The sequence below is a fragment of the Andrographis paniculata genome, unplaced genomic scaffold, assembly GCF_009805555.1.
Source record: "Andrographis paniculata isolate CXL003 unplaced genomic scaffold, ASM980555v1 Contig65END, whole genome shotgun sequence".
NCBI classification, from domain to species: Eukaryota; Viridiplantae; Streptophyta; class Magnoliopsida; order Lamiales; family Acanthaceae; genus Andrographis; species Andrographis paniculata.
In genome coordinates, this window is record NW_026137601.1 from 1,293,572 (window position 1) to 1,553,024 (window position 259,453).

The window sequence follows — 259,453 nt, forward strand, 5'->3', positions numbered from 1 at the left end:
GAAACAAAAAATAAATAAAAATAAAAAATAAAAAACAAGGTACATAACCATCCCCACAGTGCCATTACAGACAAAACACCTGTCCACTTAACAAACCAGACAACCCCAAAATGTAATTTGCTACGAATTAATACACTGAATTAATAGTATATAATATTCAATTTATTTTTTTTAAAATAAAAATAATTTAAATTATTCATAAAACTGGATGATGATATTACGTAAGGAAGGGTGTCTGTGCACAGACAACAGTGGGTTTTGTCGCCGGCGTCGGCCCCCGTCGCTGTCGTGGACCAGCAGAATTACCGGAAAAGGGCCAGGTTGGTTGGCTGACGTGGAGGCTGTGGGCCCGGGCTGAACCCCCCTGGCGGAGCCAGGAGGACGTGGCCGGGGCCCACCATGTCCCCCCTCCGCACTGCACTGCAAATTACGAAATTACCCCTCACAATGTCGTATTTTTTTTTTTTCATTTTTTTTTTAACCCTACGCGTCTGACTTTCCTCTTACATTGCACGTTTTTAGCCTTCCGGCCACCGCGTGACGTGGCACGTGACGTCGCGCGTGCACGACACACCCGCCCCCCCCCCCCCCCCCCCCCCCCCCGTGCTATATATATAGCGCTTCCCCTTCCGCATTTTCCTCACAGCCCATCCATCTGAAAACTGCTAAACAGACAAATCCACACACAGACAAGCATCTACAGTTTCTTTCTTTCTTTTCTCGGAGTCTCTTTTCTTTACTTTGATTTCGCTGTCGGAAAATTCGAATGGCGGTGGATTCGATTCTTTCGTCTCCGTTAGGACCTCCGGCGACCGAGAGCGACGCCAAGGCACTTCAATTCATCGAGGAAATGACTCGGAATGCCGACTCGGTTCAGGAGCGTGTCCTCGCGGAAATCCTCGCTCGGAATGCTCAGACAGAATACCTCAAAAGCTTCGACCTCGGCGGAGCCACCGACCGAGACACCTTCAAGTCGAAAGTTCCGATGGCGACGTACGAGGATCTCCAGCCGTTGATTCAGAGGATCGCTAATGGCGATAAATCTCCGATTCTCTCGTCTCATCCTGTCTCCGAATTCCTCACCAGGTAACTAATTGATAATTAATTATGAATGGAGTTTGATTTCTTCGTTTAATCGAGGGAAGCTGATTATTTCAATTTCGTATTCGGACATATTTATACAGCTCGGGAACCTCTGCCGGTGAAAGAAAACTGATGCCGACTATCAAAGAAGAATTGGATCGTCGCCAGCTGCTCTACAGTCTTCTGCAGCCTGTCATGAACCTGTAAGCATAAAATAAAATAAAATTAATTATTGGCAGTGAATTCGCTTCCTTCTTCTAACAACTGCATGATTCAATTCCAATCCAACAGATACGTGAAAGGACTGGACAAAGGCAAAGGCCTCTACTTCCTGTTCATCAAATCCGAGACGAAGACTCCGGGCGGGCTCCTAGCCCGACCCGTTCTCACCAGCTACTACAAAAGCGACCACTTCAAAAACCGACCCTACGACCCGTACAACGTCCAGACCAGCCCCAACGAAGCCATCCTCTGCCCCGACTCCTTCCAAAGCATGTACACCCAAATGCTCTGCGGCCTCTACGACCGCCACCACGTCCTCCGCGTCGGCGCCGTCTTCGCCTCCGGCCTCCTCCGCGCCATCAAATTCCTCCAGCAGAACTGGCCGGAGCTGGCCCACGACATCCGGACCGGATCCCTAAACCCGAAAATAACCGACCCGGCCATCCGCGAATGCATGACCCGAAAAATCTCCCGACCCGACCCAGATTTGGCCGACTTCATCACAAAGGAATGCTCCAACCCAAGCTGGGAAAAAATCATTACAAGAATGTGGCCTAACACGAAATACCTGGAAGTGATCGTGACCGGGGCCATGGCGCAGTACATTCCGACGCTGGATTATTACAGCGGCGGGCTGCCCAAAGCGTGTACGATGTACGCGTCATCCGAATGCTACTTCGGCCTCAACCTTAACCCCATGTGCAAACCCTCCCAAGTCTCCTACACCATAATGCCTAACATGGCGTATTTTGAGTTCCTCCCACATGACAACAACAATAACGTTAATTCCAACTCGTTGACCGACCTCGTTGACCTCGCCGACGTGGAGGTCGGAAAAGACTACGAGCTCGTCATCACAACCTACGCCGGACTCTGCCGCTACCGCGTCGGCGACATCCTACGTGTCACCGGCTTCCACAACGCCGCCCCGCAGTTCCAATTCGTCCGCCGGAAAAATGTCCTCCTCAGCATCGACGCCGACAAGACCGACGAGGCGGAGCTCCAGTCCGCCGTCGACTCCGCCTCCCGCCTCCTCCGCGAATTCAACACCTCCGTCGTGGAGTACACCAGCTACGCCGACACCGCCACCATCCCCGGCCACTACGTCGTCTACTGGGAGCTTCTCCCTAAAGACGACAGAAACTCCGGCGACACCCCACCTGCCGGTCACGTGCTCGACCGGTGCTGCCTTGCCATGGAAGAGTCGCTTAACTCGGTTTACCGGCAATGCCGAGTCGCCGATAACTCGATCGGACCGCTCGAGATCCGGGTCGTCCAGACCGGCACCTTCGAAGAACTCATGGACTACGCCATTTCTCGAGGAGCCTCCATTAATCAGTACAAAGTCCCTAGATGTGTCAGTTTCACCCCAATCATGGAGCTCCTGGACTCCCGAGTCATTTCCCGACACTTCAGCCCCTCGCCGCCGCATTGGTCTCCCGACCGCCGCCGCTGAGCCGTCCTTCCGGTCTGACCCGACCCGATCCGGCCCTTAGTTTAATTTTCTACGTTCCCTGTCGTTATGCTTCTTCAATGTGTTTAATTTAATTAGGTGTGCAAAGTAGAAGTAAAAAAAAAATGTTAGGTTTAATTAATTAAAATTAAATCTGTATGGATGGTTCAGTTCTGCTCGAAGACGACGTGACGCTTTGGGGCTTATTCAATGAATTGAACTTTTTATTATTATTATTATTATTTATTTAAATTTGAATATATACTTACGATAGACCGATAAATCATCCTTTCGTACAAGAAAGCACCACAAAACTTAATTTTGTCAACACAATGATATCCAGTTGGACTTTCTCTGAGGTATCTTTTTGTCTGAACATATGTATTAGTAATAATAATTATTATTATAATATAATGTAATCCAAACCATTTTTGTATTATTTGGGGAAGATCAGATCAAGACAAACAAAGCACACAAAATGCAAAGCATATCATGTGTACATCAGAATCTTTTAGTTGCTTTCTAATTGTTATTATTCAAGTTTTGAATTTATTTACTTTCCCTATTTTATATTTATTTTTTCGACATTATCCATTTGAAAAATAGTATGGATTGTCTGTGTACATCGTGAAAGAGATAAAATCATAAATGTACTGTAAAGTTAAGACAAGTGTCCTGCACCAGACACTCTAAAGCTACATCAACCAAAAGCAAAATCGTGGAGTAAAAATTAATTTCATCGCATACATTAATTATTATATATATATAATATATATATATATAATTAATTTTATTTCAGTCTCATAATTTGACCACTTTCAATAATGCAATCTCTTGCCGTTGCCGACACGTATACCTACATAAATTTATAAAATAATAACACTAATTATTGTATCTCAATTTCAAGATCGATTTTTAACCCTTTTTCTAAAAAAAAAAAAAAAAAAAAAAAAAAGACGTACATAAATAAAAATATTTAATATTTGTATATATTGAGCCTGGAGATGTTATTGCCCATTTTCTCCACACACCATGTTTATATTAATATTATCCACTGAAGAATGATATTTGTCAATAAAATTAGATCTTTATATAGATTTAGAAGTGTAGATCCCATGTGACTGCAATTATTACTTCAAAACCCTCAATTTAAAAACACACAAGAATATAAATATATACTACCTCTTTTATTTTATTTTTTTTTGTATGTGTAATATATATATATATATATTCATTTACCTATGTAAAGTATTTTATATGTTGTAAGTATATATTAACTGAAATGTTATTGAAAATATAATTAATATATGGTAAAAATAAAGTAGTGTTATATACAGATTTTGTAATAATAGTATTCATTCTAGCCATTGTTTATTTATTCATTCGTTTTTTATATATAAATTTTAAAATATTAATATTTTTATATATAAATGATTTAGTAGAACGATAAAAAATCATATTTATCCCTAAAATTCCATGAATATTAAGACTCATTTGATGACTTTCCTGTGCTCCCATCATTTTGGATAATTATATATACTCCCTCGATTTCAAAACTATAGTCTGCATTATATTTGGCACAAGATTTAAGGAATATTGATATTATATTAGTAGTGGGTAAAAGACTTTTTTGCCCATGTGAGTGTATTAGTGTAAAAATTAGTTACAATTGTGTAATAATAATGAAAAAGTAAAGATAATTTTATAGTAAAATGGTTATTTATGAAAATGAGACTATTGTTTTGAGACGGACAAAAATAATATATAGGACTATTGTATTGGGACGACGGGAGTATTGTTTTAAACTTATGCTTAATTCATGTGTAAGTAAACAATTTTATTTCTACAATTTTATTACTCTACTTTAGCACATGATAAGCAATTTGCAGCTATTTTTTCTTCTAACATGCTCCACCACTTTATTATTAATTTCTAATAACTTTCATATGACATCATCATTTTAATTTTAGTGCTTGAACATTGTGACATAATTATTCCGGACAACAAAAATAATATTTAGTCAAATATAAGAATATATATTTTCGAATTTTATGTGGAAAAGAAACATTATTAAAGAATCTAATAAATCAATTTCAGAAGAATAAAAATAGCATAAATGATTAAATAAATAGGCACAGAGTGATTATATCGAGACTACACTTATTAAAATTAAGAGTAATCAGTTCGAAAATAATAAAATAAATATTTTAATAGTGAGACTATCAAGTCATCTTCCATTCACAAACAATAAATATAATTTTCTACTATTAAAATACTATTTTTAAATATATTTTTTTTATTAGATGTAAGTTTGACAAATAATATAGGGATATGTAAAAATTAAATTTTAATAATAGTTTGTGATAGTTTATGATATGTAAAAATTATTTTATCTTTTAAAATAATATTGTTGGGATATAAAACCTGAGTATATTCTAAAATATAGTGATATGATTTAGGTATTACAGATATATGATTTAGGTATTATTGATATAGACTTAGATTATAAATACCCATATATTCTCACGTTAACTTGCGTTTGCGTACTTTATACTAAAATTCCCGGTTTAGCAGCGACCTCAGATGTAGATCATCGTAATCGAACCGGATTATCCAACTATCGTGTTCTTGTGTCAATGTTCGTCTCATTTTGATTTCCTGGAATTTTTGTAACAAGTTATATATAAATAAGTATAAATGTAAAAATATTTGAAATTTGGAGTGAAATTTATACATACTAAAAAATATATATTTCATATTTTAATAATATAAAGTAATAAAATACTCCCTCCGTCCCACATAATTTGTCCATTGTTTTTTTTAAAATATAATTATACACTTTAATCTTATTTTAAATTTTATAATTTTTTTAATCTTAATTAAACTATTTAGTTATCTTAATGTTAATCCACAATTAATTTTATTATACTAAAAATATTTTTATTAATACACTTCTTAATTACTTACTAATCAGATTTTACCTAAATTCCCGTATGTACAGTAATAGACCCATAATACATAGGACGGAGGGAGCATATACTTATTAAATGGAGCGAAAAATAATTTGTCTTAAAAATATCTCTCTCCATATATATAAATATATTGAGAAATTAAAGAGAAAGAAAGAACAGTAGGAAACACAAAGGTCGATTTCGAACAGTGCACTCTACTTTTGGCCGTCGGATCACCGGACAGCATTGCCGGCCACCTTCCACCATTGCCTGAAAAAAGCACTCCTCATTTACCATTTCTTTTTCCTCTGCCCTAAATCTGTACTGTTTTCTGCTCTGCTCTGCTCTGCTGTTTTCCTTTTTCTCATTCATGAACGTTAAAATTGCTAAAGCTGAAAAAGCGCTTTTGCAGCACATTGTCGGTAAATATTACAGAAATCGCACTTTTAAATTTCTTCAATCAAATTCATCAAAATTACTAGTATTATGTTAAGTACGTACCGTTTATTATTATGAACTAGTACAATTTTGTTACGTGTATTTATCTGATAAAAAAAACATATATACTATAAAATTATTTTAAATTATATTTAGAGAAATTTTAATTTTTAAAAATGGTGCTAGTTTAGGTTTGCACACAGAATAACACGACACGACAGGACATGACATGTCATTATTGGGACATGATTTTATTTTGGAAATCAAAAAACATCATCAAGTGTTGTTGTTTATGCATGAATCTGCCATAAAAGTAGTATAGTAGTATATCAATTAATTAATTAATTAACAAAATAATAATAATAATTAGATTTTCAATTTTCAGAGTTTGACTGTGAGTTGTCAGTCTAGCCTATTGGGCCCGGCAGTAATGATCCACGTGAATAGAATATGGCCTGATCAGGCCCACCAGAGGCCCAAGCCTGTCACATGCGCGGCCCATACTGCGCCGCCGCATGGCATGTGCGGACCACGTGAGGTGCCGGCCACTGCGCCGCCCTACCAACATTCGACGGTGTTTGACTTAGTCACGTAGTCACGCTTCCGTTGGGATCAATCTGTCGCCGGATCATTAATGCTCTTCAATTCTGTTGCCTTCAGGTTGTCGGCGGTTGATTATTTCCGGCCGTTTTGCACTCTGCCGACCATGTTATGGAATGTTCAGGATATTTTTGAATAGTTGTACGATGTGATATAAATAAGTATTGATGTGATATTTTAAATATAAAATTTATTTTTAATATAATATAAAAAAAATATATAATTTAATTTTATATTTAAGAAAAAAATATTAAATGAATAGCAAAATTTGGAATAAATTTCCCAAACAAACACACCCTTAAAATCAAACAGTCGGGCAGAGTTATCCTTCTAAGTTCTAACCTTATAAGAAAAGCGACCTTTTAACCGAATGTAGTTTAGCTTTAATATGTATATATATACTTCCTTCGTTCCAAAAAAAATATATTCTCTTTCGTCTCAATACAATAGTCTTATTTACCATTTTTTATTGTCCCGAAACAATTGTCTCATTTCCATAAATAACCATATCACCATAAAAACTATCTCTACTTTATTATTACTATTATTATACAATTACCACTACTTTTTACACTAATATACTCACAATGGCAAAAAAGTTATTTATTATTACTTTTTACCAACTACCAATATAATATCAATATTTATTAAATCTCGTGTCAAACACAATAAGACTATACTTTTGGGACGGAGAGAGTATCATTTTATATTTTTATCAGTCTCCGTAACAAGATATTATTTCATAATTTAGTAACTATACTACTTATTTAACATAATAAATACTCTTACAACATATAATAATATATTACACAAATATGACATTATTTTTATATTATATCATAGATATTTTTTTCTTTTTTACTACAAACTAATATTATACTTATATTAAAAAAAAATTAGGTGCAAAAAACAAATGGTGTTTTTGTTGATATAGTCTTAATTGGGTTGGGCACAAGATTCAAAGAATATTGATGTTATATTGGTTATAGGTAAAAAATATGGATAAAAGACTTTTTTGCCTTTACGAGTGTAAAAAGTAGTGACTAATAAAAATGAAAAAGTAGGGGTAGTTTTATGGTAATATGGTTATTTATGAAAATAAGACTATTATTTTGCGACTGATAAAAATAGTAAACAAGACTATGTATTGGAACGGAGGGAGTAGTACTTTTATGGTAAGCATAAAAAAATATATAATTTATATTTTATAAAAGAAAAATAATATTTTACTTTAAATTGATGATTTTAACAAGTAATGCCTTTTTCATAACAAAAAATTATTCATAATTTGGTTGGTACAAATTTTATTAAAATAGTTCATAAAAGAAATATATATATATAATAGATTTTTTTAATAAAATAGAAAACAAAAAATAACTTTTTTACCAATCAAAACAAAAAATAAACATAAATTTGTACGATAGAAAATGTATGAACATATTTTTGTAAGTTTGTGTATATATATATATATTTTACACTATTAATAGGGAATCGCAGAAAAGATGTGTGAAAAAAAATCCTAGTTCGCAATTTTGTAGGTTTTCAATTTTAATTTTTATCTTGGAGCTGGTCAAGAGTGCGATGTGATATTTTATATAAAAACTATATATTACTATATTTTTATTAAAAATAAAATTTCTAAAATAAATTTTTTAAGGGTGTATTTATTTTTTATTTTAAATAAGAAAAACCACAGTTTTGTTCAAATAAGATTTTTTTTTTCTCATTTAAATTTACATTAAAATATTATTTAATTTAAAAATAAAAAAATATTTAAAAAACATTTTGCTTACAATTTTTTTTTTTTTTTTTTCTAATATTTGTCAATACACACAATTTTAGGAGTGAGTATTGGGATATATGGGTAGCTTTTGGCAAATTCCAACGAATTTGAAATTTTGAAATTTGAAATATAAAATCAGAATCAAAAGGAAAATCAGAATCTGAATTTTTTTATAAAAATAAAAATATACATATATTTATACAAAATATATATTTCCTTTGTGCTATGTAAAAGATTTAATTTTTTCATTTCAGCCAGCTTTATATATATATATATTTTCTTTTTCATTTTTTGGATTTTTAAATTTCATAATTAATAATTTTTTAAAATTTTAATTAAATTATTTAATTATTTTAATAATAATTTATAATTATTTTTATACACTTTAATCCGATCTCCCTCTACCAACTAGAATTTCACCATTAGTCCCAATTGATACAAATAAGATAGGTACGACCAAAACATTAATAGTAACACACAAATATTTTTCCAATTGAAATCCATACTATTAATTCTACAATTTCAATAATTATTTTTTTTCCCTAATAAAATATCACACAAATACTATTTAAATAAAATTTAAATCAAAATTAATTTTAAATCATAACCGAACAAAATATAAATTTGATAAATATATATATATATATTCCAAATCTTGAGGTCCAGACTTTTCGTATTTAGCTAACTTAAATTAGATGAAATCTTTCTAAATCAAATCAAATTAAATGAGTGGATAAAAAATTTATGGAAATATTACCGAATCAAATTAGTAGAGAGATTGTTAGGGGTAGAGTTACACAATATAACAAACAGTTACTAAAAATAGTCCGTTAAATACCATCCGTAGATTTGGTGACAGGACACGTGTCAACATCCTGAGAAAGACCGTCCTTCTCTTTGGAAGACTATATATATATATTTGCATGCATGAAAAGATCTCTACCCAAAACCCTAAAATTGATTTCTCTCGCAGCTTCGCTTCGTTTTTCTCTCTCTGTGATCGCGCAAAAATCTCTGAGTTTGTTTCAGCCACAGCAACCGATAATCTTCCCTTTTGATTATTTAAATCTTCTCATTTAAACCCTAAGTTAGGATTTTATCGCGATCTGTTATCACCAATTCGTCGTCAGTTACGGAAATTATTAAAGTCCTGATTTGGACTCATCATCTTCGCCGACGACGTTTCAATGGCGGAGGATTTCAGTTTGTGGAACTCAGGTAGCCACCCATGGAGGTCTGAAACCGGTTTTGACTCGGCTGTAAATCACATGTCCGGCGGCGGCGCTTCCGATTGGAGTCACCAATTTTTGCCGGAGGCCAGTCCGTACCGCCGTGTAAACCCTAATTTCAACGATTTCCGGTATGACCTTCAGCTCGAATCGGACTTTCGCCGCCTCAGTCTCGGCGGCGGCGGCGGCGATGGTGCGTTCACTCCGGAGCTTCAGCCGCAGCCGCCGCCGCAGCAGCAGCTTTCTTATACTGATTTCGCCTCCGGCGTATGCTTTGAATCGAATTTCAGAAACAATTTGCCTGTTAGTACTCTTCCATTCTCTCATCCGCAATTCGACGGCGTTCATCAAATCGCCGCCGCGAATGGGCAAATTGGACCGCAAATGCAACGCCAATCCTTCCAAGGGTTAGCCAACAGTCCGATTTCGACTCCGGAAGCGCGTTCCATGGCTCGTAGCTTAAACGGTTTTCCGGAGTTCGGAAACCCTTACTTTGGGAGGAGTTTGAACGCCGCTGCGAACGTATATCCCCCTCGACAAATTCGGAGCAGTTTCCGGTCCCGTCCGAGCCGGAGCAATCCGAATTTCCGATCAGAATCCGTCAATTCCGCATCCTTGTTGCCGCCGCGACCGAGGTACTCGAGGAATTTCTCCTCTCTGGAGGAGGTGAGAGGAAGAATAGTGATGGTGGCTAAAGATCAAGGAGGCGCTAGATTCCTGCAGGATAAATTCGAGGAAGGGAATCAGGATGATAGGCGCGTAATCTTCTCTGAAGTGCACGATCGCGTTTGTGAATTGATGATGGATCAGTTTGGGAATTATCTGGTGCAGAAAATGGTGGAACTGTCCAGTGAAGAACAGGTCAGTCAGCTGCTAGTGAATGTGGTGATGGATGATCGTAAGTTCAAGGAAATCTGCATCGATAGCTACGGGTACGTTATCAAATTTCAATCTCAATCTGTATCTGTTCTTCAATTTTCTTCGATCATTTCATCAATTTTCAGTATCAACAAATCCTGTCGTCTTGCATCTGTAATTCTTCAAATTTCTTCGATCATTTCATCAATTTTCATTATCAATAAACCTCCTGTTCTGCATCTGTAATTCTTCAAATTTCTTCGATAATTTCCATCATTTTCAACATCAGCAAAAATCCTGTTCTGCATCTGTTCCTCAATTCTCTCTGATAAATCAATCATTTAATCAATTTCAACATCTATAGATCCTGTTCTTCGATTTTCTCTGATAAATCAGTCATTTAATCAATTTCAACATCTCTAGATCCTGTTGTTCTTCATCTAATTTTCATCATTTCATCGTCTATGGCAGAACAAGAGCTATGCAGAAGCTTCTAGAGAATCTGACAACACCAGAGCAGAAATCAATAGCAATATCAGTACTCAGGCACGTAACTGTAGATCTCACAAATAGCATGAGCGGCCACCACGTGATTCAGCATTGCATGAAGATATTCTCCGCCGAAGACAACAAGGTCAGTACTAATCCAACTCTTCAATTAATCAAAACCTATCTTCACATCATCAAATCCAATAATTCCAATTCCTTTCCTCAATCAACAGCAAATCCTCAACAAAGTAGCCGATCACTGCCTAGAAATCGCCACCGACAAAAGCGGCTGCTGTGTTCTACAGCAGTGCGTCCACCACGCTCAAGGCGAGCCACGCGAGCGCCTCATTGCAGAGATATCATCCAACGCACTACGTCTCTCCGAGCATCCATACGGGTAACAATCAATTTCATACAGTGTATAAAAAAACTCATCCTCCACCAATCCAACCTCATCATCTTGTTCTTTTTCGCATACCTCAGGAATTATGTGGTGCAGTATGTGGTAGGCCTGCGCAACCCCCGAGTGACAGCCGGGATACTAGAACAACTCTCCGGCCACTTTGTCGCCCTCTCCACCAACAAATATGGAAGCAATGTCGTGGAGAAATGCCTCAAGGAATCCGAAAACGACGTTGTGCTCAGGATCATCAAAGAGATCATCTCCAGCCCCAATTTTGTGAGGGTTCTGCAGGATCCCTACGGCAACTATGTAGCTCAATCTGCTCTCGCAATCTCTAAGGTCAATCACACACATTTCTTATATATACTTATAGGTATAAGTTCAATTTATTCGAAAACAGAGATTAAGATGTTGGTGGTGGTGCAGGGAGGGGTTCGTAATGCGATAATCGACTTGATATTTCTGAACTACGCGTTCTTGCACAGCCATCCTCACGGGAAAAGGGTTCTTGCGCGTACCAAAGGCAACAAACTGCGTGTATGATTGTATGTTTGTTGTACATTAGGTACATTAGGCGAGACTAAGGTATAAGGTAAGGTAAGTTCTCTCTTACTCTACTCTATCTCTCTTATCTCTATCTATTTTCTTTCTATCTATCTATTCATCGACTTATTAAGTGTTTGGCATTGTGGTTTGTTTGTTTGTCTGTTTGTTTGTTTTGTGAGACTTCTTGTTGGTTGTAGAATAATGTGTTTTGTTTGTTTGTTTTTCTTTCTTGGACGTGGAATGGAATAAAACTACCTTTGCCAATAATCTCTGTTGCTCTTATTTGCTTTTGTTTGTATACACCATTTATATTAATATTTATAATATAAATGCAATACAAAATTTTAAAAAATATATATATATTTATTTATTTTAGAGAGCATCCTAAAATAGCTCCGGGCCGAATTTGGTGTTCTGTATGTGGGCTGGATTAGCCTATTATAAGTTAATTGGGCCAAGCCCAATTCATAAACTTTATCCAACCCCTTTTTTGGGCCAGAGCCCGATAATTTAAGATAAGTTTGAAGGTGGGATTGGGGTTTGTATGAATTTAAAAATATTTAGATTTTTAATTGAATATGTATTCAATGTAATGTTTTAAATAAAATAAATATATATTTAATTTGATGTTTTCTTAAAAAAAAATTATAATTGATTTAAACATCCAAACATTTGGGATGTGTTAAAAATTGAGATATTTTTTTTTTTGGAATTATTGATTTCCTTTATTATTATAATAAGAATGGTGCCTTGCACTTTGTCTTATTTTTATAACATTTTCAACTTCATTATCATTTTAATCTTCTTGTATCCGTACACGTGGGTCTTTACTATTGGTTTGAATATTTCTCAATATTTATGGAACTGTACCATTTATTCTATTTTTAATAATATGTTCATTTATATTAAACCAAATGCGGTGATAATATGGGGTTTATTAGTATATTCTATTTTTTTCATAAAAATTTACTAATATTTATGTGCGGGGTTTGTTAGTATATTCTATTTTTTCTTATAAAAAATTAATATTTAATATAAAATAGAATAGTGCTTTTTATAACTATTCATTTTCTTTAAAATTTCTAATTTACAAATTTCTTTCTTTTTTAATTTTTATTTATATATTTGTTTCTAGTTACTTCTTATTTACTCTTAACAATTTTCTGTTTTGAATTTTATATATTTTTACTTAAAATTTTTTAATTTTACGCTTCAAAATAATATTTAATTTATAATTTTATATATTTAATGTAATCCAAAATTCTTGATTCTTGATTTATGTAAATAATTATTAATTTTATTATTACTTTGTTCGCATAATGACAAAAAATATATATAAAAAAATTGTAGTAAGATTTAATAGTTATGAACATTTAAATATATATATAATTTATTTGTAAGTATTTATATATAAAATTATCTACTTATTGCTTAACAATATTTTCAAAATTGAGTATCATATACTTTTTGATCAAATTTGATATTTTTCTATAAATATTTTGTATTATTATTTATGGGCTACATATATATTTTTATAATTATTTACTTTTCATATTGTGTCTATATACTTATTTACTTATTTTTTAATGGTAAAAAATGAAATTATATACTCCCTCTGTCCAAAATGATTACACACTTTAATCTAATTTTAAATTTTTTAATTTTATTTTTTTAATTTTTAATTAAACTAATTAGTTATCTTAATATTAATTTATAATTATTTATATTATAGGATAATTATTTTCACTAATATATTCTTAATTATCTACTAATTACACCCCTCTTAAAATACCGTGTCTCGGTATCTGGGACGGAGTAGTAGATATTAAGGTTTATATGTGAAGACAAAAATTGAAGTTAATAAAAAAAAAATATACATATTGTAAGAATTTTAAGTGAATAAGGAAAAATAAAAAAATAAATTAAATAAGTATGAAGTAAAGTTAAAGAATTTAATGTATAGAGTAAATAGGAAAATAGATTTATAATTAGAAAGTTTAGTGGAAGTTAACTTTTGTTGGGATATGAAGCCTGATTATATCCTAAAATCTAGGGATATGATTTGGATATTATATTTTAGATTTTAGAGATATGATTTGGATATTATTGTCAAAGGCTTAGGCTATAAATATCCATGTATTCTCACTTTAACATGTGCCTGCGTACTTTATAGTAAAATTCCTGGCTTGGCAGCGCCCCCAGACGTAGATCTTTGTGATCGAACTGGGTTACCAAATTCTTGTGTTCTTTTGTCTTTGTTTTCTCATCTTGATTTCCTGAAATTTTCATAACAAGTGGTATCAGAGCCTAGTTCGTTGATAGGGTGGATTGAGAGGAATCGGACGTTGGATCGTTGTGGGAATCCCTTGTGACCTGCGGAGGTGCCTTGTGTCGAAAGTCTCCTGGCGGTGTTGGGTCGGTCCCGACTGGTAGGTCAGGCAGCGAGTCCCTTTGTGATAGGCGGTGCAAGGTTGGTAGGGAAGGATAAGGGTTTCGGCAAACGCAGCGGAATATCCGATGTGCTCTCATATCAAGTGAACCTTAGGTTTGTTTGTGGGAGTCAAGATGGGTGATCGTCATGTTGTCAAGGTATTCGATGGTATGAACTTTGGTTTCTAAAATATGCATATAGAAGATTACATGAATGGTAAAGATCTAGATGCGGTATTGAAGGAGAAATCCGAAGACATGGATGAAGCCGAATACAAGAAGATCAACAGGAAGACGATGAGTGCGGTTCGACTAACCCTTTGGGAGAATGTCTCGACTGAATTTAGATTTGAGGCAAAAGGAAAGGGTGAAGATCAAGAATAGTCAAAGTTGAAGCCGAAGAATAAGGACAAGGAAGATGCAAGTCAGGTGGTATATTGGAACTGCAAGGGGCACTTGAAACGACAGTGCAGGGCGACGGAGAAGGATCAGGGTTCAGCAAACGCAACGGAGGAGATATCCGATGCGCTGATTCTGAGCGTCAGCAGTCCAATGGAGTCATGGATTTTGGTTGAACGTCATTTCACTCATGCAGTTATTCGAGAATCATGGAATCCTATACCACAGGTAATTTTGGTGTTGTCTATCTTGGAGATGATGAGACACTGAAAATTGTAGGTAAAGGAATGATTCGAATCAGAACACCGAATTGTGGGGAGTGGAGATTGGATGGGGTATGTTGAAGTGGAAGATGAAATCAGTCTTCAAGTGGGAGATTGTTGGGATATGAAGCCTGATTATATCCTAAAATCTAGGGATATGATTTGGATATTATATTTTAGATTTTAGAGATATGATTTGGATATTATTGTCAAAGGCTTAGGCTATAAATATCCATGTATTCTCACTTTAACATGTGCCTGCGTACTTTATAGTAAAATTCCTGGCTTGGCAGCGCCCCCAGACGTAGATCTTTGTGATCGAACTGGGTTACCAAATTCTTGTGTTCTTTTGTCTTTGTTTTCTCATCTTGATTTCCTGAAATTTTCATAACAACTTTTTTAGTCTATAAAAAGTTTAGGGGAATTTGTCAATAATTATAGTATTTATAAATAAATATAATATTAAAAATTATATATAATTATTTGCTATAAATAAAAATAAATTATTTTATTTTATTAATTTTTTTAAACAAAAAACAGACTTATATTTGAACAGATGGAATCAACAGTACAAATATAGAGTCACTTTTATATATATATAAAATATCATATAAATTTTTTGAAAAAAAAAATACAACCTCAATAGGTATACTGAGACGGAGATGGGAGTTAATAACGCCATGCGCTCCTCGGATCCAAAATGCATGTATTTGAATTTTAGATTTAAATTTTGAACAATAAAAATGTTGAATTTAAATAATTAATATAATATTTTAAATGTTAAATTAATACTTAATAAATAAACAAAATTAAAATAAAATTCCCAACTAAATACACATGGGTGTATTTGTTTGGAAGTTTAAATTTTGAATTAAAATTTGAATAACAAAAATTTTGAACAACGTAAAATTAATTTTTTATTTATTTTTTAAATAAAATATAATTTAAATACTCCATCCGTCGCTGTTCCTATTTTTTATTTTTTAAATATGATTATCCACTTTAATCACATTTTAAATTTTAAATTTTATAATTTTTTAAAATTTAATTAACCTATTTATTTATCTTAATCTTAATCTATAATTATTTTTACTAAATAATAAATATTTCTTAATTACCTTCTAATTATATTTTATCTAAATTCTCGTAGTTACAGTAGCACATCCAAAATATATATATATATGTTAAATATAATATAAATTTATATACTGTATAATATAAATTTTATCAATTAAATTTAATACATATTTATATTATTTTATTCATTATCCATCGAATCAATATACAAAACAAACACACCTGATATTCATTCACTCATATATCAAAATATATAATTCCAATCCAAAATACACAGAGAAGGCACAAATGCCAACCGAAGAAAACAACGAGATACGAGCCATAACATAATCATTGATGAAGGCCGAACTTGAAAATGAATAAATGAAATTTCTAAGGGCATTTGGGCTTGCCCTTGGAGTTGCGCATATCTCTGTAGCAAGGACACTGATGCTTGTTTCCATAAGTCCCCGCCGGCACGCACCGGCACTTGGAGCAGCATATCCCGCAATACTTCAGGCACCGATCCTTCATGCCCGCCCGGCTGCACCGCATCCGGCAACTCCGCCCGCACACTGCACTCACCGTACGTACATATATATATATATGAGCAATGATCACTATTAGGCTTTGTTTAGATAGAAGATTTTTTTAGAGGTTTTTGGAAATTTGAAAGTTTTGGAAAAATAAATATTTGATTTGATATTTTGTGAGAAAAAAATATATATATTTCACGTTATATTTTTAAAAAAATGGTAAACAAAGCCTAAACTTGTAGACTTATGTCAGAGCTATAATATAAAACAAACAAGCTTTTAGCCGACTCAACTTGTTATAAGCTTTGTTAGTTGAGCTAAATGAATCGAACATGACCTTTAGCTCGCTATATTCAAGAAACAAACTCGAGCTTAAAAAATTAAATTGACTTTACTAAATACCCCCTCCGTCCATTTAATAAATTTAAGTAACATTAAAAATATTTTTATAATTTTTTTTTTTAATTTGTACTACGTTAATATTTAAAAATGAACACGCAAAAAACAAATATAAACTTTGAAATGGACGGAGAGAGTATATATTTATCTTAAACTTACCACCAAAACCATCAGCAGCAGCCATTGTAGGGTGGATGAAGGTGGTGCTGCTCAAAACGATAATGGAAAACAGGAGGAGAGAAGCCACCAAAACAACCTTCATCATTAATTATTTGCGTTGTCCTCTGAGAATAATATTGAGTGATGATGATGATGATGGAAAATATACAGAGGTATTTATAGACCAAAACAACACTACTACTAGTTACTACTCCAGCCAAACCAAAAGATTCCTGTCATGGTTTCTTTATAAATAAATAAATAAATATATTAATTAATTAATATAGGACTAACAAACAATGCATGCAGGGGGGAGAGTGAGTGAGTACTGCAGGTCCACACGGTTTTATGGATGCATCCAACAACAACAAATGTACGTACTTACTACTTTATTCCATATATATATATAGAGAGAGACAGAAGAGAGGAGGGGGGTAAATTACATAATATTCACTTATACTTTATTTATTTTATAAAATTTTCTTATAAAATATGCACAAAACATTCTCTTTATACAATAGTTAGATGCAAGTTTACAACATCGATTTTGGATGAAAAGACATATTTTAATATAAAGCAACATCTCACACAATAAATACAATACAAATGTTTTGTGTATTTATAATAAAACATAATACAATTTACTCATTATATCGGGGTGATTTAGAACTTTGAGCATAATACTAACAGCACACTAAATACATGCAAGCAATACATACAATATTAAATAACAACCCATGATTTGTATTACTCCTCTGTCTTCTAAATATATGCTCACTTTTTATTTTTTATTTTTATCTCTTTAAAATGTTCTAATTTTTTTTATTTAGTAAAAATTTATATTAATTATTTATATTTTTCTTACCATAAAAAACGAAAAATAACAAATATATATCAATCAAAACTCCACACATTAAAATCCGTGCCAAAAAATTTTTGAGCATATTTTTGTGAGACGAAAGGAGTAATATATACAAATACAACATATAAACTGAATGACAATAGTTCACAACACACATTATCATTGATTTTAACACAAAATATATATATACAATACATACTTCATATATACATACAACACATTTTTTGTGCTTTGGAAACGTGTACTATCTGCCTTTTTTACAATATGGGAATATGGGATGGGATGATAAGGGGGTTGCGGTGGGAGGTTGTAGTTTTGCCTGTGGGTGCCAGCTGGGGTGGGATAGAATGCCAGATCCAATGCATTTTATATTCTCTATCATATTTATTAGTAGTAATAGCAGTGTCCAGAAACCATAAATTTTATTTTATTTTTTTTAAATAAAATAAAATAAAATAAGGGCAATGCTCAACAACTATTTTGCAGAAGCCCATAATTCCTAGTTTCAAGAACAGCACGTTAGATAAAGATAAAAACAGGTGTCAAACAGCAGCACTAACCTTCTGTAGTACTACAGTGGAATTCAGCACCATCACCACCTGGCTGGCAATGTACTTTAGTGCACCCCACCATGGATATGGCGTATCCATCTTTGCCTCATTCTAACCTGCTTCAATTCAATTCCATGGATGCCATGTGAATCAGCAACTGATTTTTACATACATGCCATATTTGACTGAATCAACTTTTACTGCCCAAAAGGAGGCTTTCAGAATTGGACTGAATGCAGTTAAAATTTTAAAAATAAAATACATTTTAAAATGGGTGCAGTGATGATCATATACAAGCAAAGGTACAAAACCACCTTCCTTATTTCTTACCTCACAGCCACACAGGATATTTTTCTGTTTCTAGGATGCTTCTTTATGACCACTGCTGACTTGCCTGCATACAGACAGAAAGAATTAATGTTAGTCAGATTCATATTAGGGAGACATTGGTGCAGTTTTCTATGCTTTTACAAGTAAAACAATCCCAACATAGATAGTTTGATAAGTTCTTAAAACTAAATCAAACCTGGGTTCTTATTCCTCCAACCAAACCATAGTGTAGAATTTGAGCTAGGCAAAATAACAGTTCCATGCTCTTGAATGCTTTTCCGCCTCGACTCTTCTCGTCTCCGTGAAGCTTTTTTGCATTTTCAGGCAGATGCAGTTCCATATATATAACTACATGTACAACATAATCTCCAATGCCAAGAATGAACACACAGCATTTAATTGAAACAATGCCAGAATTCGAAATTCCTGAGCTACAGATGCAAAAAATTTATATATAAAGAGATGGGACAGAATAAGTTATTTTAGTTGGATTGAAGGTAAGCTTTTGTACAACAAATGTTTATACAACAGCAACAGAAGTTCAATTGAGCATTTTCTTTCAATTAAGCTGTGACTTACTCATAATGTACAACCTAATATAACAGCTGCGACTTACTCATAATGCACAACCTTATATATTTGTATATATGACGAATGATTAGTAGACTATGACTATGACAATCTCAACCTCCCATTCCAGTAACTGAGTGATGTTGTTGCTTGTAATTATGTGATTTCTCATGGTCCTTAGATTCCAAAAGGTTAACCTACAAGTATAAATACAATGTGGTTAACCAAAAGACAAGAGAGAGTGTGTATACAAAGAATGAGAACCGAGGCATATACTATACCTTAACAATTTCTGAATTTGAACTTGGTCTTACATAGTTAGCCAAAATGCTCATGCTGAAATTCTGTAAACAAGAGAATATAAATTATTATATAGGATATATATGACTCATCAGCTTGTGTATGCAATAATGCAAAATCTTAAAAATACAGGTATGATCATAACTGGAAATTAAATATGTCCTCAAACTAAATAATAAACTGTCAAATCTAAAACAAAGTGTAAGTGGTATTTCTCAACTTTAAAGTTATATTATAGTGAAAAGGAGATGGGACAATAAACCATATTCGTGAAATTACCCGGAAAGGGTCGCCTCTCAATGATTGAACGAACATTGAAGCTCCCACACCTTTACCCTGTAGTATAATCATTATATCTCCATCAGAGTATGGATTATGCAACGAAAATGTCGACAATAACAATAATTGCAAGAACAATCATAAAAATGTTAGAATTGCAACTAAATTACATTTGCATCCTCAGAGGCATCTGGGAGGAACCACTAGAAAATAATTCCAAATTTACAATGGAGAGTCACAGTGCTATGCCTCATAACTGCCTGTTTGAAACAATGATCTAGACTCGTCACTTTCAATTTTACCATGTAAAGAATCTACTTCTACTATTGTCTTCAGAAATAAAGGTTTCATTGGGAAAAAAATGATTATAAACACACGGACCTCCAATGACACATCCCTGAGTCGCCTCCCTGTGTTTGCACAACAGATGCGAACCACATGTTCATCACAACTACCGCTTATTACATAATCCCTCCCACTCATGTAGTAAGAGCGAGTGTAGTTTTGGGAACTTCCAGTGGAAGCTATACCAAAATCCATATGGAGCCTTCCATCAACAGCCAGTAGCTGCTTTACCTGGAAAAAACATCATTAATAATTAAAAAAGAAATGGTATGTTTTTTAAGTCGTGTGCAGCTGATTATTCATGTGTTTACAGTTTAAATGTTCGCAAACTTAATTGGTAACCTATTGGTGATCTGAACACTAAAAGGAACCTTAGAGAACATGAAGCACCTAATAAGCTCCAAAATCCACATGATTTGTTTCCTTTTTACTTACAATAAAGCAAATCAATCAACCCTGTGTCAGTAGCATCACATGATCCGGCAATCCTCAGTAACTTATCAAATTGTTATATCAGACAAAATGATTATTAGTCATTTCTTGTAGCAAAGAAGCTAAACAAGAAGGATAGAGCTCACATGGTTGCATAAGGAATGTTTACATTCAATCCCTACAACCGAATAAGAGCGCAAAAGCAAAAGGACAGTCAACAGACTGTTTCCTCTGATTAAAACAAAAGAAGAAAATGTAAGTCGAACTCCCCATCCCAGATTACCTCATTGTCAACAGCTGAAACAAGAAGATAGTGATCATCAGGTGAAAAACAGACCATCACATTCCCTCGAGAGCTTGTAGCAGTATAACAAGGTTGTATTGGCTTTTGTCTTATATCCCACATCTTAACATCCTGATCAAAAGATGACGTCGCAAACATAGATGGAGAGTGATTTGAAAACTTGACTACATTGATATGCTCTTGATGCATATCTGCAAAAACATGCAACCGTCTTCCAGTGCCAATGTCATACAAAGCAACATTTTTTGAGTATCCACTGGCAAGAAAAAGTTCATCTGTCGAATTGACATGGACTGAAGTCAACTGGTCGAATTCATCAAAGTTGATGGAACCAGGAGTGTGATGCAGCCATCCACCCTCAGCAGGAATATGTTTTATATCATACAGTCGAAGCGAACCATTATCTGAACCAGCAATGAGCTGACATGCAACAAAGCAATTAGAATGAGAAGGGAACACAGTTGAAACATGGGAAAAAGCATTATATATTATGTCTTAAGAACAGAAGAAATTTCTCAAAAGACAAACCATTAAAAACTGTTTTAGACTGGGTTTTGAATCCACAACCAATGTGTTTATAACAGCATGTAAGTCTTCTAGATGGTATGGCGGTGAAACCAAATTCAAAAGAAAAGGGCCACATTACGCAGCAGTGATAAAAGTTGGGAACATATAGGGCAGGACTCAACTCCCTTTACTGCATCACAAAGAATTTATAGACTGTATGATTTCATCTGAGACTTACTCGAGGTTCACCTGTTGTGTTACGGATGAGAAACAATTATACCAAATGTTTCCAAAGGAATTAATCCTAATGGGAGAAAAAACAATGGATGAGACTAATGTTTTCATGGATGAATTTAGAAGGAAAAGAAAGGAAAGCTTTCTTCCTCCTGCGAAAAAGCTTTTTGTCCAGTTTTGAGTGAGAAGTCTTTCCCTCACTTTTCTATACCTTAATACTCCCAAACTAGTAGTGTAATATCTAGTGTGTGGGACAAACAGACCACAAGGTGCATCATAGTACTTACGGCAACCCAATAGTGATTAAACAACAATCTGACTTTATTAATAGAAAAATACATAGCAGTATCGTATAAAGTCTTCACAATCAAATTGGCAGATGCCACTAACAAACCATATGAAAAACATTAGAATAGACACATACCTTAGAAGGGTACCTTTTCAGCCAGCACAGTCCCAGCACACTATTCATAGCTCCAAGTGAGGGAATGTTCCGAACAATTTTCCCACTCTCATGGTTTATAATGACAACTTCACCATCCAAGGTTCCAAAAACCATAAGACTTGAATCTGATGGATGATACTCAAACTGTCTTGGTCGAAAATTTCTTCTCTCCTCCCTCAACACACCACTTGTAATCGAAAGAGGATGTAAAATAGGCCACGCAGAAGATCCCATTATTGCGGCAGATATTGATCTGGAATAGAAACATTGAGATATTCTTGAAGTGGAGAACTGTTTCTTTGAGGGAGGAGTACAAGATAGGTTAGATTTGATTTCACGTTGCTGCAACAGGCTAACCACACTCTCCTTGTAACGTCTGTTGTATGGAAGATATTCAAAATGCTGCGAGAAGATATCATTGGCTCTTTCCCTCTCAACTTCTTCAACTGGCAAATTATCAAGAACTTTAAGGTTTGGCAAGGAAGCTATCATGTAATCCCTGTAATGTTTCTCATAGCATATTGGAGATGCATGACGAGAAATGTACTTCTTTGTGGCAGTAGAAGTAAGAGGACTCAAGTTGACCAATTCATGTGGAAATAGGTCATCGTGTTGCATGTCCAGTGTTCCAAATGATATCTGAATAAAAAACAAGAACTCCATTTAGTGAAATTATAACTCAACTGCATAGACTTTGCAGAATGAAGGCGCCTTAGGAAGGACTCAAAATGTTCAAAGCAACACTACATTCCATGTTGGTCAATCTAACTCTAATTTTACAAAAAGAAGCTTTCTAAATAGCCAGTTTTGCACAAAAATCAAGCAGCATGCAAACATGAGTGGAGAGAAAATATCCCATGCCAAGCTCAAAAGTAAAATATATGGAGTATGGTAATTTGAGAATACTTAGTCCAGTTGAAATCACTGCACTGCTCCTCCACAAGAACATAAGAGCACAGCAGAATAACTAAAGGGAAAAATTCTTAAGACTTCAGTACCTCATTTGGCATATCAGTCAGTTCATTCCAGCCAAGAGTTCTATCAGGAGCAAGCTCCAGCTGTTCAAAGTCCTGACGATGACCTGAAAAGTCAACTTCACTGTCATCTGAGGAACCCTCATTTGAACTTCTGACATCCTGAACTATATCATAATTACCCATATCTTCATCATCCACATCTAGTTGTAAATGTGAAAAAACTTCATCACTTGGAGAATGTAAATCTACATGCAAGCCAAGTTCCACATAACTCGAACTCATATCTTCATTTATTTCATTTCCAGGTGATGCAGAAGAATAGTCCATATCACTACAATATAAGCACTTCTGAAATCGAAGTTCAACTAGTGAAGGCAGCTTCTCTAGCGCTGCACTAGTGGTCCACAGATTTGTAATTCTTGTTTCACATAGTGAAAGAAACCTTAAATTTGGCATACAGGAAAAGCAATCCTCCCGAAAACTAGTAAGGGAAGTGCTAAAATCTAGGTTAAGTGTCTGCATTCGCACAAATTGTCCAACCATACTGAGCTTTCGGAAATGAGAAGACCTTAAATTTAGAACTTGGCATGATAAACCTCGCTGAGCAAGATCCCTGGCAGAAAAACTCCCAAGTGAGTTCACATTATTTCTTCAAAACATTAAGTAAGACAGAGAGTACTGTCATGGGAGAGATAAAATATGTTCTGCATATGTATTTCCATTGTGTCTATGAGAAAATAAACATGATAAGTCTATACAACATAGAGTGGAGAAGGGGTAGTTGAAACTCTGTAAATGTATAATAAAATGTATCGCAGAGAAGACCAAAAAAAAACTGCATTCAGAAACTCTTCTGTAACAACATCCAGCAAACAAGGCAGTTGAAGATATAGAATAACTGAATAGGAGTTTGAAGGGACCTTACAAGCTTAGAACAGCCAACCATCAAAAGGGAAATACAGCACAAGCACCTCTTTCACATCAAAACTTTTAGGAACTCACAAATGTTGTGACTAGAAAATATTGGGGCACTAAACCAATTCTCAAGTATAAAAATCAACAAAAGAAATTTAGAAATAGATGGTGACCAATCACCTCATTTAAAGTTGACAAAAAACCTCGAAATGAAAGACGTGTAGGTCAAATTGGCACCAGGAAATCAAGTCTTCGCTCAATAAAAATCAAGCATGAAATATAGAGGGAAGAAGTAGGAAGGCATAAGCTACATACAATAAGAAATCTTTCCCAAATGAGATGTCACAAATATCAACCACTCGAAGCTTTTTGCTGATAGCATGCAGCAGAGAAGAAGCATATTCTCCACCCAGAACACATGAAGACTTATTTACCATATCAACTGCATCTACCTCAGATACATCAATTTCCTTTAATAGATCTAAAAGGGGGTAGAAATCAACATCTCTCAAGTCATCCATTGAAACCATGAGAGTACATGTCTCATGCCGGGCTTTCTTGATCTTAGCCTGTATTAGAAATACAAGATACTTAATGGATATCAAAGATCCCCAATAGGCATATTACAGCTAGAGGGTTAATAACAATTAGGTCTATAACAATTAAATAGGGTCCTCAAATAAAAGGATATAGAAATTTGAAGAGACTACACATAAAATGGATATCTTATGCAAGGATGAATCACTGCATAGGCTGCATATAAAAAGTACAAAGACATCAAGAAGATGATGATTCCAAGATAACTAGGAGAACATTTCAAAATGTCATGCACCAGTGTCTTATAAAATTTCAGAGTGCCTGCTAAGTTATAAGCTACTTAATTTCAGCAATCACTTCCGCAAATATATATATATATATATTATTTGAAACATTGATAAACAATGGCATAGATTCTTAAGGAAAGAATATCAAAGAAAATACTATAAGCAAGGATTAAGAGTGCAATAATCATGTAAAACCTTGAATAGTGCTGCCACTATTGCCTTATTCGGCATAATTCCTTGCCTCTTGCAACCATCAAAGTACCTGAAAATGGAGCATTGTATAACTATCTAAATAGATCAACAATAGGACAGGTAAGCCCTGGTTACGAAACTCCCCAATCATTCAACCAACAATTAATAATGGATTAGCCCTTGAAGACAAAGATCAGCAAGGATATGCAATGCAAGTCAGCATTTGATGATCAAGAGCCACTTCCTATATAGTCTATCTTTTCGCTCTTGCTCACAGGCAGTTCAAGAAACCATACTGTGTTGTTTATTGGCCACTCAAACAGTTGCTGCTGCACTGCAATTTTCATTATAATCGTCCCCATACTAAATTTGATCTCATTTCATTAAGTGATTAGCTTATATAATCATTAATTTTATTCAAGCGTCAACATATCGCACCCCATTTCTGCACTTCGTATCTACACCCATCCAAATCATTTCTATTGAGAATTATCCAAACTAGAGGAGAAGAACTAGAGCTGCCCCGTCACTTTACTGAAATTATTACCTGAATTGTAATGTCTTTTCCTCGACATTAAAATTCAGGTAAACGATGAAATCAAATATTATTTCCCCGCACCAACGAAAAAAGAAAAGGAAGAACCCATCAATCAGCTCAAGAAAGCAAACACAAACAAAGTAACGTTCCTTGAAATTGCATCCGACTCTAACGAAATTAAAGGAAAAGCTCGGGAGAAACACTAACCTTTTCTCCAAGGTGCCGATGTCGATAGCCATAACGATGCTCCAATTATTATCCTTCCGACGCGACGCCCGTTTGATAATTTGTCTGTATTGTTGCGAGGAGAAAGGCCTGAAGTAGATGAAATTGTTTTTTCTAATTCGGAATTTTATATTACCAGTTGAAATTAAAATTATCAGAAAAATGCCCATAGAAAGAATGAAAAGGGGCTAATCATGGCCCAAGACAAATATAGAATTTAAAGGATTTATGTACCCTAATATCAAATTAAACATTTCTTTTTTATTTTATTTATTATATTAAAAATTAATTTTAGCATTTATTTGAGATATGTTTCTTTTGATATAAAATTTTAGAATTTTGCTATTTAAATTTTACAATTCAAAAATTAATATTTTTTTCTTACAAAATATCTTATTATATATATATTTTTTTAATATGAAACTCTTTTTTAAAATTTATTTGAAAAATATATACAATCATTTCAATTTAAAAATTTACTATTTAAACTATTTATATAACTCATAAACTTTATAATCATATACTATATAGGATTGTTAGTATAATTTGTAACAAAATTCTATTTTCTTAATTTCTTTTCTAAAAAAAAATATATTTTGAAAAATACATTGACTTGTGTGTTGAATCTAAATATGATTGATTATGAAAAAAAAAAAAAAATTGAGTAATTTTAATTTGAATAAAATTTAATGAGAGCAAAATTAATTATTGTGATTTATTATCTTATGTTTCATATAAAATATTTATTTTTTTTATTTTGATCATAATTTATTATTTCATTTTTAAAAAATATGATTATATATTTTGAATTTTTTAATTTATAATTTTTTAAAAAAATTTACTTAAATTATTTAATTATTTAAAATTTAATTTATAATTATTTTTATTATATAATAATTATATTATATTTTTTAATTACTTACTAATTATATTTTATTTAAATAATCAATATCTAAAAAAACAATTTGGAGTAAAATGGTAAGTAATATTTTTCTCCCTTTTATTAAATAAAAATCAATAACAATACATCATTGGGTTTAATATATTTAAATTGATGGCCACGAAGTATGTATTTGAACGGGCCACGGCCCATGAGAGAAGCCCAATAGCCGCGAGGACAAATTTGTAAATAACAAAACTGGATCAAGCTGAAGAAAGAAACGACAAAGGCGCTCGAGAAGAGCAAAAGCCCTACTTCTGCCACGCACGCCCTTCATTTCGGAAGCTTATCTTCTCTCTCATTTTCGGAATTTCTCCACCGATTTTGTTTCCCGCTCCCTCTACTGGTTTCTGGATTGATAATGGCGATGTCATTGGGTGTATTTTCGAGTTTCCTGCCGGTTGAGACGGTGTCGTTCGGAGTTTCTTCTTCTTTTCCGACTGCTGTAAGGTTTGGTCCTTTGAATCGGCGCTTGGTGGCTGTTGCAGCTTCGAAGCCGGCTACGGAGACGAAGAAGCGCGAGCCGAGGGGGATCATGAAGCCGCGCCGAGTGTCGCCGGAAATGCAGGCGTTCCTAGGTGGCGTTTCGGAGATTCCACGGACTCAAGCGCTGAAAGAGATTTGGGCTCACATCAAGCAGCACAATCTCCAGGTATATCCGTGTTTTCAAACCCTAACTCATGGATTTTATTTTTTTTTCTTTTCGTTGTTAATTTATTGTTTTTACTTCTACTAATTTGGATGTAATTGTTATGGGTTGTTTAGTTAACTCTTAATACTCTTTCAGTTTTTTGGATGGAATTTTTATTCCTTCTTTCGCGGATACTGAACTTTCGTCTCGTTTGCAGCGTATACTGTTAACTCAAATGTTGAATAAGTATTGACTTTGATTTTTGTTTTTTTTTTTTTTTTTCCTAAAGTAAAGTAAGAACATATCGAGGATGAAATTATGTCTGATGTGTTGAGATTTTGTGCATGTGATTCTGTAAACCTAAGTATAAATTGATGTTTAAAATGTATAAATGAATATTTTTCTGTAGACAGTTCTAAAGTGACTGTTGGTTTGGCAGGCACCATGACTTTTTCTATTTTGTGTTTTGATCTTCTCAACCACTTGGGTCAATTATTTGAATGCTTTATTATTGGTCTTTTCTATCTTCCCTCTCACTTCATATTGAAAATTATCACATGTGTGAATCAAAGTGTCAGCATTATTTGGATAATTATAGTTGATGGAAATATCATCCTTGTCATGGCCATAGTAAAGATTTGACTGGTATGTTCCTGACATTGTAGGAGTTCTGTAAACCATGAATTGTAATTTTATCTGTGCTCCTGTGCAATTAACTAGTGGTCTCAAGAAATGTAATGGCTCCAAAAGCCAATTATAAGCTTTCCGGAACTCGCTTATGTTGTTTATACTTTATTGTCAGTTTATTTCTTGAGTTCCTTTCGCCTGCAAATTTACAAAGTTTGGTAAACATTTGCTTCTATTTGATAAGACATGCCATTCTCTGGATTTCAGAAGTTCTTGAATATGCTTAAAGTATAAGCTTACACATTAATATATTAGAAATCAATCAATCCCATATAGCCTTTTCAGTCCCTTTCCAACACCAAATGGTTGCAGCACATCTTACACACACACACACACACATATATATATATGTTTGTATTTGGAACTGACTTGATTGGCTCTATTTTAGGACCCTGAAGACAAGAAGGTTATCATCTGTGATGAGAAGCTGAAGAAAATTTTCGGAGGAAGGGACCGAGTGGGTTTCCTTGAGATTGCAGGTTTGATCAGTCCACACTTTCTCAAGTAACAACGGAAAAGGGTTCCACCATTCGCGAGGCATGCATGCAAGCAAGCATTTCCCTTCCCCCCTTCTTTTTGTAAATGAGGTTTATGTTGGAAAATGGGACACTAGCAATAATTAGCTTAGATTAATCTTTTCCGCCGGAAGATCATATTTAAACCTTGCCCTTTTGGATCCACTTTTGGTCTCTAAGATGCGTGGAAATATTTTGGTTGTCTTGAATATGCTGCAGAATATTTAGTTTATGAATCTTATTTGTCTGCGAGCCGTGTGAGGTCCCTTGCTTGATAAATTTGTATTTGTATTGTATCATGATTTTTTTATGTCTTAGCCACCAATAGTCATTCATTGTGGGTGACTATGCTGGGAAGAGCTGGATTCTTGAAATGATCTATCTGAATTCTTTGACAATATATGCATTTTGACGTTTAATTAGTTGCTGCAGAGAAGAACACTTGGAAGAGAAAGTGCCTGCCTTGGTGTTAACTGCATTTTCTTGGATTAATATGGTAAGAAGTTAGGATTTGTTCTGTAGCTTCCACACACACAGTTCACACAGTCAAGTATATGGAAGAAACATCCATCAGTGAATTTCTACTATCGGAAAGCATTGATGTAAAACCCCAATTGAAGAAATGCTTATTCTGTGTTTGTTCTTCAAATTCTCCCCACCAATTCACTTATATACTTTATCCACTGCACAACTGTTTACAAAAAAGCACTTATGTTTGTTTTTCAACAATGAAGGAATTCTATTTTCCATTGCTATTTATGTACACCATTCTTGGTGGAATTTCGCATTCGGAAAAATTGGATCTTCTGAATAATCCAAACCTTCATCTGAATTGTGAGAATAGATATCGGTAGGGGCAGTGATGCTGCTGACTGTGCCTGGTTTATGTGTACTCTTAGAAGAGCTTCGGTTGTCGTCGAGATAAATCACGACGACAGTGATGTCGTCGTGGAAGTGGCGTCTGACTCCCCTCTCTATTTTCTTGATATCTTTGTATCTCATTTCTCTCTTCTTTGCAGCCTTCTGAAGCGCAGCTGTTACTAACCTTTTGGCTATTCCCTGCATATAGATAGATATAACGAGCAAAATGTTATCTAGTCATATACTGTGTCAATTTTCTTTCTAAATTTGTTGATGTGTGTGGATGACAGGGAACTTACAGCTCTCGGGTTCTTTGATACCATCTGAACTGCTTCCTCATCACTGAGTTGTTCCCAGAGACCATCTGTTGCAAAGATTATAAATAAATCTTGAGGTTGCAGCTGTCGGGTTATAATGGAAGGTTCGGCTGTTAGCAATGGTCGCTTCATGGGAATAAAGTTCACATGATGTTGGAAAATCGGGTCTCTTTGGAAGTCGGGTCTCTTCAAATAGATATCGCCGATTGATCTAGACACCTGGCGTCGACAAAACAGAATCATTTTGGTTCATTTTGGTTTAAGGGCATTTCCATGGTTATGCAGGCAGCCATGGAAGCTTCAGAAATGTAACTAGGAGTAAATCTACGGTTGAGCTTATTTTACCTGGATAATTCCTTTGATTCTCCACACTCCTTGGCAGTAAACGACGACAGGTGAATCGTCAGGGTGAAGTGCCTCGACTTCTTTCCTCACTTTTTCGATGGAAACATTGTGATCGGTGGACAGCCTCTCCGCCACCACTTTTTTTGCTCCGGCAATCCCTCGCCTGCCGAGAACGGCTCGTGAATCACCCAAGTTTGCCACGTGCAATACGCCGTTCGAAATTGCGCCGAAGAGGCAGCATGAACCTACTGAAGCAATCTGTGGCTTCACAGGCAATGATTTCTTCACTAAATGTGTGAAGTCCTCTTCTGTTGCCTTGAAAGCCTTGTTTATTACTTCGGCGGATAGCTCCCCTTCCTCTGTAGAAAATTCTGCAGAAGATATCACAACATGGTCAGCTAATTCCGTTGAACGAACAGTCAGAGCTATATGAAGGAAATCATGGAGATGAAATGGAAACACAATCGAGCAATCTCCTCTATCAAAACCTAAATTTCTCCACGCAATTATCAACGGAGAGCAAGCCAGAAAGTGAGAATTGAGGAGAAGGATAATACGGATAAGGAAAATTACTTAGGATATAAGGAAACAGATGTTGATTGACGAAGCGAGCGGCCTCAGGTCCGCCATGGCCGTCGTAGACGCCGACGTAAGTTGCAGACGGCGACGCAAGCACCTTGCTCTGGTCCTCCACCACGGAATTCGCCTGCACCACGGAAATTGAATATTCGCCGCAGGCGTGAGGCTTCAAATCCTCGTGCCAGAGCAATTCGTCGCCGCTCCGCCGCCCGAAGCACCGGTAACAGCACGGTGGCAGCATCGCCGGATTTTAAATTTCTAAGCCCCAACCTTCAGTTACTGCTCAACCGCAATTCCCCGGCGTTGATTTCTGGATCAAGGTACACTCCAATTCCTCATTCCTTTGATATGACGAGGCTTTATGGATTCGATCGAGACTGAAGCAAGTCTCCGTGGAAGAAAAACCGCGTTGAAGGCAACCAATGGCTGAAAGGACACGGCGCAGTAAATTGTTACCACGACGCGCTTCGGTTGCTTCTCCGGTCTTAGTCCCGGACCTCCCACAACCCACTGTAACTACACTCTGACTCCAGGAGCTTAACTCCCAGGTACGCCCATCGCAGTCCCTGGTGTAATAAATAAATAGCGTATCATAGTGTACTGGTAGTAGATATTATTTACAAAATCAGGAATTAAATTCTTATTTATCAATAGAGCATACTTAAAAGAGGAAGTAATATTATCGTTTCTTTGTGTAATTATATATTTTTTTTTATAAAAGTTTTTTTTAAATAATTATATTTTCTAAAAAAATATATAATAGACCTTTTTAATAGAAAAAACTCCATAATTATGGATTTCAAATCGTTTCGCGGCTAGGGAATAATTTTTTAAATAAACCTCTGCAGTGACAAGTTGCGTAAATTTTCCACAACCAAATAATAATAATAATATTATTTGTTTGTTTCTTTGGATACAACGAGATTGTGTTTTTTAAGTTTGGTCTGGTAATACAATATATAGTACATGATATATATATATTAAAAAGTTTTATATAATATAATATAATATAATATAATATATTATTGATTTTAATAAATTCTCACAGAACATATTCAACAAAATATATATAAAAGTAAAAGGACAATCACTAAAATTGCTTTAACAAGCGTCTTTATTGTTTTTCTTCTACTTTCCTCGACCCTTTCTATTTTATTTGTTTCCATTAAATCAAATCAGGCAATTCTAAATGCCAAACAGCCTTCAAATTCAATTCTGATGATGATTATAATAATAATAATAATAAGTTGATAAATGGAGTATATAACTAATGAACCCACAGTATCTGTGATGACTAATATAAACCTAATAAATAACAAATCAGTGTGCTTAGAAATTGACTGCTTCATTTGAAGAATTTGTTTACTACTTTCTTGTCATCAAAAAATACGTTTATTTTTTTAAATACAACAAAAAAAAATTTTTTAGATCATACTACAAGTTTTTTTTACAACGAAGTACATGTTAAGTTTGTTTCGACAGGATTGTATTTTATTTGTACAAAATATTATATAGGTAATTAATTTTTTAATGCTTAAAATAATTTTAGAACTTTTATCATTTCTAGAACTCTTGTCTAAAGGCAACATAATTTTCAATAACTTGTGGACAAGTATGTATATTATATTCAATTAGTAAAGTATGTAGTCAATCTTATATTCAATTAGTAAAGTATGTAGTCAATCTTCCACACCGAGTCTTTTTTATATTTATTCTAAAGCTGAATTGGTCACGATTAAGGTTGCTTCCATATTAGGAATTTATAATGTTTCTTTATCCAAAATTTCCTAAATTTTACTATTTGGACTATGCGTTTTCCGAAAAAAATATATTTTTTTCTCTCACAAAACAACCCATCAAATATTATTTTAATATCAAACTCAAACCAAAATTTTACCAAACTTATTAAAAAAAAACATATATATTTTGTAAATTTTTTATATTAATTTTATACATATAGTATATTTTCTAAAATATTATATTAATTATATATTTTTATAGAAGAATACTGTATTAAACTTTTTTTTAATTCTTTAATTTAATATTTAAAAATAATAAATAATAAATAATTAAATATAAAATATTATACTTCATTTGTTTCGAAATAAAATACTTATTTACTTTTTATACATATTCTTTTAAAAATTTTATTATTATATTTCCATGTACTATAAACTAAAACTAAAAAGATAAAAAAATATTTTAATAGTATTAGATAATATACATAAATATAATAATATTTGTATAATATATTGTAAATTTTAAATATATTTATAATGTTAGATATATAAATAACTAAAAAAAATTGAATATTTTATTTATAATTTTATAAAAAAACGAAATATATAAATATTAACCTAAAATATAATAAACTCTATAACATAACATATACATCAAATTAAAACTTTAGTAGTTTTTGTTTAAAGTTTTAATTTAATTTATATTTTAAAATAATATATGAATTAAATATTAATTTTTTATTAGAATATAATATATATATATACTCCGGGCATCGGAAATAGGGTCATTTATGTTTTAGCATGATTAAGGTGATGTGTAATTTTTATCTTTATAGTAAAAAAACATAAAAATATTGCAAAAATAATAAAAATAGAATTATTTTTTTATTGCTAAAGAAAATAAAATATAATCACCCCTAAATCGTGGTTATATATCAAAATCGCAATTTAGGATCGGACAGGAACACCGTAGTTATCCTGCACATGATTCCACCAGATATGTGCTCAGTACTCGACCGTTGGAGACTAAAATCTTTTCATTTCCATTTTTATTTTTCTGCTCTTCAACGGATAGTTTTTAGAAGATATACAAATAAAAAATTCTCTTCAGTTATCAATCATCGCACGAAATTTCTTCAGATTCAAGAACACACACTCTCCTTGTAAAGTCTAAACCTCCGATTCGTGAAAGATCGTTTGGAATTTTTGCTTTTCGCTTGGGATCAATCTTCCTCGAGATACTCTAGACGCTTCTGGTTTATCAATCGCTTTTACAGTTATCACACGGATCTGAAAAGAGAAATCGAGTTAATAGGTTTGCATTCCGATTGAATTTTTGGAGGGGAATCGAATGGATCTCGGCTGTATTGATATGGGATGCATTGAGAAGCCGAGCAAGGAGACTTCGATGGAGAAAGACAGCAGCGAGGAGGAGGCATCTGCAACTAAGCCTTTAAAGGTTTTTTTCCTCTTTTGCAGTTCGCGATTCTGTAATTTTTTCAGATTTATTTTAGGCTCAACTCCGATTTCTACAGGCCTTGATTTCTAGTTCTGATTGAAATTTATGAATCGTTTTTAGTTATATTATACATCGATTGACTGATTGTTCATTAGAGATTCAAATCTGAGTGCCTGTTGATTTTAGGGCAATTATGAGAAGAGAATAAATTCTAATTATTGGTATTGGAATTTTCTTCATCCTAGGAATTCAATTCTGTCGACTGAGTTTCTAATTTGAGGTCGATACAAAATCGGTGGATTTCGTGAGAAAACTTAAAGCAGTTATATGTATTTGTTAATGAAATCTAACAAATTCGATTTCAGAAATGACACAAGCATCCATTAGACAATAATCTCTGTTTTGAACTACATTCCATTTCTTAAAGATTAACAAAGCTAAGGATGCTATGAGGTCCAGCATCAGTGCTTTAAACAAGCTCACATCCCAAATCACAAAGCCTACTCATCGAAAAACTTCGTCACCTCTCAATTGGTTCCCACGGAAAAAGGTGGAGCCATATTTGAAGAGGAAGATAAAAATGCTGCAGGTACGTACGGATGCATCCTTTATCACATTCATTTTTCGATTTTCAAAAGTTTGATTGATGCTTGTTCTTGACGTGCAGCAAGTGGATGGTATGAACACAACGCTTGATGAAACTCTCGGCGACTCAAATCCACATTACTCAAGAGTTTTGCTAGAAAAAATCGCGATACGAGAGGCTGCAGAGAAAGCCATGATGGCTCGGAAGGCGGCCATGGTAGAGGCATCTTGGTGCCGAATACTCCAAGCTGCTCGGTAACAAACAATAACATTTCAATTTGTTTGGTTTTTACGCTTTTTTCGCTAAATTACGATTTGTTGTTTCTTTCATTAAAAGAATTGAGACTAAAGAAGCTGAGGATCAGTTGTCGAAAGCAGATCTTGCTGCAACCGAAGCATTTGAGGCCGCAAGGGCAATCGGAGTAATCATGAATGACATATCCGACTCAGCGTTGCAGAACCAGAGCAAAACAGAGACGTTGGCTGCAGGAGATTTGACTGTTAATACAGTTTCAGCGACATTCGAAACTGCATTTGAGGTTGATCGACAAGTAGCGGCCGCGGTCAAAGCTGCGTTCATCAAGCTTGCAAGCTGCCCTCCGATCAACCACGACGATTTCAAAGAATTGCTGCACAGAATCAGCGAGAATCCCGACAGCAGCTCCTCTATCGTCGTGACATCAGACAGGGAATCTGAATCCGATGTTGTCACAGACGATGCTGCCGGACCATGTAAGAAAAGGAGGGAATTGAATGAGTTTGGAATGGATAATCTCGTCGATATGATGCTCGGCAGGCTTCGTTGCTTGAAGGAAGACGAACTCGCATCTCTTGCAACGATAGTTGCGACGAGTGGTCTGAATGCCGTGTTGTCTGAAATGGGAAACGGCAAGAGGCACGATCTAAGCTCGGGTGTTGAGAATACAGAAGATACAAACGGTCTTAAGCCGACGAGAAGAGCGTCTGTAATAAGACGGGCTTCAAGGGCTTCACTCGCGCAAGGAGGCTCCGCGAATGGCGAACTTCCTAGCCTCGACAAGTTTCTCGTAAAACGGCTGACTAGGCTCGAACGAGAACTTCTAGAAGCCAAGAATGCTAGAAAAAACGAGCACAGTAACGACAACCTTTCTTCTATCGAAAATTCATCAGAGGTCAAGGAGCTCGAAGAAGCAAAAAGGAGGAACGGGGCATTGTCTGAAACAGACAACAGTAGACTATGCCGCGCACGGCAAGAAGCTGAGGAGGAAGTTCCTAGTCTCGACAAAGTTTTAGTAAAACGCATAACGAGGCTCGAAAGAGAGGTCCAAGAAGCTCGAAAGCACGACAAAGAAAACATGGACGTGAACAAAACTAGAGCAGCTCGAAGCCACGAAGCTGAGCCATACGAAAGCTTGGATAAAGTTCTTACAAAGCGTGTGTCGCGGCTGGAGAAAGAACAACAGGAGTTTCGCCCGGACACAATGCCCCGGAACAATCCGAAGCGCAAGGAGACACACCGGGACATGGACGAGGAGGGGGGATTGGATCAGGTATTGTCAGTCAAGCACAAGTGCCGGCTGGAGAGGGAAAAGACAGCTGCTGCTGTTTCTATGATGTTGCAAGAAGAGGACAGCGCCACGACCGGACATTCAATGTCTCGGAGACGACAGGCGCGGGAGAAAGAATTGCAGGCTGCCTGGGGAGGTTTGAGCTTAGGAAATTCTATGATGATGCCTCCTCATGTTTCTCGACTTCAGCGTGAAAAGGTTTTCTTCTTTATCACTACAAGTTGTGAATCATCAATCAATCATTGATTCATTGATCATATATATATATATATATGTGTGTGTATTTTACATGTCTTCTTCTTACAGAGGTTTTTTATGTTGATATTATGACAGGCTGCTTGGCTCGAAGCTGAAGAAGATGAGAAGAAGAAGATAGGGAATAATGGCAGGATAGTTCGTTAAACTTTTCCCGCCAAACATATCGAGCTCGACCGGTTGTCATCCCGACTCCAAACCCGAGTATGTTTTAGAATTGCATTGAGTTTGCGGTTAATTATAGATATGAATTATGATCAAGTGAAAACTGTGACGAACAGCATCAAAATTCATAAATGACATTTACTTGGTGTGTTGGGTAAAATAAAAAGTAGAAGTATTAAAAAGAAAATGACATTTATTTGGTTTTGCTTGAATCAAATAATTAAAATTTGAGAAATGAATTATTTATTCAAATTTCCTCCGTTGAAATAGAGAATAATCAAGTTCTACGAATTTCAGTTTCTTATGCTATAATATCCTCTACTGCTATCATTTTTGTTTATATGTAATTTTATCAAAAGCACATTACCCGATGGCTGCTTTGGGTTCCCGAATTATAAAAAGAAGAAATAAAATTCTAAAATTTTTTTTTTTTTTTTTTGTTTATTACACGATAAAATATTTATTTATTTTTATATCTATCCAATATTATAAATTCTTTTACAATGGATGAAGTATTATTTTTATTAAATAATTGAAACAAATATATTGTTATCGCGTGTGGGCTATATCAAATTCATAAGCAACAACAAAATGCAGTCAACGTTGTCTGGCTGATTACGCTTACGTGGCAGAAACTCAACACGTGTCGAAACGTAATTGCTAGCCAAAAAATATGGAGTTCCATTTCATGTTAGAAAAACAGAGCGCCGACGGAAGGTTTGCCACGCGAATTTTGAAAAAGTTATTTCACGCTCCTGACCTACACATCTAATACGAAGGAAGCACGCGCGCATTTGCAGGTGGGCTGTCAAAAACCAATCTTTGCCACGTACTACTTTCTAGAAAGAACTTTTGTATTTAGGTCCTCACGATTCTCTCATTTCTCACTTTTCGTCCTCCCAAAACCTCTCTACTGTACACTTAAACCCTCTTTCGCCTTCGCCGGAATCCATGGCTGCCGCCGCCGCATTATCGAAGTACTGCCTCCAGAGAGCCCAACGCTGTTATTTACACCGATCATGGAATTGGGGGGTTGAATACTCGCCGCGCTACTCATATGCATCCTTAGGTAATTTTGGAAATCAATTCCGTCGGTTTTCCCGTTCCACGGACACCAACCTCCGCAAGGTCAAGGAACTAAAACTCTCCGATTATGGAAGAGAGTATTGCCGTTTTCCCTCTAGGACGTCGCCGTGGCCGTCGCCGCAGAAGCTTAAGTTGATTGGCTGGTACTTGAGCATGCTCGAGTCACGCCCCATTGCTACCAAAAGCTTTACATCTGCCCTAATTTACACTGCGGCTGATGTGTCCTCACAGGTACCAGTTTTGTCAGTCGTTTTTTAATTTGCTGTTAGTGGTGAAATGTTGAAGTCCTACAAAATTATGATATGTTGCCTTTTTGTACATCATCTCAATCAATCGGTTCTACAGACGATTGTTGGCGAGCGGTATGATTATGCAAGGACACTGCGGATGGCTGGATATGGAATGCTTATACTAGGGCCTTCATTGCACTATTGGTACAATTTCATGTCTAGAGTTTTTCCTAATCGTGATCTGTTGTCGACGTTGAAGAAAATGGCTTCGGGGCAGCTTCTGTACGGGCCTGCAATGACTACGGTGTTCTTCTCCATGAATGCTGCTTTACAAGGTATCATTAGTTACTAGTTTTCACTTGCCCTGTTGTAGTATAGTGTGTTAATATAGTTACAGCCAGAGAATTTTGTGGTAGAATCAGCAATTCAATGTGATTTTGAAAGAATTGATACTTAAATACTTACATTGCGATTTTTGGGTTTGGTTTGTGGATATTTATTCGAGGATCACGGGTGATATTGCACGATATATTGTGCTGCTGTGTACAAAGAATTTGGGATTTCTAAGTGTACAGGACATTTGATGATTGGACTAATGTTGATAATCCAGAGCAATGGAATTTATCCTATGCACTCTTTTCTATTTATACAGTCGTCCAAAGTTAGTCTTGTTTTGACTTCAATTCATGGATTCATTGTCTATAAATTTATGATGTTCTTGATAATGTGGTCATTGGTTTTGGTTCATGAATATTTGTTCGAGGATCTTCGGTGATATTTTGCGATTTCTTGTTCTGCTGTGTACAAAGGATTTGGGATTCGTAATTGTACAGAACGTTTGGTGATTAGACTAATGTTGGTAGTCCAGAGCAATGGCAGTCTCGATTTTTCCCATGCGCTTGTTTCTATTTATGCACTCAGTCCAAAGTTTGTCTTGTTTTGAAATCAATTCATTGATTCATTGTCTATTAATTGATGAGGTTTTTGATAATGTGGTTATTGTTTTGGTTTCGGTTCTTGAATATTTATTCGAGGATCCTCAGTGATATTGCACAATTTCTGATTTTGTTGTGTACAAAGAATTTGGGATTCGTAACTGTACAGAACGGTTGATGATTGGACTAATGCTGAAAGTTCTGAGCAATGCCAGTCTCGATTTTTCCTACGCACTTGTTTCTATTTATGCAATCGTCCAAAGTTAGACTTGTTTTGAATTCATTTCATTGATTCATTTTCTATAAGTTAATGATGTTCTCGATAATGTGGTTACTGGCTATCATTTCTATCATTTAAAGGTGCAAGAAAAGATGGATTTCTTGCGTTATTCATGAAATGACAATTTCACCATTATCATTCTTTCAGGGGAGAGCAATTCAGAGATTACTGCCAGATTGAAACGTGATTTGCTTCCAACAATCATTAACGGCGCAATGTACTGGCCAGTTTGTGATTTCGTGACATTCAGATTTGTTCCAGTTCATTTACAGGTTCTCATTCATCCCTTTTAGTTTCAATCTCTGTCTATTTAATCTAAGTTAAAATTCTTTAGTCAGACAAAAGGGCTTACGGTTCCATCATTGTTTCTCAATCTGGCAGCCTCTAGTGGCGAACTCATTTTCGTACTTATGGACCGTGTACATGACTTACATGGCAAGCTTGGGAAAACCAGTTGCTAGTTGAAGGATTCATCTGCATAGTTCATTCACTAGAAGGAGTCGAGTCGACGAAACGAAAACAACGGTAACTAAGCTGCAACTCAGTACTGAGGAATTAAGTTTTAACAGTTTTATGTTTCTCTTTGCCAATGGCAGCAGTCAAGTATTTCATCTGTTATTATTTTCCTGTAGTTTTGAATTCTTTAGTTTGCATATATAGTAAGTGAATTGATTTGATTTACATTGCCTGTGATAAAATATATATATATATATATAATAAAATTGCATATTGCAGAATCCAGCACAGAAACGGCAATACAATGATTTGAAATTTAATTCGATTGATATTTAGGTAATTTAAATACACCGAATGAGAGCATATATGGAAAAAATCATTTGAACTTGGAAATACATCTGTGCCAATATGGAACAATATTATTTGCTGAATTTTCTTTAAAATTCTGTTGAGCAGTATACAAATTTTGATGAATTGTTAAAATATTATGTAATATTACCACCATAATAATATAAATCTACCAAAGATATTGTGTAAAATTTGTTGTCATAATAATCATAATTACTCTCACATTCAACATACCCTTTAAAAAAAATTACCTGATAGTATGTCCGGATCAGTTCTGAATCGAATCGACTGTGCCGTCGCAAGCAGTTCGCCAACCGCCGATAGGAATTTATAGATAATAAAATGACAAAAAAAAAAAAAGAAAACCAGAGCCAAATCAATGATCACAAGATCAATTTGCTTCTTCATTCCATCGGAAAAATTTGACATTTTACAATGGAGGGTGGGGAGGGGCAGCAGACGATCGATACACAACTAGAAATAATCATTTCAAACTGTGAAATTATAAGACAATAGAAACAACTAAACAAGGCGACGAGGATGTCAAGAACAATGTCCAAAGACTCAATCCGATCCGATCAAATGTGATATGGTGTGTGTATGTAAATTTGCTTGCCTATATTACCTTGCAGGAGTCGATTTCCAGCTCCTATAATTTCTCCGGGGGGAACTCCGTTAAATCCCTGCGGCTGAATCAGTCGAAATCAGCTAATGCTTTCGCAGAAAATCTTGAAGCTTACACCTCAGCCGCATAAGCGGAGATTTTCTCGACCTGAATAGGCCAATCTTGCCCGAGAAGACGAGGATTCGACTCCACGGCGACACGAAAATCGACCATACCCAGATCATTCGATTTTCCCCCGGAGGCGCGCCTCGATCCCGCGATTCCGATGCAGGGTTCGATTAATCTCTTCAAATAAGCATCCAAGCTATTGTTCAATGCGATCGCGCATTCCGGCGGAACCCCGATTCCCGCTGAAGCCAGCTTCTTCTCCATACGGGTCCTTAAAGAAATCGAATCGGGGAGCTCCGAACTATACAGGCACGTCTCAGAGAAACCGTTGTTGTAACTATACCCGCAGTGATGGGACATCCGGGGATCGACCGCATTCGCCGCAACGCCGAAGGGAGCGGCGACGGACCTCCATCTCCGAACCCTGTCGCATCCTGAGAATTGCTCGACCTCTTCCCCGTCTTCCTCGACGGGAGGCCGGCTGCAGTGCGACTGCGGCTCTGTCGCGCTTTGCTGCTCCTGCGTTCTGACCGTGTCCTCGCACGTGATGCTCGGGCTCTTGCCGAGCGGGCCGAGAGGGCTTGGACGGTCCCGGAGCTTGCGGTCCCTGCTAACAGGGGACCTACATTTGCGCGGAGACTGCGGCAACGCGTCGCCGTAAAGGGATTGGATGCAACTCCTCTGATATCCGTTTGGGACTTTCACGCCGAGCCCTTCGGATTTCTGACGCTTTTGCGGCGGGGTTTTGGCGTGACACGCATTTTGGACGATCGAGCGAATGAGCTTATTGTGTAGCGGAAGGTTTTCTCTGCCAATTGTCCGAATGCAGCTTCTGTCGAACTCGGACTTGCTCAGCTTCAAACTGAAAAACCTTTTTAAATGATCTAAGTACTTTTCGGCTCTCTGGGGACCGATCTTGCGGAATAAATGATCCTTCAGCTCGATTGTATCGACACGCGTAAACGGATGATTGGCCACCATTGTTGGCATCTATATAAACTACACAGCGTACAAAGAAATAGATGACAGATCCAGTTAGAAGAAATGCAGTTAAGGAAACTGAATTCAATTCCAAATTCAACAAAATTAATGAACATGAATATCAACTTGGATCAGCTTAATTCAAGTTCAAGAAAGAACTAATTTTCGATTGAATACAATCAAGATTTAACTTTTACAGATACTTCTATAGCATTACCATTCAAAACCCTAATTTCTCCAAATTTGGGGATAATCAATCCAATCGAAATATTCAGAGGTAATCAACTACAGCATTCGTGCAATAGCAATAATCCGAAACAGTTATAGCAATCAATTAAACCTAAACAGAAACCCCCAAAACAGATTAAACTAAATTGACATAATTGAAATAAAAAATAACATAAAAATCAACAACCCCGAAGTCGCGATCCCGACGGACTTCGCATTCCGACGAGGAACAAAAGGCACACAACTAAATTGACGAATCGATATGGAATCGAGAACAAGAAATAAATAAAAAAGATTGACTGACACACCCGGATTCGAAGCGCAGAGGTGGAAGTCGAACCTAGGGTTTATTTCCCCCCCTTTTTCAATTGCTTCTTTGATCGATTCCCCAGTGGGCAGCAGAATTGTGTTGGCGAAAAGCAATTTAGGACAGAGCGATGAGAGGCGAAGACTGGGAGGGATGAATTCGTGCGAAAGCTACAGTCGCGTCGTACGCCCGAGATCGGACGCTGCCGTTCGCTGGGGTTGTTTTAGCTAGGGCAATAAGACCGCGTTTGGCTGTAATTTCTTTTTTTTTTTTTTCTTTTTTTCGGCGAACAGAAGAGAACAGGTTTGGGGCAGCCCAAAATCCAGTGCGCTTCAATTATGGGTATAGTAGCAAATTGCAATAGTAATTTATTTGAGTATATTCTTTCCTTATATAAGATTCCGTCTTATTTGTTTAAATTGACTTATATATATTTTTTTAGCAAAATATCTTATTTTTATTAACTAAAAAAATTATAAATATTATTTTTTAATTTACTAAAATAAAATAAATTAAATTAAAACATTGGATGGAGCAAGAGGGAGTATAAGCTATGGATATGTTTATTTTGTATTTTTTATGCTTTAGTTTGTATTATTTTTTAGGTAGGATGATTGTTAAATATGGTATATTTGTATAAAATTAAATTTAATGTAAATTATATATATATATAGACAATTAAAATTAAGGATTTGTTAATGCAGAAGTTTTAAGAATTTTGAAAAAAAAAATGTAAACAGTAAAAAAATTGAATATTTGATGTAAAATTTTATGATAAATAAAAAAAAAAATTGAAAGTATTATATTTTTAAAAATAATTATCCTTAGTGAATATTAGTCTCTATCTTCTAAATATTTATATTTTTTGTATGTCTCAACACTCGGTAATATTTTTGAAATAAAAATAATTTTAATTATACTTAAATGCACTATATTTTATTTCATTATATCACCAGATAAAATAAATAAATATATATTTCCCTCTTATGATATAATTTAATTTTTTTATTTTTTTAATTAATATTATTCACTTTAATTTTGGTGTCGAAAATCAAATATTACATTATATCTAGGATGATGGAGTACCAAAATTATCAAATGTACATATATATATATATATATGTGTGTGACTGTGAGTAAATACTGTTGGAAGTTATTAGGAATTTAACCATAAGCTCATGAATAATTGAGACGATAATAAAGCAAAAGCAAATTATATCTAACATTATTCCTCAGCATAGTCGGATTTAGATCTGCAAATTGATAGAGGGTTTTGTGTTTTTCAAGCCTAATGCGCAACCCCTCCGGAGAAAATTGCTACGGTTTCTGCGGTTACTTTCGGGATGAGATATGAGAAGTAATGGATGTTGCGTGTAGATTTGCGATCACAACCCTATTTATATCTCTTATTATTATTAATTGATTTTATCATCCAATTAATAAATTATCGGTTTCTCTGCATAGGAAGTCCGCACTTACTAAATACATCTAAACCCAATAAATTAATAAATTACTTAATATCGGCTTTAAACGATAGCCCAAATAGTTATATTTAACCCAGATTTTTAATCCAACAAATATAATTTACAATTTATTTGTTTATTTATTGTAGTTATGTCAATTTGTTTGTCTAAAATTTTAAAGATCCCATTAGAGTTATCTTCAAGTGTGCAAATATTGTAGTAAACTTTTTAAAGAAGACAATATAGGTTTTTGGGAATTAGAGCAAAAAACTTTAACATGGTCGTGGACCTTAATGATACTGCAATGATGGCTGTCTTTCTGTAAATTATTATTATTATTATTATTATTATTTTCCAATAGACAGGCCAGTGACTCATACCATAAATTTGTAGGATGTTTCTTTCTATATCAGTCTTGTGCTTTTATCCTTCCACCCATTTTCATAATATATTATTTTTTGTTTTTATTTCTTCATTTGTTTTTATTAATTTTTTAGTAACATGTAATCCACAATTGTTACAAGAGTTTGATTTGTCCTGACCGGTGTGTGAGAATAAATCTGTGACCATGAGATCACGAGTTTAAATTTTAATGTCTTCAAGTTTTGTCTGCCACATATGATTCGACTAGTATGACTTGTTTTGTCAAATTTAATTTACAAACTTAAAAAAAAAAAAAAACTTGATTTTGTACACTAGGATTATACATAAATATGTATATATATATATTAAAACTTTAGCACAATACATTGGCAATATTTTTTTAAAAATTATATTATATTAAATATATAATCTTCATAACCTTAAAAAAATTTCACCTTACTACACACATTAAAAATATATATACAAAACATGTATTGACAATCATATGTGTCTTTTTTTAAGTAGGCCGAACCCAATACCCTGCAAACTAAGTCCGACGAAAAAATCACACTAGGTGAACCTTATGTGGTAGGTGATCTCAGGAGTCGGAGGTTTAAACCCATGACTTTGTGATTACAAGTCTAACCCCTGCACCACCAGATCATCTCTTACGAGACAACATGCCTCCCTCTTGACAAAGAAACGAGTTGCCCTTCAAGGTAGCCAAGCCAAAAAAATTTATTAGTAGAGATTGATTGATTTATGTTTCTTTTTAGTACAAATCAAATTCGATCAAATCGGCATGTTACATATTATAAATATTAGCTAAACTAATAAAAACAAAAACAATTTAATACTCTCTTATTTCAGCTCTAAGGTCCCAATTTATTATTTAAATATTAATTATTATATTAAAATATAACACAAATTAAGAAAAAATTACAAAAAATAATTCACTTATAATAGTAATAGAGAATATTTAAAAAAATATATACAAATATAAAAATATTTTTAATTTTAATTGTACAAGAAAAAAATAAATGTAACATTAGACGCAGATGGAGAGAATATTAAATATAATGACAAAAAAATTCAAATAATACTTTAAATTTGAAGTTGAAATTAAACATATAGTTATAAAATTGATGGAATAATTTAATTTTGATTACAAATTCTCCCTCGATCCTGTGAGGGATGAACCATTTTATTAGAAACACGGTTTTTTTAAGTAGTATAGATTAATAAGTTATGATATTAATTTATTATTTTTTATATGAATAACATTATTGGTATTTAAAAATTTTTTAAGATTATATCTCGAAAAAATATATGCAATAGGTATATCTTTTGTAGATAATAAAATTTTATATAATACAAATAAAAAAAAATTATCAATATCAGTTTTATAAAAAATGAATTTTAAATATAAATAAAAAAATTATGTTAATTGATGAGAGCGATAGAAATAAAGAGATTTTAAATAAATTAAACATTAAAAATTTAATTAAATTAATTTATATTTATTAAATATACTTAAAATTGATAAAATTATAAAAATAAAAATAAAATTATTTTTGTGGACGTACAAAAAAAATTAAAAAAGGATCATCTGCGACGACGGGTGAGTGTATTAACTAAACTAACAAAAAAAAAAGATTTCGAGCGATTTCAAAGCCTCCCGAAATCATTTATCCAGTCCGTTTTCAATCCACCTGACTCAAGCCTCGACTTCTTCTTCTTCATCATCTCAAAAGCTCCCAAACGCCACCGCCATCGCCTTGTTCTCTGTTTTCGCCGCCGCCCCGCCCATCTTGAAGTCTTCTTCTTCTACGGCTTCGATGAATATATTTGATCTAGGTTTTATTTCGGTTGGGTTCGGATTTCCTGCTAACAATCCACATATCTTCAATTGACCCCGATTTAAATCGACGGCGATGTCGGAAAATCCGCTGCAGCATATCTTGCAAGGGTTTGGCAAGCTCTCGACATCCATCCAGCTCCATTTCTCTCGCTTCATCCGGCCTCATTCACCCTCACTCAGCGCAGACTATACTGCCCTTGCATCTCCGTCCGTACGCTCTACCGTCGATCCTCGCCGTGCTCAGCCGCTGGAAGTTCTTACAGAGGTTCCGCTCTTCTCCTGTCTTTCGAATTCTGTGTCAGTTTTAGGAGCAGAGTGAACTTCGTGTGATGCAGGGAAGGTGCTCGACACAAGTCCTGAATGAATTTCCTTTATCGAATCACTTTTTCCATTCTAAACGAAATGCTTAATTACTCCTCCATTTGTAGCTGGTGTATGTGCGGTTTTCTGCTTTGAATCTCACCCTGTTTATTGACATGCAAGATTGATCACCAAACAATGGTATGCTGATTATGTGACAGGGAAAGTCCTCTGGTCCAACTACAAGAGAAGAACTTGGAAGAGCTACATGGACATTTCTTCACACTCTTGCTGCTCAGGTGTTTCGATCAACTTGGCTCCTTCGAATTTCTATTTTTGAAATTGCAACAAATGCACACAAGCACCCTCATTTTGGAACTCTATTTCTATATCATGCAACTAATGCATTTACGAAAAACATAGCTGTTTCATACATATATTGATAATCGAAGTTTTGCATTTGATCTTTTCTATTTCAGTATCCAGATAAGCCCACCAGACGGCAGAAGAATGATGTGAAACAGCTGGTATGATTGTATTTACATTTTTTGTTTTAAATATTGCATTTGAGTGAATAATTGACTGGTTACTTCTTCTCAACAATGTTCTATTTGTTGTGAGTGACGAGGGAATTTCCTCAGCCAAGTTTTGTTTTTTGCTTTCTGGTCTTCGAACTTGTAGCTTGTTCTTATGTTTAAGTGATTCCCAAAGAAACTATTCTCATAATTCTGACGAGGTTTCAAAAATGGATTCATACTGTAGCTTCCAAGAATTACATAACAGTTACATTTTTCATGCAGATGGAAATATTATCTCGCATGTATCCTTGTAAAGAATGTGCCGATCACTTTAAAGAAGTTTTAAGGTGCATACGAATTCACACTCCTCCCCGAGCATTTTAATCAATTCCCTTTTCATTCACCTTATTTTTTTTGCTGACAATGGACAATGGAAAGTAGAGCTATTATATGACTCCAGCTACTCAAGCTGCTCAAGCTCAACTTGTTACTTTGAAAGATGCTCAAATAATTTTTAATTCGAGTAGTCTCAATTCCATAAAGCTCGTTAATGTGAATGTATTTATGCACCTTTTTAATGTACATATATAGTAAGGCTAAGGCTTATTTATTTCTTTAACTAATGAATTGTGTTCGAGCTTGTTTACTTGATTCAAGAAAAGTTCAAATAAATGCCAAAACTGGATACATTGTTTGACTTGAATAACAACTTTATTAGATAGCTGGTTTGGCTAGTTTGCTATGTCCCATAGTCGTTCTCTGAGAAACCAAACGCACGGGTTGACTCACATAACAACTGTAGTTGTTACGTCAAGATTTTCAAAATTTAACAACTAGGGCCTTTGTGGAGGAAGGAAGCATCCGATCTCACACGTATTGTTTCTCTACTAATTTATACTATTTGTTTAGTATTTTTCGTTTTAGGTGTTTTCGGTTTAGGTATGGAAACATAAAAAAAATAGTCTTAGTGTTGAATTTTTGAAGTTTTATTTTGTTGTGTTGAATTGTTTGACTTTTGTTTTGTTATATATATATTTGTAATTTTTTTAGTAATATTATCCGAAAAGCGTGTCTAAGTTTGTTGCTGGATAAAACAGAGCATTTTTAGCATTTCAATGTTTAAATTTATACATTCCCTCCATATTCAAATGTGCAGCACGAACCCGGTGCAGGCTGGATCGCAGCACGAGTTCTCGCAATGGATGTGCCATGTGCATAATGTTGTCAATAGAAGGTAACCGGAGCATTACTTCATCATCTAAAGATTCTAGGTTGTAGAAACTAGATTTATTTTTTCCTAATCCGGGATTCAAATTAATTCCTCTGGCCTTTATAGATAGACATTCTGTCATCTTTGGGTTCGCTGACTCTTTTTTCTTGCTCTTTCAAACACAGTCTAGGCAAAGTTAATTTTCCCTGTGAAAGAGTCGATGCCCGGTGGGGCAAGTTGGATTGCAAAAATCGGGCATGTGATCTACAGGGAACTTCCATGGATTTCGAAGATGTGTTTAAGTGACGCTGTGCAGTGTTGTATCAGAAATGTCTTCATTCTTAGGGCAGCTTCAAGTTTGTACTGCAACAATATTTGGTAGTTCATAACTTCACTAAAAGCGTTTCTCTGTGCGCTTAAAAACGTGTTTTGGTTTTTTTGGTTCAAGAGAACCATAAGCGCTTTTCCCATTTACATGTAGGCTGTAGCCTTCACGGAAATGACTAATGGGAAGCACGTTTAAATAGTGATAATTGATTAAATGGGAAATTAAAATAAAGATGAAAACTTTTCTGAATTTTTAATAATATTTGTCCCTATTTTCTATTTTTGTCCGTTAACTTGTTTATTCTATTTTTAAAAATATAATTATGCACTTCGTATTTTAAATTTTATAATTTTTTTAATTTTAATTAAACTATTTACTTATTTTAATTTTAATTCATAATTATTTTTACTAATATATTTTTTTAATTATTTATTAATTATATTTTACCTAAATTCCGTATCTACATTAATAATCCCATATTTTACGGAGGGAGTATAATTTTTATGTGATTCTCTTTGTATTATTTAGGAAATTTTATCAGACTTCAGTCATTATTTTTTATTTTAGGGATCCAATATTTGACGCCAAGGAAAAATTAAGAACGAACAGGGGGGCAAGTACTTGCCTAATATTGAAAAGACAATTTTGCCCTTAACTGGGATTAGATATATCAATATCAACATTAGGGTTTTGGGGCGCCGCCTATGTGTGTATATATATTGTGTTCTCTCAAACCCTAAAGCTTCAACGAGCGAATCAGACGAGAATTTGATCGGCGGCCTTTTAATCGAGTTGAAAAAGGAAGATGGGGCACTCTAACATCTGGAATTCCCACCCTAAAAACTACGGTCCTGGATCCCGCACATGGTATTTCATGCTGTTGATTGATTTTGTTTTTGTTTTGTTTTGTTTTTTGGAAATTGATGTGTTTTTCTCAGGGTAGTTTTGGTTTGTGTTTTTGTTCGTATGTTGGGTGAAATTGATGATCGAGAGAATTGCTAAGTTTTCCGTTGACTATTATTCGCTACATCAATTTTGTTTATGCGGCGATTTAACGGTTTGGAATGTTTGTAGTTGTAAATCTAGTTTATTGCAGCACTTTTCCATGTCGAGTGCTCGTGTTTAAACGAAAAACTAAACAGTGATTGTTTCCGTGTATGCTTAAGTTTACTCTTCCCGTTAGACATTGTATTTTTCTCACATTTTTGGGCATTGGTCTGTAACAGTCGCGTGTGCGGGAATCCCCATGGAATTATTAGAAAGTATGGCCTGATGTGCTGCAGGCAGTGCTTCCGCAGCAACGCCAAAGAAATTGGATTCATTAAGGTGATAAAACTCTTGTGCTTGTGTCGGCTGATTGCTGGATATGAAAATCTATGATGTTTGACTGTACCTTTTTTTGCTGTCTTTCTTATATGCAGTATCGTTGAGAACGGATGCGGGCACTACAAAGGCTTTGCTTTTCCCTATATGGGATTGGTAAAGTATGATATCTGGCATTTTTGTTTTGTTGGAGTTTTTACATAGGAGATAAATTGCAAAGACAGTTTATGTTCAAGCTTATGACTCACTCTTATTTGATATTTGAATAAAAAAGTTTTACTCTTCTGCTTTTGCTTGTCTTGAGTGTTCTGTTTGAGGCATTGTGAAAATTGTGTTGTGTGTTCATTTTGGGGCTTACAGTCTATTCCTCTGATTGTTTTGTTGGATCCCTTATTCCATTCCTGATGAGTATGTATGAATACAAAGTGCAATTATTAGATTTTCAAGTTTGAAATTAATTTGAAATGTAGTGTTGATTTGAGATTTTGTTTGAATATTATTTTGATGTGATGTTTTGTGAGATGAAATAGTGTATAATTATTGGTAACTGTACAGAGTAAACAATGTTGATTTCAGTTTGAAATCACAAAAGAACAGATCTTGAGATTTTCCATGATTGGCTCTCTAACAGTCACTCCATTTATTCTGTGATTTTCAACCTTACTTTCACACATCTGTAGTTAATACTTTGTAGCTTCTTGATAAATTTATAAAGGTTGATTCTTCATAGCAGTGTAGTCTTCTCTTCTCTATTTGCATAGCACATAATGGACTTTTTCTGCTGGGCATTGCTCATTTCAGATTATTGAATCATTTAAAGTTTTCAGAGATGAGGACATAGTCACTGTCAGTCTATGTGTTTGCTAAGTTGGACTATTAGGGATTACTTAATCTACATTTGTTAATAGCCCAATACAGTAAACATGGCTAATGGACTCAAATAAAGTAATAATGAGGTGGGATATCTTGTTCTGATGGAGAAAACAAAGGATTGTCAAAATGTGCAGTGATTTGTTTTGTATTAGATCATAATATGAATGTTTTCACTGAAATAGATAGTGTCTTATTTGTTTTTGGTCAATGAAAAGATGAAGTGTTGTTTTCTCATGATGAATTATGTGATGCTGACTTACCTATCCTTCTTCACAAGCATTCATTTATATATGTATGTATTCATCTTTACTTCATAATTGAGCTTCCAAAACTCCCTTTCCACTGTTCTTGTGGAAAATGTGTAGATTTTAAATCTGTTTTCTGCCTTTTAATGCAAATGCTGGTGGAGAACATAACATTACTTGAAGAGAAGCAGTGTAGGGCTTAGTTGATTAGTTAAGGCACTAGCAAAATGACAGAAAAATGATATGCTGGTTTGATTAGAAAGCAGATTGAATTTTTGGGGGGGGGAGGGGGGGAGGGGGGGAGTGTGGGGCTAACTAATTACTTGCATAACAAACATGACTTAATGATGGATGTATTACATTTGAACTGATGACATTTAAGTGTAGCTTAAGTCATATATTATATTCACATATTCTCCAACCACCTTTGTTATTTTAAAGTTAATTAAGACATCTTTTTCATGTCCCAACTATACACTTCTTCTGTCTATCCTCTTTTCCAGATTCTACACCTACGTATTCTTTTTGTCTGTATACTCACATATATGTTACACACACATGATTTGACCTGTCCTTGTTTAGCACATTGCATTTTTTGTGTGTTCATAGAAAGATCAGACAAATCAGACATTCTTCAATCTTTTGTGGTGACAAGTGTTAGGCAGAGATTTATCTGATCAGATCACTGTACTAAAATGATACAAACTATGCACACTCTAGGAAAGACCAAAAATTATGTTGTAAAAACTATTAGTTTAGAATCCTTTTGTGTTTGTGTGTGTGTGTAAAAAAATTGGTTTTGATCAATAATGTGCTTGCCTGCAAAAGAACTCAAGGTGGAGAGTAAATGAAGCAATATTGCAATGGTGGTAACTTTAAAACCTTGACAAGGACAAAGAGCTGTGAAGACAACACTGCACCTTTTCTTTATTGACTTCTAACCATCGCATTTCAATAAAATTCATTGCCCTGCACTACACTTTTTTTCTTTTGCTTTATTTATTTCATTTTAAATAGTTGATAGTCTCACTATATGTTGCTTTTATCACTGGCAATATTTGTTTTTTAGCATTTACCATCATGTGTTGTTACTAATAGCAACTGAACAAAACAATAATAATAAAAAAAATTATTTTTTATGATATTTTGTAAAAAAAATACAAATAAAAACTTAAAAGGACATGTAAATTTGAGAGAGTGTTTTTTTTTTTGTTTTTTTGAAGTATAAACATCTATACTTCCATATATATATATATATTTAAATCTAAAATAGAACATTTAGTTATAACCTTCCATCCCATAAATTACTTTCATATAAAGAATACATACTTAATAGTTAATATCAATTTGATCATTGATTAATGTCTGCTAGACTTGGCCCCTAAATCTCAACCTCCACCTCTCTCTCTCTCTCTCTCTAGTATACATACACAGGCGCACTTTCTCTCTCTCCCGCAATTCTGCCGGAAAGAATCACAAGTTTCTCCTCGGATTTCAGTCTCTCAGCCCATCGCCGCTGCAACACATCACACAAAATCAATCTGTCCCAATGAGGATTCTCCCTTTTGTCATCATCACCCATCACCGTTTCTTGATCTTTCTTGCAGGTCTACAATGGTGACTTCTTGCCGACTAAATCTGCAAATTATCGAAATGCCAGTGGCCAACTCCGCCGTGTAGACCGCTCCTCGATTCCAAATGGTGGCGGCCGCCGCGGCGCCTTCGACAGCGCCGGCCGACTCACAAAACCCGAAAACCTCAAATCCCCGGCCGCCGTTGCTGCCGTCGGAGAAGGACAACAACTACAACTCTCCGGCCAATCTGAAAAAGCCCAAATCGAAAATCGTATCTTCCAGATACATGGCCGCCGCCCGTTCCCCTTCCTCCTCCTCTTCTAGAAGGTTCCCTTTCACCGCACCATCGAACCCGGCCTCCGCCGCACTGAACCGGTCCGTCTCCGTCGACCGGAGCCGTCCCCGTCACCCCCAGCCCGGTCCTGATCCTAAACCGGATTCTTCCGCCGCCACGAAGCTCCTCGTGGCCTCCACCAGGAGCTTGTCAGTCTCCTTTCAAGGAGGAGCTTTTCCCCTGCCCTTTAGCAAGTCTAAACCGGTGCCGGCTAAGAACACGGCCACGCCGCCGCGCCGGAAAATCGATCATACGGAAAACTCTAAACCTGACCATCAGCATCGCTGGCCGGCGAGGAGCCGATCGGCGAATGCCCTGTCTACGAGTGTAAATGGATCCCCAAATGGTATTCATTCCTTCCGGCGATCAATGATCGCCGGCAATCAGAGGCCGAGTCTCGATTTAGGCGACTCCGAGCTACCGAAGGATCGGAATTCAGTTCACAACTATGCATCAGGGCTGTATGATCTCACTGCATCCGATTCCGACAGCGCATCCTCCGGCAGCACTACCGGCGTCCAAGAATCACGACGGTTGTCGTCGTCGCCGGGGCAAAACAGGCCAAATGGAATCATAGTCTCAGCTCGGTTTTGGCAAGAAACGAACCGGCGGCTGCGGAGGCTGCAGGATCCCGGCTCGCCGTTGTTGTCAACCAGTCCTGCCTCTAAGCTAATTGTGCCACCGAAATTGATATCGTCTCCCCGGCCGTATATTAGACCTGCGTCGCCTAGCAAGGGCATTATGCCTCCGGGATCATCTCCGGCTGCGAGGAGTAATAGTCCTTCACGGAATCGAAATTCCGGTAGTACTCTAAGTACTAGTTTTAGTGATTCGCCAATTGCCGGTCGATGTTCAGTTGATGCTCCGAGAAGGAAAGCAGGGGAGAATAAAATTGTCGACGCACATGTATTGAGGCTTCTCTACAACCGGCAGATGCAGTGGCGGCTCGTAAATGCTAGGACCGAAGCACTCCGGCTCGTGCAGAAACGGCGCGCGGAGGTGAGATGGTTTTACTGTCGATTACTTATTTGTCGATTATACGTGATATTGTGAATGGTTTTGGATCAATCATTTCTATCGGAGACTTTACATTTTTGGATGATTATATGTGATATGTGAACAGCTTAGGAATGATGATTATTTCTAGCGTATGTGAATGGTTTGGGATCGATCATTTCTATCGCCGTTTTAACACTTTTGATGATTATATGTGATAAGTTAACGGCTTTGGAACGATTGATTCTATCGTATGAGAACTATATCCGATTGAATTGTGCCGTGATGCATTATGTGTTTTCGAATAGCGTTGATTGAAATATCGTGTGAAATAAGAATGTCGAGTGTTTGCAGAAGAATCTTTGGAACGCGTGGATAACGATTTCGAATCTACGCGACTGTCTCACCAAAAAGAGGCATCGATTGCAGCTGCTGCGGCAGAAGCTGAAGCTCGCCGCCATTCTTAAAGGCGAGGTAAGCCATGTAAACAAATTTCGATCGTCGTGTCGTGCAAGATTGTTCTTTCTAAAAAATGGACTCTTTATTATTATCACTGTATTGAACAGATCTATCGTCTTCCCAATGTAGATTAGCTTTCTCGAAGATTGGGCGTCGCTCGACGAGCAGCACTCGATTTCTCTAATCGGAGCCATCGAATCTTTGAAGGCCAGCACACTTCGCCTCCCCGTCATAGGCGCAATCGTAAGCAAACCAGCCTATATTTCACCAAAAGCAAGCCAATTAAACCTCCCGGCTCGCCTGATCGACTCTAAATTTAAACTCAACAGGCGAACGTCCAATCGTTGCAAGATGCAATCGGTTCGGCAGTCGACGTCATGCAGGCGACGGCGTCGTCGATACATCTGCTTCTGCCGCAGGTAACTCCCAAAACTCGATAAAAAACCCACATCTAAATCCCCGAGTCTCGGGTTAATACATTTGCTCGTTTTCAGGTCGAGGAAGTGAACGAATCAGCTCACGAGCTCGCAAAAGTCACCGCGGAAGAACGAGCATGGCTGGAACAATGCACCGACGTCATATCGCTTCTCGCAGCCTTACAGGTAGACTCGACTCGTCTTGCGGATCGGAGATAACCTCGATTAACCTTTTTTATTTTATCTAACGTTGTTACAGGTTAACGGCATCAGTCTGAGAACACATATGCTCCAAAGTGACCGTTCGAGTTTGAGACCTTTGCGACGGCCAGATGTGCTGTCCAAGCGATCGATGTTTTGACAAGGTACCGATGTTTTTGTAGCGAAGAAGAAGGTACAATAACAACGGGACAACAAATGATCGAACAAATGAATATATGACTAACTAGTCTTAGGCTACTGGTTTCGCAATTTTCCGTCGAGGTTGTCTTGTCCAGTTCGATCCCGTTCCATTCCGACGGTCCCGGTTCTTACAAGAACTCATCTTTGGCTAGCACAGAATAACTGGTGGTTGTGTGTGTGTATATATATATATATATATATATATAGATGATGTAATGTTCTAACAGCATCAGCCATTCTTGTTCAATTCTATAATTGTTTTCCTATACATAAATACATACATATTAGTATGCGCATTCTTTGTGTTTGCTGGCATGCCTTAGAATGAGAATTGTATCTGTTCACAGTTCACACCCAATAACAGTTCTGCTTAATACATATGTTTGATTTTGAGGTTTTTGGAACATATGTTACAGACCAAAAATTAAAAATTACATGTCTGAGCCCAGGTTCGAACTGGGGACCTCTAGTGTGTGAGACTAGCGTGATAACCAACTACACCACCCAGACTTACATATTTAAATACTACTAATTTTATATTAAATTGCAACTTTAATATATATATGTGTGTATTTTATATTGGGCCTGTAGTAAATTTGTAAGAAGACTAATTGACGTTAAAAGTTGTGGGCCGATTGGTCGATGTGAAAGCCCAATTTGGTCCTGCTTACGGTGGGGTCTCGTGCAGAGGATACAGCTCTCTTCCACGGCAAAATGCTATTCCCACAAATGCAAATCGGAAAGTAAAAATTATGAACTGAATTTCTCTTCGCAAATCTGACATTTCTCTCTGAATTCAATCTACTTTCTTCTGCGATTGCTATCACTGCATTCATTTCATAAATCACTGCTCAACTCTGTTTAAACCCTATAATTTTGGCTGTTTTGAGTTTGGGGAGTGTTGTTTTTGGTTTGAATAGTTCGATCTCGATCGTCTGGAGCGTAGCCGTTCGACCCAGCCAATGCAATGGTGGTCTGCAAGTGCCGTAAGGTAATTAGATTCTTTTGGATGCGAATTTTGGATTTTAATTTATTTCTTTTTTGATTTTGATCTTCGATTTTCGCTGCAATTCGGTAATGCTCAGATCAGATCGAGCTTGGAAACTGCAATTCGTTTGATTTAGAGATCTTTTAGTTTCGAACTTGGTTTCTCCTGTTAGCGTTGGTATATCAGCAGTTGTGTGGATTTTGGTGAATATACGTGGATAATATGTTAGTTTTCGCCTTTTGTTATGGCGTTAGGTATTCGTTCGATTTCCTTGTTCGACTGTCGTACGATTTCTTAATTTGTGGGAGACGTTGGAAATGCGGCGATGATGGTTGATGAATTAACCTCTTGTCATTTGGGTTGCAGGCGACTAAACTGTATTGCTTCGTCCACAAGGTGCCAGTTTGTGGGGAGTGTATATGCTTTCCAGAGCACCAAATTTGCGTGGTATGAATGATAAGGTTATGCTTCCACTGTTTGGACATCTATGTTCAATATATGCTCAGAAAGGTTTCAATGTTTCTGACTAATTAGGTACGCACTTATTCGGAGTGGGTAATTGATGGAGAGTATGATTGGCCTCCTAAATGCTGCTATTGTCAAGCTGTTCTTGAAGAGGGAACACCCGCACAAACCACACGATTGGGTTGTTTGCGTATGTCTTGCTGCTCGTGCATCCCCGACATTAACCATCCTTCATGTTAAAATTGGAAGTATATATTTATCGATTTTACTTTCCTATTTTTGTGCCTTTGACACGTGTGTATGTTTTGCAGATGTTATACATACAAGCTGTTTAATTTCACACATTAAAAGTATTCCACCACACACTGCTCCAGCTGGTTATATGTGTCCAACTTGTTCAACTCCAGTATGTTCTGATTCCATGTAACTTCAATTTGTTTTTGTGGTCTAAAACTAAAAAGTATGCTCTCTGCATTTGATTAGTATAGTTTTGCTTCAAGGTTGTAAAGGACCCAATTTATTATACCAATTATGCCAACGACTTTCAGACAAGAGGCCAGTGGCTTCATACAAAATATTTTGTGTGCAGTGCTCAGAGGATTTTAATTTATCCTGGAATAGAATGATTTTTCTGACTCAAGCTGTTAGCACAATTGGGATGAAGTTAACTAGTTTCGTGAAATGGTGGTATAAGGACATTTCCAAATAAGATGTTGAATATGTTGATATCTATATTGTAGGTTTTGAATTTTTTTTTGCCTTAATCTTTGTTGTAAATCTCAAACTATTAAATAGAAAATTTCACAAGAGCGCATTTCAACCAATCATTTTTTTGCACACATTTTCAATATTGCCCATTGAAGGTTTTGCCATATAGCTACCTAAAAGGCCAAAACTATGTCATTTGATGGATCTGGTTTGTTAGTTTATCAAAATTGCAATTCCAATATGTATGGTGTTTGCGGAATAATTCTTGGGTGGTTTGATTTTAAAATAACAGATGCTTAAGTTTCTTTGTAATTAAAATCCTCTATCATGCGCATTCATGCTTCTGTGACCTCATTACTTCACACACGAATGTGATAGTGTTTGTCCTTACTAACCGCTGATAGTCTTCACCATCTACATCTACATAATAATGGTTGTATGCTTCGCTATCTTGCAGCACACAAGTATATAAATTGAAAATCTTGCTGAGACTTTACTTACATAATATGTTATTTACCTCTGATGTCCAAGTAAACCCTGAGCTCAAAATCTCTGATTAATAATTTTTCTGCAATTTCATGGTTGCACAGTAGCTTGTTCCACTGGTTTCTATTTTGTGCGTGAGTAGTGCTTGAAATGATACAGATATGGCCTCCAAAAAGTGTCAAAGATTCTGGATCACGTCTTCATTCGAAGCTGAAAGAAGTAATAATGGAGGTAATACACATTTCTAACAACCCATATACCTTGTTTGTATTATATTGTTCCATCTATACTACTTAGAACTTATATTTGTTTTTCAGAAGTCAATGAATTCGTGTTTATGTGGCTTCTGGCTGTTTTTGAGACTGGATTATACTGCATCTGTTCTTATTATAAAAAATATCTTTGGAAATCATCAATATCCTTACGAGTCAGAAAGTTGTCAATTCTAGTCTCTAGAGGATATTTACCTCATTAGAAATGATAACCTTTCACAATTAATGAAGAAGATATTCCTATGACATTTCCAATTTTACTTGGCAATACTAAGATTCTTATTTGCAGTAATGTTACATATGTGCCATGCACCTTATCAAGCCTTTCTCTTTCATTGCTTGGAATACATGTTCCAGCCTTTCGATCCTTCATGTATTTGTAGCTATCATTAATGCTTACTTATTTTTCAGGTAAGCGTAGCTGTGACTGCATTAGATTATTATAACTTCAACCTTTTGCTTTATCTATAGTGGCCTGTATAATGAGTTTGGGCGTGGAATTGGTTTTTAGTGTTGGTGGTTGGTCTTACTTTTGAATATTAATCGTTTTCTACAGACGGGTTTGGAGAAGAATTTGTTTGGGAATCATCCCGTTTCTTTTGGAATAGAGCCTCGAAGCCCTCCGCCTGCATTTTCATCAGAGCCACTAATTCATTCTTCTGTTGGAAATTCAACCAATAGTGCAACAGGCTCTGCAAGGCCAGCAAGTCTGGATATAGTTGAGATCGATCGACCTAGTTCTGCCACAGCATCTTTACCCAATCAAGAGACCAATTTCATGAAAAGTACAAGTCCAACTGCTGTAAGATTCTTGCGATTCATTATTGTCTTGGCATTACCTTGCCCTTTTATTTATTTATAATTTTCCCTGTGTGCTATATTCTGAATATTTGCTTTGTGTTTGTCCAAACATTTGTTTATGCTAGCCTGGTGCCACCACGCGGAAGAGTGCATTACAAGTTGAAAGACAGAACTCTGAAATCTCTTATTATGCCGATGATGAGGATGGAAACAAGAAAAAGTACTCAAGAAGAGGTGAAATTTCATGTATTCTTTAAATTGTGTTACCTTTGCAGCCATTAATTCAAGTCCATGCCCAGCCATTAATTCAATCTTTGCCTCTCATATTTTGGTGGTGTGTTGGCTTGGTATTGGTTTTTGCAATGAAGTAAAAGCACCTGCATTCTTTGTCGTCATTGCTTGAGTTAGACATAGTGGAATGGTTTTAGATAGGGCAAGATGTGATATAGGACATATGTAAGGATATCACATTTTCATATAATAGTTGTGGAAGCTTGCTATAAATGGCTAAGATACATTTCTAAATAAGACAGTTTCATTTGGCACATTTAGATGCAATCCTATGGAGGTGCTGCAATCAATTAAGAAATTCACCCAGCAAAAAAATAATTTTGTAACCTAAGAAGCACAAACTGATTTATTTGTTTTTTTTTTTAAAAAAAAAGAAGGCGGGATAGCTAAAGATATATGTATATGCTAAAATGATGCTGGGGAATATGAATGTTTCTAACTACCCCTATTTTACTAATCAACGAATTATCTGTATTCTTTCTTTTAAAAAAAAATAATTTTGACCTGCATTTCATAGGATTAGCCATATTATTAAACTTATATACACTTGTGAGTTGCATTTACATCCTTGTGCTATTATGAAGGCTTGAATGTGAGGAGTGGCTGGGCATATTGTTTAATTCGATGGCTGCTTTAGATTGTATAATTTGTGTATGAAACTCAATTCAATTCAATCCTACAATGTTTTGCAGCGTTTGCCTCTCAAACTTGTGTAACCATTAATAGGCCCGAATCTATACATGGAAGTGCAACACCTATTATCATGTGCCTTTTAGTCACTTTATTAAACATTTATGATCATCCAACTGGCTCCTATGATAGAAAGAGTTTTTTTGGTCCTTCATGTGAGATGTCTTAAATAGCTCGACATGAATTGATCTAGACTCGGATTTGTAGGTACATTTCGCCATAAGGTCCTCAGATCACTGCTGCCATTCTGGTCTAGTTCGTTGCCAACTCTGCCAGTGACTGCACCACCACGAAAAGAAGCATCCCATGCAGATGATGCCTCAGAAGGTCGTTCAAGGCCCCACAAATCTTCAAGAATGGATCCGAGGAAACTCCTCCTAGTTATAGCTATTATGTAAGAGACCTTTCTCCTTCTCAAACTAATGCTCTATTGACGCTAACTGTTCCTCATTAGCCGCACTTATATTTTCTAATTTCACAGGGCTTGCATGGCGACAATGGGCATTTTGTATTACAGAATTTCGCAACGCGAGCTCAGTCAAGAGATGACGAATGAAGAGCCAATTCAGTAACGAAAAATGTCACAATTTTTCATCATCCCGGTAAATGGCATTCCACCGAAATCCTGTTGGCTATGAGACATGGGAATTATTCGTTTCGTGACTGAGGGAAGGAAATCAAATCTGAGCATTGCTGTAAAACTCAAGTGCTGATCATCATCGTCTGTGTTTTGTTTCTGTGAGTAGAGAGTGAAATTCGAAACACCAGCAATGGTGACAAGACTCCTCATCATAAAAAATAGCCTTGCTTCAAACCTGTTTTATTTCCTTTTGCTGTGGATTTCAAATCAAAGCCTGGTTGAATTGAGTTGCTGCTATACATACATACATACATACATATCTATATCTATATATATATACACACACATACGTACTTACACTTTCAATTTGTTTTGAGTTTTCAGGATTCTATTCTGGTTTTCAATGTGATTTTATGACCTTTGTGTTGATGATTCAGGGTGTGTTTGGTTTATATGAACAAAATTATTGTTTATTTATCTTTTATTTTGATTTAGATTTAGATTTACTACTATCAATCTTTATTAAAGCGTGTGTGAGTAGTGTAATTTATGTCTATAGTTAATAAAATTTTATTTATTTTTTTAGAAATGTTTAGAAGCACATGTGTGACTGCACTATTAGATGAGACTAGACTCTTTGACTATATACTCTATTACACAATACAACCTGATGATTGGTTTACAAGTATTTTATTTTTTAACTGCTTCTCAGATTGAGATTTAATAATATCTCATTCCTCAGTTTATTTAATTATTAAAAAATTCTTCCAAATATATATTAAAATAAAGAATTGTTTGTTTGATTTGATTTGAGGCAGACACGGTTGCCTCCGCATTATTGTTAATTATAATATTAATTAATAATAATAATATTATTATTATTATGAACTGGTTGGTGATGATGATAGTGGTATTCATGATCATTTTAATAAATAATTATTTATTCATCTTACAAGCGTGTGCCCGATAAATAAATAAATGATACTCATGCTGATCAGACGCGTTCATTTCTTAGATTAATTAAAAGTAAACGTATTAATTATGCTTCTGCTCTGTGAAATCTATCCATGGAATTTACTCATTTACGGATGTTTCGATTTCTAGGGTTTTGGATTAGTTTTTTGGAATTCTAGAGGTAATGAACGGAAGTTTGTTCAATTGTTTGTTTGTTAATCAACAATGCTTTTATATGAACCATGAAATTGCGCTGGTTTTGAGTTTTAGAAATTTATAGATTCCGATTTGCTCGGTGGAAAATTGGAATTTACCTAAGAGAGGAAGGAACGGTGATTGGAAGCGCGAAGTTCGCCGGATTGTTGGGAAGCGACATTATTGACTCGTCAAGGTATCATCTATGTATCTGCCTCCATGAATATTCAATTGGTTATTCTATATGCCTCCATTAATATTCAATTCATTTTTCATATACTACTATACTAGAGAACTGCGAGCTTGATTATTTTTTAATTCAGTTTTCACGTTTCCAAACGATTCTCCACATTCGCCTTTCGGTGCAAGCGAAGGGCGCTTTATTTAGATATGCAATATGTCTCTTTGTGTATTCATTGGGATTGAGTTCCGATGCTTATTATATTCATGCAATTGTCTCTTATTATCAGTCAATGCCTTGGGACAAAAAGATATTTCTATTTTTCGTATTTAAAAGTAATTGCTGCTGCCTAAGTAGATCAATGCTTCCTGCATTGCTAGCAATGGCAACGACAGACTGACTTAGAGAGACATGTAACGTTAGGAGTGTAGCAAATTTTAAATTTCGGACGAATTAGCTGATTAAGAAAGATAGAAAGCCAGCACATAATTTAGAATGCTCTATCTTGATAGGAAAAAAATAAAAGAAGAAATCAAGAAAAGAAAAAACCATCACATGATCAGTTGATACTTATAAGTATGTTGATGAGATCAATAGTAGTTTGTGCTGTGTAGACTATGCTATTAGTGCATCATTGTATTTGTATTAGATTAATATAGACGATATCCTGTTGACTTATGTCATGTACTTTTAGTTTATTTATTATTCTATATTATATTAATATAAATCATATGCAACTTATGAATTATGTGATGCCGTTCATATTAGATGTATTGTCAGCACAGTGTTGAATGGTTAGTATACTATAAAATAAAAGACCCGAGTAGCACACACTGAAGCACTTTGATTAAAGGATAACTCTAGGGTGAATATAGGCGATTATGTTTGAGTTTTGAAGATTGGACTTTGAGAAAAATCCTTTGTTGGAGGGCAAACATTACTTCTTGTTAATTGAAGTGTTTTGGGAGAATGTTATTACTCTAGTGTCATGGATGACTTGGATAGAACACAGCTTGATTCTCTGAACTGCTGTGCTAAGTTGTTTTACCCCAGGTCAACAGTTGGTGAGATGCCATCTTTTTCAAGTGTGAACTGGGGATAACATGTTGGAATAGTTTATATTACACTTCGAGATGGATACCCATAACTGTTTGGACAGTTTGGTGCAATAATGAAGGATCCCATGAAAACTCATGTCTTGTGTAACTGCTCGTTGTGTGGAAACATAGGAATATGAAAATGGAATTAACGTCGAAGTGATAGATAAAATATATTAGTGGAATTGGAATTTTTTATCTCAAGAGTTCAACCAAAGAGACCCTAAGTAAGAATAAGGCTTATGCAATGTAAGATCACTAAACTGAAACAATGAATATCCTAGCATCGATTGAGAGGTGAGGACCTGCAAAATCACTTGAACATGGAATTTGAGTTGAAAGCCCGTAATGAATCAATCATCCAATTTAAATGTATGGATTCGTTTTTGGAATCACTTGATGCAAGAGAAAATTCAGATAAATCTGTAAAGAATTTAAGAACAGTCATAGTGGCTAAGCCAATTATTAAATCTAATTATCCAAAAATGGAAAAGGAAAAAATAAGCAACAATTGATTCCCACTAATTATGTAGTCATAAGTGTAGGCTAAGGGGGATCTTGGTCGTAGCAGGCAAGATTGATTGTAATGATGGTGTTGCGACTAGGAGTGTAATGATCACCCTGCAGTGAGTGTCTTTCACACAAGTTGGAGACTGGCTTTAAGTGAGGTTCATGGGATGATTCAAGAAAGTTAGTGTCCTATTCAAGCTTCTCTAATTCAAGTGTGTTGTCCTTTGTTCATTGGAGTGGGGACAATAATTCCAGCAACTTTTACTTCCAGCTAAACTCATCAAAGACGTGATTTTGGGCAAGTTGGACACTATCAACATTCTTGCAAAATCCAGGCGAGTTGCAATCAAGCCAAGCTGCTGCCCAATTCTAGAGAGTCTCCTTCACATCCAAACCCCCAATCAAACACACTTAATCAAGATCAATTGAGCATGTATAATTCTAAATCAAATAGAAAAATGAAAAAGTAAATGTATTCACTAATTTATCGAAAGCCTGGTGATATTTTTATGTTTTCACTGGGATTTAGCACACAATGCTGTTTACTTGCTTCACTTTATTTACTAGGAATGCGACGAAGGACAGTAGCTGGTTCAATGTTCTCTTGAAAAAACAAAAAAAATCATTTTAGTAAAATTGTTTTTCTATAAACATATTATATTTGTCACAGCTCACAGCAATGATCAGTTCTAAACTAAACATAATCATGCTTACTATTATTTAGAATTTGAAGAACATTGCTACAGCTGTATCTTAGTGAGGTTATATAACTTCTATTATTTACATATTTCTAACATTTGAGTGTGTTCTTTTTGCAAAAAAACACACGTTCTCCAAAAAAAGAAATAATATATTACATACATTCGTTATTTTTATATACCTATATAATTCTCTATACCTTACATAAAAAATATCTCTTTACACCATTTCACAAAACAAACACACTGTATTCTAATACATTATTTTTTTTATACTTTTATTCTTATTTTTTAACTACCATGAATAATACTAATTATAATATCCTCTATAAAGATGTAAATAATGGATAGATTTGGAACACCAAGGGAAAGCGTGATTTCATCAACAAACTACCATATACATGGTTAACATTCTTTCAGTTGTATATAGAAGTGATTTATCAAAAGATATCTGCTTGCTTGCCTTCTGATTGTTTAATCTATTGCATTTTTTTTTCTAAAAGCTAAGCTTTTGGGAAAGTTGTATCCTATTAAGAACTAATTATTGTGTTTCCACCTTACCTTGGCGACAAATTATGGAGTAGCAGTATGTGGTTGGTGGAAACTTTGTTTACTTGCAGAAGAACACACCATAACTCAGTAATCACTGATGTTAATATCTGGATAATCATGTTGATTCTTAATATATATGTATATAACTTGTCCACATCATGCTATCTGTAACAACATGCACTGTAATGTCTCTTTGTGGCATATTTAAAAGGATTTAACCATATTTTTTTATTAGATTCTTAGGCTTGATTCTGTATCTAGACGTATAATCCAATAATGGCATTTATTATTCCAATTTAATAATCTACTGATACATGTTTCTGTGTACTATGGTCATCAAAAATAGTACTTCAACTATTGCCCCTCTGGCTTCATATCTTTTCAATGTAACGTGTCTTCTCTATCTTTGTTGTTCCCCCCTCACATAAACATTGATTTAGATTTAGATTTTGCTAGATCAATTACAGATAGCCATGGGTTTTCTCATTGTCCTTATATTTCATGATACTCTTCCACTGCTGCAGAAATCTTATCAAGCATGTAAAACAAATTTATTCTGGTTTGAACCTGGTAGAAGTTATACTCTCAGGCTTTTTATACTTTGGGTGATTATTAGGGATTATATCAGGATTAAAATAATCCCCTTTAATCTCATTTAGTACACGCACCCTCAGATATCAGTATTACTTATAACCATTGCATATAGCCTTTATTTGATATTAGTATTACTTATAACCATTGTATATAGCCTTTATTTATGGGATTTTGCTATGTTAGAAAAACTGTTTGAAAACTATAGGACTTGTGCAAGAACTTTTCATCATGATTAAACCCTGAAATTTCACCATATTAAACTTAATATTATGCGTCTCAAATGCTATATGTTTATTTGTAATGCCGCTATATGTGAATGAGTTAATTTTAATGTTTAGATATATCCTGTGCAACATGATTCACCAGTCGTGCTGTAATACATGGTGGGGACATGGTTGATGCATATCCTAATCCATGAAATCGTATGTTATTTTTTGCTTTTTCAATTCATCTGACCGTGTCTTCAGAACTATTTAAGTTGATATATTCCATACATGCCCTATTTCTATATGCAGAAGTGCATTGGGGACAAACCAAGTTGGTAGAGATTTTATAAGCTGAGTTGTTTGAGATAAATTATAACAATATTCTATGTTTGATTCACCTCCACGACCTTCCTGTGGATGATGTCATAACATATGATTAATTTATCACAATGTCCAATCTTTTTATGAAAATGAACCCCCATGTTCTGTCAACTGTCAGGTGCCATTCCTTGTCCACCTTCCTAAATGTGATGATCTCTAATCATCATTTCTGGTTAAATGTATATACACTTCATATTTTTCATCGAATGATTGGAATCCTCGTCGTGTCACCTTGTTAGAATGATAGCGATTTCTCTCGTAGATAATGTGGTTTTTTAAGGCTTTGAAAGGTTGCATATATCTCCCCCATTGTTGTATGTACTACTCATCTATGAATTGTATGGGTCCCATGTCGCGCATTTTTAACTTTAGTTCAGGATTCGGATCCAATCCATTCCCTTTAAACTATTGGTTATACAAGTAGAATATGCTTTCTCCGCACAAATGGCTTGCCATTTGTCAATCAATGACAACTGTTGCTCATTACAGCTAAGGTACGGGGTTATAAATACCTTAAACATATTCATAAGGTAGAGAGAGCTTCCATTAGACTGTTGAGATCAGATCAGAAAACCCTCCTCTTTAGGCTTCTAAATCAACAAAACCCGATTATGGAACAAGTAGAAGCAATTTTTGAAGCGGGGTGGAATCCCTTGACTGAAATGTGCTCCGAAGAGACTGATTTCATGGCACAGTTGCTCGGCAACTATTCAATTCCTAGTGAGGTGCCGAGCACTTCCATCTTTGCAGTCTCTTCTACATTTTCTCACTCAAAAACTTCTGGGGCTGACGAATGCCCCATGTACTCATTAGATGATACTACTAATGGCAATAGCTTGTATTCCTTATCACAAGCAAGCTGTTACAGTGGAGGGAATAGCATTGTTTTCCCCTTCACAAATACTGAAACTCTCTACCCCAGCACTTCTCATCACGTTTTTGTATCTGACAATAATACTTTTATGGCGATGGATTATTGTATGATGGAGAATAAGAGCAATAGCTGCTCCCAAATTCATATAGGAAATGGCTTCTTGAACCAAGATGTGAGTAACGACAGCACACACTCCAACGAGGAGTCTGGAAGTTGTCTCCTAGCGAAGAAGTTGCAGCTCGGAAAGGAGGTTGCATTGTCCATTCCGGAACGACCGAAGGAAGATGAATTCAGTAGCCCTTCCGAGTCCAAGAAAAGATATAGGGTCCCTGGAGAAGTAATTGTAAATTCGTTTTTTTTTTGTCAGTTGATCGATTAGCATTTTAATGATGCCATGTGGTGAAATTATGATGTTGTTTATATATATATATATATATGTATAAATTTTGTTCTTATCATTTTAAGTGAAAACAGGTTGAAAGGAATGAGCGAAACTTGAAAGTTGAGAAGCGGCGTAAGGTTGATCATGATACCACCAAGGATAATATTAATGGTGGTGATGAGAAGCAACGGTTAAGCAGCAGCTGTTTTTCGGAAGACCATTCAAATGCTTCGCGTGAAAAGAAAGGAGGAATGATAGGGAACTGTGGGGCAAATTCGAGTGGAAAAACACGAACCAGTAGAGGTTCAGCAACCGATCCCCAGAGCCTCTATGCAAGGGTAAGTAAGTGTGTTTCATTTTGAAGTGTTCTCAAGTCCAGTTCCCAATTCTCTCTGTCTGTCTCTCTCACTCACACATACGCATATCTCACTCACAGATGATGATTTTGTTAACATCATATATATATAATAAACCTTGCAGAAAAGAAGGGAAAGGATAAATGAAAGACTGAGAGTGTTGCAGAATCTTGTTCCAAATGGAACTAAGGTGAGCAGCAGAGTAGTAATTGAATTTATGATCATGAAAAATGGGAATCTGAAAGCCACTCTTCTGATTTATAATTACACAGGTCGACATCAGCACAATGCTTGAAGAAGCTGTCCAGTATGTCAAGTTCTTACAGCTTCAGATCAAGGTAAATTCCATTTTCTTGACAATCTTATTATTATTTAGTTTGGGAATTAATTGGGTTGAGTAATTACTGTGCACAGATGTTGAGCTCAGATGAGTTGTGGATGTATGCTCCCATTGCCTACAATGGAATGGACATTGGTGGCCTCATCTAATTCTAATTCCTAATATACACATCGGAATTCAACTGCAGACCAAAGCCAATATTTATCCTCATCAAAGATGATGATGATCATGATCATGCCTTAGTTGGGAACACTACTACTATTTATTTCTCCATTCTTTTTTTTTTTTTTTTTTTGTTTCTTAATGAATAAAATGGCAATGGCAATATCCTCTTCAACAGGGACAAATCCCTTGAACCATTCATCAATTAATCAGTTAAACAAAAGCTTGATCAATAACTGTTTTTCTTTGTATTTTGAGAGCAGCAGGCAGTGTAGGAGGAGGAGGGTTCATGGAATTGTATAAATATCTAATTAATAAATAATGAAGTGTCCGATCAAACTGTACTACTACATGACACCATCCATGTTCCAATATGCAATAGGAGAAGAGCTTCTTTCATTTATTATTATTATTATTCATGGACATGTCTTACTGTTAGCTAGTTAATGATAGATCCACTGAATCCTCTCCTCTCCTCTCCTCAGGTATTATAAATCAGTCTGGTAATGTCCTTAAAATACACTCGTTCAGATTTGGATCCACAATATTATAATTGGCAATGACCAAATGTGTGATCAATATCATCACCAAAGATCACTCCACCCTTAGAAACCAACCCCACATCAGACTCAGGCATATGGATAATATTATATGATAATTGAGAGTGCAAATTCCAAGAATCTAACCAAACAGATCACAAAATTGTACTGCAACTTTATGGCCAAATACAGAATAACTGTGAGCAGATCATGCAAATGTACTACTACTTGTTCATATTTATCTAATATGATCACAAAAGGATCCCTTCCTTAATTGTCATGCTTTTCAACTCTTACTCAAAGGATCAATTTGTTATCATTTGTCAGTAAAATTTCTTGAGATCTATGCACACTTGATGATGTTCAACAAAATGGATGAATAATGATAATAATAATGATACAGCCATGATCACTACCAACACATGCAATATTAAAAACAGGAATGCCAGATTGCTCCCACAAATCATCTTACACCACATTTTTACTTCATTTAATCGGGGATAACTAGTAGCAGCCTTTACTAAATTACTAACAGAGAATATACTTCTGCCATAGCTGATCAATGTTGACTATCATTGCATCAAGAATCATGCCATCACGCCATCACGATGAATAAAGAAAAAAATATGTGCACCTGTTGCATTTAAGTTAAATCAGGGGGCATGATCTGTCAGTCGATATTATGAATGCCTTTCAACCTAACCCTTGTAAGGGCCAAAACATAATCCTACTCGAACGTGCATGCATATTATAAGATAATGGGGCAATTCCTATTTTCACCAGCCACCCGACAAATAATTTTGAAGTATGATGTAAGAAAGATCAGGCACACAAGCTACCACATACCCTTGAATACAATAATTGAGTGCCATTTTTAAGCACGATTGTGAATGTACTTTATCCACTGGGTGACGGGCGGGCATTTTACCAGAGGTTTCTAATCTACCCTTGTGCGATTCCTGTTGAAGCGTATACTCTGGGGTGGGTGTAGTGATTGTTGTATTGCTCTTTTTTGGAAGGGGAGTGTGTGTGAGTTGTTTATTTCAAGAATAGGCTGTATTCAATCAGCTGTACCCCTTTTCCGTTCGAACTAGGAAAGAAAGGTCACTTGTGTGATCCACACCTTCAAGTTGGCTGTGTAGTGGCACATATTGTGCCATTATAGCTCTGATCTGTGGGATAGCACGAGCAGAATGTATCTTCAGAAAGTTTAAGAGTGGAAAAACTCTAATTGTAATGCATAACTCATATTCCAAAACATTGTAGCTCATTTTTTTTTTGTTTTTTTAAGTCCTTGATTATCTCTCCCTTATCTGATAACTTAATAATCTCAACTTGGAGAATTAAAACTTTAATGTAACATTTACAAGCAAAAAGAAAACTTACCATTGATCAACCTATATTTGACATAGTGGCCCTATGAATGCCCACTTCAGCAGCCACGGATCCATAAGTCAGCCCAAATAGACTTAACTTTAGTGGCTTCTTAACTGTACAACAAGAAACAGAAGAGAAAGTGATCATGGTCACTCCATGTTAGACTCATATTTGAAAGTGAACAAACTTATTAAGATATATGTACATGCACATTCATGGCTTTCTAATAGAAGTTCAAACAAGCTATTACAATTACCAGAAACATTTGTAGTTCAGCAGGCACCGGTAAAACTTTTAGGGGAAGTAGTATTATACAATAAGCGTCGTGTGCAGACATCTTAACCTCAAATTAATGACATGATACTACTAGCACAGCAAAACCTTTGATGATTAATCAAGACATCATGGCAATGGATTGTCCAGGAACAAATTTGTGAAAAATAATTATTGCATCATCACTTAAATCTCATCACATTCAATTCCAAGAGAAAATGTGTATTTTCCCATCCCGCTGATCTGACAATAATATCCAACAAATTGATTTAAACCCAATTGCCACGAGGAATTAGACTGACATTACAAATACCATATAACTACTAATTCAACCATCACCTAAATCTTCAACCTATGAATGAACACAATGCATATGTTTTGAAATGGCATTCGTGCTACAAAGCCATGAAGGAGAACAAGATGCCAAAGAAACACTAATTCCTTCCGTTATAATCTAACATAATTTAATTATTTCAGCTAAATGTACAGATCGGTGTAGACTGCGGGAAAGACAACAATATTTATGGCTTCAAACCTAATCAAATACTGTGAAATGGCAAAACTGAAACGACTTTAATACTCCATGAATACTTGTTATTTACCTTTCTCATAATGATTACAAGCTCCAAATTCTTCATGACTCACGCCAGCACTTGTTTCCAAACAGCCATTGTGTTTGCATCAGCGTGCTAATCTCCATCACACAATACACTCAGACAAAGAAGCTTTCGCTCATTAACCGCAGGCAAGCTTACCGAATACGGAAGAAAAAAAAAACTAATTAGTCGCAACAATATTCCATGTTTAAAACCATAAAAATGAAACGCAGGAAAAGAAACTTGCAAACATACCAAAAGCAGGCACCAAAAATGTTAACAAAGGCGAAATCGGGGCACAGCTCCAACCCTAACCTCGAAAGCGATTCGCATATCAGTCTCCCAGCCATTATCAGTATCCCCTGTATGGTGCACTACAGTCCCAGCCATGCTTCCTCCACGCTACCAAAAGGTCAACGTCGCCGTCGCCATCGCCAGTGCAGTGCCATAGCGGCGGGCAAACTACTTCATTCATTATATTCGGTACTTTCCCGCCAAGATTTCTGCCAAAATCAAATTGGCGCCAAAAAAACCCTTCAAGGCTCATGGGCTTATTCCAGAAGCAGCCCAATCAGTACTTTATTTCATTTGGGCTGAGAAATAGGGATGGCTGGCTATTGTTATTTATTTATTTCTTTCTTTCATTTTTTAAAGAAAGGCCACACCACAAACCATTTGTAAGTTTGACGGATATGCAGTATATAATTATTTCCTAACTTTTTATAATTATGTTTTGGGTATTTTTATTTAGGGATTTAAATTTTAAATTTTATTAACAATAAAAATAAATATTGATATAAGTATAAAATGAATTTTTACTATAAAATAAAATTAAAAATTATATCTTTTTAAAAAAAAGTTAATCAATAATTAAAATCTTACAAACAAACAAACACCATCTTTAAAAGCTCCAATTCTTTTGTTTCTTTATATAACGTAGAAAACCCACATGTTAACCCTACACCACCAGTCCTGGACAGCTTCAATTCTTAATACTACAACTAATTACTCATGGATAACATACTAGCTTTTTTTTTAAAATAATCCAGCATCCCAATAAATATAAGGCCTATTTCTGCCGAGATTTAATAAGTTTGGCAGAAATTTAGGCCTGCGGATTTCCAAATTATCACAAAAATAAATAAATAAATAAATAATGACTATTTAATAATAAATCATATTAACATATTCAACAAACCTTTATTGAACATTTCTTTTTCCTCCTTCAAGTAAGCACAAAATATAACAAACATTAACCAATTTAAAACTAAAAATTTACAACTATTTTCATACTCAAATAGGAAACCATAACATGTAAAATTAACAAGCCTTGCAAGATAACACAGAATGGAGTGGTGTTTATGGAAAGACATAAATATACAAATTGTGTGTCTTTCCATCAAAAATTTTGACTGGTTTTTGTGAAGAATGTGTCGATAGGAATGTGCTTACCTGCTGAAGGGGATAGTTTCTGCTTCTTTTTCTGGTGGCCGTGGCTAATTTGATCCTTTCTAATGGACCTATCAAAATTACAGATGGATGTGAGTCGAGTCGGATTCGATATGGGATAATGGAAAGGAAATGAAAAAATGGATATCTAATCACCTTTGTCTAGATTTGACATTTCTGTTGACGTTGCAACGCTCCTCATCCTGTAGCCTCTCAGCAAGATGAAAATCCAGGTGTTCTTGTCTTTCCTCGACAAAGGAAGGAGGCAGTTCAATCCCACATGCCGAGCATTGGTAGCCATTCAACCATTCGATTATGGGTTCTTTTGGACTTGATGAACTGCCTGGCCCATCATCGATGCAGCTGGTCGCATTTTGATCATGACCCTGTTTGCTTTGCTCAGCCAGTTCAGAAGATGGATCTCTTTCCACTGATTGATCAACCTAATAGGGTTCAAGAGAATCAGAACAGGGGGTGAAATAAATAATATTTGGTGGTAAGAAGATAATAGGATATGTTAAGATAGATAATTCTTACATTGTCATGGAACCTGTCAACATGGATACCTGAACTTCCCTTAAGTTCGGTATCAATGTCACCATTTGTTGCGCTGATGAGATTGAAGCTGGTATTGAGGATGTCAGGTTCACATGGCCATTGTGCATCGCTAAAGCAACTAGTCACTCTGTCGTTATTTAAAGAGTCATTGTTGCTATGTGACACTGATAAAGCTTGATCTCCAAGCACTTTTGGAGGATCCTCAGAGACAATGAAGTTAGCAAGTGTTTTTTGCTTAGGGTCATGTATAGCACCTCGGCCATCGTTAAATTGTGACATTCGCAGTCCTAGATATACAAATCATATATCCGCCATCAAATCTGTGCTAGAACATGTTACGGAATGTAATTGTTGTACATGAACAGATCGAAGAACAAAACGAAATGTATCATTGTCCTACCCATCAGTCTTAGAGATACTGGGAGCTCAGCCTTAAGAAGCTTCTTGGCATGCTTCAAAATATCGTCACTTGAGCTAATATAGTTTGGCAGAGTGACAGCCCGACTTCGAACCTGGATTTCAGTGTACTCCAATGATAATCAATTTAGTCAATAAATGCAATTGATAGAAATTAAGATTGATGTGATCAGAAAGATGTGAACAGAACTCTTAGAGTAAACACTGTAAATCTCATGTTCATGTACCAATACAGGCAGGGAAATCAAGCTTTGCAAAGTTTTCACTTGCCTATTACAGTTAACAAATATACAGAGAAAGCAACTCACCAGTGAAATTGGTAAACAAAAATAAAAATGGGCATTAATAGTGGCAGTTCCATAACTTCATTGACAGAGAGATTGAACAAAGAAAGAAAACATGCAGAAAAATGCATAAATACAATTTCTAGAAGATAATATAATATGCTGGAAATGGCAGTGATTACCTCAAAACATGACGTTTTTAATTTCAGAGTCAATGTTCTTCCACAAAGATCCTCCTTCTTCAAGTCCGAGGAAAGATTTTCAGAAAGCTCCACTACAAACAAATGTGGAGTAGATCAATAATACATTCAAATGTGTCCACGTGAAATACCATAGAACATGAACACCTGTAACTAAGATTGCCAAACACCCCATGTATATACATATATATGTAAATGTTGTCTTTACTCCTTAGTAGGATAGGATGTTGGGTTTGGGTTCGGAAAAAAAGAGATGAATAGTGATAAACCTACAACCAAACAAACCCCTTGATACTATAAGATATCAGAAGCCCTCAACCTAATACATATTGAGAACTATGAAAGTTAACATATATGAATTAGAAGCAACATATTGAATTCAGAATCACCCAGTAACAAGTATTGAAGGGCCAATTATAAGCATAAGTCAACTGAAGCAAAGTAAGTGCCAAACAGTTCAGTATCGGAACAAGTCTCTTTCCATCCCTCACTATCACCACCATAGGTTAGATTACACTTGACAATTCATGCAGAAAGTAAATTTAGTGACCATTTGTCCATTACCTAATTTCTGGAAAAGCACTGTCTCATCTTCTGTAGGTGAAAAGGTTCTCTCATTGCTCATACTTTTTCTCTGGCTTTTTTCAGGTGTATCTGTCCTCCCAAGTCCCAAAGCAACTGATAAGAAAAATTCTGCAAAAAAGCAAATGGGCAAATGATATATCCAATATTGATTGCTTTATATAAAAACTAGTTCACTTCAATCCAAACAAATTGTCATAGCTTCCAAGATGAGCAGCTCAAGAAGCCTTGCAAATGCTACTAATATACTGAACAAAATAATAGAAAGAGATTACCCACACTGTACCACAAACCTGCAGATGAGTGAGAGAATAGCGCATAGATGGAACCACTTTTCTGTAGCATCTCCTCACATGTCGTAATACCAAAAGCTCCCTTTAAAATATTTTCAGTCACCTTACCAATGCCTCCAATCTATAAATGGTACCTTCCAAAATAAGGATGATGTATTTGGAACAAATGACTGTCCAACAAAATTAAAGTGCACCATAAACACACCAATAAGTAGCTGAGTACCTTCCTTATGGGCAGTGAAGATATAAATGTCATAATAGCTGTACGCTCATTTGGTAACACAAATTGACCATTTGGCTTGTTGATGTCTGAACAAATCTGTTGAAAATGACAAGACAAAGACATGAAAAGGTAATATTCAAATCACAGTCAGAGTCATATGGAGGTTGTGTTAAAGAGAAACACATGGAAAAAAAAAAAGTGAAAAACACCTTAGCAAGTAACCGATTTGGGGCTACCCCAGCACTACAAGTGAGTCCAGTTTCCGTGTGAACACTTTCTCTGAGCTCTTCAGCCACCTGAGTGTATGAAAATTGTCATTTCCAAGATTAGAAAACACATGTGTGTGTATGTGCGTGTGTGTGAAGAGGAGAGGGGGGGTGGTTAGGTGCAGCAATGCAAAAGAGTAAAAAACATACTTCACCACCAGTCATTCCATTGACATGACAAAAGTTTGTTATGTCGAGGTATGCCTCATCCAAACTTCCAGCCAAGAAATTGGCATCATATTTCTGGAATACTAAAATAAAATCAGCTGATCATGAGATTATGGCATATTCCATATAGGGAAAATCCCAAAAGAAAACATAAGTAGCTACCTTTCCTTGTTAGATCACTATAGTGAGTGTATTTTGTGAAGTCTGGTGGAACAAATATCAGTTGTGGACACAATTTACGTCCAATAAATCCAGGCATGGCAGCTCGAACCCCAAATTTCCGTGCCTACATAAATTATTTAGGTCTCATAAAATAAATTAACAAACTAGATGGGACATAAACGCATCTCTCCAAGAAAATCAGCCTAGCTTAGCCTAGCCAAGCCAAGATAAAAGCTCGACAAGAAACGTCTACAAGCTGACCTCATAATTAGCTGTCGATATCATAGACATACCACCAACAGCCATTGGTTTGCCTTTGAGAGAGGGATTACACAGCGTTTCAACAGCTGCATAGAAGGCATCCATATCCACATGTAACCAAGTCCTTGATAGATCACGTGTAGCTTCTAATTCAGCAATCCTTCTGTTGGCAACCTGCAAATGTTGTTCAACTACCCTTAGACGCTATATATGTGCATAACAAGCAAGATTGCCTGAATCATTTACCAACTTATTGCAAACGCAAATAAGCATGATCAAACTGACAATATAGAAAGTAAATAAAAACACGATTGCAACATCTAATTCATAAAAAATCCAACCTCACAATGAATCCTCGAATGCATTTAATCCTATGTCAGTGGGTGTGTATACCTTTTTAGTTTTGAGTTTTGATTTTGAACAGAAAAATTTTGAATTGAAATAGTTGTTGGATTGTGATATAAATATGCGTTGATGTGGTGTTTTGAATGTAAAATTAGATTTTAGTGTAATAAAATAAATAAAAATTGAGCGTTTGATTTGATGTGTTTGGAGAAAAAAAAAAAGTTTGAACAGTAAAGTCAGGGCTGAAATCTTATGCCCGAAGGGAGTAAGCTTCATATAAACCAACACACACACACATATACATGTATATATTTAACTATATATCCTGGTCTGCTTCACTGATACTGACTTATACCTTTTGATAATTAGAAATATCGTAGGGAGTAAGCTTGGCAAGCTGCTCTCGCATACTCTCGATTTTCCGCTTCATGTAAGCTTCTTTTCTTTCCTCGTTTTCAAAATATTTGGACCCTTTGCTCATCTCGTACACTACCCTTTGCACTTTTTCTTTGTCCACCCCTTCCATCCCTGATAACGAATAAAACCCCACCAATCAACCAAACGATAACAAACTAAATTTTTTAAAAAGCTACAACACACATCAACAGAGTGAATTTTAACAAGACTTGACGATGAACTCCAAGCCCTACCTGCTTTCGCAGTCGTATAAACAGTGTTGTATGACTCCCATGGTCGAGCCGAATCGTTTCCGGAATTCGATTTCGAACTCTCACCCTCCTCCATTCCTCCCTTCAATGACTTCTTCAATTCCTGAGTTTTCCTACAGGATCGCACGCCGAGGATTCAAATTTGCGCTTCCAATTACAAACTTTGACGAGGAAAAACAGTGAGGGAAGTTCGACCTAAATGGGATGATTGACGAAACGCGCCAAAAATATATACGATTGATATTTACGCTTTAGTCCCTCCTGGTATTAGTTATCATTTTGCAAAATTGGACCTAAAGATGCGAAAATCACAATTGGGTACAATCCCAATCTCGTTAACAATAAATACTTCAAAACATAACTAAGACTCCCTTTGCAATTTTTTTTTCCATTTAATTTAAAGATATATACAACATTAAACATGGATTATCTCTATCCTATATATTACACCTAATTTTTAAAAATATTTCTAACATTATTTGATTAAAATTTAAACATAACCCTATGATATAATTAATACAATAATAATAAAACCATTAAGTACACAAACATGTCTACAACTTTTTTTTGTAATCTCGTGGAATCCGCAGCTATTCTATTTTTATCACAAAGAGTGAATTAGATGAATATTGTTCGTGAATAAATTATCCAATTTTTACATGAAAGAGTGGAAATTGCATTAAAACAAAAATAATCAAAACACTAGTTTCTGTGTCATCATAATAATGTAATGTTTCAGACATCTTCTTTTAGTTCTTTCCGGAAATCAGCTCCTTCAGGACATGTGCAGCGAACATCAGCAGCTCCACCATCTCCAATCCGGCGGCTGAGACCACGTCGAATTTGTCGCGTGCGGCGTCATGAGCGACGCCGGACGTTTCATGTATCGTGCCCGACCAGGCGACGGACAGAGAGGTGCTAAGGGCAGTCTTCACCAGGTCAGCTTCTGTCATGATCTGATCAATAGCATCGAAACAGAGGCTGTTTTCGCTCGTCTGCTCTGCTGATTCTCTGACCTGCAAATGCATATTTATTTTGAGGTCTTGACGATATGGAGTGATAGACAAATCATCCATGGCTATAGCGTAAACAAGAGCGATTACCTTTAGAAGAGAAACGCGGAGTCTACGGATGGAAGAAAGCAGATGGTCCATGCTTTCGAGGCTCTCCTTAAGGGTTGCATTTTCGAGCTTCATCCTGCAATGGAGTCGAGTGAGAATAATCGAAACAATTAATTCATGGAAAAGTTAATAAGCATACTTGGCGTAGTCCATTTGATGATTAGGCTTGTCATATGATTCGGAGTTGTTTCCATCTGAAGCTCCAACCCAGCGCGTCAAGTAAGTTCGCTTCAGTAGATTTCTTATTTTCCCGTCTCTTTCCTGCTGCACCGTTTTTTGGTCTACAGTCTCGGATAAATTATGTACTGTTCTGTCCTTGTTGATCTTTCTGAAAAAATTTGCAGATCTTACAAACATGGCAATGAAATAGTAATGAATACAAGATAGGGTAAAGAAAACAGAAAGGACAGCAACTAAAAGGTACCCTTAAAATTTGTCATTAATGATAAACAAACAACAGTTTCACCAAATTGTAACGTGGATAGAATCAAATATAGGGATGGAAGGAATTCATCAAAGAATCAAATATATGCCCGACTGACAGAGATTCGTAACTGAAAGTACCCAATGAGCAAAAGCTGCAATATCTTACATAGTGATTAGAACATTAGCCAGGCTTCAATTCCAATACTGTTGCTAAATGAAATAATCACTAATAGATGTAGGCACTCCTATTCGAATGTTCAATTTTTGATATACCAGTAACGGTGTGGAATATCCTAGTATCCTACAACAGCCAAAAAGAAAAAAACAGGTACTACGACCCGATTCCAGTTTGATCCTTGCACGACCAAATGAACCATTCAATCATTATAGAAATCTTGATAACATATTGTAGCACGACATCTAAATCACAGTGCAAAAAGGAGACATCTAAATCACAGTGCAAAAAGGAGACATCTAAATTACAGTGCAAAAAGGAGACCAGATATACAGTTCAGAAAGATGCATACTCCTGCAGTGTATACAGTTCCTGTTTCAGCTGAGCTATCTCCATTAGAGCTTTAACCTTTTCATTTGTAACCTGAGAAATGACAAGATGATCGTGTAGCATCAAATAAGTATAGACTATCCGCCAATGTTATGACCAAATGGAAGAAGGAAATTTTTATCTTTTCTTCATACAGTGAGGGTGTTGTCCAAAATTAAATTTGTGAATTAAGGGTCCCATGTTCCCTTCTTGGAATTACTCTACCATACTTTTTAGGGGCATTTAATCATTCAACATTTAAGTAATTTATATAAAATAATTAAAGTAAAACCAGGGCTGCACGGAATTCTATTGCCCAAAATAAAGTGTAACAAGCTCATACAAAATATATTAAAATAATACTCCACACAAATCCTAATATGAACATAGCCCAACAGTGTTACGGTTCTGTTACTAGCTGCCTGCTTTCCACTTCATCAGACAATCAAAATTTTACATAATCCAATTTTCTTCATATGATAGTAAGGCACGCTTAAGATAATACATACTGTCAGATATGAACATGTTTATCAGCAATGCAAAAAATGTGTTCATTTAAACTGGATAGGGATATGATATTACCTGTAGTAGATTTCTCTGAAGTTCTTCAATTTTTTTCTGTAAAGCTGCATTTACATTACCCTCTAGTAAGTGTCTTTCTTCTTGCTGTGACAAAAGTAATAATGCTGCAACCTGGATATGAACAAAAAATCCATTAGCACGTACATGATTTCACATGCCAGAAGAAAGAAATGAACTCATTTGGAGACCTTCTCCTGCAAAGCCAGAGCAAGGGCTTCGGAGGTGTCAAAAGGATCTGGAGCACTAACGGTTGGCAAGCCTGGGTTGTCAGTCTGAAACATGCAAAACAGTATCGATTAGCATGCAAAACACTTCCATGCAAAACTGCCTGGAAGTGTATCGATTAACAAGTACATAATTGTATGAAGATTCCATGTAAGTATATCCAACAATGCTGAATGAGGCACCAATGCTTTCTAATATGAGAAACAGCCATGCTCCCTCAGAGGAAAAAAAAAAAAAGTTAATCCACTTCTTTCAAAAGCTATTTTCCATGCCATAATAGCACTTGTTTTCGAGGCAACTTTAATGATTGGCATCACCAATGAATAATTCTTACGACAATTAAATTAACATTCTGTAAAGCATTAGAAATTTTGAACTGCAACACTGCATATTTGAAACAATAAAGGGAAGCATGTGCACAGGGGCAGATAAATACAAATGTTAGAATTCCCTTAATGAGTTCTAGCATGACAGCAAATAAATAAACTGTCAATAACACATTAACACTTAGCAGACTTCAAGATACCATTAAAAACAAAAAAAAGACTATTTTGTTGTTGTTTGATTATTCAAAATGCGAGGAAAACATTACAACAAGTATGTGACGTGACTAGGTAAGATCAATACTGTCACAATAAAAAATTACAACCATACCAAAAAAATAAAAATATAAAGAAAAAGAAAAAGAAAGAAAAGTGATAACAAGGTCATTGCTTCCTCTATTGACAAAGAATAAACTTGGGATCCATTACTCATCAAAATCCTTTGATACCACAAAGCAAAAAGATAAATAAACCAATCCAATACCAGAGAAGCCCCACAAAACTAGCTGTGGAAGATGAATACACAAAGAAAAAATAACAGTTAAAACAACGATTACCAAGGCAACACACAGACATACCTCAGAGATCGAAATTTGACCAGAATCAGCACTAACATGCACATCTCTGCACTCACTCTCAGGTAGTTCCTTGTCTTGTATCTGTGAAGATTTTATATTGCTTTCACTACTCAGTTCAAACTGCCTTATCTTCTCAATAATCGAATCATTAATTGATTTCAGCTCTGAAGACCCCTCCCCAAGTAAGTTCACGATATCGGTCCTGTATTGAGAATGCTGTTGCAGTAATGCTGCTATCTGCCCCTTGATCTTCTCTTCTGTTAGTATCTAGACATTTAATAGTGGGAAATTAGTACCATATGCCGCAACTAATATTCCATCACTCAGCCCAGAAGATGAAGTTCTTACTCTCTTTTTCTCCAAATCGCAAACCCTCTTCTTTAGATGAGTTTCAATATCCAGTCCCTAGTTACCAACATAAAGAAGAAACTATAAAATTCAAGAGCACTAACACAGAAATACTATGGATAGCATTATTCAAAGAGGAAGCTCACCATTCGCAGCTTGTTCTGCATATTACTCACATTTTTCCTCAGACTCTCAATTTCTGCTTCAAGAGAATTCTGTCTGAAGAATTGTTAATCAACAAAATGGGGAAGTAAGGAAATAGATACTCTACTTTCCAAGCTCTTAGCGAATAAGCTAACAGTTGTTTAGCTTTTAGGTTTTCGATGTTTATAGGAAATGATGGTCTGAAATCAAGAATGTATGTACGAACATATCCAAAACAAAGGCATTGACATAGCATTGGATGCACATGGTGACAAATTGAATGTTAAAATTGTGCACCCACAGAGTGTATCCCTTATCCAACTTCTCGGTAATTAAATTGCCATAATGCAGCATATTACAAAACAATAAATAAGGTATCATGGGACAAACTTTGGCCTAAAAGACACAAGTCAGGAGCCAAATTAACTCACTGGACAAATAAAAAGGTAGATAATACTCTGGGTGGGAAAGAGAAACGCAAAAGTTTTCGGCTGAGAAAGTTGCAACATGGAAACACCGGAGTAGAAGGAACTTTGTTTCTGTACGGGAGCTACTTGAAAAAGAACAATCAATTAGGATGGAGAATTATCTTGTTACTTACAATGTAATTGGCAGTGGCAGTGTCCTCATCATTTTGGAACCTCCACATTTCAGTTGGATCACTCATCAGACGATCACATTTCTCTTCCCAGCTTGCGTCGGTAAAATCCTCTAAGTAACATTGTCTGATATCATAAAATCTATCAATGACCTACCATAAAGAGAACATTAATTAAATTGGAGAACAGAAATTTCGTAAGACAAATGTCAATTTTCATTTTGGAAGCACCCACTGATGGACTGGCCATAATGCTGGGAGCATCATGTAAAATTTTCGAGTTTTGTTAATTGTTATATACTATAACATCAAATGGGATTCATTTAATCATTTACATTGGAACCATATAACATAATAAATGTTGCAAGTATCTAGACAACCACCTCTTTGAAAATCTCAATCTGCCTTTCATGGTTTTCTAAATCCATCTGAAGATTAGTGACTAATTCTTTTCCTTCAAGAAGTTCAGCCGTCAGCTCTCCCACCCTGCATGATATAGAAAGTTAGTTTTGAAGCGCTCAGTTGTTATGTTATTTTTATTTCATTTTGCTGCAAAAAAGCATGTAGACAAGAAGATTAAATTTCATGCAGGTATGTTGTGTATTAAAATAATGTTCCAGACAGATAATTGCCTTACTAGCAATAGGATTGTATATATAAAAAAGCCCTATAAACCAGCTTTCCCTATGCCTTCCACACCACCATCATCATTACATTCATACCACATATAGTAATGTAAGAGAAATTTTGAAAATAAATGATAAACTTTTGACATTCAGGACTCTCCATAAACACATTTTTACTCAAGGGCAGAATGGGCAACATATTTAGTGAAACACCTTCTTTGAGATTTCTCTAGCTCCTGTGGCAGCTGTTCCTCTCTCTCCTTAGCCTTTTCAGACTGGAACACCATGTTGAATCAATTAATAACCCAAACTCACAGAAATATTATTGTGTCACAAATTTTAAGTAAAATTGAAAAACCATCAAAAGGCATCACAAAACATCCTAACAATGGATGTTGGGATGCAACCTAGGACCCAAGCTTTATGCCACCCACAAAGGGTTCGTGAAGTTTAAATTAGACATGAATGGAACCAAATAAGAATAACAAGGTGGGAGACTAGATAACGGACGATGAGCCACATGAAGAAAAGCTAACCTCCATTATTGCATTATCTCGCTCAACAAATGCAGCTGCAACGCATCCTTGGAAAAATTTAAGTTGTTTTTCAGCTTCTGCATTCTGGAAGACAAAATAAAATGCAGTAAATACTTGACCACGGATAGCTAACATTTATTCCTTTCAGTTTCAATCTTCAAATTTAAAAATACACACACAGAAAGGGTCAAGCATATTACGATAGTGGTGCAAATCTATAACAACAAGATCAATATGCATTTACAACAGGGAGGAGGGAGAGAGAGAAAGACCTTCACAACTTCTGCATTATGTAGTTCGGCAAGTTGACTCTGAAAACAACACACGCATGGGTAAGGGATTTATTTAAATAGATTAAATGGAGACCCTGAAACTAATAGTGATGAACCAAACTGGATCTTACTTTAATACGATAAGCCTCAGATAACTCCTCTTGAAGATTTCGGTTTTCTCTAGTGCAAGCAGCCAATTCTTTTTTCAAGTTCTGAATCTGCTCCTCCAATCCAGCAGTCCTAGTTTGGAGAAATTCCAGGATCAATCATTTGCAGGGGAACAGGAGGTGATACATGTTTCATGAATCCCCGCCCCTTCTAATGACTCAAACAATGAAAAGGAGCTACATAAATACCGATATCAATATAAAATAGAAAAATAAATCCCACCTCTCAACATGAATTCGTGTTGCCACTCCATAGTGAGCAGGTCCTGCTTGTTGCATACACAGCTGCTCAACATCTCTATGCAGCTGTTCGCGTTCTGCAGCAGATATCAACAATTTGCGCTGAACTTTAAGTAGAAAGACAAAATAGTCTTAACAGAAAGTAAACCTTTCATATTAGAAATTCCAAGAAAGACCACCAAAAGAAAAAAAACACATAAGCATTTCCACCAAAGTTTACAAGATAAATTACATGCTTCATCACAAATTTTATCATTTAATAATAATCTTAACATAGTGTAAACCTCTCACGTTAGTTAATAGAACATAGAAGGCATTAGGCAAAGCTGAAATGCATGCATAATGCTAAATCATTAAAGTTGTGGAATTATTAGCTTCTGTACCTAATAAACTGTTGTTGCAATCTTTTTTTCTTTTTAAAATTTTCTTTTTCTCATGGTGCTCGTCATGTAAACAATACATAAATCAATGTGATATTTCATTCAGCATTTAATAATACGTTCAGCACTAAATGGTTAACTTCGTTTTACTAGGTTATTCAGCCTAATAAATAAATTCAACTATAAGGGTGTGTTTGTTTGGGGGTTTGGATTTTGGGATTTGAATAGTAAAAATTTTGAATTTGAATAGTAAAAATTTTGAATTTGAATAATTGTATAATGTGATATAAATAGGTGTTGATGCAATCTTTTCAATGTAAAATTGATTTTTAGTATAATATAAAAAATGAAAAATAGGTGTTTGATTTTATATTTTTGGGGGAAAAAAATGGGATGAATAGTGTATTCAAATCCAATCCCCCAAACAAACACACCCTTAGTATATTACATCATAAAATTACAATCAAATAACATCTCATTACTCAATAGAAAAACCAAATTTCCAACTACACCTCCCAACTTCCAACCAAACGAACCCTTTTTTTTATCAAATGAGCTTACATATTTATACGAGGAAACTTAATCTGTATGTGATAAGTTGCAACATAAAGAGCTTGCAAAAACGACTATAATCTCACGTAAGCATCAGGTATCAATAAGTTCAAAGAAATTTCTAATCGTTGAACACAGACAAACTCCTGTATGATTTGCTATTTTGATGGAACCAAGAAGTTTGTCTGTCCAACCAAGAACACAACTCATAGATCGAAAATTTTTTACTAAAAAAAAATGGTACAATAATATATATATATATATATCGAAGATTTAAATTAACTTCAAGCACCAGAACGCATACCGAGCTCCAACTGCTGAACACGAGCAATTAACGTTTCCCTGTCTGGATAATGTTGATCCATGTCTGAAAAATCAAACCTAGGATATTATCACCCAGTTCCAAATAGCGTAGCACAATAATGATATCAGTGCAACTAAAAAATGTTAAAAACAAATGACATCAAGAGTACGAAACATCAGTTTTAGGGTCAAACAAATAAAACGAAAAATAGCACAGAACGAAATTAAAAACAAAGTCACTGCAGTTCCTCTTTCCGCAATAGAAATTCCAATGCTAACACTGTGAGAAACCCTAGCCTTAGGCTAGAACAGTTACCGGAATCGGAAATCGATCAGCTGGAGCTAAATTTCGTCCGACGATTCTGAAGTCTTCCTGTTTCATTTTATATTTATGTATTTATTTTTATTTTATAACTTGTTTCTCTATTCGAGGCAACAGATACGATTCTCATACATATTTTATAAATATTTTAATTGTTTTTTACAAATATTCCTATTTTACCCTAAATCGTTTTTTTATCACTTTCGTGCAAGGCGTGCATAAAAAATAAAAAAAAATAAAAAAATTTGACATATCGCTCTCCTTAATAAAATTATTAACTTTGTAATAATAAAAGTAAAAATAAAAATAAAATAGCTTTTTTAAAAAAACAAATGGGAAGCACCAAAATATTAGTATATTTTATTCTATCTATTATTTATTTTTTTCTTATTTATCTTAAAATTTAAATTTAAATATCAAATTTATAATTTTTCATTCCATATAATTTTATAATATTTTGATTATTTCATTTGTTTACTTAATTTTTGGATATCTATATTTCTTATTTAAATTTTACTTTTTAATTACAAATACTATTGTGATTTTAAACACATTATATATAATATTTTTTTGATAATAACTGTTGCTATAACATAGTTATTGCTTTATTTACTTATTTATATGAAAATGTTATTGTATATAACAGTATTAACTGATGATGTTTTTTTGAAAAATATCATAAATATCGTAGACAATATTCTATAAAATCATTACTATTTTTTTATTTACATTTATAAATCTAATAAAATATTATTCAAATTAAGAATAAATTTCATCAAATTGGCTGCTCAACTATTTTAGTACGAATTTTAATAAAAGTGTAATAATTTATATTCTTTGTTCTTTTTATTGAAAAAATTTACAAGAAAAAAAAAAAAGTGATGTAATATTTAAGAAAATATGATTTTTTTTTTAATGACATATCATTTGATATTATATAATTATTGATGATTCTTTAAGGTGAAAAAAAAAAATGAGATTAATACTCTAATTTTGAAGGTCAAAAACATGGGAAATAAACTGAAAAGATTATTGCCAAGAATTTTGTATGTATAGATATACATATATATATATTTTATCGAAATAATAGTTTAATGACATGAGAACTGCAACCGGAAGTACTCAAGTGAACTTGGCCTGCCGAACCTAGCCAGTGATTGAAATGATTTTAGAGATTTTCTCTAAATTTTATTATTCATCAAAAATTTTCATCAGAAAATATCAAATCAAACATTATTTTTTTTTATATATATTATACTAAAAATTAATTTTATATTTAAAACATTACCTCCACACTTATTTATATCATATCACACCACTATTTAAATTCAAAGATCTTACTGTTCAAATCCAAATTTAAAATTCAACCCCTTACACCTAATGTAACTTGCTTTGTCGGACTGACGGGCTGAGATATAAAAAAATATATATACATTTTAAATTAGGGACGGACTTACATGTGGCAAGGGCACACTCATCCCTGCTCTATTGGGATTTTTATTTAACTTTTAAAAATATATACATATAATATATAACAAATTTTGAAATTAATTATAAAAAAAGATTAATAGAAATATAAATTTCTAAGTGATGAATTTTTTAATAAGTAATTATATTAATTTTTATTTTTAAAAATTACAAAAATAAATATTTACCATATATATAGATATTGATATAGTTTTAGTTTGTTATTGTGATACCCGAGTTTTTCACTACTCATTGGTCAATATATATTTCATATTTAGGTGCTGATAAATTACTTATATGTTAAATTGTTTATAATTTGGTATATAACTTGCCTGTTTATTAATAAAAAAATATTATTATAATTTATCTCAGATTTTAATAAGATATAAATAAATTAGATAAATTATTTGAATATTAGCGATATACTTTAAATATAGATCATTTAAAAATTTATTATAATAATTAAAACAAAAATAAAATAAATAGAATAATTAAATAAATAAATAAATAATAATAATAATAATAATAATAATAAATAAATATATAATAATAATATTAATTAATTAAGGTGGTGGAGCGGGGTAATAATCCCCAACCCTCCACCTCAATTATCCATATCAAATTAAGAAAATAGGATAGGATAGGGAGAAAGACAAAAGGGCAAGAAGGTTACACGAACAAGAAAGATCAAAAGAAAATTTACGCCGAATTCGTTAAAAGTTTAATTCGGGTATTTTTTCGTGTTTACGAATTATTGCTATTTTTACTAAGTAGATGAAGTTTTGAATAGAAATAATTATTTAGTAAATTGGGATAATATTTATAATTAATTGTTTTTAGATACGATACTGGAATCGAGAAAAAAGACTTTAAGAGTTGGAGTTATTGACTTTTTGGCAAATTTCAGGTAAGTAGAAATTCATTTGCAACTACAATGCATAAATATATTATTTGTGAGTTATTTATGTTTGATTGATAATATGTGAATATCATAAAACTGCAATACGTGATTAATATTCTATGATTATGTGGTTTGAGCATGCGAGCTCCGTATATAAATTGGTTTCAGCCTGTGAGCCATGTATGTGACATGGTTGAGCATATGAACTCTATATTTAATGTTGAAGGAGTCTGTGAACTCCAAAATTGATGTAGTTTTGAACCAGTGAGTTCAATAATATCTGTATATTGTGAAATATGTTGCATTGCATTTTCATTAAGTATGCATATATTGAAATTAAATAAGATTGTTTTACCATGTTAGACCGCTGATTATACACCAAGAGCGGGAGAGGCGACCTAGGAAGAAGCGACCTAGGGAAACCCTGGTGTAGGCTACTTGGCCACCGTCTATTGTGACTTTACATACAATGCATAAACAATGCATTCGGAAGAGGCGACTTGGGAAGAAGCGACCCGAGGAAACCTTGCGAGGAAACCCGGTGTAGGCTACCTGGTGTAGGCCACCGTTTGATTTGAATACGTGGATATTGAGCTCTTTCCGGTGTATAACAGTGTGTCTATGGGCCCTGGAGAGTATTTCATAAATAAATTGGTGACTTCAAACGAGAGCACATTCTGCATAGCGAGAATTTTGAAATAAACTTCATATCATGCATAATTCCTACTTACAGAAATTTATAAATCTCACTCAGTTTATGTAGTGTAGGTAATCCTGATGATATATGACTTGGTGGACAGACTGGAGTAGCCGTGGCGCTCTTACAGACATTTTGAGTTACCGTGTACATAGATGACGACCTGTGGGCAAGACCGTGGTTTGTTTTGCTTCCCTTGTTCTATATTAAGTCTGTTTTAGAAGTGGTATGGTATTGTTATAAATAGTATGTCAATTGTGTAGTTTTTGATATGGTTTGAGATCCTTTTGGTGAATGTTAACAAGTTAGTGTTGAGTTATTTTATGTTTTGTTGAGAAAAAAAAAAATTTATAGCGGGTTAACAGGTTGTTATATATGTAAGTAATTAAGAGTGATTATAACATGTTTATCGTTTACTTGGATGTGAATTAGCGTTAGTAGTATAGTGTAAGTGGAGTCGTGACAGTTATTTTGTAATAAAATAAAAATAAAAATTATTATTTTATAAATTATTCTCTCTCCCTTCAAATTTAATTTAATCCTAATTTCGCCGCTGCCGTAAATCATTTGTAAATACAATCAATCTATAGGTAACTATAGTAAATAAACAAAGCGAAAAAAAAAAAAAAGAAAATGGGATCTCCCGTCATCGGCCCGGAATGCAGAGAGAGTATGGTTTCCAATTCCATGTCATATATTTGAAGCGCACAGCCATTCACGTGTCTGTCCCAAAATTTCCGACCAATCAGGTCTTCTTCTTTGTATTTATAGAGATTCTTTAGGGTTTTCCCCGGAATGCCGACCAGCAGCCGTCCGATCTCCCCGGTGGTTGAATGATCTGCGACCGTCTGATCGATCAAAATCGGGGAGATCGATATATCAAAATGAAAGACGAAAAGATTCTTGAGAAAAATGATAGAGTCCATTGAGGAATGCCTGGGGCAAACTCTCTGGACGGATTGGTCGAAGAGATATATATATATATTATGTATGATACAAAGAATTGCATAGATAATATAAAAATAACAAATGAGTGTAATATATTAATCTTGTAAGAATATGTGTTGATTTGTTTTCACAGAGGGCATAGATTAACATATGTTATAGGATGACCAATATATATTTATACATATTTCAGTATATGTATAATACAACATATATTATGTCGTAACTCAGCATATGTTATCTAGTAACACAACATGGGTTGAGAATTGAGCTATGTATAAACATATATTGGCACTTCTATAGCATATGTTGATTCGGTCATATCAGCACCACACTGACTTGATCGGATTAGTACAAAATCTATTGTCTTTCACAAAACAAACAAACCATAAGACTTAAATAAAAAATAAAAAAATTAAAATTAATGTCAATATGAATCATATATAATTAGTTTCCTTATAACATGAATAATTAAATATTAATAAATATATTTATAGAAAAATTAATTTAAACATAATCTCCCATAAAAGTAAATACAAATATTTTATATATACAAATAAATATAAATAAACGTTATAGATCAATTTTAAAATATATATAAAAAAATGATTAGTACAATTATATTTCAAAATATATTAATATTCTTTATATAAAATTTAATCTAAATATTTTTTATATTACTCTATTAATTATCTATAGTTTTAAAAAATATCATGCACGCATTGAAAGCAAAATAAACAAAAATGAACAAAAAAAAAATGCATTAATTATTTTTATTTTGTATTATCTAATCCGTCAAAAAGTATAAATCTTTTACATGAATTTATTTTTTTCAAACAAAAGATCCTATAATTATTATATCCTAATATAAAAGTAAATTTCAATAAAAATAAATTTTAATTGTGTTATGTAAAATAAATATAATATCATTATATAATAGAATTAATAAATTTAATATTATTGTATAATAGAATTAATAAATTTAATTAATATAGTAGAATAAATAGTTATATTTATTAGCCACTTTTTGTTAAAGCATATATATATATATATATAGTATTGATATATATTTTTATTACTTATGACTAACTAAAGATACTAACTAAAGATAAATATATATTTTTAGTATTTTTGTCATTTTTAACTATAAATCAATATAATATTAATACCAGACTACTTGCGCCACAAAAGTAATATAATATATTTATACATTAATACAATATATATTCTACTATTTACAACAAAAAAAAATTAATAATTTAATGTGTTTGAAAATATGAGACAGATATGAAGAAGGAGAAAGCCTAATCGAGACTCAGTCCGACGTTCGATTCGAATTCACAATTTAATTTGGCACAAAGAATAAAAGAGCCTTCGAAGAAGACACCTCTTTGGGATCGGTTATAACCCGAAAACACCTGTTTGAAATAGGTTATCACCCGAAAATGTTAGTTTCTCACACGGGAAGTGCTCTACTTATTCCGTGCTCTAACAAGTTATGAAGAATTTGACGATGATAAAATCGATGGAAGGAAATAACTCACCTCTGAATTTTGTATTTGAATTTAGCATTGGAATAGTGGAACTGGTATATGAGTAACCACCACTCTTCTTGCGGTCGCTCTTTGTTCGAAAATCTCTGGATCTATATTTATTTTTAACTCCCCGTATAGTTTTATCTCAAAATATCAGATCCCGACACTTGAAAGATAGCCTAAAAATTCACGGTAAATGAAGCAACTCGAAAAGATCATTTCCCTCTCCTATTTGAGGACCGTAAAGAATGATATACTAGTATGATGAGATGAATTTTTCACACTTAAAGTTCGGTTAGTGTAATTCGTCTAACAGCCTACTAAAAGTTCACCTTGAGGTTTATAATTGAAAATTTTCACATTATAAATGTAAAAAAAACGCACATTGAAAAAATAAAAATGTATAAATTATAGGAACAAACTTCAATGAAAAATAAACATGAATATAGCTGATAAGGAGGGTACTATCTTTCTTCAATTGGGACAAATTTCCTATTTTAACATTATGTAACTAACATTCATGCAAACATTCAATAGCTGCCAAATTCTCAGCAACAATTCAACAATGAGCTACACCATACATCTATTCGGTAACGGCAAGGAAAATGGTCTAAACCGGCCGGCCGGACAACCACATGGTTCTAATAAGACACCAACCCCATCTATATCAGCAGCTAATTATCGATTATCCTTCACAACAAAATATCTACAATCATAGAACACAAAAAGGTCCAAAGAGATGCAGGCAAACAGGCCTTGTACAGGGAGGAAAACCGAGTGGTCAATCATCACGGATCCTCATGCCGTCATGTTTGGACCATCTGTACATTGTGCCGAGTAAAATTTATCAATCAATAGAATTTGAGCATTGCGACAACATGAATATGCACTTAGTTCCAAGTGAATAATTTTAATGGCAGAACATAGAGCAAGATGTGCAGTGAAAGTCACAGCATCGAATGTGGTTGGCGAATTTAATTGGGAGGCTGACAAGTCTATATAGGCCATTTCACGAATAGATATATATTTCCTCACGACAAACAAAAACATACTTCCCACCATGGCCAGGCTACTTTCAAACCAATTGAATTTCACATTTGAGATCAAATAGGTAGTTCAGTTTTAAAGGCAAATAACAGCAAATTAACGACTAAAGCATTTCTCATTAGAACGGTAAACTCCAGATTCCAAAGCCAATCTTTTCTTACGCCACTCAGAAAACTCATATCACAAGGTTTTGATTATTTTTCTACCATAGATGGAGTTTCTGCAGATTTGCACGAAGCAAATATGTAATTTTTCACGGAAATATATACTTTACCACTCTAGGAGTGTTTCTTCCTTTCATTGTCTTTAGGGCTGCCTCTGCAAAAGCTTGTGCTGCTTCAGCATCAGCTTCAGCTGCTTCAGCTTCCCGAGCGGCCTCTTCAGCTTCAGCGATTGCAGCCTCAGCTTCAGCAATTGCTTGAGCTGCAGCTGCTGCAGCTTCCTGTGCAGTCATGTTACTTATACTGGCAATAGTTGAATCGATCTGAGATTTTATTAAATTATTCATTTCTTCACGATCAATTCTTGGGGAAATACCCTGTCTCCCTTCCATAGGACCCCTTCTTTCAGATAATGTAGAAGTTCCAGGTAATTTGTACTTGCGTTTTATCTGCAAAAGACAAGCAGCCTCAACGCTCGAGTCTATGTAGAATATCTTAAACCATTAACCATAATCAAGAAATGGATGTAGTAACATTGGGGATTTCAAGCATAATGGAGTAAAATATACCTTAACAAGCCTTCCGTTGGCAGCCAAATGCTTCAACTTTGCAGACAATATTCTCTTGAAGTTTGCAGGAGCCCAGTATTGATCCTACGGAGACACGGAAAAAATTAAGTTGTAAGAACTGACTAACATGATTAACTATTAAATAAATCATTAGAGGTCAATATTTCTCAAATAAGTTGTAGAAAACTAGAGCTAATCCACGAAACATTTTGTAAATGATGAAGTATGAATCTCGGGGTAGAAAATCAGGTGTACAGAGGATCAATTTATGAGAGATGAATTGGATCATCCTGAAGCCTCATACATACAACTATTCCACTATGACTCAAAGTGTAATACAATTAAAAGGGGAATAAGAAGGTTGAATTTAGATGCCCTTCCAAGAAAACATGAAGGGGAAGTAGAACTTAAAAGACGGACTTGCTCGATACATCTACATAGATGATAAGATACTTGTCCTCAACTTTGTTTTCGCACTATTCATAACAAAAAATTTCAAAAAAAAAACATCACAACAAACACCTATTTTTCATGTAAAATATTACATTAAAAACCTATTTTTTGTTCAAAGCATCATATACAATACATATTTTCTATTAAAAAATTTAACATTCCCAAAGAATACAAAATAACAAAACAATTCCCAATCATATCTAAACAAAGCCCTTGTTTTCAGTATTAACAAGACACCGTACCCTTAAATCAACTGGCTAGCATAAACTACACTTTATATTGTAATCTATCCTGCAACCAAGGATCAAAAACTTTCTTTTTCTTTAACTAACAAAATTGTCTGCGACACCGTCCATATTTGTAAATGGCGAACAGCACACACTACTATTAATACATCTTGAATACACCTACATATACCACACAACATATATACATTGACCAAGACTGAACCTCGCCGCCATATCTCAAAATGCCCTTCCCTCTCCTTTGAGCACACCCTTTTCTGCGCTAAGCATGGTGCGCAAGGGTATGCCAATCTCATTGTTGGCTATAATCTCTGCCATTTCTCTCTGTCTCTTGTAACCATATGTAAAACCAGATCTAATATAATTTCTCCTTTTCTAAAAAGCATAAACAGTAACTCAAACATAAACTAGAAAAGAGAGAAAATAATGAGGAAAACAGAACGGCCACAGCCTTACCTGGTGGTTGTTGACCAGCGGCGATAGCAATGCGGTCGAAGATGGAAGAAAGTAATGAGAAGCAAGGAGATATAAATACCAGAGGGCTAGAAAGGCGGCAGCTATGGACTGAGAAAGAAAGAATAGAACCTTCTAGTAATAAAAAGATAATAAACCCCAATTACTGTGACTAACCCTAATAAATTTAAATAAATAAAAAAATATCGTGCCTTGCACTCTGTGCCATTGCAACAGCACAGAGGCAGCATCGTGGCACGCCATTACAAGTATGGACACGTCATATCTATAAGAGGCAACTCCAGCTGGGGGAGATCCATTGCACTCAAAAAACAATAAGAGGCCGGGAATAATAGAATAAAATTGACAATATAAACAAGAAAAGATTTAAGTTCTCAGTACTTTGCTTTCCCGAGTTTAGACCCATAATCAATGCACTTGCATCAGAAAAACTCAAAAGTTTTCAAACAAAAAGTGTGATGAACTTGCTTATTAAACTCAAACAACAAAATAAATAATCATATCATTGTAGCACCAAACAAAAATGTTGTAGTTTGGTCATAGTTGCCATAAAATTCAAGCCTTTAATAGTTGTACATCAATTTTTAATGGAGAATTCTGCATGTCTGAAAATTATGGGTTTGATTACTCATGTTTTCAACTACATTTTCAAACTATTCATCAAAACTTTTCCCCTAAAAGTGTCACATCCAACACCTATTTCTCATTCAAACTTTTTACTATTCTCAAAAATCAAAACACCAAAATACTTCCAAAACACAACTAAACAAACCCTACACAGTTACGGTGTATCCTTTTTCCACCAAAATCAAACACAAATATTTAACAAACTAAACAGCAAACAGTAATTCATGCTACATTTCTTTGTTTCATACTTATAAAAACATTCAAAATTCAATAAATATTTAATCACTATCCCCTCTTCAAATTTATCCATATTCACATTCACTGGTAATTGAAATCCTAAAACATAACCAATTAAAACTACTCTGTAATCTATCACATCATATCATTGTATAATAATTAATATTAAACATACAATATAGATGAGGTAATTAGCATATTGCAGATGTGACATGAGACTTTGACCATAATGCAATCATAAACCGACATGAGACTTTGACCATAATGCAATCATAAACCAACGCGTCCATTATGACGGTGTAAAACTATAGAAAACCTTATAGAGTGCATCACATAGAAAAGAATGGAAAAAATTCATCTAGTAACTTTCAAAGCACCTCTATATAGGCAGCTATGGAGTTCTTGTTAGAACCACCTGGTTCCCTCAAGTGGTTTATGGCCTCCATTATGAGATTGTCCAGCCTATAGTAACATTCAATAAATAAATAAATATCCACCATCAGCAGTCTTTGGCAATAAAAAGGAAAAAATCAAAATCGATTTTCTAATAGATCATTCATTATTTCACCAACACTATTGTCTAAACAAACACACACAACCAAATGAAAGCATGCAAGCAGGAACACTTCAGTGTTCAGCGATAATATGAAAGCACTAGATTGTGCATCACATAACTCTTATAACACGCAAATACTCTAAATCTACGAAGAATCTAACTCTCATGCTTCATTCTCATTTTCGCACCATGCAACCTACATTTTTTCTGCTAAGAAACATCACACTAAAACCTATTCTCTTTTCAAAAAAGTTTTTAATCCAAAATACACCCAAAGAAGCGTCTAGCTTGTCAAAGTTTGGAACTTGGAACTAACTTCAATAAACATGATATGATCATCACAAACACTAACAAAAAGAAACAAATAATCTCATGCAACTTTTGCACGGAAAAAGCGTATCCAACCTCATGATTGATCGCTTTGGACCATCATTCGGTGAAGAACCACCTGAAGGAGGATGAGGCCGACTATCAACTAAGTCATCATCGCTTTGGCTTGAAACAGCTTCAAGTGCCATAGAGCTCTCCCCATGATCGGGGACTGGGTGTATCCGTTTTAGTGCTACCCTGGCCTTCTCTCTTGAGCCCCATCCATTAGCCATGACGCTCAAGTTCCTCCACTTGTCCTAAACAAAATCAATAGTTAGGTCTAGTAACGAATATACCATTAACAATGCCAATATGTTTTAAAATGAAATTTTACTTTCAGATCAACATTGGACCGAAGATACAAAACTCCGCTGAATTGTGGATCCTTTAAAATAGTACGCCATTTCCCAGGCCCGTGTTTAATGACTCCAGCTTTAAGAGCTGCTTCTTCCTCTGGAGTCCATTTTTGCTTAGGTGCACCCATATATATCCGGAACAGATAAATACCTCCGGGAGAGTTCTAACTGCACAAAAACTTCCACCAGCACAATCAATTAGAGTAATCTCAGCAGTTTTCCAACAGAATACAACCTTAACAGCTAAGAATTAGCCATTTAAAACGAATGCTGTGGCGGGGAATAAACTAAAATAAATCAATGAACGGCAATTTCCTAGCACTTACACTAGCAAAATTCCACAAGAATAATTGCTTTTGCTCAACATGCGAAATTGAACAGGTACTTACTCAAATACAATAAAAGAAAATCCTTACAAGCTTGGAAAACAAAATAAATGAAGGAAATAATATCGCCACAGAAACAGCAGTGACTTCCTGAATCGAAATGTAAACGGAAATCACAAACTCGGAGAGCAAAAACAGCCTGAATTCAGCGACTGCTAATGACCAGCCACATGGCACAGAAACAAAAACCCGGTTTCGCAAAAACGTAAACCCTAACCCTAATTTCTTAACAAGAATCAAAATATAGAAATTGGGTTCAACGCACAGCAGAAATCCAAATCAAACGAGGCTAATGATCGAGTATTACCCGAAAATAACGACTCTAATCCTGATTTCTAGATCTGATCCGCAAAACACCCAACGCCCCAGTTTTCCCTAATTAGCTTTCGTCTGCGAATTGCACATCTCTCAGTTATGACAATAGGGCTGAATTTTGTACGTTTCTCTTAGTATTATTATTATTTTTTATTTATTTATTTATTTTTCAGTTATCTATGTACAAAATCCGTCCGATAAAAATAGTCATTTGGGTTGAAATAGTGAGAAAAACTAGTAGTTAGGGTATTCTATAAAATTAGTAGTAAAAAAAATATACTACCTTTGTCCGGACATAGTCTCATTTATTTATTTGATATTGATCTTTAAATATTAACTATTATATTAAAATATAATATAAATTAAAAAAAATTAAAAAAAAATTATTAGTGTATTATAGTACTAATATAAATATATTTATGAAAAAATTATTCAAATATAAAGAGATTTTTTATATTAAGTACATAAAAAAAAATGTAAATGTATCCCTTCAAAACGGACTTAGAAAATACTTATGTATAGGAAAACATGAGATAATAAAGTTAGTAATATTAGTTAAATGTTAATTTTTAATTTAGCTAAATATAATAATGGATAAATTGAACATACTAAGGGAAAAGAAAAATATTTTTCATCCAAATAATTTTATCTGACATAAGTTTTAATATATATAATATTTACATTATATAGTACTTTTTTCAAATAATATTTTTAACATAAAATATTATTTTTTTATATTACCGACATAATTTATATATCTGTACGCAAAAAAAATAAAAAAACAAAAAATCTTAGAATTAAAAAATTAACAAACAAATGCTTTTAGTACAATTAATGAAATTGAGAAAAAATCTCAGATAAAATGAATGGAACAAAAAATAAGAATTATTTCTCCGATTTTGATTATAAGAAAAATCATAACGATAGATGTAAATCGGATGAATAACAAAAATAAAATAAATAAATAAAAGATAATTTATACTAAAAAAATTTTGTGAATAAAATATATTTTTAAATAATAGTAATAATTTTGATATTAATTTTATAAAATCGGAACACTATATTTTTAAAAGAAATTACAAAAGTTAAATAGTAAAACAAATAAATAAATAAAATACACATTCACATTTAGGTACACAGAATTTATTTCTCTGTATTTTCTTGCAAATAAGATATACATGAAAATTATTTATTTTGTCGAGTTCTGTTTATCTTATATAGACAATAAATAAATTATTTATTTGTTTTCAATTATTTGTACTAAATACATTCTTCTTATTATACTCTATCCGTCCCACATGAATAGACCGTCTCACACAAATTGTTATTTTTTTTTTCTAAAAATATAATATGAACATATTAACATTTTATTCAAAATTATATGAATAGCTTTGAGGCTGAGACATTCGATATTTGTTAGATATTTGATAAATATATTAGTCTTTTTTTTTGAATATATAATGACAAGTTCGATAATATCACATACTTTTTATGTTCCACGTAATTTGTCTATATTTTTATTTTAATTTGTCCTACATGATTTATTTTTTTACTTATCTATAATTCTCTCGACTATGATATAGAAAATTGGTATCGACATACATAATTCTTCAAATCATTATATTTCTAGCACCAATCAAAATTGAATCATAAACAAATAATTTATTCATTCAACTAATGAATTATAATTGCAATTAATCTTAAAAATATATAATCAACAAAATCGATATAATGAAACTATCTAATATATTTACATTAATTGATAAAATAATATTATTTTATAATTTATTGTAAAAATTCAAATGAATACTATTGCTTGGAGATTTACTTTACTAATTTCAATTCAAAGTACTATTTTTATTTTTATTTTCTCACATTAAATTATAAATTTTTTATTTAAAAAAATAATTATTATATATTAATATCAAAATACTCTTGATTTTTATTTAAATTACAATAATTCATATGTACATAAAGTCAAAGGGTAAAATGTCAAAAAACTTACACAATTTCACTAATCAATAAAATTATATAATTTTTTATTCTACTACAAAACTCAAAAAAACCCCGGAATTGGGACGAATGAAGTATGATATTTGGAAGTTATATCAAACATTTCATCCAAAACTTTTAATAAATAATAATTAAAAAATCATCAATATTCAGTGTGTTCATTCAATATTTGTAGATGAATTAATATTTTTTTTTTGTTTAATATAGAAAACTATATTGGTAATTGGTTGAATAATTGACATTTTGTGAGTGTATAATATATTATATCAATGTGTGTATATATATAAATTTTTAATAATATTTACGAAAAAAATTGTTAGATTAAAAATTACTAAATTAACAGACTGATTATTTATGCTGACTCCATCCATCTTCATCTCTATCCTCACCAAAAAAATATTTTGATTCACTATTTAAATTTATAAGTCGAGTATTACTTAAATTAAAATCATTATATCAAATAATTTTTAGTTAAAATAAATACTATCAAAACTTTCATGGACCCATTGTTTTTTCCCAAAGCACATGCTTTCAATTTTAGATTGAAATTTGAATAGTAAAAAAAATTAATTTAAAATAGTAGTATAATATAATATACTCTCTTTGTCTCAATATAATAACAGTGTTGTTTACCATTTCTGTCCATCACAAAACAATAGTCTTATTTTCATAAATAATCATATCACCATAAAACTACCTCTACTTTTTCATTTTTATTACACAATTGCCACTACTTTTTACACTAATACACTCACAAGGACCAAAAAAATTTTTTATCCATACTTTTTACCCACTACCAATATAATATCAATATTATTTAAATCTTGTATCCAATCTAATTAAGATTATATTTATGAAACGAACGGAGTAATGTAATTAAATATTAATATAATAGTTTAAATATAAAAATGTTTTTAGTATAATATAAAATATAAATATTTAATAGTAATATTTTTGGGTATAAAATTTGATGTCTAACATTATAAATCCTCCTAATCCTTCAAACAAACACATCAAAATCAACATTTTATTAAAAACCAATGTCCATATATTTTATTATCCAATAAAATAAAAATAAAAATAAAAATAAAAATTAAATGCGGCAGGCGAGGTGAGGCAAGAAAGCACATGGGCAAAAGAGACTGAAATACTGTACTAAATATACAGAGACGCCATTAAAACTCCAACTGAAAATAAAATAAAATACTAAAATAAACACACACCTCAAAGACTAGTCAATCCCGAATATCTAAGCTCTCAATTTTGTTCTTATTCTTATATACATATATATATATATATACACATTATAATAATAATATTATTATTATTAAAATTATGTAGTAAGAACTGATAATAATACTATTAAAATTAGGAACAGAATTACATTTTATTTCCAATAAAATTGTTAAATTAAATCAATCAAAGGGACCAGTGATAAATCTGAGAATGATGTGTCAATAATTAATAAAAGAGCCCTCCTCCTACCTAACACTCTAATAATATAGTGCAATATTTTTATTTATTTATTTATTTTAAGTATTCTCGAATCTTTTTAAAATAAAAGATATTTATTTTATATTTCATATTTTACTTTATTTGTTTTAAAATATTAGTTTTATTTTGTTATTTTTGTTTATTTTAAAACAATAGCCTAATTTTTATTTTTTTGTGACTATCTTCCCATATTTTACAAAATTATCTATATTTTTTTCACAATGATTACATAAAATGGAGCATTTTGATTTTTTAAAAATATTTTTACACTAATTATCGATATATATTATTATTCTTTACTTCTTCTCGTGTCCATCTCAAATGTTCATATTATTTTGGAATATATGGAATATTTTTTAAGTACTCAAATAAAAAAATAAAGATACATTTATCTCTTTTACATATCATATAATTTTCAAATTATTAAACTTAATATTATTCAACTAAAATTTTGTGTTGAAAACAATTGCTGCATTATGTTTGAAAGTGAGGGAATATAATATTTTTCGTATTTTAGTAAAAATGCATTAAAAATATGTAATTTTTATTTATTACAATAAATTCTTTATATTAAATTAAATTATGCAAAAAATTTCATATTTTTCTAAAATTGATGTTTAATTATCACTACAAGAAAATATCAATTTTGTAACGATATTTTTTCGTTTCTAAATCCACTTTTTCCGTTACTAATGATATTAGCGGCGGAATTAGAGATTAAATTACGTTAGCTATGTAAACTTTAGGAACATAATTATATTACAAATATACTATTTTTTTTTAGTGTATAAAATGACATATAATTGTGCATGTTTTATACAAACAAAAATAATAAAATACTTTAAAACAAATACTCCTCCGTCCTGAAAGATTGCCATTAATTTTTTGTATTTTAATATTAATTATTATATTAACACGTAATACAATTCAAAAGAATAAGACAAAAATATTTTTATTAGTCTATTATCGTATTAATAGAATGACATTTGTAGAGTATATTATTCAAATATAACGATACTTTTAATGTCAAATAGAATGACGCAAGAATCAAATAGTAACCTTGCAGCAAGACAGAGAGATTATATAGTTTATCAATTATTTATTTAATAATTTTTTTTTAGACAAATATGATCTAATTTTTATAAAAAATTATAAACCAAATGATTAAGCAATTATTTTATTTATTTAATTCAAATATGATACTCCCTCCGTCCTAAAAGAAGTCTGTTATTATTTTTTTTTTCGTATTTATTAAACTTATGAATGATCTATTAATAAAAAATATTTACTCATAATTTTATTATTTATTTTTATTTGATAAATAATAAGTAAATTGCAACTATTTTTACATAATTACACTACTATTTATTTATTAATTATTTAATAATTTTTTTATACTAATACTTTATTTAAATGTTTACTTCTTCAATTTTATATTAAATACTTTTATTTTTTATTTTTTTGTCCTACCAAACATATAAACATAGCAAAGGAGGGATTAGGGATTATTCTTCTAGTAAATAATTTTTGCCATTATTTAATTTATACAATTTATTATTATATTTATTTACAAATATATCATAATTACTTGTACGTTAAAGTTATAAAATTATTTTTTCTTATTTTATTAATTTATTCATATATCTACTTTTTAATATTCATATTATATATCGTAATTAATTAATATAATATAATATTTATTAAAATATTTGTTCAGTTCATAAAACATAAATTTTATGAACAGAAAGATTATTAATTTTCATTCATTCATTTATTCATACGTACTTCATAAGTTCATATAGGATGACATTATTACCCATTTGTTGCAAAAGAATTATCTGAATTAATTTTTATGAGGTTATTTATTTATATTTGTAGTATTAAATAAGATTATTATTGCATTCTAACTATTAACTGATTTTTTTTAAAAAAAAAATTTATATTTGATATATATATATAAATAAAATAAATTAATAAATTAATATTGGGGTGATTCTACCTTCCCACCCACCTCCTTCTTCTTCCCCACTTCACACCACTCATTCTCTTCACACCCCCCACCCCTCTCAACTTATACATACATACATATATATATATAGAGAGAGAGAGAGATACAGTATTGTGCAGTTATCTTCCTTCTTCTTCGAGAGTGCGAGAATGGCGGCACTCGGTTGGGAAGCGTAGCCGGCGGATGGCCGTCTGTGTTTCCGCGGCCAATGCTCGTGGCTCGCCGTCGCCGCTGATTGCGCTGCTTAATCCGCCATGTCCGACGATTCCGCCGCTGGCTTCGGATTAGCCGAAGAAAGCTCCAGATCCGACGCCGGAGGCTTGCGTACTCATTTTCCTCTTCCTCCTCCTCGGCGGTGTTCGTTATCCGATGAGGCGGCGTTCGTCGCTCGGATGTTGGATTTGGAGGCTCAGTACATGCCGCACCCCGATTACCTTGGTTTGTGCGACAATCGCGGCGTTCAGATGACTTCTCGCCAGGACTCTATCAATTCGATCCTCAAGGTATGCGCGAGCACGGATGGAGTCTGTTTATGGTAATTAATTGAACAATAATGGAACTGATGATTATGCTGTTTTGTGGTTTTTTCATTATATTCGATTTCACCTCATTTAGGTTCATGCGCACTTTCAATTCAAGCCGGTGACTGCTTTCCTCTCCATCAATTACTTCGATCGATTTCTCTCTGCTTATACGCTTCCGGTAGATAGCCTTTTTCGCTTTCAATCTCTTTTTTCGATGTGTTTGTTTTTGTGTTTGTATAGAACTGCTTCTCTTCGGATACAGATTCGTCTATTGGATTGCAAAATTAACATCTATAGCGTTCCATTTGCAAAAATAGGAAACAGGATGGCCGTTTCAGCTTCTATCCATGACTTGTTTGTCTCTGGCTGCGAAAATGGAAGAACTGTACGTTCCTTGCCTCTTGGACCTGCAAATGCTCGAGACGGCGTATGTTTTCGAGCCTAAAACAATCCAGAGAATGGAGCTCTTAGTTTTGACAACTCTCAAGTGGAGACTCCGCTCCGTCACTCCTTTCGACTACCTCCATCACTTCCTCACCAAGCTCCCTTCCTCCTCCTCATCCTGCTCCTCTTCCTCCAAATCCTATTCAGATTCATCTCACCGCTCTCTGGCATCGGACATTATCCTCAACACCGCACGCGGTAAAATTCCTCAAATCAATTAAACATTATCCAATTGACATTTTATCGTTCTGGTTTATCTGAAACTGATGTACTGATTTGTTGTCTAATTTTGTATGCAATTGCAATTTGCAATCAGTGATAGATTTTCTCAAGTTTCCTCCGTCGGTAATCGCAGCGGCCGCCGTGATATCCGCCGCCGGCGCCGGAGAGGATATCAATCTGCTCGATGCAATCGATGGCAGAGTGGACAGAGTAAGTCTCTGGTCTGGTGTGTGTTAATTTGGAACTTTCTAGTTCGTTTAGATAGGGCGGGGGCAGGGGGGGGGTGAGGTATCCGACACTCTCTGGGGGAGGTATATTAGAAAACTCAAAATCACAGGGGCCAAAACGCAAATTACTGAATTGGTGGTTTTCCCGGGGACAGGAAATGGTAAGAAGCTGTCATCAACTAATGGAGGAATACCTGCTGGACACGTGTCCCTCTGAAGGTCTTAAAGTCATGAGCATTGAGCCGCTCGCGCCACCGAGTCCCAGCGGCGTACTTGACGCTGCCACATGTGCCAGCTGTGACACCCATTCCGAAAATCCGGCCACCACCCTACCCGGATCCGGCGACTCCCAGCCGGAAAACAAGCGGCGGAGACTTTCATCGCCGCCGTCGCCGCCACCGCCATAAGAGTAAAATATTCTTCTCTCTCTCTTTTCCCGCCAAAAAAAATATACAGATTCCTTTTTTATTTTTTGCCTTAAAATTTTGTGTTTAGGGTAAAAAATTTTAAGGGAGGTGGAAATTTTGTTTCAAAACATGCTTTAATTCTTCCATGGTTGCCCTGTGAAAAAAAAAAAAAAAAGAAAAAGAAGTACTATTTATTAGATTTATTAATTAACGGATCCATTTTGGATAGTTAATGACTGACTTCATACTGTTGAAATAAATGAATAAATTAATAGTGCTGGATTCCTTAATGTAAAGGAAGAAAAATATTAGTACTATAGTAATTAAATTAGTCTTTTCTTAAGTGGGGTATTACTTATTAGGTTTAAAAGATTGATAATTATTAGATAGAAATAATAATATACTTTTAAACATGTATCATTATAAAAAAGTTGAATTATATATAATGCTGTAATAATTCTTTTGCGTTGTAATTTTCTAGTGACCGATATAAATTTTGTGTATTAAGTCAAATATTTGAAGCAGTCGAATTTGATTATTGACATGATTGTTGATTTCACAGTTGGCACTATCGATTGATAATTTTCAGTAGTCTTGTTAAGGAAATAGTATAGTGAATTATTATTATTTTTTAAAAAATATATAATTATTCATTTAGGACTTTATTAGCTGCAATATTATTATTGAGTTAGACTACATTAAAAAGAAAAAGACATTAGGGTCGGTTGGATGGTCGCGACATTCGTGGTCGATACTATATTTCTAGTTTTTTCATCTTAAATAGCGTTGATAATTGAGGATTATAAAATAGGAATAGGAATAGCAGTGGATTGTGAGGGGCCGTGGGGTGATGCCACGTATCCGACACAAAGTACGAGGGTGGGGTTGCTGCACCTGAGTGTCTGATTTGGACGTATTCTAATTTCTAATTATTAATTCACTTTTCTTAGTCTCTGTGTTTGTTTTCAAATTCTATTTTATCTTTGATCTAAATTATGCATTAGTATTTGAATATACTTGTTTTGTTCAGTCTCGTTCAAATCTATCTTTTATAGTGCTAAATTAAAAAATAATGTATTTTTTCTTCGTTTCAATTCAATTTTTTTTTTTTTTTGTCATTTTTATATATTTTATTTTTTAAAATATTTTTTTATTTTAAAAAAATAATTATATACTCTTATTTTTTTTATACTTACAAATATATTATTACATATACAATATTTTATTTATTTATTATTTTTATTTTCGTTGGTCTCACATAATTTGTCATGTTATATTTTAAAAAATATAAATATATATTTTAATCACATTTATAATGTATAATTTTTTTTATTTTAACTAGATTATTTAATCATTTTAATTTTAATCTATAATTTATTTTTTTTGAATTATAATTATTTTTATTAATATATTTTTTATTTACTTATTAATTACATAATGAGAAATTATAAAATAATAAATTAGTAAGTCAATAATAGTAAATTATGATATTATTTATTTTCTTATTTTTTTAGGTGAGTAATGAAAATGGTATTTTTAAAGTAGTATTAGAACATAGTAGAATCAAACACATACAGATATACTCTCCCTATATTATTTTTTGCGGCTATTAATGGATGAAATTAATTTGCAATTAGCGTTATATATATTATATTAATATTTATTATTTTTTATAAATATTTATTGGTTTGATCGAATTATTATTATATTAAAATTATAATATATTTTACTAAAATAAAAAATATAATTTTTATATTAAGGCAAGTTCCCCTGGACTTCTTGCATCAGAAACAATATTGGTGCGGATCCGGATCCGGCTACGGATCCATTAACCCTACAGTCGATGGGTGTTGGGATGTGGTGAGTGGCGTGGGAGACAGCCGTGAGGGGCCAATCGTGACCGTCCATCTGTAAACCACTCTGTTGATTAGACGCCTTAAAAAGAACCGAGTATGTCCCGTCAGTCAATTTAATCACATCACTCTTAACACCATTCCATCCCAAATGCCAAAATGTTCAAAAGAAAAAGGCTTACAGGACACACACATATTATGGGTCCGTTTTAGACTGACGTTTTTGGAGATTTTTAAATTTTGAAAAATAAAATATATATATATATATTCCGTCCTAAAATATTTGTCTTTGTTTTTTCATTTTCGTCCGATCCCAAAACAATTATTTTGTTTCTTTATTTAGTAGCCCGTAGTCTCTACTTTATAACAAAATTATTCTTACTCTAACGTCATACTCTTTAAAATCTTTCAAAAAGCAAGGACATTTTAGTTATTTACATTCTATTTTATACTCACTTTTAATTAAATACTATTATTCCTTCATTTTCGTGTCAATTCTCAATAAGACACTTCTTTTGGAACGGAAGGAGTATATAATATTAAAATAAAAGAAAATTGAGTTATTCATGATAGAATGGATGGAATAGATCATTCTTGGTACCTCAATTATTTAAATTTATATTCATTTGTCTTTCTTGTTGTCATAAAAAAATATTTTTATTTTTTTAAGTAAAAAATTATTTCATTTTTGTATTATTTTTTATTATAAAAAAATTAACAATTATTACTCATTTTTATTAAAATTTGTGCCGGTCAAATAAGCACATATTTTGCATGACGGATGGAGTATTATTTTTTATAAAATACTAAAATAAACTAACTAAAATATAAAGTAAAATTCAAGTAAATAAATCTGAATTTCTTATTGAAATTAATAACTTAAATTATGCTAGTAATTTAAGTGACACTAGTAAACGATGCTTACGTGGCAAGAAAAGTCGAAAGACTTCAAGTTCATGATCACAAATCCATCTCGCTAACTCGGCCACTCCTTGCTTCTGCCATTTTTTTTTTTTTTTTATTTATGGGAATGGTTTAGTATATAAGATTAAAAAATATATATATATATATTATTTGATTTAATTTTATTTTTATTTTAATTTATTCGAGCCTGATATCACTACAAGGTCAATACAGCAATATGAATTTTGAAAATAATTAATTCAACCCTTCCCTGTAGTTTCATTTTAATATTTTACTCTTTTTATTCCCTCTATCCGATAGTTATTATAGACATAAAAATTTAATAACAATATAATTAATAAATAATTATATTTTAAAACTATAATGTTATTCATAACCTTTTATATTTTATTAAAATTTAATGTTTAAAATATTTAAAATATCAACAACACTACTCATGAGATAAATTGTCTTCCTAACTAAATGAGTTACCTCACCAAGAATAGAGTAAAAACTAATTTTAATGTGGAGATAAACTTAAATATAATAAATAATTTTTTTTAAAAATAAATTATTATATATGTTATATTATATTATAGTTTAATGTATGTATATTATATTTTTTTAATAATATTTATGAATAATATATTTACCTAAAAAATATATCTAATTGTGTAAACCATTATTTTTAATAAATTATATTAATTGTTCAAATTATTCAATTTTTTTTTAAAAAAAAATAATTTAAAAGATAAAAAGAAAATCTGAAAATAAAATATAAACAAACAAACCCCATATTTTGCCAAGGAATGAATGAATGAATCACGGGCGGAGGAGACAAGTAAGATTAAGTAAGATTGACAACAAGATGTGTGGCTGAGATTTTCTCTGCATTTCGCCGAGTGGGATCCATCCTCCAGCCTGTAATTACTTACTACTCCTGTTACGCTCGTTTCAATTTATATATTCTCTTTCGTTTCAAAAGTATACACTTATTCTATTGGGTACAAATATTGATATTATATTGATAGTTGGTAAAAAATAAAAATAAATAATTTTTTTGTCCAAAAGTATAGTATTATTGTATTGGGTATGAAATTTAAAAAATATTGATATTATATTGGTAGTTGGTAAAAAATAAAAATAAATAATTTTTTTGCCCAAAAGTATAGTATTATTGTATTGGGTACGAAATTTAAAAAATATTAATATTATATTGGTAGTTGATAAAAAGTAAAAATAAATAATTTTTTTGCTCTTATGAGTATATTAGTGTAAAAAATAGTGGCAATTATGTAAAAATAATAAAAAAATAGAGATAATTTTATGGTAATGTGGTTATTTATAAACATGAAACTATTATTTTGGAACGAAAAAAATTGGCAAACAAGACTATTGTATTGAGACATATGGAGTATTTAATACTCTTTTGTTATCAAATTTATGCCCTTTTATTTTTATAAATAAATATTCCTTTTTTTTTCCTCAGTAAAACAAATAGTTTCATTTTTTCATTTTTATATATTATAATTTTTTTTTTTAGCATCTTCAAAGAAAATTAGTATCAAATGACATAAATTTCGATAGCAAATGAATGATAATATCTTAAAGAATATACTACTCCCTCGGTCTAAGAGGAAATATTCATTTGCTTTTTGTACATAGTTTTAAAAATATTAGTATTATATTGAGATATAGTGGGAATAAAATATAAATGACTAAAATAACCTTGTTAGTATGTATGATATAAAGATAATGACATTTGTGTAATATATTGTAAGTTGTAAGGGTATTTGTAATGTTAGATAGATAATATAGTTATTAAAAAATAAAATATATATTTTGTTATGGGACAGAGAGAGTATATGATTATAAGAAATGTTAATTTTAATTTTTTTTTTGTTTAAATTATATTTTAATTTGATATTTTGTAAGATGCAATAATGTGAAATTTGTACATGATAAATACAAACAGTGTTAATTTTGATATAAAATATTAAAAAGAAAGAAACCTTTGTGCATTCTAACTTAATGAATTCATTTTACCATTTTGTCATTCCAATCAAAATATTACTTTTTCCGTTATAGTAAAAGTAATTTGTATATAAATATCAAAATATTTTTTTTTAACAAAAAAAAAATATTCATTTTCATTGTATTTTCCATAAAAATATCAAAAATTATTTTATATAACTTCACTAGATAATAAAATATTACTATTTTTTAATCTATTAAAACAAAAAAAATATTTAATTAAAATAATTAACGTGTAATTGTTATTAAAAGAAAAGAATATTTTCTAATGATAGAAAAAAATAAATATAGATTTAAAAGATTTAAAAAAATACAAAACTGAGTTAAAAAACACAAATACAGAGTTTGTTTGGTTCAAGTTTAAATCAAATCTTTTAATAATGCATTTTGTATGATTTTCGTTAAAAAAAAAAAAATCCCATAAAATATAAATTAAAATAAAAATAATAAAGTTTAAATTTTAAATACAATTGAATATGAAAATAAATAATGTAAATTTTGTGGAGAATAGAGCAAATTCATTAGCCGTACTCTGTCCGTCCTATTTGAAATGACGTCATTTGACATTTTTGTCTTTTAACTTTATGTGTAAAAGTAAGTGTGTGTATTATATATTTGTAATTTAAATAAAAATTTAAAATATTTTGGTATTAGTGTATGTTTATTTTTACTTAAAAAAGAAAATATATTTTGAAATAAAATAGACAAAAATAGTATAAATAATACTCTCTCCGTCCAGCTAAAAAGTATACATGTTTCTATTTTGGGACGTTCAATACAAAGTAAACATTTCATTAAATACCTTACTTTTTTTTACAAATACCCCTACTTTACATCACATCATTACTTTTATACCAAAAAGCAAGGGCAAAAATGTCATTACATTACTTTTAACTATCCACTATAATTAAAATAGTATTATTTCTTAAACACCGCGCTAAAAGTAATTGTATATATTTTTTGTGGACGAATGAAGTATTTAATTGAAACATAGAAAGTATTTTTTTTTTATATTCGAAAAGACGAATGAAGTATTTGAATTGAAACATAGAAAATATTTGTTTTTATATTCGAAAAGACAAATGAGCAAAAGCATGATAATAATCAGATATTAATCAATAATGCTAAATTAATTAGTCTATAAAAACACTGATACATATGCAATATGCAATGTGTATGATGCACAAAAAGTAACAAAAACCCACAAAAGTATTATTATTATTATTATTATTGCAATAAATTAGATTCAATGATTCATTTATTTAGACTATGAAGATATGTAGGGGTATCCCAAGAAAGAAATTTCATGTGATTTTTCATATTATTATTATTATTATTATTATATAAGGTATTTTTATTTAAATTTTTTATTTTTATTTTTCCACGGCTGCTAATCCAAGCAAACGTTGTCTCACTTGAGATCAATAGCATCCATTTTATCTTCATATATGTATATATATATATCACTTTATTTTACCACATTGAAATAAAAAAAATAAATATGTATTTTTCTCTCTAATCATACCATATAATTTTCAAATTATTTCGAATTATCATACTTAATACTATTAATTTAAATTTCTGTGCCGAATTTAAATATTGCGCGATGTTTAAGATATAATAAAATCTTATTTTTATTAGATACATTTATTAACTACATATATTACAATTTCATCAATTAAGAACTACATATAATTAATATAAACTGAATTTTATATTAAAATTTTGAGAGAACAAAAAACAAAAAATGATATAAACAATATGACCCACACCGTTTTACTTTATATATTACTCCTTCCGTCCCAGAAATAAGTATCTATTTGCTTTTTGCACGTAATTTTAGAAATATTAGTATTATATTGGAATATAGTATAAATAAAATAGGAATGACCAAAATAACCTTATTAGTATGTGTGATATAAAGATAATGACATTTGTGTAATATATTGTAAGTTGTAAGGATATTTGTAATGTTACGTAGATAGTACAGTAAGGAAATAGATACTTTGTTATGAGATGGATTAAAATGGAAAAACGGATACTTTGTTATGGGACGGAGGAAGTATTATTATTATTATTATGTTGTGATATTATTATAGGATTAGCCAATAGAAATATTAATTACTTCTACCGCTAACCACTATTTTATATATTGTATATAATATGTATTATATAATATAAAGTATATATATGTAGTATGTGTATGTATGTATGGTATATGTATATAATATAATATATATGCAATGATAGTATGTATGTATATATATATATGAATGGCGCTAGCAAGCACGAGAGAATTTAATGCAGCAGACATGAGGAAATTAAATGCGAATGAATGAAATTGAAATATAATCTTTTTCAATTCGTTTCATTCAATATATATTTATAGTTACACGAAACCTCCACACGAAAAAAATCAAAAGCAGCCACAGTACCACGTAGTTGCTGCATGTACATTTTGTAGCATATTATTATTATTATTATTATTATTATTATTATTATTATTACATTGAATTTTGAATTGCAAAATTTTATAGCGGTAGTTGTGAGTTGAGATGGTCCTCCTCAACTATCCTTAGATTATATGTATATATTAATATAAAAATATTAGTCGTAATTATATTTCCCATAAGGTAATAGAATTCATATCCGTAAGTGGTCCTATCTCTCTCTTAACGTTGTCACCATCTTCGGTGACTCTTTCTCTCACGCACACACATATACACACATTTGTACGTATTGATTGGACAATAAAAAAAAAAAAAGTAAATTATTATTATTTTTTTTTAGTTTCGTATATGACTCAATTTATCATTTTAGAAATTTAAATCGATCATGTCTAAAAATTGTTTAGTAAGTAAAAATTTTTCATTAAAATAGTCGTTCGGTGCCGAACTCGCCACGCTGACTCGCCGCTGCTTGCGTGGCTGACGTTTCATCGTCACGTAAATATCACATCATCGATTTTTTTACTTTTTTTTACAAATTTTTTTGGTAAACTATTTTTTTAAAAAATCTCGTATATGACTTTCTTTATTGTTTTTAGAATTTTAAATGAACTTTGTCTTGAAAATATAGTTATATAATTAAATTTTTTTCGCTAAAATGGTCATTCGACGTGCCATCTACACTAGCAACAGTGTGCTAGCGTGGCGAGTCTGACACTGAGGACTATTTTAGCGAAAAAAATTTGCTTATAAAACTATTTTCAAACAGATCCATTTAAAATTCTAAAATATAAAGAAAGTTAGATATGAGAAAAAAAATCAATTTCCCTGCTAGAAAAAGAAAAAAATTTGTTTGGCCACATTATTTAGTTGTATTTTAAAATTAATCCAAAATATAATTTAAATTTAAATTTTTATTTAAATAATACTATGTAATATTTTATAAAAAAATAATAAAAGATACTTTTATTAAAAACTATACGTTATAAACGCTTTTAATTTTGAAAATAGTAAGGAAGTCACAACACCTATTTTATTTAACTAAATTAAACAACAAAAACATAGAATAGTACGTAATCCACAACTCACATTTTCAAATAACTAAATCATTGGTTCAAACCTTCGAAATTATTTATGAATTTATCCCGAGGCAATATAAAACTTTTATAACTGATATTCACTACTTTTTCTTTAATATTTATTTACAACAAATGTTATTAACATTATTATATATTTTTTTTCTCTATTCTTTTTAGTTACTAATTAAAAATTTAAAAATATTATCAATTATTTTTTTATTTTGTCATTTTTAATATAAAATATATATTTTTTAATATGGTGCTGAACCCAAATGAATTAAATATAGTAGAAGGATGAAGTATTTCATACTCAATAATTTTTTAAAAAATAAAATAAATATCAGAGTCAAATAAATAGCATATAACATCATTAATCCCTAATAGTTCATCTCCATTTTCGATTCTAAATTGAACATAAATAGGAAAATTCCACTTTGGGCTCATCACTCAAACTTACACTTTCGTATCCCTCCCTCAATATTTTAAATTAATCTTCAATGAGACGTGGCTACATTTATTTGGAATTTAGTTTTGATTCCTTTATCATGCTAAATTCACGATTTATATAAAAATATATTCATTTCGTCCATCTATATAGTTTCACAAGATTTTTTTTATTATAGTAAATTGCAAAATAATACTCCCTCCGTCCACAAACTAATGTTCTACTTTTTTATTTGGGACGCCCAACAACTATGGTCCTATTTTCTTTTTTAAACACAAATTTTACATTTTTACCATTCATTCGTTTATTTTTTTTCATTTCTATCATTCAATTAAGGACAAATTTGTTAATTTATAAAAAATAATCACCTAAAAAAATAGTGCAAATATACAATAGAAATTAGACGGAGGATGAATATACTAATTAGTAAATTTGCACATAATGACAAAATATAAAATATCATTGAATTAAGTGATGTCACCATTGAGATAATATTTGAGCAAATAGATGTACTGATTCAACTATTAATAGGCTATTCAGATAGAATAATCCTGAGTAAAAAGTGATATAATGCATATGAGATAGATAACATTATATATATATATTACAAAATATAGAGTATGTTTTTTTAACAATTTTGTTTTTAGATTTTTACTGTTTGGACTATCGTTTTCTGAAAAAAAAAATTTTTTTCTCACAAAATATCTCATCGTACATGATTTTAATAACAAACTTTTTTTCAAACCCATAAAAAAAAAAAAAAAAAAACACATTGAAAGTAAAAGCAAATCTTTTAAATAAGGAATGGGTGGATCTGGAAATGTATGTGATTTGAATAACAGTGGTTGTAATAATGGTGACAAATAAGGAAAAAGTGAAGCCACCACCACAGAACAGAACAGAACAGGTAGCTTTTACAAAATGGGATTTGCAAATCCAAATCAACAACAAGTTTTCCATAATACAAACAACCATAAAAAGCTTATTCACCTTTTCTTTTCTTTTCTTGTGCTGTTCATCATAACTTTTATTTATATAGATTTGTCCTCTTTTCATATAGACGGATATTTAGCAACTTGCTCTGATTATCTAAATCTAGATTTAGAACACAATTATATAATATTACAAAAGATTAACGAAAAAAATAAAACCCATAAAAAATAATTACATAAAGTTATAGGTAAAATATTCTTTTAAGAGCACTTTTATTAATTGTAAACTTCATTAAAATCAATGTTAATGTAGTCTAACACTAATGTAAGTAATTAACAAATAGCTACGAGTAATAAATAATTCAACTTGTCACAGGCCCAATCTGAATACGAGCCCACATTTTATTGGGCCAAAGTACTACCGCATAAAGCCCAGATCACGCCTTTAGTAGTTTGTTAACAGCCCAATAAGCGTCAACATATCCAATTACCTAAAATTCCTAATGTATATTTCGTTCCATGGGTTTAAAAAAAATTTAATTTGAATTTAATATTAAAAAATGTATGATAAAATATTTTATAAAAAAAAATATATAATCCAAATAGTAGAAACCTTACTAATAAAAATAAAATTACGTAGAGCGGGGGTATAATTAATACTCCCTCCGTCCAATTTATATTATTCTAAAGTATATTTGCATGATTTTTTAGGTGATTGTCTTTTTGTTATGAATTGACAAATTTGTCTTTAATTGTATGGTAAAGATTAAAAGTAATAAATGAATGATGGGTAAAAATGTAAAGTTTGTATTTAAAAAAAATAAAAAATAATAGTCGTTAAAAATTCCAAATAAAAAGGTAAAATATTAATTTGTAGAGGGAGAAAGCAGTAATAAATAATAATCGGGTGTGGGGAAGGTACAGCGGGGATCCGTACGGTGTACTTGGGAATAAGGGACAAAACTAGAGATGGGCCCCACATTTTGAACTATGGGGCCCACTTGGCGCGGGCCTTTCCACCCACACCCACACCCACACCCATTTCTATTTAAAAATTTATGTAGTATGTGTGTGTATTATTCTAGAATTATTGATAGATGGTAGTAAAAGTAGCAGTGAATAGGAATTTAATTTTGTGCATGGGGGAAATTATAATTATGTGATAGTGATGAATAAATTGAAGGGAAATGAGGGAACAAAAGAGGCAAGTAAGCAAGCAAGCAAGCAAACCCAGAATAATGGACCCCATGCATTAGCTGTTCCTGTACATACATGTACTGCAAGACTTTCACTTTCTGTGTAGTATGAATATTTATAGGGTATGTATCTATGCATGGGACTTAAATACGCTATTTTTAATTTTACTTCCAACATATATATGAATTTGCACTAATTATACATACACGCATGTTCCCGACTTTCTTTTCATGGGGAGGGGAGGGGAGGGTTGGGCGAAATTCAAATAAAGATCTCTTAAATATATATACATTATGGTACCTTAAGGAATATTATTTTTTTCTTTTAAAAAAATGAAAATTAATATATGTGCACATGATATACATGTAAAATAAAAAAAAGTTTTTTTAAACAAATATTATCTATAGTTGATTATAGCCGTGTGTTCTTTTCGCCGTTATAGAAGACCAATCTCATATATATATATATATATACATAAGACAAACTAAAATATATGAAATTTAATGAATGAATTCCAATTATTTCAGATAAATTCATCACCCGATTATATTAAATATTTGCATCATAATGAATATTTAAAATATCAAAGCGGATACATTCAAAATTCATACTAATTTTGAAGATTTAAAATTATATCGGATTTAATTTTGATGAAATCCTTTAAACTTTAATTTCTCCAACCAAATAGGACACTAAATATAGCAATGTTTATGTATATGAATGATCAAAAAATATAGACTAATTGTTCATGTACATTTTAAATGAAAGGATTTTTACATTGTTTATAATCAACAAATGTCATCTATCTCCTAAGTTCCTTTGTTTCACTCCAACTATTCTAGTTTTTCATCACCTAAGGTTTTTTTATTTCACTTAATAGGGCACCACCTACATGGCTAGAATGAGGATGTGTGGGTGGGTGGGTGAATAGCATGAAAAAAGATTTAAAAAATTAAATGAATGAGAGGATACGAATTAGTTCATTTGAACGAAAACTAAACCAAAGGCCAACAACGAGAAAAAAGCAGCATTTATAATATTGAAATGTGTGCGCACGTGCAGACATGTGTGCAAATCTGATGAGAATTCTGAATTGCCATATGCACACGTGCAGACATGTGTGTGTTTATTTGGACTTGGAGTGGAGAGAAAGTGAGTCCATGTGAATACGTATATACATATATATATATATACATTTATATAGTTTATATTGTTATTATCTCATACAGTATTTCTAAAACAAATAGAGAGTAAAAGTTAAAAAGATCCGCACCCAGAGTCATACACGTTCTTTTATTTTAATGGGTCGGATTAATTTGGTACATGCAAATTGCGAATTATAATAATTTATTAAAATTTGGTACACTATTTTCTTTTTTTTTGAAGATGTGGCAGTCAAACTGACTTCGAGGGTTTGACTGGCTACATACCATATGTGTTTTCTTGATCCTCTCTTTATATTTTTTTAAATGTAGTTACATAATTTAAAATTAATTATTTAATTTATGTTGATCTAATCTTGGAACTAACACCCAGAATATATGATCACTGTATAGAATAACACTAAATTCTGGAGGTTAGGGCTCACTTAATTTTTTTTTTTATAAGAGAAAGGACAAATAAAAATTCTAAACATTCAGTTTTCATCTCAGTCCGAACGCATCAAACTCAACTGAAAGATTGATGAAGATTATGGATGGACTATTAATCTACAATATATATATATATTTTTAAATATCGTATTAAATACTTTTTTTTTACCATTTTTAATTTTAAATTTTGTGACCTATAACAAACATTGGAATAAAATACAATTTCACTTGAGCAAACCTATCTAAAAAGAAAATCATGTTGTACTATTCTCAATAAAAAAAAATCAAATCAAAATACAATATAAACAAAAACCTAAATCTGACACTCATTTTCAAACCACAGCCCAACAATTCAATTCAGTAATAAAGAACTTATATCTAAATCTAAATTTGTAAGAATGTGATCATAAACTCATCTAATATAATGTAATCCCTCCCTCCCACCTAGTAGATTAGATCATGAGAAAGCTAGAATGTACTTGTATGAGGATGGACAGAGAGATAAATCATAAATGTATGCACATAAATGAGGGAAGAAAGAGAGGGGAATTGAAGTGAGTGAATGACATAGAGAGATAGGCTCATAGGTGGGGGAATAAAGAGAGAGAGAGAGAGAGAGAGAGAGAAGGGGGAGGGAGAAAGGGATAGGTGTCCAGTCCACCAAATGGAGAGGAAAAAGGAGATGGAAGGTGTACCCCGTTTTGTTATGAGCCTACAATGTGCCTCGCTGTCTTCCATGTGAACATGTATGTATGTATGCCAAGTGAATTAACTCAACACTCCTCTCCTCTCCTCTCTCTCCTACCCCCACCCTACATGATACTCACACTCGTACTCATACATTCCCCTCAATTCATTCTTGCTCACACTCACACTCACACTCATACTTTACACTCAAACTCAAACTCAAACTCCACGACAAATCTCTACAATATCACTTTTAATTCCTCCCTTCTTCTACTCTTAAATTCATTCATTCCAACTCACATACAGATAGTAGGGGAGGTGGAGGGAATTGAATCAACAGGCACATAAGAAAAAAAAGAAAAAAGAAAAAGAAGATGATGAATAATTACCTGTATGAGACTAACAATCAAGAATGCAGCAGTGGGTGTGAATCCGGCTGGACTGTCTACCTGGAGCATTCCTCCATCTCTGCATATGATGATCAAGAAAAGGGCAATAAAAATGGAGGAATGTCCACAGAGGAAAAGAGATTGAAGAAACACTTACAGGAGGAGGAAGAAGAAGAGGAGGATGAGGATTTGTCCATGGTTTCTGATGCATCATCAGGGCCTCCACATTTGCATGAGGAAGAAGGCTATGGTGGGAATGATACCAATGCCTGCTCTTACCACCAATTCCCAATTGATGAACCTTTCTCTGGAAATGCCTTTATCAAGAAGAAGAAGAAGAAGACGGAACATTATCGGCGCAGGGAGGTTCAGGATCACTCCTTCCTGCTTGATGACACTGCCAGCTCTCCCTTCCTAGGCTTCTCCAATGTATGATGATGTGTTCTTGTCAGCAGCATATATTTCAATCATCCCACTTGGATTCAATTCATGCCTTGTAATTGATCTGTTCTATTGTTGATGTTTGATTTCTGCAGAAGACAATAAGCCAGGCTTCAGCAGTGAAGAATGTATTGGAAATGGAATACTCACAGGGCTATTCTACTACTCAGTTTGAAGTATGATAAATTTTCTACTGAAGCCCTTTGAAATGGGAGTTTTCTTGAATATATACTAAAAGGTTTCATTTTCATAGATGAGGCAGCCATATCAGGAGCACCACTATGATTTCTTCCACTCTACACCTTCTGGAAAACAAATGCAGCAAAACCAGTTGAGTTCTTTTTCTATTTCTTGGTTCTTTCATATTTGGATCTAGAGTTACAGTGTATGTTTTGATAATGATTTGTTTGTCATATTTGGAAATCCTTTTAATCTTAATTTAATAATGTATTCTTAAGCAATTTGTGTAACTAGTGTTTTTCTTGCAACAGGTGGTTAGAAGGCAAGGGGTGGTGATATCTGGAAGAAGAAACGGAGGGGTGCATTTCCTAAAGGGAAGGAAATTAATTGAATCGCAAAAGAGCTTGTGTTTCCCTTTCTTGTTTTGTTCACTCTTCTTTTGTAGCTGCTAGTGCAGTGGGAAACAGCTAGAAGAGAGGGGAAAAAGCAAAAAAGAAAAAAAAAAGAAGAAGAAGAAGAGAGGAAAAAAAAAAAAAACTCTAGATTGTTTTTGTTTTGATGAAGATTAAGATTTATTGTCTACAATAATAATGGCAACAACTGAGCTATATATTTGTTTTTCTTGAGATTATTAAATCCTAAGGAGGCCCTCATGCTCCCTTTTGGTTCAGCATGGACAATCTCCAGGATTTGTCCCTTTTAAGTGTATTTCAAGAAAATATTAATTTGAAACAAGGATTCTTCATTAATAATTTGTCAGAGAAGCTAGATTTATTTAGTATCAAGCAACAATAATGGTCAAAGTAAGATGGTATAAAGTGGGCCAATTATGGATACATGCATGTATATCCAACCATGCTAGCAAGTGCTTATCCTGTAGCAAAGTATATTTAACAGGAAATGGGATTAATTATAATGTGGACAAGGACTAATAATTGTCTCTCTTCATATTAGTGTCCAGACAACAAGGATCCACCCTAAATAGTGACTCTAGTTCAGATAACAAAGTGAAACTTTTTGGAGATTTATAATGTAGGATGTAATAATGTGACCAGATGAGAGGAAAAGTTGTGATCCTAGGTGATGGGGAGTCAGAATAGAGCCAAAGCAATATGTTGGGATATTTCATGTGCATCTTTCAAAGTGCACAGATCCTGCCTGAGATCTTCCTGGCCTAATAAATAATCACAACATCCTCATATAATTTAATTTAATCTGCTACTTTGTTTTTTGGTGTCTTTTGGAAGCATTCTACAACCTAACAGAGTGACTTCACAATTTCAATCTAGTTCCTTACTAGCATTGCTGATGAGGGAGATATATATTTTCTACTATTTAACCTATTAAGTATAGGTCGTATTTGTTCCTATCAGCATTAGATTCGTGATGCTCGTATATATATAAAAATTCATACCTGGAAAATAAATTATTATGGAGAAAGGCTAATCAATCCACTTTATATAATAAAATTCATACCTGGAAAATAAATTATTATGGAGAAAGGCTAATCAATCCACTTTATAAAATCCTCCAACAAGGGCAGCACCCATTGTGTCCTATTTTGGATAATGAACCTGCGGTGAAACACATAATGAAAATTCAGTTCCAGCTAGAAATAAAAATAAAAAAAAATATAAAAAAGCAAAAAGAAAAAGAAACAACACATATAAAGAAATAAAAGAAACATGACAAACACATACAATATGGTATAGATGATAAGACTGTTCACTGCCTGCAGTAAATTATGTTGGATGGGATCAAAGGGGTATGGGGAAAAACATTTTTGTCCTACCAACAGCCACCAAATCAAATGCCTTCATTTACTTGTGAAACAGAGCAAAAAATCTGAACAATTATCTTTCCAATAGTCCAAATTAAATTTTCACCTAGGACTGTTCCCAATTCTCATGACAAACCCTCCTCTCTCTCTCTCTCTTACCCTCTCTCTACACAGCTGTAAATAATGGCTTCTACCTCTCACCTATGCAATTTTCCCTCTTTAAGACCTGTTTCTATTACTTATAACATCTGCTGTCCAACTGGTCCCACATGCATGTGTTTTGGATCAGTGTGGCTGAAAAACTGTACTAGGGTTCCAGCACTGGATCACACCAGTGCATTTGCTGGAGGACAGAAGCTAATACATTCAATATTTCCATCTGTCTTGCATCCTACAAACATTACTCTTCCCCCAACTTGCCATAAATTTCTAACGCTAGTAAGGGTAAGTGGTAATAAGCCCTAGCAGTTTAAGGTAAAGTACAGCACATTGACAACATCACCCCATATACATGGAAGAGTTAAAAGAGATGATAGCAACGCAATGATTACGATAATGATAATGGGATCAAGATGTAGAACTGTAGCTTCTTTTTTTTAGGGGAGGGAGAGATACCAATTCTAGTATGAGACAGCCTGTCACAGCATGATAAGGGATCATGGCAGGTATTAGGAGATCGATGACATGAGTGAGACAGGACCACAAATCAACTTGATTATGATTGAGCAAAGCAGAAAGCCAAAAGGGGATTGAATCAATTTAGATACAGTGCATGAGGAGGGATACCTCTCAGCAATCATCATCCATAATGCATGGGGTGAGTGAATACATATGGCCACCCCCATCCCATGTTCATAAATTGGAAATAATTTTGTTGTTTTGTTTGGTGGCGTGGGGCTTGAGATCCCACAATCATGAACTACTTTATTACAGCTGAATCTGCATTTCCACCCTTTTTTCCAATTCCCAATCAAGAATCAAATACCTGATGCAGGTAGAACAATTTGTTATGCAGCTTCTTAATCCATTTGGGTAAATTAACACAGAGGGAGGGAGGCTGTTTCTAAACTCCTCATACCTGAGTCCTGAAGCATCATAATCCAATTATTTTTCAGTAGAGTGATTGTTGCAGCCCTCCAACTAAACAGCATCACATAAATTTTTGCTATGGCCATTCCCGGTCTTGAAGTTGTTAACATGAATTAAGTTCCATCCATTAAATCTTGACTTTACCATAGTAGATGTTAAAAAGAAAAGGTAAGTGAAGTCAGGACTCAGGATTGAAGATATAGCTGGATACTTCTGAAAACCAAGAAGAGTAAAGGTTAGTCCAATTAAAGCACAAATATTCCAAAGAAATGAGTAATAACTCAAAATGCTAACGCCTGAATCCTTAGTGGTTCTACTCATACAACTTCCACTCATGAAACCCACAACTCCGGTCAAAGACTAGAAGAATAGATTAGAGTCTATAGTGTTTCTTTAGATGGCCGCTGGGAGGTCATGGTCAAACCCTACAACAATGAGCTAAGTCTTCACGTCTTCTTTTGCCATTCTTCCCATTAATCACAGGGAGCAGAGAGATGTTTCGTGACCTTTATAATTGCAGAATGGAGACAAGCTATTTACTTCTAATCATCAAATGTCAAAGCTAAACTTTCAAGATTGATATTCAAACCATTAGCGGTTAAGTAGTGCAAATGAGACAAGCTTGCCCTGCAACTTGCTTAGTGGAATTCCACCACCCTCTCACTATGGCTATTCGGTTGCTGCCCATAAATTATTTCTTCTTCCCAATGTAGTAGGAACCCTAAGTTGAAAGTACATATATATATATAAGGGAGTATTCTTCATTCTAATTTTAGATACTTCAGCTCACGTAGTTTGGTTGTCTAAATGGAGGATATCACATGATTCAAAAGTAACAGAGACTAGACATAACTTGCAACAGTAAAACCATGGTATATCCTTTTACAGCAAGAAGGAAATGGTATCAGCTGATGTAACAACATCCTTGTCTACGGCCACTCTTCCATTGCAACAACTTTCTTTCGGTTCCTGATAGTAACAATCAAGCTTCATATTACTATTAGTAAATTATTTTTTTTTGCAAAAACTACACCTTTTCAATTATCAATACTAGGTTGATGAGCAGAAAGATTTTTGAGTGCTGAAATCCTTGAGTTATATATCTTGGAAGTTCAGCAGCATTTAGTTTGTTTACCCCCATTTTCAGTACATAAATATAAATAGCACATTATGAAAGATGTCAGCAAGGTTCTACAGGTAAATAATTGATATTGACATGCATGGAGATGGAGATCATGAAAAACACAACACTTCTACCTTAGATAGTAAATGATGGTAATTGAATTATCATCTGACGCTTGTTTGGGATTTTTACGGTAGGTATAAAGGACATTGTAAAAGTCTGAACCATACACATTTTCCAAAATGAACTGGAACTGCCACTCGCAAAAGCTAAGAATAGAAATCCATACATGTAACGTAATTACTATTCACCTCAGTGCTGCTGGCCTACATTATTGAAGGTGCCAATCAGCATGAAGCATCAAAATAATGAAAGTATGTATATGCCTATAGTTCAAAGTTCAAAGTTCAAAGATAAGAGGATCATAAAAAACTCTGTTGTTGATGGTAAGATAAATTGATGATGAAATTTTCCATATGTTAATGAGAATTGTTATAGGCTTATGTAAACTGATATCATTAATAATCACCTCTTGGTGTGCACCTGGTGGCCACCCCTCGGAATCTCGAGTCCTCCACTCCAAATGTACGAGAAGATGGATGCCTGTTGAAATTCCAGGTTTTGCTGATTTCCTTTACTGTCGCATGATCGTACTGCCATCCAGACATACGCTGGAAAGGCAGAGCAGCGTTTCCACCAGTGATGGACAGCACATGAGGATTCTTCTCGAGCAATCTCTCTGATCCTACAAAATAATAGTAAATCATCACTTCAATTACATCCATTTTCACCTACTGAACGAGAAAGGTAAAAGCGCGCCATTTTAACGTCAAATACCATCCGCCTCCTTCCAGCTTCGCAACGAATACGTGAATCGTCCGATCAAAAAAAAAAAAAAAAAACGAATACGTGAATTGAATCAGCCTGAAACCGTACGCCTTTAAACCTAGGCTGATTGCTTAGAATACCTTCTGGTGATTCAGAAAATGGCGTGTGAAATTAGGAAGAAATTTGTATGGAAAAATACGGGAGAAACGCACGTCTCTTGCTACACTGATCTCCTGGCAGCGAGATCCCAATTTTTTTCAACAAACTGAAACTGCGCTATGAATGCCCATTCAGAAGAGCTTTTTCTCGCCGGTTCTCATTTTTATCAGTGCAGGTTTTTATATGAACATAGTGTGCATGTTTATCAATTCATTAGGATCCTTAACCATGGATTATCGTAGCAAACACTGACTTGACAGACAAGCGAAAAAAGAACACGTTTAACTGAATTCAAGCACGTATATATGATATATACACAAATACATACACACTGTACACAACTTACAAACCGTCACCACGAAAAAACGGCGAGCCGAAGAAGGAGCTGTTGAAGGTGCCGCCGCCGTTGGGGAAGAGAGTAAGCAAGCAAATGAGGAAGAGAACGCATCCCCAAGCAAATCGATCGTCTCCCAGCGGTGTGATCTCGTCCTTGGCCGGAATTTCCTCTCCTCCCCGGAAGAATGTCGCGAATAGCCCCCACGCCAGGCACAGCACGCTTCCGCTCAATCCTCCAATTCCCAAAAGTAGTGACGTGGCAAAAGATAATATATTGGCGGTGCTTCTGCCGAACATGGCTTGGGCGATGCGGCCGCCCTCGAGCCGTCCGCATGGGAGCAGGTTCAGTGACGTCACCACCATGCCTGTGCACGTCGATTTCATGAATAAATTCACTCAACTTGAATTAACCACCAAAATTCAAACCAAATTTGAGCCTCAACAAAGAATCCAACTTTCAAATAGCTCAACCAAGGTTAGGTATCAATTCAAATCGAGTATGTAAATTTACAGAAACAAATTTACAGAAACTTTGATGGATATCGATAATCATAGAAATTATTTTGAAATTTTAAAGATTCCTTTCCAACATTAACTGACCAAGAAGTCCGGCGAAGGCAAGAGGATCGCACGGGACGCCCACACCTTCGACTGCATACGGCAGCACATTGCCAAGATCGTCAGCATATGGGCCGATGACATATTGGATAAACGAAAGGAGTGGATTATTGTAAAAGAACTGAGGTCTTATGTACCTGCAAGTAAGTAAAAGATCAGATCGGGAAATCATAAAGCTCTACCATTCAAGGCCCCGGAAGTAGCAAGAAGACGACGAAGAGATTGCTTACATACAGTGCATTGTCGCCGCCATTAAAACTGCCATCAGCTACAAAAGCAGCAATGGCGAGGATCAATGATGTCAGATACGCAGTGGCTGTTCGGGCCACGGGGATATCGAACAGAGCCTTCTTATTCGGCAGTAGAGACTCGTAGTTATTCATGACGCCGAGGCACCCGGTCCAGTTCGATGGAACAAGAAAGGATGGGCTAAGTTTGACGCCGTAGCGAGCTGCTGTCACTCTCGTCGCAACCTGTAGGGCAGTAAATCAGAGTCGAAAATGAAAATTTTGATATGTACAAGAACTACACATTTTTTACATTAAAGATGAGAAATTTTGGCGCATACCTCGGATGCTAACAAAATGGTCAAAAATCCGGCAAACAAAGGTGCAACATTGGCCAAGTAGTCGTCGACAGTAGCATTAGGCTTGACGAAGAATCCACTTGTCAGAGCAATCGTCCCAAATGTTGTAACACATAAGGAAATCGCGCTAATGTAGCCCCAAGGCGTACTCAGTTTAGTAGACTCGAACTGGAGGTCCATTTCTGCCTTGGGTTGCACTACACAGGCCTTATTACAAATATGAGACACCAACAAATTAATACCTCCAACGGCCACAACAAAAGCATCGATGAAACGTAATAAATAAAGGCACAGAAGGCAACACCATGCTTCGCTGGCAACACCATGCTTCGCTTAAATACGTGTGCGTTGTAGTTTTACAATTATGTACAAGGAAAGTATAAGAGTAGATTTAGCTAGACCCAAAAACCTTAAGGGTGTGTTTAGTATAGATAAATGGGGATAGAAGAATAAAAATATCTCCATTTTCTTTGTTTGTTTGGTCAGAGAATTCAAATATAAGAAATCAATGATATCTCAATTTTCTCTTCCAAGTGCAAAAAAAAAAAGAAAAGAAGAAAAATGAAAATTTAAAACTGAAAATTGTGCAAGGTGTGTTCATTTATATATATATATATATATATCATTTTCAGTACTATTAAACTTTCACAATTTTCTTTAAAAATGCCCTATTTTAATTTTTTTAAAAAAACATTATATTCAAATTATTATTGAAACAATTTTTTTTTAAAAAAAAAATAAAATCACAAACTAAACAAACCAACAATATTTCTCTACTAATTTGAATTTCTTTTTTACTCAATTCATCGTCTACTATTGATCAATGCATTATCTATTTTTCAATTAACAATACATTATTGTCTTCTCCAAATAGCTTTATCAGACAGAAATCAATTCTCATTCTCATGTGAGTCTTTTCTCACTCGCTCTATTATCTATTGTCATTTCTCCGCAAAGCACACTAAAATGCAATATGTCTTCGATGTGAGACATTATGTTTCACATTTTTCTGATCATCTATTGATTTCATCAGACACTTGTAATATCCATATAAGAATCCTAACATTATTGAGTGAACATCACCGCCGATGCATCATACACTCTTATAATATATATATATATATATATGCAGAAATGAGCACCACCAATGTCCTAATATAGTTACAATTACCCAAGCATAGCACCGTATACGTAAAAGCATGAAACTAACTTCAAGAGGGGCTTCCAAAATATACCTGTTTCGTGATTTCATTAGCTTTCTCCTCCATAAACCAAACCACAACCTCCCTCCCCGCTGCCTCCGAAAGCTTCCTCTCCAATTTTGGAATCACTTCCTCAATTGGCTTCCTCAGGTTTCCAACAAATATCCCTCCATCACCAAATCTCCTAACATCAGTGGCGAAAAATGTATCGAAACCAAAACAGCTCTTCAACTGCAAATCACAGCAACTATTCAGCACAAAACATGGCTTCCTATGCAATCATTGAGAAGAATGATAGTAATAAGAAGAGATGGCAACCTTGTTGAGATCGAGAGCCTTGAAGGTCTCCTCCGCCATCTCCAGACGCTCTTTCTCTCGGCTCACATTGGCGCGAACCAAATTGTTGAAGAATCCGATTATCGGATTGTCGCTTCTTTCTCGATCGAGCTCCTTCAGCTTCCTGTCAGCTCGTTTCTTCTCGAGCTTTATGGCGGCCTCGATCGACGGATTCCCCATGAATTTCTTAAACTCCTCGTCGGTTTTCCAATCCAGTTCCTGCACTCTATCATTCTCCGAATCCTCCTTGGCCTCGTCGGACACGCTCGGCCCATTTTCCTCGCCCTTTGGCTCCTCCACCGCCACTGAAGAAGACGACGGCGACTCCCGAGGAGAAGACGGTTCGTTTGTATTCTCTGCTTTAACACAGAAACTCAACCTTTGGAACGAATATCTCGCCCTGTGGCCAAATTGATGCTTTGAGAAGGAAGAACAGTACGATATGCGAAGTGGGGATTTGTCGATCGAAGAAGGGCACGGGACTGAAGCGAAGAGAGAGGACGCCATTGGAGGGGAAACAAAAACAGCTCTTGAAATGAGTTCATTCTGTGAACTGCGATTAATGACCTTTTTAGGGAAGATCAAGAGATGTCTAGAACATTGGAGGAGCGTCCGGAATAGGGACGATCGAAGAGTGCCGTTTTGTCACAAAATAAGGAATTTGGAATTTTGGATTTTCACAGTGACTGTGATCGAAGCGAACCCCACGTACAGATCGACTCCCAGAATCAATGGGAAGGCGCCAGCGCGCAGTGGAGTCAAAAGTTTAGTGGGGATTGAAATTGTGTGGCGGAGGAATTTTGGAGATCTGGAGAATTATCGGAATTAGGGTTTTCAAAAATGCGGGGAAATTGAAACGGGATGGGTGAGTTCATGAACATGTTTCTTGTAGCTCTCCAAGTACTTGTATATATATTTTTATAGCCCCAAATCTCAATTTATTGTTTAGACTACCAAATAATTTTTCTCATAAAATTTTATATCATATTTATTTTAATATTAAATTTAAATTCAAAATTTTCAAACTTAATCAAAATAAACACACCCTTAGTGTTCCTGGTTTGAAATTAATTTGTATTGTATAACATACATTGTGATACATAAATTTATATAATATATATTATATTAACATTTGCTTTTATGTGTTGTATATTATATTATATTAAACTGAAACAATAATATATTACGATTGAATCAAATAAATATTATGTTATTTGACTCAATCAATACTTTAACAAAAATTATATTTGTAAACAAAGTTAAGGGTGTATTTGGTTGTTGCTTTGCAACCTTTTGGGATTAATATTGATAAAAAATAGTACCATAATAATAGTTTTTAAACGAATCTAAGCTATTATGAATACGAATAAAAACTCGGATATGGCAGTGTGAGAAGTAAATATATGACCCTGAAATCACAAGTTTAAACTCCACGTCTCCAGGTCCACGAATTTTTATATTATAAAAGTAATAATAATAATAATAAATAAATAAATAATACTAAATTTCTCACTATGTTGATTGAAAGACTATAGTTATAGTCAACTTCTTATTCCAAAAGTCGGGCTTGTTTAGATTTATGGGAGTTTGAAAAGATTTCAAATATAAAAAGGATTAGTATTTTATGTCATATTTTGTGGAAAAGAATATATTTAATATGATATTTTTAAAAATTAAATAATATAAAAAATTTCAAAGTTTAATAGGTTTCAATCTTAATCTAATCGGTTAAACATACAATGCAATAACTTTAAACATACGAGTGTGCAGTTACGATGGTGTATATTTTGAAAAAAAAAATATTTTTTTAAAAATATTAATATATTACATATATTTATTATTTTTATAATTTTTGCCCAATTCTTCATACCTAATAAAAAACTTCTCCACTAAATTATATCACAAAACAAACCAATTCTACTGTTATTTATACCAATAATAGACAACATTAATCTATTTATTTCTTATACAGTTGGATTTCAATTTAACAACAAAGTGACTACTTATCTGATAATTATTTTCAAATTTTAAATATTTCACTAAATATGTGGCTATCTAATTTGTTTGGGAAAAAAATAATTTTGTTTCAATATAATCAAAATTTATCAATTTTGATCAAATGTACAAAATTCATCAATTTTAGTTTCAATATAAACAATTTTAATCAATTTTGGTTTCACAGTTAAAAAATTATCGGAAATTGCTAACTTGGACATAACTGAGGTGACGTAGCAATTGTTTGGAAAGTACACGGACATGTACAATTATATACGGTCATGTTGTTACACGACTATACATATTTCAGTGTATATTATACATGATCATATTGTTATGTACAATTATACATACACAATCATGTTATTATATGACCATATTATTACACAACTAAAATTGATTTTTTCCGAATTTGTTTACAACAAAAATTCCAGCCGACATTTATATTAAAATAGAATACATGATCATTACTATGAGTGTTTTTGTTTGGAAATTGGATTTTAAATACACTGTTCATATAATTTTTTACCCTCAAAAATATTAAATTAAACACATATTTATATTATATTATACAATTATTTAAATTCAAAATTTTTACTATTTAAATTTCAAACTAAAAATTTAGAACCTAGATAAAAACACGGTATATATTCATGGAAGCGAGGTATAAAAGCGAGGTATATATACACAGACCCAGTCAGTCACGTATACGGTCGGTATGCCCTAATTGCGACGTCTTTCTCGATACCCACGTAACTTATCCGGATAATCCGGAGTTCGTTGCTCCACTTCCACCGCCATCCGCCACCGACGACCGAATCCCAAGCGATGAAGCTCAGGTTCAGATCGATTCAATCCAACCAAACCTTCAAGATCGAGGTACCGAATTCCTGCACGCTGCCTCATCTCAAGCAAATCCTCTCTCAAATCTCCGATTCGCCCCCTCTGGCTTCGATCCGCCTCTCGCTCAACCGGAAGGACGAGCTCCGATCGGACGGAGAAGAATCGCTCCAATCCCTAGGTATTACTTCCGGCGACCTAATTTTCTTCTCCATCGAACAGCACGCGGTCGAAATAAGTTCGCCATCCCAAAATACCCTTCCCCAGAGAGGCGAATCATCTGCTCTGGAATCGCAGAATTCGCTCCCTAATCCGTGCTCGAATTCCCCGAACGCTCTTCCCGGGGCCAGGATTTTGGATTCTGTGATGAATACCTTGGGAAATGATGCTCGGATGGAGGAAGTCGAGAGGCAAGGTAATGGAATTAACCCTAATTCCTATCCGAACTCATCGCATGCTGCTGAGAACGCACATTCAGTACCTGATTATTTGAGAAAATTCTTCACCGAAGAGCTAGGCGACTGCGAAACCGATCGCAAGTTGCTCGCGATGGCAATCCACGCAGTTATGTTGGATTCGGGTTTCGTATGCTTCGATCGGAATTCAAACAAGCCGATCACAACACGCCAACTCCACAACAGCTGGTCATCGAATCTGCTAGGAACGTCTCTGCACTACACTCTTCCAGTAATCCTCAATTCCCAGAGCAGCAGCCATGGCTTCAAAACCTCAATTCTGAAATTCCAGAGTTTAGGGAAAAAGTTCACCACACTCTACGGAACAATAGGAACCAATTCCGAAAGCACTCATCGCGTGCATTTCAACGAGGATCGACTGATTCCCTCTCTGAATGCTTTGTGGGCAAATTGTGGCGAACCAGAGGTCATCAAGGAAGTGCTCAGCTTCTGGAGATCCATGAAGGATAACCTCGCTCTGCCATTGCTGATCGATTTATGCACCGACGCTGGTTTACAGCTCCCACCATGCTTCACGCAGCTCGGAGCTGATCTCAAGTTGAAAATACTGGAATCCCTGCAGGGCTCCGACATAGCCAGAGTCTGCTGCGTCTGCTCGGAGCTCCAACAATTAGGTTCAAACGACGATTTATGGAAGCTCAAGTTATCCGAGGAGTTCGGGGTGAGGACAAAGGAGCCGTACTCGACATGGAAAGAGGCATTTGCGACAACAATGAGGAATAGGCAAAACGTTGCCCCATCTCCTTTCTGGCGATCAATGGTTGCTTACTATCCCCGCGTCATGAGAATGCAGCAGAACCCATTCATGGTTCAAAGGGTGCCGCGGATGATCTCGGCAGATGAGTATGAGCTGTCCCACCGGCCGGGCGGACGAGAGGATATGGAGGGTCGGCTACGGTTTGATGATTGGTTCAATCGGCGGCGGATGAATTTGGCGCCGTGCTGTAACTTGGGAAGGAGGTTTGCCTGATCGGAGATCTTTTTGCTGCTTCAATGTGATAGGACTTTTGTGGAGCTCCATGGATGGATTCTTGAGCTCATCTATGAGGTTTGAATGCAGGGAAGTTTACGTTAGCCTTTAAATTTGATGGGTTTTATTTTTATTTTTATACTTTTTTATTTTGTTGTGTATATTTAGGTAGATTTTGTGTTTTGCTGCTTCCTAATTCCTGTGTCTTGTCTTTTATGTGATGGGGACATCAAAGTGGATATTCTTGTTTTGGATGCAGTGAGAATGAAAAATAAATTTTGAAATATACCTCGAAATGGGAGAAAACATGGAGGTTTTACGACAATACATATATATATATATATTGAGATTTTACATACAAATAGAGCTAACCAATTGCATTTATAGTCTCGGATGAATAAGGGTTCGTTTGGTTGTGGTCTTGTGGAACGGCAATGGAATGAATAATGTGATTTCAATTTGAGATGACAACCAAACAAAGGTTAAAGTATGTTCTTTGTGGATTTTAGCAAGTACTTTTATTATTTATATATATATTTTTTAAAAAATATTAAATCAAACAAAGTACTACTAAAAAGAGGCCGTATATACACAACTTTCAAATTTCTCTTTAAAAAATTTAAGTAGAGTTCATAGCCTTTTACTGTAATACAGATACTCTAAAACACATTATATGAAATGCTAATTGTTCATGCACGAGTTTAATTGTCAGTCTTTTATAATTAGTAATTAATTAATATAATTAAAATTTTAAAAATTATAAATTAAAATTTTAAAAATAAAATTAAAGTGTATAATATTTTTGAAGGAAGGAATATTATACTAGTCTCGGTTTTGAAGATAATATGTTCATATATAACAAAACAATTATATTATTACTAAAAAAACAAGTTAAAAATAACCTTTTTTTGGTATTATTAGTACTATTATTTACTTAAAAAATAAAAAAGTATCAATGAAATAGTATAAATTTGTGGATCAAAAAGTTAACATGACTATGGGCTCCCTTAAGTCCAATTCCAATTCCAGTCCTCAAATACTTTGGCAGCATTCCCAACTGAATGGAGAAAACCTTCACCGTCGATTCAACTGCGGTACATCGATATACCCGCGGAGAATCCAAGCTCCTCCTTCAGGCGCTATGGCGGCGATCTCCTTCACTCTTCATACGCAGCCTCCTCCTCAAACTCTCTCTTCTCATCGCCTTATCGACGGTCGTCTCTCCGGCTCCACCGCTCTTCAGTTAGGTCGCAATGATTCAAGCACCGCAAGTATCTGTCTCCAGGTCGAAATCTGTCCTTGACCATGTTCTTTAACTTTAATTTTAATCGTGCTTCGATTTCAACTTCTGTGACTAATTGACTGGTGATTTGCATAGAAAGGGAGAGAATGGATCCATGAACCACGCGCGTGGAGTGTGAATGCTCGGAGTGGCATGGTAATGGGTGATTACGGCGACGAAATTGACGACGATGATGACGACGATGACGATGAGGAAGAAGACGAAGACAGGAGTTTGGACCTTTTGATTAAGTTTGTTGAGAATGTGTTCCGAAAGGTGTCTAAAAGAGCACGGAAGGCTGTCAAATCTGTTTTGCCCGTTCCCATCTCCACCAGATTAGTAAGAAAAGTTTATCTTAGCTTTCAATTTGGGAATTTTTACTCCATGGATGAAATAGTAGTACTGCAAAGACGAAAAATAACAATATTGAAATCAGTATATCCACCTATCATTCTCTGCTCTGAGCTATTAATTAGCTCCAAGAAGTATTCACTTTGTTTCTGAAATTTGAAGCGCTCCTTGTTCTTCCAATGTAGGTTGGATTTGCTGTGAACGGAACAATAATCCTGACGTTCTTGTGGGTTTTGAAAGCTTTCCTTCAGGTAATGCTTTTCTATCTTTAATGCTTTTTCTGTTTTTTCTTTCAATTGAAATCACGCTCATTTAGACATTATAATGTGCGTCTTTGTATTGAGATTGTGGTTTCGATCAAATGGGTAACTAAGCTAAACTTGATGATAAAATTTCACATTGTCTTTACAGAAGTTGTTAGTGGCTATCTGTTCTATCCTAAACTTACTCTAGATTCGGGAAATCGGGATGCTCATTTACTCAGCTCTGTCAGTGCATTTCATACTTTCGGTATTATTTAGCTGCAAATGATAGGATGTGAAGCTAACAGTGGGTTTAGTTTTAGGTTTGTTCATCCATCTTTATTTTACGATCTTATGGACCTCACATTTTTCTATTTAATTTTTGTTCAATTTCTCTCTTTCCTTGTCGACAGGTTAGTTTATTAAATACCTAAGTTTGTTCTCTTCCACCTGTTTGGCTTGACGGAATAAAAACCAACCGATAGTTAAATAATCCGTAAATGATGTTACGATGAGTTTATAAGCTCCGGATATTTAAGTGCGTGCCATCTTTGAGTTGTAAAATATTGGGATAGCGAAATGAGATCAAGGGTTTTTGTCTCCTTTCTTACCTGTTATTTTCTGTCTTTCCAATATAATTTCGGGTTATGAGCATTCTAATCTATACAAGCTTTTGTCTGCCAAATTGTAATGCATTCTTTTATGAACTTTATGGACATTCATGATGTCTCTTTGTTAGTTTCATGGTTACTTTCTTCATCGGACAAACTCATTCCAATATTTGTGGCCTATCTTAATCTTCCCGTATAACTTCCAAGCTCATTTATTTGGTAGAACAAGGATTTGAACAACTGTTTGATGAATTTCCTAGTTGCATTTTTTAGTAGTAGTAAACACGAACAATCTTGCTAAAAAAATCACCGTCGAATGTGCCTCTATCTGCCTGCCCACATATATATACCTAGTTGAGCATTGTAACTAATGGATAACCAGTTTTGCTACAATGCTTTGGAAATCAAGAATGGATTTGCCATTGGTTTTATGGTCAAATTGTTCAATTTATGCTGCATCATTGCCATTGTTGATTGTTGATTGATAAGTCCCACATTTCTTTCTCTCTTCATCTAAAACTTTTGCTATATTTTCTCACACAGATACTTCCCATTAGAGTTTATGTTTGCCATATGTGTTGAAGTTTCTCTTACTAGACCAGAAATGTAGTAGTAAATATCCAAATTGCTCCGATGCCATTTCAGGTAATCTGCACCCTCGGCAGTGTGGTGTTCGCCAGCATATTACTCATCCGTGGCATATGGACCGGGATCTCCTACTTCCAAGACAGCCGTAGCTTCCGGGGGGACGATGATGATACCCAACCATGGGCTAGCAGCCAGCCTGCCTTGTGAATTATTATTATTCCGAAAGATCCAAAAGTCGAAACACGCACAAGCATTAAGGCCAAGAATTTGAAGTAACACTGTAGATCACAACCATGGGTCATCAAATCTGAAAGGTTTGCTCAGGTTCGTTTACAGAATAGATAGAGATTTGATGAAAGCATTGAAAGTGAAAGGTTCATGTGAATTATTTAACAATTATCTGCAATAATAATAATAATAATAATAATAATAATAATAATAATAATATACCCTTTGATTCCACCATTAATGTTTTTAAGCACCCTGTGAGGATGATGTTCTATTGTAGAAACCAGCAAGAGTACTTGAATAAGTGGAAATACATCAGCAAAACAAAGAAGTTGTTCACTTTCCTATGGATTGGATGGATGCTCTTCAGTTGATTGGAGGAGCTGTGTCGTATATCCTCTCCTCATCGAGTAGCTCGTAGGGGTCGATATATTGAGGCGGCGCCCTCGTACTTGTACTACCATCGTGCACGAATTCAGGTCCGAAGTACTGGATCATACAACAGTTTGTTTACTATGTGATGAGATATGATCTGATCTGGTCTGATCAATGTGTATACTACAGAAGAAATGAAGGTAGAGAAAAATGTCGGAAGTTACCAGATACAGAGCAGAGAAGGAAGCAACAGTGACAAGTATCAATGGCCAGAAGCCAAGAAAGAACGTCCCTCCCAGCGTCAGCAACAGCTTCGCTCGCGGGATCAAGCCCTGAATAAAGAATGGATTTGGAGTAAAGTTGCATTGATCTTCAAGCAATTAGTTCAGGTAAATAGGATTTTTAGAAGATTCTCACCTCTAAGCCTTCGCTGTTGAGTGCCATGGACTTCTCCCTTTGGCCTGATATGTTGGTTTCGCCATCTGTTGTGACTCCATTTCTTCTAGAGTAATTCCATCCTCCGTCTTCTTCTCTGTACTTTGTTCCTGTGCTTCTGCTTTTATCCTCGGCTGATGAATCGCCTGTCATCCCGCGTCTCCTCAGCTCTTTCGAAAATAAAGACTCTGGAGGTTCTTCCCCTGCATTATTGAACCACACTGATTCACATCTCACATCCACCTGATGTTGCGGCAGAAAGGTAGAGAAATATAGCTCATAAGAAATGAAGGATGAATTCGTAACTGCAGATATCACAATGGCGTATCGAACACCAGCTGTAAAAATCCTAACGTGGTTGGTTACAGGCAATCCATGTATGGCTTAAGAATTTCAAGTCAGGAATGGACAGTCTATAATGAATGATTACTCGTTCATGGTTAAATTTGTTGCACAGCCATAGTCAGCTGTGTATGAAGCTAGAATTCGACTTAAGCCTCTATACAGAAAAATTCCTAATGCTCTGGTTCAATTTTAATTGACATTGAAATCCTCAATGAGCATGGGCAGGAGTATATAGCCAGCACATGACGAGTGTTTCTTATTTATCGCAACATATTTGAGAATTTCGACCGAATTGGATGCTATTTTGCTGTTACCGGTAAGTTCCATGCTCTCTCTATCTCTCTCTGTTTTTCATATGTTCGTAACTGCAAGTACCTCCTTATAACCGTCCAGAATCTGGCAAATTCCTATGGATCGTGCCTTGTTACCGTACTGAAAATGAGCAGCAAAGCATACCGAAAAAAATTGGGAGGTTAAGCAACTACAGCTCTGCTTACGATTGCTTTGATTGTCGCCGCTTTCACGTTCACAGGAAACTCGAAACCTCCGACGATCGAGTGCAGTTCCTGATTTCTGAAGCCTGACGAGCCTTCTCCTCACCGACGCCTTCGATTCCGAGCCGAAACACCCGAGCTTTGCCTGCGGACTCGATTTCAGCAGCTGAAGGCAAGCCATTGCGATTTTGAGAGAATCAAACCGTTTATCTTCGGGAACGATGAAATGGAATGGCTCGCGGTTTAACAGAGTAGTATCAGCGGTGAAGGGAATTCAACCACGGAACTGGAAAACGGTGGCGTGAAGTTTTGTTTGATCAAAGAGTGGCGTAGAGCCCGAGTTGGTGGTGACCGTTGGGCCCAGCGCATTCTAGAACGACCACGCTATCACGGGCTAGTTTGCGCGAGATTTTGTGGCCAGTAGATTGTGGAGGGAGCTTAATCGATTAGAACCATCGGATGATGGAACTTTGCGTGGCAGCATCACAACCGCACGTTACACCAGCACGGGCAAGTTTATAATACTGGAAAAAAAAAATTATATAATACAAAATATTATATATATTTTAATTTTAAATATTATATAATAATAAAATAATAATATATTTTTTCCACACCTCTAAAATATTTAAAATTAAAACACTAAATGTTGTGTTATTTAGTGGATTTTACCAATTTTACTATTTAAATTCTTTTTTTTTAAATATCAAATTAAATATTTATTTTTTATCTTTTAGTTAATTTATATACAAAATTATTTGTGTTAGATGTTGCTTGGCAATTTTTTTTTTTTATTATTATTTTTTTTTCATGACGTAAGAACTTATAAGTTACAATAGGTGAATCATCTGTGACAGGTGACTTAAGGCGTCGGGGGTGAACCCATGACCTCACGATCATATGTCCAACTCTGATGTCACCGGACCATCCGTTACGAGACTACTACTGTTGCTTCTTATTTTTCCAAAGAAAGGAAATGAAGGGATTATGTTATGGCTCTTCAACATGACATGGAGAATTGAACATGGCAATAATAGTCCAGGTGGCATTCAGATTTGTTCGGATGTACGTATGTTACACATGTTTCTTAATAAACCCAATATACATATAATTATTGATATAAATTATTATATAACACCTTTTAACATTCAATTGCTTGATTTTTCTTTATTTTTTATGAGTATAGAATGTTGGAGCGACTGAAAAAGTGTGCATTTATTTATTTTACAAGGAATAAAGTTACAACGTAGTTTCACATTATCGGAATTGATGCTTAAATGTTTTCCATGAGTTGGTAATAGCTACCATGGATGCGCATTTGATTTATAGTTAGCAAAATGGTGTATATAAGGTTAATTCGATAGAAAAATCTTAAATCGGATTGTCCGAGGTGATCTACCAGTTTCGTTTAATTTGAGCATTGCATTATTCATGCATAATGATGCACTATATGATATTTGTTTCTGTATTACTACTTTCTTGAATTCTCAATATTTTTATAAGTTACTATCCGGGATGTGGGGACTACTTGTTAAATTAATGATTGTAAAATTATTTTTCAGAAATTTCAAAAATTGCACATTATATTATTCATAGGGATAGCCTAGTGGTGTGGTGTGAGTTGAACTTATGATCGTAGAGTTATGGGGTCTCTAGGTCCATTTCATGCACATGGTTCGTTTAGTGTGACTTACAGTGGCGGAGCCAGAATTGTTCCACTGAGGGGGCTAGAGGTTTAGTTGAGGTCGAAAAATCAGATATTTTTATTATTTTGAAGAAAATTGATAGTAAATATATATATATTGAATGTATTAAATCAATATAAAAATATTAATTTGGTAAAAAATGATCAAATATGAACGGACAAACGATCTATAAAACTAATAATACAATCGACGTAATGACGGGGACGACAGCTCGGGGAGCTCAGGACTCCCCAAGCCCTTATATGGCTCCGCCACGGGTATCTTGCCTTGTCAGACTTGGTTTACACGGAATTAAGTTATGCCAAGGACTTACCGAAAGGACACATAATATGACTTATCTTGTTGTTAAACTTGAATTGTCTATTATTGTTATTTAAAAAAATATCAAAACCAATTTTTTATTATATAATATTAAAATTTAAAACATCATTCAATAAATAAATATTAAACCGTTTATTCAAAATTCCTATTTCCACCCTAAATTTCATTCTATTTTTCATCATAGATTTAATTCCAAAACATACATTCAGACTCGTTTGTACTCCCTTAATTCCATATTTATATATCCATTTGTTTTTTTTCAGAGTTTTAGAAATATTAGTATTATATTGAGATAATATAGAAATAAAGGTAAAAAAATTAAATTAATCCTATGACATTTATGTAATATATTGAAATTTGGAAGGATATTTGTAATCTTAAATAGATAGTACAATTACTAAAAAAAAAATAGATACTTTGTTATGAGATGACCAAAATAGATAGATTATTAAGGAATAGAAATAATATTTTTGTAATATATAATAATATATGGTAGTATCAAATAATATAATATGATTTTGTCCATATATTAAACCTAGTAAATATATTAGTATTACGTGTATATTATACATTTTGTAGGGTTCATGATTCATATTTCACATTTTAAAAAGTATCTTAATAATCACAGTAATAAGATATTTTGAATCAAAATTAAAGAATTGTAACATTAATGTGATACTTGATTATTTATTTATTTATTTATTTTAAAAAAACAGTGTTTAGAATTATTTTTCAGATTTTAAATTTTAGTTTTTTAAAATGAAATAGTTTAATGCAACGGCTCCTTATTGAATATGATATAGTAGTATTTTTTTTAAATAAAATTTTGAAAATATTTTCTAAATTTGTATTTAGGGGCTGTTTGGTTCAAGAATTTGATGGGATTCCATGGGATTTGGATTTTAAAATTGAAATCCATGTTTGGTTAATAAAAAGAAGGTGAAATTTAAAATAATAGGATTTGAAAAAAAGGGTCTAAAATCCTACAAATAAAGGATTTTTTTTGTAATGGGAATACCCAGTTACGTTTAAATCCCATTCTTGAAATTTTAATTTTTACATTTATATCCTCTTATAAAGAAATAATAGTATTATATTTATATAAAAAATTAAATAATTTTAACATTAATTATTATTTGAATTATATACTTAATTAAATTTATATTATTTTTTATTGTACAATTTTTTTTAAATAAATTAATAAATTCATTGTTTAAATTATTATGATTATAAATTTTATTTGAATTATAAAATTATAGGGACGATCATAAGTCGGGTTCAGTCGGAACTGATATTCATCCCAAATATATATTGTTAAATCCGATATTCAAATTAGATCTGATTATACTAGATCCCACCGAGATTATACCCGGGAAGACTTGATGAATCCAAAAAATCCATTTTTTTTACAATTCTTAAATTTTAATTTAAAATTATATATGTACCGAATCCAATGTATATTAAAATTTATTTATTTTATTAGAAAAATATTATAATAAAATAATGAATACGTTAAACTCAAAAAATATTTTTAATATAATTATATTATTCGAAATTATTTTTTGATATGTATGGTTGATATATTATTATTATATTACCCTGATCATGATCATGATCCGGATCTAGGCCTAATACTCAAATAATTGGACTCAACTTCAAATAAATAAGTCGGGCTCGGTCGGGTCTCGAGTTTATGCGAATCTATTGTCATCTTATAAAATTATTGATATCTTTTCGATTTATATTAATAATGAATTAGAGGTTTAATTTGTCAAAATAAATAAAATTTATAAGAGGACAATTATGTCATTTAGAATATAAAAAATCCAAATCTACGAAATATAGTTTCAACCACATTTTACCAACCAAACATAATATGGGATTCCAAATCCTAAATATAATAAATCCTATCACATATAAATCCTACTGTAAAATCCCAATCACAAAAAAAAAGTCCATGAACCAAACAGCCCTTTGTATTTCCACATTTTTTTCTGTTGTGATTCATTTTTTATTTTACTTTATTTTAAAAATATTTTATTTAACACTTACTTATAAATTATTAACATTCATTAATAATTCCCTAAAAATATTATAGCAATTTATAGACAAATAAAACTATACTATTTTATATCATAAAATATAATGGGTTTGTTCACACAATTTTTTTTTTTTCGACATAATTTCCAATATATATTTTATCATCTCATAGGAGTTAATATTCAACATAAAATATTAGTATTTTTTATATCACCGACACAATTTTCTATATCTCACATCAAAATAAAAATTTCAAATCAAAACACTAAACAAACTCACCAACATCAAAATATTATTTAAAAAAAAAAACTCAAATCAACATCTAATTTCGAATCAATTTAGAACTACAATCAAACAAACCAAAATTCCATATAGGTTCATAGAGTTTAAAACCACCTTCCACACATGGTTTCCCTAAGGTGACTTTGTAGGGTATTAGTTCGACCGGAGGTTTATTCAATCCGCACTTTCGGAAAACCGATTGTGGATTGCCACGTAAAAAAAAAAAAAAAATTCTATATGTACGAAAAAAAATAAAAATTCACATATGAGTTCATAGGTTAAAACTCTTGACTCCTATAGGTCACCTGTCACTGTTCGCCTAGTGTGACTTTGCAGGGTATTAGGTTCAGTTAGAGTTTACCTATGCATTTTCGGGAAAACGGCTGCGAATTTTTAGGTAATAAAACAAATCCATATGTACGGATATAATTAAGAGAATTTTTATTTTGATTTTTTACCATAAGTATTTTGACATTTTAATTTTTGTATAAAATGGTGTATTTATTATCATTATTTTTGAAAAATCAATTGAAAAATAGTGCTGCAAAATAGAACGATTGATTTGATTTTTTAAAAATTATTGTTTTAATTTAATATTTTTGTAAAAAATTAATTTATTTTTATTGAAAATTTATAGATTAAATAGCAATATTCTTTATTTAAAATAAACAAGAGATTAGATTTTGATGTATTTATTAACAAAAAAATATGAATATTAATTTACTATTATATATTTTAAAATATACTAATATATATTAAGTAATTGTTTTTAAAGATCTAATAATAAAAAATATTATTCTTATAAATACACTCATAAAATTCAAAAGTTTAAAATACATAACTTTATTTTATTTTTATATTATCTGATAGTAATGCATAATTTTAATTTATTTAATAGATGATTCGATATTGATATCTCATTTAAAAGTAATTAGTTTGTTCACTATTTTTAGATGATACTATTATTTTTTTAATAAATATTACATAACAATATAATATACATTTATTAATACAATATATATTATATATATTTTATTTTATTTTTTTAAAAAATAATCATTTAATATTTTATCGGTCCCAATTAAATTGTCCTATTTAGTTTAGATTTAGAGCTGTAGTTATTATCTAATTAATAAGTAATTAAAAATATATTAGTAAAAATAATTATAATTTAATAAAAATAATTATAGTTTAAGACTAAATAATTTAATTAAAATAAAAAATTATAAATTATGAATTTTAAATTGCTATTAAAGTGTATGGTCATATATATATTTTTTAAAAAAGATTACGTGGAAAAAATAAAAATAGAAATATAATACTCTCTTAATCCAATAACAATTGACACATTTATATTTTTTGTCTGTCTTATAACACAATTGATATATTTTTATTTTTGATAAATTCTACTAAATTACCATATATTTAACAAATATAAATAAACTTAATTAACTATATCAAATACTATAACATTATAAATGATGTAGACCAAAATATTTTTAATTTATGTCAATTATAAATATTTTTTTATAATATATGTAAATAAAAAATATTTTTATTTATTTATAATTAATATAAAATTGAAATTTAAAGTATAGTTAAAAAAAATTATATCTTTTAAGGAGAAATAAAAATGAAAATATTTTGGATGAATCTTATCTTAAGCAGTTAATTAAATTTATTCAGAGTGTGTTTGTTGGAATTGGATTTTAAATACACTATTCATTCTATTTTTTCCTCAAATAATATTAAATCAAATACCTATTTTTATTTTTATATTATACTAAAAATTAATTTTACATTCAAAACATATTTATATCACATCATACAACTATTCAAATTCAAATTTTTTACTATTTAAATCCAAACTCAAAATCCAAACCTCAAACAAACACACCCTAAATATTTTTTAATTTAGTACTCCCTTCGTCCCATATAATTTGTCAATTCTTTTTTGGAAATATAATTATACACTTTACTCTCATTTAAAATTTAAAATTTTTATAATTTTTATAATTTTTATTATATTTTAATCTTAATCCACAATTATTTTTATTATACAATAATTATTTTTACTAATATACTTCTTAATTACTTACTAATCATACTTTACCTAATTCCCGTATCACAGTAATAGGCCATAATACATGGGACGGAGGGAGTAATTTTTACCACCTGATAGGAAAAAAAAAAAAAAAAAAATGTAAGGGAGGAGTATTACATTTAAATTACCATTTAAATAAAAAAAAATAATCAAAAGGCAAACAAATAAATTATAATTATATTTACTGTAATATTGGTACAAGCAATAAAGAGGAATCCATTCCTGAAACAGTTCTCTATCTCTCTGTCATTTTTGTGTTCCTCTCTCTCTCTCTATATTCTCCGTACCGCCGATAAACTTGTACACATCTTCGCCTGCTGCTTCTTGATTGATGTTCGGTGCAAAAATTGGGTTCAGACTGCTTCACATTTTCTCAGAATCCGGTTAGGGTTCTGGGCGGGCTTTGTTCTAGTTCCTGAGTGATTCTTGCTCACCCCTAGTCTGTCTGTATCCCGAGAATTCCGGCGGCCGGCTCTCGGTGGCGGGGAACTCTGATGCATTCAGGAACTGGCTTAGGGTTTTGATTATCATCTCTTCTTTATCTTTTCTTGATCATGGCGCTGGCGAGCGCATCTCAGTCTATTAGGTACATCGGTCCGGCGCCTGCTGCTGGCGCCGGCAACCTCGACGCCATCAACCGTGCCCTGGCGGACCTCTCTGTGCGGGGAAACGCTGCCGGAAACCTCGACGCCCTCAACCGCGTCCTGGCGGACCTTTGTGTGCGCGGCAACCCCAAGGTCTGGAAGTTTTGTGTTGAGCCCTACTGTTTGCAGCTAACTTTGTATTTGATCTCATAGCTCTTCTCTATCCGTTTTCTTATCGGAATTGTGTTTGCTTTTGTTTTCGAAGAGCTTTTCCTAATTGATGATCAGCTTGTTTGGTTTATCTCGTTGGCTTTTGTATATGTAAAGCCTACCAGTATTTTCATTGATCGGTGCCTGGTGGTTTCTTTGTATAGTACTAATCGGATTCCATCTTTCTCGCATTTTAATTGATAAAAAATGAATTATCTGTTGGTTATGTTGGAGGGGTTTTGATTGTATTTCAGGATGGGGCTGGTCCAGCATTGAGACGACATGTAGAGGAGCAAGCACGGGATCTCAGTGGCGAAGCATTTTCTCGTTTTATGGATCACTTGTACGATCGCATTACCAATTTATTGGAAAGCAATGAAGTTGCTGAGAATTTGGGGGCCTTGAGGGCCATTGATGAGCTTATAGATGTTGGAATTGGGGAGAATGCTGTGAAAGTTGCAAAGATTTCTAATTATATGAGAACTGCATTCGAGGCAAAGCGTGAACCTGAAACTTTAGTTGTTGCAAGTAAAGTTTTGGGCCACTTAGCAAGGGCTGGCGGAGCAATGACGGCAGATGAAGTAGAAAGGCTGGTAAGTTGAAAATTTCTGTTCTTGGTGGCATACAACCTTTTATGATCTTCTTATCCCTGCCTATTTCAGGTCAAAATTGCATTGGAATGGCTTCGTGGCGATCGAGTCGAATACCGTCGCTTTGCTGCTGTGTTAATTTTAAAAGTATGCTCCCAGTTTTAGTTACTGATTAATGTAGTTACTCAGAATATTAAATTTTTATATCTCCATCACACTGCCTTTGGTACCATGATTGAAGAAAATTCTATTTCAGTGCCTTTACTTACTTGTCATGGTACATGTTACTGATTGGGACTAATTCTATTTAGCTCCTTGTCCATTCACTAGAAGATGGTTTTCTATTATTTCCATGCTTACAATTTTGAAATAATCTGATTACAACATGATGTAGGCCAATGTCGTTGGTTTCTTGGTGTGGTAACTTTAACATGAACAATGGGTAGGAGGTGGAACTATTTTTGTGTTTCTGTGAATGTTCCTTTCACTTGTTCGCTTTATGGTTCATATAAAATTATTGAAATTGTAGGTTTCTTGGAAAGAAAGAGCGGTAGGCTTATGAATTAAATTTCAAGATGTTAGGACCTTTCTAAAAGATGACAATAAGCGACGAGGTTTACCCTTGTGAGTCTAAGGGCTCAGTGTGGAACGATCTTAATGACCGGTCGCTAAATCTATGGAAAGTGAGGATACCATTACACATGGGTCGTAGAGATCTCTGGACAATTAATGACTCAAAACATAAACCTTTTTATTTTTTGGGAAAGATTTCTCTAACAGAATTGTTATTATATTTATGTTATATTAAAGAGGCGAATAAAAATGATGTGGCTTTAAATACTAAACCCTTATCCTAGAAACTTTATGATACTATTCGCTAAAGTAATCGAATTGAATATTCTTTATTACCGTAATTCCTCTTCACTTTAGACCAATATTGATTCGAAAGATGTCATAAATTGTTCTTTTGAATTTACTTTTATGCCTTTTTGTGGTTGTACCAGAGGTAAAAAGATGTTGGTATTGTCATTTCTTAACTAAAAACTTTTATGTCATCTAGCATTGGAAGTCTCTTATACATATATATTACATTTGTACGACCCTTTATGTGTTACGGTATGTGTGATAAATGTTCAATACTTTTTACAGGAAATGGCTGAGAATGCTTCAACAGTTTTCAACGTGCATGTTCCTGAGTTTGTGGATGCTATTTGGGTTGCCCTGAGGGATCCAAAACTGGATGTCCGGGAGCGAGCTGTAGAGGCATTGCGGGCTTGTCTTAGAGTCATTGAGAAACGGGAGACACGATGGCGTGTCCAATGGTAATTGCGCATTTCTAAATGATGCCTTGGATAATTGTTTTTATGAGATTAATTGTTACATGCATGTTATGGCATGTCCAACTTTTTCATGATTTCACTTGGCTGGTGAGTTTTCTGCTTGTAACTTTGTGTACTCTTATTTGAATTGGCATGTCCAGGTATCTCAACCATGAGCACTGAAATTTTGTTTGTTGGCTTGCATATGATGCTAATTACTTCATATATGGCCAACTTCTGAAATTAATATTCTTTATTTGTGTTGCTGTTCATAAGTAGATTTCTAGGCATGTTACTCTGGCTACAACAATGGTAGCGTGAGGATAATCTGCTATTGACCATATTTACTTGGACCGTTATATCGTATACTTGATTTGTAACTAAAATGCATGATGAAAAATTACCTCAATTCTCTTATTGCCTAGAGAACAGATCATGTACAAAAAAGTGCTGGTGAGCTTTAAGCAAACTACTAATTCGTATTATTCAGAATTGAGTTACTGTACTATGGAGCTGTATTGTCTTGAATTTTTAATAGGTGAATCATCTGGAACTAAGCTTTTAAATATCCCTCCCAAAGAGTTGACCTTTCAAACCTGTACTTGTATTATTCCTTGTGTTTGCTTCAGCCCCTCATTTGCGTCTCCAAAAAAATTTGGTAAATTTGGTATTTACTTGCTGAAGTGATGAGTATGACATAGTTTAGCTGCATGTATGGTCACTTAGTGTTCATTTCTTGTAAGAGCCATATCAAAGTTAACTTTGTATTTATCCAAAACTCTAGTGCCTCTTTGAGCATAAGAATTTGAAATATTGCAAATTCTTCACTAGCTGTCTGGTGGGAAGTCCAGACTCCGGATGGGGGAATAATTTTTTGAAGAAAATATTCTGGAAAAAGAAAAGCAATACAACCTCATACAAATCACAAACATGAAAAAGCTAATGAAACTTGAACTTGTTTTTGAGCATTCTGAAATGTTTTTATGTTGTGAATTTTTGCACGGGCCTGTCATAGAAATAAAAATTCTGTATTAGCCGAATCTGATCTATAGCTCACTGAGTGTTAGTGCTATCATTTTCCTCCAAGTGCACAGAAAAAGAAAAATTTAGTGATGTTTAAGTATTACTGGTTAATTGTTATTAATTATTGTATCCTGGACCATATGCTTAAAAATGTTCATGGCAGGTATTATCGCATGTTTGAAGCTACACAAGATGGACTTGGAAGAAATGCCCCTATACATAGCATACATGGTTCGCTTCTTGCAGTTGGCGAGTTGCTGAGGTAGGGCTGATGAATGTCTTATAAGAAGTTGAATCTGTATTTTATTGCATCTCATTGTGCTATCCTCGTGATACTCCTCCCCAATCCCCTTCTCCCAGCCAAAATAGAGAAAATTAAAAAAAAAAAAAAATAAATAGGGAAGGGAGAATAACAAAACAACAAGCTGTGTTATGAATTGTTTGTAGCGTCTTGCTTCATATTCTAGATTTGTTGGGACAGATCTTCGGTTCTCTATCTCATTTTCATCTTCTATGGTTATTGAACACTTTTAAGTGGAAACTTCTTCTAACATGTTTGCATTGAATTTTGAGTTATATTAATCTAATCTAAATTTTCCAATATATTCTCCCTTATCTTTGACACTTTGCATTTGTTACTTTTATTCTGGTTCTTTGATATTTCGGTAAAAAAAGATGCAAGACAACTATGCGTCTGGTTCTTGTTCATCCATAGTTGCTGCATAAGTTAATTTTTCAATCTTTAATCATAGTGTTTTCTACTTGTAGTGTGTTTATTGGAAACAGGATCAATTTGATCCTTCCATTTATTTTGACAAATGTTATAATCTGTGATTTTGTTCTATTTTGTTTTTGGACTGAGCACTATTAGCTCCTGCTTTGTGTGCCATTGATAGTATTGATTGTAACTGAGTAACTCTGTTAGTTATAGCCTTATAGGAAATGTCGCCACCACTGTGTTTAGATAGTTAAACATCTATCATGGGTGTTACTGCCATGGTGGTTGCATTGAAATTCCTTGTAGGAATCAATTGAACTTCAACAATCTATTGTATGATAAATGTTAGAAGAGATTCGAGCTTCCAACCTAAAATCAATTGGTGATAGGTGGAGGGTCCTTCACTCTTATAAGCCAAGGGAGTTCCTACATCATATCCAATGTGGGACGATATTCAACGATATATATATTCTATATATGCTTTAGTGTGCAGTCCTTGTATCTCTAGTTTTTTATGATGTACCGAATGCTGAAATATCTGATTCCATAGTGCTCCAAGGAGTGTTAGGTCTGAACTACATAGAAAACATTTCCATCTTTTGTGGGTTCTAACCGATAGAGGATTTTGTTTGGCAGGAATACCGGAGAGTTCATGATGTCTAGATATAGAGAAGTAGCTGAGATCGTTCTACGGTATCTTGAACACAGGGACCGCCTAGTTCGTCTTAGCATAACTTCTTTGCTTCCTCGAATCGCCCATTTCCTGCGTGACCGTTTTGTGACTAACTATCTGTCGGTTAGTTGTTTATTCTCAGTAACTATATTCAGCTTATTTTGGGATTAATTTATTTTATATTAATTGCAATTTGATTGATAAATTCTTTACTCAGATTTGTATGAAGCATATACTTCATGTCCTTAAAATACAAGCAGAAGCTGCTAGTGGATTCATTGCCCTTGGGGAGATGGCTGGTGCATTGGATGGTGAACTCATCAATTATTTGCCGACAATAACTACACACTTGCGTGATGCTGTATGAATCAAATCATTCATCAGTATTAATATTCAACTCCAATACTTATCCTGCTATTTCTGCTTATATATCTAGTATATAGAATTTTTATTTTGAAAATTGGCCTTCTTTGGTAGATTGCTCCTCGTAGAGGGCGACCTTGCATGGAGGCATTGGCTTGTGTTGGAAATATTGCTAAAGCCATGGGACCTCCTATGGAACCATTTGTGCGAAGTCTTTTGGATGCAATGTTTTCCGCTGGATTATCCTCAACCCTTGTACAATCCCTTGAGAACATAACTACCGGGTTTTCAGCAAGATTTCCTTTGTTCATCTTTGTTCTTCTTTCTTTTAATTAACATATTAAGGTTTAACGTTGAGAATCTCTTGGTGTTTCAGCATTCCTTCTCTGCTTCCAACAATACAAGTGCGTTTACTTGAATGCATCTCAGGAGTTCTTTCTCGACCTCAACAAAATCAGTCAAGGCCTTCTGTTACCATTACGAGGACTGCTAGCATTTCAGCCCCTCTGCAAGTGTCTGACCTGAGTGGTTCTGCTCTTGTTCAACTTGCTTTGCAAACGCTTGCTCGGTTTCATTTTAGGGTAGCTTCACTTTTTAACCATCTGATTTTCTTCATTCTCACCATCTTTCCTAATGGTTATGTTTTTGTTTCAGGGTCATGACCTTCTGGAGTTTGCTAGAAACTCTGTTGTTGTATATTTGGAAGATGATGATGGAGGTACAAGAAAAGATGCTGCTTTGTGTTGCTGCAAATTGATGACAAATTCCTTGTCTGGCTTATCTTCCACCCAGTATAATCCTAGTAGGACAAGTCGTTCTGGTGGAAGACGCCGCCGCCTAATTGAGGAGGTTTGAGTTCTGTACTACATCTTAAGTAATCTCCTTGCTTTTCTGTCTTTATATGTGCATTGCACAATAAACTGGAGTTGAGGAATTGCGTAATCCTTGATATTTCTTTTGAGGTGACCATATAATTTTGACCTATGAAAACAGCTTTAAAATCTATGATTCAGGCTCTGTACACTTACATTAGACCTAGGAAATTGAATATATAATTTAAATAATATCTATGAAGTAGGATAATTGAATAAAAGGTTGAACTTTGCCTGTGGTTCATGCTTGACTCATTCTTTTGTGACTAATTCCCATGCATGTGATCTGATGGACCATTCTTATTTTGACATTATTTGGATGCCACCTGCAGATTGTAGAAAAGCTTCTTATTGCAGCTGTTGCTGACTCTGATGTTACTGTTCGGAGATCTATATTTTCCTCTTTGCATGATAATCGGGGATTTGATGATTTTCTGGCACAAGCAGATTGTTTGACTGCAATTTTTGCTGCTCTCAATGATGAGGTATTCTAGCTGGAATATGATAAGGCAAACAATTTACTGTTTTAGAGAATTTGTCATGGAATTATGCTTGGTGGTGGGTAAGAGTATGTCCAAAGATTTGTCCCTATTTTACGAATTCCAGGTTACTTTTTATTTTTTATTTTTTATCTAAGCTTGAGTAACCAGCTACTTATGATCACTTCCTTTTCATTCCTGTCTTGTCTAAATTTGATATCCGATTACCCTGAAGAAATTGCTTCCCGCAACATATGAACCTTTGAGTATTGTCTTCGGGACGATTTACAGATACTGATTTAGTGTGGTACTTTGGATGAGGAATAAATCCCATGGATCCTTTTGCTTCTTATCGAGTAAAAGGGGAGAGGGTTTATTTTATAAAGATGAAAAATAAATCTAAAAGTAAATTTGTAAACAATCAGAGAATGTGGGTGGCAGTGTGGCACATATCCTCACGTATTTTATAGTTGTGAAAGTAATACTATATGGATGAATTTTGGGTTGGCAATCTATTTATAAGCAGTATTTATTATTTTATCACTAGTTTGTTTAATTAGCTATTAATCTGTCAAAGAAGCAGTGCTCTGTTTTCTATTTACGATATAAGACCTGGAGTGTATTTACACCTGAAATTGAGATGGCCAATGATTTTGGCACCTCATTTTCTAGTGTTTATGCTTTAGGACTTTCGGCATTGATATTATAGGAACTTTTTGATGTTGTTAGGTTGGGGTGAAGAAAGAACCTTTTTCTAAAGATTGTGACGTTTAGGCCAAGCTTTTGCATGCTTTTCTAAGATACAGAGACAAGACATTTCTCTTGTGATACGACACAAAAAATTTGAAACTTTCTCTTAAATCCTCAGGACTTCGAAGTTCGAGAATTTGCAATTTCAGTTGCTGGAAGACTATCTGAAAAAAATCCAGCTTATGTACTTCCAGCTCTCCGTCGGCATCTTATTCAGTTATTAACTTATCTAAAGCAAAGGTATTATTGACACACTTCAATTTCTTGATCTTGTTGGACTAGAATACTTTGGGTGTTGGGTGATTTGATTTTGAGTTTTGATTTGAATAGTAAAGTTGTAAATTTGAATAGTTATTTGATGTGATATAAATAAATATTGATGTGATGTTTTGAATGTAAAATTGATTTTTAGTATAATATAAAAAATAAAAAAAATAAAAAATAGGTATTTGATTTGATGTTTCTAGGGGTGAAAACATGTGAATAGTGAAAAACAAATAAATCACCTAAACAAACACACCCTTAGTTATTTATCTTTTCATAATGAGAACTTTATGGTATTCATCTGCTACCTCTTTATCTTGTATTTCGTTCACTTTGTCCATTGACTTGTCTACTTCTGCAAATAGTGCTGACAGCAAATGCAGAGAAGAAAGTGCAAAATTATTGGGATGCTTAATTCGCAACTGTGAGAGATTAATATTGCCATATATTGCTCCCATACACAAGGTTCAAGATATGCTTGAGTAACTTTAATATTTTCGATGGTTTGTTTTAAGTTGTATTTCTCAAATGCTGTAATTCTCTAATACTCTTCAGGCCCTGATTGCTAAACTCAATGAAGGAACTGGGGTAAATGCTAATAATGGAATTATCAGTGGAGTTCTGGTAACCGTTGGTGATCTTGCCAGGGTGGTGAGTATTTCCTTAGTTTCTCTTAAAACATGCATTTGTATCTGTAGTGAGTGTTGACTTTACGGGCTGTCTTCATTTTATATTGATATATTGTTTCTATGTTTGATGAAACAAAAAATCATTTGTTAACACTAGTTTCTATGTTGAACATGTCAGGGGGGCTTTGCAATGAGACAGTATATTCCAGAACTTATGCCCTTAATTGTTGATGCTTTATTAGATGGTGCAGCTGCCTCGAAACGGGAAGTTGCCATCACAACCCTGGGTCAAGTTGTACAAAGCACAGGGTATGAATTCTTTCAATTTGCTTATTTGTATTCGAAAGTTGGCTGGCATGTGCCAGACTTGCATTTTTCAGTTAACTGCAAAAAAACTGTTGTAGTCCTGCCTATAGATCAGTAGTTAAAGTTAATTGTTTATGAGGCTTTGCGGTGTTCTATAGCTCAAAAGGATTGTTACATCATTGGGCAAATAATTTACAATTGAAATAATAGAATGCGTGCATGTGTTGGTTGAGGAGGGTATAGCAGGTGTGAAATTTTTTGTTGTTGCTTGATGTGAGGAGTTAGCTGCTTGCTTACAAGAAACCTATCCTTAACATAATTTTGATGATTTGGCAGTTATGTCATTACTCCATATAATGAGTATCCTCAGTTGCTTGGATTACTTCTAAAATTGCTTAATGGTGAGCTAGCATGGTCCACCAGACGAGAAGTTTTGAAGGTAGTTGGTGGTTTCATCCAGCCAATCAAAAGTTTCTTCTACTCGTTAGCTTAAGAATTGTTATTGGTAATGTTTAGGTTCTAGGAATAATGGGTGCTTTAGATCCCCATGCACATAAACGAAATCAGTTAAGCTTACCAGGGCCACACGGAGAAGTTGCCCGTGCTGGTGCTACTGGTGATCCTGGTCAACATATTCATTCGATGGGTGAACTTCCTATGGATCTGTGGCCATCTTTTGCCACATCGGAAGATTATTACTCCACGGTAAGAATTTGAATCAGGCTTGCATGTTATTCTCTGTTGTACTTCGATTTAAGATTAGAATGCTCTTTTCTTTACTTTCTCAACCCTAATTTACTTCAGGTTGCTATCAGTTCCCTCATGCGAATTTTCAGAGATCCTTCGCTTTCTAGTTACCACCAAAAGGTGGTTGGATCTCTAATGTTCATATTTAAGGTTAGTTTGATGTTTGAATTCTAATTAGTACTGTTGTGGCTTTTGTAATATGCTTCATGTTTGTTTTATTGTGCACAATATCCACTCTTAGAATGGTTGCTAAATTGTTCTGTTTGTTTTGGGAGGAAAGTCAATGGGCCTTGGCTGTGTTCCTTACCTTCCCAAGGTTAGTCCATTATTTACTTGTATTCATGTCAGCTTGTAAAGTGCTTAACTTCTTATTTTCAGTATTTCCCTAATGCTACTCTTGATTTGTCTTTTTCATATTTATTTATTTATTTATTTTTTTGAATGACATTGATCAAAGGTGCTGCCGGATCTCCTCCATACTGTTCGTAATTGTGACGATTCCCTTAAGGAGTATATAACATGGAAACTTGGTACCCTGGTTTCCATTGTTCGCCAGGTAGACGGTCTTTGCCCATCTCTTTAACTGTTTTCCAATCATCTTCGGACCCTTAAAGCTATGCATAACTGTTCTGCCCTTGCAGCATATTCGTAAGTATCTTCCGGAGTTGTTCTCTTTAATATCAGAACTATGGTCATCCTTTAGTTTGCCAGCTACGAACCGGCCAGTGCATGGATCTCCTGTAAGTCAACTTCTGAATACAAACATGGAGACATGCCACGGTTTAGAATCTTTAGATTGTACTGCTGAAATATGTCACTAATTAGAATGTTCTTGTTCTTTGACTTCTAGATCTTGCATTTGCTCGAGCAACTCTGTTTGGCTCTCAATGATGAATTTAGGACCCACCTTCCTTTTATTCTTCCATCATGTATTCAAGTCCTTAGTGATGCTGAAAGGTTTAAAGACTACACTTATGTAGTTGATATTCTCCGCACTCTTGAAGTTTTTGGCGGTTAGTGGCATCTTTTTGTTTTTGGTTTTTACTTTTGATTGTCACCTTATCAGGATGAATTGAAATATTTGACATTATTCTTTAGGGACTTTGGATGAGCATATGCATTTACTTCTTCCTGCACTTATACGAATTTTCAAAGTGGATGCTTCAGTAGAAGTGCGTCGTGCTGCTATCCGAACTCTCACTAGATTGATTCCTCGTGTGCAGGTTGAATATAAATTCATAGCTATCATGTGCTTCTATGTATCTCACAGTTATAGGTAATCTATTCTTTCTACCTATTTGTTTATTTGCCAGGTTACAGGTCACATTTCTGCTCTTGTGCATCACCTGAAGCTTGTCCTGGATGGGTATGGTTCCTTCTTATTTTCTATTGAATTTCAAATTTGTAGCTATTTAGAAACCTTGAACATCTGGAGGGTGTTATGGTAAATGGATCCAATGTACAAGTGTGCATAGGCTTAATCCTTGAAGAAGCATGTGAATAAAAAACGCTTGTCTAGTTTTCCTTACTCTGTGATGAATCTTAGTGGTTCTTCCCTCAATCAACTGCTTCTCAAGATTTCACTGCTTCAATGCCACGTAAAGATAAATGTTGCATGTTTTGTTAGGAGCACAAGATGGCCATGTTGTGTTTTTACTGCCTCCCTAGTCTATTTTGAACTTGATGGTCAGAACCTATTGTTGAATATATATTGTATTGTAAATTGGGTGCTAGCCCTGCGGCTGAATGTCAAAATCTAGCAACCTTTAACTTGAATAGGGAAAAGAATGCTCATTCTTGTATTGCCAAGAGTTATGCATCCTTTGTGAATAATGCATTTTTTGCAATCTGAGAAGGGTTCTTAGTATCATAAGTCACTGTTTGTAGGTTGAAAGTAGTTCAACATTCACTAAGCATCTGGTTGTCTACCCCTATTCTTGTAAAATTTTCCAGTTTGTCCTTGATAGATAGTTGACAATGTTAGTTTTTTCATATCCAATATGCAGGAAAAATGATGACCTTAGAAAGGATGCTGTGGATGCACTTTGCTGCCTTGCTCGTGCTCTCGGGGAGGATTTCGCCATTTACATTTCATCTATTCAGAAGCTCTTACTGAAGCATCGCTTGCGGGTATCATAGTTATTTTTCCTATATTTTTAGTCTATGAAATTTTAGGAGTATTATTGAACATGCCTGTTTTCCTTGACCAGCATAAGGAGTTTGAAGAAATTGCAGAATGCCTAGAAAAAAGGGAGCCTTTGATTCTTGGGAGTGCTGCTTCCCAAAAACAAAATTCCCGGCTCCCGCGGGAGGTTATAAGTGACCCTTTAAGTGATACAGAGGATCAAGATGATAGAATTGATCTGCATAAGCCCCATCAGGTACATTCAGTTTTTTTTTTTTTTTCTCTTGCATACAAAGTGTTCGAATGATGATCTGTATAGTTCCCTACATTTTGTGCATTGTTATTGGTTTGATAATACATGTCAAAACTGATCTTTGTAGCAGATTGGCATATGATGATATTGAAATTTTTTTGTGTAGGTCAAGTTTCTTGTATATATATATATATATTACATATCAAAACATTTCTTGTTTTTGTGGATATTCCTGTCACTACCAAGCCATTTTTGTGGCATTGCTGGTTAGTTCTTTACTTCTTTAGGCTGAGCTATTCAGTCTAACACCTAAAACTTATCAAAATGCTATATAGCACTCTGAGGATTTGCACAAAATCACAATTACAACAATGAAATGGCTGGAAACAGCTTGATCTATTTGCACAAACCAGAAGATATGCTGACCTTGCTTATCTAAGCTATATCAGTGGTGACATCTAACAATATACTCATTAGAGGTTGTCTTGAACCAATGGTGCTTGTGTGATTTTATGTTTCTAGTAGAACAATAAAACTCACTGTAGACTGGATAATTAGTTGGCATATTGTTCAATGTACCATAATCAGGATAAAGATTTGATACTGCTGTATGTTGTTTGTAAATGAATAAATTTAGCGGTGTCTTTTTTTTTATTTTTATTTTCCATTTGATTATTTTAATAAACCACAATTTCTTTCATCTCTGTTCCTGCAACTTTCATAGGTTAATGAAGCACGACTACGTGCTGCTGGGGAGGCTTCTCAGCGTAGTACAAAAGAGGACTGGGCTGAGTGGATGAGGCATTTTAGCATTGAACTACTAAAAGAATCACCTTCACCAGCTTTGAGAACGTGTGCCAAGCTTGCCCAGTTGCAAGTAATTCTCATGATTCCTTATTCCTTTTTCTTTTTCACCCTGAGCTAGAATATTGATGATGGATACAGTGACTTCTTTTGTTGGTAATCCCATGTTGCCTGTTATTGAAGCCTTTTGTTGGAAGAGAGTTGTTTGCTGCTGGTTTTGTTAGCTGCTGGACACAACTGAATGAGCATTGCCAAAGGCAGCTAGTTCGAAGTTTGGAAATGGCCTTTTCATCTCCGAACATACCTCCAGAAATTCTTGCTACACTTTTAAACTTGGTATATTCCATTTAATCTTTATCACTACTGAATGCGCCTTCCTTAAAATGATTACTTTTGCCTTCATCTGTTGCTTATGGTTGTGAAGTCACTTGCAAATATGCATAATTTAATTCAGTTAGACCTTTATGTTGGGAGGACAAAGTTCTACAATAATCTGTGTGACTTTACTGATTTGAAAAGTGTATGCGTCTCCCTTAGTGGTAGATGATGTAAATAACTGTCTCACCTAAAAGTTTAAACTGCTAGGATACACATCATTTATTTATTTATTGACAGTGGGACTCGAACTCGAGACCTAAGTCTCTGATACACAAATGTAAATGATCATCTCACCTAAATGCTTTCTGTTAGGATACGTATCGTTTATTTATTTCTCTACAAACGGGAATCAACCAACAAAATTCAAGTTGATGATAACAAGGGACTTGGTATGGGGAAAATGAGTTTTTCATTGGTGTTTGGGAATGGTATAAAAAGTTATCAGTATCTTGTTGGAGATCTCTTTGCATTGTGCAATATTTTGGAGTATATTTTATTTTATTTTTTTGGTTTTCAGGCCGAATTCATGGAACATGATGAAAGGCCCCTTCCAATTGATATTCGTCTGCTTGGTGCTCTAGCTGAAAAGGTGAAAAGCTTTTACTGTATCTGGACAATTACAATTTGTCATTAGATGCATAATTTGTGTACAAGATTTATTTTTCTTCGGCTTCTGTGTTTCAGTGCCGTGCATTTGCGAAGGCTTTGCACTATAAAGAGATGGAGTTTGAAGGTGCCCGCTCAAATAGGATGGATGGAAACCCTGTTACTGTTGTTGAAGCTCTTATTCATATCAATAATCAACTACACCAACATGAGGTTGTTACTTAGGATTAGACATCTCCTCACTAGTTTCTGATATCCACAAACATTTTCTGAGCCATTAACTGAATTGTGTGTTGTTATTATTGTTTTTGTAGGCGGCAGTTGGAATACTAACATATGCTCAACAACATTTGGGAGTTCAACTGAAAGAGTCATGGTAAGATTCATCAACAATTGTATATTTTCTTGCAAAATCCACACTCATTGTGTACTGTGGGTTCTCCTTTTACTTTAAGTTCATCGTAAGACTTAGTCCTTGGCTGGATTTTTTTATTCCCACCATGTACTGAACTTTAAAAACTAAGATGTCTGATTATACTTTGTAGTCACAAGTTTCAAGAGTTTTTGGAAGCTGACATTGTTGTATTTTACTTGGATCATTTTGTCACTCAAGTAAATCTTTCATTTTTTAAGGTATGAAAAACTTCAGCGATGGGCTGATGCTCTCAAAGCTTACACTGTTAAAGCCTCCCCCACTCCATCTCAACCAACACCGCCACATCTTGTTCTAGATGCAACTCTTGGTATGTATTCCTATTCAGATATGCAGTGAAGTAGGATATGATTGGTTTGTATTTCGTTGATCAGCATGAAGAATATAGGGCCCTGCGAGAGTGTCTCACTTATGTATGAGTGTTTTTGCTTGATGTGTCTGCATGAAAGAGTAACTACAAGAAATCTGTCTGATTATCTTTGATAGTTGTTATGCCTTTTAAATTTTTTATTGATATGGTATTAGATGAAATATCTAATTTTAAATCCATCTTCAAGCAATTTAAAACTAGAGAATTTAAAGCTTTCAGTTCCTGCTTGCCACACATAGTTCGTCTAGTGTGACTTGCATTGTCAGACTTAGTTTGCAGGTTATTAGTTTTGGCTGGGAGTTACTCAAAGCGCACTCGAAGAATAGCGGCCGTCGGTTCTCACGTCATCAAAAAATTAGAGGATTTTATTTTATTTTTTAATTTTCATAGTATCTAACTTTTGGCAACCTTCATGTAGCTTCAGCCAAATCACCGAATCACTTTTCCTTTTGTTTCAAATGTTTACTGCTTTTCAATAGGTTTCATCACTTCATGCTATTGTAGAACTCACATGATAATACATAGACTATTGAAGACATTATCTCTATGTCAATGCCTTCTTTATGTTGGCACTTCTTTAAACTCATTTCACTTCTTTGATTATCCCTGATTCTTCTTGTAAGTTTGTGTTTGGTTCGACAATTGCAGTGGTTCTTTGATTAGGTCTATTAACATTCCTTGAATCAACGAGTGCAAATTTCCTGGACCATATGATCTTTTAGATGATATAATAATTTTTTCATCTTGTAAAACTTGTTTAAGGGCGAATGCGATGCCTGGCTGCACTTGCTCGGTGGGAAGAGCTCAACAATCTCTGCAAGGAGTACTGGACACCTGCTGAGCCGGCTGCTCGGCTGGAGATGGCACCCATGGTTTGATTTTGGCTTCATAAAATGTTTTATTGTTCAATGATATCGTGCTTTCTGTTTCAAATTCTATATTAGATGGTACTGAGTCAAAGTGAATCTGTATCATTCTTCATAACTCATCAAATATATGCCTGTTTGCCTTTTGCCCCCTATTTACTACCGAAATAAGGAGCGGTAAATATTACTGTTCTGACAATTTTAGCAGTATGCTAATGGTACTGTTTATGATGTGTCATGTTTCAAATTGCTTCAATCTGTTGTTTTAGGCTGCACATGCTGCCTGGAACATGGGCGAGTGGGATCAGATGGCTGAATATGTATCTCGGTTGGATGATGGGGATGAAACCAAGCTTAGAGTTTTGGGTAACACTGCCGCTACAGGCGATGGGAGTAGTAATGGAACGTTTTTTAGGGCTGTTCTATTAGTTCGTCGAGAAAGGGTATAGCAAAATTCATTATAATCTTGCCCTTGTAAACTTGTTTTGACCTTTTACTATACATATCATTTTATTTTATTTTTTCAATGGTAGTATGAAGAAGCACGTGAATACGTTGAAAGAGCCAGGAAATGTTTGGCTACAGAAGTAGCTGCACTGGTTAGTTTTCTCCTTTATATTTCCTGCAAAGTAAGGTGAAAGTGGAAGTTAGGAAAAATTTAATCTTTTGTTATACATGCATCAAATTCCTTTCAACCTTTTTCAATTGATTGTAGTTCTGTTACTCTTAATTGTTTCCCCCAATGTTCTTATTGATGATATAATTGAACTATGTGCATAACTCATATATTTGTATGTATTGGACATGGATTTGTTTTCTGCATAACATTGTTAGGTAGTTCCCTAATCCCTATATAACATAAAAAACTAATTCACCTAGGTCACAGACCCTTAGTACTTATTTTCTCAAGGCAGGAGTGAAGTTGTGTAGTACTGGGGAGCCAGAAAATGGTTTCAAGCTATCTGCATCTATGTACTGATGGGTCTTTTATTACCTACACATTCCCTTTTGTCATGCTGCTTTTACATATACTTTGATGTAAAAATGCTGCTATTTTTGCCCATTAGGTTCTTGAAAGTTACGAACGTGCATACAGCAATATGGTTCGCATCCAGCAGTTATCAGAGTTAGAGGAGGTATATGCTTTTCTACAAATAAGGAAATGTGTTGTTACAGGTCTATATTTATGCCAATAAATTCTGATTCTAACAAAGCTGCCCGGTGCTCTTTTAATATAGGTCATTGATTACTGTACCCTTCCAACTGGAAACCCTGTTGCTCAGGGACGACGAACTCTCATCCGCAACATGTGGAATGAACGGATAAAAGGTGCAAAACGGAATGTTGAGGTAAGATTTCGATGAGCTGTATTTTCTCCAGTTAGATGTCTCTACGCACTTTCCTGTAGCAAACTACGTAAGTGTACTTTTAGTTACACTTATTTCTGCAACCTTTTTTGAACCCACCCAGGTGTCCCTGATGCGAAGGCTAGTTTATACCCATTTATCTGTTCTTCATATTGGTTCTATTGGCTCATGTTGAATTGTGTTTGATATACTGTTGTAAACATGCCTCATTCTTACTTTAAACAAAGTTTTGTAATGATACAAATACAATTCTAAATCTGAAATTAGTCAGGCCTTGATTGCGTGTTGATGCTCTATTTTCACAATTTAGATTATCTTACATGATGCTGATGTATGTTGGCATGCTTTTATTGGGCCCAATTTAAAATTTTCCTTTATTTTGAAATTGAACTTCCAAGAGGCGTAGCACCCAACCTGAATCCAACCAGCTGAGGGATTTCTACCTCAATATTTGATGTATCAACTATTAAATTTACAGGTTTGGCAAGCACTTCTGGCAGTCAGGTCCCTTGTTCTGCCACCAACAGAAGACGCGGAAACATGGATAAAGTTTGCATCCCTTTGCCGTAAAAGTGGCAGAATAAGCCAAGCTAGATCAACCTTAACCAAACTCTTACAGGTAATTGATAAATATGAATGTACAGCATACGTATGCTATATGCTGCTGTTCACATGACTATTGATGACTTAATTCTTTATGGACTGTGTAGTTCGATCCTGAAACAACTCCGGAGTCTGTAAAATATCACGGGGATCCTCAAGTAATCCTAGCATATTTGAAGTATCAGTGGTCTCTTGGGGAAGATCATAGGCGCAGAGAAGCATTAGCCAGACTGAAGGTATACCTTAACCTATTCTGACTGTCAACTTTTTCATTGCATGCTTTGTTCTGTTTCGTATGGATTTTGATAATAATTCAATATTTAGGATTTGGCCATGGACCTCTCAAGAAACTCTATTATTCAACAAACCCCACAGTCTAGCCTGTCGGGGCCGTCAAATATGCCACTTGTTGCCCGCGTTTATCTCAAATTAGGAACTTGGCAGTGGGGACTGACCCCAGGTTTGGATGATGACTCTATACAAGGTATGCTTATATCTGTTCAACTCTTGCCATTTAAGACTTTGAGGATTTAATGAGCTCCATAAAATTGGTTAGATGATCCTTTTTCTTTTGTTTGCTGCAGAAATCCTTGGTGCATTTCGAAATGCAACTCATTGTGCATCTAAATGGGCAAAAGCTTGGCATAAATGGGCACTTTTTAATACTGCAGTTATGTCTCATTACACCGTGAGAGGTTTTTCTGGTGTTGCGGCACAGTTTGTTGTTGCTGCAGTCACTGGTTATTTTCACTCTATCGCTTGTGGTGCACATGCAAAAGGTGTCGATGATAGTTTACAGGTATGTTACTGCTTGGGCAATTTGTGTTGCTTATAGTGGCTTTCGACGGCATTTTGGTTTGATTTCTGTACCATTTTTTCAAAGATTCTCTACTGGTGCTATGCATTATCTAAGATGCTTTTGTGCCAGCACATTTAGGGTGTGTTTGTTTGGGAGTTTGGATTTTGAGTTGGGATTTGAATAGTAAAGTTTTTGAATGTGAATAGTTGTATGATGTGATATAAGTAGGTGTTGATGTGATGTTTTGAATGTACAATTGATTTTTAGTATAATATAAAAAATAAAAAATAAGTGTTTGATTTGATGTTTTTGGGGTGAAAAAAATATGATGAATAGTGGAAATCTAATCCAATCCTCCAAACAAACTAAAATTTAGTCACTGAGCTCAACTCTTTCTAGATGTTTCCTTAGCCATTTTGTTTGTTTTCTTACTATGAAACTTTGCAGTTAAACAATGTGTAATATAATATGCTCTTAATGACGATTGTTGTGGCCTTGGATTTTAGGATATCCTGCGTCTCCTCACTTTGTGGTTCAACCATGGAGCTACAACAGAAGTTCAGACGGCTTTGCAAACAGGATTTTCCCTAGTTAATATAAACACATGGTTGGTTGTTTTGCCTCAGATAATTGCCAGGATACATTCCAATAACCATGCAGTCAGAGAACTGATACAGTCACTATTGGTCCGAATTGGTCAGAGTCATCCACAGGTTAGATTGATGATTCACATTATGTTATACAGCCTTTCTAAGTGACTGGCCTTTCACTTTTTATAAGAAATTACTTGTACTTCTTGCTTTCCTTTTTGTTCTCTTCTAATCCTTGCTTAGTTTTGTTCATTGAGGTGTTAAATATGATATTTTAGGTCCCATTAACTCATAAATAAATGAGATCTGAATTATGAGAGTGTCTGGGTGTCATAGGTATTTGTAATTGAGTGTTATTTATTTTTTTATAATCTACAGTTTGTTCTATTAAAAAGCAGATAGTTCATGATTGCTCACTTTCTCTCCTTGGAAAAACTTGGTTCTTCACAACAATGGAAATTACATCCGCTCATATGCAAAAAGAATCTCAAATAGTCATGATGTATGGCATCATTAACAAAAACCTCGAGTGTTTTATGTGTTCTAAGATGTACCACAATACTGATTTTTATTCTTCCTGCAAACCTGTTGAAAATGTATATGTTAGGTTTATCATGTCGGTGCTTTAAATTTTCCAGGTGTTGCTTCAAGTAAATTGCTTGCTTATTGTTTTGTATGCAGGCTCTTATGTACCCTCTTCTTGTGGCCTGCAAATCTATTAGCAATTTGCGGAAACAGGCAGCTCAAGAAGTTGTTGACAAAGTTCGACAACATAGTGGTGTCCTAGTGGATGAGGTAAAAAATTCTGTACTATGAAAGTATATATATATATATATATGTATATATCAAAAGAATATTTATTATTATTTTAATCCATGTCCTTGATTTGCATAGGCTCAACTCGTATCTACGGAATTGATACGAGTTGCAATACTTTGGCATGAAATGTGGCACGAGGCGTTGGAAGAAGCTAGCCGCTTATATTTTGGTGAACATAATATTGAGGGAATGCTGACTGTCTTAGAGCCACTCCATGAAATGTTAGAGGAAGGGGCGATGAGGAGCAATACCACCACAAAAGAAAAAAGTTTCATCCAGGTTCCAACACTTCTCATACCTGCGTAAATGATTTTTGATAATCTTAAGCATAAAATACATGGGCTTTTTATCATCATTATTTTTTATTTTTTGCGGGTTTTATCTGAGCACATGTTCCCAAAAATTTATCTTGATATATCTTTGATTTATTATTTCTCTCATTGTCTCCTTTTCTTGTTGGCTTGAATTCTTTGTTTATCACTGGGGTTAATTTTCGTTTTAGATGTATCGCCATGAACTTATGGAGGCTTATGAATGTTGCATGAAATATAGAAGAACTGGTAAAGATGCAGAGTTAACTCAGGTACATTACAATAAACTGTGATCTTGCTTTCAACTTATCTTAATGCTTCACTTGCCCCTGCCTTTTGGCTTTTCTCTGTTTCAAACTCCTCTCGTGTCATGCCATGTCATATTGCATGCAACCTTATTGGAAAACATGAAGCATTTGAGCATGTCCACGAGAAGATAAAGTATTTATATGTCTTTCCCCCTAAACCCATATATATATACATGAGAAGTAAAAAATATTATTCTGTGTTGGAAAAGAATGGAGGATGAATATATTGAACAAATATTATTGAGTAAAACTGATGTAACCAACATGTGATTTCATCAAGTGAACGTGTGGGAATAATTTATCTTTGTTATGTATTATGCCTCAAGTCTTATTTTTTATTTTTCCTTTTTGGCCATCAGTTACTTGTATTATCCTTTCAATCCTATTCTAATGCAACTTTGTATTTTGCCTCTAGGCTTGGGATCTCTATTACCATGTCTTTAGGCGTATCGATAAACAGCTCCAAACTCTCACCACTCTGGACTTGCAGGCAAGAAGCTATTCTGTTATGGTATTATTTACATGTTGCACTAGAAGATACTGATTGTTTCTTTTGTGAAATTAGTCTGTCTCTCCAGAACTGCTAGAGTGTCGTGATCTGAAACTGGCTGTTCCTGGAACTTATAAAGCTGGTATAAGTGGTATTTTCATTTGGAGAAAAAACGGGTTGTTTAGTGTGTATCTCTTAACTAAATTATTGTCTCCCAGATGTACCGGTGGTGACAATTGCATCATTTGCGCCTCAACTCGTTGTCATTACATCCAAACAACGACCTCGTAAGTTGACAATTTATGGAAGCGATGGAGAAGATTATGCTTTCCTTCTTAAAGGACATGAAGACTTACGCCAGGATGAGCGTGTCATGCAGGTCATATTCATTTCTTTCATAGCCTGTATCATACTGTATCTTTATATTATGAATATTCTATGAGAGTACTGTTTCTCTAACATGTTTTCTTAATGATCCCTCTCTTCCAGCTCTTCGGTTTAGTAAATACTTTACTGGCGAATTCTAGAAAAACTGCTGAGAAAGATCTCTCCATTCAAAGATATTCTGTCATTCCTTTATCTCCAAACAGTGGCCTCATTGGATGGGTCCCAAATTGTGATACCTTGCATCATCTCATCCGGGAGTATAGGGATGCTAGAAAGGTGTGTTCCATCCTTCACCTACTTCTGCGATTTTGTCAAATTTGTTATACTTGTGAATCTGGTATAATTGGCCTGATTATTGCATCTGCTATTTCCTGCACTTCAGATCACTCTGAACCAAGAGCATAAGTTAATGCTCAGTTTCGCCCCAGATTATGATCATTTGTCTCTTATAGCCAAGGTTGAGGTCTTTGAGTATGCGTTACAAAATACAGAAGGAAATGACCTAGCAAGGGTAGGATTTTCAATAATTATGTGATTCACCCTGTCTTTATAGCACAAGCTTAATATGTGCCTTCTTGAAATGTTAGGTTCTCTGGTTAAAGAGTCGAACTTCTGAGGTCTGGTTGGACAGGAGGACAAACTATACTAGAAGCTTGGCTGTCATGAGTATGGTAATGTACTCCCTCCTTAAAATGCGTCACTCACTTGCCGACATTATTTGTGCTAATTGTTTTCTATTACAATATCAGCCTATGGTTACTACAATTGTTTGTTTAAGTGGTTGGATATAGGCCTTTAAGGGTCTATATCGCCTCATTCGATTGTATTCATCCCAACACCTGATTTTAAGTTAAATAAGATTCCCCTAGCCTGTTTAGGAATCTGTCAGTGAAATTTTAGTTACCAGCTCTGCCTTTTTTCCAGGTTGGTTACTTACTTGGCCTTGGTGATCGACATCCAAGCAATCTCATGCTCCACCGTTCCAGGTATGTAAATGGCTAACTCCATAGAGTTGATTAACCACTTGAGCTTTCAACTTATATAGACAAGTTGTTTGCAGTGGGAAGATACTTCACATTGATTTTGGAGATTGCTTTGAAGCTTCCATGAACCGAGAGAAATTTCCAGAGAAGGTTTGGAAATCCACTTATTTCTTTTTCAGTATGTTTGTGCCTTACATAATCACGCAGATCTCTTAAAATAGAATTTGTTGATTTAGGTTCCATTTCGCCTTACTAGAATGCTTGTCAAAGCAATGGAGGTCAGTGGTATTGAAGGAAACTTCCGTTCCACTTGCGAGAGTGTCATGCAGGTTCTACGCACAAATAAAGATAGTGTTATGGCAATGATGGAGGTAAAATTGAAATCTGTTTCAACTCAACTTTTTTTGGCTTATCGTATTTAAGTTGGATTCATTTCATTGCCGGATTAATGTGACAGTTCTTGAATTTTCTGGCAATATATTCCTGTGTTTTCTTACACTTGGCTCCTTGTGGTCACGCTATTCGTTCACTCTTTTCCTTGCCAATAGTTATTTTTCACTTCTTTATTAGCACTTGGATCCTTATGGTACATGCTCTGCCATTGTGATTGATGAATTGTTAGATAAACAGTTTAGTCGAAATATGTAAAATGTATACACTTTTTTTGTGTGCTACAAATCTAGAATTTAACCGAACTTTTATTTATTTGTTTTGTAAACTTTTTCAGGCATTTGTGCACGATCCCCTGATAAATTGGCGTCTCTTCAACTTTAATGAAGTTCCCCAAATGTCTACTCTCACAAGTACACACACTCAACCTGTTGTGAATGGGGATGAGTCTGCTGCCAATCGAGAGATGCTACAACCGCAACGAGGCGTCCGTGAGAGAGAACTTCTTCAGGTATCATCGATGGATTAATTAATTGTCTTAACAATCAGTAGCTAACTAGCTCTATGGTGTGATCTCAAAACCATCCCTTTTTTAGGCTGTGAATCAATTGGGTGATGCGAATGAGGTATTGAACGAGAGAGCCGTCGTTGTGATGGCAAGAATGGGCAACAAACTTACAGGAAGAGATTTTTCTACATCCTCGTCTTTACCTTCTAGCTCACTCCCGCACGTGGTAGACCATAGCACCTTGATCTCTGGTGATACTCGCGAAGCGGAACATGGCCTTTCCGTCAAATTACAAGTTCAGAAACTTATCCTTCAAGCAACATCACATGAGAATTTGTGCCAGAATTATGTCGGGTATGTTCCCTTTATACAATCAAATTATGCACGAAATACTCGGCTGGCTTTATGTGTCCCTGCCATTTTGTCTTTGGTGATATTGTTCTTGTATTGCATTTTGTGATAGAAAGATAGATAGTATATATAGTGTGTGTATATTTTGTGTTGATTTTCTTTTGCTTGTCTTCCACTTTCAGGTGGTGTCCTTTCTGGTGAAGCCCCATCATACCTTTTGTGGATGTCAACCAAGCACAGGAAATACATACATACATACAATGTATTCGAATGTAAGAGGAGTTGCAGTAGTATGCTTTGTGTATAGTAAAAACCATTCGTTCAAACAAGCTATTATTGTGTGTGCATACAGAGTTAAACTGAAGGTTGGTTTTGTGGCTGGCTACCTTTTAACTTAAGCAGTTAAACTGAACTTGCTCCAATGCTGCCAGCCAACTCTGGTTTATTTATGTTTGTTATTTCATTTTTTCTTATTATTATTATTATTATTATTATTTTCCCTTGAATGTGTGGTTCTTTAGAAAAATGGATAGGCAAGTCCTTTAATGTGATAGTAGTGAAGTCACAAAATCAAGAACCATAATAAGAAAATTAATAGTAATAATAGTTGAGGGAGGCAAAAATGAATAGAAAAAACTAGTATTAGTAGTTGAAACAAATCTTGTTACCTCCTACCTCATCACACTCTAGTCTGACTGAACAAACTTCAAAATACAATACTATGCTATGCTACTAATAATACTAATAAGCAGCTAATGCTGAATCATCATCATCATAACAATAATAAAAAACTGGAGTGAGACAGTCACTCACTCACTCACTCACTGTAAACAAAAAAACTAAACAAGCAATGAAATCAATCAAGCATACTTACTGATGATGAACCCAACAATTCATTCTACCTTATGGAGAGGTGACTTGATTATGAGTATTATGATAATGATTCCTAATCCTGCTTGATCGCCTCACCGGAGTGATCATCTCCTCCTCTCCTCCTCCATTACCCTGCACCAAATATAACACATAATAATATTCAACTGTTAATTATTATTATGGCTATTATTGTTACTTACACTATTATTATTGTTACTCTTCATGGGAATCCTCTCATAAGTCGTGAAGCTTCCATACGAAGAAGGTGATGCTGATGCTGATGCTGATCCTCCTCCTGTCATCGTATACTCTGATGATCCACCACTTTTGTTCGTCGCCAATGCCTCCCTTTCGAAATGCCTCCTCCCCGCTGCTGCCTTCTTCTTCCTCTCCACGCTTTGAGCTTCACTCGCTACCCCTCTCACCGTCGTCGTCTCCTTCACACTATACGAATACGAATACGAAGACGATGATGCAGCAAAGCTGCTCATCATCTTCGAAGGACATGGCTTTGTCTGCTCCTCCCTCACAACCTTCAATGGACTTTTTTCTTGCACAGCAACACTTCGCTTTTTCGTATGAGGACGATAATAATATGTATAGGCAGCAGCAGCAACAGCTAACAGGGAAGCAGCAGCTATGATAGCAGAGATCCCACCGGCTCTTTCATAATAGGGATGCTGGATCTTGCCTATATCAGATGGGATGGAACTTTCCACAGCTTCTTCGACCACAAAATTTGCATCTGATGGGATCTTCTGGTCCGAGGAAGGGGATGAGGACTCAATGATGCCATCACTGCCACTCTCGGAATTCTCAGTTTCGGAAAGTTTGCTGCTATCTTGATCATGTGAATTCAGATTCACTTGATCCAGTTCAATCTCAGCCACACGTTGGCTATTGCCGTAATCAAAAGTTTCAGGCTGCAATTCAGCAGACTTTATGTCTAAATTGTCTACTGGTGTGCTGCCAATTTCTTCTTCCGATGATGATGCTTCTTTCACATCTTCGGATACGTCCATTGTTGCATCAACAACATCCTGCTCCTCTTCCATTTCATTGTCTTCTTTAGAGCCATCCAAGACTTCACTAGTTTCTTGCACATTGGACTCCTCATCAGAAACGACATTCTTTTCAGCATCATTATCATCCTCTTCGAAGTCATCCTCCTTTTCGATCTCCTTAGCAATGCCAACATCTTTTTCGATGAATTTCCCTCCTCCCCAACTCCATCCATCATCTTGCAAGGCATAAGAAAGGTTCACAAATTGCACCGGGCCGATATCCTCCCCCCTTCGAAGATCATTAACCAGATTGGAGAAAAAAGCCACAGAATCCACTGAGAACCGACTAACATGCCTTGCAAGCAGATCAAAATTCACTTTTGTAGCAGCCGCAGCAACTCTTGATCGGTGATAAAGCTCGCTCACATCCGAAAATCTCATCTCATCAAAGGATATCTCATCAAATGCAGGAGAATGGAACACAAAAACATATCCACACCCAATTAGAAACATGATAATCATGGAGAAACACATCATTCTAAAGACTGACCGGGGCTTCTTCTTTGCTTTTTCCTTAACTGAATTCTCTTCAGAGACTAACGATTCAGAAGATTCGGGAGGATGAGGACTGTCTTCAATTTCATCTTCCATTCCTACAACCAAATCTGCTGAAACATTTTCACCCAAGCCTTCTTCGATCAGCTGCTCATCACCTTGAGTGTCCTCTGCTCCTTCAGTGTCTGAAAAGCTTTCGGACAGGATTTCAGCCAAAAGGCTATCTTCGAGCTGCTTCAGTTCATCAGCCTCCAGGCCCTTCTCTTTGTTAATGAGAATTTCAACTCTGGGATTAGGTTTGTAATGAAGAAACTGAGGCCTTGGGACCAAGTAGTTGGTTTTAGGATCATAGGACGGATCAGCATCTAATGGAGCTATTGAAGAAGAATCCGACGAACAAGAAACCAAATCTTCTGAAGCATTTCCACCCAACTCTTCTGACTGTAGGTCGTCACTTCGAATGCCCTCTTCTCCGGTTTCTTCCAGAAGGCTATCTTCCAGCTGCTTCAATTCATCAGTCTCCACGCCCTTCTCTTTGTTAATGAGATCTTCAACTCTGGGAATTGGCTTGTAACAACGAGAATGAGGCCTTGGGACCAAGTAGTTGGTTATAGGATCATACGGAGGCAGTGAAGGGTCAGGATCCAGTGGAGCTATGGAAGAAGAATCCGACGAACAAGATACCCCATTGTTTGAACTGAACTCCATTTTGCAGCCATCAGCATCGGTTATTACCGACTCCGATAGAGATTCAGCCTGAGAATCTGAAGAAACATCTGCAAATGACACCTTTTTTGAAGACTTGGACACTTGAGTGCCCTCCAGGACAGCTTGTTTCCTTGCTAAATCAGAGTTCAATGAACACTCGATTCCCTGACCTTTGTTGTGATTCTCCATTTCCGCTTTTGGCTCCAATTCTACTGAGTCTCTGGTTGAATCTCTGGTGGAAATGGGAGAATAAAACATGGCTTTTCCATCAGACAATGAAATCGAGGTGCGTACAGGATCATTCCTCTCTACCAACACTTTCTTTTTGGGTGATGGAGTGAACTTTGAGGCAGCAGAAATTGTAGGTGACATAAAATGTTTTGAGCCTTTTGCTGAAGGATGAAATTTTGAAGGTTTTATGTTGTGATCCTTTTCGTAATTCTCCTTCTCTTTTGGATAAGAATCCACAGAGTGTCTTCTTCCAAAATCTGCAAGTTCATCCAAACAACAAGCACTAACTCACTCAAGGACATTCACAATGAACGGAACTATAAAAATTACCAAAAACTAGGGCTTAGTTAAATCGATAAACCCTAAATCCCCAAATCACAGCCGCGCTAAGCAATTACTGAGAAATACACATAGTAGGCACACCTAAAATCGAATAAACAGATAGAACGACAAACCTGAGGGACTATTGGCAGGTGTAGTCGGATCGAGTCGTCTCGGATTTGTGAACACCGATGGTTTGACGCTGAAACTTCGCCGGACCGCCGAATTGTTCTCTAAATTTCTTAAGTTCGGGTTGATAGGCCTGGAGCCGGCAGCCATCGGGGACGGGGATCTGTTACTGTTAGAATGAGCGGCCGCCATTGGAGAGCTGATTGAGAGTCGTTACGGTGGAATCAGAGAGTGGGGAGAAGAGAATTTGATCAACTGAAGAGAATATTTCAAAATGATATGATGGAGATTTGGGAATTGATTTGAAGGGATGTTGTAACGGCTAGTTGTAAATTTGAATCTGACCTTTGCACGGGAAAAGAGATCCTAGCCGTTGGAAAGGATGTTTGATAATTTTCTTTTTCTAATCGCGCGCTCTTTTTTTTTTTTTTTTTTTAATGGAAAAATATTTATTTTCCATATTTTAAAAGAAAAAAAAAAACAAAATGTATATTTATGGAAATGAATTTGGTGCTGATAAATGTTATATAATCAAATTTTAACATGATTTTCTCTTTAATTCAGTATATTAAATTCATATCCTGGATATATATATTTTTCTATAAGAGTAAAAAGTAGTGTTTTAAATTTGAAAATAATCATAAAATTAAGGGCTGTGTGTCTCAGAATTTTCTTTTAATCTATTATTATTATTATTATTATTATTATTATTTAATTCTTAATTTTCCAATAAATGATCAAATGTCATACAAAAGTATATAATTAACAGTTCACTTTGTATTTGGATGGATGTATTTTTCAATCCATTTATTATTATTGTTATTATTATTATTATTATTATTATTAATTTTCCAATAAAAATATCAAATACATACTCTATCCGTCCAGATTATATGGAGACGAATTTTTGCAGATTTAGGTATATTACTCCCTCTTAGTAATAAAAAAATATAATATATACATACATCAGCGTAATATAAATAATATATTGTTATATTTATTTGATTTTTTTAAGTTATTAAATATAATATTTAAATAATATTATATAAAAAAATATCAATTTACATTTAAAAATATTCATTTAAACAATTTGTCAAATAAAGTATAAGACATGAAACATTCCACAAATTCATACAATATACATGCATTAGTAAAAAAAAAAAAAAGCCAGTAATAAAAATTACCTTAAAAAAACAGTGCATGCACAATCAATTAATTATCTTGTAATTCAATAAATAAATTAACCAAACTCAAATCAATTTCAAAATTTTAAATCCACATAACTTTTCATTCAAAATTTAACTTTGTCCCATTAAGGTAAACTACTTGAATCCTCAATTTAATGTAACAAATGCACTAAGGGAAACATAAGATCTCCATTACATAAATCATACTCCTATAAATGAACCCTAATTTTTTCCAACACTATTCATCTTTTTCATCTCACCATGAACAACAATAGTGACTCATCAGATCAAATTCAAGATCAAACTCAAACTCAAACTCGAGTTCGAAAAAATAAAGGCCGCCAAAAAGTAAAAATGGTAAAAATGGCCAATCGGAGCAATCTACAAGTCACATTCTCGAAACGCCGCGCCGGTCTTTTCAAAAAAGCAAGCGAGCTTTGCACTCTGTGCGGCTCAGAAGCCGCCATGGTTGTCTTCTCACCGGCCGACAAACCCTATTGCTTCGGACATCCCAACGCCAAAACGGTGTTTGATAGGTCTTGTTAAGATTATTTCGCAAAATACACACTACCCGATCGTATATAACTTTTTCCACGCAATATTTTACGTGTATAGGTTCATGAAAACAGAGAGTGAGCACGACGCGGATCATAACGACAACTCGATGCTCCCTAACGATGCGACCCGACTGATCATGGAGGCGCACCGTAACTCGAATATCCGGGAGCTCAACTTGGAGCTGACCCAATTGGAGAGTATGCTGAGGGTGGAACGGCATCACGGGGAGGAGATCGACGCGATCCGGAAGGCCGGTGTGCGGCAGCGGTGGTTCCCGGGGACGTTCGACGAGTTCGATTACAACCAGCTCGGCATGCTCAAGGAGGCTATTATGGGGTTCAAGAACAGCTTTGACGAGAAGATGCGCAACAGGATCAACTATGCGCCGTATGTCAATAATTGCGCGATCCCGATTGGTTACGTCGGAGAAAGCTCTAACTCTAAACCTAACCCGAACCCTGATCAGCCATCGTCGTCGTCGGAGCACGATGGTTGCGGTTGGTCGGGATGAGGTGGTTCGGTTCGGTTCGGTTCGGTTCGAGTTTTTGATGCATCCATGTTTGTGGTTTTAAGGATGCTTTTAAGACTTTGATCTTGATTGGTTCTTTGGGGACTTGTGTTATTTTTCATGGTTGTGTTTTTGTGATATTTGCTTGTTTCGAGTGTTGCTTTTGGTAGAAATCTACAAGCTTTCTCTTGGAGTGATATTAAGCATAACTAAAGCCATCAATATATATTAAAATGTTTTATTTTATTTTTATATCATATAATATATATTAAAATGTTTTATTTTATTTTTATATCATATAATATATATTAAAATGTTTTATTAAAAAAACTCTATTTGAAGTATCAAGTAAATATTTTATATTAAAAAATTAAATAAAAATTACAATAAGAAAACTTATTATGTTTGTGTTTGTTTGTGGTATTTGATTTTGACTTTGAGCTTTGAATAAAATAAAATTGAATTGAAATGTTTGTTTGATATGATTTAAAATATTAAATTTTAGTATAATATAATAAATAAAAATTAAGTGTTTAATTTGATATTTTTTAAGTGAAAAAATTTAGAATAACAAAGTTCAATTGAAAACCACCGCAAACAAGCTATAATGTATTTTTAGAGGATCATGGCAATGCAAAAAAGTATTTTCCTCTATCACTCTATAGGTCCTAAATACTCATTTTTGTATAGTTGTGGAGTGATTTTCTTTCTTTTGATTTTTTTTAAACATTTATATTACATATATATTCAAAAGACTCCTACTATGTGTGACAAATCAAATTTAGATGTTAAGGGTTTGAATTCACGAATTCATCCTCATACGGGACACCAACTCGGATATTTATTTATTTATTTTAGGTCCTATAAGAAATGGTACGGTGGTGTGAGGGTGAACTCGTACTCATGAGATCATAGGTTTAAAACCCTGACGCTTTCGGATCTTACCAACCATGGTTCGTCAGTTTGACTTTACTTCCAGAGCATTTATATGTTAGGTAGGATGCCGGACCACAATGCAATGTAATGCATGTGTGCCTAGCTCTTATCATACACAATACTACAATTACAATACAAGTAGTATGTGAGTGAGAGAGAGAGTCCATTTTGTCCTTGTCTTTGTCCTCATTTTTTCAGCAACATCTCTCTATCTATCTATCTGTATTTCTTGTATCAGATCATTGTTGTCTTGTCCCCATTTCCAACGGATATAAAAATTTTAATGATATGATATGATGATGTTCCTCATCTATTCTTTTCTCTATGTTGTTTGTTTCTACTTTAATTATTCTAACCTAACTTTAAAACAAAACCCACAAATCTAGCTTCCTTGCCCATTACAAACATAGTATAGTGTGTGTAGTACACTACACTAGTGTTGCCAATGCTGCTACATTAATCAATTATGATCTATTTAATTAATTTATTTATGAAACCAGCCTAGCATGCATACGTTTGTAATAACTGGCATTTTGTCCATTATCATCATATCATATCATATTGTCTTTCATTTTACTCTAACTAACTAATTAATTAATTAATTAAATGATATCATTACTATTGTTGTAGAAGAAGAGATGGCAACAATAGTTAGGTGTGTTGGGCTGCTGCTGACTTAGGCATACGTTTTATTTAAAGATTTTCTCTTCTTTTATTTTTTCTTTTTCCAACAAAAATTAAATACTACTACTCTTTCTTAATAAACTAGGTTTAAAGATCAACAGTAGCTCGTAGGAGCTCCTGGGACTCAAACACCAGATAAATACGTACCGCTTATTATAATAGGCAGTCGACAGCATGATTTGAGGGGATGCATCTGGACCAGGGAGTCCATGGAGCTTCCAAGGTCGTTTCTCACCACACTTTGCAGCATTTTCTTCATTTCAATGCAGCACAGTGTCCATTAGCTGTCTCTCTGACAAAATGGAAATATTTAAAATATTAATACTATAAATAATACTTTCTCTCATGGTACTATTAGATACTGGTAAAAGTATAATTAGTAAGTAATTAAAAAATATATTAATAAAATAATTATTATTTAGTAAAAATAATTATAGATTAAAATTAAAATAATTAAATAATTTAATTAAAATTAAAAAAATTATAAAATTTAAAATTTAAAATGCGATTAAAGCTCGTAATTATATTTCCAAAAATAGAAAAGACAAGTTATATAGGACGGACGAAAATAGAAAATAGGGACAAATTATGACATTACGTGGGATGGAGGGGAGGGAGTAATAAGATAATCACCTAACAGATAAAATCACCGAAACTAGAAAAAATATTACCTGTGAAATTCAATTAAATACCATCATTGTTGAAAAGATAAATATTTAATTTTTTAACTTTGACAAATACCAGTTATAAATCTAAAGGAGAACATTCTAATTGCCAATTAATTTTAAAATTTTTCATGCTTGTGATAACAATTAAATACCATCATTGTTGAAAAACTAATTTTTTAACTTTGACAAATATCAATCATAAATCCAAAGGAGGACATTCTAATTGCCAATTAATTTAAAATTTTACATATTATTTTAAATTATCTGTGGGCCTAAGTTTTGAGTGGTCCAATGAAAGTCATCGTCTTCCTCACCATTAGAATGGAAATAAAGCTCGACAACTGTAATCCAATGAATTGGATTGAACATTCAAATAAATTCAAAAGAAAAAAAAATCAACAAGTAAATGACAACTCCAGCTGGCCACAAAACGACAAATCATGGCAGAAGACAATCACAATGGACAACCTGATCATGATCATAACTATGATGATGAAAACAGTAATTAAATTAATCGATGATACCTCTTTGCTGGCATTTAACGTCCGTGCGCTCACAGCTCATTCCGCACGTATGTCCCCCCACTCCAGCCTGTCCCTCATCTCGCCATCCATACATATATGTGTTCCGTTCTGCTCATGATTTCTTCAATTGTAGATTACTTCTTCATTGAATCTGCTTCTGAGGTTTCGGAATTGGTTTCTAATGGATCCGTGCCCTTTCGTGCGGATTGTGATAAGTAATTTAGCGCTGAGGTTGCCGGACGATTCCGCGGCGTATTCCTTCCACCATTACTGTAAATTCAAGCTCAAGGGATTTCCGGCGCAGATTTCCGACGACGTTGCCGTGCTCGCCGGAAACGATGCCGTGGAGAGCAAAATTCAGGGGTGTTTCACCATGCGCAGAGCGGAATTGGAGAAATTGGTGACGGAGAGATCGAGAAGTTTCTCGAATTTGAAGATTGAGATCCGCCGGAGAAGGGGGAAAGGCGTTTGTGGGTTTTTAAAGGGCGGGAAGCTCGTCGGCGCTGCTGTGGTGCAGTTGGATTTGAAGAATGTTCTAGAGAATGGGACTGTTAGGGCTTCCGTGGTGCAGAACGGGTGGGTCGCGGTTTCCGGGTCGGATCTGAAACTGCATGTGAATGTGAGGACGGAACCCGACCCGAGATTCGTATTCCGGTTCGACGGCGAGCCGGAGTGCAGCCCGCAGATTTTTCAGGTGAACGAGAACAATGTCCGGCAGCCGGTTTTCACCTGCAAGTTCGCGTTCAGGAATTCGACGGAGAGGATTTTGAGATCGAGGTCTTCTTCAATGGAGCCGGGCACGTCGACGGGTTGCTTCAGCGCCGGCGCGGCGGAGGGCGAGCAGGCGGCGAGGGAGCGGAAAGGATGGTCGATCACGATTCACGACCTGTCGGGGTCGCCGGTGGCGGCGGCGTCCATGGTGACGCCGTTCGTGCCATCTTCTCCGGGCAGCGACAGAGTGAGCCGGTCAAATCCAGGGGCGTGGCTGATTCTCCGGCCGGGACACGGCACCTGGAAGCCGTGGGGCCGCCTGGAGGCCTGGCGGGAGCGCCACCGCCTCGGCTACCGCTTCGACCTCATCCCCGACGGCGGCATCGACACCGTCCCGCTCGCCAATTCGGACGTCAGCGCCAACTCCGGCGGGAAGTTTAGCATCGACGTCACCACCGGTCCCACGCCGATGACCAGCCCCGGTAGCAGCTTCGACTTGAGCTCCGCATCCGGGTCGGATCTCGGGTCGGCCCCCGGATCCGGGTCGTGGGCTCACCTTCTGTACAGAGGATTCGTGATGTCGTCGACGGTGGGCGGAGACAGGAAAGGCAGCCGGCCGGAGGTGGAGGTCGGGGCGCAGCACGTGAGCTGCACGGAGGACGCGGCGGCGTTTGTGGCGCTGGCGGCGGCGATGGATATGAGCGTGGATGCGTGCGCTCCGTTTTCGCGGAAGCTGCGGAAGGAGCTGAGGCAGTCGGAGCGGGTGTAACCGTTTTTGTTCCGATCGGGTCGGGTTTGGAGCAGGTTCATTTTTTCTATATTAAAATTTCTTGCCAGGAGTGTACAGTACCGTCAGCATTATTTTGTCTCAGTTTTTGGCTTTCTTCAAAGGATTGATTGATTCATTTCATTTGTACAAAATCAAAAAAACATTAATTCAGAAGGTTGTTTTGTTTTTAATTTTCTGGTGAGAATATTTTTATTTCAATTTTGCTTCGCTTTGCTGCGAAATGTGGATATATTATTGGGACTGTGAGTTGGCACCCACAAGCACCAGTTGGTATCTATAATACATCTGCTATTGGTACACACACATATTCAAACTTGATTAAATAAATAAAATAAAATAAAACAAGTATCAAGTAGATTTGAATTCAAAAGCATCAATTTCTCATCCAGACTGGAATGAACTAGGTTCTTGATTCTCTCAAAGTCTCTAACTAAATTTCAGCCACAAAATATGAACTAAAATAGTAATACTTTCAGACAGCTGTACTCACCAGTCAATCATATCACAGGTGAAAAATGTGTGACAATCCTCAATTTTACTGCCTGAAATTTTCAAGCAATTAAATATGACCTTCCAAGAATATCAATAACTGGAAGCCCACATCAGCAATCATTCTCAATGCTATCTTAATCAACTTCACCATTTCAAGAAATATCTTCCAAGAATGTTCAGTATTCAAACATCAAAGATATCATCAGCACACAGGAAAAGAGCTCAGTAATCAGTTGAAGAACAAGAGGAAAATGGAAGTAGGATTCGAATATAGATGAAAACAAATGATGGATTGTACAGAGAACACAAGTAATCCTCGAATTTGGCTGAGTTTTAACAGCAACGTTTTGAGAATAAGAGCACCGACAGAAAAAATAAAATTTTGGTACACACAAAAACAAAGAGGATGCTTAGTGTTCAAGAAAAAAGAAAATGAGGATGAACTTCATTCAATTGATGGAAATCGATAGAACTAACACTACCTTGCTAAATCCATTACTTTATTCTGCAGCAACATCTCTGCTATTTGTTCCCTCGGTTTCTAACTTGGGAAGTGTATCGAGATCCATGCGAACATCATTTTCTTCCAAGGTATTGGATGTATCAGAAACATCTATGGTGCCGTGTAGATCATCTAAATGATTTTCAACCGGTGTAGATTCTGTAGAACCGTCTGTACTGCTGTTTACATCTGAGTTTTCAGCCTCGATTTCATCCTTCTTCTTAGGTGGAGATCCATCAGTTCTTGCTTGCTTGAAAGTACCAGTTTTATCAATGGTTTCTGATGCAGACTGTGTATCATTATTAGATGAAATAGACGACTCCTCGGAGTGCAAATCTGCATTTTTCAGTTCTATTGAATCTGTTGAATTAGAACCCACACCAGCACCATCTGCACTCACAATAGAATCATTGGTATGACTGGAATCGGTAACTTTGAGGTCAGAATCTTCGCTGGATGTATTGTTGGTGAGAGTTTCTGGATCATGATCTAACTCACTCTTGCTCTCGGTTAAATTTTGTGAGGGATTGTCCATTGCAACTTCAGGAGTGCTATTGCTCGCCAAATGTTCATCGAACCCTTCTGTCACCGTGTTGTTAGTAGACGTGTCATTCTCCAAGTTGTCTAAAATTCCATCCATGGTTTCATCTCTAGCCATTCCAGCAGCTCCGAGCTCTGAATCTTTCCTTTCCTCACCTTCACTTTCATTATCATTCTTTCCCTCTTCTAAAATATTGTGAGGATTATCCGTAGATTTCTCTCTAGACTCGTTCTCATTTTCAGTAGTGGACATTAGGCCCTCATGAGCCACGGCACTAGATGCATCATCAGCCTTGTAATGTTCCTCGCGTGCTTCCTTCTCCCCCTGACCATGAGCATTGATAGAATCCGTTTCGTGAGTATCATTCTCGAATCTATCTTCCAAATCCTCTTCTCTTTCATCGTCAGTTCTCTCTAGCTCATGCACGTCTACTTCATCATCTCCACCTTCCGTTGCTTCATCCTCATGTTCTCCAATCTTCTTGCCTCCAAGCACATCATCTTCACTCTTATTTTCTTTCGCTTCTTCTCTAGTGCCTTCATCTTCCTCTTCCTCTTCAGGTTCATCGTGATTTACATTCTTAGCAAATGATCCTTTCACCCCACCCTGAATATCTTTCCTTCCGAATTTTACACGATCACTGCTGCCATCTCTTTGAATCAAGCCTCTTCCATCACTTCCGCTGAACTCTTTCCTCTTGTCATGGGAATGTTTAACTTGGTATAACAGCCAAAAACAAACAGCAACCAACAAACAAATCTGCAAAATGTGCTTCACCTTGATCCTTTTCGATCTCTGGTTCCTACTGGGTGAGTGCCTATACATACTTATTTAGCAAAAAAGATATCTTCAATATCGAACCTATATACTTTTCTTGCCCCTCCTTATTGGAACATAACCTGCCATTCAGATCACCAGTGGCTCTTTATAAGAAATCGAATAAAATCCAAGAATAACTCTAGAAAGTGCATTTGTGAGCTCAACATAAGCACATTATTACATAATAGAGCAGCATTTCCAACAAATGTTCTACTTATCAACTTTGAGCAGGAGAATTTCCTCAAAATTCCAAGGCATGCATACAAAGACGATCTTATAGTTTAATTCAGTATTCACAGCAGGAATACAGTTCACAATTCCACTCACATACTTCACTTCTGCATAATCGAAAGATTACAAACAGATTCTACCAGAAAGTAAATTTTGGCACTAATGGGTTCAATAGTTTCATTACAAACAGCAGGAATATAATTCCAAATTTCCCTCTTAGGCTCAACTTCTGCAGTACTCATGTTTACAAACAGCATATAAATCCATTACTTAAGATCTACCAGAAAGAAGATTTTGACACTACTTAGAGCAGCCAAGCTTTGGACAAGTCCCCACAGACAAGTCGCAAGAACTTCGAACACTATTTGACCAATTCCTCAATTTCCGTGGCGAAACCCTAAGGAACTGAAGTCAAAACAGAATCCTCACAAATTCCACAAAACCACTCCACAAACGATCTATTAGAAGCGAAAACCAATTCAGAAATCCAAAGATTTCATCATTGCACTCAGATGCTCAAAATCCAATTCCACTATAAACACCCGTAAAACTGTCGATTTCTTCAGTTAGTTTTCCACAAATAACTTAACAAACAGCAAAAAAACTAAAATAGGAAAGCAATCTAGAAAAATCCGCAAGAGAGAAAAGCAGGAAAAGAATCATAAACAAAAATAAGCAGCTGAAATACCTCGAGTACAGAGCAAACACAGAACCAGCAGCTAAACCGAAAGCATCAATCAGTTCACGAAAGCAATATTCCCAAATAAGCAATCCCAAATGCTTCCAAAACGGATCAAATTATGCGAATTGGGAGGCCCCTACAGCTCCTACTCGCAGTGGCAGAAGGATCTCATTCCACGAGAATTTGCGTACAAGTGAGAGTTTGGGACAGTTGAAGAAGGAAAACAGTACCTTCATTATCAGTTTATCACACAGTTTCGCTATTATTATTATTATTTATTTTCTAAATACTCTTTTTTTGTCCGATAAAAAATTATTATTATTATTTTTATTGTTAATAAATTTATTAATTTTAAATATATTTAATAAATATAGATTAATTAAATTTAAATTTTTAATATTTAATTTATCTAAAATTTATTTATTTTCATCTTTTCTCAATTAATATATACTTTATTTACCTTTCAAATTTTATATTTTTTTTATAAAATTAACTTATAATAATAATAAAAAAAATTATTTATTTAAATTATATAAAAAAAAATTCTTTCTAAATATATAATTTATACTATTTAAATTTTGGTGTCCAAATAAAATACTTCAAAATAGATAAATATGAACTATTAAATTAAATTTCAAGAATGAATGCAACTTGTTTGACAAGACAAGCGCATGTTCGCATTTTCACTACAGATCCGGACATATATATGAAATATATATATATATACTATTTATTCAATTTTCTGAAAATATCTTTAATTTTACTAATTTAGTAATGAACTTGTCAAGAAATTTCTTCCCAACTACAGGGAGTTCAACTCCCGAATGATACACGCCATTATTTCTAAAATGTATATATATGTATTTTAATTCGAGGTAGATTGTGATTTCAAATTAATTTTAAATAAAGTATTTATTTGAATAGTATTTTGATTTAAATTTTGTAAAAAAACAAATATTGTAATTTTATTAAAAATCGCACAACATGAATAGTAGCGATTTGTATTTAAATAATCAAACTAAGAGTGTTATTTTTGTCAAAACAACAAATATATTCTTTTTAAATATTAATATATTACATATTTATTATTTTTATACTCTCTCCGTCTTAATACAATAGTTTTGTTTACCATTTTTGTTCGTCCCAAAATAATAGTCTCATTTCCATAAATAATCATATCACCATAAAATTATCACTACTTTTTTTATTATTATTACACATTTGTCATTATTTTTTACACTAATATACTCACAAGGGCAAAAAAGTCATTTATCATTACTTTTTACAAACTACCTATATAATATCAATATTTCTTAAATTTCGTATCCAATACAATAAAATTATATTTTTGATATGGTGGAAGTATTACATAAATAATTCTCTATAAACTCTGGGAGTGAGCTTTGGATTTGAGTATTAAAATTTTGAATTAAAATAAATACTTTGAATAAATATTTTTTTAATATTATGTAAATAATATAAGTATTTATGAGATATGTGAAAAAAAGTAATTTTCATGGTAATATAAAATATATATATTTTTTTTAATAAACTAAATAGTAAAATCAACAAGCAAAGCATTTACTTTAGTATTTAATCTTTTTTATCCTTAACTATTGGGAAAAGTAAAAATATCTCATTAAATATTTATTATTATTATTATTATTATTATTATTATTATTAAATATTTTATAAAAAAAATAATACGTGCCCCTTTGAAATTTTGTAGTAGTTTAAAAGATACTATTTTTATTTCATTTAATTTCTCCACTTTAGCTTAGATATATTATTTTAGGTATTGTGTAATTAGTAAATAATTAAAAAATGTATTAATAAAAATAATTATAGATTGAGATTATGATGACTAAATAATTTAATTAAAATAATTAATTATAAATTATGAATTTTAAAATGTGATTAAAGTGTATAATTATATTTTCAAAAAATAAAATGATAAATTATGTGGGACATACAAAAATAGAAAAAATAGACAAATTATGTGAGATAGACGAAAATAGAAAAAAATGACAAATTATGAGGGATAGACGAAAATAGAAAAAATGAATAAATTAAGTGGGATGGGGGAGTAATATACTTTATTGGTTATTGAAAATGTTTAAGTTCCGACATTTTTGTCAATTAATTTTATGTATAAAGTAATTATATGTGTAATAATATATTTGTACTTTAAATCTAAATTAAGAATATTTGTAGTATTAGTGTATAATTATTTTTACTAAAATAAAATATATATTTTTTTTTGTGTGAAAAATAGAAGAACTTTAGATTAAGACGATTAATGGAGTAGTTTGTTATTGTAAAAGTATATATTTTAAAAATAATAAATATTAAAAACAAACAAAATCGAAAAGTTTGTTTACTTGAATTCCCCCCCCCCCCCCCCAAAAAAATTATAGTAATCTCTCCGCTCCAATACAATAGTCATGTTTACGATTTTTATTTGTCCCAAAACAATAGTCTCATTTTCATAAATAACTATATCACTATAAAACTACCATTACTTTTTCATTATTATTACACAATTGTCACTACTTTTTACACTAATACATTCGTAAGAGCAAAAAAAAAATTTTACTTGTACTTTTACCCACTACTAATATAATATCAATATTCCTTATATCTCATGTCAAACACAATACAAACTATAGTTCTGAAACACAAACTATAGTTCTGGGATGGAGGGAGTATTTCTTAATTTCGCAAATTAAATCCAACAACAAAATACATATATGTCCATTATTTCACCTCATAATAAACAATATATATACAAATACAAACTTAATTTTTTTAAAAAAAATATATATGTATATATATATATATTTATAAAACATGATATTATTTAAATATAAATAGTAAATTCACATACAGTACCTATATCCCCGCATAGCATAGCATGGCAGCAATATTAAATTTTCATTATTATTATTTTTTATTATTCAATGAATACAATTGACAGCGTATTTTGTATGATACTACATTGACCAAGTTGCTATGTACGAATTAATTGTTAATTATTAAACTTGATTAGGGTTTTTATTAGTTATATTGGCCAAATTGCTACATGTTAATTTATTGTAGAATTTTTTAAAAATATTGTTTAATATTTGCATTATAAATGAAAATAGTATACTACATAATTAATACTCCTTTCGTCACCCATATCATATCTACGTTGCCGTTTCTGTCCGTTCCACATTCCATATCACTTTCTTTTTTTTTTTTAAATAATTACACACTTTAATCTCATTTTAAACTTTTAATTTATTTTTTTAATTTTAATTAAACTAATTAGTTATCTTAATTTATAATTATTTATATTATAAGATAATTATTTTCACTAATAAATTTTTAATTATCTACTAATTACACTTCTCATAAAATACAATATCTTCAGTGTAGCAGACATGGTATATGAGACGGATGGAATATTATCTATATTCCATATATATATACTCCAACATCAAAATTCAAAATTTCTTGCATGTTGATCAAGTAATAAGAGTATTTTGATTTACACTACTAATAATTTGGTAGAGAAATATATGTATCTAAAAATTAAAATATATTGAATTGAAAGAATTTATATTTAATAAGAATTTATATTTTTTTGGTCTGGTTTATTTTAAAATATTATTTATATTTAATTATTTTAAGTTTTCAGTATTATTAAGTATCTACTTTAAAAAAATTGAATTTAATTATTATTATGATGGATAAAACAGTAATTTTAACTTAAAATAATTTTTGCATATTTCAAAAACTTGTGTTTGAAAGCATGAAAAATAATTTAGCATAAGCTAAAATAAATATACATAATTAATTTAAATCTAATTATTTTAATTAAATATATAATTTAATTAATTGACGATGATGATGATGAAATTCAGCCCGTGAACTCTTTAATTAAGCACCTAATTCATTCCAATATATTTTAATGTGTGGGTACTCAATATATATATATATATATTCCCTCCCTCCGTCCCTTAACAATCTATCCATTTTTTCATTTTGGTCCGTCCCATAATAAAATATTTGTTTTCTTTTTTTTTTTTTTTTTTTTAAGTAGTTGTACTATCTACCTAACATTATAAATACCCTTTTAATTTACAATATATTACACAAATGTCATTACCTTTATATCATACAATACTAATAGGGTTAATTTAGTCTTTTTACCTTTATTTCTACTTTATCCCAATATAATACTAATATTTCTAAAATTCCGTGTAAAAAACAAATGGATAGATAGATTGGGGACGGAGGGAGTATTTAAAATACATATAAAAAATTATATTCCTTTTTAATAACAGCACAATTTATTCATTAATCAAAACATTTTTCAAATTTTCAATACAAACGTAATTCCAAATATTATTACTGCATGCATATAAGAACACACATTCACATATATTTATTTCTAATTGAAAACGACGTTGGCGGTCCGACCGTAATGAATCAATAAGGGCGCTGGCCGGCCCAGTTCCCGGCCGGCGCGTAGTTACACGACACGAACCACCAGCCGTTGGCGCAGCGCGCCCGGGCGCAGCCGAGCCGGTTCGAGTTGCGCCAGACCACCTGCGTGTAGTGGCCGCAGACACGGCCGGGCGCGCAGCTGTTCGAACCGTAGTTGTAGTACTGCTTCTCCGACACCCACAGGTTCACGGCGGCCCGACCGGTGAAGGCCCCGCTGCCCTTGGCCAGGTTCTCGCCGTAACCCGGCCGGTTCGGCGAGTGAACCATGTTGCAGTCGCCGAGCCGCGAGTTGACGTAATTCCGGGCGAAGTTCGCCACGTTGACGTCCCACGTCATCGGCCCGACGCCGACATTCCGCCGGGCGGCGTTGTGGGCGTCGAGGAAGTCCTGGTTGGAGTTCTGGCCGTGGACGGCGGCGCCGCCGAGGATGAGGAAGGAGATGAGTGTTGTAAGAAACCTTGTGTTGTCTGAATTCATGGCTGCTGCTGCTGTTAGTAATTAATTAATTCAATTAATTTGTGTAGCTGTGTGTGTAGGTGGAGGTTCTTGCATGGCGGAATTAGGGTTTTTATAGGTGGTGATTTGTGGAAATTAGGGTTCTATTGGATGGAAGTTTTTTTTGGATGTGTTTGTTTATTAGAATTTTGAATAATGAAAATTTGAAATGTAATGTAAAATATATATATATATATTAATGTGGTATTTTTAATATAAAATTGATTATTAATAGTATAACATGAAAAAAAAAAAAAATTATTTTGACCTAATAGTTTAGAGAAAAAAATTAATAAATGTTAGGAGAAAAAAATATTAAATGATAAAAAAAAAATTGTTATAAAAAAAAAAACCCATCAATCGAATTAGTAAAAGTATTTTGGTCGTCTTTGAACACTCATGATGAATCATGAATTGGATAAACAAACATACCTATTTAGAATAATATTCCCTCCGTCTCGTTTAATATCATTATTTTTTATTTTCGTTTGTCCACTTATTTTGTCATTTTCTATTTTTGTCTATCTGAAAAAATATATATATAATTTCTAAATAGAGTAATTGTAATATCTACCTAACATAATAAATACCTTACAATTTTTAATATATTATATAAATATCATTATTTTTTATTACACAATACTATTAAAGGTATTTTTGTCTTACAATCAAATATAATACTCATATTAAAAATATTACGTGAAAAAAACAAATATTACTTTTTTATTTGGCCATACGATTTTTTACATTTTTCTGTATAAATATGCTATTTTATCCATTCAAATAAAAATAATAACAATAAATGAAGCAAATACTCAGACTAATACTAATAACTAAACACAAGAGGTAACGTACTGGAATTAATTTGCTGTTGACTCTGATCTAGTCTCTAATCCAATCAAGATTATATAAATTATATAAGACGAATAAGAAATTGACCAATAATACTATTTACCATAAAAATAAAAAATAAAAAATAAAAAATAAAGTCACAATCCATTCAACATTCTTAAGCAATAAAATATATGCGATGAATTATTCTAATTGATCAGTGAATTTGAGACGCCAATGGTATTTTCTTCTAGAGTATAGTTTTTGAATAATAATTTAAATATAATGATTTGTTATAAAATAATAATAATAATAATAATAATAATAATAATAATAATAATTTATTTGTTTATATAAGGAAACAATAAAATAAAATCAAACTTAAAAATACATCATTTTTTTTTTCTTTTGGACCATTTACAATCTCATATTTTTCTATAAAAAATACTTGAAAGATAAGGGTTCTGCTTGTAAAATAATTTTAGAATTTTGATAGTACCTAATTTTTGAAAAAAAAAAAAGCACATCAAATATATTTTTTATATAAAAAACATCCCGTTAAATAATATTAGGCCCTTTCGTCTAAAATTGTGTTCATTTTGTTTTTTTTGTTTGTCTTCCGAAAATATTATGATTTATTCCTTTTTTTTTTTTAGAAAAGAACTATACAACTTTTTAATATAAAAAATTTCAATCAATATTTTACATATTGAAGCTCATTAAAAAAAAAAAAAAAAAATTGAATACAAAATTAGTAGGAGGAGGGAATAATTTTTTATTATTTTAAAATTTTGAAAACTTCAAAATCTCTAAACCCTAAGTATTTGGTCTTTGTACAATTAATCACACACGCCGTAAGCTCGTTTAATTTATGTGGTATTAATTATTAGAGTTAGGATAATTAATACATTAATAAATTCATATGATAATTTAATGTGACCTTTTTTTAATTATTATTAATAAATAATATCAAAAATTTTAAAATATTATATAAACAGAGCTTAAGTATAGTTTAAATAAAAAATATTAAGTATATATGTATGATTCGTTCTTTTATTTCTATATTGCTTTTAATAAAAATATATATTACTTTTTTTTTTTCAAAATATTTAAATAATAATTATAATAATAATAAATTGTCTGTCACAAAGAATATTACAATTTTCAATATTAATTAACAAAAAAATCTCATAAATTTTTAACAACCTTATCCTATTGCAGAATTTGAAATTTCTAAAATTAGATTTTCCACAAGGCACTATTTAGTATACTTTTCCTACACATAGCATAAACAGAGATTGTATTTCAATTTCATTTATTTTTAAGCTTTATTTATTACTCTCTCCGTCCCAGATACTATGTCCATGTTGTCGTTTCTATCCGTCTCACATACCATGTCACTTTCGTTTTTTGGAAAATAATTACACAATTTAATCTTATTTTAAATTTTTTAATTTTAATTAAACTAATTAGTTATCTTAATCTTAATTTATAATTATTTTCACTAATACATTCTTAATTATCCACTATTTACACTCTTCCTAAAATTAAAATAGTGTAGCAGACACGGTATCTGGGACGGAGAGACTATTACATAGTTCTGTTCTTTCGTATATTGTATATTTTTTATTTAATTCTTATTATTCTCCAATATATATTAATTTTTCTATAAAAATATTACATATAATTGCTATTTAAATACAAATAAAAACACAAAACACAACACTTACGGAATGGTTTGTCGTAAGAAATATTAAAACTACTATGTCATCAAAATATTTAAATTCATTATCTTATATATTTTTTTTATCTGTCAACTTTATTTTTATTTTTTCTAATTGGTCCGTTGCTATCCTTCGTTTAATATTTACTTGCAATAAATATCACTATTTTTAGATTTTGAGTTAAAATTTGAATTGTCAAAATTTTGAATTTGAATAATTGTATGATGTGATATAAATAGACGTATGATGTGATGTTTTGAATGTAAAATTGATTTTTAGTATAATATAAAAAATAAAAAATAGGTGTTTAATTTGATATTTTTGAAAGAAAAAATGACATGACAGTGAATTTAAACTCCAATCCCCAAACAAACACACTTATTTTAATTTTTAATTAAATTTTAAAAATATATGCAATTACATTTTACTTTTATTATTCTCTTACTAAAATATCTAATTTTTTAATCTTCAACTAAAGTAGGCTAATTTGACTGAAACGGATGGAGCTATATTTAACATTTTTTATTTTTTTTAACATCTAACAAATTTTAGTTTGTGTTGTGTTTAAATTTTTGGTTAGTATTTTAAATTTTGATATTTTAATCTTTAGAAATAAAATATTTGTTTACTGCTATACTTTATAAGAAAATATAAGTGATTTTTTTTTTGAAAAAAAAAAATTGTATATTTTTAATTTCTTTCATTTAATTTTTCTCATCTGTTTTATTATTCATCTACAATAATTAATTTTTTTTTTTTTAAATATCACATCATACATCTAACTTTTATTTAGTACACTATAAAGAATTAACTCAACTCGAATCATCAAATCAAATAAAAACATAAGCAAAACATAAAAAATACAAGTAGTCTTAAATAAAAATATACTTGTTTTCATATTAAAATATTGCATCCAACTATTCCTTCATCCTAAAAAATTTGGTAAAAACAAAAACCTCCAAGAAAACACAAACCAGTAAATATTAAAATTAAATGGAATGCAATAATATGAATGGTGCGTGTAGTAGGGTGGGTAGGGTAGGGTAGGGTAGGGTACTGTGAGTGAGGGCTGCCAAACATAGTGGAAGTGGCCAAAATTTTTCTATATGGAAATTCTATGGATGCTTCTATCAAAAATTAAGAAAATGTCTGCTTAGGACAAAATTACCAAATAGTTGGTTCCGCAAGCGTTGGATTTAAATTTTTTGTTTAAATAATATTTTATCTATCCATTAAATTAAAAATATTTGAATCTAATGTGAAAATTAAAAAAATAAATATTTTATTTAAAAAATAATAGAATATATTTTTTGAAAATTTTATTAAGAATTTTAAAAAATGAATAGATAAAATGTAATTAAAATGACACTTGTGCTAAATAAATATTGAATGAAGAATCATATTTAAAAAAAAGTGAATAAATTTAAATGACGGATGAAATATATTTTATTAAAAATTGTACCATATAAATAATATAAATGATGCTAATGATTTATTTCTACAGCTTTAGTATATTTTTTCCACAATAATAATAATTGTTCATAAGAATAACAATCCGCACTAAAACACTAAGGATGCATTCGAAAAAATCAACCTAATCATGTATCATATTACTATATATTTTTCACTTTTTTATTTTTCTAATTTTTATTGGCTCATATATAAATAGAGTCCGTAGTAATAATAATAATAATAATTGGGTTGGTATTTAATTTTTTATTTGGATTACATGATATGATAAAAATAGAAATAGGATTAATTTAATTTCTTATTTTGAAAATATTATAGGATATTTAAGATAATGAAGTATATACATATATATTTTGAGAAGGACGGATATTATTTTTCATAAGAAATATTTGATAAAACCACTATTTCTAAATCTGAAAATAAATCCCCATAAAAATAACATTACACAACTTTAACAAAACCACGCATCTCGAATATGAATGAACACATCTGATTGCATCTCAAAATCAACATTTCCTCATCTATATAAATTACAGGATGGAAAAATATCTATATCTATATCTATCTATCCATCTAAAACCTTAAAAATGGAACAAATGGCAGTATAATTGAATGGGAAATAACATGAACTGAAAGATCAAAACAAGAACATGCTATATAAGGCACGGACTCAAGATAAATGTGCATCGAGTAAGTCATTCCAAGTATCGGTAATACCTGGTAAGCACCAGTGCATGCAGTCGTCGTGTAGTTTCCCACCGGCCATGGCTGGATGAGCATCAGCTCGATACTCGCTCAAGTGTGTGATGTCTAATGTTCGAAATCTTGAGCCCGTGAGGGAGCCGTGTAGGTGGCTGTTCACAAGCCGTGCCTCCACATTTGTTCCATTGTGTTCAACGCCGAATAGTTTGTCCACCTGGGATTTCGACAGACCAAAGAACAAGATTTATTATGGAAGGGAGTGAGATGAAAATTGAAAACAGCAAAAGATGAGATGATTGTGTCGAAGAGAGTAGTTACTTCTTGAGGCATCAGAGGTTGGAGTCGGGGGCAAGAACCGCCTTGATCCCAATCCCCCCCTTCGAAATGCCTTGGGGATTGGGTTCGGAAGAAGAGAATTGCATCTGGTCGGACATTTTTCTCGACATACGATACCTAATCAAATGCATTGCAGATAGGGTATTGTAAGAAAATATAATTGAATGTGCAAAAAGTGGGAACGCAGCAGACGGATTATTCCAAGGTAGAACTAATGGAGTTCCAAGGAAAAGAGGGAATTGATCAATTCACAGTTCTGACATATGAATTTTATGTTCAGATAGTACATTTGTAACAAAATCCTAGGTTACGTACCATGTGTCTTAACACCATATCAAGGCCGGCATCAGGTGTGATCATGGGGCTCACGGGCACGCCTTTCTCAAAAAAAAGCATAGGTGATTTCACAGGGTCAAACTTTGAAGGAGCCCACCACCTGAATCGGAATCAAGGAACCGAATAACAACCATAAACCATATAGGAAACAAGAACTATAAATGGTGCTTAGTGGCAACTGCAGCCATTGAAAAGATGATGATGGTGGGTTCGCAAATGATGTATATCTAATAATTTATGTTCAAGATCACTCATTTCGCTTCAGCTGTAAGCACCAGCTGTATGGTGAAAAGAGAAATATACGAATAGCTGTGTTCAAGAAATATTCAAGAACCTGTCGCAAACTGTGTATCTTAGCATCATGGAGAGTACAATCTTAAATTAGTAATCTAACAGAAAGTGATTCTCTTTATCCAATAATTATCAGTCTTAGCAGCATACCAAATGTCGAATTGAATTACCAGTGTCCTGTGTTGAAGATGAGTATGTTGTGAAATTTTGGAGCTTCTACCCAAGTTCCTTCTGGTAAATCAACATCGACTCTATAACCTTCCTTATAACCAAGTGACTCCAATGTACCGCCATCCTTACTGGCTGACCACCTAGAAAGTATAGAAATGGTGTAAATACAATGTTCAATCTCCAGTACATTAAATACTTGAAATGCTCCCTTCACAGGTAAAAACTAGAAACTAGAATAATTGAAACATTTAAACGTACCATTACAACCAGGAGCTATTTATACAAGGAAATACACGGCACAAACTATCTGATGATTTGCACAATTTTTGAAACGTATTTGAATACAATGTTCAAACTCCACCAGCATGTAAAATACTGAAATACTCCCTTCACAGGTAAGGTCAAACTAGACACTACAATAATTGAAATAGTTGAAAACACCATTACAACCAGGAACTAATCAAGGAAGAAATACAGGTTTAGTCCCATAATATTTATTCTGTAACATTAAATGGTAATGCAAACACAACATACACTTAAGTCTTCTTAGGAAATACTACTGCATCCAAAACTCTTCTCAGAAGAAATGGCCGAGGAGGAAATTCTTAACATTTTAATTTAGTTCATTGTTGAAATATAGTATAAAATCAAACATCACATCTAGTTTAAAAAAGAAACAAATTTAACAAATCTTAGGGTATAACTGCTAAGCAACCCATAATTACTCTCGACCTCCAACTTAATAGCAGCATAAAAAACCAATCACAGAGCCATTAATCAAAGATAAGGGTTGTATTGTTCCAAGATTCAGGCTACAGAGGAAAATCAATTTTGAATCAGAGCCAAAAAAGGAAAATAAAAAAATAAAAAAAATCATTACTTTTCAACAAAGACAAGAAAACTAGTTCAATTTGGCTTACCTACCATAACGAGCCAGAAGATTGGTTCGATGATACGCAATGGTGAGGTTGTACTTCAAAAACGTGAAACCACGGTCAGCTCCAGCAGGGCGCCACTTTTTAACCTCACTGGACACTCGTCTCAAAGTGCAGAACAGAGAAACAAACATGTTTCTGTTCAAGGAATCCCCAACAAACCCTGCGCTGTTGAAAATTAATTAGGCCAACAATTGATAGATGATCCCAAACCACTTGAGATTCAAAGATTATGATATAATTAAACAATGCCATATAATGATTAATTTTAATTTCACTTAAGGAATGAGTCTGCACTCTCAACAATTCGAATTCCATCTACAGCAAACACACCAATATTGGTATCTCGAAATCTCTCCAGGAACTTCAACGGATCAAACGGCGGGAGATCACAGCCGTAGGGCTTCCACCGCCACTTGGGAATCTCAATGGCGTTGGATTTGTTATTCGCGATGCAGTTCCACCCTTTGAAGATCTCCTTGCAGGTGTGGTCGTAACGCCGTTCGAATCTCATCGTTGGATCGTAGATCCACCGCCCTTCAGTGTAATTGCAGCTACCTTTCCTATTCTCACGCACCGCAGAGTAGGTTACCAACGGCAACACCACGTCGTTCCGGAAGACGGAGAAGTACAGGAACGGAGAAGCTAGGCAGATAAAAGCAAAAATGAGACGATAAGCTAGAGACGAAGTAGAACCGGCGAACTTCTTCGAATAGTAATGTTGATCCCTCTCTGCCATGGCGGACGGCGACGCGCTGCCGAACCGGCGCATATTAGCAACCACCACCGCCGTTTATTTCAGTTGTTTACATGTAATTAAGACATACAGGCTTTAATGGTTCTTCTAATTGGGCTTTTAGGGCCCAATTGAAATTTGTGAATGGGCTTTTAGGCCCAAATTATATATTCCTAAATGGGCTTAAGAGCCCATCTTGTAATCACCTTATATAATATAACGGCGTCGTTTTTAGCGATCGATTTCGGAAATTTTTTAATAGGCTTTAGGCCTAAATTCATAAATTCCTGTATGGGCTTTCGAAGCCAATTTGTAATCACCTTTATTTATATCTATATATTATAAAACGGCGTCGTTTAGGACCCTTCGGCCCAAAATTCGAAGTTTCGGAATGGGCTTTTAGGCCCAAATGTATAAATTCCGAAATGAGCTTTCAAGCCCATCTTGTAATAAACCTTTTATATATATATATATAAGTTAAAACGGCGCCGTTTTAGAACTCTGTCTAGGGTTTTGGATTAAGGAAATTTTGTCATTTCTAATATGCACATGTGAATAAACTACACTCACCCTTCTCCACGCCGTCTGCTGAATCAACGCTCTCGCTTTTGGAGCTGCCGTTCTTGAAAATGTCTGCAATTAATCGGACTATGTCGACGTCTATCGCCTCCTCCACATCCACTTTCCTCGGCAGCAACGATCTGAAGAAGATCAGGTTATAGTTCTTTGTTGTTGTTTTTCCTAAATTTTTTCGGTGCATGTTCAGTTCCTGCTTGATTACATTTAGCTCCATTCGAATCAAATTTGGAAGCTGTACGTGCTTTGCAGGGCCTCGAAGGTATTGATTCCCAGGAGAGTCAATGGTGTAGTGAAATGCGTAGCCTCGCCTTCGGCTGAGAAGACCGGTAATTTGCTGAACTATTGCAAAGTTTGGTTGTGCAGGAACTAGTCTTTGCGTAGCATCAATATTGAAACTGCTGTAAGTATGCTGGTCAATGATGAATGCTTTCTGATTGATTCGACATATGATGAAGTTTACACGACCAAGGTGTCGCGCAACAATAACATGGCCAAACTTCAAGCTGGCTATCTCTTTCCAGAGGTATCCGTTTTTGTTTATTTATTTATTATTGTTAAATATATCTTTAAAACTATGTTTGATGAGAGCCTTTCATGGTATGCATCTTTTGAGTTCTGACAATAAATTCCCTATGTTTCAAAATTTTGTGTATAGTGAATTGTATTTTAGGGATTTAAGGTGGGTAATTGCTGATCACAGATGTTTTCTATCATGTCTATGATGACTATGTTGATACATTATATTCGTCGTCTCTAATCCAACAAAGTGCAATGTTTTGGTATAAAGGGATTGAGTTGTTCTCGTCCCTATAGGTTAACATTTCTTTCTTGCATTCTGTTTTATTTTCTTCTGTAGTGATGAGAAATGAGATTCTTCCATATGTTTTCGAATAATCATATTTTAATGCTTATGAAACAACTACTTTGGCATATGGTTAAATGATGGGTCTATTCATTGCTCTTTTTTCTGTTTTCATTAGATTGCGAGACGAAGATCTGCACACATGCAGAAGCATCCTGATGCCCAAGTGATCAGCCTCGGCATTGGTGACACAACAGAGCCAATTCCTGAAGTGATTACTTCTGCCATGTCAAAGGTGTATTGCTGTTATTCCTATAAACTATTCATCGTACTTTAAAATAATATATAAATCTTGAGAGTAAGATTCTTAACATCGCCAGGCTTGAAGCCTCGAATGAACAGATCTCATAGTTGCTCGAGTATGAGACTATCCTAAAAAGGTGTTCGTAGTGATAGCTGCACACACTTTGACTTCAGTTGGGGTTTTTGTTTTGTGATGTTTTCTTGTAAGGCAACAATGGTACAACCAATCAGTAGCTAAATGCATGCAATTAGATATGAAGGATAGCTCTTTAGATTGGGAAATATTCTCTTTTAGCTCGATATATCTTTATCTTGTGTCTGTTTGACATTTAAGTTATGAAAGCTCATACTTGATCCCTGATTGTAATGTTTTTCCTTTCACTTGTCAGAGAGCACTGGCTTTGTCCACAGTAGATGGTTACAGCGGTTATGGAGCTGAACAAGGTGAAAAGGTCGGTAATAGTCTTTGTCATTTTCTTTTTGGTCTTATTGTTGTTTTCCTTCATCATTTCCTCCAATAACATGCATCGTTTTTGACAATTATTGGTATATTGTGTGAAATTAACAGGCTTCCATGTGTTGATTTTTGTGATTATATTTATTTATGTATTTTTAAGAAAAGCTCATTTTTCTTCTTCTTCTTTAATTTTACAGCAATTGAGAGCTGCCATTGCGTCAACCTACTATGCAGATCTTGGCATAGAGGAGGAAGATATATTTGTGTCTGATGGTGCAAAAAGTGACATATCTCGCCTGCAGGTGAGCATTCTTGTTCTTGTCTGGATTGGTTTTCCACTATGTTTTGATGCGACTTTGTGTGGCAACACTTATGTTTCTTTAAATTAATATATTATTTTTGTATGACAGGTTCTTTTTGGATCCGATGTGACAATTGCTGTTCAAGATCCATCCTATCCGGTAAATGTCTATTGCTTATCTATAAGATCAGAGCTAAGCTGATTTTCAAATAACGCCATTTATAAGCTCGGCTAGTTGTTTAAATGGCATAAAGCCGATTATGTTAACATTATCGTTGCATTTCTGTCAATCTTAAGGTTTTAGATGAATGTGATGCATCCTTTTTTATCAGATGCTCTATCTCTTGTCTCCTGGTTTTGGTTGCCCGAACTGTCAATTAAAAATGACTCGATATGTTAATATGGCTGTCTGAGCTTGTTTTGGTAGCTCCATTATTATTCCTGTGTCGGGAGCAATGTAGAAATGTATTTAGAAGATATTTGAAGAATGAAACTATCTTAAGGGTATTGTGATGGCAGAAATTTTGATATATGTATATATTTTAATTTCTGAATATATTTCTACATTTCTTTTGGTACATGATATATGCATTTATTATTGAATTTAAAGAGAAACAGGATTATCTAAACTCTTACAAAAATGTAGGCATATGTGGATTCAAGCGTTATTCTGGGTCAGACCGGACAGTTTCAGAAAGACATAGAGAAGTATGGAAATATCGAATACATGAAATGCACGCCAGAAAATGGTTTCTTTCCTGACTTATCCAAAGTGTCTCGGACAGATCTCATATACTTCTGTTCTCCAAACAACCCGACTGGTTATGCTGCATCGAGAGACCAGCTAACCAGACTTGTTCAGTTTGCCAAGGAAAACGGGACAATCATAGTCTATGACTCTGCTTATGCCATGTATGTGTCCGATGACAGTCCAAAATCCATCTTCGAGATTCCTGGAGCCAAAGAGGTATGTTTGGATAATCCTATCATCTTATCTCAACTCTTATTCTAGCAGGAAATACTTAAGTATTTCATCAATTTTGTTTATCAATTTTGGGAAGTTTGTAACTATATAAGAAAATTTTTTGCTATAAATGAAAACTGTTAGTATGACACATAATCAAGTTCTCTAGTAATTATTCGATTAGATTGGGTTGTAGTCCAACTATGTGGTATTGATATATCCTATTTGATTACGTGCAGGTTGCTCTCGAAGTTTCTTCCTTTTCTAAGTATGCTGGTTTCACGGGAGTTCGTCTTGGTTGGACTGCAATTCCAAAGGAACTTCTTTATTCGGATGGATTCCCCGTAGCTAAGGACTTCAACCGAATTGTTTGTACTTGTTTCAACGGTGCATCCAACATTGCTCAAGCCGGCGGTATGGCCTGTGTTTCGGCTGAGGGCATTAAGGTCAAGTTTTTTTCTCCCCATGTTTCTTATCTCCATTAAGTTAGTTGCCTTTTCAAATGGATCACCAAAATGACTAAGCAAATATGGGATGTCGGGTCGGGCGAGACAACTATGCATCGAGTAATAACCAAGGGGTTGTGTTGTCCTATGTGCAGGCAATGCACGAGGTGGTTGGCTTCTACAAGGAAAACACAAATATCATAGTCGACACATTCAATTCGCTCGGTTTCAAGGTATACGGAGGCAAGAATGCGCCGTATGTTTGGGTCCACTTCCCGGGCCAAAGCTCGTGGGATGTTTTCAGCGAGATTCTTGAGAAGACCCATGTGGTTACTACACCCGGGAGTGGTTTCGGGCCTGGCGGTGAAGGCTTTGTCCGGGTAAGCGCCTTCGGACACAGGGAAAATGTGCTGGAAGCCTGTAGAAGATTCAAGCAGTTGTACAAATAAACATCTATCTGCCTACCAAATTGAGTTTACCATAATCCCAAAAGACACGTGTGTATTATTACAACTTTGTTATAATGCATCATCTGCATTCAAATATTTGATCTTGTTGTAGTTCCTAGTTTAGATTTCTTGTTCAGCCTTCTTTGTTATTTAGACCCCATTTAGAAACAGATTTGAATATTAACCGTGGAGATAGGGGTTGGGTCACAAATTCAAATTCTGTCAGACATCTTTTGGGTCAAAGTTAGCGAATGGGACTTGTTTTTCTTATATCCTGCAACTGCTACCGGCTTAACAAGGCAAGTCATATTAGGTGAACTATGTAAACTATGTGTTACAGACAAGAGTTGGGTAGTTCATGATCTTACAGTCACGAGTCTATCGTATCAAGTTAAAATATAATGAATTTCTATGCCTAAATAAAAGTATTATACTATTCAATAATAAATAAATTCATAGTATGATCCAAATTCATATTATTATGCAACTACCTACTTGTGTGAGACAGGTATTTTCCAGACATAATATAGACACATATCATAATCATGTAAATTAAATTTAGAAGATTTAAAGGATATCATATTATGCTACCAAATATAACCCTCATCCTAGATTTGGCCATCAATTATACAAATAAAAAATGCAACACAAAAGTTAGCAAAGAAAGTGCACAAAAAGGGTTAAAGAAGAAAAAGGTATAAGCAACAAACATCACAGCAGTTTAAGGAAAACTATCTACATTAGTACACTAAACTACACTACACAAAATCTACATATGTTCTATACTGTTCCACGTACCTGATTTGCAAGTAGACTTATAATGCCCTATCTGATTGCACTGGCTACAGTGGACGATATGTTTCTCGCGGTTAAGATCCTCCACGCACATTCGTTTCTTCTCCGGTCTTCCGGGAGGCCGCCTGGACTTAGGAGGCCTCACAATCTGTAGTTCATTGTTCAAGTCCATTTGCTCGTCTTTATTCCACTCAATCCTACGAGGAACCGGACGTACTTCTTTGGCATACGCTGTACGATAACTAGCCACAGTGAAGTACTTTCCGATGAAAGTATGAACATCCCTTTTGGATGCGGTAATGGCTGCGACAGCATGAGAGCAAGGCAAAGAATACAACTTCCAATCCCGGCAGGAACAGGAATGTGTTTTGATGTTGACAATATCGGATCTTTCTGATGAAAGAATCTCAAACTCTGCCTCATCGGATTGGAGGACTTGATAAGTTGAAGCCCGGTCGGTTGCTTCGATCATGTGCTTCTCTGCTGATGGGACGAGAGTGAAGAACCATGACTTGCATTTTTCACGCCTATCCTCAAATTCTGCCATGAGCTTACTGTGGATTTGCTCGATCACTTGCATTATGGGGAGCTCCCGAGCTTCAAGAATCCACTGATTGAACTCATCTATATTGGAAGATAGATGGCCATACCGAGGTCCTTCAAAATACATTAATGCCCAACGAGCAGGAGGATATTGTTGTAGCCATTTTGCTGCATCGGCAGAAGCTTTTTCGAGTTCAGCCATTTTTTCTTTGAAGCTAATGGTAGTAGTGGCATATGCTGCTTTCCAAAGTAGTTGGACAAGTAGGGGATTCTTGAACTCCCTACTGATGCTCTTACTCAAGTGTTTCAGGCAAACACCATGCCAAGCAGTCGGGAATTTTCTTATTACAGCATCTGTAATGCCTTTCCCCCCGTTGGATAAGAAAGTAAGCCTCAGTATGGTCTCCGAAGCCATCTCAAGAGCCTTGTGTAATTCCGACAAGAACCACATCCAACTTTCATCGTTTTCTACATCAACAATGCCAAAGGCAAGTGGGAACAACCCGCCGTTAGAATCGAATGAAGTGGCAGAAAGTAACGTGCCAAGGTACTTGCTTTTGAGCTGAATTCCACCTAATCCGATAACAGGGAGGCAACCATGGAAGAACCCGTGCATGGAAGCATAAAAGGAAAGAAATAGGCGGTGAAATCGGTTGTCTGTGCCAGTAGTAAACACTTCTGCGACACTTCCCGGGTTGGTCTTCCTAATTTGGTCACAGTATGCTGGAAGGAGGTAATAGCCTTCTTCGGAGGAGCCATGTATAGCTTGAAGGCCCCGTTCCTTGGCACGCCAAGCCTGCTTGTACGGAATAGTTATCCCATATTGTTCATAGATGTCGTGTAGGATGTCTTTTGGTCTGTAATTTACGTTGCCACGCAGGCGTTCCTCTATGAAGTTCACAATCCAGTCGACCGAGGCCTGATGATGCCCAGAACTCGCGTTCCTCCCACAGGTATGTGTTCCTTCAAGGCTTCGTATAGAGAAAGTCGAGGCATTTGGAAGCTTTATTGCTCGTATTCGCCATGGACAGCCTTCTGCAGCACATTTAGCTATGTAACGGATTAGATCGCTTTTAATGATTCGAAGCTCAAAGTGCTGTGCAATGGCGGCTTCTTTTATTGCACTGCGGAAGGTCTTTACATCTGGAAATTCCTGTCCAACAAAAAAGTTTGCTTCCTCCATGCAGCAAAGGAGGCGACCGCTTAGTTAATCGAACCATCAACCACTCAGCTCAGTTGATCTACAACTCCTTCAGTAAACATTCCCAACACGCGAGGATAATCGAACACAAATATCTGCACGTGGATGCACAAGATCAGAGAATGACAACGTTAGCACAATTAGGCAGGTGATTTTCGAATTAAACAACCATGTGCTTTTTCAATTCTTGGATACTGAATGCAAAAGAGGACTACTCACGAATAAATCAGTACAATAAAAATGCAGCATAATCAGATGTTTGAATGTTGAATTTTCACTGCCAAAATTGTTTTGTGGAAGTACACACACAAAAGAAGCTAAACAACATGCAATTTAGATGAACAAATAAATAACCTTTCCATTGATTCGAATTTCAGAAACTCACATAAACATCACCAGAAATCCCCCGCGCCCCTTGAAATCTTTTCGGGAGCTTATTAGCAATGTACAGAGATGCTCGAGTAACGAGCAAGGATTGAAGCTATCGACTCGGCAAACGAATCAAAAGCTAATTCAAAATTCGAGAGATTTCTTACGATCACCAGAAAGTCAATGAATGCAACTCACCTGAGACTTCTTAGCGCGGGCAGTGATCGATTCGAAGCGCGAGGAGCTTACCGGAGCAGTGATTCTGCTCTACCCACGGACTAGGGCTAATGGAGCCACCAAGGTCATAACCGTCATTTCAAGCCCTTCACAAGATGCGTATTGTCTACAAATTTGTAAATTTTAAAATAATATAAGCATAAAATTATAACTTGTATTTCTTGCTGGGCCACATTGAAACCCCAATAAATTTAACTACTGACCCGACTATGGAACTGGGCCCAATTAGAATCCAGACCCGTGTTTGAGCGGCGCCTAGAGCCCAAATTTACAAACAATATATGTGACTCGAGATTTGCCAAAAAAAAATATATATATTAATACACTACGGGGTGTGTTTGTCTGGGGTTTGGATTTTGAATTGAGATTTGAATAGTAAAAATTTTGAATTTGAATAGTGGTATAATGTGATATAAATAGGTGTTGATGTGATATTTTGAATGTAAAATTAATTTTTATTATAATATAAAAAAATGAAAAATAGATGTTTGATTCAATGTTTTTTTTTTATAGAAAAAAATAGAATGAATAGTAGAAATCTAATTAACTCCCCCAAACAAACACATCTTAATTTTTTAACTTTAAATATTACGCATACTTTTTATTTTATTAGTTATTATATATAAATATTAAATATTATATATTAACTTTAAAAAATCGGATCGGTACGGCGTGACCTTCGTAGACCCAGGGGCATAGCCCGAAAAAATTCGGGCCTACTTTTCGATTTCGGATCCAATTTTCGAACCTGGCCTATTTTTGACTCCTCTGCTGTTAGATAACAGTCTCACCTCCTAAGCTCATTAATTATTTTTTGTAATATACGAGAGTTCCAACAATAACGAAATATTCAGAAAAGAAAAACTCGAAACAAAGTGAGCAACTCAAGCAAAGTGTAATATCAATTAGTGAAAAACACTTAGAAGGGCATTCCAAGGCATTAAGCAAGCCCCCAAGTCTGAAATTCAAGAATTATTACTTTGGTGTAGAAGAAAAAGAGTAAAACTCACTTCAATTCCACAAGTTCAAATCGAATATCTTTCATCAATCGACAATAACTCATTCAACGCGCACCTTCCTTGATGACATTCTTCAATTTTTCAGTTGCAGCCACCAGCTCCGCTGATATCCCCGCCTCATTAGCAGAATGTCCAGCATCCGGAACCACCTGTTAAAAGTAAAGCCAGAAGTCGAACCGTGCAAATTTATGAAGAAAACTTGTGCCTATCAAGTTTTTCAAATCTATGGTAGATGTGTTTCTTACTCTAAAGTCAGCTTCTGGCCAAGCTTTATGAAGATCCCAAGCTGACATTATAGGACAGCAGACATCGTATCTTCCCTGCATTAGAAATTAAGGAAAATTTCATTGCCAATTTCGGCAATTTTCTCCCACGAGTTAAGACAACACAAGAGAAGAATCGAGGAACTGGGAGAACCTGCACGATTACAGTGTTGATGTGCCTTATTTTATCTATATTATCAAGCAAGTACGAATCCGTAGGAAAAAATCCTTTGTTCACAAAATAGTGATTCTCAATCCTCGCAAAAGCCTGCATTAAGTGCAAGAAGTTGATTTCAATGAAGTCGGAACAATAATTTTATCAATCAAGAATTATTAAAAGGTTGTAACATTAAGAGGGTAGTGTATGGTAAATAAAATTAAGCTATCTAAATAACATATGATCCATGTTTCAAAACATCCAAAATGATCACGACATCTTACCAAGCAAAACTCATCATCCTCCCCCCGTTGTATGCTTACTTCATTTGGAACAAGATGAGCCGTCATCATTTCCCATTTCGTCCATGCCCTAGCAGCTGCGTACTACAATCCAGACAAACAGTGACACAAAGAACATAAACATGCTTTAAATACGCAAATTCACCAATTTCATCACTCGACGTATAGCGTCGTACATTTTATCAAAGACATAATGATGAAAATAGAAGGTTATATAAAAACAGGAAAAATGGAGTATAGTTATTCCTACTTGTGTCTCCTTGTTGTCAGAGTTTAATCTCTTGTGGTAAGCATCAACAAAGCATCCTCTTTCATTCTCGGGGATAAGATCTCTAAATGGCTCCCAAGCTGCACAAAAAATTTATGTGACCTAATGTTTAGATCTTCGAATGGTTTGACCGCTACAATGCAATAACATTGTCAAAATTATCTGTAGTCGCTACTTCCTCAAGTGTTCAGTCGATAGGAGCTTCCATAACAAACTTCACTACAAAGATTTAATTCAAGTTTCAAATATATTTATAACCTTCTTTGTGGTGTCCATTGAACAATAAAAGTCCGTAATATTCAACTGTATAAAAATTTTGATTTAAGCCCCTTTCAATGTAAAGCGTTTAGATTACGAATAATTCGATGTAATTGTGCCCTTGCAGAGAAATAATGAAATAAAGAATACCGTCGGGGAATATTGCAGCAGCTCCACCCTCATAAAACCAATTTATCTCTTTCTTCCGCAACAAAAAGATGCCTCTCAATACCAAACCAGTTACCTAAGAAACAAGATGATATCAATCATCAACGTGACCAAGAACATCATTTATATTTCAAATTGCGAGTGTTTAAAAGAACCTTGTCGGGATGAGATTCACTGTAAGCCAGAGCAAGTGTGCTTCCCCATGAACCACCAAAAACCTGCACAAACATGTCGATGGATGATGAGAAGGAAATTTAATGACAAACTAACAATAACCTAATATCTAGATTATCACACTGACCAGCCATTCTGGAACATTCAAGTACTCTCTCAGTTTCTCAATATCGTTGACGAGATCCCAAGTTGTATTCTCTTCCAAGCAAGCATGAGGTGTACTTTTACCTGCACCTCTCTGAAGAAGAAGTATTTCAGCAGAAAACATCACAAAAGTATTCGGGTTTACTCTTCCATATTAATCAAAATGTTTATGTTATAAACCTGATCAAATAAAATGATCCTATAAAAACTAGGATCAAAGAATTTCCGGTTAGTTGGTGAAGTTCCACCTCCGGGGCCTCCATGGAGAAAAACCACAGGCTGCAAGGTTCAAAAAATAATAACAATAATCAACAGGGGCACGAAAGCTACCATTTCGAACATAGACATACAAAATTCCTAAGTGTATAGCTTAAGGAATGCCTACGCATAAATAAACACAACCATAAGTAAACTAATCCGCACCAATCCAAAGTACAATGCAATTAGAGAAAACTCACATGTCCATCTGGATTTCCAGACTGCTCATAATATATCGTGTGGATATCCGAAACCTTTAGATTACCAATGTCATATGGCTCTATATCCTGGAAAACTTTCCTGTTTACTTCAGGAGATGACCCCATCATGTCCATAGTTTCTAGGCTTACTTGTTGATCACTATAAACACAATCAAGCCGGAGATTTCTACTGCACTGAACCAACTCTCTTCTCCCTGCAACAACACGACACTATCCACAGAATAAATCAACCAAATCGTTCAAGCAAGTTGCAATGATGCAAGACTGAAGAAACAGAGGCAAAAAAACTAGCAGACATCAAGGGAGAAAGATGAAAAATTATATTCTGTATGTTGAATGAATGAATGACGAATGAGTACATTGAAGAGTATTTAAATAAAGGAATATTAACTGCTTATGCTAACTGCTTATGTGAACTGCCTAACAAACTAAAACAGACTAACAAAACACATGTATAACAAAGTAATCATCCATAGTCACCAATGAGAGTGTTATCAGCATCTGGTTTCAATCTGGAATGGTGTGGTATTTGCTTATCATCAAAGACAGTCAGCCAATCTTTCCTTCAATAAATAAATCAACTGTAACACAGTATACCATTCAATGATAAAAATACAAAGCTGAACTGAATGATTATTTAGGCATTTCTACAAACACTTGGTGAGCGTTTCATTCAACTCTGTCCCCAGATACCCAAAAACAATAGTGTAAAAACAATATACCCTAGAACTTCACTTCCTTAATCGCAAGAAAACGAATAAAGACATGCACATGGATGGATGCAGAGTCAAAGATATTGATAAAAAGAAGAACAAAACAAATACCTGGGGTTCCCAGGCGATATTCGGACGGAGAGATTGAAGATATCTCAAGGAAGAAGCGTAATCGACTGACGGTGGGAAAAAACGGGTCTTTGGAGATGAAATACCCACAGCACTCAGACTCATTTGGGTTTTTATCAAATGATATCAATTTCAAATTAAAATCAACATCGTGGAAGCCCTCTAATTTCAAGAACCCTTTTTCGGACAAGACATCGCTTACATCATTCGGCTTCGGTTGTTACACTACAGCTAGTATTGTTTATTAAATATTGTCGTCCCGTATAAATTATATACATATTAAGATTAAGATAGGTGAACAGAAATAGAACAAATGAATATTTTATATGAGATAAAAAGGTATTAAATAAATATTTTATATTAATTTTATAAATATTTATATTTTTTTAAGTATAATCAAATTTTATATAATATAAATAAATATATAGTATTATAAATTAATTTATGAAAATTATAAAATGTTAAATATAAATAAAAATATTTATTTAGTAAAAAGAGATATAAATATAAGATTTTGAATAAATTATAATATTATATATTATAAAATTAATTATATTTATTTATAGTTATTAAATATATTTTAAATAAATATAATTTATTAAAAATAAAAATATTAATTATTTTAAAACAAAATAATATTAAAATTTTATTTTTATAAAAGATACATTTCTTATCGCATCAAATATTATTTTTCAATATTCAACTATTAAATTATCAAATCTAAACAAACCATTTTGGAGTTTAGATTATAGTAAAATTTGATGAGATTAAATTAATTGCCAAGTGGCAATAGGGTTTGGGCGGTGACAATATAGTATATGCATTTTGTTTCCTTTACAGAATATAAAATGATTAATCAAGACAAACCAACCAAAGATAAGAATTTTGAGAGCCACAGAATTCGGATGGATCTCACCAAAAATAAAAATAAAAATACCTCAACAATTTCCAATTCCACAAAAATCAAATCCTTTTGCAACTCCACACTCTTTTTAGAACAACTTATCCCATTTCATTTATTTTATGTCGATTGCAGAAACTTCTCAACTGAATACTTAACTCCATTACCATTATTACTACTATTCCATCCATGGAAGCTCAACAGAGGATTGCAAGAATTTCAGCTCATCTCTATCCTCAGGTATATGCAATAAACATGATGCATTTAATTCACGTAATAAATTGTACTTCATTACCTTGTCATGGAGATTTCTTGTGGTGCAGCAGATGGGAGAGTATCAGACATGTCTGAGCCGGGACAATTGCCGCGCGAAAGGAGGTGCGCCGGGGTTCAAAGTGGCGATCCTCGGAGCCGCCGGAGGGATAGGACAACCACTAGCAATGCTGATGAAGATGAATCCTCTGGTCTCAGTTCTGCATCTCTACGATGTCGTCAACACTCCCGGCGTCACTGCAGATATAGGTCATATGGACACAGGAGCAGTTGTAAGTATGCATGGATAAAAACAGAATCTTTGCTTGGTGTTTTATGGAGAAATTGTCCTGACTTGGCATTTGCATGGTCAGGTGAGGGGGTTCTTAGGACAGCAGCAGCTCGAGGGTGCGCTGACGGGGATGGATCTTGTAATAATACCTGCCGGAGTTCCAAGGAAGCCGGGGATGACCAGAGATGACCTCTTCAACATCAATGCTGGGATTGTGAGGACCCTGTGCGAAGGGGTCGCCAAGTGCTGTCCTAATGCGCTTGTTAACCTGATCAGCAACCCCGTGAATTCGACTGTCCCTATTGCTGCTGAGGTCTTCAAGAAAGCCGGGACTTATGACCCTAAAAAGCTCTTGGGAGTCACCATGCTGGATGTTGTGAGAGCCAATACATTTGTGGTAGGTGCTGTAACATTAGCTAATCCTGTTTTTTGTTAATAAGCTCATTAAAAAACTTGGATTGTCATTTATGTATGCGTGTGTATGTATATATATGTGTATGTATAGGCTGAAGTTTTGGGATTGGATCCGAGAGAAGTTGATGTACCTGTGGTTGGAGGACATGCTGGGGTGACAATTTTGCCACTTCTCTCACAGGTTTATGAAAAGATTGAATTTTGGCATCTACTTGTGGTGTTGCTGTATAGATTGTTAGCTCAAGATTATCTGTGTATGCAGGTGAAGCCTCCTTGCTCGTTTACGCCGGAAGAAGTCGAGTATCTAACAAAGCGGATTCAGGATGGAGGAACAGAAGTTGTCCAGGTAGATTAGATGTTGCATTAAACTAAACAAGTGATGAACTTTGAAGGGAGTGTCTTAACTGGTGAAAACATTGTAGGCGAAAGCCGGAGCAGGTTCTGCGACGCTGTCAATGGTAAGATAATTGATCCCTAAACCTTGCAATGTTTAAGAAGACAAGATAAGCATATGACATACAAGTGAAAATTGTATATAGGCATATGCAGCAGTGAAATTTGCAGATGCTTGCCTGCGCGGCTTGAGAGGAGACGCCGGCGTCATTGAGTGTTCCTTTGTTTCTTCCCAAGTATCTACTAAACATCCATATGTACATAGTAAATATTTGCTCCATGGAAGGCAGAAATGTGACATATATGTATGTGTATAATAAATCACTTGCAGGTTACAGAACTCCCTTATTTTGCAACAAAGGTCCGGCTTGGCCGTGGAGGAGCAGAGGAGGTGTTCCAGCTGGGGCCTTTGAATGAGTATGAGAGGTATAAATATTGCAAATATGAACTTAACTTACAGAGCATTCTGGTTACTTTCACCGGATCAGTTTAGTGACTGCTTGAGGCTTGTCGGCAGGGCCGGACTGGAGAAGGCAAAGAAAGAGCTGCAAGAAAGCATTCAGAAGGGAATCTCCTTCATCAAGAAATAGAAACTACATCATCAAGAACAATCCTTTACATGCTGTCTGATCTCTCTAGCTGCTGTATGCAGAGATTATGTGAAACTAGTTACCTGTCATGTGTATAATTTATAGTATATGACTGAAATATATATACAGGTTATAAAGTGGCAGCAAGATTGATAGCCAATGAGTATTCTATACCAGTCAGCTATCTAGCATTGCATATATTCATTGCCAAGCAAATATCATATGCACCCTTTGCTCCAAGAAAAATTTATGAGGACACAACAGAATGTACTATTTAAAACTACACAAACATATGGTTTATAACATTAAATGCCCATTAAAGTCTGAGAAAAACTGTAAATATGGGAAGCTAAAGCCAATAAGGAATAAAGCAAAAGAGAAGGAAGGGATAGCTGTACAGGAGGTTGATTCATGGCAGGTTAAATGTTGGCCTACTAGAGTTTCACAGCGTAAAGGAGGTTGCAGTCTCCTTAAACTTGCGTTGTAACAGGTATTCCGAGTCAATTTCATCCAGGACCTCATTTTTCACAAATGGATCTTTATACTTCACAGGATCAACCTCTCCAACAGCTAAGGGTACAAGCATGTCTCCGTCGACTGTAGTGAAAATCTCAAAGTATCTTCTGATGTATTCTGGCTTTGTTCTCCACTCATGAATTTTCCACTCGGGATCCCATACTCTAACCTTTCTCCTGATCCCAAAGTTCATCTTTACCATGGTGTGAGCAGAGACGTCCGCCTTTAGAAGCTTGAAAGAGCCGAACTCGTTTGCTTTGGAACCAAGAACAGAGAAAAGCAACTTCTCAAAAGCAAGCAAGGTAGAGTTTGAACCAGTGATAGAAACGGCAGGCCAGAATGTGCCAAACAAATCACTGTGATTCAATGGCCTCTTAAGATCAACACCTGATACAGATTCGATATCCACGGGCCTCTTGTTTGATTTAGAGGATAATTCAACCAGACCAGGGGCAAGCTGCTTAACCTCAACATTACCTGTGGATGCAAGGGATGATGGACTGACTATGCTTAGGGAAAGAAGAGGACCTCCATGTGAGCTGCAATTTTCTTGAAGATGCTTTCCAAGATATAAAATGCTCGAAGCGAAGCCACTATGCTTTGGGGTCATTGGGAGTGGTAACTCAACTGGATGGCGCAGACTAACTGATAACGCATCTTTAATGGTGACAACGACACCATTATCTGCTAAGATCACTTTCTTCAGCTCACCGGCATCAACATCATCCTACAGCAACAAAACACATAAACATATAAGCAAAGATACTTGAAAATTTTCGATTGCCAGAATTATGAACATGTAATAGAATAAAATCCTTTGAATCGTTACATAATCTACATAATAACGTGAAGCATCCATCATATTACATGAATATGTTGATCACAAACATATATCAAAATTAAAGAGGATACAACTATATACCTATGCAACATATGGATACTAAAGAACAGAAGTAATATGTCACTTACAGGAAAAGATATCTTCATATCCTTGGCATCCTGAATCCATAGCTCTGTCGGTCCGGCCAATTGAAATTGCGCGAGCACAGCCATCTCACTATCATCACCAAGTCTCTGAATCGTCTGATATCCTGAAGATTCAGTTTTCTCCATTCGGAAAATAGGCAAATCCACGTACTTCCAACTAAATGCATCCTTCAACACCTTCAGTGGAAAAACTAATCCATCATCAATCTGTACATGGAATTCGTACGTCACTGTTTCCCCCACCACAGCATCCCTCACATCGAATCCAAATACCTCCAAATCATCGCTTTTCAACCCTAAGCTCTTCACGACATTAACCTTCAGTTCCTGCAACGAGTATAAAGATTAAAAAACTCCAAATAAACGTTAATCACGCAAACCATAATATTAATAATAAGAAGAAACTGAAACCCAAGAAGTTACCGAAACAGCTTTAGGATATGCAGGAACATCAAACTCCTGTGTTTGTGCAGAAATCAAAACTCCAATGAAAACGAAACTAAACGCGGCGCCCAGAGCATTCGATCTCATCCTCGAATCCATACAATGATTAAGCAGAGAATCTACGACTCGGAGTTGAGTTGAGTTATCGAAAGCAACACAGAAAATCTGATCGTCGTTTTACATGCAGAGTATGGCGGTCGAACAAATCCACATACATATATATACAGCCAGATATATATATACACGCGAATATGAATCTGGTAACGGGATGCTGACGTGGAGGCGATTGGCCAATAAGAATCAAGGAAAGATACGGCGGGAATACTTCATGGTGCCACGTAGGACCGCATATTTCGGGCCGATATTTCAAACGGTTTATGGGCTGGGCTTTAACTGAGCTGAAATAATCATCGATTATGATTTTCGTAGGACCCTTAAATTAAATGTTCCATGTGACATGAACCGTTAGAAGTTCGGTTTCGGCTCCGGCTCCGGCTCCGCTTAACCACGGTCCGGTTTAAAACCGGAACCGCCTCCGGTTCGAAAACGACGAACTACCGGTCTGGACCGGCGGTTCAAAACCAAATGTGCAAGCCTACCAAAGGCTCTGCCTATCTGTCTATATGATTCTTCGTTCAGGAAAATCGCGTCTGCATATCATCAATGGCAGCAGCGTCTACGACGGCGACGCCGCTAGAGCTCCGGCCGTTGGGTAATACGGGGCTGAAGCTCAGTTGTGTGGGCTTTGGTGCCTCTCCTCTCGGTAATGTATTCAAAGTCATCTCAGAATCCGACGCCATCGCCACCGTCCGCCGAGCTTTCACCCTCGGAATCAACTTCTTCGACACCTCTCCGTAAATCATTCTCCTCCTGATTGAATTTTTCCATAAAAAACAAAATTCCGAGCTATCGTTATGCTTCGACGTAGTGGTGTGCCTTAATCGGTCGAATTCATTTCATCCTCGGATATTTTCGTGCTTCTTTCGATTGATTTTAAACGGTTATTATTACGCAGCTGCTTTGCTCATTTCTGATTGTTTCTGCATGAGTATGCATTCATTTACGTTGATCTCAATTCGTGCAGTGGAGTTCATCAAATTGTGTGCCACTAATAGTTTAGGGTTCTGATTGTTTTAAAATTAACGACATTTGCCAGTGGCATTTGAAGTGAATCAGAACGTAATTTGATTTTGTATGGAGTTTTAGGTATTATGGAGGAACATTATCAGAGAAGGTGCTGGGAAAAGCACTGAAGGCTTTGGAAGTGCCTAGAACTGAGTACATTGTATCTACAAAGTGTGGAAGGTACAAAGAGGGTTTTGATTTTAGTGCTGAGAGGGTGACAAGGAGCATTGATGAGAGCCTGGAAAGATTGCAGCTTGATTATGTAGATATCCTGCATTGTCACGATATTGAATTCGGCTCCCTCGACCAGGTTCCAATTTATGCTTAAATTGCCTGCTTCTTTATCTGAAAGGTCCCTACATAATAGTATGAACTTGTTGCTGATGATTCTCTCTCTCTGTGTGTTAGAGGAATACTAAATAGCTATACAATGTGTGTGTGTATATATATATATATAATATATATGTTTTGATGATTTTAATTTGAATGTGGTAATGATCAAAATTTGAATTGTGGACATTTATGCTTAAGTTGCCGGCTTCTTTATCTGAAAGGTAACTAGCAAATAGTATGAACTTGTTGCAGATGATTCTGAATGTGTGTGTTAGAGGAATAATGAATAGTTATAGATTGTATGTATATATATATATATGTGCATATTGATGTTATATTGATTCGAATTTGAAAGGAGTAGTGATTAAATTTTGAAATTTAGACATGCAAATTATAAGGGTTCCTAAATCACTCCAAAAATGCATCCAAACACCTATATCTAAGTCCAGTCTGATACTACTGTATTCTTCCAAAAGCGTCGACACTAAACTTCCGTTCAGACTGATAGTTTTGGAGTTTTGAAACATTTGAAAATAGTAAAAAGTTAATATTTGATATGATGTTTGTTATAGAAAAAAATGTATTTAATGGGAAGGCTTTTGAAAAAATTAATAAATAGTACTATAAAAGTTTCTGTTTAAACAGATCGTCAGCATTTCATAGTTTTGATCGATAACTTAACATTGTAGATACAAGATTTGTTTTCCCCTTTCAGATTGTGAATGAAACAATCCCAGCTCTTATCAAACTAAAGAAAGCCGGAAAAACAAGATTCATCGGTATTACAGGGCTTCCATTGGGAATATTCAGTTATGTCCTCGACAGAGTGCCACCAGGAACAGTCGACGTAATTTTATCATATTGCCACTACAGCATCAACGACACGACCTTGGAGGATATACTGCCTTACTTGAAGACCAAAGGTGTTGGTATAATCAGCGCATCTCCTTTAGCAATGGGTCTCCTCACTGAATCTGGCCCCCCCGAGTGGCACCCAGCTCCCTCCGAACTCAAGGTTACTTTCCAATGTTACACAGAAATTCAACACTTACTTTTATAGCAATTTTTATTGCATCGTGGGCTAATCTTGCTCGAATCGTATAGGTTGCCTGCAAAGCTGCAGCTGCTTATTGCAAAGATAAAGGGAAGAGCCTCCCAAAGCTGGCGATGCAGTACAGCTTATCGAACAAAAGTATTTCGACTGTTCTTGTTGGGATGAACTCTGTTGATCAGGTTTTCCACCGATCTCCCATGTTCTTGATTATGCCAACTACAGCTGTTTTTATAAAGTTCGTAAATTCGCGCTAACCCGATTTACGAGCACCGTGTTTAGGTTGATGAAAATGTCGAGGCTGCGACAGAGCTGGCGACGAGCGGGATGGATGAGAAAACGGTGGCGGAGATCCAAGGCATTTTGGAGCCCGTGAAGAATGTGAGTTGGGCGAGCGGCGTGCAGCAGAGTTGAGGTATGTTCGGAGTTTTTAGTTGAAACCTTTCGGTTGGCCCTTGTGCATATATTTCTTATCTATTTCTCAATTATGTTTGCTGTGGTTTCATCTTTTTGCTGTGATTCTCCTGATCTCATTTCAATGAGTATGATACATTTTTAGTTCAATTCAAAAGGGGCATTAGTTGCATGTTTTTGTGTTGTTTGTGGCTGTGTGTTTATAGTCTTTTGATCATTTTTCAAGTTTGTATTGTTTTTTTCCATGCATAATGTGGAATTAGACAAAATAAATTAATGAATAATTTTTTATATTTTCTTCCTCTAGAATAATTTACCTATAGTTAAATCTATTAACAAAAGTTTACTATGTACTTGACTTGGATTTTATATAAAGACTGGTAATTAAAACTAGATACTACAAGGATGGATTTATATAGATAATTATAATTAGATACTACAAGGATGGATTTATACAGATTTTGTTGGACTTTCACCGGCAAGTAGAAGATTTGATTTATTGAAAGATTTTTTTTTTTTTTTTTTTAACGCTAGTATTTTTTATATCAGATAAGAAGAATATATAAATATTAAATTTATAATTCGTTTTGGATAAACATCTTAATTTTTTATAAAATCAATTGTTATATATTTATTGACATCAAATTATTCAATAATAATAATTAAATAATATAAAGTTTATAATTTTTTATTGGATTCTTTTAGTGTTTTAATTTATTTGTTTAGAACAAAAGAATTAGTTAGTACTACTTAAGCAATTGTGTGTAAAATATTTATTTTTTATTATTTTTTAGATATTCTGAGTAAAAAAATACAGATTTTTTATCCAAAAATATGTATTAAAATGATAAAAATGGAGAAAGTCAACATATTCTTCGAATTTGTTTGGCTTTAATTTAAAATTACAATAATAATTTAAATTTAAATTTAAAATAATATTTTAATAACATATTATAAAATAAAACAAACTATTTTAATTAAAAATTATCCAAATTAACAATAATTTTTTTTATTTAGAATAAAAACAAAACACACCAATTATTTGTATCTTGTAAGTCCGTCTATATATATATATAAATAATTATAATAAAAACAAGGAACCCAATTGGGTGGGGCAAATTTCTTGCACCTACACCCATCCCGACCACCAACGACACGGGTCTAGATTGGATTGAGTCTGTTTATCTGGATCAATTTTTTTCAAATTTTAATATTTGGACTAAGTGTTTCTTTTTTCTTTCAAAACATCCTATCAAACTGTTATTTTAATATTAAATCCAAACTAAATTTTCTCAAACTCAACAAAAAGAAACGCGTCCAAATTAACATTTCTACCCACTAAATCTATTCATGCTCTGCAAGTATAAAATGGACAGTACATGTCTTTATATTCATGCTCTGTGTATATATATATACACTGTCGTTTTGAATTGATTATACACAATAAAAGAGCACAGACAATATTCACATAAGACATCGTGTCACAAACATGGAAGTACTTCTTCACTAACATCGATTATATTGTCTTGTACACACATCATGATATATTTGCACCCTTCTATAAAGAACAAGTTATTTAGCATATATGATCAATAGAATAAAAATAAATTATGTAACAAGATTTTCCATAAAAGGGTGTAAATATATATATGATAAATACACTACCTGGAAACCTGCTGCAGAGGAGGCCAAGCAATCTCGTTGTCGTCGTTGTGTCCGTGTATAAGGAAATCAGAGCAGTTCTTCCAGCAGCCATGGTTATACGGGTTTCGAAACCTCCCATCCGGGCCATGAAGATAACTGTAACGTGCTCTGTTTGCCACTTCATTTGTGGTGATATTTTTAGCAATCTACGAAAAATAAAAATAATTAAAAGTAAAACCATTTACATATTGACAGTAACAGAAGAATGAATGGTCCTGTTGAATAGTAAGCAAATAAAACATTAGGCAAGTTACAGATATGGTCTTCCCTATGAGCAAAAGCTAAATTGCATGTATAGCTAGCATTCGTTGATGGTGGTTTTGAAAATTTGATCCAATGATTAATTCATATTTAATTCTGCAGGAATCAAAGAAAGAATAAAAGAAGACAGACGTAGAAAAGGGGGTGGGAAATACTATACCTGCATTGTTTGTACTGATAATAATGTTCCTGCAGCAATCAAGATAGCCGTATCCATAATCAGGAAGGCAACGATGCCGGGATAGTTGAAGAACACATAGTGAGCCCATGTTTCTCCAGCTGGCCAGACGGGAACAGATGTCCAAATCCCTGTTGCAAACACCACTTATGATTTCATCCATAGTTTCCAAAATCAGTTGTGAATGTTTGGGACTTGATTTGATTTATTCCAGTAAAAGTGAAAAAAACAAACAAGGATATAAGGATAGTTTCAATGTTGTAATGCTTAATACTCAAGCTAAATTTTATGTAAAAACTCATCATGTAGAGATCGATCACCCGCAAGAAACATAATCAGATCATCAAGTTATTTCAATGCAGAAAATGAAAATTGGAACAAATGAAAGACTTTCGGGCAGTTAATAGAATTACTAAAATTGTTGTGCACACACTGGAGCTTTAAAAGAAAAATTAAAATTAAACTCGAGCATAACTAAGAATTAATAAAAGTGAATGTGATTGGACGTACTATGTAGAGCGACTAGCAGCCCAACTAATGCTGTTAAAGTCCCCAGGCAAAGGAAAATAACAAAATCCCGCTTATTCCTCTGCAAAATTAGAGATGAACACAGCACTGAGTGATAGGAAAGGAAATATTAAACTTCGCAAAATAAAAATCCACGGAAAAAATGAGTATTTCAATCCCAAGCATAGTGCCTAGCAAGTTATGGGAACTATAAAATATTATTAATTTCAACAAAATTCAAACATGTAACTAAGAGAATATACCTTCCCCACACAATTTGAGATCCACGGGCAGTGGTGATCAAACTGGTCTACACAGCGTTGACATGTAGCACAGTGCTTTGAGCGAATAGGTCTTACAATCTAATAGGAGATGCAACACATATGGAAGAAAAAGATTAGACCGATGAAACAACAATGCACAATAGGTATTATTTCCACAGTTATACTTCTGTTTTAATACAGTGATGCAAAAAGCAGAGACGAACAAACCTTGCAAGTAGGGCAAAGTTGAGACCAGTTTCCACTCCAAATAGAATTGCTATTCAAATCAATGCCCAATAAAGGGTCCTGCATGATGATTGATGATATAAGTAATAACTATCAAATAGGAAAAAGCTACATGAGCAGGAAATTCAATGGTAAAAATCAAGCTGCAACTAGATACGAAAAAGGAAATTAATACCTCTGCATCAAGATGCATACCCGCCCGAGTTTCTATATAACCTGGATCTTTGCTGCAGTAAAGCAAGAGAGAAAAGCATGACCAAATGATGGCAAAGAACATTTTTAATGGAACAATACAAGGCTACATCCTGAACAAAGAAGAAGGAAATAATTAAAATTGCTTCTCACAAGACAATCTTTTTTTTTTGATATTACATTAGCATTTACTTCAGTTTTAAAAATATAAATATTGCATTATGTGAAATTGAATTTCCTTCAAAATAGTCCACAATGCCATTTTAATTTAAGTATTATAAGCAAGAATATATCACTATCATTGCTCCAAATATTATAAGTATACACCAAACTGCTCCTAGAAATCTATGTTCATCTGTATTTAAAGAGACTTAGTTGTGTAATGTTGATTTGTTACAGTGGAATCTACCTACTGCAGCGGACAAACATGATCAAGGCACAGACTGCCAGAGAAACACCCGTCCATCCCCAAAGTCCAACAGTAGCAGTAACCTTTGTTAGATCAGGAGCTAAAACAAGAAAGAATAACACTTAGCTGTGTAGATTGAGGACAAACTAAAATGCAAAAGCATAACTTACCAAATAGGACACAGTTAATGAAGAGGATGACATTAATAACCACTAACGAAAAAAGAACGGGGGCATAACCAGCCTTCCCACCACATCCAGAGCATATCCTGTCCTTCCAGTGCTTGCTCTGCGAACGCAATGCACTTGACTGCATAGAATAAGATGATTATTGTCAAAAGGCCTTGTAATGAGAGATACCAAAAATACTCCAGAAAGCTAAGGAAGCAACAACTAATATGATCATCGGAGGACATATAAAAGGGAATCACTGCAACTAATCACAATACAATCTTCCTTTGTAAGTAATGAGCATCCAGAATAAATTCGATCAACATCATAATGATCAAATTGAAGTTCTTCAGTATGATCCAATTTGTCCCATCATATTATATCATCCATTACTTCTCCGCATGGAAATTTAAACTGCATTCCAAAGAGCCATTGATCCAAGTTGGAGTTGTGTGACCAATGTACTACTAGTTTGAACCAAATAAAAGCAGAAGAAATAGAATATTGATTAGTCGCACACGAAAGCTTGAAATCCGCATCTATCAATCAGCTTCAAGCTCATATTCACATCCAGCTCAGTCTCATCATTATCAGGACCACCTTAGCAATTAATTCAAACACCTCTCTTGAAATCGAAACATCCTTTTAAACCCTATGATCCTCCAGCACATTTAGAAACAGAGTAGTTATATTATGACAATTACATTAAGTGTGCCGTATTACTAGTTAAAAACAAAATGGAAGACCTTAGAGCATGGATAGACAATAGTATTATATTTGTGCCAACCAAGACACATTATGTAATTGAATCAAGAATAATTACCAATAAAGTCACATACAAGGAAAAGAGCGATATGCCGATGACCTTTATCAGAAGCTAGTTCCACTGGAGTATATCCTGCTTTATCTTTCACTGTTAATTCCGCCTTTGATCCTGAATGTGCAAGCACCATGCATGCCTCCACATTTCCTCTCAGCGCAGCCCAATGCAATGGTGTACAGCCTAGACAAAAAGATAAATCACATGAATGCACTTGAAATTAGATAATCCAATATTCAAATTAGCATAAATACAACAACCTAATCACTTACGGCTTCATAAGCACACTCCATGTAACAACAATGATCACAATTAAATATACCTCTCTGGTCAAGGGAAAACTAGAAGGGCGCATCATTTATGACTAAACTATCAAAAAACTCATGGAAACTGAGTTGGTAAAGTTGAGACACTAGAAATATTGTAGAGGCAGAAAAATTTTAAGGCATTATTTGTATGTACTAAATTCCATTAAGCCTGTTTGGTAATGAAAAATTAGTTGAACTTCTTCCGAATGGAATGTGTCATATAAAGCCCACAAAATAAGTGATTTGTAAATGACTTAGTGTTTGTTTACTTGTGTTTTCTTGTACCTGATTTTTAATATTAAATCTCACAAATTTACTCCAAAAGCATCACATACAAATACAATTGAAAAATCCTTGTGCAGAAAATTCATGAACAAAAGCTGATAGAAACCAACCTCAACAAGGTAAGCTGATAAAGAGGGAAATAATTAATGAAATCATTGACAAGAAAACTGATTTCAAGTTACCCTTTGAAATTTAGGTATGTATCTTGCTAAAATGTAATAAATATCTATGTTTTAACAAAAATCTTCCACCTCTAGGGAAGGTAATGTTGAATAAAGTAAATATATATGCACACTTGGTCTTACTTCGGGTCATAGAATAGAAAAAAGAAACATGCACCTAGAGTAACGTCCAATTACATTGGTCTTACTTCGGGTAATAGAATAGAAAAAAAGAAACACTAAAATTAAAAAATAAAAATACAAAAGAAAATAGAAGAAAAAGATACCTTCCTTATCTTGTTTTCCCTGGGAAGCATCTCTAAACAAAAGCAATCTTATAGTGTCAGCAAACCCCTTATAGGCAGCCCTACTCAGAAAAGAGAGAAAAGTCATGCCCTCTACTTGGGATTGCATAGATTAATGCATTCATGTACAAAAAAACATTAGTGAAACTAGATATCTGCCAAAGGAATAAATTTTGAAGAGTTAACTTCTTTCATGATGGATCACTAAATGTTGGAAACTAGAATAAGAGATTACAATTGAGCTCAATAGGGTAACACTTCTCCGTAGAGCTGATTACAATGATAAACAGGAAACAAATCAAACCATAATATAATTAACTAGAATCACAACTCTGTATACAAAATAAACTACTGCTTCGTGAATACCAAATTGTAACTTTATATAAAATATACATATTTTGCAACAGTTGAGGAAGTTTCAAAATTCAAAAGCACAGACATCGAAGCTCATCTTACTAAGAACTACAAGAATAATGACAGACAGGAGTAAACTGAATACAGGCAAGAACATCACATTAGATTGCCAGAAGGTTCAAACCGAACTATTCAAATATGCAATTTTATCAGAAAGAAAATAATTCACAAAGACGCAAACATTTATATATTCAAGACAAATAGGAAGCTAATACAATGCATACATACCAGTGTAAAGGGGTCCTTCCATCATTATCAGGTACATCAAAATCAGCATTATACTTAGCTACAATGTAATTCAGGAATGTTGTTTGTCCATATTGTGCAGCAACATGGACTGCCTGCAGTCAAATAAAGCAACGAGTTCAATATAGTTTTGCAGTCACAAAAAATAATACCCGTCTTGCTTCAGTGAATCCACATGAAGAATCATAGAGACAATTATATCATAAACCATTTATCAAATAAACTATATAGGTAAGTAGGATACTCTTCAAGACAGAATTTGATCCCATTAAATTCTTTCATCATAATACCCTGACTTTCTACAGACAACATACAATGATAAATACCTATTATAGCACTATTATTGCACATCTAAATCTACAATGCTTGTGTCAGATACAATTTTTTACCGTGTAGAAAAATATGTACAAATACTATACTTAGATAACTCAACCCTCAAGACATCTTATTATAATGCATATATAACTCAACACTTCCTCTCCTTCCTATTCCCTCATATTGTTTTCTATGCATTCTTTCTAATCAATAAAATTACTTTACTCTCCAAAACAATATATATAGCTCAATACTTGTAACTACCATAGGATTTTCTGATAAAATGACGCCCTTTCCATATCCATTCCATGGAAACGTACCTCTTTCCTTTTTATTGTTATAAAATTCCATTAATGCCAACCTCCTGGATTTGGATTTGAAAGAGAAATTTTAATTATAAATAATGACATAGCACGTTGATTTTTCCTGGTTATCAGAGTCTTACCAGATGCATTAAGCCAGTACAGTATCGTAAGGACTGCCATTTTCTCGTTTTCTTTAAACATGGTTTGTCCAAGTGTTCAAGTTTTTATCAAACATTCCAATTAAACTACACCAATGAGCATACAAATACATTCCCTACAAATAATGCATGTAAATTATTCCATAGATGCATGTATCACATTAATTATTTGATTGGCTGTGCCAGTACTCAGCTGAGAGAGCAAGTGCCAATGCTATAAATCACACGTATGGAATATGGAAGCGAACACGCAAAGTTTATTGACATTTCAGATGGATAACAGCATGGGATCAGATTTTGCCAATTCATTTATAATTTTCTACATTAAGTAAGTGGGACCAATCTGCAGGAAGAACCAACCATCAGTTCTCATTTAAGTAAGAACATGAACACAAGAATGGTATTGAAAAGAATCCTTGGCTAAAACTTAAATTCCCAGCATAATAAATGTCCTTAATTACCCTGTATCCATTAACATCAGCAGCCTCAACGCGTGCCCCATTCTGCAGCAACACATCCGCGGCTGCAATTGACCCTCGAACTGCAGTCCAATGCAATGCCATCTGCCCAGAATTATCTCTTGCATTCACGTCTCCACCATGCTTCCAGGATGAAAATTCAAGCATGAATAACCAAGTCATAATCAAAATTCTACTGATTCTGGCACGAAACAACTATTTAACATCTAAATAATTTACTTCAATTATGTACTGAACAATGTCGGCAAAATTATTAAGGGCAGCCCACTGTAGAGCGTAATATCCGCCGCCATCCGTTTTGGTGAGGGAATCTCTGTCGTGTTCGACAAACTTCCTGAGCTTCTCGAAGTCCCCGTAGGCCGACGCCGAGTAAACGTCGACGATGCGAACTTCGTTGACGCCTCCATTTGGGGGCTTCTGCTCGCTCGAATCCGACACGATTTCGATTTCCGACGAAGCCATTCGTGGCTGATTGAAAAATAATTGAATCCAAATTCCGCGAAACAATCTTTTTTGAGGGTTTAGGGTTTTGCTCCAAGGCTCAATTTGGGAACATTTGTGGAGCCTGTGAGCAGAATACCTCAGAGAGGAAGGGGGGGCGCGCTACGACGAGGGCTTTTTCGTCATTTCGTATATAGAGAAATTAATGAACTCCCTGGACCTCAGAACCCAGATACATCCACACCATTGACAGTTTGACATCTACACAGTTCATCCATCTGGCGTGGAGCTTCCAGGATCTTCTCATTTCTAATAATTGATCACGTCAGCTTCCAACCAATATTCGGCTTAAGTTACGAATATATATGTTCGACGTTTGGTGTAACGCGCATGATACAATTTTAAATTGAAATTAAAAAAAATAAAAAAAAATAATATTATAACAGATATTTTTTTAAAGATTTGAAATTTTTAAATTTTGAAAAAATATATATATTTTACTTGATATTTTGTAAAAAAAATAATATGTTACTAAATATTTATTTGGAGAAGATATTTAAAATATTTTGCAATATTTATTTGCATGTACACTTGCATTATTAAATACTCCATCCGTCCAGGAAATATGGGACTATTAATGTATATACGATAATTTTAGGTAAAGTATAATTAGTAAATAATTAAGAAGTGTATTAGTAAAAATAATTATTATTTAGTAAAAATAATTATAAATTAAGATGAGTAAATAGTTTAATTAAAATTAAAAAAATTATAAATTTTAAATTTTAAAATGCGATTAAAGTGCATAATTATATTTCCAAAAAAAATAGAAAGAACGAAGGGAATATTTATTTACAATTACCATCGACTTTGAATGTAATAAATATTTTGTGTTTACCTATAGAAATTTTCATTAATATTATGGGTTTGTGTTTACTCCCCAATTATGTCCTCTTATAGATTCAAAATCGAAACTTTCTACAGCCGATAATTTTTGCAATTTTGTAGTGAGTCTGACACCTTTGATTTTTTTATTTTTTTTAATAAACACAATTTATGAATACTTTTGCATTGCCATGCATTTTAATAAAATATATACAATATATATGTCATTCTATAAGAATATTATTTATATAATATAATCAAATAAATAGAATATAAATATTTTTTTATAATTAACACAAATTCATACTCAGCTTATACTAATTTTAATCCATAAACTTAATTTAATATACATTTTATATCATTATTATTCTATCTATCAAATCAATACACATAAAAAAATCTCAAATTCAAACAAAATTTACTGATACAAAGGAACGACAATTTTCCAAAACTATAAAAAAAAAATCAAATTCAAACCAAACTCAAACCAACTCTTCCTAAACTAATACCAATGAAACACACTCATGGTTTCGGAGGCCGCTGGCATCGTTGACCGTTAATTTTTGTCTTTTGTTGTTTCGTCTTTTACTGAACTTCCTAATCCTAATTATTTTTTGGATAGTGAAATTTTGTTATCCAACATGTTTGAATCGTATGGCCTTTCAAGGGGTGGGTGGTGCCAGATCCGGAGGAATTCACCTTCTTATCTCAAGTTTCCGGAACTTCTTTTGACGATGACTGAAATTTCTATTAATTGTGGTTTGCGATTATGTTGTCATGTTTTCATTATGTTCTTAAGGATTTATTATTCGCTTGCATTGTCTCTACTGTAATTCTTGGAGGTATTTATTTTATATATTTTTTAATATGTTTATAATTCCGTCAATTTAAACAATTTTGGCCAAAATTTTGGTGAAGGATTTGGTTGAAATGATGTAAAACTCTTTGTTTGATGAATAGATTGTTTTGTGTTTTTTGTAACCTGTAATTGGAGGTTTGCTATACCAACATCGCAACCACACGTTCAATTAACATAATCATAAATCTCTTTATTCGGTGAAAATTTTATCTAAAAATACAGATCGATCGTCATGAAAAATCATAGTAGAATGACGAAACTTTTGTAGTAATTTACATAAATTCTACTTTTATATTACTCGAAAATAAAATTACAATATAAAAATAATACAGAATTTTCATCTATATGATACAAATGCTTAATGTTTACTGTCTAGACATATTCAAGAACATAAGGTATTTTGTTGTAGTTAAAAACTATACTATAAACAAAAATAACACCAACTTTTACTAGAATTGCTTTAGTGTTGTTTCATGTTGGAAGATTTTATTTTTTATTTTTTATTTTTTATTTTTTTAAGTTTAAAAAGAAAAAAAAAAAATTTAATCATAAATTAATTTCTTAAATATCCCGTGAAATGAAAATTGGTGTGTCACGCTGGGCGGATGCATTTAGAGGAGACTGTCCCACCCCACCCACTCCTATTTTATTTGGGTCCAATTAAGTTTAGTTATAAACCCCCTTTTCATTCCAATATACTAATAGTTTTGTTTTCGTAATAATCGTATCACCGTAAAATTACATTTATTTTTTCATTTTTATTATACAATTGTTATTATTTTTTACACTAATACACTCACAATAAAAAAAAATCTTTTATCCGTACCTTTTACAAATTAGTAATATAATATCAATAATTCTTAAATTCCGTATTTATCACAACTAAGACTATATTTATGGAATTGAGAGAGCATATGTCCTGGGGTTGAGTTGGAGTCTCATTGAACCTGATCTATTTCTATTTCAATTTTTTTTTTTTAATTTAATATCTTACTAATTTTGACAAAGTTAAAATATTAATATTTAATTAATATATTATATTAACACATTTATAATAAATGATACTATAATTCTTACATATTATTCACATTTTTTTCTTTAAACTTTTTGTAAATTTTTTTACTTTTTTTTAATCATATTTTTACGAAAATTATTAATTTTTTAAAATTTCATTTCGACCCCAAATATGCTAAATCATAGGATCTAGAGAATAAAATATAAAATATTTTGTTGGATCTTGATTTAAAATTAAATATTTTATATTAAATTTAAATAATATTTTTATTGCTACTCAATAGTTTAAATAGTACTAACATTTTTCTTTAAAATATGAAATAAAAGTGCATCAAATCCAAATTAATGTTCAACCTGCAATTCATAATTTCAAAATATTATTTCATTTATAAAATATATTATTTCATTTAAAAAATATTATATTAAATATTGTTTTAAAAAAATCAAATTCAAATAAAAACTAAATGTACCCAAAACATAAAACGGAGCAAAACGCTTATGAATCTAACCGTATTTACAATCACATGCAAACTCAACTATGTTATACTGATGACCCCTTTTTTTGTTCAGTACCTCTTAGACGCAGGATTCACTCCAAATTTCTATCATATAAAATTTTATTTTGTATAAAATACAAAATAATATGTATATTGTATACATTTTTATTAATTTATAATGCTAACAATATTTAAAATATCAATAACACTATTTATATAAAAATATAAAATAATACTAATCTACACTACAAAATACCGCATCCTTAAGCAAAATGGTATATGGGGATGGAGAGAGTATAATTTATAGTAACGGAAATTATATATTTATTATTAAAAAGGGTAAATAAATTAAATAAACGAAATAAAATAATATAAAATTTTATAAATCAAAAGGTACGCACAAGCAGCGCTCGCTATTTGTTGTGAGGTTCACGTTTCACATCAGTGCTCAGAAATGGCGGCCACTCGAGTGATAGCATCGGCGAGCAATGTCTTCTCCGGCGGCCTACTCTCCGGGACTTCGTTGAGGGGAAAACCTCGGAGCCTCGGGCTTTGCTTCAAAAGCGGTAGATTGGCTTCGCCGAGAAAGCGGCTGTTCACTTGTGCTGCAATTTACAATCCCCAATTTCAGGTTAAGGAGGAAGGCCAGCCGGAAACTCTTGACTACCGTGTTTTCTTTCTCGATAACAGTGGGAAAAAGGTAGGAAGAAAGTTTGGAATCATTTCGCTTTTGTTTTTATTATGTTTCGGTGATTTTGTTCACCTTCAATCAGAAGCTGCATTACTGCAATGTTTTGGTCAATATCAGTGTATTGTGTAGGTTTCCCTTCAAAATAATGATTCGCTAGTCCGCCTTGCAATAATTCTGAAATTCCAATTGATTTAATACAATATCTATGGTGGTGCTTGGTTGGAACTTGAAAGACAGAGAGAGTGTGAATTTTGTGAAAATAAGTGAAGAATTGATCTAAAATCAGAGTATCGGCGAGAGAGAACTAGATCCTATCTTCTATAGCAATTAGATTGCAGTATGAAATTTCCGAACTAGGAAAAAACTGGACGTGTCCAAAGACAGTGATGAAGAAGATGAACTTAGGTTAATGGTATAATTTCTCTAAATATGCTGTTATCCGTGATGTAAATGGCTGAGCATTATATTCTTGATAATATATATTGAAGCAGATTCACCAGGTGATGTGAATGACTGTATGTTTTGAGCAGGTTTCCCCTTGGCACGACATTCCCCTGCATTCGGGCGATGGCGTGTTCAACTTTGTTGTTGAGATACCCAAAGAATCAAGTGCAAAGATGGAGGTTGCTACAGATGAGGTGTATACTCCAATTAAGCAAGACACGAAGAAGGGAAAACTTAGATACTACCCGTAAGCTCGTCGCCTTCTAATTTCTTAATATTAATCCTAAAACATTTGTTTATTTTCGACAATCCATCTTTTTGTTGCCATTTAGATACAACATTAACTGGAACTATGGATTGCTTCCTCAAACATGGGAAGACCCTACGGCAGCAAATGCTGAGGTTGAGGGGGCATTTGGAGACAATGATCCGGGTGCTATTCCCTTTGCAACATCATTCATTTTCTGTTTTATTTTTATTTTTATTTATTTTTTCTTATAAGGACCGTGCGTAAAATGGGAATAGCTTAACATCTTTTGGAATGTTTATTTGTAGTTGATGTTGTCGAGATCGGTGATAACCAAGCTAAAATTGGGCAAGTGTTGAGGGTGAAACCCCTGGCTGCTTTGGCGATGATTGATGAGGGGGAACTTGACTGGAAAATTGTTGCTATTTCATTGGATGATCCAAGAGCTTCTCTTGTTAATGATGTTGAAGATGTTGAAAAACATTTTCCGGTATGTAATATCATATTTTCAACTCTTCCATTTACCATTGGATTAGTCAATAGTTATCTGCTATTCAATCACATTCTGTTGCTCAGATTAGGAAAATGCATTTGAGATTTGATCAAAATCTGAAAACTTAAAAAGTGCATCACACATACTATTCAGCTGAGGATGGTTTTCATTAAATGGTTGTGTATATCTTAGGATTATGTTTGCTGTTCTCATTATCTGGACAAGAATAATTCTCCATTTAATTTGTTGGTCATTGGAATACTGCTGTGCATCATCTGCTGGAACCCTAGGCCTCGACCATTATCTGTTTTTTCTGCTGTTTATGATGATGTCTTACGAGCCCGTACACTTAAATCCGAATATCATATCTCAATGACAAAATTTACAGTTTCGAGCGCCACAAAAATTCTAATGAGATTTTTGTTGTTAGAGGAAGTGCCCAATCTTCTATCATTGATTGATTTTGCCTTTCTATTATTAGCACACACAAAATTTTGAAAGAAAAATTGTGTAGCGCTAGTTGATGTGCGCGTTTATTACTACCTTATGCGTTTACGCAGCTGTATTTTGAAACAAATCACTGAACCCATTGATGCATTTTTACAGGGGACTCTTACTGCAATTAGGAATTGGTTTAGAGACTACAAAATTCCTGATGGGAAACCTGCTAACAGGTTCGGTCTTGGAAACCAACCGGCGAACAAGGTATTATCATGACTTTGGTACTGCCATTGCATCCATATCTCATGATACCTGTGACATTCAATAATTTTCTGTTAGATTTTTATTCTGAAAATATGTTATTAATTGTTTTGGAAGTAAAAATACAGGAAGATATACCATTATCATGCTTACAGGGTGTAACAATAATAAGCAAAATTTGTCACCTTCTTTGTAAAATTCCCATTATTGTTCAATGTGTTTTGTCTTCTGATTAAGGTTATGAACACAATTCTAACTTCATATCAATTTTCAATGTGGTTTATTTTTTTATGATACAGGATTATGCTCTCAAGGTTATCACCGAAACAAATGAATCCTGGGCAAAGCTTGTGAAAAGATCTACTCCTGCCGGCGAACTTTCCCTTGTGTGACTTATTGTCATTGCACGAGCTGCCCACCGCCTGTAAGAACACCTCTGCTGGCAACTATTGTTACGTGGTTTAATCAAGATTTGATTTAAACTACTCATCTTTGGATAATCTCATCGTGAGAAAGTACTTTGTGCAATGTGAGCTGCTGCCTTTAATCAAGTAATTCTTGAAAGTTACTGTGCTAGAAATTCTTATCCTGTGTAGGATAAATTTGCACAAGAAGAATAAGCATACAATAAAATGACAGGTTTAGAATTTAATATGCAACAATCTGAGCTCATTGCAATACTTTTCACCTCGAACTTTCTGTACATGAATTAGCTTCGGACCAAAAACAAAAGCCCCATTCTTAAAGCAATGCCATATTTATTGACATTCACAGGCAGGCCATTGATATATGTAATCTGAACATGGAAAAGATCCACAGAAAGCTAAATCAAACTATACCAACATACTCAATGCAGTGGAGACAATTTATCTCCCAACAAAACTGGCAAAGACAAAGCAAGTGCTAAAAACATCAACCAGCCAACTAATGCTCAAAGTTAAAGTTTGTTTCGGAAAGATCGTAAGCACAAGATGGATTCTTACGATTTGTATGTACAAGTCGATGGAAGGTCCAAGAACTTTGTCTAATGGATCATCATGTCGTTTCTGTGGTCTTCTCTAAAGGAGTTGTTGGATTTGCAACTATAGACTCGTCTTCGTCGGATCTATCTACACTGTTAAAGAAAATCCCTGCACGAAAGTATAGTGTGTTTACATGTTAAGAGGTCATATGCCAACAAGATTTTAAACACAAAACCCGACTACATTACCTATAAACCAGATTGCAGCAGCGATGAACAGAATAGATGTTAAAATAAGAGCAGTGGCCCTCCAATTATGGATGTGATCCTGCATAATGAGCAGACGAACAAAGCTTTTATCAAAAACGAAGACTAAGAACTTATTGAATCAACTAAGTTTGTAGTAGTCAGTCCATCGTTTCAGCTGTGAAGTTTCCAATAAATTACACAAATTTTCTTAGTCTTTCTTGAAGTATAGTATAGTTTCCACGTATATTTTATGTTTCGTAAAAGCCTACAATCTCCAGGAGACATAAACTATTAACTACGTAGCTAAAAGAACATACCTGGAGAAGCCCAACGAGGGGAGAAGACGGCACATCCCCGAATACGTGGATGCATACAGTTGACATTGCCATCGACAATGGTCTGAGACTAGGCTTAACACAATGAAGGCACACGAAATTTACAGGGGCCTGCAAATTATTGCAAAAGGTAGTATTAACGCAGACAAATTCCTTTAACTTTTTAGGAAGATTACTAAGTAATGTTCCATATTCGACATGATCCAGTGATAGACTTGCTCGCCAATACTTTCCCTTTGCCAAAATTTCATCATGTGTCCTTTTTACAAAGCCGTGAACTCCATATTCGAAAGTGTGATGTCAAAGACAATGATAAAGATGGTACCTGAGTTGCAAATACCAGCAGCTCTCCTATGGCAAACAAGGCCAAAAAGCCATATAGGCCCTTAAGGCAAAAGGCACCAAAGCAGAACACTGCCCCAACCAATGTCGTAAAGGATAGAAGCTACATGAAATGCGTGTGTGTGTACATATACATATATATATATATGAATTAGCATATCAAATTAACAATAGAATGTATTTAAATAGCACGTTAAGTTTGGAAAAAAAAATTAATATCTCCACGTGTTATTCCACAAGAACAAGAAGTTTTACCTTGCTGGAAAAGAGTGTTTGATAAAACTAACTCGAAAATACATAACCCACAAACCCGTCTATTACCTGGCGAAAATTTATTTCCTATTTTCTCTCATATTCTGATTTGTAGAAATTTGGAAAAAAAAAGGAGGTACACAACACATGAATATACTAAGGGTGTGTTTGTTTGGGGGATTGGATTAGATTTCCACTGTTCATCCAATTTTTTCCCTACAAAAACATCAAATCAAACACATATTTTTTATTTTTTATATTATACTAAAAATCAATTTTATATTCAAAACATCACATCAACACCTATTTATATCACATCATACAACTATTCAAATTCAAAATTTTTACTATTCAAATTCCAACTCAAAATCCAAACCCCCAAACAAACACACCCTAAGTAAATGATGGGGTGTATAGGATATTCGATCATACTATTCAATCATTATATTATTGTGAAAAATGAAAAAGGTTCGGAGTAGTCTCACCTTAAAAGCATTCGAGATTGTTGAGGAGACACTATCAAGAACAAAACCACCTATTAGAGAGCCTAATATTCCACAGACTGCTGTAACACCTCCAAACATATAATCTGCATTTTTCTGGGGAGACAATGTCGATGTTAACATTAAAAGAGGTATTTAGATCTTTTAAGGGTCAAAATAATTTTGTTTAGATGTAAATAGTAGACTATAGTTTAACTTTTGAGGAAAGGAGTAAAAAGAAAATATATAATCATCTTCTACACTGCCGTTTCTAAGGGACAAAGAGTTCTTACCATATGGTATATATTGTAGCCTGCTTTAGGGCCCCAATAAGAATAAGCACCTATGACGAAATTGTAGGCAATGTATCCTGCAACAAATATTCACACCAAAAAACACAAAAACAAGAGGATTAATTGTTGGCTCTCGAAACAATGCATGGTCAAAACAATACATCAAGATAGTATTTATGAAAGAAATCTGCTGTGTATAAAATGAAAATTTACTTACCAAGAACATTCACCACGAAAACCTTCTCACGCAATAGAGATTTCAAATCTCTCCAAAATACTCTCAATGGATTCGACCTGAAATTTGCAAAATTCATTCATACTGCTCGAATTTTCATTTGAACTAAAAAATAAGATAGAAGAATTCCTCACCTTGAAGGTTTGGAATTTTCACTTGTGGCCACTTGCCTTTGGGAAATATCACCACCTTCGAGAAATGGTATATGTATACATTCATATAACAAATTGCAAAATTTATGAAAACAATGACAGTTTATTCTAGAACACTAAATTCAGAAGCCAGATACACTTAGGAATGATAATCAGATGGTAGAGGACAGGAACAAGAACAAGATATAAGTGGAAAAAAAGGTATAAGTCAAAAGGCGAAAGTCATAAATTCTTGGATCCGACGTGTTATATATATACTTCCAATTAGAAACAGTATTCGGTGATGATCAAGTGGATTTGCTGAAATCAGATAAATCCAATTAGAAACAGCAACAATTGCTCTGCAAGTAGTTTAGATCAATGAGAGGTACTACCTTGATCTGCAGAGCCATCAGGTCCTACTGTCAATGGTTTTTTCAATCCAGCATTGAACCCTGAATAAAAGTAATACGTTACACAATGTTCAGTGGACAAAATAACATTGAAAGCAGAAGTTAGTCGAAATCGTACCTTTCAAATCCAATGGTTTCATTACAAAGCCTAGAATAACAAAAGGAAGCATAATAAGTGCTTCTACCCTGAACGCCCAACGCCAACCATAGTGAGCCATCTATAAGTACGAATGGTGTCAAAATTCGCTAAAGATACAAACACATGAAGCTAAATGAGAGAATTCTGAGCATTCACTGCTGAAGAAAACAAGAAATACTCATGCCAAATAAGTATTTATTATATATTACGCTGCAACATATTAAACGTAGACTTACCATTCCACCATAAACATACCCCACAGCAACGCCAGTTGGTATGCACATGTAAAAGGCTCCCAGCCACATTGTTCGCTGTTGCAGGGAAGAATGCGTTAAATATGAAATTCAAGTGCAGAATGAAACATAATGGCACAAAAAATTTGAGATGAATTCAATAGAATGGGAACAGAGATGTAGTGTTGCTTAAAACTAATTCCCAGAAGATGACAGTCCTTAAAATGAAGGCATAAACATACTCCCTCTTACAATTTATTCATTAACACAAGTTAGCTCATGATGCTCCTGTTATGGCAGAAATTGTTCATGGTGCTTACATACTGTCAATTCCAGATTAGAACAAAATACCCTCGAATGTATCTAATAGCAAGAGGAAAGTTTGAGAAGATATCGTAAACTACAGAGGTGCTAAACTGCTCATTATTTTAATCCAAAATCCTACACATAAAAGCTTTTTGTATGTACAAACAGAACACCTGAGCAGTCGGGGCATTGTCATCAATGAATGGAGCAGCAAGACTTATGAATGAAGCCTCACCAACACCAACAAACCTATAGAACAGAAACATGCATAAAAATAAGTAAATATATATATATATATATGTACGTTTATTATAAACAGGAAACTGAAGCTCCATAAAAAATGTTGATTCTTTTAATTATACTTACATGCGAGCAATCGCAATGGACCAAAAGTTAAATGAAAAACCACAAATAGCTACTGCAACTGTCCATACTGCCAAACCAACTCCAATTAGCCTAAATGGATTGAAACTGCAGAGTTTATGCGAACATGATAATCAGATGATTTGTTAGTTGAAGGCACAAGCTTTCAAATCTCAAATACAAAAAAACATTAGAAAATTTCATGGATGTCAGGATAACTAGAATCCGGAAATTATCACTATTAGAACTTCACTTAACCATCCGGTCATTGTCTTCATCCATAGGCCCAAGTACCATGGTTGATCAAAACTTCAGTTCTTACTGAACTACTCACTTTTAAATTCCGATAAGTAACTTAATCAGGCACAATTCAAAGCATGTGCTCCAATAATGCCATATAAAACGGGAGCAAGGAGTTATGTTTAACCCCTATATTACTAGAAAATTGAAACTCGATACTCTATTTAGCAAACCTTCAGAAATCCCTCATACTTATTTCATCACTATTCAAATGCAATAATCATCAACCAATCATTTCCGAAAAGTTTGCCTACTTTTTTTAAAACCATCAATGTAATGTACCCATTGGATTTAGTTCCATGAATCATCAAATATTTTATCAAGTGTTATTTAGGACAAATGAGCTGAATCCATCATTTGCATATTTCTAAAAGAACACATTTCTCCTGAATCCACTCATCCATTACTTGAGGCATCGATAGACTATGCTATTAAGTTACAATCTCCAGTTCTTTGGGACCCCAAATATTATTCATACAGAAACAAAGACAATTGTCTGTCACAAGATTCAATAATCAATTACCTCTTAGCTGCAGATGCAAATATAGGAGAGGCCACAAGAAGTCCAACCATAAAAGCAGAAGATACAACACCATCCTCAAAATTAGTCAGATTAAAATTGCCTCTGCAAGAGATAAAATTAGAGCACATTCAAAACTAAATACACAACATATCCGAGCAAGAGCGAAACACTTTTGACAATATCGGGGTTTTCATATGAGTAGCTAAAATCCATCCATCACAGCTAGCAATAGTAAAACTTACTGAATTCCGCTTCCGGGCGAGCATGTACCATTTTTTGAGCATACCCTAGGGCTCCCATTTACACCATTGCTTGCTATAGCTCCTCTGTCGAGGTAATTTATTAGGTTGATGATGCAGAAAATGATAAGCAACCTGCCAATAAAAAAGAAAACAAAATTAACATCTGGAACTTGATGATCAAAATATATATGAAGCAAAGAAAATTTAAAATACAGACAAACAACTAACTGTTCCTTCAAATCTTCAAACCAACTGAATAAGAAAGAGACTGCAGTCAAACCTGAAATCTGGAGTTTTTTTTTTTTTTTTTTTTTTTTTTTTTTTTTTTTCTGAATAAATTTTGTTTGTTTGAAAAAGAAAAGGAAGAGAAAATCTATACATGAGAGTGTAGAAATCTATTGTCCATTTATAAAAATCAAAATTCGAATCACACATCCTAAAAAACGAAAAAAAAATCCAAACACACCACTCTCGTTATGTGCACTCCATCCACAATCAAAACCTACCACAGATTTCTTCAAACGTACAAAATTTTCATTGCCAATGGAACCGAAAGTCAAGATCACACACACGAGCACAAAAAAAAACACACGAACAAAATAAAAAAAACAAAGATTCCTCACCTTTTTGGAGTAAACCAAGTCCGATTGTTGGTGACCGGCGTCGGAGGTTTAGCCATGCTTTTCTCCTTCCAAGGCTCCTCCTCCTCGTCCGCACCATTACGACAATCACCAGATTGATTCAAATTCGGTCCCTTCTCGACCGCCATGAATGAGAAAGTGAAGTATATGCAGCACTAAAAATAGCGCGAATTTACAGCTTTTGACGAGTGGCGACCCTACAAAACGGAACCCTACCCTGCTTTTGGGGTTTTCCTTTCCCACTGGAGTCTGGAGTGCCTTTGCCTTCTTTTTCTTCTCTGCTTTCACCCACCCTCCCTTCCTCCGTAGCCTGCTTATACAGTTATACTCTCCCAAATTGGTAAATTCAGAATTGGTGAGAGTCGTTGCGATCTGTTTGCATGAAAAAATGTACTTCTATTATCCAATCATTATTATAGATTCCATTTGTTCATTCTCCATTATTTGCGAAAAATCCGTCCGTACACATGGAGTATGATTTCTTTCCCATCAACTTTATTTAAAAAAACAAGAACCACATTTATTTAGTTTTAAAAAATGGAATTAGTATTTCATTCACCTTATTGGGCTTCTAGGCCCATCTGATCCAGCCATTTCCATTTCATTCTCCTTAGTGGGGCTTTTTAGGCCCAACTATCTTAAAAAGCAAAAAAGATGATTGTTCAATTGGGCCGGCCCATTTAACTCGTATTGGGCCTGGACAGCATCGACCCGTTATCCTTCCACTGCAGGGAGGGGGAGGTCTTCGCTGCTCTGTGAAGCCAGCCTGGCGCAGTACCCTCCACTCTAAAGCCCACAAGACCCGAGCCTGCGCACGGGCCGCATGAAATAACTCTCTGCTTGGAACGGGCGGGCCGAGAATAGCTGCCCGAGCCCAGCTAAGCAGACAGGCCCAAAGTCCAATCACCCTAGCGCCCCCACTTGGGTCACAAGCTCACGTGACTGAGCTCGGCGTACTCTTATGTCAGTGAGAAGATTTTAAAGTACAAGATTGTGTACTAATTTACCGATGTGGGATATTGTGATAGCAGTAATATGGAATATTGCGATAGTACTCCTCTCGTAGTGTTTAATTAAATTGAAGTATTTAAATATTGAATTATGAAGTATTTCTTGTTTTCTACGCTGCATTCGTTTGTTCTGTTACACTGTATTTTTTTGTTTAAAATAATTTATATCTAAATTTTAATATTATTATTATTTTGAAATATCGTGTTGAAAAACTTGTTTTAATTCCATTTTTTTTCTTTTCTTAATTCTTAAAACACACCTGGGGTTTTTTATTCATTTGTGTTTTTTATATTTATACTCGACAAAAAACAAAACATATATCTACTGAATTTTATTTCGATCTAAAACATTTAAAGATATTAAAAATATCTGAATATTTAAATAAAAAGCACACACTAATTTACCCCCATCATCTCCTTGTTAAAGAAGTCTGGAGTAAATATAAAATAATGAATCTAAGCATATTTCGAGTTTGTTTGATATAAGTTTGTATAATATTGGCTTGATGTTGTGTTTTATCATCACTCTGAAAGCATTTATGTTTTTTCAGCAATGTCACTTAAAACACAAACTACAAAGGTGTGTCATTGTTGTGGGTAGCCATGCTCATGAAAACCAAAACCATACTGCAAATGAAAACAAAAAAAAAAAAAAAAAAAAAAAAGAAAAAGAAATGCAATTGTAACATCTTGGGATTCTTGGCTCACACCAAATAAATTTTTACTTACAAATTCTCCATAAGCTGGATAGACACATAATCCACAGAAATCTTTTTGCTTTTGAGCCCACAAGAAATGTTTATTTATGCATTTTAAATCACAAGGAAAAAAAAGAAAAAAAAAGATTGATCACACTTCATACCTCTCTTCAGTTCATTTCCCTTTCAAGATGTCATAATACTGCAGTGGTTTTTTCTTCTGTGTAACACAAAGTTCCTGAAAATATATATGTATTGTAACCAGAATTACTACGAGATCTGTAATGGCATCTTTCATATCATGCATCGAATTCAAAACTAAATGTTACCTCGACTGCAGCAGCCAAACGCAATATTGTAGCTTCACACCATGGCCGGCCTATGATTTGCAGGCCGATTGGGAGGCCTTGCTTGTCGTATCCCACCTGAATATTGCGAGCAAATGTAGCTTATTAGTTTGATTGCAGTAATAAAATTTAAGGGAAATGGAGAAAGCAACCGAGTTACTTACAGGGACGGATATGGCTGGTAATCCGAGAAGATTTGCAGATACAACAAATCGCATTAAATTTCCTGCGAGGAACAAAAAGTGTAAGTAGAAAAAGCTTCATACTACTTATCCGGGGGCTTTCCACGCGCACTTTGGCTAAAGACTATTACGCATTATTTGCAAATGAGTAATCGGATAGTTAAGAATAGTAACATAGAGGCAACAGTGCTATTTAAACCAGCTTGCAGCTGTAATTCGTTGCTAAAGACTCGTTGCAAAGGAAATAAAAATGGCAGCGACTTTTTGTATATTATCTTGAAAGCAACTAACCGGCAACTTGTAGATCTGTCTCGCCATAACTAAGTGCAGCCGAAGGTATCGGAGGCGCGGTCATCCTGATAGAAGTTCGAGTTATATAAGTGTTACTACCACAGAAATGAGGAATCCATTAAAGAAAAATAGGCATTAACGAAGGTTGTGCATCATACCCTGTGGTTGGAGTCACAATGACGTCTACTTTTTTAAAAATCTCCATATGGTAGTACATGAGCCTTCTCCTGCCGAAAAAATAAGTAAAAAGAATGTTAATACAAGTAACCACCGGCTTACATAACTTGATTTGCAATTTATCTTTCTTATATCGAGAAGGAACACGATTTAAAACTTGCCGAAGGATGGCTTGCACAATTACCTATTCAAAAAGATTTTGATTTACCTTAAACATTGAGCGGCTACGTAGTCTGCTGCTGAAAATGACCTAAAAAGTGCTAGGTTTGTCCTTGTGTCGAGTGTGAATTCCACCCGCTTTCTAAATAAAAAAAAGTTTATTCTTTCAGATTATCAGTTCACGACTTTGCCATTAATATACATTAAATCAAGGTAATTGAACTGACCCATCTTCATAATCTGCACTCAACCCGCTTGCTGATTCAGACCCAATTGAGACAATGTGAGCAGTGCGCATCTCATTAAGCTCTGGTATAACAATCTCTACGGTCTTTTTGCATCAAGAAAACATAAAACTTTTAACTTAATGCCGCAAACATTTGTACTTGAGCATATGCTGCGAAAATTTTAAAAGGCAAAGACATTGTTAACTATGAAAGCATGGGAATGTACCTTGCACCCATGTATTTCTGATAATCTATTGAGAATATCCTCACACTTATCAGAGATTTCGGGGGAGAATACATCATTAAACCACTGTAAACCACATATGACACTGGTTAAAAGATAATTTTTGCATATAAAAATAGGATTTTAATAGATGAGGTCACCTCTGTATACTTCCCCAATTTTAAAGATCCAAGAACATCGGAACTCTGATGTGAATTGAGATTAGGCAAACAAGGGACCGACTGCAAAGATAGAGTAAATTTTACAACCTTATTTATAGTGCCACAATTTTTGACAAATCATTCTGTAGTGTAATTCTTTTAGACATTATAATTGATTAGCTGCAAATGAATAGCCAAATACAAAAGTTTGTACCAAAAGGACAGCTACAATTAGAGATGTATGAGAAGTTTGAAAGTGCTATATCTATAGATGATTACAGGTTTTAAGGCAATCTTATCCTCAGGTGACGATCCCAAAATTGCTGAGTACCTGAAAATTGGTAGGGAGATTAATAGGTAGAGCCCAAGCTTCTTGGAAGATACAAAATTTTAACTATAGAGGAGATCATGAAAAGAGCAAATTCAGGTGTTCATGGAAGAGGGCATTATAATAAAACATGAACGAAGATTAAAAAATCCCAGAATCAGGCATATAATATATAGCAATATCTCATTTTGAAATATCAGCCAGCGAACAGAATATCTTTTGAAAGTCAGTATATAAACTGTTTATGACAAATAAGTGGCGCGCTGGTTTATTAATGTGTTGAGAATTATTCAGATGTTTTCTTTGAACATGACTCAGACATATTTGTAGAATGCTTAAAAAATGAAGCACTTGGTCGTAAAGCACGGTTACTTACACAAGCAAAGCATCCTCAACAGTTGATGCAATGGGTCCAATAATCTCTACTGTACCTGAATCACATAATGCACTGCCAAAGAGATATTAGAGAACAAATAAATGAATATATATTCAATGGGAAGGCCTTCAACTAATATTATATTTAATAATCATCTGATGCAACAACAACTGCACAAAATCACAACAATTATAAACTATCAAATCCTATGAAATGAAAAACCGGGATTGGATTGACATAAATAAATAAATAACCCACAAATAACTACAGTTCATGGATTGAATCCAAATGTTACAATATTCCCTCATATAGTAATATAAAAGCAATACAATGCTTAAAGACATTTCTAGTTTTATACAGATTGGGACATCTGTTTTTCGTGCAAGATTGTATTACTCAAAGCATTAAGAGACAGATTTCTTTAGGAAATAGAGTAAAGAAAAGGTAACTATTTAATGAGCTTACCCACTCATACTTGTCCGACCATATGTCGATTTCAGTCCCACTACACCACATAGAGAGGATGGAATACGAACAGAACCTGCAGTTTAAATTAAGGCTTAATTATAACTGCAATACCAATTTCCTCAACGAGCTTAAGAATATGAGTCTGATTCTTCTACAACCTCCACCGTCTGTTCCTAGAGCAGCTGAGCACAATCCAGAAGCAACAATTGCTGCTGGACCAGAAGAAGATCCACCAGTGTATCTATCCAGAGCATGTGGATTTCTAGTCGTTCTGCATGCATTAATATATGAAAGTTGTTATATATTTTCTTTATATTCTGTATATGCAACAATCATCAGCCTCTATATGTGGTTCAAGTCATATTACGTTACGACCTTTATATATACTAAGGGAGTGTTCTGTGTTCTTTTGTGTTTTTGTTTTGTATTCTGAAGGTGAAGATAGGTGAATCACTTGCTTGACATGATTTTTGTATGAAAAAGACATTGGATGTAATATTTTTGGAAGAAAAATAAAATATTCAATAGTAAAAAAAATTAGAAAAGAAACACAAAAGAACAAACCCTAATTTCTATAATAAATAATGATTTCTTTTCAAACTTCATTTTCCCTCCAACTTGGTAGTTAACAAGATGCTTATAGATAATCCAAACAAGACAGAAAGCACATACAAAGCAAGATCAATCAAAAAGTTACATAGATAGGGAAATTATGAAGTACTGATATAAGGACACTGGAACGGCCATCTCATTTTACCAGCTTTGATAAAAGAAACACAGGTGCCTATATACATATACTTTCATATATAATTTAGTATTTATCCAAAAATAAAATAAAAATAGATGGCTATGTTCAAACCAAGACCTTACTAATAATTCTAGAAAGTGTATGCAGATTCAAGATATGCAATGGCTCAATAAAAGATGTGATAAGATGGAATCTAAAAACAAAATCCATTTCTATCAATGGAAGGTTTAGGGATGTGTCGTAGTAGTGTTATGGTTACCAGTGAATATGCTTCATTCCAAAATTCATTCACAAATTGTCACTGGCTTAACTACAATATCTGAACATGCACGAAGCACAACATTGACATGAACAATTGATCATATACATCCATCAATTAGATAGCCACAATAATATTATCCCTAAATTCAGTACATATTTTAACTAGCAGTTGGGGGATACACAATTATCTAATATCTGTATTCCCGTAGGTGCAGAATTTTATAAAAATAGACGATACTATAATGAATTAATATGGATTCATGCCTGAAATAAATGGACCAACTTCACAAGGTAAAATACGGGATTGGTACATACGTATTAAAACAACCATATATAGAATAACAGGGTCAGGTTCCAGAATTGCAATATAGCTAGTGATTATAAGAAAATCTTTAGATATCAAGCACAACTCCTGAGTAAATTCCTAGCAATATTTTTTGAAGGGAAGTAATGTAGCAAGAAGTGATTTTGAAACAAACGCCAATCCACCATTTAAGCACATCAATCTCATTTGTATAGAGTATGTATGCAGAAGCATACCCATAATTTGGATTATTTCCTGATGTTCCGAGACCCAGTTCATGCATATTTGCCTTTCCAACTAAGATCGCACCACAGGTACGCAACCTTGCAACAGATACTGCATCCTCTTCAATAGGACGAATCTCATGGAAAAAGGTTGTTGCACCTGTTTACCATGAAGAGCTCACAATGCTTCTATCACTACAAAGCATGATCCACATTGCAAATCAAAACAAATTACCTTTTGAGGGATGAGGGTAGCAGTCTATATCATCCTTAATTGCGATAAAAATTCCATCAAGGATTGACAATGGGTTTCCTGCACAACAGAATCGTAAAGAATTAAAAATTGAGCTAACCATTCTAACTACATTGAGGAAAACTGATGCATCCCAAAAACAGAATGACGAACCTTCCTCAAACCTTTGGGTGGAAGCTGCCGCTTGCACTCGTATAAGCTCAGGGTCATAGGTTATCAACAACGGAGTTGGAGGTTTCTTACCTTTGAAGTCATCCATTGCTGAGATGAATCGGTCTGCAACCTTTACAAGAAGATCTATCAAATAAACATTCACAATTAAAAACAGGAACAGATTGCTTGGTATCGGCTTACAATAGATGGGGTTGTAAGTTTAGATCTGTATGCATACGCATAATCTCTAATCTTCCAATAGCGGAAAGGTGAAATAGACTCTGAACTCCAACTCTTAGCAGGGTCATAATCTGGAAGAATCTTCAGTGCCAATTCAACTCTCTCCTCAGCCTTTCCATCCTCATCCAAAACAACAACTTCTGTTTCCGATTCTGAATTCAAAAATATCAATCAGCTGATTGCAACTGGAGTAAATAGAGGCTGCTTCAATAGTCTATTAGAATTGCTCCCCTTCTGTTTTATAATATCAATATCCAGTATCCACAACCTAAGTAATTCCCTTGCTTTCATTGCAAAGCAGCCCAGTGTAAAATCATTATCTAAACTGCACTATTTTTTCGGAAGAAAAAAACCACGGCCGCGCCAGTGGGAGACTAATCAGGTATAATTTTCATCATAATCTCTGACAGTTTCAAATTGTCAAGTGCTAAAATTTGCTACCCTAAATTTGGGGGCTTTCTTCTAAAGTCCATAAAATTAGGAAATAGCTGTGCTCGGTTTGATGCATAAATTTGTTCAATTCACCTGAAATGTGAGAATGACATTGTTATCGCAACCCCCTTTCTCTCTGAGACAAGCTGAAAAACAAAAAAATTGTTCGCAAGCTCAGCTAGGTTCAGCTTGTTTGCACTCATTAAAAGCTCGTTTGCTAAGCTAACGAGCTGAACACGAACATAAATTTTAACTCGCCCGTTATGTCAACAAACAAGCTCAAGTTTGTTCGTAAGGTTTGATAGTATTTGTGAACAAAGTAAATTAATATTTTTACATTTAATAAATATATAGCTTTATAGTATTGTACATAATTCTAATTTTCTTATACAATCTATTAATAAATAAATCCTTATTAATTGAATTTAAATTTAAACAAAATAAAATAAAACATTCTCTTAACAAACCAAACCAAATACAAACAAAATTTTTAGTTTATCTCTTAACAATCGAACACAACCCGAGCCCTCAGTTCTTCTCGTTACAAGCTCAGTCTGAGCTTACTAGAATTGAATCAGTTGTTCGATCACAATAAAAAATTGAAGTATATCACTGATAAAAAGTTTAGATTACTAAGATAAGAGCTGTAAGAGTAAACCTTGTGGAGGAAACTCAGGCTTAAACATCGGAGCCTCTGGTATCGCAGTGTTCCTCAGCATCTGTTCATCGCAAGCAACAATTCAACACTTAATTTTCCAATGACTACACATTTGAATAAAAATCATTTCCAAGTTCAGCTTTTCTTTCAGAGATTCATCAGCTAACCTCAACCATCTTATTCTCGTGTTTCAGATGAGATATAATCAAGGAACCAATTAGAGGAGCTTCGATCAGCTTAACAAATAGCTTAAATACAATTCCAGTCAATTTCGGCGCTGAAACAAAATTGTTGTACCCAATGATTAGAATTCCTCACAAAATTCATCACAATGATCGTAGATTAGCTAACCACACCTTCGATTTTCTCATCCCGATATTTCACCGTCTCCATGTCGACTTCGTCCGCCGGCAGCATCACCTTCTTCTTCCCCATCTTCAGCGCAATAATTAACTAATCCAATCGATCGAACCAAAAACCGCAGCGCAAACTCAATCCAAGTCACGAAAGCTCCACAGAAGCGTGAATCGAATGCTCAGGCCCGCCAATTAATTCGCACTTCCCAACTTTGGAAAACTCGAACAACCAACTGTAAATAGCTAGGTCCCCCAGATTGCTTGGCATTTATCGCCACAACAGCCAACAAATCGGGCCCCGGGGCATCTAATTTCGTTGACGTAAATGCTGACAGAGTAGGTTAGGCAAGAGCAACGATGCGCACCTGGCGCACGATAACCACCCTCCTCGCCACAGGGATGGCCCCATTCGCCATTTCTATTCGCTGTTCAAGCTAGCGGTTTAACTGCCGCCCTTTTGGATGGATGCCGCGTTGACTTTGACTTCCCGTTGGGCCTAGGTTCTGGTTATTTAGCCCGGCCCATTATTCTACTGTTTGGGTTATCGCTTTTACAGTATTTTTTTTTATTGTTATTATTAACTAAAGAGTAAAGACTTTCGTACAATGAACAACTTTCCCAAAATTTATAGCAATGAGAACACCCTTAAGGGTGTGTTTGTCCGAGGGATTTGTTTGGATTTCTACTATTCATCGTATTTTTTCTCCAAAAAAATATCAAATTAAACATATATTTTTTATTTTTTATATTATACTAAAAATCAATTTTACATTCAAAACATCACATCAACACTCACATCACATCGTACAACTATTCAAATTCAAAATTTGTACTATTCAAATCCCAACTCAAAATCCAAACCCTCGAAAACTTATGGCTCTCTTTATATATAGAATTTTGGATTTGTCTTTTTATTTGAAAATTAATTTTTAATTTTATTTTTTTATTTAAACAATATTTTAATACTCCCTCTGTCCCTAAGATTGTCATTTTTTTTTCACTTAAATTTTTGAATAGTAGTATTATAATCAGTCATAGTGAAAAGACAAAAATATCCTTACGAGTATTATGTAATATAAAAGTAATGTTATTTGTGTAATATAGTGTAAGTTTGAAGGGTATTTATTATGTTATATAGATAGTACGATTACTAAATTAGAAAATTGTAATATTGTTTTGAGACGGACTAAAATGATAAATGAGAAGCTTTCGATAGGTTAGATGGAGTATAATTTTTGATAAAAAAAAAAAAAAAATTAATACTACATTTGTCTAGTTCTAAAGGTCACATTTACTTTTTAAGTGTTGATCTTTGAATATTAATTATAATATAAAAATGTTGTACAAATTAAGAAAAAATTACAAAACTACTTTCATTAGTGTATTATAATGGTAACATAAATAAATTTGTATAAAAAATTATACAAATATAATGATATTTTTTATATTAAGTACAATAACATAAATAAAAAGATAAATATGATCCTTAAAGACAGATGGAAGAAATATATATTTTCCTTTTTTTTTAAATCATATTTTACTTGAAAAACAAATTAAACATATTATTACGAATTTTTTTTAAAAAAATAATAATAATTTGGAAATTCGCAGTCGTTACCTGTAAATGCATATTGGATAAACTCCGGTCGAACCTAATACCCTGCCCAACAAAGCAAATACAAGTCAAACCATGTGTGACAGATACAATTAAAGCCAAGTCCTATTATTATGACTTCTTTTTTTTTTTATCGGCCTATTATTATGACTTCTTACATTATTGATAATGTAGTACTATCTTTGACCATCAAAATTATTATTATTATTTTTTTTTTTTTTTGAAAATTTAAAAATAAGTGTAACTAATTTAGGAACAGAGATAATATATTTTAATTTTTTACAAAAAGTTAATATTTGTTACTATGAGAGTATGAATATTATATTAGTTGATAAAAATATCTTTATTTATTAGTATTGTGAATATAAATAATGATATTTGTATAATATATTATAAATTATAAAAATATTTTTTATAATATAATTACTAAATTAAAATAAAAATAGAAAAAATATATTATGTTTTTTTACTAAATAAGTAAATAAACATAATTTATAACTTTTAATTTTAATTAAATTAATTAATTATTTTAATTTTAACTTAATTATTTATATTATATTATAATTAATTTTATTAATACACTAATTATTTACTAATTAGTATATTTTCTAAATTCTCTTGTGAGATTATATTATGGAAGAAATATTATTTTTTGACTAACTTACACAAAATCCATCCGTATTTTTAAAACTGCGTCAAATTTTCTTGTGGTCTAATCCCTTTAGTGGTACGTATTTAACGGTATTTGACCTAAATGCGCTCAAATTGCGAATAAATTTTAGAATCTCAATTTATAAACCCCTAAAATTACAAATATATTTATATATATATATTTACCCTAAAAAAAACAGTAAATATATTCAAAAATAGTTATTTTTCTCAGCTTTTAAAAGTTTATTTTTACTATTTTTTAGGCTAAATATATAAAAAAAAATAAATATATATGTAATTTTAGGGGTTTAGAAATTGAGATTGTAAAATTTATTAGCAATTTGAGCGCATTTAGATCAAATACCGTTAAATAAGGACCGTTGAGGGGGTTAGACGCAAAGTTTATGAAACCACGAGAGAGTTTGACGCAATTTTAAAAGTATGAAAATTTGGTGCAATTTTATGAAACTACATGTAAATTTTGTGCAATTTAACCTTATTTTTTAAATATATTATGGTGTAATGTATTTTGTGCAATTTAATTTTATTTTTTTAATATATTACGGTCTAATGTATTAGTGCAGTGTACGGAAATATGATTACAAGGATGCACGCTGGTCGATTGAGTTTTGAGTCCACTTTTTTTATTATTATTATTTATTATTATTATTATTATTAAGAATAAAATATACTCGTCCACACATTATTATTTTTACATAAAAAATAAAAAATAAAGACAAAAATATTATTAACTATTTATTATAATTAAAATATTATTATTTTTTAAATATCGCGTTAAAAATAAATGTAAACTTTGTAAGTGGTCAGAGGAAGTATTATATATGTTGGCCACCTAATTTCGGGTCCTTAGGTATTGGATCTCTGCTATATATGATTGACATTTCTCATATGGCGCATTTAAAATATGAAAATTTAAATTTTAATATATATCATGCTATACCTCAAAAGTTAAAAAGTTATTTATTTATTTATTTATTTTTAATTGACCTTTCTTTAAGATACAAATCAATCAATGGATTGCGATGTTTTGTCCTTTCGTGTGTGATTTATATCTAAATGTAACAATTGTATAAGTAATACAAAAATAATATTAATAAATATTTATTATTTTTGACAAAAACAAACAAACATTCATTTTTTTAATAGAAGATAATTGACTTAATAATATACAGTACTATCTCTGTCATTTATATTTATGCTCAATTTATTAGCATTTTACAAAGGAAATAAGAACATATTTGCACAGATTTGAATGGCAGAGAAGTAATATATACTAAAAATATATATGAACTATATAAAAATATATAAACAAGTTTAAAATCATAAAATGACAAAATGATTCCATGCCGTCTACAAAATATGACATCTAAACCATATTTAAACAACAAATCAAATAAAAAAATTAAACTTAGAAAAATAATACTTCATTCCGCCTCTATTGGTCAAATTTATCTTGCATCATTATATATAACATTAAAAAAAAAATTATATTTGTTTAATTTTATGTACAAATGTCATTATATTAGTATTATAAAATATTAATTGAAGTATTTTTTGTAATTTTTTCTTAATTTGTACTACACTTCAACGCAAAAAATAAATGAAACTTTTAGAGCCGGACAAAAATAATATATTTAAGTAATTATTTTGTCTTGAAACCTCAAATAATTTATATATATCAAAATAAACTCATAATATGATAAAAATAGTACTCCTCCAGTCCTTTCTTAATTGATATATTTTTTATGTTTGTCTGTCCTATAACAACTAGGCCTTTCTATTATGAGTAAAATTTACAAAATCAAAATATATTTAATAAATATAAATTAATTTAATTAACTATATAACATATAATATCATTAAGGGGACTAATTGAAAATCCTTTTATTTATATATTCTTCTTATAAAATAAATATTTTTATTTTTATCTAAAACACTACTTTCTTTTTAATATAATTAGTTTATATATTAATTATAAATAAATAAACATATTCTTTTATTTACTTATATTATAGAATATTTTGTTTTTTAAAAATAATATTTATATTACATATATATTTTTTACAATATAATTTTTAAGTATTTAAATACATATTCTAATTTTTTTAATCATATATATTAAATTTATTTTTAAATTATTAATATTATTAATTATATACAAATAATAAAATAATATTTTTAATTTACTATTATTAATTAACTAAATATTATTATTTTAAATACCGTAACACTAATGAAATAGTTAATGATTGAATTGAAATGGTTTAATTGATCCGAAACAAAGGGAGTATAATGGGTGAGTTTGTTTTCTGTTTTGGTTTATATATATATATATATATATATTTTCGTGAAGTAGAAAAAATTATATATATAAGTATAAAAATAATAAATTTGTACAATATATTAATTTTTTAAAAATATATATTTTTAAATTTTTAAGTTTTAATTTTTGTTATTTGTAAAGAAACAAACCCATATTCCACTTGCTTCTTGCAATTTGGTAATTGCCTCTGCCTTTGGAAAGAGGGAGAACACTTCCTTCTTAGTAATCGTGTGTATATATATATATATATATAACTTATAATTTGGTGTGGGTTTTGTAGATCTGATGTGGAATTTTGTGGGATGTGAATTTTATTTGTTTATTTTTATTTTTCTATAAAATAATTGTTTGATATTTTATTATATTTTAAATATAAAATTAAAATTTATATGTTATACTTCATCCGCCCTTAAAGGACTTCTTTGATGTTGTGTAATATATTAAAAATAATAATATTTTATTGGTTAGTAAAAAGTGTGTAAGAGATTTTGTCATTGACTTATGTAATGGTATAATTGTAATTTAAGTAAAAATTAAAAATATCTTAATATTAATATATACTTATTATTTATAAAATAGAAAATAAATACTTGGAGCATACAAAAATGATAGAAAAAATATTTTGAATTAAAATGATGAAAAATATCTGTTAAAAAATAAAAATAAAATAAAAATAATAAAATTATAATCAAAATCTTACAAGTTACAAAGAAAACACAACCTACACTCTCTTCTTCTTCTTTTTTTATTAAAATTTTTATGAGGGCTTTACCACTTAATAAATATTATTCCATCAATCCCAAAAGTATAGTTTTATTGTGTTTGAGACAAAATTTTAAAAATATTGATATTATATTGGTAGTTGGTAAAAAATAAAATAAATGACTTTTTTGCCATTGTGAGTATATTAGTGTAAAAAATAGTGGCAACTGTGTAATAATAATAAAGTAATGATAGTTTTATAGTGATATAGTTATTTATGGAAATGAAACTATTGTTTTGAAACGAACAAAAATGATAAACAAGACTATTGTATTGAAACGGATAAAGTATATTACACTCCATCCTGATACAGTGGACAAAGTATATAAAATAAAATGATTTTAATATTTTTTTTTATAAATACAAAATTTTTATACTTTATAAAAATTAAGAATATTTTGATAATTATACATTAATTAATCTTCTTATAATAGAATACATATAATTTTGTACGAGACAAAACAGAAGTAAAAAGAAAATTAATGACACGAAACATCGTACATAATATAAAAATAACATCGATTTAAAAAAAAAAAAAAAAAAAAAAAGTGAACATACAAATATTATTTAAACTAAAATTAAATAAATTCATAATTAAATGAGAGAATAATAAATAATTAATTAAATAATAAAAATTTTAAGATATAGTACTCGTAGTCATAGGGATGGCTTCCCTCTTTAATTAATGTCCACGTTCATGTGGTGACATTATTGCCGCGATTCATGCATGCATCGCTACTTGTTTAGCTTTAACGCGTCTTTCTTAATAATTTATATTCCATTTATTATTATTATTATTATTATTGGAATAGTTAATTAAAATAATACTCCCTATGTCTTAATACAATCATTTTAATTACTATTTTTGTTCGTCCCAAAATTATTGTCTCATTTCTATAAATAATCATATTACTATAAAACTACCTTACTTTTTCATTATTATTACACAATTGCCACTATTTTTTATATTAATATACTCACAAAGGCAAACAAGTCTTTTACTCGTACTTTTTACCCACTACCAATATAATATCAATATTTCTTAAATCCCGTGTCAAACACAATTCAGACTATAATTTTAGGAGGAGGGAATATATATTATGCACATATATATATAAATCTAACTTTAAATAAACACACCCAATAATGTTTATATTGACTTTAAATAAACAAACTCTTTTTTTTTTCCACACGTTTATAAAATAAATTTAATACATTTCACACATTTATTATTTTTATATTTTCTACACAATTTTTTATATCTCACGAAATTTTATTTTATTTTTTCAAAAATCTCACAAAACAAACACACCCTTAAATAATACTATTCAATCCATACCATTTATAATAAAAATATACTCCCTCTGTCTCAAAAGAATTGTTTTATTCTTTCATTTTCATCCATCCCAAAACAATTGTCATGTTTCCTTATTTAGTAATCGTGGTCTCCACTTTATAACAAAATTATTCATACTTTTCCAAACTACCCATAATTATTACTAATCTACTTTTAAAAAATCCTTCAAAAGGTAAAGACATTTTAGTCTTTTACATTCCATTTTATACCCACTTTCAGTTAAATAACAAGACGCTTCTTCTGGAACGGGACGGAGGGAGTATTATTATCTCACAAAATATTATTTAAACAAAAAATTCGAATAAATTTAAGACTACAACCAAACAAACTTTTATTTTTTCTTACAAAATCTCACATTAAATAACAATTATTATTTCTATTTTATTTTATTTCTTTTGAAAAAACTTCAAAAGCATTCCTCAATTTAAACGAAGTTCATATTGTTTTATTCCATGAAGTATCATATTTTAAACACATTGCACAAATCCCAAAAAAAAAAAAAAAAATCTGACTCTCTTTTTATATATTTTTTTTATTTGAAATTGTTTCACAGATAGTATTTATAATAGTAGAAAATATTTTATTTTTTTTGTATAAATAAATAAAAACTACAAATATATTAGAAAAAATATTTACTTTATTTTTTTATAAATTAAAAAATAATAATATTTTATAGGTTAATGTCTAGCATAATTTTGATATTTTTATTTACTTTGATACAATATGAGAATGCACATTCTCCCACCTAAAAGCTCTATTAGAGAAATACATTATTAATTTATCTTTACCCTAAACGAAAGTTTATTACAAAAATTAAATACAACAAAAACAAATAGTCACTTTGTTTAAAAAAGAAAAGAAAAGAAAAATAAATTGAGTTGTGACCAATAAAATATGTCTGTACTTTAACATTATAAATATCCTTCTAATTTACAATATATATTTAATAAATGTCATTACATTTATATCATACAATATTAATAAAGTTAATTTAGTCTTTTTACCTTTATTTCTATTTTATTCCAATATAATACTAATATTTTTAAAATTCCGTACAAAAAATAAATGAATATTGTTGATGCAATTTTTCAACAATAAAAAGTAAAATCCGAAAATAGAAAATTATCTTCGAATTTGATATAATTAGTGTCTGAGATTAAAAATCTCTAAACACTGTAGAATACATAAATAAAATAAAATAGGAAAATAAAACTACAGATTGGAAAATAAAGTGGTGATCCCCAAAGACAATTCTTTTAAATTTGATGTCGATTGAAAATCCTATGCCAGCTGACCCCAATCCTTAAATATTCCTCAGAAGAGATGTTTCGGAACTGTTGCCAGCAACCGCCGTCAACCACCCATAACGAAACGTTTTGAAACGTCGTCTGGTCGGTTACGGCAACCGTCTCGCCAACCGCATAACCCAACCGACCAATCAAGAGACTAACTAGTCGCTAGACCAAACAACTCCTTAGTCGTCCCATTAAGCGACCACTCTCTGGTCTTTCCAGACGATTCAATGGTCGCCCCAACGACCAATCCAGGGACTAACTGGTCGCTAGACCAAATGACTCATTGGTCGCCCCATTAAGCGACCACCCTCTGGTTTCTAGACGATTCAATGGTCGCCCCAACCAAGCAACTGAACTACTGTTCACTTAATTAGACGATTAATTAACATACCTTCTTCGTTTGGTCCAAACTCCGTATTGGCCGACTCAACCTATGGCGGACCAACCGAGTGCGAACCAACCGACTGCAAACCATCCGACCTGCCTATCCGACCACGGATTTTCCGACCGCGGACCTTCCGACCTGCCTATCCGACCACGGACTTTCTGACATGCCTGTCCGACCGCGGACCTTTCGGCCTGCTTGTCCGACCAAGGACCTTCCGACCTGCTTATCCGACTGCGGACCAACCGACCGGATCAACTAACCGTGGACCAACCGGAATGCATATTTTTTCATTTTCCGCCAGACTTCATATCTTAACTTCCTTTAAAATCCTATTATTCTTATTATTATTATTATTATTATTATTACTATTATTATTATTATTATTTGTGCTTAACAAATATATAGATATGGAACGGAAGGAGTACTAAAAATCAATTTTACATTCAAAATATCACATCAACACCTATTTATATCACATTATACAACTATTCAAATTCAAAATTTTTACTATTCAAAATTCCAATCCCAATAAACACACCCATAATTTAATCTACCATGCTAGGCTGCTAGCTCATTCCGTTTTTTCGTTCATGCTTCTGCACGGACAACACATGGAAAGGTTCATTTACAAATGAATAAATAATTTTTAAATTAAAAATATATTAAGTAAAACATATAGTAGTATTTTATATTAAAATGGTCCAATTACAATTTAGATTTTATAATAATAATAATAATAATTAAACGGTCTTGTTACAATTTTTCTATTTCAAAACATATAATAATAATAATAATAATAATTAAAAAAAAATAGAGCACGTTCAAACAAATAGTTCCATGTTCGAGACCTCGATTGAACCAATAATGCCCTCTGAAGGAGTTTGGTGCATATTATTCTATTCTATTGCTCCCAATTATTGCCACTCGTGACTCATGTATAAATTCTAGATTTAATCAATTGTATTTATGTGTATATTAAAACTTGTAAACTGTAATATATTTCAAATTTTTTATATATAATAAAAATTGTGAACGTAATATATTTTTTAAATAAGAAAAAATATAAGCTAAAAATAAAATATAATAAACCTAATTATATATAAATATCAATATATTTTTAATTTTTTCAAAAACATTCATTTTTATTTATATATTTAAAGCAAAAAATGTTAAAATTATATTACATAGTCCACTAATTAATAAAATATTATTCTTTACGTTCCACTTAATTTGTCTTGTTATTTATATTTTCATTCGTCTCACATAATTTGTTCTTTAATTTTTTGAAAATATAATTATACACTGTAATCGTATTTTAAAATTTAAAATTTATATTTTTATTTTAATTAAACTATCTAGTCATCTTAATATTAATTTATAATTATTATTTATTAAATTATAAATATTTTTATTGCAAATTTTCAACAATAAAAAGTAAAACCCGAAGATAGAAATTTTCTTCGAATTTGATAAAATAAAATGCCTGAGATTAAGAATCCCTAAACACCGTACGATACATAAGTAAAAATAAGAAAATAAATACTACAGACTGTAAAAGTAAAATGGTGATCCCAAAAGAAATTCATTGAATTTGATGTCGATTGAAGATGCCATTTCAGAATAGACCCAAATCTTTAAATATTCTCTGAATAAACGTTTTGAAACCGTCGTCTGTTCTATTACACCAACCGCCGTCAATCGCCCGCTAATTCCTCTTCCATTGACACGTGTTTTAAGTGTTTCATCAACCGCTCCCACCAGTTACAGAACCCAACTGGCTCGACCGACCGCCTGTGGGCACCTTATCTCCTTAAATGGACGGCTGGTCCCGAACGACTACTCAACCGGACTGCAGGCCGACCAACTGCCTCGAAAAACTCCTTAGCCACTCGATGGGCCCAGAAATGGGCCCACATCGATCGCCCAATCAAACGACCACCATCCAGTCCCTTTAAACGGCTGAACAACCGTTCGTCCAGACGATTCATTGGTCGTCCAATCAAGTGACTGAACTACTGTCTGACAAAATGACCGGCCAATCAATTAGGCGATTAACAGGTCGCTTAATTAAGCGACCAATTAACAGACCTTTCTTCACCCGACCAATTAACAGACATTTCCTCTTGTCCGACCTCCGTGTCTATCATCTCATATTTCTTCGCTCGACCTCCTTTTGTCCGACCTCCGTGTCTGCCCTCTAATCTTTCTTCGTCTGACCTCCTTTTGACCGACCTCCGTATCGGCTGTCTCATCTTTCTTCGCCCCACCTTATCTTGTCCGACCTTCTTATCAGCCGTCTCATCCATCTTCGTCCGACCTTATCTTGTCCGACCTCCTTATCGGCTGTCTCATCTTTCTTCGAAAACCATTATTAGGCCCATTGGACTATACACCAGTCCACAGCCCTAGGCCCATTTTTTGAAAACCCTGCATATTGGTTTTTTCTTATTCAACACTAATATACTTTTTAATTATTTACTAATTATGCAATATCTGTACCTAATATAAATGAGACAATTTATTAGGATGAGAATAGTATTATTTTTCAATCTACTCAAATATAAAAGAAAAAAAAAACATCAAATTGGACGAATGAAATATTAGTATAACTTTGTAAATATATATATATATAATATTAATTTGACCACTACAATAATAAAATCATACAAAACGTACATATAGGAAGTAAACAAATGTATATGCTTCGTATTTAATTTAGAAGTACAGTTTTTTTAAAAAAAATATAATAATAATCGATAAAAATATCATAAAAAAACGAGTATGTTGACTTAATACTTTTTTAAAAATAATTTTTATTAAAAAAAATAAATATACACATATTAATATAACATATATATCATCGATATGATCCTCTACTTTATGCAAATTTTGGAATAAATTATTTACTAATACAGCATTTAATGATATGGAAGTTTATATGGTATATTAGAATGCAAAAGCACCTTTACTTAATTCAACGTTACCAGATGAGATGATGCAGAATATAAATAAATAAATAAACAAATACTTCATTATTATTATATAAAAAAAATATTATATTCAATCCACATATCATTTAGTATTTTTATATAATTAAGGCTAAATTGTACAAAATTTACCTGTATTTTACGAAATTGCGTCAAATTCCTTGTACTTTTAAAATTGCATCAAACTTCCTCGTCATTTCATAAACTCTGTGTCTAACGCTTAACGCTCAAATTGCGAATAAATTTTAAATACTCAATTTCTAAACCTCTAAAATTGCAAATATATATATTTATTTATTTATTTATATTTAGCATTAAGAAATAGTAAATATACTCAATAATAATTATTTTTATCAGGTTTCAAACTTTATTTTTACTTTTTTTTTAAGGCTAGATATAAGAAAAATAGATATATTTGTAATTTCAGGAATTTAGAAATCGAGATTCTAAAATTTATTCGCAATTTGAGCGTATTTAGGTCAAATACCGTTAAATAAGGACCGTCGATGAAGTTAGACGCAAAGTTTATAAAAACCACGAAAGAGTTTAACGCAGTTTTAAAAATATGATAAATTTGACGCAATTTTGTAAAATTACTAGTGAATTTTGCGCAATTTAATCTATAATTAAAATAAACAAAAATATCATTTAATTTTATTTTTATTTTAAAAAGACCATTACACACACAACTTCCATTGCGTTTCTAATAATAATGAACATTCTCCAAATACGAGCTTCTTATCTCTTAGAGTGGGGCCCTGCGGCTCCTTAAAATTCTCCAGCTAACCACCAACTCACCCAATCCTTTCACACCGGCGGTCTTCCGGTCCAACTCCCTCACCTGGCCCTCCACCTGCCACGTCACCCCGGAGTGCACAATCAACAATTTTGTTCTATTATTATTATTTTTTAAAAAATTATTATTATTATTGATATGTTAAATTGTACAAAAATCTACTCCTAATTTCACAAAATTGCACGAAACCTCTCAATTTTTCAATACTGCATCAAACTCATAATAGTTTCATAAATTTTGCGTCTAATCCCTCGGCCGTCCATATTTAACGGTGTTTAACTTACATACACTCAAATTACGAATGAATTGCATATTACTAATTTATGAACTCTTAAAATTATAAATATAATTATTTATCGTATATTTAGCCTCAATAACATTTAAATAAAACTTTTAAAACCAAATAAAAATAACTATTTCGGAGTATATTTACTGTTTCTCGAAGTTAAATAATAAAAATAATGAATATTGTAATTTAAAGGTTTTAAAATAAAAATTCTAAAACTTCTTCGCATTTTGAGGACGTGTTGATCAAATACGGTTAAATAAAGACAACCGACGATGTTTGACGCAAAGTTTATAAAATCACGATAAAATTTAAATTCAATTTTCAAAATATAAGAGATTTTGCACAATTTTGTAAAAATAACTTTTGGTATAATTTAGTTATTATTATTTATATACAATACATATGATTACGGTTTATTTATATTTATAAATATGTTGTACTCCGTCCGTCCCCAATTTATCTATCCATTTGCTTTTTGCACAGAGTTTTAGAAATATTAGTATTATATTAGGATAAAGTATAAATAAAGGTAAAAAGACTAAATTAACCCTATTAGTATTGTATGATATAAAGGTAATGACATTTGTGTAATATATTGTAAATTAGAAGGGTATTTGTAAGTTAGGTATATAGTACAATTACAAAAAAATAAACGAATACTTTGTTATGGGACGGACTAAAATAGAAAAATTGATAAATTATTAAGGGACGGAGAGAGTATAAGAATATAGGAGTATTGGCTAAGGCAAAATTTATGTTTATTTTTTGAATTATAATAAAAAAAACTTTTGTGTATTTTTATTATTAAAAAAAAATTATTATTATCCATTTTTATTAAAATATGTATTCTAATATTTGAACACATATTTGAATGATGCATGAAGTTTGAAATCATATTTGAAATAGCTTATGTGAAATTATATTATATTTTGATAGTTTATATATCATATTTGTAGTATATTAATATAAGTTATGTATTGAAATAATAACGTGTTGTTAATTATATTAAATCTGTAATTGCCACATATTATTAGTATTATTAAAAATATATGACCTGGATAATGTAATAGTGAGTTATTCATTCAAACCTCAACGTCTGAAGATGTACGTGTCACACATAATTCATCTAGTATGTGACTTGTGCATGTACAATTTTACATTTATGTTGTCTTTTATAATTATGTTTATTATGTTCAACAATAATTATTTTGTATTATTTGCATTGCAATTATATAATAATACTATCAAAAGAAATAGTGCCCGTTGTTATATATAAGTATGTCATATAAAAGTATTATCATGTGTATATATATATTTTATTTATTTATTTATTATGTTAAAATTAATAATATAGTATTATGTTGTGTGTAATTATACGATGATGTACCATCGACATATTCTACTTTAAAATTATTTGTTTCAATTATATTATTTGTGTATATAAGTGAACTTTGTAATTGTGGTATCATAAATTTGAAGTTATGATCCTTTCATATATTTGTCTGAAACATATGATTCGTATAATGCTATTGCTATTTAGATTCGGATTTGCTCAAAATGCACTAAAAGCTAACAGTTACTGTTCATAATCATTAAAAAAAATCAATAATAGTATATTTTTTAAAAATAAAAATAAAAATATTATTATTATTATTATTATTATTATTATTATTAGCAAACCCTCGTTTCAATTCTTCCCAAAAAGCAGCCATTAAAAGACCACCTCCTCACTCAATTTCGCCCCCAACAGGAAGGAACAATCCAATCCAATCTCCACACCAATCCCTACGATAAGCTACCTTCTATGGAGAATTACCCCTACAATTCATCCTACCCGGAGTCCGGTGGATCCTCGCCGCGATCCAGGGAGATCGATTTTGATAATCCACCGCCGTGGGATGAGTCGCAGAGCAATCAGCCGCCGGGGAATTACAAGGTCAAGTTTCTGTGCAGCTACGGAGGGAAGATTCACCCCCGTCCTCACGATAACCAGCTCTCCTACATCGGAGGCGAGACCAAAATACTCGCCGTCGATCGGAACACCAAGTTTGGACCGCTGCTCTCCAAGCTGATTGCTCTCTGCGAGAGCGATAACATCTCCTTTAAATACCAGTTGCCTGGAGAAGATCTGGACGCTTTGATTTCGGTCACCAACGACGACGATTTGGAGCACATGATGCACGAGTACGAGCGCTTGTACCGGATTTCTCCGAGGCCGGCGAGGTTGAGGATTTTCATCTTTCCAAACCAGAGCCAGAGTCAAAGCCAGAGCCTGAATTCTTCTGTTCGGAGCTTTGGTTCCGACGAGGTGAAGTCGGAGAAGGAGAGGTTTGTTGAGGCTTTGAATACTGCGCCGATTATCACTGCGCCGCCGCAGACGGCGCCTGTTGCTGCAGCTCCACCCCCGCAGGTACCTGCGAGTAACACTGATTTGTTGTTTGGAATGGAGAGAGCGAACGCAATTGCAGCGCAGGCTTCAGCGCCGCCGCCTATGATGGGGAAGGTTCCAGAAATGGAGCCTCCGGTCGCCGTTCCTGGTCTCGACGACCGCTATGTTGGCCTGGATCCGATCCAGAAGCATATTCAGGATCTGCAGAGGCTGAGAGTCGAGGAGCAACATGGAATTTACCGAAGGAAGAGCGAGGATAGCATGACCGGAGGATTGACCGGCGGCGAATATTACAAAATACCGGAGAAAGCTCCTCCGGTGTCGGTTCCGGCCGGAGGCGTTCCTTATTGGACCGATAAACCAGTCCCCGGAGGAGCTTTCCCGGCGAGCACCGCTAACAACGAGCAGCCGGTGTACATGATTCAAACTCCAGCGGGTGCGTACCACGCGCCGATGGTGAGATCGATGCCCGGGGGACCGAACCAGGGGTACTACACGGTTCAGAGGCTACCGCCGGAGGCAGCTTACCGCGAGCATCAGCAGATCTACGGAGCGATTCCTCATGGCGCTGTGCCGTCCATGGCAGCGCCGCCGCCGTCTCTTCAGCCTCAAAAACCCGCTGGATATTCCGACGGGTACGGAATGGTCCGGCCGGCGACCACCGCCGGGATGGGGATTGTTACAGAAGGCGGATACGCACAGATGGCGTACGATAGTGGATCCGGGAGACAGGTGATCTACGCTGCGCCACCTGGCGCAGTTGGTGCGCCGCCCCAGCAGTATCAGGCTATGGGTGGTGCATTGCACCCGGACCAGGCAGGCGTTAAGGGTGTCCCAAAGGTTACGCAAACTTCCGTTTGATTGTGTGTTAAATTTAATACTACAATAATAATAATATATATATATATAGTTTATTTCCAAATAATCTGAGTGGATTAAAAATGCCTTTACTATTAAAAAAAGACCTTCTATTTTGTAAATTAAATTTACGAGTTGATTGAATTCAAATTTTCGTATCATCATAAATTTATTAATAAAAAATCCAAAATTAAAAAAGAAATAAAATAATAGAATGAATATTATGTAATGTATCTACGAGACAGGTGTAGTTTAGAAGTCAGCATCAATGGTCACTCCACTTGCCTTATCTACTCTATTACTTTTCCTTTCAATATAACTCATGTCTACACTTAATTAATATATATATATATATATAAATTAAATCTTGAATAAATTATTACCAAATGACAAAAATTTAAGGAAGTAGTACCCTCCAGGGCATGGTTGACAGCGAAATAACCCTAATTATTGTACACAGATATAATTTTTTTAAAAAAAATATTATTATTAAATCTGCAATAATTCAATTTTAATTTTAATTCACTTGTGAAGGGGTTACACGTTAGTCTTTAACGTGCCTAGTTTCTTTCCCGTGACATTTTTAAATAAATACACGTCCTTTCTTGGTTTGTGCTTCCTTGTAAAATAATACATAATTATATTATATATATATATATTCACTTTTATTGGCATTATAGCAACGACAATTTAATTAATTAAAATAAATAAATTGTTTATTTAAGCAGAGAATAGAGTTATTGAAAAGACAGGCAGATTCAAATAATTGAATATGGAAATGGATCGAGTAGGTGACAAGTCGTGGGTTTTAAATTATCTACCACGATCCCAAATTACTGTTGAAAATGAAAATAATTAATATTATTAGATATAGACATATATTGATAGATGTGAAATTGAAAAAGGTAATTGTTGAGCTGAAATATAGGGAGGTAACATTGTAGCGTGACACCAACGCCAATTGCATCTAACAGTGGTGAAAATCATGATGAGACACTATTCTCAATAATCATGCTGTCTATATCTATTTTTGTGTATTGTATATTCTTTTTTTTTTTTTTTTCCCAAAACTATAATTTTAATTGCATTGAACACATAATTTAAAAAATATTGATATTATAGTGATAGTTGATAAAAAAAATATAGATAAAAAGATTCTTTTACCATTGTGAGTATATTAGTGTAAAAAGTAGTAGCAATTATGTAATAAAAATAAAAAAGTAGGGTTGGTTTACGGTGATATAGTTATTTATGAAAATAAGACTATTATTTTAGGACAGACAAAAATGATGAACAAGACTATTGTATTAGGACGGATGAAGTATTGTTTTTAAAATTATACTCCCTCCGTCCCATAACTATAGTTTGGGTCGGGTTTGTCACGAAATTTAATAAATATTGATATTATATTGCCAGTGGGTAAAAAGTACGGGTAAAAGATTTTTTTGCATGTGTGAGTGTATTAGTGTAAAAAAAATGACAATTGTGTAATAATAATGAAAAAAAGTAAGGGTAGTTTTATAATTATATGATTATTTATAAAAATGAGACTATTATTTTAAGCCGGATAAAAATAGTAAAAAAAACTATTGTATTAAGAGGGAGGAAGTATTAATTTTTTACTAATTTTATTCTATCATTTTAAATTTAGTAACTCTCAAAATTATTTGTATAATTTATTCTTTAAATATAATTTATAACAAGACAAAAATGTAATTATATATAGTTATATCAAAATTATACTAATTGAAATATAAGATCAAAACTAACAAAAAAGTACAAAGAAAGTAAATTCTGCATGAGATGGTTTGATAGTATAAAATTAAACTGATAATGATCGTAAAATTATAGATTCAAATTCGAAATATCTTTAAAATAATAGTAAAATAAAAAAACAATAATGAAAAAAAGTATTGAAAAGTTGGGTGACCAAGATTTTACTGAGTTTGTTTGTTTGTGATACTTTTAGCAGTCCTACATTTTTGTTTTTCAATAGAAAATGGCAAGCAAACACATCCAAAATTTGAAATAAACAGTTCATAAATATCCAAGGTACAATTTACCTAATTATTTGAGGTATTAATATTTATAAAGTAAGGTAGACATCTATAGCAGTGACAATAATCTATCAATGATACAAATTATACCCTGAGGCCTAAGATATCTTTAGGGTGTGTTTGTTTGGAGATTAGATTTTAAATCCGTTATTCATTCCTTTTTTTTTTCTCTAAAAACATCAAATCAAACACCTATTTTTTATTTTTTATATTATTTTAAAAATCAATTTTACATTCAAAATATCACATCAACACCTATTTATATCACATCATACAACTATTCAAATTCAAAATTTTTACTATTTAAATCCCAACTCAAAATCCAAACCCCAAACAAACACACCCTTAATAGATACTAATAAATGTTGTCTGCATGTTTGTTAATATATAATACTACATCTGTTCGACTCTAAGAGTTTTATTTATTTTTATTTTTTTTGTTGATATTTGAATATTAATTATTATATCAAAACGTAATACAAATTTAAAAAAAATTACAAAAAGACTTTCATTAGTGTCTTATAATACAAATAGAAAGACACTTGTACAAAAAATTATACAAATATAAGGATATTTTTAATGTTAAGTACAATGACGCAAAAAATAAATGTGATCCTTAGAGGCGAGCGTAATGAAATACTTTATCTGTACCAAATCAAAAGAGTCATTTGGAGTTTTGTAGTAGATTAATAAATAATAATATTTTATTAAGTAATATAAGTGTGTAAGAATTTTCTAACATTTTTGCCCTTTAACTAATTGTATATGCAATGCTATATTTGTAATTTAGGTAAAAATTAAGAGTATTTTAATATTAGTATATAATTACTTTTATTATAATATGAAATAGATACTTTGAAGTAGAATAAATAAAAATGATAATAATAGTATTTTGAATTAAAACATGATATTATTATTTTTTTAAAATAAAAATATTACATAAAAGTACTATTTAGATTAAAATTTAAATCACAACCCCAATTCACATTTACTATAAAAGCAATTTTGACAACATAAGAGCATTTACAGTCATTTGTGGAGAATAAAACCTTGACAATAAGAGCACGGACAAATGGGGTGTTCTTAACTATCTAAGAACCTTAATATGGTGAAACAAGATGAAACGAATGGAATAATAAATATAATTATAATTTTTTCATTATTAAATTTAATAATAATATTAAAAATATTTAATTTTTATATTAATTATATTTTAAAAATAAATTTTTATATATTTCATTAAAAAATATATCCATAAATAATTTATATTAATTTTAAAAGTTAAAAATATTATATTTTATAAAAATAAAAATAAAATATTATATTATTTTATTAAATATAAATTATTATAATACATTAGGATATATTTTAAAAAAATATATGTTATATAAAATTTGTATTAAATAAAAGAATAAGTTTGTTGATGCGGAAAAAAAAAAAAGAAATTTGAAAAATATTATTTTAGATTCTACAATTTAAGAAAAGAACTTGATGAATTTTTTTTTAATGAATTTTTAAGTTGATGCGACCTCACGAGGGAGAAAGAAAAACTATAGTAAAGATTCTTATTCCCTCCGCCTCATAACAAATTATCTATTTTTTCATTTTTAATCCGTTCCATAACAAAGTATTTATTTATTTTTAGTAGTTGTACTGTCTACCTAACACTACAAATACCCTTATAACTTACAATATATTACACAGATATCATACAATACTAATAAAATTATTTTAATTATTTATACTTTATTCCTATTACATCCCAATATAATATTAATATTTTTAAAACTTCGTGTAAAAAGCAAACATATACATAGTTATGGACGGAGAGAATATATGATTTGCGTTGTAAGTGGTCTAAGGTGTCACCCTCCAAATTGCAAAATAGAAATCTTTGGAAAATTATGTTGCACAATAGTTTAATGAAAGTACACTTCTGTCTCTCCAAATCTCCCTCAATTGATTTAGACCATCTTCAATGTATACAGATCTAACTCTACAAATGCAATTGTTATAATATTTATATTTCAACAAAAACTCATAGTTTTTCCTAATATTATTCAAATATTCTATTTAATACTACATCATTTTAAATAACTTTTTCTTTTTATAATTTTCACTATTTAAAAAATAAATAAATAAAAAATAAATTAAAAAACCATCAATAAAGAAATTTAAAAATAAAAGACAACGTAAAAAATTGACCGTGATATTTAGGGTTAGTTATGGCACTGGATTAGAGATGCCTTCGGTGATAAAAATGCGAACACAAAAAATTATGCTTTGCTTAATGTGATTTGTCTTGTCGGACCTAATTTGTAGAATATTACGTTCGGCCGAAGATTTACGTACGTACTTTTCAGATAACATTTGCGAATTTTTACGTCATAAAAATAAAATAACGTGAACACAAAAAATCATGCTCCTATTTGAAAGAACTCCTTGTCATTCCACAAGAATATCATTGCACAAATTCAAATACTAGTGTTTTTTCTCTGGCCATAGAGAAAAACACTTGAAATTGATGAAAAAACTGTATAAAAAAAATAGGTTGAATTGAGTCGTGTGGGCCTCAGTTGTTGGGTGCACCCCAGTTAAAATTTAAAGAGAAAATAGATAAAAACTAAAATGTCAATTTTTATTTTTTTTTATTTGATGTTTTAATTTGATTTTTTTTTAAAGGTGAAATAGGAAGAATTATGTTGTTATGTAAAAAATATACTTCTTTTCTTACGAAACAATAGTTTTATTTGGTTTCAATATGATAAATTTAAGAAATAATGATATTGGTGTAAAAAACTAAAATATATTGTAAGTGCATTTGTATAAAAAAAAAATGATATTTGTGTAATAATAATAATAATAATAAAGTATAAATAATTTTATAACGATATGATTATTTATGTAAATAACACTATTATTTTAAGACGAATTAAAAATAAAAAACGAGACTATTACTTTAA

General features: G+C 33.6%; 40 protein-coding genes and 1 non-coding gene across 62 annotated transcripts; 22 read left to right on the forward strand and 19 right to left on the reverse strand.

Moving 5' to 3' along the window:
• The first annotated feature begins 648 nt into the window (after window positions 1-648).
• Window positions 649-2,991, forward strand: LOC127261946 (probable indole-3-acetic acid-amido synthetase GH3.1). The gene is made up of 3 exons (XM_051290384.1): window positions 649-1,086; window positions 1,185-1,286; window positions 1,375-2,991. Exons 1-3 carry the CDS (start codon window positions 767-769, stop codon window positions 2,759-2,761), a joined length of 1,809 nt encoding a protein of 602 aa, XP_051146341.1. The 5' UTR covers window positions 649-766; the 3' UTR covers window positions 2,762-2,991.
• Window positions 2,992-9,717: 6,726 nt separating this feature from the next.
• LOC127262354 (putative pumilio homolog 8, chloroplastic) lies at window positions 9,718-12,052 on the forward strand. The gene is made up of 5 exons (XM_051291004.1): window positions 9,718-10,691; window positions 11,089-11,251; window positions 11,340-11,503; window positions 11,590-11,848; window positions 11,936-12,052. Exons 1-5 carry the CDS (start codon window positions 9,718-9,720, stop codon window positions 12,050-12,052), a joined length of 1,677 nt encoding a protein of 558 aa, XP_051146961.1.
• A 4,525-nt stretch (window positions 12,053-16,577) lies between these two features.
• Window positions 16,578-26,271, reverse strand: LOC127262274 (protein DWD HYPERSENSITIVE TO UV-B 1). 3 transcript variants are annotated; one of them, XM_051290894.1, is made up of 13 exons: window positions 26,110-26,271; window positions 25,368-25,434; window positions 24,664-24,917; window positions 23,455-24,046; window positions 22,436-23,095; window positions 21,250-21,690; window positions 20,571-20,765; window positions 20,190-20,246; window positions 19,892-19,954; window positions 19,237-19,807; window positions 19,041-19,104; window positions 17,298-18,826; window positions 16,578-16,778 (listed from the first exon to the last, which is right to left on the reverse strand). In XM_051290894.1, exons 1-10 carry the CDS (start codon window positions 26,139-26,141, stop codon window positions 19,724-19,726), a joined length of 2,445 nt encoding a protein of 814 aa, XP_051146851.1. In that variant the 5' UTR covers window positions 26,142-26,271; the 3' UTR covers window positions 16,578-16,778; window positions 17,298-18,826; window positions 19,041-19,104; window positions 19,237-19,723. The 3 variants fall into 3 exon arrangements, with proteins under 3 accessions (XP_051146851.1, XP_051146853.1, XP_051146852.1); XM_051290896.1 differs by lacking the exons at window positions 25,368-25,434; window positions 26,110-26,271 and having other exon boundaries at window positions 24,801-24,917; XM_051290895.1 differs by lacking the exons at window positions 16,578-16,778; window positions 17,298-18,826; window positions 19,041-19,104 and adding an exon at window positions 20,360-20,449 and having other exon boundaries at window positions 19,699-19,807.
• Window positions 26,272-27,308: 1,037 nt separating this feature from the next.
• Window positions 27,309-29,152, forward strand: LOC127262141 (upstream activation factor subunit spp27). The gene is made up of 2 exons (XM_051290678.1): window positions 27,309-27,719; window positions 28,774-29,152. Exons 1-2 carry the CDS (start codon window positions 27,429-27,431, stop codon window positions 28,891-28,893), a joined length of 411 nt encoding a protein of 136 aa, XP_051146635.1. The 5' UTR covers window positions 27,309-27,428; the 3' UTR covers window positions 28,894-29,152.
• A 362-nt stretch (window positions 29,153-29,514) lies between these two features.
• LOC127262139 (probable protein phosphatase 2C 63) lies at window positions 29,515-31,243 on the reverse strand. Its single transcript, XM_051290676.1, has 4 exons — window positions 30,997-31,243; window positions 30,424-30,794; window positions 30,061-30,297; window positions 29,515-29,959 (listed from the first exon to the last, which is right to left on the reverse strand). The coding sequence occupies exons 1-4, from the start codon at window positions 31,241-31,243 to the stop codon at window positions 29,657-29,659; spliced, it is 1,158 nt and encodes a 385-aa protein (XP_051146633.1). The 3' UTR covers window positions 29,515-29,656.
• Window positions 31,244-31,429: 186 nt separating this feature from the next.
• Window positions 31,430-37,447, forward strand: LOC127262138 (uncharacterized). 4 transcript variants are annotated; one of them, XR_007841061.1, is made up of 7 exons: window positions 31,430-31,550; window positions 33,882-34,200; window positions 34,628-34,789; window positions 34,868-35,040; window positions 35,123-36,530; window positions 36,666-36,791; window positions 37,350-37,447. XR_007841061.1 is itself a non-coding variant. In XM_051290675.1 (6 exons), the coding sequence occupies exons 2-6, from the start codon at window positions 34,093-34,095 to the stop codon at window positions 36,732-36,734; spliced, it is 1,920 nt and encodes a 639-aa protein (XP_051146632.1). In that variant the 5' UTR covers window positions 31,430-31,550; window positions 33,882-34,092; the 3' UTR covers window positions 36,735-37,117. The 4 variants fall into 4 exon arrangements, 2 of the variants coding, with proteins under 2 accessions (XP_051146632.1, XP_051146631.1); XR_007841062.1 differs by having other exon boundaries at window positions 37,385-37,431; XM_051290675.1 differs by lacking the exon at window positions 37,350-37,447 and having other exon boundaries at window positions 36,666-37,117.
• Window positions 37,448-37,550: 103 nt separating this feature from the next.
• On the forward strand, window positions 37,551-40,010 carry LOC127262140 (uncharacterized). Its single transcript, XM_051290677.1, has 4 exons — window positions 37,551-38,069; window positions 38,184-38,403; window positions 39,431-39,555; window positions 39,665-40,010. Exons 1-4 carry the CDS (start codon window positions 37,704-37,706, stop codon window positions 39,746-39,748), a joined length of 795 nt encoding a protein of 264 aa, XP_051146634.1. The 5' UTR covers window positions 37,551-37,703; the 3' UTR covers window positions 39,749-40,010.
• Window positions 40,011-40,467: 457 nt separating this feature from the next.
• Window positions 40,468-42,657, reverse strand: LOC127262655 (uncharacterized). Its single transcript, XM_051291450.1, has 2 exons — window positions 42,338-42,657; window positions 40,468-41,819 (listed from the first exon to the last, which is right to left on the reverse strand). Exon 2 carries the CDS (start codon window positions 41,808-41,810, stop codon window positions 40,824-40,826), a length of 987 nt encoding a protein of 328 aa, XP_051147407.1. The 5' UTR covers window positions 41,811-41,819; window positions 42,338-42,657; the 3' UTR covers window positions 40,468-40,823.
• Window positions 42,658-45,801: 3,144 nt separating this feature from the next.
• On the forward strand, window positions 45,802-48,655 carry LOC127262534 (FAD-linked sulfhydryl oxidase ERV1). The gene is made up of 6 exons (XM_051291252.1): window positions 45,802-46,288; window positions 46,545-46,622; window positions 46,803-46,850; window positions 47,124-47,188; window positions 47,998-48,075; window positions 48,237-48,655. The coding sequence occupies exons 1-6, from the start codon at window positions 46,097-46,099 to the stop codon at window positions 48,355-48,357; spliced, it is 582 nt and encodes a 193-aa protein (XP_051147209.1). The 5' UTR covers window positions 45,802-46,096; the 3' UTR covers window positions 48,358-48,655.
• A 423-nt stretch (window positions 48,656-49,078) lies between these two features.
• Window positions 49,079-49,987, forward strand: LOC127262535 (40S ribosomal protein S29). The gene is made up of 3 exons (XM_051291254.1): window positions 49,079-49,246; window positions 49,606-49,705; window positions 49,801-49,987. The coding sequence occupies exons 1-3, from the start codon at window positions 49,185-49,187 to the stop codon at window positions 49,807-49,809; spliced, it is 171 nt and encodes a 56-aa protein (XP_051147211.1). The 5' UTR covers window positions 49,079-49,184; the 3' UTR covers window positions 49,810-49,987.
• Window positions 49,988-52,127: 2,140 nt separating this feature from the next.
• Window positions 52,128-55,297, forward strand: LOC127262277 (QWRF motif-containing protein 2). Its single transcript, XM_051290899.1, has 6 exons — window positions 52,128-53,727; window positions 54,079-54,198; window positions 54,313-54,426; window positions 54,513-54,602; window positions 54,678-54,785; window positions 54,859-55,297. Exons 1-6 carry the CDS (start codon window positions 52,519-52,521, stop codon window positions 54,958-54,960), a joined length of 1,743 nt encoding a protein of 580 aa, XP_051146856.1. The 5' UTR covers window positions 52,128-52,518; the 3' UTR covers window positions 54,961-55,297.
• Window positions 55,298-55,437: 140 nt separating this feature from the next.
• TRNAV-CAC (transfer RNA valine (anticodon CAC)) lies at window positions 55,438-55,511 on the reverse strand. The gene has a single exon. It is a non-coding gene; the product is annotated as a tRNA-Val (tRNA).
• Window positions 55,512-55,719: 208 nt separating this feature from the next.
• Window positions 55,720-60,599, forward strand: LOC127262278 (uncharacterized). Its single transcript, XM_051290900.1, has 9 exons — window positions 55,720-55,992; window positions 56,356-56,436; window positions 56,524-56,644; window positions 56,766-56,860; window positions 57,808-57,879; window positions 58,477-58,722; window positions 58,847-58,955; window positions 59,910-60,096; window positions 60,184-60,599. Exons 1-9 carry the CDS (start codon window positions 55,969-55,971, stop codon window positions 60,272-60,274), a joined length of 1,026 nt encoding a protein of 341 aa, XP_051146857.1. The 5' UTR covers window positions 55,720-55,968; the 3' UTR covers window positions 60,275-60,599.
• A 1,034-nt stretch (window positions 60,600-61,633) lies between these two features.
• LOC127262163 (transcription factor bHLH84) lies at window positions 61,634-68,167 on the forward strand. Its single transcript, XM_051290704.1, has 5 exons — window positions 61,634-66,861; window positions 66,999-67,244; window positions 67,387-67,452; window positions 67,535-67,600; window positions 67,677-68,167. Exons 1-5 carry the CDS (start codon window positions 66,262-66,264, stop codon window positions 67,749-67,751), a joined length of 1,053 nt encoding a protein of 350 aa, XP_051146661.1. The 5' UTR covers window positions 61,634-66,261; the 3' UTR covers window positions 67,752-68,167.
• A 753-nt stretch (window positions 68,168-68,920) lies between these two features.
• On the reverse strand, window positions 68,921-76,641 carry LOC127262162 (DNA polymerase kappa). Its single transcript, XM_051290703.1, has 17 exons — window positions 76,408-76,641; window positions 76,113-76,285; window positions 75,413-75,586; window positions 75,152-75,275; window positions 74,972-75,072; window positions 74,765-74,851; window positions 74,556-74,651; window positions 74,333-74,453; window positions 74,022-74,150; window positions 73,440-73,531; window positions 72,957-73,068; window positions 72,536-72,843; window positions 72,155-72,441; window positions 70,805-72,069; window positions 70,556-70,703; window positions 69,690-69,793; window positions 68,921-69,475 (listed from the first exon to the last, which is right to left on the reverse strand). Exons 1-14 carry the CDS (start codon window positions 76,499-76,501, stop codon window positions 71,949-71,951), a joined length of 2,019 nt encoding a protein of 672 aa, XP_051146660.1. The 5' UTR covers window positions 76,502-76,641; the 3' UTR covers window positions 68,921-69,475; window positions 69,690-69,793; window positions 70,556-70,703; window positions 70,805-71,948.
• A 297-nt stretch (window positions 76,642-76,938) lies between these two features.
• On the reverse strand, window positions 76,939-84,812 carry LOC127262461 (uncharacterized). The gene is made up of 18 exons (XM_051291151.1): window positions 84,707-84,812; window positions 84,392-84,454; window positions 83,139-83,232; window positions 82,880-82,988; window positions 82,749-82,787; window positions 82,477-82,560; window positions 82,154-82,215; window positions 81,698-81,800; window positions 81,318-81,467; window positions 80,719-80,787; window positions 80,573-80,629; window positions 80,225-80,491; window positions 79,287-79,370; window positions 79,099-79,209; window positions 78,500-78,570; window positions 77,686-77,874; window positions 77,529-77,622; window positions 76,939-77,441 (listed from the first exon to the last, which is right to left on the reverse strand). The coding sequence occupies exons 2-18, from the start codon at window positions 84,450-84,452 to the stop codon at window positions 77,175-77,177; spliced, it is 1,911 nt and encodes a 636-aa protein (XP_051147108.1). The 5' UTR covers window positions 84,453-84,454; window positions 84,707-84,812; the 3' UTR covers window positions 76,939-77,174.
• Window positions 84,813-90,703: 5,891 nt separating this feature from the next.
• On the reverse strand, window positions 90,704-96,174 carry LOC127262403 (telomere repeat-binding factor 1). 6 transcript variants are annotated; one of them, XM_051291063.1, is made up of 7 exons: window positions 95,330-95,530; window positions 95,032-95,252; window positions 94,448-94,532; window positions 93,189-93,296; window positions 92,035-92,118; window positions 91,579-91,914; window positions 90,704-91,078 (listed from the first exon to the last, which is right to left on the reverse strand). In XM_051291063.1, the coding sequence occupies exons 1-7, from the start codon at window positions 95,477-95,479 to the stop codon at window positions 91,064-91,066; spliced, it is 999 nt and encodes a 332-aa protein (XP_051147020.1). In that variant the 5' UTR covers window positions 95,480-95,530; the 3' UTR covers window positions 90,704-91,063. The 6 variants fall into 6 exon arrangements, with proteins under 6 accessions (XP_051147020.1, XP_051147018.1, XP_051147015.1 ...); XM_051291061.1 differs by lacking the exon at window positions 90,704-91,078 and adding an exon at window positions 95,678-96,032 and having other exon boundaries at window positions 91,098-91,914; window positions 95,330-95,519; XM_051291060.1 differs by lacking the exon at window positions 90,704-91,078 and adding an exon at window positions 96,045-96,173 and having other exon boundaries at window positions 91,099-91,914; window positions 95,330-95,519.
• A 5,414-nt stretch (window positions 96,175-101,588) lies between these two features.
• LOC127262015 (cyclin-D4-1-like) lies at window positions 101,589-105,402 on the forward strand. Of its 3 annotated transcripts, none has more exons than XM_051290484.1 (6): window positions 101,589-102,070; window positions 102,183-102,269; window positions 102,409-102,733; window positions 102,852-102,967; window positions 103,140-103,393; window positions 105,180-105,402. In XM_051290484.1, the coding sequence occupies exons 1-5, from the start codon at window positions 101,822-101,824 to the stop codon at window positions 103,389-103,391; spliced, it is 1,029 nt and encodes a 342-aa protein (XP_051146441.1). In that variant the 5' UTR covers window positions 101,589-101,821; the 3' UTR covers window positions 103,392-103,393; window positions 105,180-105,402. The 3 variants fall into 3 exon arrangements, with proteins under 3 accessions (XP_051146441.1, XP_051146442.1, XP_051146440.1); XM_051290485.1 differs by lacking the exon at window positions 105,180-105,402 and adding an exon at window positions 104,203-104,227; XM_051290483.1 differs by lacking the exon at window positions 105,180-105,402 and having other exon boundaries at window positions 103,140-103,634.
• An 11,532-nt stretch (window positions 105,403-116,934) lies between these two features.
• Window positions 116,935-118,265, forward strand: LOC127262410 (protein SOB FIVE-LIKE 5-like). The gene is made up of 4 exons (XM_051291077.1): window positions 116,935-117,378; window positions 117,486-117,566; window positions 117,644-117,720; window positions 117,882-118,265. The coding sequence occupies exons 1-4, from the start codon at window positions 116,935-116,937 to the stop codon at window positions 117,904-117,906; spliced, it is 627 nt and encodes a 208-aa protein (XP_051147034.1). The 3' UTR covers window positions 117,907-118,265.
• On the reverse strand, window positions 117,357-126,483 carry LOC127262409 (probable zinc metallopeptidase EGY3, chloroplastic). Of its 4 annotated transcripts, XR_007841128.1 has the most exons (10): window positions 125,610-126,482; window positions 125,325-125,522; window positions 124,072-124,296; window positions 123,738-123,976; window positions 123,486-123,640; window positions 122,896-123,250; window positions 122,092-122,307; window positions 120,429-120,577; window positions 120,137-120,335; window positions 119,061-119,144 (listed from the first exon to the last, which is right to left on the reverse strand). XR_007841128.1 is itself a non-coding variant. In XM_051291074.1 (9 exons), exons 1-8 carry the CDS (start codon window positions 126,132-126,134, stop codon window positions 119,075-119,077), a joined length of 1,983 nt encoding a protein of 660 aa, XP_051147031.1. In that variant the 5' UTR covers window positions 126,135-126,483; the 3' UTR covers window positions 117,357-117,479; window positions 119,047-119,074. The 4 variants fall into 4 exon arrangements, 3 of the variants coding, with proteins under 3 accessions (XP_051147031.1, XP_051147033.1, XP_051147032.1); XM_051291074.1 differs by lacking the exons at window positions 120,137-120,335; window positions 120,429-120,577 and adding an exon at window positions 117,357-117,479 and having other exon boundaries at window positions 119,047-119,144; window positions 125,610-126,483; XM_051291076.1 differs by lacking the exons at window positions 119,061-119,144; window positions 120,137-120,335; window positions 120,429-120,577 and adding an exon at window positions 120,610-120,652.
• Window positions 126,484-128,312: 1,829 nt separating this feature from the next.
• On the forward strand, window positions 128,313-130,194 carry LOC127262159 (F-box protein SKIP22-like). Its single transcript, XM_051290700.1, has one exon. The coding sequence runs from the start codon at window positions 128,451-128,453 to the stop codon at window positions 129,906-129,908; it is 1,458 nt and encodes a 485-aa protein (XP_051146657.1). The 5' UTR covers window positions 128,313-128,450; the 3' UTR covers window positions 129,909-130,194.
• A 644-nt stretch (window positions 130,195-130,838) lies between these two features.
• LOC127262160 (protein SHORT HYPOCOTYL IN WHITE LIGHT 1-like) lies at window positions 130,839-134,224 on the forward strand. Its single transcript, XM_051290701.1, has 4 exons — window positions 130,839-131,193; window positions 131,287-131,529; window positions 131,727-131,792; window positions 133,040-134,224. Exons 1-4 carry the CDS (start codon window positions 130,900-130,902, stop codon window positions 133,187-133,189), a joined length of 753 nt encoding a protein of 250 aa, XP_051146658.1. The 5' UTR covers window positions 130,839-130,899; the 3' UTR covers window positions 133,190-134,224.
• On the reverse strand, window positions 133,416-135,173 carry LOC127262161 (uncharacterized). Its single transcript, XM_051290702.1, has 4 exons — window positions 134,863-135,173; window positions 134,003-134,223; window positions 133,810-133,917; window positions 133,416-133,699 (listed from the first exon to the last, which is right to left on the reverse strand). The coding sequence occupies exons 1-4, from the start codon at window positions 135,038-135,040 to the stop codon at window positions 133,577-133,579; spliced, it is 630 nt and encodes a 209-aa protein (XP_051146659.1). The 5' UTR covers window positions 135,041-135,173; the 3' UTR covers window positions 133,416-133,576.
• Window positions 135,174-141,531: 6,358 nt separating this feature from the next.
• On the forward strand, window positions 141,532-165,056 carry LOC127262043 (serine/threonine-protein kinase TOR). Of its 2 annotated transcripts, XM_051290532.1 has the most exons (57): window positions 141,532-142,049; window positions 142,361-142,699; window positions 142,769-142,843; window positions 143,846-144,018; window positions 145,202-145,300; window positions 146,393-146,552; window positions 146,647-146,790; window positions 146,907-147,076; window positions 147,169-147,373; window positions 147,447-147,641; window positions 147,997-148,149; window positions 149,012-149,133; window positions 149,523-149,622; window positions 149,713-149,808; window positions 149,965-150,095; window positions 150,429-150,531; window positions 150,609-150,797; window positions 150,897-150,989; window positions 151,120-151,155; window positions 151,297-151,395; window positions 151,481-151,579; window positions 151,690-151,852; window positions 151,938-152,062; window positions 152,153-152,205; window positions 152,846-152,969; window positions 153,050-153,220; window positions 153,942-154,094; window positions 154,205-154,357; window positions 154,917-154,988; window positions 155,084-155,218; window positions 155,320-155,381; window positions 155,639-155,748; window positions 156,571-156,680; window positions 156,944-157,117; window positions 157,208-157,273; window positions 157,742-157,810; window positions 157,913-158,023; window positions 158,520-158,660; window positions 158,752-158,880; window positions 158,969-159,128; window positions 159,229-159,443; window positions 159,950-160,156; window positions 160,715-160,828; window positions 160,928-161,131; window positions 161,355-161,435; window positions 161,887-161,961; window positions 162,037-162,103; window positions 162,180-162,340; window positions 162,451-162,624; window positions 162,731-162,859; window positions 162,936-163,019; window positions 163,273-163,334; window positions 163,409-163,481; window positions 163,568-163,702; window positions 164,059-164,232; window positions 164,318-164,583; window positions 164,763-165,056. In XM_051290532.1, the coding sequence occupies exons 1-57, from the start codon at window positions 141,867-141,869 to the stop codon at window positions 164,779-164,781; spliced, it is 7,485 nt and encodes a 2,494-aa protein (XP_051146489.1). In that variant the 5' UTR covers window positions 141,532-141,866; the 3' UTR covers window positions 164,782-165,056. The 2 variants fall into 2 exon arrangements, with proteins under 2 accessions (XP_051146489.1, XP_051146490.1); XM_051290533.1 differs by lacking the exons at window positions 141,532-142,049; window positions 142,361-142,699; window positions 142,769-142,843; ... (1 more) ...; window positions 145,202-145,300; window positions 146,393-146,552 and having other exon boundaries at window positions 146,649-146,790; window positions 146,907-147,047.
• A 147-nt stretch (window positions 165,057-165,203) lies between these two features.
• Window positions 165,204-168,680, reverse strand: LOC127261990 (uncharacterized). Its single transcript, XM_051290444.1, has 3 exons — window positions 168,407-168,680; window positions 165,654-168,208; window positions 165,204-165,585 (listed from the first exon to the last, which is right to left on the reverse strand). The coding sequence occupies exons 1-3, from the start codon at window positions 168,591-168,593 to the stop codon at window positions 165,484-165,486; spliced, it is 2,844 nt and encodes a 947-aa protein (XP_051146401.1). The 5' UTR covers window positions 168,594-168,680; the 3' UTR covers window positions 165,204-165,483.
• A 1,271-nt stretch (window positions 168,681-169,951) lies between these two features.
• LOC127262355 (agamous-like MADS-box protein AGL62) lies at window positions 169,952-170,657 on the forward strand. The gene is made up of 2 exons (XM_051291005.1): window positions 169,952-170,124; window positions 170,204-170,657. Exons 1-2 carry the CDS (start codon window positions 169,952-169,954, stop codon window positions 170,655-170,657), a joined length of 627 nt encoding a protein of 208 aa, XP_051146962.1.
• Window positions 170,658-173,498: 2,841 nt separating this feature from the next.
• LOC127262499 (uncharacterized) lies at window positions 173,499-175,137 on the forward strand. The gene has a single exon (XM_051291204.1). It carries the CDS (start codon window positions 173,648-173,650, stop codon window positions 174,944-174,946), a length of 1,299 nt encoding a protein of 432 aa, XP_051147161.1. The 5' UTR covers window positions 173,499-173,647; the 3' UTR covers window positions 174,947-175,137.
• A 570-nt stretch (window positions 175,138-175,707) lies between these two features.
• On the reverse strand, window positions 175,708-178,475 carry LOC127262555 (uncharacterized). Its single transcript, XM_051291286.1, has 2 exons — window positions 178,241-178,475; window positions 175,708-177,401 (listed from the first exon to the last, which is right to left on the reverse strand). Exon 2 carries the CDS (start codon window positions 177,325-177,327, stop codon window positions 175,960-175,962), a length of 1,368 nt encoding a protein of 455 aa, XP_051147243.1. The 5' UTR covers window positions 177,328-177,401; window positions 178,241-178,475; the 3' UTR covers window positions 175,708-175,959.
• Window positions 178,476-182,566: 4,091 nt separating this feature from the next.
• LOC127262543 (pathogenesis-related leaf protein 4-like) lies at window positions 182,567-183,351 on the reverse strand. The gene has a single exon (XM_051291272.1). The coding sequence runs from the start codon at window positions 183,203-183,205 to the stop codon at window positions 182,711-182,713; it is 495 nt and encodes a 164-aa protein (XP_051147229.1). The 5' UTR covers window positions 183,206-183,351; the 3' UTR covers window positions 182,567-182,710.
• Window positions 183,352-187,684: 4,333 nt separating this feature from the next.
• LOC127261954 (protein trichome birefringence-like 13) lies at window positions 187,685-190,807 on the reverse strand. Its single transcript, XM_051290396.1, has 6 exons — window positions 190,353-190,807; window positions 190,005-190,182; window positions 189,084-189,224; window positions 188,602-188,722; window positions 188,269-188,403; window positions 187,685-188,164 (listed from the first exon to the last, which is right to left on the reverse strand). The coding sequence occupies exons 1-6, from the start codon at window positions 190,789-190,791 to the stop codon at window positions 187,919-187,921; spliced, it is 1,260 nt and encodes a 419-aa protein (XP_051146353.1). The 5' UTR covers window positions 190,792-190,807; the 3' UTR covers window positions 187,685-187,918.
• A 455-nt stretch (window positions 190,808-191,262) lies between these two features.
• LOC127262586 (LL-diaminopimelate aminotransferase, chloroplastic) lies at window positions 191,263-195,152 on the forward strand. Its single transcript, XM_051291336.1, has 10 exons — window positions 191,263-191,470; window positions 191,584-191,660; window positions 191,790-191,857; window positions 192,315-192,431; window positions 192,829-192,891; window positions 193,094-193,198; window positions 193,307-193,357; window positions 193,844-194,164; window positions 194,401-194,607; window positions 194,763-195,152. The coding sequence occupies exons 1-10, from the start codon at window positions 191,385-191,387 to the stop codon at window positions 195,054-195,056; spliced, it is 1,389 nt and encodes a 462-aa protein (XP_051147293.1). The 5' UTR covers window positions 191,263-191,384; the 3' UTR covers window positions 195,057-195,152.
• Window positions 195,153-195,617: 465 nt separating this feature from the next.
• On the reverse strand, window positions 195,618-198,406 carry LOC127262622 (uncharacterized). Of its 2 annotated transcripts, none has more exons than XM_051291394.1 (2): window positions 198,163-198,406; window positions 195,618-197,690 (listed from the first exon to the last, which is right to left on the reverse strand). In XM_051291394.1, exon 2 carries the CDS (start codon window positions 197,575-197,577, stop codon window positions 195,826-195,828), a length of 1,752 nt encoding a protein of 583 aa, XP_051147351.1. In that variant the 5' UTR covers window positions 197,578-197,690; window positions 198,163-198,406; the 3' UTR covers window positions 195,618-195,825. The 2 variants fall into 2 exon arrangements, with proteins under 2 accessions (XP_051147351.1, XP_051147352.1); XM_051291395.1 differs by having other exon boundaries at window positions 197,981-198,406.
• A 671-nt stretch (window positions 198,407-199,077) lies between these two features.
• LOC127262632 (proline iminopeptidase) lies at window positions 199,078-202,510 on the reverse strand. Of its 2 annotated transcripts, none has more exons than XM_051291415.1 (11): window positions 202,258-202,510; window positions 201,413-201,643; window positions 201,135-201,233; window positions 200,938-201,048; window positions 200,792-200,854; window positions 200,619-200,712; window positions 200,193-200,290; window positions 199,925-200,026; window positions 199,638-199,751; window positions 199,466-199,540; window positions 199,078-199,369 (listed from the first exon to the last, which is right to left on the reverse strand). In XM_051291415.1, exons 1-11 carry the CDS (start codon window positions 202,378-202,380, stop codon window positions 199,265-199,267), a joined length of 1,215 nt encoding a protein of 404 aa, XP_051147372.1. In that variant the 5' UTR covers window positions 202,381-202,510; the 3' UTR covers window positions 199,078-199,264. The 2 variants fall into 2 exon arrangements, with proteins under 2 accessions (XP_051147372.1, XP_051147373.1); XM_051291416.1 differs by having other exon boundaries at window positions 201,413-201,627; window positions 202,258-202,481.
• A 731-nt stretch (window positions 202,511-203,241) lies between these two features.
• LOC127262623 (malate dehydrogenase, glyoxysomal) lies at window positions 203,242-205,277 on the forward strand. 2 transcript variants are annotated; one of them, XM_051291397.1, is made up of 9 exons: window positions 203,242-203,416; window positions 203,500-203,721; window positions 203,803-204,117; window positions 204,226-204,315; window positions 204,397-204,480; window positions 204,557-204,592; window positions 204,674-204,763; window positions 204,859-204,953; window positions 205,045-205,277. In XM_051291397.1, the coding sequence occupies exons 1-9, from the start codon at window positions 203,366-203,368 to the stop codon at window positions 205,115-205,117; spliced, it is 1,056 nt and encodes a 351-aa protein (XP_051147354.1). In that variant the 5' UTR covers window positions 203,242-203,365; the 3' UTR covers window positions 205,118-205,277. The 2 variants fall into 2 exon arrangements, with proteins under 2 accessions (XP_051147354.1, XP_051147355.1); XM_051291398.1 differs by having other exon boundaries at window positions 203,243-203,416; window positions 203,503-203,721.
• A 155-nt stretch (window positions 205,278-205,432) lies between these two features.
• On the reverse strand, window positions 205,433-207,163 carry LOC127262356 (uncharacterized). The gene is made up of 4 exons (XM_051291006.1): window positions 207,044-207,163; window positions 206,603-206,947; window positions 206,059-206,360; window positions 205,433-205,974 (listed from the first exon to the last, which is right to left on the reverse strand). The coding sequence occupies exons 1-4, from the start codon at window positions 207,161-207,163 to the stop codon at window positions 205,560-205,562; spliced, it is 1,182 nt and encodes a 393-aa protein (XP_051146963.1). The 3' UTR covers window positions 205,433-205,559.
• A 529-nt stretch (window positions 207,164-207,692) lies between these two features.
• On the forward strand, window positions 207,693-212,203 carry LOC127262295 (L-galactose dehydrogenase). Of its 2 annotated transcripts, XM_051290924.1 has the most exons (6): window positions 207,693-207,918; window positions 208,271-208,499; window positions 209,238-209,537; window positions 209,627-209,755; window positions 209,856-209,988; window positions 212,055-212,203. In XM_051290924.1, the coding sequence occupies exons 1-5, from the start codon at window positions 207,728-207,730 to the stop codon at window positions 209,985-209,987; spliced, it is 981 nt and encodes a 326-aa protein (XP_051146881.1). In that variant the 5' UTR covers window positions 207,693-207,727; the 3' UTR covers window position 209,988; window positions 212,055-212,203. The 2 variants fall into 2 exon arrangements, with proteins under 2 accessions (XP_051146881.1, XP_051146880.1); XM_051290923.1 differs by lacking the exon at window positions 212,055-212,203 and having other exon boundaries at window positions 209,856-210,278.
• LOC127262294 (probable protein S-acyltransferase 23) lies at window positions 211,467-218,298 on the reverse strand. The gene is made up of 13 exons (XM_051290922.1): window positions 217,933-218,298; window positions 217,696-217,836; window positions 216,439-216,551; window positions 215,779-215,858; window positions 214,757-214,920; window positions 213,918-214,056; window positions 213,748-213,847; window positions 213,322-213,373; window positions 213,129-213,206; window positions 212,901-212,999; window positions 212,641-212,719; window positions 212,113-212,261; window positions 211,467-211,837 (listed from the first exon to the last, which is right to left on the reverse strand). Exons 1-13 carry the CDS (start codon window positions 218,173-218,175, stop codon window positions 211,649-211,651), a joined length of 1,626 nt encoding a protein of 541 aa, XP_051146879.1. The 5' UTR covers window positions 218,176-218,298; the 3' UTR covers window positions 211,467-211,648.
• A 3,510-nt stretch (window positions 218,299-221,808) lies between these two features.
• Window positions 221,809-224,566, forward strand: LOC127262240 (soluble inorganic pyrophosphatase 6, chloroplastic). Its single transcript, XM_051290833.1, has 6 exons — window positions 221,809-222,109; window positions 222,631-222,791; window positions 222,877-222,977; window positions 223,100-223,281; window positions 223,891-223,989; window positions 224,286-224,566. Exons 1-6 carry the CDS (start codon window positions 221,864-221,866, stop codon window positions 224,376-224,378), a joined length of 882 nt encoding a protein of 293 aa, XP_051146790.1. The 5' UTR covers window positions 221,809-221,863; the 3' UTR covers window positions 224,379-224,566.
• On the reverse strand, window positions 223,890-230,883 carry LOC127262239 (probable sphingolipid transporter spinster homolog 2). 2 transcript variants are annotated; one of them, XR_007841092.1, is made up of 17 exons: window positions 230,409-230,883; window positions 229,786-229,917; window positions 229,544-229,645; window positions 228,724-228,828; window positions 228,531-228,606; window positions 228,055-228,129; window positions 227,798-227,897; window positions 227,662-227,721; window positions 227,270-227,324; window positions 227,118-227,194; window positions 226,901-226,977; window positions 226,611-226,724; window positions 225,857-225,976; window positions 225,514-225,642; window positions 225,197-225,275; window positions 224,970-225,116; window positions 223,890-224,037 (listed from the first exon to the last, which is right to left on the reverse strand). XR_007841092.1 is itself a non-coding variant. In XM_051290832.1 (16 exons), the coding sequence occupies exons 1-16, from the start codon at window positions 230,552-230,554 to the stop codon at window positions 225,022-225,024; spliced, it is 1,542 nt and encodes a 513-aa protein (XP_051146789.1). In that variant the 5' UTR covers window positions 230,555-230,882; the 3' UTR covers window positions 224,797-225,021. The 2 variants fall into 2 exon arrangements, 1 of the variants encoding a protein (XP_051146789.1); XM_051290832.1 differs by lacking the exon at window positions 223,890-224,037 and having other exon boundaries at window positions 224,797-225,116; window positions 230,409-230,882.
• A 1,228-nt stretch (window positions 230,884-232,111) lies between these two features.
• LOC127262569 (fatty acid amide hydrolase) lies at window positions 232,112-239,123 on the reverse strand. The gene is made up of 20 exons (XM_051291310.1): window positions 238,703-239,123; window positions 238,514-238,623; window positions 238,347-238,407; window positions 237,218-237,408; window positions 237,017-237,146; window positions 236,846-236,923; window positions 236,623-236,770; window positions 235,232-235,344; window positions 235,071-235,146; window positions 234,606-234,677; window positions 234,181-234,232; window positions 233,902-233,982; window positions 233,744-233,827; window positions 233,518-233,621; window positions 233,340-233,432; window positions 233,113-233,181; window positions 232,955-233,019; window positions 232,646-232,707; window positions 232,464-232,559; window positions 232,112-232,372 (listed from the first exon to the last, which is right to left on the reverse strand). Exons 1-20 carry the CDS (start codon window positions 238,779-238,781, stop codon window positions 232,310-232,312), a joined length of 1,827 nt encoding a protein of 608 aa, XP_051147267.1. The 5' UTR covers window positions 238,782-239,123; the 3' UTR covers window positions 232,112-232,309.
• Window positions 239,124-252,871: 13,748 nt separating this feature from the next.
• Window positions 252,872-254,722, forward strand: LOC127262456 (uncharacterized). Its single transcript, XM_051291145.1, has one exon. It carries the CDS (start codon window positions 252,991-252,993, stop codon window positions 254,434-254,436), a length of 1,446 nt encoding a protein of 481 aa, XP_051147102.1. The 5' UTR covers window positions 252,872-252,990; the 3' UTR covers window positions 254,437-254,722.
• The last annotated feature ends 4,731 nt before the right edge of the window (window positions 254,723-259,453 follow it).

Coding starts and splice junctions, on each gene's coding strand:
- LOC127261946 (XM_051290384.1), top strand. CDS start 767: ATGGCGGTGGATTCGATTCTTTCGTCTCCGTTAGGACCTCCGGCGACC. Junction 1,087..1,184: donor GTCTCCGAATTCCTCACCAG/GTAACTAATTGA, acceptor ATATTTATACAG/CTCGGGAACCTCTGCCGGTG. Junction 1,287..1,374: donor CTGCAGCCTGTCATGAACCT/GTAAGCATAAAA, acceptor CCAATCCAACAG/ATACGTGAAAGGACTGGACA.
- LOC127262354 (XM_051291004.1), top strand. CDS start 9,718: ATGGCGGAGGATTTCAGTTTGTGGAACTCAGGTAGCCACCCATGGAGG. Junction 11,252..11,339: donor TCTCCGCCGAAGACAACAAG/GTCAGTACTAAT, acceptor CTCAATCAACAG/CAAATCCTCAACAAAGTAGC. Junction 11,504..11,589: donor CTCTCCGAGCATCCATACGG/GTAACAATCAAT, acceptor CGCATACCTCAG/GAATTATGTGGTGCAGTATG.
- LOC127262274 (XM_051290894.1), bottom strand. CDS start 26,141: ATGGCTATCGACATCGGCACCTTGGAGAAAAG. Junction 24,047..24,663: donor TTTGGGAAAGATTTCTTATT/GTATGTAGCTTA, acceptor TTTTTCTGCCAG/GGATCTTGCTCAGCGAGGTT. Junction 19,808..19,891: donor CAAATTCAGAAATTGTTAAG/GTATAGTATATG, acceptor TTATACTTGTAG/GTTAACCTTTTGGAATCTAA.
- LOC127262141 (XM_051290678.1), top strand. CDS start 27,429: ATGGCGATGTCATTGGGTGTATTTTCGAGTTTCCTGCCGGTTGAGACG. Junction 27,720..28,773: donor TCAAGCAGCACAATCTCCAG/GTATATCCGTGT, acceptor GCTCTATTTTAG/GACCCTGAAGACAAGAAGGT.
- LOC127262139 (XM_051290676.1), bottom strand. CDS start 31,243: ATGCTGCCACCGTGCTGTTACCGGTGCTTCGGGCGGCGGAGCGGCGAC. Junction 30,795..30,996: donor TCTGTTTCCTTATATCCTAA/GTAATTTTCCTT, acceptor TATCTTCTGCAG/AATTTTCTACAGAGGAAGGG. Junction 30,298..30,423: donor GAATCAAAGGAATTATCCAG/GTAAAATAAGCT, acceptor TGTCGACGCCAG/GTGTCTAGATCAATCGGCGA.
- LOC127262138 (XM_051290675.1), top strand. CDS start 34,093: ATGGATCTCGGCTGTATTGATATGGGATGCATTGAGAAGCCGAGCAAG. Junction 34,201..34,627: donor CTGCAACTAAGCCTTTAAAG/GTTTTTTTCCTC, acceptor CATTTCTTAAAG/ATTAACAAAGCTAAGGATGC. Junction 34,790..34,867: donor GGAAGATAAAAATGCTGCAG/GTACGTACGGAT, acceptor CTTGACGTGCAG/CAAGTGGATGGTATGAACAC.
- LOC127262140 (XM_051290677.1), top strand. CDS start 37,704: ATGGCTGCCGCCGCCGCATTATCGAAGTACTGCCTCCAGAGAGCCCAA. Junction 38,070..38,183: donor CGGCTGATGTGTCCTCACAG/GTACCAGTTTTG, acceptor TCGGTTCTACAG/ACGATTGTTGGCGAGCGGTA. Junction 39,556..39,664: donor TTGTTCCAGTTCATTTACAG/GTTCTCATTCAT, acceptor TCAATCTGGCAG/CCTCTAGTGGCGAACTCATT.
- LOC127262655 (XM_051291450.1), bottom strand. CDS start 41,810: ATGCCAACAATGGTGGCCAATCATCCGTTTACGCGTGTCGATACAATC.
- LOC127262534 (XM_051291252.1), top strand. CDS start 46,097: ATGTCGGAAAATCCGCTGCAGCATATCTTGCAAGGGTTTGGCAAGCTC. Junction 46,623..46,802: donor TTCACACTCTTGCTGCTCAG/GTGTTTCGATCA, acceptor TTTCTATTTCAG/TATCCAGATAAGCCCACCAG. Junction 47,189..47,997: donor CACTTTAAAGAAGTTTTAAG/GTGCATACGAAT, acceptor TCAAATGTGCAG/CACGAACCCGGTGCAGGCTG.
- LOC127262535 (XM_051291254.1), top strand. CDS start 49,185: ATGGGGCACTCTAACATCTGGAATTCCCACCCTAAAAACTACGGTCCT. Junction 49,247..49,605: donor GGTCCTGGATCCCGCACATG/GTATTTCATGCT, acceptor GGTCTGTAACAG/TCGCGTGTGCGGGAATCCCC.
- LOC127262277 (XM_051290899.1), top strand. CDS start 52,519: ATGGTGGCGGCCGCCGCGGCGCCTTCGACAGCGCCGGCCGACTCACAA. Junction 53,728..54,078: donor TGCAGAAACGGCGCGCGGAG/GTGAGATGGTTT, acceptor GAGTGTTTGCAG/AAGAATCTTTGGAACGCGTG. Junction 54,786..54,858: donor CGCTTCTCGCAGCCTTACAG/GTAGACTCGACT, acceptor ACGTTGTTACAG/GTTAACGGCATCAGTCTGAG.
- LOC127262278 (XM_051290900.1), top strand. CDS start 55,969: ATGGTGGTCTGCAAGTGCCGTAAG. Junction 57,880..58,476: donor TGAAAGAAGTAATAATGGAG/GTAATACACATT, acceptor CGTTTTCTACAG/ACGGGTTTGGAGAAGAATTT. Junction 58,956..59,909: donor GAAAAAGTACTCAAGAAGAG/GTGAAATTTCAT, acceptor TCGGATTTGTAG/GTACATTTCGCCATAAGGTC.
- LOC127262163 (XM_051290704.1), top strand. CDS start 66,262: ATGGAACAAGTAGAAGCAATTTTTGAAGCGGGGTGGAATCCCTTGACT. Junction 66,862..66,998: donor GATATAGGGTCCCTGGAGAA/GTAATTGTAAAT, acceptor AAGTGAAAACAG/GTTGAAAGGAATGAGCGAAA. Junction 67,245..67,386: donor CCCAGAGCCTCTATGCAAGG/GTAAGTAAGTGT, acceptor TAAACCTTGCAG/AAAAGAAGGGAAAGGATAAA.
- LOC127262162 (XM_051290703.1), bottom strand. CDS start 76,501: ATGGAGGAGGGTGAGAGTTCGAAATCGAATTCCGGAAACGATTCGGCT. Junction 72,844..72,956: donor AGTATCTCTAAGACTGATGG/GTAGGACAATGA, acceptor TTGTATATCTAG/GACTGCGAATGTCACAATTT. Junction 72,442..72,535: donor TTGACAGGTTCCATGACAAT/GTAAGAATTATC, acceptor GAACCCTATTAG/GTTGATCAATCAGTGGAAAG.
- LOC127262461 (XM_051291151.1), bottom strand. CDS start 84,452: ATGGATCAACATTATCCAGACAGGGAAACGTTAATTGCTCGTGTTCAG. Junction 82,561..82,748: donor ATAATGCAGAAGTTGTGAAG/GTCTTTCTCTCT, acceptor TTTGTCTTCCAG/AATGCAGAAGCTGAAAAACA. Junction 79,210..79,286: donor CTCTGGCTTTGCAGGAGAAG/GTCTCCAAATGA, acceptor GTTCATATCCAG/GTTGCAGCATTATTACTTTT.
- LOC127262403 (XM_051291061.1), bottom strand. CDS start 95,479: ATGGGTGCACCTAAGCAAAAATGGACTCCAGAGGAAGAAGCAGCTCTT. Junction 95,253..95,329: donor GGTCCAATGTTGATCTGAAA/GTAAAATTTCAT, acceptor GATTTTGTTTAG/GACAAGTGGAGGAACTTGAG. Junction 92,119..93,188: donor CGCTGGTCAACAACCACCAG/GTAAGGCTGTGG, acceptor GTGTCTCCGTAG/GATCAATACTGGGCTCCTGC.
- LOC127262015 (XM_051290484.1), top strand. CDS start 101,822: ATGTCCGACGATTCCGCCGCTGGCTTCGGATTAGCCGAAGAAAGCTCC. Junction 102,071..102,182: donor CTATCAATTCGATCCTCAAG/GTATGCGCGAGC, acceptor CACCTCATTTAG/GTTCATGCGCACTTTCAATT. Junction 102,734..102,851: donor TATCCTCAACACCGCACGCG/GTAAAATTCCTC, acceptor ATTTGCAATCAG/TGATAGATTTTCTCAAGTTT.
- LOC127262410 (XM_051291077.1), top strand. CDS start 116,935: ATGATGAATAATTACCTGTATGAGACTAACAATCAAGAATGCAGCAGT. Junction 117,379..117,485: donor CCTTCCTAGGCTTCTCCAAT/GTATGATGATGT, acceptor TGATTTCTGCAG/AAGACAATAAGCCAGGCTTC. Junction 117,721..117,881: donor AAACAAATGCAGCAAAACCA/GTTGAGTTCTTT, acceptor TTCTTGCAACAG/GTGGTTAGAAGGCAAGGGGT.
- LOC127262409 (XM_051291074.1), bottom strand. CDS start 126,134: ATGGCGTCCTCTCTCTTCGCTTCAGTCCCGTGCCCTTCTTCGATCGAC. Junction 125,523..125,609: donor AGGCTCTCGATCTCAACAAG/GTTGCCATCTCT, acceptor TGTGATTTGCAG/TTGAAGAGCTGTTTTGGTTT. Junction 119,145..122,091: donor CACCAGGTGCACACCAAGAG/GTGATTATTAAT, acceptor GTTTCACCGCAG/GTTCATTATCCAAAATAGGA.
- LOC127262159 (XM_051290700.1), top strand. CDS start 128,451: ATGAAGCTCAGGTTCAGATCGATTCAATCCAACCAAACCTTCAAGATC.
- LOC127262160 (XM_051290701.1), top strand. CDS start 130,900: ATGACTATGGGCTCCCTTAAGTCCAATTCCAATTCCAGTCCTCAAATA. Junction 131,194..131,286: donor CCGCAAGTATCTGTCTCCAG/GTCGAAATCTGT, acceptor TGATTTGCATAG/AAAGGGAGAGAATGGATCCA. Junction 131,793..133,039: donor TTTTGAAAGCTTTCCTTCAG/GTAATGCTTTTC, acceptor ATGCCATTTCAG/GTAATCTGCACCCTCGGCAG.
- LOC127262161 (XM_051290702.1), bottom strand. CDS start 135,040: ATGGCTTGCCTTCAGCTGCTGAAATCGAGTCCGCAGGCAAAGCTCGGG. Junction 133,918..134,002: donor TCAACAGCGAAGGCTTAGAG/GTGAGAATCTTC, acceptor TTCTTTATTCAG/GGCTTGATCCCGCGAGCGAA. Junction 133,700..133,809: donor CCTTCTCTGCTCTGTATCTG/GTAACTTCCGAC, acceptor TGTATGATCCAG/TACTTCGGACCTGAATTCGT.
- LOC127262043 (XM_051290532.1), top strand. CDS start 141,867: ATGGCGCTGGCGAGCGCATCTCAGTCTATTAGGTACATCGGTCCGGCG. Junction 145,301..146,392: donor GCAGTTGGCGAGTTGCTGAG/GTAGGGCTGATG, acceptor TTTGTTTGGCAG/GAATACCGGAGAGTTCATGA. Junction 162,860..162,935: donor AAGGAAATGACCTAGCAAGG/GTAGGATTTTCA, acceptor TTGAAATGTTAG/GTTCTCTGGTTAAAGAGTCG.
- LOC127261990 (XM_051290444.1), bottom strand. CDS start 168,593: ATGGCGGCCGCTCATTCTAACAGTAACAGATCCCCGTCCCCGATGGCT. Junction 168,209..168,406: donor ACCTGCCAATAGTCCCTCAG/GTTTGTCGTTCT, acceptor ATGAACTTGCAG/ATTTTGGAAGAAGACACTCT. Junction 165,586..165,653: donor AGAGTAACAATAATAATAGT/GTAAGTAACAAT, acceptor TATTTGGTGCAG/GGTAATGGAGGAGGAGAGGA.
- LOC127262355 (XM_051291005.1), top strand. CDS start 169,952: ATGGCCAATCGGAGCAATCTACAAGTCACATTCTCGAAACGCCGCGCC. Junction 170,125..170,203: donor GCCAAAACGGTGTTTGATAG/GTCTTGTTAAGA, acceptor TTACGTGTATAG/GTTCATGAAAACAGAGAGTG.
- LOC127262499 (XM_051291204.1), top strand. CDS start 173,648: ATGGATCCGTGCCCTTTCGTGCGGATTGTGATAAGTAATTTAGCGCTG.
- LOC127262555 (XM_051291286.1), bottom strand. CDS start 177,327: ATGTATAGGCACTCACCCAGTAGGAACCAGAGATCGAAAAGGATCAAG.
- LOC127262543 (XM_051291272.1), bottom strand. CDS start 183,205: ATGAATTCAGACAACACAAGGTTTCTTACAACACTCATCTCCTTCCTC.
- LOC127261954 (XM_051290396.1), bottom strand. CDS start 190,791: ATGCGCCGGTTCGGCAGCGCGTCGCCGTCCGCCATGGCAGAGAGGGAT. Junction 190,183..190,352: donor ATTTCGAGATACCAATATTG/GTGTGTTTGCTG, acceptor TCAACAGCGCAG/GGTTTGTTGGGGATTCCTTG. Junction 188,404..188,601: donor ATATGGTGTTAAGACACATG/GTACGTAACCTA, acceptor GCATTTGATTAG/GTATCGTATGTCGAGAAAAA.
- LOC127262586 (XM_051291336.1), top strand. CDS start 191,385: ATGTCTGCAATTAATCGGACTATGTCGACGTCTATCGCCTCCTCCACA. Junction 192,892..193,093: donor GAGCTGAACAAGGTGAAAAG/GTCGGTAATAGT, acceptor TTAATTTTACAG/CAATTGAGAGCTGCCATTGC. Junction 194,165..194,400: donor AGATTCCTGGAGCCAAAGAG/GTATGTTTGGAT, acceptor GATTACGTGCAG/GTTGCTCTCGAAGTTTCTTC.
- LOC127262622 (XM_051291394.1), bottom strand. CDS start 197,577: ATGGAGGAAGCAAACTTTTTTGTTGGACAGGAATTTCCAGATGTAAAG.
- LOC127262632 (XM_051291415.1), bottom strand. CDS start 202,380: ATGAGTCTGAGTGCTGTGGGTATTTCATCTCCAAAGACCCGTTTTTTC. Junction 201,644..202,257: donor ATATCGCCTGGGAACCCCAG/GTATTTGTTTTG, acceptor TTCTGTGGATAG/TGTCGTGTTGTTGCAGGGAG. Junction 201,049..201,134: donor GGATCATTTTATTTGATCAG/GTTTATAACATA, acceptor CTTCTTCTTCAG/AGAGGTGCAGGTAAAAGTAC.
- LOC127262623 (XM_051291397.1), top strand. CDS start 203,366: ATGGAAGCTCAACAGAGGATTGCAAGAATTTCAGCTCATCTCTATCCT. Junction 204,316..204,396: donor TTTTGCCACTTCTCTCACAG/GTTTATGAAAAG, acceptor CTGTGTATGCAG/GTGAAGCCTCCTTGCTCGTT. Junction 204,481..204,556: donor GAGGAACAGAAGTTGTCCAG/GTAGATTAGATG, acceptor AAAACATTGTAG/GCGAAAGCCGGAGCAGGTTC.
- LOC127262356 (XM_051291006.1), bottom strand. CDS start 207,163: ATGGATTCGAGGATGAGATCGAATGCTCTGGGCGCCGCGTTTAGTTTC. Junction 206,948..207,043: donor CATATCCTAAAGCTGTTTCG/GTAACTTCTTGG, acceptor TACTCGTTGCAG/GAACTGAAGGTTAATGTCGT. Junction 206,361..206,602: donor ATATGAAGATATCTTTTCCT/GTAAGTGACATA, acceptor TTGTTGCTGTAG/GATGATGTTGATGCCGGTGA.
- LOC127262295 (XM_051290924.1), top strand. CDS start 207,728: ATGGCAGCAGCGTCTACGACGGCGACGCCGCTAGAGCTCCGGCCGTTG. Junction 209,538..209,626: donor CAGCTCCCTCCGAACTCAAG/GTTACTTTCCAA, acceptor CGAATCGTATAG/GTTGCCTGCAAAGCTGCAGC. Junction 209,756..209,855: donor GGATGAACTCTGTTGATCAG/GTTTTCCACCGA, acceptor CACCGTGTTTAG/GTTGATGAAAATGTCGAGGC.
- LOC127262294 (XM_051290922.1), bottom strand. CDS start 218,175: ATGGCTTCGTCGGAAATCGAAATCGTGTCGGATTCGAGCGAGCAGAAG. Junction 214,921..215,778: donor GGGAAAACAAGATAAGGAAG/GTATCTTTTTCT, acceptor CTTTTTGTCTAG/GCTGTACACCATTGCATTGG. Junction 211,838..212,112: donor TATCAGTACAAACAATGCAG/GTATAGTATTTC, acceptor TATTTTTCGTAG/ATTGCTAAAAATATCACCAC.
- LOC127262240 (XM_051290833.1), top strand. CDS start 221,864: ATGGCGGCCACTCGAGTGATAGCATCGGCGAGCAATGTCTTCTCCGGC. Junction 222,110..222,630: donor TCGATAACAGTGGGAAAAAG/GTAGGAAGAAAG, acceptor TGTTTTGAGCAG/GTTTCCCCTTGGCACGACAT. Junction 222,792..222,876: donor GGAAAACTTAGATACTACCC/GTAAGCTCGTCG, acceptor GTTGCCATTTAG/ATACAACATTAACTGGAACT.
- LOC127262239 (XM_051290832.1), bottom strand. CDS start 230,554: ATGGCGGTCGAGAAGGGACCGAATTTGAATCAATCTGGTGATTGTCGT. Junction 227,195..227,269: donor GAAAATTCCAAACCTTCAAG/GTGAGGAATTCT, acceptor TGCAAATTTCAG/GTCGAATCCATTGAGAGTAT. Junction 225,276..225,513: donor CCCTCGTTGGGCTTCTCCAG/GTATGTTCTTTT, acceptor CTCATTATGCAG/GATCACATCCATAATTGGAG.
- LOC127262569 (XM_051291310.1), bottom strand. CDS start 238,781: ATGGGGAAGAAGAAGGTGATGCTGCCGGCGGACGAAGTCGACATGGAG. Junction 233,983..234,180: donor ATAAGATTGCCTTAAAACCT/GTAATCATCTAT, acceptor CTATCTTTGCAG/TCGGTCCCTTGTTTGCCTAA. Junction 233,828..233,901: donor AATTGGGGAAGTATACAGAG/GTGACCTCATCT, acceptor TGTGGTTTACAG/TGGTTTAATGATGTATTCTC.
- LOC127262456 (XM_051291145.1), top strand. CDS start 252,991: ATGGAGAATTACCCCTACAATTCATCCTACCCGGAGTCCGGTGGATCC.